The sequence below is a fragment of the Chaetodon trifascialis genome, chromosome 14 (genome assembly GCF_039877785.1).
Source record: "Chaetodon trifascialis isolate fChaTrf1 chromosome 14, fChaTrf1.hap1, whole genome shotgun sequence".
In the NCBI taxonomy this organism is placed as follows: Eukaryota; Metazoa; Chordata; class Actinopteri; order Chaetodontiformes; family Chaetodontidae; genus Chaetodon; species Chaetodon trifascialis.
In genome coordinates, this window is record NC_092069.1 from 1,815,110 (window position 1) to 2,103,467 (window position 288,358).

A 288,358-nucleotide genomic window follows, 5' to 3' on the forward strand; every position below is an offset into this window, starting at 1 on the left:
GCAGCAAACAGCAGTGGAACAATGTTTCAAACATCAAATATCAGTTTGCCTGCCGTACATCTGTAAATGTGGCCCCCAGGATGGCAGAAATCACCTTATGCACCATTAGCCTGCCTACCGAACAAGTTTTGACCAGATGTCTTTCCTTATCCCTACATGTATTGCTGTCACATTGACAGGAGAGGGAATCAACCTTAAAATGTCATCAAACATGTACCAGATACAGTCCTTGCGGGATGGCCAGAAAAATCTATTTCGGCCAATACAGTGCATGCACTTCACTTGGGCATATCCTTCATGTTTTGCCATATTGATTCCAGGGTACAGCTCCTGGTCATATGTAAAGACACACCATTGACCAATAATCCCATCATTACTCCAGTCTATCTCCTGGGGCTCTTCACTCAGCTGCTCTGCTGACTTGTGTGCTTGAGGTATGCTCGGGTTGACTGTGGTTGCTTTAGGTCTGACTGGGTTGCCTGTGGTTGCTTTGGATTTGAATGGGTTGCTTGTGGTTTCTTGAGGTTTGGCAGGTGTGTTTGTGGTTTGCTGCAGTATAACTGGGTTGCTCGTGGTTGGCTGAGGTATGACTGGGTTGATGTCTGACTAGAGCGCTTGAGGCCTGGGTTGCCTTGATCATTTGGGGGCCCATTAACAGTGGAGCAAAGGTGAAGTGGTTAGTGTTGAAACATGTACAGGACAGATTCTTCAATGTGGCCCACAGACAGCTGACATCCCTGGTGATCAATTGGCCTTTCCTTTTGGTGACCACTTGGTGTATTCGCATTGTTCCTGGGACTGATGGGAGATTTGCTGGCATTTTACGATATGCATCCACAATGTTCTCAGTTTCCACATAGAAGAGCTTCACTGTGGTGCCAGTTGTAAGTAATGCTCGGTAAAGTGTGATGCATCAGGAATGTCACACCCTGTACTCACAAGTTGATCGGCCAGTCTTTTTAATACTCCCCCAACACCATCAGGCGCTCCCTTTCCATGGCTTGCTTCAAAAAAAATTCCATGTGCCACCCTCAAAGCCTCTCTTGCTGAATTCAGTAATGAACAGGAAGAAATTACCCTTCTGTCTGTATTGAGTACAAGGGCTGTCGCTGGACCACAGACACAGATGGATGATTGGCTTGTACGTAGTCCAGTACTGGCTCAAGGTGTTGCCAGATTGCGGGGGGACCTTTTTGCTTGGAGTCTGAGATGGTGCAGAGGCAGAGAGGGCGTGTAGCTTCACCAACATACAACACATCTGTGTGCATTGATGCCTGTTGGTGCGAGGCACCGAAATGCACAGACTGGATCTCAGCACTGTACTTACATGAGTAGTTTTCAGAGAAATCCGCATGTATAATGCATTCATGTGAGGACAGACTTCTCTTTAGCTCTCTGGAGAATGAGAACTGCTGCTTGATGTTGAACACATGTGTCTTAAACCTGTGCAGCAGACAAGTGAAATGCTCAATGAGCTCCTCTACAGAGCTTTCAATTTGTTTTTTAGCTGTCACTTTGAATGACAAAGCCTTCCTTCCTTGTGGCATGGTCTTCTTTCGTTACCCATTGTGTGTATGCAACACGCATGTTGGTGTCAGGAACAGAAGCCAACGGGAAGCATTTCAGTTTGCATGTGGGACACTCTCCATACATGCACTCCTTACTGTTTGTGCTGCAAGAGACCTCTTTAATAAGCTTTTCAAGGTTGGAGTTGGTCAGCAAACCTAGTTGCTTCAGCTTGTAAGCCACAAAACCGAGGTTCTCATGGATTTTACACATGCACATATCTCTGTTCTGAATGGTTGGATGTACCACCCAGAAGGGTCAAAGTCTGCAAAAGAGACTGTAGGACAAAGCTCTGTGTGGATTTTCAGATAGGAACTTCCTGTGAAGGTTTAGCAGTCAATCAACCAGAAATCTCTTTTGTTTTTTAACTTCCTATCGTGTTATGGTCTGCTTTCTTCCAGTCGGGACTCGACTGACATCATCACGGTCATAGAAAGCTTTGACACTTGATTTGAACTTTGTTGGGATGTGGAGCTTTGCTTTACGAGTGACAGAAAGTGAATCTTTTTCCAAAGTCTTCCATCTTCTTCGTGGAAGACCACTGGCACTATGTCCATATTTCTGCATGCGGTACTTTTTTACAATCTTCCCAGATAACATTTGGGTGATAATCTGCTTTTCTCATTCATTTTTTTGAATCTAAATATTTTCTTTTAATGTCCCTCAACAGTGCAGAGTGAAACTTTAGGGTTTTTCGTGCTTGTAACCGTGCAGATGGGGTGCTGAAGTCATGGATGACTTTAGACAATGGGGACAATGTGTTTTTCTTCAAGCGAAAGTACCTTTTCTTTGTACTTATCTTTCTTTCTTTTTTTTCTTTTTCCACGCTCCTCAATTTTTCCAGTTCTTGGTTGAGCCTCTTTCTCTCAGTCTTTGACCTTAAACGCCCCTGAACACGTTGCCTACAGCACAATAAAGCACAGATTTTTTCAAACTGTTGTACTGACAATCAAATAATCACCAATGCATGTAATTTTCTCAAATGCTTTCCCTAAACATTCACCTACTCACACTCACTCATATACACTCTATCTGTCTCTCTCTTGTTCCTCTAACCTTGAGGGCCCTGAATCTGACCCTGGATCTGGCCCTGGATCTGGGTGTGGACTTAGAGGCGGCGTCAGGCACTGATTGATGGTTGCTGCAACTGCTGCTTTGGCTGCTCTGCATTTCGCTTGTTGAACTCTCCATTTGTGTCGCTTAGCTCTCCTTTCTCTGTCGCTTAGTTCACTAATAGGGCTGTCCTTTCTTGCCTGTCTCTTTGTCCTTTTTCCATTTTAACCTTTCTTTTTCTAAATACGCTTGTCGTCTTTCGGGATCAGCATCTCTACATTGTCTGTATAGGCGCTGTTTCTCTGCTGCAGATAGCGGCATCCTAACAAAATCATAAAAAATACAAATACAAAAATCACTTTAACATTGTTTGTAGTCTCCTTCTATTGGTAAGGGAAGTATTTTCATATATACACAAAATTTTGTCAGCCCTGTTACCATTCAGTCTACCCTGTTACCCACTGAAAGGTAACAGGGCTGACGGTAACAGGGCTGATGAAAAAGGCAAATAGCAGCCATTACTAGCCATATGCTAACAGTCTTGACGCCACATGGTCTGCATTCATGAGACATCTAAATGATGTTAAATATGTATATTCACAATTTCAAACAAATAACTTTTTAACATATGAATTTATGATAACAGTGCTGACGCAACAAGCTCGTCCCCCTCTGTTTGACATGACATAACTTGAGGAAAGTGCATGAAAAGAGGAGCACACAACTTACACTTTTCTCCACAATCTTTAAAAAAGGAAGATGATGTCACTTCCTGGGTGAGGTGGAACTTTTGGAACAGTCCATTATCTCTGAAGGGGTGTTTTCATCCAAAGTAACAGGGTTGACATCAACAAGGGGACACAACTTGAAAGTTTTTTTTTTGCACATTTGCAGCATATTTTTAAAAAAAAATCTATTCATGACTAGTGAAACAACACTTGTGCCTTGATATTAGTTCAAGTTTTTATGTTCTAATTTGGCTTTTTTGGGCCTTAATAGCTGGTGGAAGTAGAATAATCTTAGTGAGGGACAGGCAATTTCTCCTTTTTTTGCAAGACGCTTCACACAAAAGTGTTTAAAATTCCTTTAAACAAAAAGCAAAATACATTTTATTTGTTTTTATGTTACATGACAGATGAGGAATATAAATTATGAAATGTTTTATTGTTTATTTACTTGCAGCTAAATAGCCAATCTGGTTATGGTTGCTAGGGAAAAATTATGAATAATTGGCCTATCAATGTCGCCAAATTTAACACCTGTGGGGTGCTGGAAATGTAGCCCCAACTGCTACGTAAAATGTGTGTAGGTTTAGGATTGCTAGAGCTACATGAGGAGCCAACGATAGGGTTTTTTTTGTAGTGCAACTCCCAGACTCTGTCCCACGGGGGAAAACAGCAACAAGGAAGAGAGATGATGGCGATGGTGGTAACAACTGGAGTTTAAGAGCAGCTTCCACCAAATTCAGTGAAATCATTATTAATGTACCCTTTTGCGAGACGGACGACGGAGGAAAAACTTCTCGTCAAGGAGCTGGGATCCGACAAGCCTGAAATCGACATTTCCCAGTAAACCAAGGAGAAAGATAAACTGTAAAAACAGAGTTTTTGTCGGAGCTGGTTCAACCGTAAGACGTGGCTGGCAGGTTGTGGTGTAGCCTATGCACTTTTCTGTTTCCCCTGTATCCTCTTCAGAAGTGACAAATGTGAATTGACTTGGACAAAGACTGGACTAACTTACTCAAAGCACCTCTCCGAACGGATCAAGAAGCATCAGAGATCCAAAGTTCACATGGAAAACTGCGTAAAGCTAGCTGTGTTTGGAAAGATTAGCATAGCAATGTAGCTAGATGATGGACACTGCATTGCTGTAAGAAGGTACCATGAAAAGGTAGATAAAAACCGTAATATTGTATCGATTTGATCGCATAAAGTCTATTATAGCTGTAAATTGTTACTTTTTCTGTGAAACTGAAATTAAATTATTATTGTGGAAATGTAGTCATTTTCCAGCTGCTGGCACACCAGCCCCACCAAGAATTTTTTTCACCAGCCGCCACTGTCTATGCTACTAGTTACAATATTGACTGGGTTAGATAGAATTGCATTACTAAAAAGAGACTACAATTTTCATTGACTAAAACTAGACAAAAATGTCATCAGTTTTCGTCGACTAAAACTAGATGAAAATAGTCATGGATAATTCTGACTAAAATAAGACTAAAATGCTCAGACTTTTAGTCGACTGAAACTTGACTAGACTAGTGCGAGGCTCACTCTGCCTAACTCCAGCCAGTTGCTAGGACCAGGACTGCTGGCCTAATGCATAGGGCCCCTCCAAGGACTTAGCCTATGCTTTGGTGTCTAACTTACCTCTGTTTTTGTTATTGTTTATGTAGTTTGCTTGAGCCATTATTTAATCCTTCATTTTTCTTTTTTTTTTTTTTTGAAGACATTTTTTGCATTTTTGCATTTTTTTTTTCAACCCCACCTGTAAATAGTCCTGGTTTCTGCACAATAAATTACCACGTGGGGATACTACAGCCTGCATCAGCCTGTGCTTTCCTCTTCTTCCCACTCACCATCTTAACACTAAGCATTTGGCATTTCTGTCAAAATAATGAAGGCAAAATGGTTAAGTTATTCAAGATCAGTCTAGGCTGCACGGTGGCGCAGCAGTCAGTGCGCGTGCCACAGCAAGAAGGTTGCCGGTTCGATTCCCGGGTCAGGCGGGGCCTTTCTGTGTGAAGTTTGCATGTTCTTCCCATGCATGCGTGGGTTCTCTCCGAGTACTCTGGCTTCCTCCCACAGAACATGCTCATTAGGTTAATTGATGACTCTAAATTGTCCGTAGGTGTGAGTGTGAATGTTTGTTTGTCCTTGCATGTGGCCCTGCAGTCGGCTGGCGACCGGTTCAGGGTGTACCCCGCCTCTCGCCCATTGTAGCTGGGATAGGCTCCAGCCCCCCAAAACCCCGAAAGGGATAGGCGGTATAGATAATGGATTGAAGATCAGTCTAGATGAGCCTTTCTCTGCACAGCTGTGACCACACTGATATTTTCTCAATGCAAGTTCCCTCCTAGTGACATGTTAAGTGATGAGATGAGTGAGTGATGAGAAGAGCACTAGCCATGTTTAGTTTTGTGTAATAGGCTTTTTGTGTGTGTGTGTGTGTGTGTGTGTGTGTGTGTGTGTGTGTGTGTGTGTGTGTGTGTGTGTGTGTGTGTGTGTGTGTGTGTGTGTGTGTGTGTGTGTGTGTGTGTGTGTGTGTAATAGTCCACTACCATGGCTACCGCTACCATAACTATGGTTTGTAATGCTCTGTACCATAGCTCCCTCCAGTGGTTTCTCATGGTTGGTGATAGCTTGTATGAAAGCAACTTCACACCTAATTGTCACACTCTGCTGAGCAGAGCGGAAGAGTCTGCACAATCAAATCACATATGACAACCTAAATTTGCACAGGAAGCAGCTGCACAGTCAGTGCGCTTGTGACTGAATGTATGTGTGTGTGTCTTCGACCATATATGCCATCAAACACAGACACTCTACAGAGACTGCACTTTTATCTGTAGTGGAAACACTACAATCAGCTAGGGCTACTCGTCAATCCTGTGTTCTACTATTGCTTGACCCATCGGCTGCCTTTGACACAGTTAACCACCATATCCTCCTCTCCACACTCACTGAGCTCAGCTTCTCAGGATCTGCTCTCTGCTGGTTTGAGTCCTACCTCTCAGCGAGATCCTTTGCAGTTTCTTGGAAGGGAGAAGTGTCTAAATCCCACTGCTTGTCCACAGGGGTACCTCAAGGGTCAGTGCTTGGACCCCTTCTCTTCTCAGTATACACCACCGCACTTGGTGCAGTCATCCGCTCACATGGCTTCTCATACCATTCATATGCTGACGATACCCTGCTCCTCCTTTTGTTCCCACCAGATGACCCCACTGTCTCGGCTCGGATATCGGCATGCCTCACCGATATCTCGGCATGGATGAAGGAGCGACACATTCAACTTAACCTATCAAAGACTGAGCTCCTTGTCATCCCAGCCAGTCCCTCTATACAACAACAGATCAGTATCCAGCTTGAGTCCAGAGTCGCTCTCGATCTTTAAAAAAAAACTGAAGACCAAGCTCTTTACTGAATACCTTGTTTCATTAAAAAAAAAAAAAACTCTCGGTCAACTTTTTTGCATTACTTTATAGTACTGGCTCGTGGCACCTATGTCCAGTTGGACCAGAAAGTTGTGCTAGGGCACTTAAGATAAGATAAGATAAGATTTATACTTTATTAATCACAGCACACACATGCTACAGGGAGGAGGAGACTGTACACACGCCATGCTTTATGTGAAATTATTTTTCCGCGTTTGACCCATCCTCGGTCCGTCGTTCCTCCGCGGCAGACCAGGAGCGGTGGGCTGCCAGCTGCCACCCGATGCCGGTGCCCACGCCCGGGGACCCATCCTTTCGTCACCGTTGGTCAGGCGGTGATCTTCTTGCATGTTTTTAGTGGGGGTTATTAAGGAGGAAACCCCGGGTGAACACGGGGAGAACATGCAAACTCCACACAGAAAGGCCCCCTTTTTTCCTCGAGCAGCAGGCACTGAAGACATGGTGGAGGACACGCCACCAGCACCCACAGCGGGATTCGAACCAGGGACCTTCTAGCTGTGAGGCGACAGTGTTACCACTTGTGCCACCGTGCTACCAACCTTACTCTTGTTGTTCTCTCCCATCTAGAACCTTGCTTGTGATTTATGAAAATCTCATATGTATGCCGCTTTGGATAAAAGCATCTACCAACTGACAAATTGTAATTGCAATTGTAATATGCACATCCATGCACCTTAGCGTATGTGGATATAGAATGAAGGGATTTTATTTAGCTTGTGAGCTTTAGATTTCAAATAAAATGCAAAAAAGAGCAGTGAACTGATGAAACAAGAATGTAAATTAGCCAGAGGTCGATGTGACCTGTAGACCATGCTTTTGTTCACATTGAAACATTACTGTACATTAAAGAGGATGGTCCTGACCCGCTCCATAAGGAAAGTGTCCTGAGACAACTTATTTTGTGACTTGGTAATATATAAATAAGATTGAATTGAATTGAACTGAAAGCTTCACTTCAGTATATTCATTCAGCTCTAGAAATTATCTAGGCTAATTTGGAAAAAAAAGACAACAGAAGATTTGAAAAAAAAAATCACGTTTTCATCGTGAACATAGAAGGGGGAGGAGTGAGGAGAGGACAAAGGGAGAGAAGAGGAACAAAGAAGATGGGGGGTGGGGGTCAACAAAGAATGATGCTTGAAGGAGACACGAAGTTGGTCGTTCCACAGCTTGAAGGAAGGAACAGCTGGAAATCTTTAAGTGGGGGGGACGTAAACAGGGTCATGATATGTAAAAGATTGGTTTAAGATTTAATCTCGGGTGTGTAATGCTGTATTAACATCCAAAAATGAGCTAAGATGAGAAGATTCAGTCAAACAATTTGATTGGTTTGTTACCGTCACTGCCTAAAAATGAGCAACAGTTTGAGACTGACTCAACCGTAGAACAAGAACGGACGATCGCATGAGACAAAGTTATTAAGAGGGAGAGAGACAGCAGGGGAAGTCTGACCAAAGTGGTCGGCCTCTTCCTGCCTGACGATCAGCTCAGGAAGTCGAGGCAGAAACATTGGGGAGGCGTGACGCAGAGAAACACATATTTTCCCTTTGCCTTATAGTTTTTTTCTTATTCGGTCTTGCTCAGATCAACAGGAGGAACCAAAGGGGGTAGAGAGGAGGTGGAGTTTTTGATGGAGTCCAGAGAAAGACGGTGATAGAGAGCAGTCGGACACTCATTCTGTGGAAATATGATGGAAGCCAGCATTGTTTCTGAGGACTCAGGGTGAGTTTATGAGGGGTCTGTGATAATGTGGCTGCGTGAGAATTCAGTGACGGAGCGATACTTTGTGCAGCAGGGGAAGGGAGGGGGAGCAGAGGCCCGACAGTCAGGCAGCCAGGGCAGGAAAAAACAGATGTGATGACTCACTGACTAATAAATAGGTCAGTAGCCTCTTAAAATTGTTTGAGATGCCAGATCTTGTTTTCACGTTGTCTCACCAAATCAGATTTCTAATACACGAATTGCACCAAAGCACTAACTTTGTTACGGAAATGATTATATTTGGAGTGGATGGGGAAAGTCGCGACAGAACAGAATTTGTAAACGTTTGATTTGAAATCTTCACAGCCAGTATTTTCAATGTCAGATAAATATGTCAGTCTTCTATAATTACCTCAACTTTAAACTTTAGAATATGTTTTTGTGTTGATGTTCAGGCAAAATGTTCGAGTCATACTTGTAGGACTCAGTTACCACGTTGAAGCTGGAAACACTGAATCTAGAATGCAATGTTCTTTCAAATTATTTAGATGTTGATAGCTTTCGTTTTATTGCTGCATTAGTTCAGCTTTACAACATTTTCTCCTTTCAGGTTAAGGTTATGAATTACAAAAGCTAATTCTAAGTTATGATGACATTTTTTATTGCAGGTTAAAAATACACAATTTTAAGTAATGCACTGAAACTATCATTAGGTCAAAGTGCTTAAGTATCATCACCAAAATTAACTTTATATATCAAAAGTAAAAGTATGATATTCTTTGAGCTCATCATATGTTTTAATGTAAAATGTTTTTGAATTATATTGGAGTAGAGGTAAAAAGTGCTTAATAGTAATAGTAAGTGGCACAGTGGAACAAGGGTAACACTGTCACCTCACAGCTAATTTCACATAAGCATGGCGTGTGCAGTTTCCCCCCTAACTCTGCATGTTTGTTGTTTGTGACTAATATAGGATGTCTTCTTAGTAGCTAATACTCAAGTAAAGTGCAACTATCTCAAATGTGTACTAAAGTACAGCACAGAGTAAATAGTGTTTTCATGCAATGCTATCCCAAAGACTGCAAAGAAAGCTCACATCAAACTTTTAAAATAATTGCTCATTGACCCCATGGAACCAAATGACTATATTTTTTGTAACATCTCTCTGACTATGATAATATGTCGTGAATATGAGCATGTGTTGTTCCAAAATGGTAATGACGATACAAGCCAAATACAGTATATTCCAGGATATCTGTGCAAAGTATTTTACTGACACCTGCAAATTCCTTTGCTATCCCAGATTTAGCTGACCAAATGACCATATTCCCTTGAGCAAGCATGACGTGTGGCCCAAACAGGACTTATGGGGTGTGTTCTGTCGTCATGTGATTTCCTCAGTTTCACAGGATATTTCTTTTTAATTCCTCGAAGATTGACCTCACAAGCAACTGGATTCTATGTATGTGACTTAAAATGTTAAAAAAAAAAAAAAAAAAAGATTCAGTGAATCTTAAAATAAATAGTGTAAGGGTTGGTTCACCCAAATTAATTATTGTTTTTTGTTTTTGTTTTTGTTTTGTTTTTTTGGTGGAGGGTGGGGGGTGGGTGGTTGTTTTTTAGAGGGGTCTGACCATTTAATACCTCTAAAAGACCTATGATCGAGTTTAAATCACATTGTTGACACAGGTTTACACACTTCTCTTTTTCTTCCAATATTCAGTTCCAATATTCTGTATGGTATATTGTATTTTCAAAGTTCTGCCATACCAGTGATTCCCTGCTGGATATTAGTGCCCAAAATGGATCATGATTGACTGTTGTGGTTTCCAACAATAAAGGGGTATGTTTTTCTCCTGCTCAATCAATCAATCAGCTACAAGTAAAGCTACAAGTAAACAGAGACAACAGAAGCTCAAGGGACACAAGCAGCATATTCCATAATTCTGATTGTGATGCAATGCAACTACTGCCAAGATACTTGCAAAGTATGTACTGTAATTGTGCTAACTATCTCACTGAAACATACAAAGGGGGAAGCAAGTAGTCTGAAGAGCACTTAAGCTAATCTATTAAATATAAAATTGGACCAATGTGGCCATATTGTTTTCTTATTAAACACCTGTACCAACTGCAAAACCAGCATTTAAACTGACACTATTAAGCTGAGTCAGTGTCAACATGTTGCAGTATTTAATGCAATGCTGACTGCATCTAAGTGGAACTGGCTTAGAGATCAAACAAATATAGAACCTGTTGTCACATCTCTGAGCTATTTAATATAAAACCACCAGATCACAACAGTGGTGCCATCTGCAGGCAAAGTAGAGTAAGCCAGTTGCTAGTTGACTGGCACTGCAGCAAAATGTAGGAAATGCAAGAAACCCAGCATTCTATTTAACATGTAGCATTTAGAACATCATTATGACATCACTGCCAAACTACCATTACTGTAGCATCTATCTATTGCTGATATTGTTGTTGCTCCAAGTTGCAACTAACTATTCCCACATAACCACACTCCTTCCTCTTCTCCCTTCCTTATGTTAGACAATTGTTTTTAAAGAGCAAAACTAACCCAGCTGGGTCAGGCTATGCTAATAGTTTGTGCTAATATGCATACTGACCAGTTAGAGGATAAGAATAAGGATAATCTGTATTTTTCTTGTGAAAAGACCAAAGACCAACTGATCCTACTGACAAGTATCCATACCCTGACATATCCTATTCCATCCACAGAGCTCCATTGTTGTCTATTGACAGATATCAATGAGCCACACTATTGCACTGGGTGAGTTGTTTCATTACCATGAACATGCACATTGCAGTATTTTGGCTCAGTTTCACATACACTGTCCCCAAAGCAGCAAATGTGTATTATCTGAAAATCACTTGTAGTGATATCCCACAGAGAATTGTCATCATCTCTGTAGTTCTCCTCAGCTCAACCAAGTGTTTTGTCATCATTGTTTTGGTTTCACCCACTGATTTCATCAGTGTCGTTTCCAGCAGCAGCTGAAAAAAGTTTTTAGTGAAACAGCTGAGATGATAAGCACAAAACGTTACAGGTAAAGTTGGCGACTAGCTGGTGAGCACACTAACATTTAGAGGCATGTATCAGCATTTAAAGAGACAGGTATTTTTTTCTGGAGCTGGTGGAGAACAAAACAGAGCTTAAAGAAGAGTTAGTATTGGTCTTACATTCCATGGATGGGCAGAAACACCACTCCAAATAGATGATAATGTTGCTCCAAGGATGTGTAAATGGGCAACTGCTTGCTAACATGCTTGGCACAACAATATTAGGTGACAGCATGCCAGTGTTTTGTTCAATGCTTGTTCTGCTGCTCTTGAATGGCCAGAACAAATCCATTAATGAAGCTTTAAAGAGTTACATCTTAAGAAGTAACCATTGGCTAGACAGACTGCCACAGACAGGGTAGGGATATTGGGAAGTATTGGGAAACAAATTGGTTTTTGTCTTTTCATTGAAATAGATGACAATAAGAAAAATATAGAATAACATTAGCTTTGTCCTTTCAAGAGACAATGTGTAGGATTTAGTGGCATCTAGTTGTAGATTGCAACAAACTGAATGCCCCTCACCTCACCCCTGCCGTTCCAAGCGTCTTGGAGAAGCTTCGATGGTTGCAAAACTCACAAATGGGCTACTGTAGAAACATGAAAGTACAACATTGTGGACTCTGTGTAAGAGGACCCGATCCCTCTGTATTTATAAAGAAGGTAACAAAAACACAACTCCTATTGTCAGGTGATTTGACACTGATGAGAATATACTTATGAATATTATATTCAATTTCTGCCATACACACTGTTCCTTCAAGCTTATATTAAGACTGTGCAAGACAGGGCATCTTTCTGTTTTGTACAATAATCCAACCACTGGCACAAAGAATCCAGCAGATTTAATAAAATAAATTTACAGCTCCCGATCTTCTCAACAATTAATTCATAGTAATGAAACACATCATGTGTCACAAACTCCATGCAGTACAGAGGGTAAACTTTTACTCCAGTCAGTGTTTCTGCAGTCACAGAATCAACCCCTGGCGATAAGATGTTTGTTTCTGGAGGTAAACTGAAGCAGAGACAAGGTATAAACAAATTCTCTGCATGTTATTTCTATCCATGACCTTCACTCCTTTTTGTTTCTTTACAGCCCTCTGACAGGAGCAGTTGACACTCCAGCAGTCCCCTCTGTTGCCCCCATTCCTCCATCTTCTCTTCTCTCTCCACCTTCCCTGCCATCGTCCCTCCCACCAGCCCGGCCATGTCGACCCAAACCACCACCACCTCCTACAGCAAAGTCCTGCCAGCTCCAATCTTGTCCTCCCCTACCTCTGTCCACTCCACCATTCCTCCCTCCACCTTTCCCTCCTGTCTCCAAACCTCCCTCCCCTCTCTCCTCCGATCCTCCCTTGGTTCCTTTCCCTCTCTCTTCTAACTCTCCTCCCCCAGCTCTTCCTCCTGATCACTCTCCTACACCAGTCACTCCTTCTCCCCTGCTTTCTCTCCAGCCAACTGTCTCCTCTGATCTTACTCCCTCTTTTACTCCCTTTCCTCTTGCTCCTCCATTATCTGAAACTGTGTCACCCCCCCCTGTCATCCCACCATCCTCTCCAACTTCTGCATTGCTCAGCTCTATAGATCGACTGGTTGGGAGTGCCTCTGTATGGCAGCCCAAAGGATTCAGCCAAGACCAAACCATAACTATAATGGAAAAAGAGACACCTGGGGTGAGACACACACACACACACACACACACACACACACAAATAACTTGTATTTCCCAAACAGTTTGATTTCAGCATTTTCATTATCAACTTTCTGCGGAGTCAGTTATTTGCTTGGAGTTCAGCAAGAAGATACCAATCTTCTGTCTGTGTGTCAAATGTCACACAATATCTTTGGCCCATGTAGTGTGACCAGCATTGCAATGAAGCAGCAGCTGCTTCATTGTCTTTTCTTTCTATGTCCACACAGGTTACATTCAGGCACACAGTATTGGTCACCTGTGTTTTGGTGGCGTTCAAAGTCCAACACACAAACAGTAGCACTAAATACACTGCGTGTATTGCAACTGTTACAGGGCCTGTGTGGACAGCTGGATCTGTTAAAATACAAGTGTATCTGTGTATCTAATTTGTCACAAGCATGTGAAACGGGTGACTGCAAAACACAATTGAAACATCTGTAATTTATGTTTGTGGGCAGGACACATTCAGCTTAGCTTAGCACAAAGACTGGAAGCAGGGAGAAACAGATAGCCTTCCCCTCTCCAAAGTTTAAAAATACTGATTGCCTCCCAACTGTACTATAGTTCCATACTTATTGTTCACATATGCACAGGTTTATATCAGGTTTATATCAGTCTGGTCTCACTCTTGGGAAGAAAGCAAATATCTTATATCTTATCATATATCCAAAAATGTCTAACTGCTTACTAACATTTGATACCATGTAGTATCAGAAATTGTTGTAGCAAATTGTAGCAAAATAATGGATTTATGTTTACATTGTTTGTAAAAACATACTGTATTTCTACAACCTGATTTTACTGTATGTGTTCTTCATTCCAACCTCTCATGTTGACATTTGCAGACATTCCTGGTTCACAGCAATAAGGACAAGGTCATGACACTGTCAGTACGCCTGCCTGATGAACAGGGGGCACCGCTCGTGCACAACCTGATAGTCAAACAGCACAAGACATGTATGTGTTACACACCAGTGCAACTTCTGCTTCTGAGAGCCACCTTTAAAGCTTCAGCTAGGGGAATTATAAAATGCAAAGCTTGCATGACTGAGCACAGATAACACGGCAGAACAGTGATTCATTCTTGAATTGTTTTTTGTCTTAGTTGTACACTTAGACGGTTCCTGTCTCCTTTTTGATGACATCTTCAAACTGATCTCCTTTTACTGTGCTAGCAGGTAACGTATACATTAGATATAATACACATGTGCACATAAACACGTATGTGCACATGTATACAATATGGGTAACACAAAATAACAAAAAAGAAATCATGAATTCATGTTAGACCATATGTACGCTGACAAACTAATCACTCATAAACACACATACAGTGCTTAACAAATTTATAAGACCACCTGTCATAAAAACGAGAAAACATAAATATTTTAGAAATCTTTCAAAAAAACTTGTTTAAAACTAAAAATGTATATTGTTATTTATTTGGCAAGTAACAAACTGAAACGACTAAATAGTCCTTCTTCACGCATAATAACCAAAAAACTTGATAATTATATTTTAGCATCAAAAAGGTTAAAGAGCTTCTACATATTGGTGTATTAACCATTACAGAAACAAAATAAAAAATGATTTTGGTAATTACCAATGCTGTTAATTTAGGGCAGCTGTGGCATAAACCTTACTTTGGGTGGTGGTCTAATAAATTTATTAAGCACTGTATATGTACAATGAATAAACATACATACATGTATGTGCACATTCACACCATTGAAATGACATGTGAGACAGAGTCACAAACGCAGCACAATTGTATTATGTGATGTTATTAAAATTCTCTGCTTACACTTAATGCTGGCTTTTACGAACAAATCTACCACTCAGGGACATCCTGACCATCCCACTGAGGTTACCGCAGGCCGTTACCACAGCAACTAAGAAAGAGGAGCTGGAGGTCATCTGTGCTATGGGTGCAGGTAGATAAATCTACATCAGCAGTGAATAGGTTTTGGCTGTAGCAAAGAGCATGAAACAGTAATAAAAGGTAACAAGGTTGCGCACGGCCATGTAAACACTTGAAAAACCGTAATATGCTTATATTCCGGTTTTTAAAATCCTGTAAATGACCCGAGTTACTCCTTTTCTAACCCGAATATTTGGTCATGTATACACATATCGGAATATCTCCATCGAATGGAACATTAATTTGTGTTCTGCGCATCTTCTATTCGCAAGGAATCTTGGTCTTTTGAGTGCAGGTAGCATGGATATGGATGGCACAGCTCCGGCTCCATTTCCTATTTCTTCACGTTCTCGCCTTCCATGAATGAAGAAAGTGAGACAGAATAGTGTCAAGTACTGGTGGTGGGTCAGGATCAGCACCAAAGCGCAAACGAAGGCGACTGCTACCTGCCCTGGGCTGTTCATTATCCGCCGTACTGCTGTTGTTGTTTTTGAAATGACGCACATTGCATCATGGCGTTCTCCGTGTGTTGACACGTTGTCTGTGCGTCGCTGTTTTGATCAGAATATCCCAATTGATTACCCCTGTTTGCTCACACATGTAAACAGGTTATTCCAAATGTTTCAGAAATTGGAATATTGACCATAACCCAAATATTGACTGCATAAGACTCCAGGAGAATCACTGTACCAGGCTCAAGCCCACAGGAACAGCTGGGCCGTAAAAATAATTTGGTCATAGTGGGTGCATAGGGTATTGAAATTTACATGTTCATCATGTGACACACTTACTCAGCAGCTGTAAAGGGATGAATACATTTTTTCGAGCGTCACAACACCCTCAAAATAACTCTTTTTAGTATCAGAATATTTCCTGCCAAACTTTGCCTTTAATCATGCTAAAGCTGGACCCATTTTGTGACTTCGGCATAAAACTTCATCAGCACATGATGGGAACCAGTTGCCATGAAGGTGGACATTATGATTATTATTACGAGCTTTTTTTTGTCAAAAAGCTTTTTTCAAGTTTAGTAATCAACCATCAAGCTCAGTTGAACATGAGGAGTAAGGGAGAAAGAAGAGAGAAGAGCTATAATTGTGTAGTTTGAGCCAGACGATTACAGGGGAAAAATAATATAATAATAAATTAATTAAAATAAGGGAAGTAAATGAGTGATAAATTTGATAAATGAGTACCAAGAAACTTTTTTTTAACATGGACTGTATGTGTTGCAGATTTCTGGCTGTCTGACCTGAACCAGCAGGCAAAGAACCAGGACCACAGTAGACTTTACTTGTATGTCAACCCAGTCACAGTAGAGGAGAGCCCCAACAAAGACCCATACTGCTTTTCTAGTTCTAAACTTGATATCATTACCAATCAAAACATCACCTCCTCTCAGCAGAATGGAGAAACCCCACAGAAAGTCAGGCTTAAGGTCAAAGGTCTGACTGAAACCACGTCCACCCAGAAAATTAAATACAAACGCCCCCCTCCCCGACCCCCCAGCCTGGGCTCAGGGTCTGGGATGGGCCTCCTCTTCTCTTCTCCCCCCTCACTTTACAATTCATCTTCTGTAACTCCAGCAGCTGAGAAAAAAGAGGAAGGAAAGGGAGGAGTAGGGGAGAGAGAAGAGAGGAAGTCAATGTCAACATCACCTCCTCCGTTGAGGCCTCCTGTGCCCCTGCAGAGCCGAGCTGCTCCTCCCCTGCCCCCTGCTCCTCTACGTCACACCTCCTCCAGGAAAAGTACTGACCGAGGTGTAGAAGAGGGGAGGGAGAGAGACAATGCACAAAATCCTGTAAAGAAGCGAGAAGGGGGAGGAGAGAGAGGAGAGAAGAATACCGGAAGTACGTTAGGTCTGCTGAGTGAGGAGGCTGGACAAGAGAACAGTAGCCAACAACAAGAGGAGGAGGTAAAAAAGGACAGAGAAAAGCAAGAGGAAGAAGATGAAAAGCAGGAAAAAGAGAGGAAAGTTGATAAAAAGGATGGCAAACAAAAATTCAGCTCTCAGTGTCCGCCATTACTCAAGAAACCTTTCCGTCCAATCCCTCTGCCGAGAAGGAAGCCATGCTCCCCGAATGCACCTGCATGCCCCAACCAGGCTGGAGGAAGATTAGCCAATCAGAGTGCTGGGATGAGAGTGCCCCCTCCATCTCCAGCACAGCGGCCAGATGTGTCACTTTACTCGCCACAAGGGGGTGCTGTGCTAGGAACTGACCCTGACTCCTGCTCTACCAGCAGCACAGAGGAAGAAGGAGAGCTGAACCAGGACCAAGAGCAAAACCACAAGTAGGTGTGGAATGGCTGGTGTAGAGTTCAGTTGCCTGTTTGCCAAGGCCTGTCTCCCTTCTAGCTGAAATGACAACTATCACTGGTATATTTTAATAGCTGTTGCTTGCTAGCTAACATTAGTTAATGTTTTCTTCATGAGTTTGTTGAAAAATGCTGTCTGATTTTTTTAATATTTTAGGCCTAATAATTTTAGTACAAAAATGCTGTAAATGGATTAACAATGCACTCGATAGCTTTATACATCGTATCATATATGATATGCTAAAGGACTGCATGTTTAGTCAGCATTCTCACCAGTTAATGATGCATGTAGAAGCAGCATTGTTCTAGTATTACTGTGTATTCCTAGTAATCCTAGTTATAAGTATGATAAAGAAAAATGTTAGAGCACAGTGTGATAGCAGCAACATTAAGAGGAAGAAGGGTTCCAGAATAGACAATCGTGGTATACCAATTCTCACTAGAGCAGAGGAGGATACAGTTACACAGAAAAAATCACTTAGGTGTGAGTCACTCATGAATAGTCATCATTGCCTAAGGGTTTTTGATTACCTGATCATAAAACTAACATCAAGATCTCCTACATGTCTTTGGCTACATGCTCTTTAAGTGGTCGATAAGACTAGATAAGCACCTACCATCTAAAATATTAAAGAAGGTAGGTCAACAAGATGAAAAGTCAAATGTCTCACAAACAGTCCTATCAAGCTCTAATTCTCATTATATATTGAAAAAACACATTGAAATGATGGAAAATTGAGAGAAAAGGCTTTGCTACTGTATCCTTACATCCTTAGCACCCAAAAAATGGAAAGATTGTCCTGTGGGTGGGGCCAGAGGAGAGGCCACCTTGTTCAATCAAAAGTGTTCATCTGGTGACCATGGTTGGGAGATTTGCATGTCTAGTTGCAGAGAAGCTCATGATAATAAGCTACTCAATAGATTTTGGGATATTGTGTATATAACTGGGAATAATACTTGAAAAATATGGTTTGATTCCATTCAGTCAAGTAAAACCATTTCACCACACTGGCCACATCAGGATATTTAAAACTTTTGTTGCTTTATAAGATTATTTCTCATATTTAGTAATGTAATCTCATAACAGTGTCGAACTCATGATAGACAGTGTGTAAAAAATTATCATAAAACCAGCAGCAGAACCAGAGCTACTGTCTTTTTTCCATGCATTCTACTTCCTTGTCAAAACCTGGCACCTACATTACCCACAGTGCAACTGATGTCAGCATTGTGGGTAATGTCAGCCTTTTACCACATACACACATGTAGGAAATATGTGGGAGATGAAGAAAAACATTTATTGTATATTTAATTCCAGTCACCCTGCAGAGAGCCGCAGCCCCAAGGTAGCAGTAAGGAGAACCCCCACCACCATTATACTGGACCGAGCCCGCTATCGCTTGTCCACTGTCCTCACTGGCCTCATCAGCCATGAGCGACGCCTCACACAGCGCATCGTAGAGCTGGCCAGGGACCCTCTGAGCTACTTTGGTAATCTGGTGAGTACACTGAGGGAGAAAGATCCTGTTTTAAATTTAACAATCAGCTGATAAATTTAAATTTCTCTGGGTAACAACATCTGCCAAAAGTCAGAAATACAAATGGAATCAAGTTTAGCTTGTATATTTTGTATTTAGGTGAAAGAGCATCGTGCATTCACCTTGGAGACGATGTCAAACCACTCCTCCTCCACTGAGCTATTACAGGAGATCAGACAGATGGTGACTCAACTAAAGAGTTACCTTTTGCAGAGTACAGAGCTGCAAGCCATGCTGGAGCCACAACATCAGTATGCACAAGACAAACTAGGTAATTTAAAGACTATTTTATGTTTTACCTACAATGTTTTTTCAACTGAATTCTTAAAGTGGAATTTTGCAAAACTGTTCTTCCTTTGTATCATTAAATAACAATGGGAAGGTGTCCATGCAGAAAGCATAGTAGAAACCCTAACCCTGTTCTAGAAGAGCATTCTGGAGCCACTGGAGCCAATATTGTACTACTTGGTCTGTGAAACCACTTGAATCATGACTTCTGTGGGTGTGAAGGAGCTTTGTCAAGTCTGAGAAAATCATCCTGATAATGTCATAAGGGGTAATGTCATTTTGGGTTTGGAAACAAATTATGCCAGAAAGCTTGTGTAACGAACTCTGGGCATTGAGTTTGAAATGTGCTGGCATTTATCAGCTAATCTAATGAAGAGATACTATTCTGTTGCATTTTGGGAAAAGTAGGGTCTTTTGGAGCCTGGCCCATACTATAGACCAAAACTCTTTATACCTTGGCCTCTGCTGATTTGATTTTGGCAAGGCATTATGTTTTGTGTTGTCCATATGTGCGTACATACGTGATATCTTTGAAATGCCATAAGGGAATCCAAATTTTGGACTCAAATATGAGCTGATTAGATTTTGGTTGTCTCATAGGATACAATAATGAAGTGATGACATTTTATACTTCACTGTGACATCATGATGTTCTGCAAAATCACTTTTCTGGCCATTATTCAACACCATAACTCAGGAACAGAAGGAGAGAATGTGACATCTGGTCAGATACTGTATTGGTGACACTAATCTTCTGTGCACATTGTGAAACTGTGGTAATTGCTGCTGGGTTGAAGATGTGTGTGAAGCAGCCAGGTTTTACAATCATAGCTTCTTTGCAGCAACATCCATATTTGAAGTATTGTAGTCCACCACAAGCTTTTCTGTTACTTGTGAAAACCGCTACTTTATGGGAGTGCAATATTACAATTGTTGCAGTGCCACTAAATGAGTCTGGTTTTCAGTGAAGCATTTTGGTACATATTTTCCACTCAAGATGAAAATACAACATATTTCTCCATGAATCATTTGAAGATGTGGTGTCAAAAGTACTAAAAACATCAGTTCAGTTTTATTTATTTATTTTAATTAATTTATTATGTTTATTTATTTTTATTTGTACAGTTTAACAGAATCTAATAGATCAGCTTTGCAGTAGTTTCAGGTTGTATGAAACTCATACAGTAGTGTTTGTGTTTGTTGACAGTGTCACAGAGGTGTTAATTTAACTACAGTATCTCACAAAAGTGAGTACACCCCTCACATTTTTGTTAATATTTGATTATATTTTTTCATAGGACAACACTGAAGATATGACACTTTGATTCAATGTAAAGTAGTCACTATACAGCTTGTGTGACAGTGTAAATTTGCTGTGCCCTCAAAATAAATCAACATACAGCCATTAATGTCTAAACCACTGGCAACAAAAGTGAGTACACCCCTAAGTGAAAATGGCCAAATTGTGCCAATTAGCCATTTTCCCTCCCTGGTGTCATGTGACTCATTAGTGTTACAAGGTCTCAGGTGTGAATGGGGAGCAGGTGTGTTAAATTTGGTGTTATTGCTCTCATACTCTCTCCTACTGGTCACTGGAAGTTCAACATGACACCTCATGGCAAAGAACTCTCTGAGGATCTGAAAAAAAGAATTGTTGCTCTACATAAGAGCCTAGGCTATAAGAAGAATGCCAACACACTGAAACTGAGCTGCAGCACAGTGGCCAAGACCATACAGCGGTTTAACAGGACAGGTTCCACTCAGAACAGGCCTCGCCATGGTCGAGCAAAGAAGTTGAGTGCAGGTGCTCAGCGTCATATCCAGAGGTTGTCTCTTGAAAATAGACGTATGACTGCTGCCAGCATTGCTGCATAGGTTAAAGGGGTTGGGGGTCAGTCTGTCAGTGCTCAGACCATATGCCGCGCACTTTATCAAATTGGTCTGCATGGCTGTTGTCCTCTTCCAAAAGAAGAAGCCTCTTCCAAAGATGAGCCCGCAAACAGTTTGCTGAAGACAAGCAGACTAAGGACATGGATTACTGGAACGTCCTGTGGTCTGATGAGACCAAGATAAACTTATTTAGTTCAGATTGTGTCAAGCGTGTGTGGTGGCAACCAGGTGAGGAGTACAAAGACAAGTGTGTCTTGCCTACAGTCAAGCATGGTGGTGGGAGTGTCATACTTTGGGGCTGCATGAGTGCTGCCAGCTGTGGGGAGCTACAGTTCATTGAGGGAACCATGAATGCCAACATGTACTGTGACATAGTGAGACAGAGCATCATCCCCTCCCTTCAGAAACTGGGCCACAGGGCAGTATTCCAACATGTTAACGACCCTGAACACACCTCCAAGATGACCAGTGCCTTGCTAAAGAAACTGAGGGTAAAGGTGATGGACTGGCCAAGCATGTCTCCAGACCTAAACCCTATTGAGTATCTGTGGGGCATCCTCATATGGAAGGTGGAGGAGCACAAGGTCATCATCCACTAGTTCTGTGATGTCATCAGGGAGGAGTGGAAGAGGATTCCAGTGGTAACCTGTGATGCTCTGGTGAACTCTATGCCCGAGAGTTAAGGCAGTTCTGGAAAATAATAGTGGCCACACATAATATTGACACTTTGGCACAATTTGGCCATTTTCACTTAGGGGTGTGCTCACTTTTGTTGCCAGCGGTTTAGACATTAATGGCTGTGTATTGAGTTATTTTGAGGGCCCAGCAAATTTACACTGTTATACAAGCTGTACACTGACTACTTTACATTGTATCAAAGTGGCATATCTTCAGTGTTGTCCCATGATAAGATATAATCAAATATTAACAAAAATGTGAGGGGTGTACTCATTTTTGTGAGATATTGTATATGCCAGAAAATAAGTAAGATATTAAACTCTGTATGAATGTGTGTGCCTATAGAGAGCATAGTAGAAGCTGCCCTGTGTAAGAGTGTACTGAAGCCACTGAGGGAGCCAATTTACCTGAGTCTGGAGAAACTGCACACTAATGACAACAGCTTGAAACAACTGGCACAGAACCAGGTAGGATATTAGCACTTTTGTAATGGCACAACTAATAAGAGAAGAACAAGTGGAAGTAGTAGCATGTCAGCCATTACTCTAAACTGCAAGAGACCACACACAGAGCTGTACAATACATTTATATTCACACGCATAATAACAGCAGTAGGAGCTGTGATGCTAATGTTGTTGTGTCAGTCTGTCGTCCTAGGCAGCACCACCACAGCTTTAGGAATAACCACTGCTGTCCCTGAGGCCTCTGCCATGGAGAAGATCAGCATCAAACTGAACAACCTCCATCTGGAGTATTCTCCACAGAAAAAGATCGAGCTGCTACTGAAGGCCTGCAAGATCATCTATGAGTCCATGTCTGTCAGCAATCCAGGTCAGAGCCTTCCACAATCCTTTAACCTCTGACCCCTAATGCTGTTTGAATACAACTTTTTTTTTTTTTTTAAGAAAAGTAAAACAAGTTAGTAAGTCAGCTTTTCAGGCTTCCTCAGGTGTCTGAGTTTTTGGCCTCATAGTGAGCATAACTATTAGAGTCCTCTGGCTGACTTCCCCACACATGAATAATAATAAAATAATACAGCTTTTTAAGTTTTAGCGGTCGTAATGATTCACTTTATGATAATACAATAAAGGATTTATTTCAGAAAAAAAGTATTCATTGTTCAACAGCGGTTTCTTTTATAATGATTGTCTATGGGAAATACACTTTTTTGGGCCATTGGGCATCACATAAACTGCAGTTCCTATGTTATGTTTTTTGGACATGTTTGATCATGACAGATGACAGGCAGACATGAAACAAGGAGCGAGAGAGGGGTATGACATGCAACAAAGGTCACCAGCTTGAATCAAGTTGCAACCATCTGGCCATGCTCCATAAATTGCATTTCCAATTGTGGCCACTATTTCAAAGTCAGGTCAATGCTGTTCCTGGGGCCTTGTGGTGGTCCCATTCGACTCTTTGTCAGTCAGGTCATCCAATGATGATGTCATGTCTCTAAAGCAACTGACTCAAGAAAATCTTAGGAAATTAAGGAAAATTCAATGTGCTGTTAAGCTCCAATTGCCGACTGTGGCCACTTGGTGCTCTTTCAGAGGCTTGTCCACCCTGACAATAATCAAATTCTGAGGATGGCAATTTGTTCTTAACATTTCTCAAGTGCTCATATTTAAAAAAAACACTACACATTGGATCAAAACATATCTATCTGCTGTTTTTACACCATGTCTAGGTGTGAGTGTGTGTATAGACTAGAAAAACGCTATATAAATGGAGTCCATTTACCATTTGCAGACCATCTAACAATATATCAAGTACAAACTCAAATTTAAACAGATTACATGCCATGAATAGGTGTACTGCATAAACTTGTCCAGCTGAAATCAGTGTGTTTCCTTTCTGCAGTTTACTGTCAGTATATACACAAAAATATAAATGCAACACTTTTTTTTTCATGAGCTGAACTCAAAGATCTAAAACGTTTTATATATACACAAAAAAAACATTTCTCTCAAATATTGTTCACAAATCTGTCTAAATCTGTGTTAGTGAGCACCGAGATAATCCATCCCACCTCACAGATGTAGCATATCAAGATGCTGATTAGACAGCATGAATATTGCACAGGTGTGCCTTAGGCTGGCCACAATTAAAAGCCACTCTGAAATGTGCAGTTTTGCTTTATTGGGGGGGTCTGGAAGGGTCAAAAAACCAGTCAGTATCTGGTGTGACCACCATTTGCCTCACACGGTGCAACACATCTCCTTCACATAGAGTTGATCAGGTTGTTGATTGTGGTCTGTGGAATGTTAGTCCACTCCTCTTCAATGGCTGTGCAAAGTTGCTGAATATTGGCAGGAACTGGAACATGCTGTCGTATACGCCGATCCAGAGCATCCCAAACATGCTCAATGGGTGACATGTCCAGTGAGTATGCTGGCCATGCAAGAACTGGGATGTTTTCAACTTCCTGGAATTGAGTACAGATCCTTGCAACATGGGGCCATGCATTATCAGGCTGCAACATGAGGTGATGATCGTGGATGAATGGCACAACAATGGGCCTCAGGATCTTGTCACGGTATCTCTGTGCATTCAAAATGGCATCAATAAAATGCACCTGTGTTCGTTGTCCATAACATATGCCTGCCCATACCATAACCCCACCGCCACCATGGGCCACTCGATCCACAACGTTGACATCAGCAAACCACTCACCCACACGACGCCACACACGCTGTCTGCCATCTGCCTTGATCAGTGAAAACCAGGATTCATCTATGAAGAAAACACCTCTCCAACGTGCCAGACGCCATTGAATGTGAGCATTTGCCCACTCAAGTCGGTTGCAACAACAAACTGCAGTCAGGTCAAGACCCCGATGAGGACAACGAGAATGCAGATGAGCATCCTTGAGATGGTTTCTGACAGTTTGTGCAGAAATTCTTTGGTTATGCAAACCGATTGTTGCAGCAGCTGTCTGGGTGGCTGGTCTCAGACAGTCTTTGAGGTGAACATGCTGGATGTGGAGGTCCTGGGCTCGTGTGGTTACATGTGGTCTGCGGTTGTGAGGCCAGTTGGATGTACTGCCAAATAGTCTGAAATGCCTTTGGAGATGGCTTATGGTAGAGAAATGAACATTCAATTCACAGGCAACAGTTCTGGTGGACATTCCTGCAGTCGGCATGCCAATTGCACGCTCCCTCAAAACTTGCGACAACTGTGGCATTGTGCTGTGTGATAAAACTGAACATTTTCCGATGGCTAGCTGAAGGCCGTGTCCTCGCAGAGCTCCCGCTCCCATCCCACTTTTTTCGGCTTAAAGTGTGGTTTCCAGCCTCAAGTTTTATGACATGGCGTCTAAAGCCGGCAGACAGTCTCAGAGAGAAAAATCAATGAGACAAAAGCAAATTCAGCAGAAAATTACAGACCATGTGCCGCGGCTAGTAATGGCATCGCCAACTCTGTCAGAAGAAGGTAACGTTACGGCCGACACTGGTCTAAGGTCTAAGAGATATGCGGAGCCTATCTTCAATGCATTTGTGTTCCCTGCTGCTACAGAGGATAACCCACACCCAGAGTTAGACCTGGATGCTGTGTTGGGAAAGTCTGATGAACACTTTGTCACCAAACATAACGCCATCCATCAGCATGCCTGTTTTCACAAGCAGACTCAGAGAGCTGGTGAGCCAGTGGAAGCTTTTGTGTGGAGCCTGTACGAGCTCGCACAACACTGTGAGTTTGGCAACGGCAAGGATGAGCAGATCCGGGACCGGATCATCATAGGGATAACTGATAGAGAGGTTTTTTCAAAAGCTACAACTTGAAGCGGATTTGACGCTGGAAAGAGCCACCCAGCTCGCATGACAGAGTGAAACAGGTTAAACGACAGAGCACGGAGCTTGTGGAAAGCAGAGCGAATGAGGTAAGACACAAATGGTATGGCAACGAGAGGTGGAGCCAAGATAAATCACAACACTCGCAGGGACAGAGTGAGGATAAACAGAGCTGCCACCAGTGCAACAGGATGCATGGTAAAAATGAAAATTGCCCTGCTCGCAACAAAAAAATGTAGAAAGTGCAACAAGGTAGGCCATTTCGAAGTGGTATGCAAAACTAAAATGATAAAAGAAGTCAAGACAGACACAGTGGCACATTCAGATGAGGATTCATTTTTCATTGGAGGACTTTTGCTTGGAGCTGTGACTGAATCAAATCCAACTGTCACTGAGGAGCCTGACTCAGACACTGATTGGAATGTTAAGCTATTGGTGAACGACAGCCCAGTGGACTTTAAAATTGATACTCGGACGGACACTACTGTGGTGACAGAGGCAACGTTCAACAGGTTAAAGCAGAGGCCCAGGCTGATTTGTTCTAGGCCACCAGTGGACAGCCGGGGAGGCACAGGCGTCAGGTGTGAAATTTCGACACTGGATCACAGTCATTAAAGGACAATACGCAAGTAACTTACTGGGCAAGGCTGTGGCAAAATGCATGGGACTGGTTACAAGAGTTCATGCACTTACCAGTAACCTGACAGAGGAGGTATTTGGAGAAAAAGGACTACTGAAGTCACCACACCCACAGACTGGTGCGCACCAATGATGCCGGCTCCTAAATGTAACAAAGACGAGGTCGGGGTGTGTGTCGATCTAAAATGGCTGAATAGGGGACTAAAGCGGGAGTGCTACATCCTACCCACATTGGACAATATAACACCCAAGCTGGCTGGCGCCAAGGTTTTTTCTACCTTAGATGCCTCAAGTGGGTTCTGGCAGATTCCATTCGATCCGAGCGCCAGGCCTCAAACTCAGCAGAGCCAATTGCCACTTTGGCAAAACGGAACTGCAGTTCTTCAGGCACATCAGAAGCGGCAATGGTATAAAACCGGACAACAGCGAGGTGGACAGCATCGCCAAAATGCCTAGCCTCTCAAATGTTGAGCAGCTTCCTCAGGTGCTTGGACTGATAAACTATGTGGGAAAATTCCTACCAGGCCTGTCCACCACACTACACCCCATCACCAACCTACTCAAAAGGGAGAGTGCATGGATCTGGGGTGAGCCTCAGGAGCAGGCCTTCAACAAAGCTAAAACTATGCTCATGACCGCAATAGCACTCAGCTACTATGATGCAGGCCAACCAGTGGTGGTCAGCGCAGACGGCAGCAGCTGCTGCAGAACCACGACGGTGAGCTGCGGCCTGTCGCCTTCTGTTCCCGAACTCTCACGGACAGTGAAAAAAGATACTCACAGATTGAGAAAGAGTGCATGGTGAGTGTGTGGGCCTGCAAGCGCTTTGCCCGTTACATCCAAGGTATGGGCTGTGTACGTCTTCAAACAGACCATAAGCCTTTAGTGCCACTAATCAATACATATGACCTTGACAAGGCCCCACTGAGGTGTCAGAGACTGCTCTTGCGCCTCATGCAGTTCAACATTTCTACCAAGCATGTTCCTGGAAAACAGCTGGTGGTGGCTGACATGCTCTTGAGGCTTCCACTGTATGGAGATGGCCAGTCGGACACTGAAGGTGATCTCTTATCAGAAAAGGATGGCCTCAGAGAATTGCAGTTTTCACCACTGTAAGGATTTCACGCAGCCAGGGCTTGCCTTTCAGAATCAGATGGTCTAGTGCTGTATCAAGATCGTATCGTGATCCCCACAGCACTTAGAACTGATGTCCTAAACCAGCTGCAGGAAGGCCATCAGGGATTAACCAAGTGTCGTGAGTGAGCAAGGTCGACAGTTTGGTGGCCCAGCATTGGAGCTCAAATCACACAGAAAGTGAAAGCATGTGGCTTCTGCAGGGAGCATAATCCTACACAGAGACGTGAACCACTGGTAACGACTCCCCGACCCAGTGGTCCCTGGCAAAGGATTGCGGCTGACCTGTGCGAGCTGGAGGGCAAAAGCTACCTTATTGTGGTGGACTATTTTTCCAGAGACATTGAAATTGCTTCCCTCACTACTACTACAAGCAGGCAGGATATTGGCAAGCTGAAACACATGTTTACAAGATGGGTAATTCCACTGGAGCTGGTCAGTGACAATGCAACACAGTTCTCATCAGTGGAGTTCCAGGACTTTAAACAGAGATATGGTTTCACACACAAAACGTCCAGTCCCCATTATCCACAGGGGAATGGGGCAGCTGAACACATCCTCAAACAGCTAAACACATCCTCAAACAGCCTGACCCCTGTGTAGCCCTGATATGTTATCGTTTGACACCAATCACTGCAACAGGAGCAAGCCCAACCCAGCCGATGACAGGATGACAAATCCACACCAGAGAGACGCCGCAGCAAAAGAACTTTACAGATTCCTCTACAACCACAGACATTCAGTTCATCTGCTCCTGGAGCTGCGCCCCAGTGTCAGGGTGAAGCTCGATGGGGACAAGGGCTGGACAACACCTGCCAAGGTTGTTGGCAAGTCTATGGAGCCGAGATCCTACTTGGTGGAAATGGACAATGGCACAGTGACTCGACGCAAAAGACAGCACCTTCAGGCTGTTCCTGAGTCAGTCCACCCAGCTGAGCAACAACAGCATGCCGGTCCCAACCCACCACAGCTGGACTGCAGTTTTCCAACTACAGCAGTCGTTACTCCACAGATGCTATCTCCAAGCAAGTCATCTGCAGGTCCCACCCTAGGGTCTCCTCTCCAGTCTGAGACTCCCGGGAGAGTGACTTAAAGGGGCCAAGAGATTAAACTGTCCCTCATATTTAGAGACTGAAAAGTGATTGACACTTAAACTTATCCTTATTGGGTCTGTATTTGTTTTGTTTTGGTTTTTTTTACAGGAACCCGTGACAGAGGACTTTAGTGGGGTTCAAGATATTTACATTTGATTTGATGGTGTTCAGTGTTCATTTAAAGTACTTGTATTGAGTTAGATGAAAAAAAAAAATAGGAAAAACCGTGCATAAGTTATGCTGTCAGGTAAAAACCGTTTATTTTCTGTTAGTGCCAAGTACTATATGCACTTGTGCCAGTAATGCACCTTAAAGTGTTTGTTTTCTTCGGAAAAGAAGAATTGGCTGTTGGCCACTTGAGGTTACCGTAGTCGGGGGGGGTCACGTCATTGTTTTAGGCTAGCAGTCAGAGAGTTCACATGTGCTGTACGCATATAAATGGTAATAAACCAGTTGTGAGGAAAACCAACCTGCGTCTTCCCTCATAATATGACAGCTACCATAAGTATATTTTGTGATGGGTGCTTAACTTTTACCAGGTGCCCCCTCTATAACATGAGCATGATTATTTTCTTGCTCCATTTAATTTTCCATGCGCGTTTTCAGTACTTTGAGGGAGGCTAGATGCTCTCGTTCAATCCTGTAAACTGACTTGCTGTTGAACTAACCCATGTCTGGGTAGTCCCCTGTTTTAAAATATGGACAATGTTATATTTTCTGTTGTGGTTTCTGTTATAAGATGAGTCCAATCGACAGCTATTTTATTCAATGCTAAATATCAGGACCCTTTTTTTCCCTCTGTATTCCTGAGAGAACTTTTCTGTTGTTCAACTTAAAGGTGCATTTACTCTCTCATATCAGGCTGGGTGCTTAGTGAATTTGATAGAGTCTTGGGTATCTTTGGCTCTGATCACTCTAGGTTATACCCATCTGTTCGGTTCTGTAATTTAAAGGTGCTATGTAGGATCTAACCAGAGTGGGAACGGGTAAAATTCACTGCAGGGATGGGAGTGGGGGCTTTGGGGGAGGTAATTTTTGTTTTTGCTTTTTATTTTTCCCCTTGCTCTCTCCATAGAGATGACCTCCTTTGGTGTCATGTCTTCTTGTAATACCCTAAGGGTGTTTTTCTGTTGCTTTTCTAGTTTTAAGACCTTTTTGCCAAATTTTGTTCTGTTTTCTCTTTGGGGTCAGGGTGTGTTTTTTGTTTGTCCGTCGTTTGGAGATGGCTTTTTCTCACGACAGCACTACTATTTTTTCCTGCCAATTTTCTGTTGTCATAGGCAGCATACATCTGTGGACGTATATCTTGCAGATTAGGAATTAACGTCTCATTTTGGATTAGTATCACTAAACCGGTAACATGGAATGTGAAGGGAGTCAACAATGTAGTGAAAAGGCGTAAAATTCAGTGCTTAAAAAAGAGGGGACACAAATTGCCTTTTTACAGGAGACCCACTTATCTGACCTTGAGCATTTGAAATTGAGAACAGATTCGGTGGGGCAAGTTTTCTACTCTACTTTTAGCTCCAAAAGCAGAGGCGTGGCAATCTTGTTACATAAAAGGCTACCATTTACATTAGAAAAATGCACAAAAGATTCTGAAGGGAGATATGTCATAATTTCAGGCAATACATTTGAGGCCACATTTTACTCCAAGCTGTTGGCAGACTTATCCTCTAATATATCAACGTTTGTGATTGTAAGTGGCGATCTAAACACTTGCTTAGACCCAGAGTGGGACCACAGCCCCTCTAAATGCACACGCCCATCTAGGATGGCAGTAGCCACTAAGGAGCTTTACATTTATTTGAATTTATTTAACGTTTGGAGGATGCTGAACCCAAAAGAGAAGGACAGCGGACAGCCCAGTACCTTAATACTTCCTATCCCAAGATCTTTCCCCTCTGTATTAAATACAAGAAGGAAATATGGTCTTATATGAACTGCATTTTGCACTGTTCTGTCATATTTAATTTTTGGGAAAAAGTTTCTCAGGAAATAAACATTATGTTTGATAAAGAAATACAAATGAATCCTGGTTTATTCTTATTGAATCTTTCAGGTGAAGAACCTGCCCTGTCAAATGTTCAGCTTAAACTCTTACACAAGCTTCTGTTTGCAAGACGCTGTATTCTGTTCCAGTGGATGAGACCCTACTACTAATCAGTGGTTAGGTGAAATTTTAAAAATTCTGCCGATGGAACGCTTGAGCTCAGTCCTAAAACAGAATGAAAGGACTCACTATGCTGTCTTCCCTTTCCTGTCATGTGAGTTTTGTTCCACGTGTCATGAAAAATTCAATCAAATATTATTAAAGAAAAAAAAGAAAAAAAAAAGAACATTTTAGAGTGGCCCCTTGTTGTGGGCAGCCTAAGGCACACCTGTGCAATATTCATGCTGTCTAATCAGCATCTTGATATGCCACACCTGTGAGGTGGGATGGATTATCTCAGCAAAGGAGAAGTGCTCACTAACACAGATTGAGACAGATTTGTAAACAATATTTGAGACAAATGGAACTTTTGTGTATATAGAAAATGTTTCAGATCTTTGAGTTCAACTCATGAAAAATGGGAGCAAAAACAAAAGTGTTGCGTATATATTTTTGTTCAGTATATATATGTGCTTGCGTGTGTGTGTGTGTGTGTGTGTGTGTGTGTGTGTGTGTGTGTGTGTGTGTATATCTGTTTAGGGAGAGCCCATGGCGCTGATGACTTCCTGCCCGTAATGATGTACGTCCTGGCTAGATCCAATCTGTCCAACCTGCAGCTGGATGTTGAATATATGATGGAGTTGATGGACCCATCATTAGCACTAGGAGAGGGTATACACACATACGCACACTTACACATACATATACTTTATATATACAGTATATATACACACTGTAAGGGAAATTCTCCGTGTTGCTTGTTAAGAGTTGCTAATTCTCTAAAGAATTACAGACTCGGTGTGATGAATCAGGTCTCTTTAATACATGCAGCATGGAGGGAAGACTCACAGTGTTCTCTGTAGATCTCCACAATGTCTTGGCTTTTATACTTTTCAACAAAACAGGACAGATAGCTATCACACGCACACCTGGTAATCATAAATCTTTCCTTCAAAAACAAAGACCATTTTAGGGTTTATACTATACCATAAACTCCTCAGGTACAGTGAATTGTACCTTAACTTTCACCCTCTATCCTGTGTCCCTCATTGAATGTCCTTTCTTTCTCCTCTCAGTGACAGAGGGCCATAAAGAATTTTACAATTCATAGACTGATTCCCAGGCTTAGTAAGTCATCTAATTCCTACAACACATATGCAGTTTTAACCCAGTAAATACTGAAACAGTTCTACCTGTTGATGTATTCATGTGTTTATCACAGTATTACCTCTGCCAAAGAGGTTATATTTTCAGTTTGGTTTGTTTGTTGGTTTGTCAATATGACTACAGAAAAACTACTTGCCAGGTTTTCATAAAACCAGGTGGAATAGGCCAAGGAAGAACCACTTTGAGTGTTGGAGATGGATACACAAAGTATTTTTAACTTTTCACTACAATGGCAAGATTGTGAGGTTACACAAACTTCATACCGAAAGAAGTCATTGTCAGCACTTCAGGACAGTGGTCTCATGGGAGAACTGGTGCAAGTAATGTAACATGTAACATTGCCACAATTATAAATATATCCAGACATACAGTATAGTTGTCTCACAGATTTGCATATCATAGAAGAGTGGACTATCAGACTTGGCAGAGGTCTTTGCTCTCCAAATCCAGACTAGTTGATAATAACCTTGTGTGTCTGTGTGTAGGTTCCTATTATTTGACCACCACCTACGGGGCTCTGGAGCACATTAAGACTTTTGACCAGCAGAGGTCAGCAACACGGCAGCTCAGCAGAGAAGTTCAGGACTCCATCCACCGCTGGGAGAGACGACGCACTCTCAACCGGGAGCGTATGGCCCAAGGATCTGTTCGGGTACACACACATACAAAACTTTATCAACAATGTCACGCTGTGTCTTGAAAGGTCAAGAGTGACTCACATTGAGGTTAATCAGAGCTGCCATTCCTAGTATGTACTATGGCTCAAAGCACAATATGCTTAAAAGGCAGTATTCATTAACAAATATGTATAAATGAACAAAGAGGAAAACACATTGATAGGTGTACAATCTATAGTGCTTATATTTGGAAAAAAGGAAAAGTGATAACACAACTGTTAAAGTGTCTGTGAACATTTACACAGACTGCATAGAGAAACAAGCTGAGATGAGTCCATACAGTTATCATTGTGCAGCTTTTTGTCTATGTGTGTCGTATAGGACTTCCTGACAGTGTGCTGTCCCGAGATTGGAATCAACCCAAAAACTCTGGGTGTCCTCCCCACTACGACAATCCAACAGCTCACTGAACAGTGTGCTGCACGCTTTGAACAAGGTAAATGTCTGAAAGATACTGTCACACATTTGTTTTATTTTCCACCATTAACAATGGTATTACTCTCAAATTCAGACTATTTTAAAAAGGTACTCCAGCAATTAAATCATGCACTTCCATAAAGTTGGGGAAGTTGGATGACACAGATTTCAAAAAATATTCAGGGAGGCTGTGGCTCATGAGGTAGAGCGGTCCACCTATCAGGAGGTCGGTGGTTCAATCTCTGGCCTCGGCAGTCCACGCCAAAGTATCTTTGGGCAAGATACTGAACCCCTGAAACTGCCCCGTTGCTGTGCCATCGGTGTGTGAATTCATATGTATGTTGCTTTGGATAACAATGGCTGCCAAAATGACTAATTGTAATTATAATTCCACATCGATCCAAAAGAGGATGTCATTTTCTGACTTTTAGTCCCTAGTATGGCTAGTATGGCCAGCCATATGACTGGATCCTTTATTACATTACATTACATTATCAGGGTTATTTTCTCAGACTTGACAAGGCTGCACAGAGGATTATTTTAGTAGCACTTCCGAAATTCAGATAATTGGTGTAGTGCCCCTTTAATTTTTTAAGCAAACTTTAAGGAAAAACAATGAATGGAAGAATATTATCCATCCATCCATTTTCTATACAGCCTATTCCTTTTGGGGTTGCGGGGGGGCTGGAGCGTGTCCCAGCTGTCAATGGGCGAGAGGCGGGGTACACCCTGGACCGGTCGCCAGTTGATCGCAGGGCAACACTCAAGACAAACAACCATTCACACTCACACCTAGGGGCAATTTTTGAGTCACAAATTCACCTAATGAGCATGTTTTTGGTCTGTGGGAGGAAGCCGCAGTACCCGGAGAGAACCCACGCATGCACGGGAAGAACATGCAAATTTCGCACAGAAAGGCCCTGCCCGGGGATCAAACAGGAAACCTGATTGCTGTGAGACACGCAGACTACCTGCTGCGCCACCGTGCTACCCAATCTCAAGGCAATGTTAGAAGATATAAATAACACAGCCTAGAACAGCAGCCTTGATAAAAGTAAAATTAATAATTAATAACTGGAGTACTAACTACGACAACTTTAACTTAAACATTTTGGGAAATACACTTTTTCGTGTAGTGTGGCATGAGAACACTAGTAAGTACAGGGCTGGAGTAAGGTGACATGGCTAGCCTAGCTTAAGACTGGAAGCAAGGGGAAAACAGCTAGCCTGGCTCTGTTTAATTTTCTAAAAATCACCTAAGGTCACAAAATGAATACACTGTATCTAATTTGTTTAATCTGTGTACAAACAGAAATGTGAAAATGAGAATTTGTTGATTCAGAAGTTATGCAATGGAACTATTTCTTGATAAGGAACATTCGGCTACAGTGACTGTGCACAGATTTCTCGAGTCTAATCATCATAGCATGGTTGCTATGTTTTGGTCATATTTGTACAGCAACCTTTAAAAAAATTCCTTGTATGTGCACAAATGCTTACAGAGCACAGCACAGAGCTTCTTCTAAAGTGACATGTGTACAAATAAAACCAAAATATATAAATGTAAATTTGTGAGCTTTAGAGGTGCTTATAGGTATATTTCTGAACCAGCCAGGCTAACTATTTTCCCCTGCTTCCAGTCTTAGTGTTAATCACATCCTTACTTCAGTACTTAACACTGAGAAGATTAATATGGGGTTACTGTGGCACTAATATTATACCATCACCACATTATTATTATTGTCAGGGTAATATGTCTCCTTGTTCCTTTCCCTCAGGCTCCTATATGCTTAGTGTGTATATGGATGGTGTTCACCGGCCCCTGGCCCCTGCAGAGCTGGCTGTCAGTGTTAAGAACAGCTGTCAACCTGGAGCCTACTGCTTTGTCTATCACCTTATCGACCAACATAACAACCAGCCCAGCCGCACCTGTCCCACTGACCCACCCCCAGCTCCACCTGCAGAGAGCTTTTTCCCAGCTGACATAGCAGTTATCAACACTGTGGAGCCAGAGGCAGAAGAGCAGAGTCTGATTAGCCTGTAACTACTCCCATATCACAGTGGCAGCAAATATAGCGTTATGGTTACTACATCACTATAGTGACTGTATTAACAAATTGCTGATTCAAAAGAAGAGGGGAGCAAAATTTAGGAAAGTGCTTAAATCTCAGGTCCCACTAGAAATATTAATCCAGTTGAAACTGATGTGGACTTGTGCATGCAGGTCTGATGCCAGGAAAGGGAGCAGTGACCAACTAAAATGAGACAACAAAAAGATGAAAGACAGATTTTGCTTTGCAACATGGGGTCTGGAACCTCAGGGACTGCAGGAGGATATGGTTTTGTACAATGTAAAAACACCTGCAATTCTAACATATGACGGTGTTTATAATATTTATAATCTATGATACTTAATGTGACTATGAGACCTGTGTTTCAAATAGTTGAAGACTATAAATTACTGATTACTTGATTCAGGATTATACTAGCAGGATGGATCTGTAATATCTATATTTCAGTACAAAAGTCCACAGCAGTAAGATCAACGTTGTTTTTCTAAAACATTTGTTTTAAGTGGTGGAAAGTTCTATGTGGCAATTGTTATTCAAAGCACAATTAAAGTAGCAGCTGTTTGGACCAAAAGTTTCATTTTGATTCCAAAACCTGATTCTCATTGTATTGTAAATAAACTAGCTTTTACATTTTGGCATTGTTGCTTCTTGTTTAAGTTGGCATTTCAAAACTAGGGGTTGCAAGGCTTAACAATGTTTGGACAGAATATATGAATCTCAAAAGAGGGTCACTCATCAAATAATACTTCATGATTAACAAATGCTTTATAAATGTTAAACCCATTAATAGGAACAACCTTTGGGTTGCCAGGTTGTGAAAACTCCCCATGACTGATTGGACTGTATAACCACTAACTGTACCTTTTGAAAAAGGGCTGCAAAGACCCATCCATCCATCCATTTTCTATGCCAATGCCCTTTCGGGGTAGTGGGGGGGCCGGAGCCTATCTCGGCTGTCAACCGGCGAGAGGCGGGGTACACCCTGGACCGGTCGCCAGCTGATTGCAGGGCACATACACACAACCATTCACACTCACACACACACCTAGGGGCAATTTAGAGTCACCAATCAACCTAATGAGCATGTTTTTGGTCTGTGGGAGGAAGCTGGAGTGCCCGGAGAGAACCCACGCATGCACAGGAAGAACATGCAAACTTCACACAGAAAGGCCCGACCCGGGAATCGAACAGGAAACCTGATTGCTGTGAGACACGCAGACTACCTGCTGCGCCACCGTGCTACCCAATCTCAAGGCAATGTTAGAAGATATAAATAACACAGCCTAGAACAGCAGCCTTGATAAAAGTAAAATTAATAATTAATAACTGGAGTACTAACTACGACAACTTTAACTTAAACATTTTGGGGACAATGACATTTCAGGAGTTATATCCCATCCAACCTTTACAAAGAGTGCCTTCTTAGAGACAAAAAAAGGTCGCAACTAAGATTGTTCTCTTTTGGTGATGTAAAATAAAAAATGGAAGGAAGCAAAGCCACAATTATTTATTTTTCTTTCGTCTACACAGGACACATCTGTGTGGACTTAAAGCTGTTGGACATGCGACATGAGTATGTTGAGTATGTTGTTCACAATCTGTTGACATGAAATTGACTAAGGAGAAAGACATGAGGCTTTTTACTTGTATATAATGTATATTTGTATATGCATATGAATGCAGATACATTTTTAAAAAGCTAAAACAAAGCTAAATCAGCCTTACACAATAGCCAATGGGTTTCGAGATTGCCTTTTAGCTAATGCATTTCGTCCCTTTTGTGTTCCACACAGGCTGTTTGCCTACATGCAACCAAAGTTTGCTCAGACATGATTGCACAATACTACTCAGACTACAAACAAAACCCAGAACACTTCTGTTACCAAACTCTTGTCCCTTGCCAACAGGTTCTTCTTTCATATCCATTATCTGCATGTAGAGATTACATATATCAAAACAAGAATGTGTATTCATGAATTCAGCTCTCTGTGAAAGTAAAGGACACCACATTCATCATCATCTTTAGTGATGTTATCCAGGAAAGTGATTTTACATTTCCTTGACAATTTGTTTATCTGTGGTTGTGTCAGCTGAAGGTAGGACACTTGACAGACTAAATTGTGGATTATATACCAGCTAGACACCAACCAGCAAGTAACACCTACAGTGATCAGGAGGTGTAGAATCCATTTCCATTTCCAGTTCATGGACATACTTAAAGTACTTCGCAGATCTACAAAGAGTATCTGAAATTATGCAACATTCCAGCGGAAATGGGGTCTTTTTTTAAATAGCTTTGTCACAACTGACAGTTATGTCCCCTTCATTCAGCAATTGGCAAAGTGTGCAGAGGTGAGAAAGCATGTAAGATTTGAACTTCTTTCTCAAGCTCTCTTTATTCATTCTTTACCAAAAGAAAAAACGTCTGCTGCTGTTTGTGTGCACATACAACCAAGTGCAACACCATAATGCCTGCAAGGACTCAAAATGTGTGCTCTTCACATGAATGACGATTCATTGCGGTACAAAGCCACACAGAATTCCTGCAGAGAGATGTGGAATGCAACCAGAAACGGACTATAGTGGCAAGCTTCAAGTGTTGCCATTAAAACAAATGTAAACAGTTTAGTCTTTTTGACATAGATGACAGGTTGTACAAACTAGTTTGAAGTATACTAAACCTGTAACCCTGTGATGAAAACAGTTTTACTCACTGCACAGCCTTTTGAACCTGATTGCTCTCTACTTTACCTCGATCATATCGTATCTGTATCACGCAGCAATGGACAGCAAAAATGTTCCATGCTGAATTTAAAAAAACAAAATTAATTTTCCAAAAACCACCAAACACGGAATTTATCATTGGTTTGTCAACTGATGAACACATGTACAATGGCACAGATGGGAGTTGCCAGTATTTCTGATGAAAACCTAGGCAGAGGTGGTGTAGGCTTTGAGTGTAAAGCTTGTTATTCTCTGTAAAATCAGTGTGTTGCAGAGCCCTTGTTAAGACCAGCTGCTTCCTGGGCACAGGTCATTATTTCCAACAAGACCCATAACGAGAATCTTAAATGGTAACAAGCTTTTTGTATGCTAACAAACTCTGCAGAATCTCCACCATTTCACCTTTTGTCTTCCATTTCAGTCAGAATCCACACATATAAAATATTTCATGTCCCAAGGACAAAGTAGCAAATATATGCATGCAAAAGGACACATCCTTTTATTTTTTTTCCTATTTTTTATTTTTTAAACATTCTTAATAGCTAATGTTTGGAGATTGAGGTTTTCTTGATTCTGACACACTAACAAGGTGTCTTTATACAGTAGTGATGCCTGTCTCTTCAACAGAAAAGTCAGAGAACATTTACACAATCATAAACTGATTTGTCCAGGAAATGTTTACTATGCAATGCTGTCCTATCAAATCCAAGAATGCCTTTAATCTACAGATGTCTCACCCAGTTTTTCTTGAATAGAATGGTCATCTTATGAACATTAGCTGAAAGGATGATGACATAATGGAATTGTTCATTATTTTCATTTTCATTGTTCTGTCTACTTGATATACAAGCATTTAACACCTTTGTAGAATGACCTACAAGTGTATGTGCATTAGTTGTTCTTTGTTTTAAATCCCTCATTTTATTAAGTCATATAGCCCGCACTGCACTGACACAATTACCATGGAATTCTTAGCTACCAAATAGTGTTTACACTCCATATGCTCTTTCTCTCTCTATGAACTGACCAAAGTGGCATCTCCTCATATATTTCAAGTATACGTTTTGAAATGTTAAACACTGAGATGGTCTACTTTGATGGATTTGACAGCCCTCTAAACAGGTGATCAAATCAACTGCATTGTCATGATACATAACTTGCAGAATTCAAAACAAAATAAAGTACCAACTACATATGGGTGGCATGGGTGAGGAAGGTTTGATTGGGTGTCCACATGTAAAGTTTGTTATGTCCTCTCCAAATGTGTTGGTCTATAAATTACTACAGGTGATTGCATAGGAACCACAAGGAAAATGACTCAAACTCAGCTCCAGGAGTGGCAATGTCAGCTCACCACTTCAGCTACTACAGGATAGGTTGCCATGAAATTTTGACATTCATTGTTCCTGAAAAATGTACCCTACAGACACCAACTCTTCAGTTCCCCCTCTCTGGCTTTCAGCTCATTGTTATGGTTTTAGAGCCCTTCACTTTATTTTGATTCACTCTCACTGCTCTCATAGCATAGTTTTCAGCTGCAGCAGGGAGCTGCTTTCAGCAAAAAGATCTGAAAACTACTGTACACTACCTGCCCAGCAGCAAATGGCGACAGACAGTTAGCGACTAGCTGGTGAACATAGTGGAGCATTTAGCAGCTAATGAACTAGACATTACATTACCCTCAGGAAAGGGTGAAGGATGACTCAAACAGAGCTAAAAGTACAGTAAATATAGGACAAACATGACTCTAAATGAATGTTATATATATATATATACATATACACATGTGTGTGTGTGTGTGTGTGTGTATATATATGTATATATATATATATATATATATATATATATATATATATATATATATATATATATATATATATATATATATATTACACACACACACATATATATACACGTGTGTGTGTGTGTGTGTGTATACACACACATCCATACGTGTGTATATGCATATGTATGTGTATATATATGCATGTATATACATATATATGCATATATATATATACACACATGTGTATATGTGTGTGTATGTGTGTGTGTATACATACATACATACATACATACATACAGTATCATCAGTGTTGTGTTTGCAGTTTGTGTCCGTGTCCCCAAGTCAGTTATTGCAAATACATATAAATAACTCTTTTTTCCGTAAAGGAAAGGTGAGACAATAATGCCTTAGTTTTGGGGAAACATCCAGTGTTTGGTTAATCTGTCACAACTTGCACATACACACACAAGCACTATGACTTTCAGTAATAAGATGGTGGGCTTTCCACAACAGCACCATGACGAAGAGTCTTTGAAATGGGACACTAACAAGCTAACAGCACTTCCGTTAGGGCTGTCTTCCCGCACACTAATGTCAAACTTCATTTGATCTGGAGAAGGGTGTGTATGTTTGTGTATATGTGTGCGTGGGTTAGGGGGATGGTAGGTTAAAACATTCAAGTCCAGGGTATATAAGTAAGTACGACAAGAAACTGATTGTTTTCAACTGCAGTAGACCTTCATGCAGCCACATACAGAAGCAACCAGCAGTCCAAGTGCACAAAACAGAAATAAGTGGTAGATCCTAAGCAGCAACCAACAGAAAGTACCTGACTGCACTAAGTCATTTCTGTCACAGTGGTTACGGTTTACCCTGGAAAATTTCTCTGCTTGTCTAATGCCTGACCTTTAAGCTCTGAAGTCCAACCTTGAGAAGCTGCTTGCTGCTACAAACTTTTAACGGACAGAGGGACAGACGGACCAAAACGTCTACCTGAGAAGCAGGTAAGAAATCAACCAACTACCTGCCTAAAAAAATTCATAAATGCACTTGCATGAAACAAAATTTAGTTTAAGCTATGCTGCAAGTTAGTCTTAGTATTTTTCCAACTAGCTTTAGAATGCATCTGTATGAATTTTATTTGTTTTTGAAGAAGTAGAAAAAATATGCCTCATTGATTGTGACCATGATTAACAGAATTTAGCTCCAGCTGAGCACATACTTAACCTCAAAAACAGAAAACAGAAAGAGTTTTCCAAGGTTATTGGGTTTTGTTACTGACTCAGTGCACACAAGGGACAATTTTTGAGAAAAAATATCTTATTTGAGCTCTTGTGAGCTGTGTGGAACATACATACACAGTCTAAAAAGGTTCTTTACAGCAGCATGCAGAGTCGATGTCAAGGTGCCTCAACCATTTCTGAATCATTTTAGATCCCAAATATTCACATGAACCCGGCAGCTTCCAAGTTGTTAGGTGATCTTGGAGAGAGCTCCCTGCAGATTACACAGAAATTCTGATGTACTTTAAGTCTATTGTAGTTTATTTCAAATATACTATACGAGTGTCAAAATTGCTCTGATAATATTGAGAATCCTCTTTGTATATGCTGATATGAAAAATGTAAAAAGTTAGAAACAAGCCTTGCCATAGCCTTGAGGTATATTTTTCATTGTGAAAAACATATTGATATTCATTTATATTGACCGTTTGTTTTTGTTTACTTTATTGTTGATTAGTTTGAAGATTATATATACACAACTCAGTTAACATGTACTTGAATTACTGTAAAGGAAGCATCTTTTTTCCATTTTTTAGGATGTCTGAACCGCCTACTTTGCCTCGAATGTCCTTTCTGTGTCTATGCATTCTGGGTATGACCTTGGTGACATCTAGCTTCCCTCAGCCTGGACTACCTCTCAGGTCATTACTCACTAAATCTCATCAAGGCAGCACCAAACTATCACTGTTAATGGTAGAATGGTTTGGAGTGAATAACTGCCAAAATAACAGACCAATATAATCAAAAAATACCTCAAATACTTATTTTCTCCATAATACTCTACTTATTTTAATTCCTACATAATACAATTAAATATGTTTTCCAAGGAATCAAGTTTAATTTTATCTGATTCCAGAAGTCCTGATGATTCAGCGGAACCTCAACAAGATGACTATGTCCTCTTCCCCTCCATCTCTCTCCATGATTGGAGCATTCAAATGATGTCAGCCCCCAGCCTCAGAGCAGCAGCAGACAGCAAGGCAGGACTGATGAGGGAGGCATGGCTGTTTGCCCCAGAAAGGGCAGAGGCAAGGTAACTGCATTGTGAGGCAAAATTCTATTATTAAGTTCTTATTATTAAGTTAAGGACAACATGGATGTTGAATAGCAGCCACAACACTTACGTTCAGTGACACTGATATTTTATAACATGTTCCTCCCTGCCATTTGCAATATCAAAGGTAAGATATGGTTTGTATGTATGTCTAGATCTATATTTATACAAACAAAAGATATCTCTGGTTCTGTTCCTTTTTTAAAATAAACAGTCCATTGTGAGTCTGACAGTGTTAAAGGAGTGCAATGCACTTCAAAACAAAAAAAGCCCTAAAATCTTGCAACATTTTACATATATCTACAAAGTGAACAGTTTATTGTAACATTTTTTTCATGTAAATGTTTTTTACATGAAGGTCAAGATAAAACTATTATGTATTTTCTGACCTAACAGTAAGGATTTGAAGTGTGGAAAAATAAATGATTTTTATTTTATTTTTTTGTGATTTGGGTGAGCTGGGTGGGCTGACCCTTCAAATATAGTTTCATATTTTGAAAAAATCAAGTCAAGACAAATCTGTGTGATAAGTATAAAGCTAGAACGAGGCAATGGTTATCTGACTAGAAAAGACTAGAAACAAAGTACTAGAAATAGGTAATCTAGCTCTGTCCAAAGGTCACAAATTCCACTATTAAATTCAACAATTAACACATTATATGTTGTTATTTAACCTGCACAAAAACAAGTATAAAAAACAATAGGTTGTGGTTTCACAGGAGGTCATGTGTATTATTATTTATTGTCAGGGGTGAAAGCCAGACTATCCATATCTTCCCGTTTCCAGTCTTTATGCTAGGCTTGGCTAACTGGCTGCAGCTTCATATTTAAACAAGCAGAATTGATATTTTCATCCAATTCCAGGAAAGAAAACAAATATATCTTATCAAAAATGTTAAACTATTCCTTTAAACAAGTAAACTCACAGGAAATTTGGGGCCTTAGCATGCTGTCAGCAGCCATACCAAATCAAGCAATGCATCTTAAATAGACTATATTTTCAAATTTGTCAAATACGATTCAGGAAAAAAACAAAAAAAAAAACAAAAAAAAAAACCACCGATAGTATACCTATTAGTGTTGGAGCCTCTGGTACCTGGATTTTTTGTGTGTATCTGTGTATCTCTAGCATGGAGACGGCGTGGCCGGCTGAATTGTCATCTCAGGGTTCTGGCACAGTGAAGAGGAACATGGTAGTGGCTGATGATGCTGCCTTCAGAGAAAAGAGTAAACTCCTCACCTCCATGGAGAGACAAAAGTGGCTTAACTCCTACATGCAGAAACTACTGGTGGTTAACTCTTCATGATCCTGCCAAAAAAGCCTGTACGGATACTCAGTCTCTGGGTAACTGCTCAGCTGGAGACTTGAACATAATGTGGACATTAACATCTACTGTTCAAAACTGTAATTAAGTTATTGATTTCCCACCACATGGTTCAATTAATGATGCAGAAACAGGTTTTCATTGTTGAACAATACATACACCTAAAGCGAATTTGCTGGTCCTGTTGAAAATAATTTGGTATTATTGAATTTGATACATAAATAAAGATGCAAATTATGCTTTTGACAACTGCAGCTTTTGTTTGATTTCATGAACACTGTATAGATTTAATGACAACTGAATTTAAATAGTGCTGTTATTCTAATCATCTATCAGTATCTTCTACATAATTTAACTTCAGCCAAAAGCAGGATGTGTTTGTATTAGTTATGTAAATGTCTGTGAAGGTCCATTAACACATTTCAGAGGCACGTTCAGCACATTTAGACATATGTACCTGGTCTACAACATTAAATTAGTTGTACTAAGTATTGGGAGATGCCATTGTTTGCTTTCTTTATAAGGGTGAGATAAGAATATTGGTGGCAATCTCACATGCTAAGTAAAAAAATAAATAAATAAATCTGCCTACCATCAGTCTTAAACCTGTAACCTGTTGGTTTAATGTGCAAGAACTATTTCTATTTCTGAATTGATACACCAGCTTCCTGAATATCAGACCACTTCCATTAAATAATAGTCATATTCCATGCTGATGTCATAAACAAAAAAAGTCTATGGTGGTATCAACACCAGTTCGTCCAGCCTGCCAACCATCTCCTGTAGCTGCATCCTACTGGCCAGTCTCTGCCCGTCCCTCCTCTCCAGTAGCAGAGCCTCTGTCTGAAGAAGCACCTGCACAGCATGAGATGATGGGAGCTCATATGGATCCTGAGCCCCACCGTGGAGCCCCTCTGCTGGGTCCCTGCTGTATTTGACAGGCCTCACAGTCTGGAGCCTGGCTGGGGAGGCCTGGGGGAGGGAAGGTAGGGATGGGAGACAGGAGAGAAGAGGAGGGAGAGAGGTGTTTTCTGGTCCTCCCTGCAATGTATTACAAAATGTTAATATTGAACTTTCTCTCTTCATATTTTCCTATTTGCCATGAAAACTCAATACTTTCTTTTGTTGATGACCAAAAAGGTGTCTGTAACATTTAATACTGAAAAGTAAAAAGTAAAGTACTAAAGCTAAGCCAGACCAAATATGTGGTCAGATTTGTACTCTTATTTACTTATCTTTTAATCAGACAGTTCCTGCTTTAAATCAAACCTTTTGTTTTTGACTATTCTATTCAGGTAAAATCAATGCACAGCAGTGGTAACATAATGTTACTGTACTATGCCAGAAATGATAGCTAATTTCACACCTAGTGCCACCAAACATCAAGCAAATAATCAGTTGCTTATATCTAAAGCAGGATATTGTATCTATCACACTGTACACTAAACCACCCTGAAACAATAATGGAAAATGTTTAATGACATTTTGTGTATTAACAACATTAATTGAACTTTCCTTAATATTTATTGTCTAAAACTTACAGCAAATCATTTAAAGAACTTGATTTTAGTACTGCCAGTGACACATTTATTCATTACTTTCCAACTAAGATTTTAGTAAAATGACAGTAAAATTAAATGAATGACAGAGACGTTATTGTGTTCATATCAAAATGTCACTATCAAGTCAGTGCATATAAATGCTTCATGAATGATACCCAATATGTGCAAGTGTTTCTCAACAAATAAAGGAATAAAGGAATTGTTCCACATTTTGCTAAGTACATATAAGGTTTTGCTTTCTTTGCGAGTGAGATGAGAGAATTGATACCACTCATGTCAATGTGTTGCAATTTATTTATAAATTTTTCCACATGCATGGGAGCTTAAACTACTCACATTAGTGGATTTAGAGCAGTGAGAACAGTGACCCACACATACGAGCTAGCATGGGGAAGTGGTATTACAATCGACAGCAGAGCTTGAATGGATGTGAGAGTTTACATATTTGTCTGAAGAAAGTTAATGGGGTTTCAGAAAAGATATCATTCAAAGAAGGCTCATTTCATAGGACATGCCAATATTTAAGTATTGGTAGTTGTATTTGTACAGATGGTGATTTGAACAGTTCAAAAGCAAACTCTTTAGAAAGTTTAGCATTTGCTCACAGCTCTCTGATAGGCTGAACCTATGTATGTAAAAGAATATCCTCTGATGTTGAAGCATTCCTTGAGTTCAGGGGCTTTTGACTGGAAACCATCAGTACTTACTACAGTTTCAATGTTGCCTGTAAAACTGTCCTGGAAGATAAGGTTCCTTGAGTGATTACTGTCTGCTCTTGGGAGTGTGTTTTTACTGAGCTATTACTATTTTTTTGAACACAGTAGTGCTGAATGAATAGCTAAACTGTTGTTTGTCAACAAAATGTTTGGGCACTTAACTTCCTAACTAAAATCACATATTGTGGGCTAGACATTTCTGTTTGTGTACAAATGAAAGAAACAGTTCTCCACAAAGTTTATTAAAGTCTGATCAAAACCATGAAGCAATGACCTCTGTAGGAATGAACCCCTTCAATATGTGTTGCGCACCTGTCCTGTGGGAAGTTGCAACAGCATCTCCTCGAATTTCTTTAGCCCCCGGTTTCGACACAGTCTAGCACTCCCATTGGGTGCATGTGTAGGCGTCTCGACAACAGGATCTGTCAAGTGGCAGTCCACCACACTGTCCTACACATACACACATGCTTTGTTTCATATTTCCTGGTGCATGTACCTGCTGCCATCTTGGAGGAAACTGAGAGGACAATTTAGCAAATCTGTGGGCTGTGAGAAATAATTGTGTAACGAGTCAAAAGAAAAAATAAATTTCATTGGTGTCCAAATCCACACATAAATATATACCCTTTGGTGTGAATTTTCACTTTTTCAAAATTTTACATGTTCCCATAGCAGGAAACAATATGTTGCATCAAGGAATGTGTGCCTAATTCAATTTATAAGGAATCATGAATGACCATATTGTAAATGCATTGTGCTCTTGTGTGGGAAATATTTAACCAATGTCCAAATTGTATCTATTCATGCATAATCAAAAAATCTTGATAGATCATATTCACTATATATTTACAATCACTATAATTACACAGCAGTGTTTCCTCTACATTCATTTAGGAGTGGCGGGCCGCCATTCCTAAATCCTAGCCGCTGCTCCTTCAAATTTTTTTATTGTCGCAAATGTCTCCACCGTCACAGTACAGTCCGACGTTAGTTACTCGCGAGAGCGCGGCCTTGAAAGTGCCATCACGTCAAACACCCAGGCACCAGGTCAGAGTCAAAGGAGTGTCGTCTTGGAAAATAAGGCAGCGACTTACTGGAGAAAAGGTAGACTTATCATCTTAAGATAACTAATGATAGATTTAACTACTTAAAATAGACATTCGCAAAATATTGAGGGCCAGCTAACGTTACGTAACATATTTGTAGCTTAAGTTAATTGGGCCCGGTGCCAACTCAGTGTCGCTAACGTGAGTAAACTAATTGATAGCATTAAGCTAATATCTGCAAATATTTCTCTAAGAAGAGAAAGACAGCTGATGAAGATGACGCTAGTCAGCAATGATGTGTCGCTCGCGAACGAAACAGCTCTTAGAGCCGCTCTTTGAAGTGAACGATCGGAGCCGGAGCGAGAGCCGCTTTGGGGCTTTTGGTTGTTGTTGTTTTGTTTTGTTTTTTTTCCTCACCTTTTTTTCCGTTCAAGCCGTACGTGATTGGTCAACTACATGATGCGTGGTGGCTTCAGTGTGTACGCACTGAGCAGGAGGGGGAGGAGCGGGGGTTACAGACACAGCGCGCGCGCGCACACGTTCAGCCTTTAAAGAGCAATTTTCAACTGGCCATTCAATAAATAGGTTGTAAAAGTAAAATCTCTAGTCAAGTGTCATTTGTTTACGCTGCCACGGCTCCCCGCAGAGCCTGCCCCTGCTGCTGAAAGAAATCCTAGAGGAAACACTGACACAATTTATATATTCTTGTTATTATGCATTTTATTTTTTCTGAGTCCTTGAATACAATGGTGTCTTATACCTAGGAGTAAAGGAGTGTGTTTGATATCCACTTCTTTGAAGATATCACTTGTTGAGGAGGACAGACACCAATAAATTTCAGAGGGCACAACTGTGAACAACAGGGTCTTTTCAGGCAAAAAAGGGAATATTGATGGAAATAACCTTCCACAGAAGCTCTGCATTAGGAGGACTTAGAAGTATGCATAAATGAATGTGATTTCTGTTTCTAATTCAGGTGCTCCCTGGGACCAGCTTGGTTTTGTTGTACCTGCTATAAAGCAATAAAACACATTTTACATTGAACTCAGAAGATTGTTAATGCTTATTGCATTCACGAATGCTGGAATGGGTAGGAGTCTGGCCCCAGTGAAGATGTCTGTTCTACAGTTGTTTTCCTGTGTGTTGTTGTGTCTAACTCACCAACCATGTCCAGAAGACTTTTTCCACCCTTTTCCAGTTCAGGTATGCTTCTAGGAGGTCACAGAGCTGCCGCATACACAAACAGTCCTATAACCAATGCACACACACAGTGTTACATCTTAAATTATTGATTTAAGTTTAAAAAAAAAATGTGTCTTTCAGAGTGAAAAGAGTCAAGACAGTTACTCTAGCCAAGAATGCTAACATATCAGGTTAAAAATAGTCAACCAGTAATCCTACCATGTCCTTTAAGTACATTTTTAGAAAAAATAATAATAGTATGTACTACTATTTCTTTCAAAATTGATCATCATACATATAAAAAGGGGCACTCTGCAACTATGGCAGTAAATCCTGATGACTGGATGAAAAGAAATTGAGTAGAAAAAAGTCATTGGTGCTGTATTGTTGGATTTGAGAGCAGCATTTGACATACTTAATCAGAACTTGTCATGGAATAAGTTGAGCTGTATGGATCAAAGTTGTCTCACACAGGAAATATACTGTGCATTTTAATTGCAGTTAGATCTACAACTTACTCAAGGAAGTTCTTTACAGACACTTTTGTTTTCCATTTTTACAGATTTATTTCTAATTTTGAATTGAATATTGAAATACATAAACAATTTCACAATACACATATCAGCAGACATACCTGGAGGACTTGCCTGGGTTTTAAATGATGAATTAAAGTTAACAGAAGAATGGGTAAGCAGTGTTTCCTCTAGGATTTTTTTCAGCAGCAGGGGCAGGCTCTCCGGTGTAAACAAATGACACTTGACTGCAGATTTTATTTTTACAACCTATTTATTGAATGGCCAGTTGAAAATTGCTTTTTAAAAGCTGAATGTGTGTGTGTGTGTGTGTGTGTGTGTGTGTGTGTGTGTGTGCGCGCGCGCGCTGTCTGTAACCCCTGCTCCTCCCCCCTCCGGCTACGCCACACATCATGTAGTTGACCAATCAAACCTCAAAGCGGCTCTCGCTCGCTCCGATAGTTCACTTCTAAGAGCGGCTCTAAGGGCCGTTCCGTTCGCGACCGACACATCACTACTGACCGAGCTCTACGCAGGGGCAAGAGGGGGCAGCGCCCCCCCCCCCCCCCCCAAATCAAAATTTTACAAGTTGAGAAAGCACATTTTCAATATACTCACAAAATTAATACATAATAATACAAGTTGACAAGATTATCTGCAGTAGCGGAAAAATCCGCTGATAAGGGGACATGAAGAGGATAGAGTATCAGCTTCCTCTCATCTCCCTGTCCCTCCGCTGTATGTGTATTCACAGGCTGGTCAGCGGACACACACACACCTCCCCTCAGCCCTCAGTAAACATCCAATAACTGTTAGTATGCAAAAGACCCAAGACATAGCCAGATAGTGTGGTATCAGGTTTCAGTGCGGCCACGGAGCAGTAAGACTTTGAAGAAGCAGCTGCGTTTTCTCAGTCACAACAAGCTCAGAAATGAGTCCACACCCACATGTGACAGACTGAAGACAAATGACCGGTGTTCGACAGACCCCTACATAAAGCCCCGCCCCAGGCTGTAGTTCTGCACTACTTTGCTTCATTTAATCACAGCGGTTTTTACAAAGCCAGCTTACTTATTTTCCGCTCCAGCTTCCTGCAGCTCACAAAGAGAAAGTTAATGCTGTATAATGCATCCGTTTTTCAGAGCTTTTAAAAAGTGTAGTGCTGCTCCTGCCTGTACTAACAGTAGTAGTAATGATGCTCCTGCTAGTACATCAGAGACAGCAGCTAGCATAACTACTACTTTAGCATCAGTAAGCACTGCTTCTCCTGTACCTCCACCAACAAGTGCTGTCCCAAAGCAGCCAGCTCAGCTACCCAGTGACTTAAATGGCAATGCACCATTTCAGCCAATAATGGGTAGCTACCCAAAGTGTGCATTTGGTACAACTTTAAGATCATTCAATCCTGCCTGGTACCGCACACAACCATGGCTAGAGTATTCTGTTGTGCTTGGATGCCTGCTTCTGTTTCCCCTGCCGGAAATATGGCAGCACTGTTAATGAGAGGGATGTTGTTTTTACCTTAACTGGTTTTAACAACTGGAAAGCAGCACTTGATCGAGACAAGGGGCTACAGAGGCATGTGTCCAGCCACAACCATGTGCATGCTTCAACTGTATGGACTCCACACAAAAGCAGAGAGGCTACAGGGGGAACTGTTGACTCCCTGTTGGTTGGTAAAACACAACCTGAAAAAAACCTACCTACTATGTCAAGAGTGTGCAGTGCTGTTAAGTTTCTTTGTGTGAATGAGTTGGTGCTCCGTGGGACTGCAGAAACTTTGAGGCACAATGAAGCTGGTAATGATGACATCGCTTCAGGTCTCTTTCTAAAACTGAGAAGGATGAGAAGCTAGCAAGTATTGCTAAAGGTATCCCAAAGAATGCTAAATACGCATCTAAGGATATCCAAAATGAAATTATTGAAACACTGGCAAACATGGTGCTTGGCGAGGTCAGGAAAAAATATGAAAATGCTGATTCTGCAGGGTTCTGCCTCAAAAGTGATGGGACCAGGGAAAGGTGCAATGTGGAAAATTTGTCTGTGATAATTCGCTTTGTCAGCAATTCCATGCCAGAGGAGCATCTTATTGGGTTGCTTGACTTGCATCAACTTGATGCAGAGTACATCACCTCTGAGATATTAACACACCTTTCTCATGCTGGCTACAGTGCTGACAACATACTTAGCCAGTATTATGATGGGGCTTCTGTGATGAGTGAGGTAAGAGGTGGTGTACAAGCTCTGCTCCAAAAGAAGCTTGCTAGATATGTCCCATACATCCACTGCTACAACCACCAACTGCACCTAGTAGTTGTGCATGCCATGCAGAGTGAACCATGTGCAAAATGATTTTTTGACCTCTCTAGTTCACTCCACAAGTTTTTTCAGCACCACCATGTGTCCGGGAAATATGATGCACCAAATCTTAAAAGGCTGCTTGAAATCCGATGGACAAGCCACTATGAGGTGACAAGGTGCATTGTTGAAAATCAAGACCATATTCTCAGTATCCTATTTGAGATGACAGAGGATGATGATGCTGCAGTTGACCTGTGCACTGAGGCATCAGGCCTGCTATATCAAATTAAGAGGCATCACTTCTTTGAGACTGGAAAGTCAGGTGCTTGGTGTCTTGAAACCAGCAAATGCAATTCTACAGTCTCAGTCTGTGAATATGTGCTGTGCTTCTGAGGTTGTTGGTCCAGCACTGGAGTCCCTAAAAAACATTTATGAAGATGAGTATTGGGCAGAGTTATCTCAGGCAGCTGCTGGAGATGATTCTCATCCTCCATAGAGAAGGAGAATAATGAGCAAACACCTCGGTCAAAGTGTTGTGCTCTCAACTGTGGGCCATACAGACTCTGATGATCCTACCCTTAATCCCCATCAGTCTCTGAAAAGATCTCTGCTCAACATCCTTGACAGGGCCATTTCAGAAATGGAAACTAGATTTTCCCAAAGGAATGTTGACCTGATGAAAGCCATATCTAGTCTTGCACCCAAATCTAGTGCATTTGTAGATTCAACCCAGTTGCACCCTCTGGCTGTGCTGGCTGGCACGGTGGCAGACAATGCAAGTCTGAAAAATGAAATCCTTGTGGCAAAACAGATGTTGCTCAAGAAATGTCCAAATGAAACAGACCTGTCCTCTGTGTGTAAACACCTGCAGGAGTACAAGGAAGCCTTTCCTGAGTTGCATAAATTGTATGTAACAGTTGTAACAGTTCTCCACATTGTCACAGGTTCTCGAATTTGGTGATCTTGGCCCATGAGAAGTCCATGACAAATAACTTGGACATGGATGAATTTGTGTGAGTTTTTGCAAAGGGAAATAGGAGACTGTTGTTGTAGAGTGGAGTGGAGAGAAAAGAGAGGAGTGGAAAGAAATGAGAGAGGAGTGGAGAGAAAGGAGATTTTTGAACTGTTTGGTTGCTAACAAAAAAAGCCAAAAAAAAATGTAAAAAAAAGAAAGAAAACATAAAATGTTCTGTTCTATATCTGTTGTGTTTTATAAATTAGTTTGAGAAGTATTTTTTATTATTATTCATAAGACTACCTTTCAGTTTTGTAAATATTGATTATAGTGTGTGAAGTCTTACTTTAGGTTAAAACTTATTTGAGAATTAGGCCATCCCATTAAGATATATGTTATGTTGTTGGTTGATAAAATCTGGATGAAGGATATTTTATTTTATTTTTCAGTTTCCTCCCTTGAGGGATTGCCACCTTATTGTGGTCAGGGGGTTTGCATGCCTCAGTGACCTTAAGAGCTATACCAGCAGGAGCTTAGTCTTCAGGTGGGACACTCACAGGTCTGAAGGTAGAGGCCTGACTAAGTGCAATCCACTTCTCTAGGTTGGGGTTGGACACATAGCTAACAACCCAATTCAATGAAGAAAACACTGTTACTATAAGTACAGGGGGGAAAAAGTGCTGGAGCATGATGTGTACATATGATGCCCCCTTCACATTTCTGACTGCCCCCTCATATATGCCTGCCTGCAACCGGCCCTGCTACTGACTAGCATCATCTTCATCAGCTGTCTTTCTCTTCTTAGAGAAATATTTGAACAAGCTCATCTGAAAATGCAGTCAGAAGTTACATCATGGCGTCCAGATATTAGCTTAATGCTATCAATTAGTTCACTCACGTTAGCGACACTGAGTTGGCTACCGACATGTTACATAACGTTAGTTGGCCTTAATATTTTGCGAATGTCTATTTAACTTGTAAAATCTATTATGAGTTATCTTAAGCTAATAAGTCTACCTTTTCTCCGGTAAGTCACTGCCCTATTTTCCAAGACAACACTCCCCTGACGCTCCGACCTGGTGCCTGGGTGCTTGACGTGATGTTACTTTCAAGGCCGCGCTCTCGCGAGTAACTAACGTCGGACTTTGCTGTGGAAGAAACACTGGGGTAAGGGTAAATAAGTTGTGTTGTGTGTATGTTTATTGGTGCTGTCAATCGATTAAAATATATAATCGCGATTAATCTCATGAATGTCATAGCACATTTTTATCTATTCTAAATGTCCCTTGAATTATCATTTTAATACTGTTATCAACATGGAAAAGTGAATAGGCTTTGTGCAAATGTTTTTTAATTGAAAACGTGTAGTGTCATATTTCACACTAACATTCTCACTTTGACTTTCATTCACATCTGAATGAATCAAATCTCACACAATTTAACACTGTCAATAAACAGATGACAAAAAAATAAATACTTGGTTACAAAAAAGCCCCTTCAACAAACCTTTCTAAGGGATCAAAACAGGGTGATACAAAATTAAGTTACAAAGTGCACATCATTGTAAACTAGGACTCAGGCTATAGTGCAGTTAAACCATGACTTAAACTTTCCTTTCTTAAGTTTCCTTTGAACATAATAGCATCCACTGTCGCCTGGTTTTGACAAGGAGGCGGCGGAGAATTCACATTTGCCGTGTGCTTGGCCATCAAGTGGTATTTCAGACTGCATGTGCTACGGTGATAATTCAGTTCACATTGACACACAGATAACTTCGGTCTTGTCAGTCCACCCATCTGGCAACTTTTTAAAACTAAACTTTCCATCCAGAATCTTGTTCGCATCCAATTCGGCGTTTCACACTTGACATCCACATGAACTGGTAGCCTAAGCCTTTACAGCTAGCGAGCAGACAAGACCAAACACGTGTGTGGGGCGTGCCTATTGTTTTGTTTCCAGTTTACAATCAGATCCTGTAGTTTTTCTTATGTTACTAGCAGTGGCCACAGCTTATAAAAAACTACAAGTTCACTAGGTCACAAAGAGCGTTAATCTTGCGATTAAAAAAATGACGCTGTTAAAATTGATTGCATTAATTTTGTTATATTTTGGCACTAATATATATATATAGTGTCATGGAAAAAATTATTAGACCACCCTTGTTTTCTTCAATTTCTTGTTCATTTTAATGCCTGATACCATCCATCCATCCATCCATCCATCCATCCATCCATCCATCCATCCATTTTCTATACCGCCTATCCCTTTTGGGGTTGCGGGGGGCTGGAGCCTATCCCAGCTGTCAATGGGCGAGAGTGCCTGATACCACTAAAGGTATATTACCTGAAGAATACAATGAACACGACAAAAAATGCAGCTGATTCCATAATGCTTTATGTCCCCTTGTGGGACTAATAAAGGTATATTGAATTGAATATTTGACATGCTTAAGCTTAATTGTATTCCCAGGGTATATAAGAGGCCATTTCATGTCATGAGCAGCACTGCACATGCAAAGGCCTAGAGTGGTTACCTGCTTACATTCAAGCCGTAGCAAAACTCAAAAGTTGTCAGCTCTCACATAATGCCTAAAACAAAAGAATTATGTGAAGCCACAAAGGCAGCCATCTTGGCACTGCTGGAAATTGGCATGAGTGAGAGACAGGTAGCCAAAAAACTGAAGATCTCCAGCCGTTCATTACACCAAGAAAAAGCAAGCCGAACATGGTACTACCAAATTGCTAGCTGGTCGAGGCAGGAAACGTCTTTCTACCCCACGAGAGGACCGTGCACTCATCCGTTTCTGTGTCAGGAATCATCGTCAGACCTCCAGGAACCTTAAAAATGAGTGGGCACTGTTGAGAAATGTGACTTGTTCAGCAAGGACAGTTCAAAACGGACTTCTTAGCTGGTCTGAAGTCACACAGGGCACAAAAGAAGCCCTTCATCAACGAAAGGCAGAGGAATACCCGGTTACTATTTGCTAGGGATCACAAAGATTGGACTGTTGATGATTGGGCTAAGGTTCTCTTTAGTGATGAATCCAATTTTGAGTTGATGCCCACTCCAGCCAACTTACTGGTTAGGAGGAAGCCTGGAGAAGCCTACAAACCAGACTGTCTTCCCCCTACAGTAAAACATGGGGGTGGATCAATGATGATCTTGGGTTGTTTCGGTATGGGTGGAACAGGGCAAATGCAATTGTGTGAAAAGCAAATGAACCAGGTCACGTACAGGGCTACTCTTGAAAACAGTCTTCTTCCATCAGCCGATAAACTCTTTCCTGCCTCGAATGACTGGACTTTCCAACAAGACAATGCCCCATGCCACAGCAAGGTCAGTTAAAGCCTGGGTAGAGAACCAGAACATTCGAACCATGCAATGGCCTGCTCAATCACCAGATCTAAATCCAATTGAAAACCTGTGGAACACCATCAGACTCAAAATGGAGAACCACAAGCCCATAAACAAAGCAAATTTGTTTGAATTTTTGCAACAGGAATGGGCTGCTGTGACAGCAGAACAATATCAAAAGCTCATGGAACACATAGCTGCAGTCATCAAAAACAATGGTTATGCAATAAAGTACTAACTCCTGTGTGTATCATGTGACTAACAGACAGAAAAGAAAACATGGAATGCCTAAAAGCACTGTTTTTGGCAGTACAATGCCATAGCTATTGATGTAAGAACTTAAGTGATTTTGGTTATTATCAAGAAAACCACGGAAAATGGCTAGATATCAGCTCTTGAATTAAACTCATATGAGCTATTTTTGTTGTTATCATTATATGTGTCCAAAAAAATGTACCTTTAGTTGTACCAGGCATTAAAATGAACAAGAAATTGAAGAAAAAAGGGTGGTCTAATAATTTTTTCCATGACTGTATATATATAATTAAGCCTTTAACTTAGCCTAGCAGCCTAGCTTGATGTCTATAAACTTTCCTTCATAGATTTTGGCTCGATTGAAAGGCAGATGATAGACAGTATGTAGTTTTAATGACTTGCTTTTATATTCTTTCTCAGTATCCCAGAGAGACACAGATGTAGTGTGTGTGAGAGCATTACACTACAGATCCATGTGGCAATCAGACAAGCCCCATGGTCTGAACATAAAATGAAGATAGCAGCATTATGATTTGTTTTTGTTTTTGCCTGCACAGAATTCAACAGGGGCGAATCCTTCAGCCCCACCTTTGTCTTGAGGAAAAAGGGCCTTTCTGTGTGGTTTGCATGTTCTCCCTGTGTTCACCTGGGGTATCCTCCATAAAAAAAACCCACTAAAACATGCAAGATGATCACCACCTGACAAATGATGACAAAAGGAACTGGGTCCCTGGGCGCCACTGTCGGCTGGCAGCCCACTGCTACTGGTCCATCGTGGAGGAAGGACTGACCAAGGATGGGGTCAAATGCGGAGAAATAATTTCACATAACCATGGTGTGTGTGCATGTAGTGTGCATAAATAAAGTACGTCTCTTCTGTTCTCTTTCTCTTTCTCTTTCTTTCTCTTTCTCTTTCCTGTTAATTTGCATATGTAGTGTAGTATGAATTGTATCAGGATCAAATTGTGATTTGATAACATTGTGCTATTTCAAGGAGTAATTAAGAAGGCCCTAGATCTGTTGTTGTTGTAGTAATGAAATTATACTTACAACTTCTTATAAAGACTGATTCATACAACTGAACAGGAAGAAAACACACAACAGTCAACTCTGTGCATGCAAAAACAAAAACAAACCAGTTTCTGGGGACTAGCTAGCTTGTGCTCTTTCTGTTATATTAAGGTTTAGGTTTTACTAGGGGCTCTAACATGCCTGAAATTAGCCAAATCCCCAGGAACATGGTCAGCCAAATCGTAACAAACACGGTAACAAACCATAAAGCTGCTATCTTCATCTTACTCTCAAACCAGTACAAACTGGTTGAATGGACTTTGCTGAGAGGGACACACCACAGAGGAGGTGACATTCTAACTGTAGATCTGCTTTGATGAGAGGACTTACAAATTCCATTTTCAATTGAACTTTGTATGTTGAATTTCAGAGCGTGTTGACACAAATATAAATGCAATAGATTGGGGATGCTGTTTCCTTTACTGCATACTGTCTACTTTAGAGCAGATTAAGTATTTGAAAATGAAATGTCAAACAGCTTTTCCATTTTCATTTTAATATGGTAAGTGAATACCCATATGAAAATTCTAATTGGATTACTGCATTTTCATTTTCACTGAAATAACACATACATAAACAGAAAATGATAATGCTATTGTGGAATTACATTTTGATTTGCGCGCGCGCACACACACACACACACACACACACACACACACACACACACACACACACACACACACACTTACCTCCTTTAGCAATTTTGAGCTTTGATCAGAAGAGGCCACAGTGGAGGGCAGGACAGCAAACAAAACCTGAGAAAAAAGAATATTTCTATCTGATTTATGCAGAAAAACACTTGACAGTAACTAAACCCGAACTTCATTCTAGCTCACATTATTGACGGCTACGCTTATGTGTAATTTGGCTACTGTTTGGAAAGAAGACTTCAGTGATTTGCAATCATCCTGCAGTTATACTCCAAAACCTCTAATTTGTCAACAAAGTCTTACAATGCAGCATCTGACAAATACAGAATGGTAGCCAGTGGAAAAGCCCGAAAGAGGGGATTTTCTCACAGCATAGAGCAAATGAGATTGCTCTTCTTGCATGGACAGCAGGGTCTGCCCCTGGTATCTCAGACAGCCAATGAGCCACTGAAGTTTCCTCAGAGATAAGGAGTCTAACTGGAGCTCACTGGAAAGCTGAGTGTTCACCTGAAACACAGACAGTGATTAGAGATAGTATAAAAGTACACAAATACAAAAAATACAAGTAAAGAATTAGGTTTACCAGTATATTTTGTTGTGGTGGTGGTACTTACAGATGTAGGTGTGAGCAGTGTTTTGTCCAATTGCTGTACTCGCTGTGTCAGCAATTTCTCCAATGTTCCTGTAGCGAGGAGCCACCCCAGCGCCAGGAGTAGGTCTCTGCTGGTGAATCTCCCTCCCTCCCCTCCATCACCTCCCTCCCTCCTATACATCCAGTTAGCATAGTAGCCAGTCTGCCAGAGGCCTGCAACTACCAGCTTCCTCTGCTCTGAGGCTGCACACAAAGAAAGGACATTCAGTCACTCAGCAAGTCCACCTCATATGATAAAAATGCTGTTGTCCAAAATGCTATTGTGATTCCACGCAAATTGTTTGTGTTTTGTATAATGAGATGTCTTCAAATAATGACAAATCAGAAATCAGTAAAGTCTTAAAAATAGCATGATAAGCTATGAACAGATTGAGGAACTGACCTCCCCTTCGCTGTGCATAAGCTTTACAGGAAACAATGCCAGCTGTCTGAAGGATGTTGGCAAGGAGTTGCCAAATCTGATCCTCCTGAAAATCAACAGGAAGTAGAAAGATGTGTGTGTACAGTATGTCAATATGTGCACGACAATGGAAACACAGGACAAGAACAAATAGTGCTTCATAAAATGTGGTCCAAAACTAAGATGCTTTCTGGCTCTTTTTCACGGGGCACTTGATTTTAATGTTGCTGTTGTACCTATATCCTTGCCACTTGTTATCCCATTGTCTGCTCTTGCAATGATCCAATTGAGATCAGTGACAACCATTAAAATTTCATTTATTTTACCAGAAAACCATACAATTCCAGTAATAAAGCCTTGTTTGGCTATTATTTAGCAGGAAATCAACATGAAATAAAATGTTATATATATTTTGCTATACTCTAATTTATAGAACGTCTAATTAAGTGATCATTATCTACTGTATGTAACGTTAAATTCAAGTAACTAGTAACTAAAACCAAATTACTGCAGAAAGTAGCTTGCATAAAATGTAAATGACGTTACTCGAGATCATGGTCCTCAACACAACACGTGAGTACGGACCTGTCAAATCAGAAGATGTAGTTACAATCCACCTCGAAGAGTGAAAACAAAAGATGAACGTACCACATCGCGTCCACCACCAAATTTAGCCCGCCTGAAGGTTTCCGGTAAGGGTACGACTTCCAGGCTGGTGGCCACTAGCAGGCTGCACAGAGCTCCTATCACCTGCTTCACTGGCACACTCAGAGCGGCTTTACTACGCAGCATTGCAGCCTGCCACCGGAAACTACACGGATATAAATAAAACTTCTATTCACTCAGCTATCGCAATTAGTCCAACAGAGACACTCTCCACTTTAGAGACATCTGCAATGACATTTTTACTGCTTTGTATTTGAGTCGTTGATATTTCAAAACCAAAGGGAGCGAATTTCCATCATCTTCTTCTTTGAGGTTTTACGGCAGGGGGCATCCACGATGTTGTATTACTGCCATCTCCTGTTTTCACTTTCCGTCTTTATCCATTGAGGGGAGATACTGTAGAATCGGATTATCAATTTCCTCCCTTGCTCTTTCTCCCCAGACTCTGACGTACTTTTAAAGTTGTCTCTTTTCCGTAACTGCCTCCTCCTCCTCCTTCTTCTTCTTCTTCTTCTTCTTCTTCTTCTTCTTCTTCTTCGTTTTACGGCAGCTAGCATCCACGATGTTGCATTACTGCCACCCTCAGGTTAAATGTGATTCTGACATGTGGGCCGTACCAACGTTTCACTGGTGCATTATGAGGTCATGTAACTTCGAAGTACCTCTATACATTTCATTTATTCATGTACTCTGTAGGAAAATATTATTTCTTAAACCTTAAGTGAACAGAGGCAACTCTAGAAGACAAAATATATCAATTACACAACCTTAAGTAACCTCTTGGCAATGGTGCGAGTATTCAGATCCTTTACTGAACAGTAGTAATACTACACTGTGACAATATCTACTACAAGTAAGTGTACCTTACATAAATGTAAGTATGTCATTATTATCAGCAACATTTACTGAAAGAATCGAAGGTAAAATTAATCAATCTGTAGAAAGCATCCCTGTCAGTGATATCCTTTAGTAAATTGTGTTTTTTAGATTAATACTGCTGCATTAATGTGTATGTTGAATTTTCACTATTGTACATGTTTAAGGTTAAGATCATTTTAACCTCTTTATATACTGTTGGATAGTTTAATCTACAGTAATGCATCATATTCTCAGTGATGATCATACGTTTGTAAAAGTCAGCTGTTCATGAGTTGTGACAATGCATTTTACAGCTACTCCAGGGGGAGGTTTTAAACAGTCTGTTCAGTTTAAGAAGTAAAAGATTTTTGTCAGCCCATAAAGGAACACTTTAGGGAGAGTGAATCCTTCAATTTATCAGAAAAACAGACATTCAAAATAACCATATTTGGAGATGCCTTTCACCAGACAGGAAGGATATGCCAAATGAATTATCTGAAAAGTAACTAGCAACTGTCAGACAAATATAGTGGAGTTAAATGTACATTTCTACCTTGGAAATGTAATGTAGAAGAAGTATAAAGTCACACAAAATTGAAACACTTTAACAAAGTACAATACCTCAACTTTGTAGGAAATTTGTAAAGTGCAGTAATTGGGTAAATCTACTTTGTTACATTCCACGACTCCCTCTTGGTTTGAATTACAAAAACAGTCCAGTTAATCCCGTTTGTATATATTAGTCCTATTACTAAATTATTCTATACTAAATTATCATATATTACCAAGATTGCCATTACCATTCATGTATGTATGTCAAATCTGATGTTTCCTGTCCGGTTTGATGTATTTGTGTAGGTTGTATGGAAGGTGGCAACAATTTTCCTTGCAGAAGGACAAATAAATCTAAATCTATCTAATCTATATTTCAAGTGACAAGGTTCAACCAGTGTACTTCAGTAGTATTTATTTCAAAATCATATGAAAATCATTTAAAAACATCTCACAATTACATGTACAAAAACACCTAAAATAATTTAAAACATGAAAATAACTGTACACAGACACAATTAATTAGGATATGCTGCATTCATTAACCTTGGTATCACATTTTAAAAAACAATGTGCAAATTATGGATCCAAACTTGAACTGAGAATAAAATACAGTAGACTAGTTTTTGTCCTTCAAAAAATAAACACCAGACCTTATTACAATGCATATTCATGTTAAATCTGAATATGATCAAGTGTAGACATATGCTACATGACCTCTGTATAGTCACAAAGATCTCAAATAACACAGTAACATCAGAGCAATGAATGTATTTTTGGTCATGTCAGTTTTCATGCTCGACATCACGTTGGCTCCACAGTCCTGCCCAAAGGCTGTTGTAACATAGCTGGAGATGGTCCCTTCGTGTCCCATTTGCCCCATGCCCCACTAACTTAACCTCCTATTTTAATGCTACTATTGCTTACTACCTGAGAAGGTTGGTAATAGACTCTGATTTCAGCAAATTCCTGAATTCTGATAACTAAGAAAAACAGTATGCCCCTGCTGGATGCAACCATTTGATGGATTTTTCATCTGTGTGTTGACACTCCAAGTCACTTTTTTACAATGTAACAGCTAATATTTGGCTTTGGTAATCTCTTCATGGTGATTTTATGGAAAGAGGACTGTGTTAGGTATTTAAAGCCAACTCATATTAGGTGAGAGAAGGTCCAGCAGCATGAAGCTTAGAGTATTACCTGATCAACATCTGGTCCAGCAAAAATGTCTCACTAGTGTGTACGCTAGACTGTGCTTTAGTTCTTGCCTGAAGAACATAGAGAGGCAGAAACATCAAGGACAATCTGGAAGAACACATTGTAAATTTAGAATTTTTGGCCCACAAATGGTACTGTACTGCCAATTATCACAATACATTTTTCAGTTAACAAGAAAAATTAGTATTGCTTTAATATCAGTCATAGTTTGAAAGTTTTTCAAAAATCAGAATGCTGTAAATGGCATTAGGAAATGTGTTTATCATGTCAATGTTTGATCAAATCCTCTTTCTGGTCCCAAATCCACAAAGCCTGAAGGACAATTTAACATACCCTTATCAACTCTAAAACATACACATTCAGTGTACTTGGTTGTTATTTTGTGCTTGTTAATCTAGAGCAGGGTTAGGGTTAGGGTTAAATCTATGCTGTTCAAACTCATCCTCCATATATATAAGGAAAAGCACCTTGACAAAACATACAGAAACTTAAAACAGAGAACACTCTTAGGAAAGGGGGTTGTAGTTATGCAGAGAGTCATGCCTCTCAGTTCTCTCCATCTCCTTCGTCCTCTTCTTGTTTGATGACTGGAGTTCCTGAAAACAACAGGAAAACAGATCATTCATCATTTTGTCATAGCAACAACTTATTGTATGCCTTGTCCTGGAACTGACAATGTAAAAGTTAGTCTCTGGTTTTTATGGCTTCACCTTTTGACCCAGAAGCCATTTAGTAACATTTACAGCTGCCTAATTTCCCAATTATTTTCTAGGAAGTTTCCTAGAAAGAAATATGTAATTTGGTAGTAATAATGGGGAAAATAGGAATTTCCGTGAAGAACCTGATATATTTAAACTCTCATATATATTGATTATTATTCATTTAGTTTAGATTAGTTAATCGCACTTATTTATGAGGGACCATGCACAAAAAACATTAATATAATACAAAAAGAAGAGATGTACTAGGTTTAGGTACTAGCTTATCTTCAGTCCCTTTTTTATATATTTGCTGAACTATATGTTTGCCCGTAGACAGATTTTCTATTTCTTTCCTGTTCAGCTGACCTGATCTCAGCTGACTTACTAAAAGATTCTCTAGGGTATGTTGGCAATTCATTTAAATGAATTCATTCTAAATTACTGGAATACCCTGGAATCATATGGGAATAATTAGTTAGTTAGGGGTATAGTTATCTTTCTAGCAAAGTTTTTAAGCACTCTTGCCATCTAGTTTCTTCAGATTAGGTAGTCTTTTAGAGGCTTCATCCATCCAGGTTCCCTCTGTTGAATGCTTCTCCTCCAGAGGATTTCCAACAAACACCAGGTCTGCAAGGCATGGCAGGTCAGCTAGCCTCACAAATTCTCCTACACAACACAGAAAAAACATATACAAAATTAAATAGGACCACATTGAGAACTTTAACACCAACAAATCATCAGCACACAACTTTAAAAATAACAATAATTAATGTAAAACAAAGAAATTATTGTTACAAAGCTAGAACCCTTCATTGCCCTTTTTTAGATCATGCAACACAAAGAGTTTTGATAAGAATTGACATATTGTGTTAACATACTATATTTATCCTCTTCAATAAAACAAAAGATGTTAGGCAAGAAGAAAGGTTTTAGTTTTCTTGAACAGGTCACTTTAGCCTCTAAATGTTCCATGAATCTATATTATATTAAATACAGCATAGTGATTTTGCAACTTAATTAGCTATGTCTATTTCATTAATTGTGTTGACTATATTTATAAATGTAGCTCACCCCATTCTTTGACCAGGTTGTTGGATATGTAGAGGACTCTGAGGTTCTTCATGTATTGGATTCCCTTCAGTTTCTCTATCAAATTATAGGAGATCCACAACTCTTCTAATGTGTCCCCTACTGCCTCCTGCAAACACACACACATTTTGGATGCAAAATAATGATGATTCAAAGTGTGTATTTAGCATGTGCAACCACTTCTGAAACTCCTTTTAGTTGGAAAAAGTTAGAAAAACTGTGTCTAGCTAAACAGAAAAAAAAATTAGAAATCAATAAAAGATGGAAAAGAGAGAAATAATAAAACACTTAAATCAAACTAGTTAGTGTTCACTCTGTTTCATACTATATGCAACTTACCAGCCCAGTGAGGGCCTTTATATTATTTCTTCCTAATGACAATATCCTCAAGTTCTCTGGAAGCACACAATACAACATCGCATTACAGCACCACATTTCCATCCATGAACACAGTGTGTTTGTGTGTGGTTATACTGTATGTATTTAGTTATTACTCACTCAGGCCATTGAGATTGGTTATTTTGTCAATGCAGTTTGTGGACAGAGACAGCTTCCTGTTGAGGATGCATTGCAGTAACATAATATCAGTAATTTGAAGTATGATATACTAGTCTGGTTTAAAACACTGGTGATTAAACACACTGTGCATGCTGCTGTTACTTGCTATTATTTTTAAATGATCAGCAACTAAAAATTCTGTCAGTGAACTGTTTGGAGTTATCTCTCGTCAGCAACTTTGTAGTTTTTGTGGGAAATAGTTTGTCTAGTTAAGTATTAGCCAATCATTCGTGTACTTCACTGGTGTTTTAAGTGGTTATGCATATTAGAGGCAGCACATTAAATGTCTACTTATCATTTGATTTGACTGTTATCTGATCTGTGTTATTTTTGTTCACCTGGTTTCATTCATTAAATGGTGACACATTTCTGTGAAACAAAACACTGAAGAGTTGTCACTCTGGGTAGTTTCAAAATTTAAAGTGTGAGAGAAAACTACAAAGTGACCTATCTTTCTATAGCTGCCAACCTTAACTCCACTATTATATATTTGTGGGTTTAAGTCATACCTCCTCTCAGAGGCAGGAAAGCACAGCCTATTCTCCAAGGCTGACAGGTTGGTACTTTGTGCACTGCTTTACAGATTTTCTTTACAAATATTTTCACAAATTTGATCCAAATCCTAACAATTACAACATAGTTTGGAATTACTTAATTTGCATATCTGTATTTATCATGTTCACTGGAGTTTCTTATCAAGTTAAGTTACATAGGCAGCGCCTCCTACACTTGCCTGATCCTAAGTCTAAACTTAAGAATATGATTCCACAGCTTGTTTGGGACTGTACACAGCCTGGAAGAAAACTCTGCTTGCGATTTCAGCTCCACTGAAGTACACATGGCTCCACTGCCGTGGTGTACATGAGCAGGAACTTCAAAGTAAATCAAATAAATGCTTTAATCTAAATAATTGGCACATTGATTGGTAATGTATATAACCATTAGTTAAAGTCTTGGATATAATACATTTTCTTTGATAGAGACATTAGCCTTATTGACCTTATGCCTCTGTAAGTTACGAAATGCAAATAACTTGTTCACAAAATTAAAGATTACAGACACGAGAAACACTCAATTTATGAAATTGAGCAAAAAAAGCATTTTGCACCAGATTACCTAAACTTAATACAGTGCCAAAAGGTCATTTATCACAGCTAGCCAACTACCATATAGCATGTTGGAGAATTCCTAGGTTTTGTTCAGGCTGAATTGGTCCAAATTTGTTGCTGTACTGGAAAATACTTCATACCTTTATTGTCAATCTAATGGTGTGTGTTCTTGTCAACACACCCACACGTCTGTTATGAAAGATCTATTTTTCAGTTGAAAAGCATGTACTTTGAACAGGGTAGCTACTTGATAACAAAGACATCCAATAAATGAGCTAAACTAGGTTAATCTCATGGTTTAATGTGCCCTCATCTGAATCTAATCTAATCTGCACTGCATGCAGTAACATAAAAAAGGCATCCATTATTTTATCTATCCTAGGTATTAAAGACAGATCAATGTCTTCAAATAACTTGTAATGAGACCTTGCTAGAGAACATAGTAAACATAAACTGATGTACAACAACTTGTTGAAATAACCAATTGTATCAATACAGGACTCACTCGCAGTTTATGAGTGTGGAGAGGGATGCATCCATTTTCTCTATAGGAGGGACCTGACCATACAGTTTTATGGCTTTGGCCTCACTCACTTTCTCCCCTGACTTCTCCTCCTGTGCACACACACACACACACACACACACACACACACACACACACACACACACACACACACACACACACACACACACAAAACACAAGCAGATCAAAATATGCAATTAAAGTATACTACAATTAAGCAAAATCACAACAACACTGCAGTAATGAATTATGGATACATCACTATGAATACACACACACACACACACACACACACATATTATATAGATAGATAGATAGATAGATAGATAGATAGATAGATAGATAGATAGATAGATATTACACTGTACTGTACTGTACTGTATTGTATTCTGTATGTGATCTTGAGCTGTGTTTTACTATATGCCACTCACCCATTTGGCCAGTGCCTCTCTCACAGTCGTTGCTTTGGCCTGGAGAAACATCATCATCACGTTCAATTAGACAGGAAGAGGCTGGATTATGTTGTCGTTGACAAAATAGCGGATAGGTACTGTAGACAACGTAGCAACCCTGACGTTTACGTTTTTTTACGAAGCTAACTTAAAGGCTTTACATAGCTGTCTTTAATATCATTTTTATTTCAGGATTCTGGTTGCTCAACATTTCCCTTAGTTAGCTGCCACTCGAACTAATCGTCTTCTTCCCAATACAAGAGTCAGCCGCGGTACTTGTACACGGACATCCACACAGCCATCTATTCAACGGTTGGTTACATTATTTGACATTTAGTGTTAGCTAACTTACATAGCTAATTGTTAGCCCATGTTAGCTCACAGCGACAACAATGTCAACTATAGCAAACTACAGCGAAAGTAAGCGGGCGAAATCACTACATGTTCACATAGGTGGCTACAATTAGGGCTGTATAAACTGGCTAAAAAAATACAACATAACAACGAAAAAAGAATTGACAACACACTTCACTTACCATGTTGATGGTTGGTATCTACTCTGGTTGCTATGGAATTGAAAGGCACCCGACAAGCTACGCACGCGCAGTATCACTGCGGTCAAGCCAGCCGTCATTCGCAAATCCATGGTCAAATCCATATGGTCAAATCAGCCGCCCCTGAATTTGAAGTGCACGCGTATTGTCAGGGAGAGTTAGTGGCCTTAGTGTGCCAGATTGCTCACTTTCCAAAAAACGACACCGTTGCAGACCCTAAGTTTTATCTGAAGAGAAGCATCACACATGCATCCCGAACAAAACGCAACGGAATAGGCGAAGGTAGCGTGAGCACAGACATGTGACTATTTCCGGTTTTCAAAATAAGATATGAACTTAAAGCACATAGCAAATACATGCCTGAAAATAAGATTAATTTGTTACTTTTTTCTTTGAAATGAAAACCAAACATTTTACTGTATCTTTTTGGTGAAATTCAAAGTCCAACATTTCACCTCAAAGTGGTCGTGTTTCTCAACATTGAGGGCCTATAAAAACACACTGCTGCATAATTGATGACAATGACTGATAGATTTGAGTTCAGGGTGACTCTGACTACCCTGCTTAAAAACCAAATATTTTTACTTAATCAATTTAGAGAAATTCCACAGTGAAAGTCCAACATTTTCCCCTTGACATGGCCACATTTCTCAATTTTGACGGTGTATAAAAACACAATGCTCCATAATATAGGAGAATGACTGAAAAAATTCTGTCCTTCCATGGCTGTGAAGCCCAAAGACACCCAGTGGACACCCTGACTATCTTGGAGCAATGCAATTTTGGATGATAAATGGACGCCACTGATACAAACTCCTGGCCCTTTGAGTCCCTCGGGGTGGTAACCAGACCCCCAACACATCTGTGCCTGACGTACCATTTGGATGGGAGTACTGCGGTGGTCAGGCCACTCGAAGGATTGTGAGGACCAATGGAAGCCACCAGGATGAGCTGGCAACCAAGGGTGGTGGTGCCATAACCCTTGGGGCTCCAAGTATGAAAATCCCTGGGGCCCCCAACCCACCTGTGCATGCTGCAAAAATTTGTTTTTTGCACACATGAATGCACATTTTCCAAGACATTTGAGATGAATACTGAAAAAATAGATTAGTGGTTCTCAAAGTGAGGTCCAGGGACCAATAGAGGTCCCTGAAAGCCCAGTCCTATCAATAATCCATCCAACCATTTTCGATACCTGACTATCCCTTTTCGGGGTTGCGGGGGGCTGGAGCCTATCCCAGCTGTCAACGGGCAAGAGGCAGGGTACACCCTGAACCAGTCGCCAGTCAGTCGCAGGGCAACATACAAAGACAGACAACCATTCATGCTCACACTCACACCCAAGGACAATTTAGAGTCACCAATTAACCTAATGAGCATGTTTTTTGGTCTGTGGGAGGAAGCCGGAGTGCCTGGAGAGAACCCACGCATAAACGGGAAGAACAGCAAGAGCCTGGCTTGCCTATCCGCATGCCCCGCCCCGGTGTCCCAGCAGGGGTGTAGGTCCACAAAGGCTAGCAAACTGCTGCGGGTTCTGATTTCCTTTGAGTCCCCATTCCAAGGCCTGTTGTGCAGCTGGTCCAAACAGCTCCCCCTGAAATACAAGGAAACTGTTAAAGGAAAGCATCACTGATGCTCTGGAAGGAACCATCCACAAAGGAGGACTGCAGGGATTAAGACAGGGCTAATAGTAGGTGGGAAAGTGAGTTTCCAAGATGACCCAGGTGTGCATCCATGTCATAACTCTTCACTATAAAGTCATCTGTGATGCGGCACTGCAGCCTGGGACAGCAAGCATCAGGTCTCAGTACTTCTTTGGGTGACACAATGAGGAAGGCCACTGATGGCTCATGCCTGGCATCCGGCCCAGCCCATAACTGCTGGTATTCTGGACCAAGGACCTGTCATCGCAGGTGATGAGAAAGAGATTTGGGGTCTGGCCAGCATTTGTGAAGCTCCTCAATGTACTAGCTGGAACAGGTGCAGTTGGAGCCTCATCCAAGCCTCCACCAGCACCACACAAACCACTGGCTTAACTGCACTTGGGGCAGCCTCCGAGACCAGCCCTGGACCCGTTTCCTGACCACTGGACTGGTGTCAGAAGCATGAGAAAAAATAAATAAATCCATAAATGTTTTTGAGATGTAAATTAGGTTATCATACATGTGGAGCTTCCACACTGTCATTCAGTTAGTGTTCCCAGTGTCCCTCCGTAAACCTCCAAAAACTAGCTGTGATGGAGCCAGACATTGATTTGACACCTATGTACATCCCTTGGATTCTGGATGGCATTTCTAAACCACACATTTATAAAAAGATTGAATATGTGGTATGCCACACCACACTTAAAGAGACAGAAAGACTTAATATTTTGCACATCCTGGATCTTTGCCTGCCTGTGACAGCTTGGTGTTTAATTCACCATACGTTACTAGAGACTTTGTAATTGTTGCTCCTTATCTGGACCTGCCAAGTCTCAGATTAAAGCTGGTATAAGCAATATGTGTGTTGTCGTGGTTCTGCATTTGGGTCCCAAACCTTACCCATTACAAGTGGTCCTGGTGCCAATGACAGCAGTATGATGATGCCAGTCAAGGCTAAACATGATGCCAGTCTCTGTGAGGCAAGGCAACAAAGATTTCTGCTCGGATGAGTTGTCTGAGGGCTCTGAAGACAAAGGTCATCAGGAGAAGCTGAAGGAGCACAATGAGGATGAGTACCGCACGGACCAGAGGATCACAGAATGGGTCCTCAAAGTCAGCACCAGCCTCTTCTGAATAGGGAAATGATAAGCTTTTTTTTTTTTCTATCTTCCAACCACATCAACACTGTCAACACTGTGTTGAGCCTCATGTGATTATCATGTATATTGGAGAAGAAGAAAAAAAACAGTAAGTAGACCACAGGTTAAGATCATTTTGTCAAGCTACCCTTTCCAAGGTCACGAAAAAACTTTTACACTCAATTATTGCTATTGACTCTCAGTCAGTTTTATGAGGACAGTATTATTAAGAATAAAATCTGGGGAAAAAAAGAAATGGAACACTTTGCATGTAGTCCTCAATTTTGCAAATATCAAATTCATGTCATGAAGAATGCAATGCAATGTAAATGTTTCCATTTCCTAAATATAAGGAAATAAGAGGAAAAAATGGGAGAGATGTGAGGAAAATAACAGAGAGAACTGGACTGTCATTAGTAACTGTACAAATGTTTAAAATGTACAGTTGTATAATTCAATGGAGCTTGATGCAGACAGGGATAAAGAATGGCAGACAAAGGAAGATCAGAGAGATGAGCAGGGAGAGTTTGGCTGACTTATGCCTGAAGGTCCAGGTAGAGAATGAGGTCTGAAGTTTCTAGGAGTCAAAACACACTTGTGAGGTCGGGGGCACAGAGCTGATCATCATTTGAAACTGCTAGCTGAGGGGCTAAGGATAAGCGTAAATACAGTAAGATTGTTATTCCCATTGGCAGTAATGACACCCGATAACGCCAAACTAAAATGAATGTGGAATTGGTGTTTACATATGCAAAGACAATGTCGAACTCCATTGTTTTCTCTGGACCCCTGCCAAATCTGACTAGTGATGACATGTTTAGTCGCATGTCATCATTCAATCGCTGGCTGTGGAGGTGGTGTCCAGCAAATGATGTGGGCTTTATAGATAATTGGCAGACTTTCTGGGGAAGACCCGGTCTGATTAGGAGAGATGCCATCCATCCCACTTTGGACAGAGCAACTCTCATCATCTTCCTCATCAGAGGAAGAGAAATGGAGGGACAATCCCCTTTATTTGTCACACAATTACATACATGCAATCACACGCCATGCAAATTGGTGAAACTTGTCCTCCGCCTTTAACCCATCATGGTCGCCTTCCTCCACGGCAGACCAGGAGCGGCGGGCTGCCATCCGACCGGTGCCCTGGGACCCAATCTCTTTCGTCACCATTGGTCAGGTCTTCTTGCATGTTTTTAGTGGGGGTATTTTTATGAAGGATACCCCAGGTGAACATGGGGAGAATATGCAAACTCCACACAGAAAGGCCTTTTTCCTCGAGCAGCAGGCACTGAAAGCATGGTGGACGACACGCCACCAGCACCCACAGCGGGATTCGAACCGGGACCTTCTAGCTGTGGGGTGACAGTGTTACCACTTGTTCCACCGTGCCACCTCATGTCATATAGAGTAAGTTAGCCTAAATGAAGCTACTCCTCTGAGCCATATTAATACTCACATTCCTCAAGGCAGTGGCCAAGGAGGAGTCGCAGCAATTTTTGACTCAAGCCTATTAATCAACCCTAAACCCTAAAAATGATAATTATAACTAATTCGAAAACCTTGTTCTTAGTCTTTAACATCAAAGCTGGAAAACAGTGCAACCAGTTTTATTTGTCATGTACCGCTCTCCTGGTCCTTTTTCCAAATTTATATCTGATATCAGGTTTAGTCCTTAAAACAGATAAAGTAATTATTGTAGGTGATTTTAATGTTCATGTTGACTTTGATAATGACAGCCTTAGTACTGCGTTTATCTCAACAGCACAGAGCTATCACAGCGCAGCAAAGATGGATGAATGGAAGAAAATGAAAACCAGCAGATTAAACAGCTAAAAAGTGATGAATGAATGAGTGAGTAGTGGTCAACAAAAATTACGGCTACTACCCAACCCTGACTCTCTCATCTGTGTCACAGGTGAGTGCACACCTTTACACAGACACACTTCTGCATGTGCATACGCCTACCCCCACGTGAACTACCGCTTCTGCAACACACACACACACACACACACACACACACACACACACACACACACACACACACACACACACACACACACACACTCAAGCATACCGTGCACTCCTCATCTTCAAGCTGTATGTCTCCTATACATATATTCCCTCAGCCCTCAGTAATAATGACTTCATGTGTTTCTTTAATGATAAATTCCTACTAGCGACATAATCCATCACCTCCTGCCCTCAGTAGGTATTGATTTATTTTCAAACACAGAAACCATAGGAATAGTTATTTAACTTTTATTTTAACTTCCGGCTTTCCAACAGAATAGTCACCTGCTTGCTCCCTGTTTACATTCTTTTACTGATATCCTTGTTTTTCTCAGCCAAAAGTTTTAAAGGATCCTGGATGTTTATACATGACTTAAATTAATGAAAGAAACAGAAGGCTGCCACCATAGTTGTAATCACTTTTTTTTTAATTTCTCAGTACTTTTTGCTGTGTCTGTGACTGGAAACCTGGGATCAGGGCAGAGAGAATATAGTAAATCTGCGAGCTGCACAGACTCTGAGTGACTGATTGGATTGACAGAGAGAATTGCATAGCTTGAAAAGACAGACACACTGCATCAAAGAGCAGCCTCTTTTCTGTCACTGAAAATGGACAGACCTTAATACATATGATTACTTCAGCTGTGGAGCATCCAGAAACAGATTTCGCTGTCACACTGCCCTGGACATGTCCTAATGCCACTAGATCGGCTGTTGAGGGTCCCAAACTAGCCTCCCCTAATGACGCTTCTTATTGGCACAACACTGGCACCAGTCTGAGAGCATCCACTCCAGCCAAGGTCTGATGTTGTCCGCCACACATCCAGCAAGAAATTAAATAACAGGGCACCAACGCTCATTCCACCATTGAACTCTCACTACAAAACAGGTACAAACTGCTGACTCTGAATGACAAAGTGTGTGATAATAAAAACTATGTTGCTCACACCACAAGTAGTAAGGCTGGCTGAAACCCCCCAAAAACAGCCCCAAGACCACTGTGAGACCCAAAGCCAGGATAAATATTACTAACTCCACATCTGACAAGCCAATGGCCAGAAAGAAATACAAGTAAACCCACACCTCATTAGCCAGACAACATTCTATTACCAGGCATGTACACATGACACATTTGTCAGTGAGCTAACAGAGCTGGTGCCAGGCATCCTCTTTGCACATCCAAGTAATCAGAACATTGTAGTTCATGTTGGATCTTTTGACATTCTGTGAAGGAAAACTGACTTTGAGGTCCTGAAAAAAAGACTTTTGTCTGCTACTGGAGAAACTGGTCAATTGTCAATTAAATCATGTATTCATATGGGCCCCAATTCCAACCTTGGGGAAAAGCATCAAATCTTTCAGCAGACTCCTTGCCCTGAATACATGACTGACATCGTAATGCCTCAATCATGGAATAAGGTTTACTGACACCTTCAATATATTTTGGAACTGTAAAGAATGCTCCTCCTTGAACTGCCACCTTATCGTGGTGGAGGAGTTTGAGTACCCGAATGATCCTAGAGGCTATGTTGTCCGGGGCTTAATGCCCCTGGTAGGGTCTCCCAAGGCAAACAGGTTCTAGGTGACGGGTCAGACTAAGAGCAGTTCAAGAAGCCCCTATGAAAGAAATTAAAGCAAGGAAGCGTACGTCGCCCGGATTGGCGTCACCGGGGCCCCGCCCTGGAGCCATGCCTGGGGTTGGGGCTCACAGGCGAGCGCCTGGTGGCCGGGCACAGCCTGAAGGAGCGACGTGGGCCCGCCTTCCCGTAGGCCCACCACCCGCAGGAAGGATCAGAAGGGGCCGGTGCTATGTGGAATGGGTAGCAGTCGTGGGCGGAGGCCCCGACGACCCAAACCCTGGACAACGACTCTGGCTATGGGGACATGGAATGTCACCTCACTGTGGGGGAAAGAGCCTGAGCTAGTGTGGGAGGTTGAGCGGTACCGGCTAGAGATAGTCAGGCTCACCTCCACGCACAGTCTGGGCTCTGGAACCCAACTCCTTGAGAGAGGCTGGACTCTCTTCTACTCTGGAGTTGCCCGCGGTGAGAGGCGGAGAGCTGGTGTGGGCCCCCCAGCTCAGCCGCCATGTGTTGGAGTTCTCCCCGCTGAGCGAGAGGGTCGCTTCCCTGCGCCTTCGGGTTGGGGATAGGTCTCTCACTATTGTTTCGGCCTACGGGCCGAACAGTAGCGTAGAGTACCCGGCCTTCTTGGAGTCCCTGGGAGGGGTACTGGAAAGTGCTCCAACCGGGGACTCCATTGTTCTGCTGGGAGACTTCAATGCTCACGTGGGCAGCGACAGTGACACCTGGAGGGGAGTGATTGGGAGGAACGGCCTCCCCGATCTGAACCCGAGTGGTGTTCTGTTATTGGATTTCTGTGCTAGTCACAGTTTGTCCATAACGAACACCATGTTCAAGCATAAGGGTGTCCATCAGTGCACGTGGCACCAGGACACCCTAGGCCGGAGGTCAATGATCGACTTTGTAGTCGTATCATCTGACCTTCGGCGGTATGTCTTGGACACTCGGGTAAAGAGAGGGGCTGAGCTGTCAACTGATCACCACCTGGTGGTGAGTTGGATTCGCTGGCAGGGGAAGAAGTGGGACAGACTTGGCAGACCCAAACGTACCGTGAGGGTCTGTTGGGAACGTCTGGCGGAACCCGCTGTCAGGGAAGTTTTCAACTCCCACCTCCGGGAGAGCTTCAACCAGATCCCGAGGGAGGTTGGAGACATTGAGTCCGAATGGACCATGTTCTCCACTTCCATTGTTGATGCAGCTGTCCATAGCTGTGGCCGTAAAGTCGGCGGTGCCTGTCGTGGCGGCAACCCCCGAACCCGGTGGTGGACACCGGAAGTAAGGGATGCCGTCAAGCTGAAGAAGGAGTCCTATCGGGCCTGGTTGGCTCATAGGACTCCTGAGGCAGCTGATGGGTACCGGCGGACCAAGCGTGCGGCAGCTCGGGCGGTTGTAGAAGCAAAAACTCGGGTCTGGGAGGAGTTCGGGGAGGCCATGGAGGAGGACTACCGGTCGGCCTCGAGGAAATTCTGGCAAACCGTTCGGCGCCTCAGGAGGGGGAAGCAGCTTTCTGTCAACACTGTTTACAGTGGAGGTGGGGAGCTGTTGACCTCGACTGGGGATATTGTCGGGCGGTGGAAGGAATACTTCGAGGATCTCCTCAATCCCTCTGTCATGTCTTCCGTAGAGGAAGCAGAGACTGGGGACTTGGAGGTCGATTCATTCATCACCGGGGCTGAAGTCACTGAGGCAGTTCGCAAGCTCCTCAGTGGCAAAGCGCCGGGGGTGGATGAGATCCGCCCTGAGTACCTCAAGTCTCTGGATGTTGTAGGACTGTCTTGGTTGACATGCCTCTGCAGCATCGCGTGGCAGACGGGGACAGTGCCTCTGGACTGGCAGACTGGGGTGGTGGTCCCTCTTTTTAAAAAGAGGGTGCTTGAGGGTTCATGGGAGTTTGCCCAACCAGTCCACATGTGCTTCGTGGACTTGGAGAAGGCATTCGACCGTGTCCCTCGCGTCATTCTGTGGGAGGTGCTCCAGGAGTATGGGGTTGGAGGCCCTCTGTTGAGGGCTGTACAGTCCCTGTACAACCGGAGCAGGAGCTTGGTCCGCATTGCCGGCAGTAAGTCGGACCTGTTCCCGGTGCATGTTGGACTCCGGCAGGGCTGCCCTTTGTCACCGGTTCTGTTCATCATTTTTATGGACAGGATTTATAGGCGCAGCCAGGGGCCGCAGGGGGTTCGGTTCGGGGGCTGGCAGATTTCGTCTCTGCTTTTCACGGATGATGTTGTCTTGTTGGCTACCTCGAGCCAGGACCTTCAGCATGCACTGGGGCGGTTCGCAGCCGAGTGTGAAGCAGCTGGGATGAGAGTTAGCACCTCCAAGTCCGAGGCCATGGTTCTCGACCGGAAAAAGGTGGCTTGCTCCCTTCAGGTTGGGGGAGAGTTCCTGCCTCAAGTGGAGGAGTTTAAGTATCTTGGGATCCTGTTCACGAGAGAGGGAAGGATGGAACGGCCGATAGTAGAACTCCCTAGGGAGGTGTTCCAGGCATGTCCCACCGGGAGGAGGCCCCGGGGAAGACCCAGGACACGCTGGGGTGACTACGTCACTCGGCTGGCCTGGGAACGCCTCGGGATCCCCCCGGAAGAGTTGGAGGAAGTGTCCGGGGAGAGGGAAGTCTGGGCGTCCCTGCTCAGACTGCTCCCCCCGCAACCCGGCCCCGGATAAGCGGAAGACAATGGATGGATGGATGGATGTAAAGAATGCTTTAGGCCTGATGGAGTATACCCAAATATTACTGGCTGCAGACTGCTCGGCACCAACCTGCATCATGCACTTGGCATGCTGTACCAAAACAAAAATGCACAAATAAGCACACATGCAGAAAGCCTCACCAGACCCTCTGCTTCACATTACCCAAGGCATCCAGAGGATGTCTCTCTCTCAGTCAGGCATCCAACAGCCTTTCTCTTCTTTTTTTTTTTTTTTTTCTATACTTTATTTTTTCTGTTTTATAACACAGTAAGCATGAGGTCAATCAGGTACATTGGATGATGCACAAGGAGTTGTTGGTCACAATGTGATACATTTACATTTGTATTCATTTTTGTTTCACAATTGCATTTCCCTTGTTGGTCTCTTGTTGATTGTTGGTCAGGACCCAGCCTGACCAACAATCACTGAAGCTCAGTAAAAATGGTGAACTATTAAACAACAGTAACCACAGGTGCCCACCGGAACTGAGACAGAGTGCTGCTTCCTTTTTTTTCTCCAAACATAATTTTATTATTATTATTATTATTATTATTATTATTATTATTATTATTATTATTATTATTAAATAAAAATGAAGGACAAAAGTTCAGAAAGTCTGATCCTTTTCCCAGGCCAGGTCTATAAACCCTGACCTCATCCCACGAGGTGCAGTGGTACTCAGGTATTCAAGAAATGGATCCCAGGTCCGGTAAATTAAAAAGGGTTTTAGCTTTGTCAGTGATCCATAAGGCCAGGATACAATTCCAGACCCATTTTTAGTGCAAATAACAGTGGGCTCAGTGCTGCTTCCTTAAACATACGGGTGATCTCCAACAGCCAGTGGCAGGGTCAAACACATCGTAGCAATAACAGATCATCTGGTACCTGCCTCAGTAATCTTAAATTTGTCAATGTTCAACCATAGTCAGTCTCAAATCAGTAAAGCATTCTTTTTAATGTCAGATCATGGGCAAACGGATCCTTTTTCATCAATGATCTGACAAGTGAAAAGAACTTGCACTGTAAAAAGAAATACCTATCTAACTTATAAAAATAAGGCCAAGTGATTGCATTGGTCTTTTTAAGTTGAGTCAACTTCAAGGCTTTTTTTAAGTAGAATGAAAATGATTTTATTACTTTATATGAGGTTATAAAAATTAAGTTGAGTTAAATCAATACTACTGATAAAGCCTAGTTGGATTAATCAAGAAAATTAAGTTTATTCAACTAATAAAAATTAAGTTGGGTTAAACCAATACTACTGATAATGCCTAGTTGGATCAATCAAGAAAATTAAGTTTATCGAACTAGGGTTTAGCAGTGGTATTGGTTTAAATCAACTGGATGATCAGGGAGAGTGACTGCAGGTGAGTAGCAGTGGGAGGAGCTGGCAGCAGGTGAGGGGCTGCCCAGCCACGTCGCCAGGGGTAGACAGACAGACACACCCACAGGGAAAAGGGAGAGGAGACACTCTGGGAGAGACAGGAAGCCAGGATCATAACAGTACCCCCCCGCCTCTCGGTGGCCTAGAAGGTCGATCTGGGTGTGTCCGATGGAATCATCGATGAGAGACTGGTCTAGAATGAAAGACCGGGGTACCCAGGAGCATTCCTCCGGCCCGTAACCCTCCCAGTCGACCAGGTACTGGAACCCCTGCCACGACGTCTTACGTCCACCAGGCGGCGGACAGCGAGGACAGGATCCCCATCGAGAAGTTGGGGGGGAGGAGGGGGCTCGGCCGGTGGGCACAGAGGGCTAGAGAAGACCAGCTTTAGCTGAGAGACGCGGAAGGTAGGATGAATCCTCATGGAATCAGGGAGCTTCAGGGTGACGGCTTGAGGGTTGATGACCTTGACTATGGGGAACGGACCGATGAACCTGGGACAGACACACAGGGAGAGACAGGAAGCCAGGATCATAACAAAATGATTATAAATAAATCATGCTTGATCAAGCAGCAACCTCCTGGCACTAATGCTAGTGTAGTGACTTGACTGGCAAAACAAAAAAACCTACATGCCACTGAGGTGCTGATATACCAGTAGTTACCTAATTGACACGTCTCCTTTTGCAGCATGTAAGTAGAATAATTCCCAGTCCAAACGTGCATACAGCCATAATTAAAGTGTATTTATTTATACACCAAAGACCCGTTTGCAGACCGCGATAATGCAGTGATACTGCAGTCATAACAATTACATTCAGATTCAAAGAAGGTGAGCCAAAATGTGCCATGTACACTTGTGACAAACCAGACCATGGACAACCATAACTTTGTTTAAATCAGAGGTCGCATTTTGACTCTCATCCTAAGACAAAGCTTAGTCACAGGTCTTATTAATATGATTGTCTTTGTCCGGAGACGCACAGAACACACTAGCCTTTCTTGTCTGAGAAGGTTTCCAAAACCCTGCCAAGCAGCCATGAGCCATGAGGAACTGCAGAGTCAACCACAAAAAAATGGTGACTGAGAAGGACAGTGGATTCTATATTGTAGGCACAGGCTGCTACAATTAAATGAATGCATCGCTATGGCACAAGTTTCATGCGTTTTTAGTCAGGCTCTCGCCCTCTGTTTTATGTTGAACACGTCATTTTCCAACTATGTAGAAGCGGTGTATTTAGGGAATCATATCATTGCTTTTTTTTATATATCTGCAAATGCATTTCCCATCAAAACATGAACTTGTAGAAAATGTAGACAATACCCCTGCCTGACTTAACTGTCTTCAGATTACCTTCACAGACAGTAAAGGTCATGAATGAACAGCACAGCGCGCTCTCTCTCTTGTTAAAAGTCATTGTAGCTCACACAGTACTCTGATCGTTCTGTTTCTCCCCCTCCTTGCAATCAATTTAAAGAGTAATCCAGTAAGATCAAACAAAAATGAATTGACAGGCATTAAAATGTCTGTTTTCGTAATGAATTGATGTATTGATCCACTTGATTCATAGCAAAAATATAGATCAAGATGTGTGTGCCACTTGAGCGCGTGCTTGTGTGTGAGCTTCCAAGTGATTTTATACCTTTATGAATATGACAATATCAAATTTAATGTTTATCTAGGGAAGTCCTCTTGAGGGTTTTTTAGGACCTCCTTGCATGTTTCCCTTTGTTTTGTTTTTTTTCTTTTTAAAAAAAGAAGTTCTTATATCAGTCAGTGTCAATTTTTCTATGGAAATTGTAATGTTGACTTTTTAACATGTGCTAAAAATAAATAAACAAACAATAAACAAAACTGTGGCCCATCCAAAATTGAAATCCTGGCACTGTGCCTGCCTTTCACTATAGCACCTGCAGAAGCAGCACTGTGATATAATCCTTCTCAGATCTGAATTTGCATTTGCGATTCAAAACTTCTTCCGTAGCTTGGATAGTGTGTGAGCCGCTGTGACTCAACTGTTGGTGAATGACTTTTAATATGAGCATGGAGATGTACTGATCTTTAGACAGAATGGGCGGATGTTTTATTTCTTCTGGAATGGCTGCCCTACTCAGTTGCCCTCCAACTCTCAGGAGTCCATCCTCTAAGCATGGGTCTAGTTTGTAGATAATACTGTCCCTTGCTACAGATTTTCCAGCTGATAGTGTAGCAATTTCTGGCTTGAATCTTTGTTGCTGGCAGTAGCGAAATTTCAGCTTCCAAGAAAATCATCTTGTGACAAGGTTTTACCTCCTAATGCCCTTTTGACCTTTTCCATCTCCAACTGTATTTGGCTGGATTAGCTATTCGCATCCTTTCTATGGGCATCAACAGCCTGCAACTCCTTCCTTTTTTGCTTCAACTCTAAGAGTCCTCCTCAACTTAAGGAACCACACAATTGTGATTCCTCCAATTGGAAAAGTGAGCAATGAGTTGGTCTGTAGCATTCCCAGAAAGCAAAAATCCATTGAATCAACATTAAGATATGGTCATGGCTTAAAATTGAATCAACACTGATGTCAGACATTGAAAGTAACATTGAAAGCGCTCGTTATGATCAACATTGAAATAATGTTGAATTTTCAATCAGTCTAAACATTGATTCAATATTTATTCAACTACATCATTTTCAACATTGAAACAATGTAGAATTGTCAATTAATCTGAACATATAGAATCAATATTGATTCATTTATAAATGCATTGAAATTACATTGATTCTACATTGCAACAATGTTATTAATTAAAGGACCATTACAGCACTTTTCAGCCTTCATCTGTAGGTTTTAAATATGCTTCATGCAAGGCAAATTGCATGAAGCATACGCGATTTGAAGCGTCATTTTGCAGGGCGACGCGATGGACGCGATGCGCTGCGCGATGGACGCGTTGGCCGCGAAAATCGCTCTCATCGCGTCGCCCCATCGCGTCACCCCATCGCGTTATCGCTTCATCGCTCGAGTTGAAATAATTGAACTTTTAAAGACGCGCCGCGACAGCCTGTCAGCGTTGAGATCGTCATCGACGTGCTGACGTACGGACGTGGTCGACGAGAGAATGAAATGGCGGAAGAAATGTTGTTGTTGGGCGGGCTTGTCGCGCAACGCGATGACGCCGCAAGGGGTTTTTGTACCAGCGTCAAAACTGGAGCGTCTGGCGCGACGCGATTTCATTTGGAGCGCAATTAAATAATTTTCATCGCGTTTGGTGGGAACGTAGCGTTAGCCTGGCAGGGGGCAAGTAAAGCCTGGTGGCCCGCCAGGCTTATAATACACTGGGGGAAACCCTGAACCCTCAGCGTAGCCTCTGCACACGGACACACTAGCGTTAGCTAGCGTTATCTAGAATGCTAGCGCTAGCTAATGCTAACGATGCTAATAAGCTGACATGCACAAGTTGACATGCTGGTGAAAATACATTGTGTTCTCATTTTACCAGTTTGTCTTCTTTTGTCACTCGAAGATAATAAAAGCCGCTAAAAGCTGCCAACTGCTGCCAACTGTTGACTGGTTTGAACTGGTTTGGTCTCAGGAGAGAGCAAGTCTCGTGGGCGGGGGCACAGATGCACAGCCACAGCATGCCATACATTGAAACCATGTCTATTTAATGTTGACATTTCAACATTGAAAACCCAGCATCTATACACTGCTGATTCAACAACATTTTTTCAAATGTTGAAATGGTAGCTCTAATTCAATATTGAATAAACATAGATTTTTCAACTTCAACCAAAAATAACCAATTTCACCAAAATTCAAAGTTGAATCACTGTATTTTGCTATCTGGGATTAGAAGAGTCCTTGATGATTGCATTCACAGTGACACCTTTCTTGACTTCTGGATGATCACACTACACACTCTGCTACATTCCTATTTTGCCTAAGCCCAGATTTTTAGCTCGGTTTAATTTATCTTTCCTTGTGTTTTGTGGCTTTTCTAGCTTCTGCACCATTGCTTTGTAAGTCATTTTAACAACCCTTTTACTTTTTACAGATTCTGTTTCATCGACATTCTTCCCCATATTAGACTCAGTCCTGGCCGTATCAGCAGCTGCAGGCTCGCCTGCTACAGATTCGCCACATTCGTCCATATTGTCCTCTTTTCTCCTTTAATGCTTCACAACAAACGTGCCCATCTCATACCAAAGTCACGATCGATTGAAAAGCCCAGTCTTATTCAGCGACCAATGCATTGGGATTATGCTCGCAACGTTGTGTGTAGTTGGACCTGTCTTCAAATGCCAAAGTTGTTATAGTCTGTGTGATGTATGATTTGTTTTTTTCTTTCTGTGTGGTTGTTTGTGTGTTTGTAACTGTCTTTCCTTGTCTGCAGTGGAGGTGTGGCCTGGCGGTGCGGCGAGCAGATGGCATGATTTAAGCAGGGTGGCAGAGTGTCAAAGCTTTCTTGCTGAGACTTTCCAGCCATTTCTTGTTGCCATAGCTTTTCTGTACTCTTGTTGTCGTAGTCGCCTGTGTGCCTATCTTGTCCCAGCCTTAAGTTGTGATAGTTTTGATTATAGTTGAGGGTAGGGCTGGGCGATATGGCTGAAAACTGTATCACGATGTAAGTGTTTTATATGTACATATATGTTTTATATGTGCGTGGGTCAAAATGCAGACGTGAGCTTGATGAAATGCTGATTAATACCTTAAATGTGTTTTTCCCACAGAAGCACATGGTAACATGTGGTACCATATAGAGCACATTTGGAAAATGTGTTTCCACATGTTGTTAATATGTGGTAACATGTGGAGCGCATGTAGCAAACATTTTACCATGTTGCAACATATGGAGCACATGTGGAAATCATGTTACCGTACCATACCATACCATACCATCGCCACACCCCCAACTAGGACCAACAATTTCCTCTAAAACAACCCAAATTCAAATACAAAGTTTATGGTTTGAAGGCCCCCAATACTGTTGCTTGAAACATGGAGTGACTTCTTCATGATTTCAAATTACATATTCTGCAAAAAAACGAAAATCACTAATTGTTTAAAAAAAAATAGATTTTTCTTTGTTTACACAACTTGCACCAGGCCGACTTGTTGCTGGTTTTCTCGTGGCAGGTCACATATGTGAGAAATGCTGCACATTTTCAAGGTTTCTGTCATGTGTCACTCTTGTGCTCTGATTTTCAGCAGTATCACCATGCAGTGTTATGCAGTTTCACCATAACATTTTAATCAAGTGCAGTAATTTGAGTACTAACAAACACAAAGGTTCAGCAATACTGAAAAATGATAAATACATATAGAATCTGTATAAGGCAATACATACACTACAAAGATGGTAGGCATTTAAAAGTATTTTATTTTGACTGAATGAGTTAATGAAGCTGGACTAAAGAATGAAATAATGACACCAGATGTAGTCTTGAAAGTAATGCAGTACTGTATGCACTGAAAGAAGAGTAGAAGGCGAAGATGGCGCCTGTGGTGGCAAGCCGTCAGCCTCGTCTCCCTCGTCTGCTCCGCATATTGTTCGCAGTTACCATACTGCTTTGTATATTTTGCCAAGATGTCTCCACTTTAATCGTCTATAATCGCCAAGCTCTCAGTGAGTCGCTATTACTGTCCAAGTCCGGACTGGGAAAGCAACACACTAGTCTCCCACCTGTATTTGCTGATATCCCTGCGTACCTGCTCCGTCTCCCCTGCGCTCCTCCTCGGAAAAAGCGCTTCAGAAGACGTGGAAAACGAGGTGGTGTGATTGTGAGATTCAAGGCCTACCTGGCGGCCTCCTCTGGAGGATCTGATCCTCGTCTCCTCCATGTCGGATGCCATCTCCCTGCGGTGAAGCGCTCGCTGAGCATGAGGGGCTGCTGGATTCGTCCTATCCTCCCCGAGCTGCTGCCTCCGCTGACGGGATTGACTCCTCTGATCGCCGGCTTCCCGACGCTGCCCAACCTGTGCCCGGCCCCGGTGAAGTTTCCTGCTACTCCCTCTATCTTGGCCGTGGAGGTTCCTCGCCGGTGCTGCCAGCTGCGGGCCCGCAGAGGCGGCGTTACACCTGAGCTCCTTCGGCCGCTGAAACGCGCTGCGTCACTGGCTACTGAGGAGCTCAATCTTCGCATGGCTTTACTAAATACTAGGTCACTAGTAAACAAATCGTTTTTATTGAATGACTTCTTCACCTCATGGGATTTGGACTTTATGCTCCTGACAGAAACTTGGCTTCGGGATGGTGAGTGCACACCACTTTCTAAGCTCCTTCCTCCCGGCTGTCTATTCCTCAGCTCCCCTCGGAGCACCGGCAGAGGTGGCGGTCTGGCCTCAGTGTTCAAATCCAGTTTTCAGTGCCGTTCTATCCCATCTGTTACCTACTCCAGCTTTGAAATGCAAACTTTTGAGCTTCAACCCTCCTCTTTCTCCACTATGTTTGCGGTTGTTTATCGGCCTCCAAAATTCAATAAGGACTTCATGCGTGACTTTGCAGACTTTCTGTCAGGTGCCACTGTGAAATATGACCACTTTTTAATTTCTGGAGACTTCAATATTCATGTCTGCTGTGAATCAAGAGCACTGGTCACTGATTTCTTAAACCTCATTGAATCGTTTAATCTTGTTCAACGTGTTAAAGACCCGACTCACGAGAAAGGGCACATTTTAGATTTGGTTCTATCATATGACTTACCTGTGTGTGTAACTGAAATTTGTGAATTGGCGTGTATCTCTGATCATCTGCCAGTGCTTTTCACTGTTTCAGTCCCTTGCTTTCGGGCTAAGACCCGTGCTTCTACGCGTCGTCTCCGCACAATTAACCCTCAAACTGCTTTGCAATTTTCAGTCATGTTTAACAACTATATAATTTCTGGTGATGTACTCAGCATTCTGGATGACAATTACGCTTTTAACCCCGAAGAACTTTTAAGCAATTTTAATTCAACTTGCGCAGATATTCTTGATTCTGTTGCACCTTTTAGATTAAGGCGCACAAAAGCATTCTCAGAACCGTGGCTTAACGACTCCACACGCGCTCTCAGGCGCTCATGCCGGCGCGCTGAGAGAAAGTGGAAAAAAGATAAGCTCCATGTCTCTGAAGAAGCTCTTCGTGAAAGCCTGTTTGTCTACCAGAGTGCTGTCAAAGCTGCTAAAATGGAATATTTTTCCAACCTTGTTTCCTGTAATAGTCACAAGCCCCAGGTTCTTTTTAATGTTTTTAACTCCCTTGTAAATCCTTGTGACAACTCTCCAACAGTCCCCTCATTCACCCTCTGTGTGAGTTTTCTCAAATTTTTTATTGAAAAAATATCTGCTCTTAGGCCATCTGCCTTCACGTCTGCAGGCCCTAGCTCTGATCTCACCATTCCTCCTTTACATGCTGTTTTTGATCAGTTTGAACCTGTATCCCTCCCTTCACTGGCCGATGTTGTTAAGCATCTGCGACCTGCGAACTGTCCCTCAGACAGCATTCCCTCTCGTCTTTTTAAAGAGGTATTCAGTACGGTGGGCTCTGTTGTTCTTTTATTTATTAATACCTGCCTTAGCACTGGATGTGTTCCAGCTGCTCTCAAACATGCCGTTGTGCAGCCTCTTATCAAAAAGAAAAATCTGGACCCATCTGTGCTGTCCAACTTCAGGCCAATCTCTAAACTGCCATTTTTGTCCAAAATTTTAGAGAAAGTGGATTTTATTCAGATCCAATCATTCTTGGTGGCCAATGATATCTATGAGAAGTTTCAGTCTGGCTTTAAACCATGTCATAGCACTGAGACAGCACTGCTGAGAGTTTTTAATGATCTAATGGTAACTGTTGACTCAGGAAAACCTGCTATGTTAGTGCTCCTTGATTTGACGGCCGCTTTTGATACTGTGGATCATGGGATCCTCTTAGCACGACTGGAGCAGTGGGTGGGTATTACAGGCTCTGCTCTCTCATGGTTCCAGTCCTACCTGTCTGATCGGAGCTTTTCTGTGCAGCTAGGTGAATTCACCTCATCGTCAGCCCGTATCTCCACCAGGGTCCCCCAAGGCTCCATCCTCGGGCCAATTCTTTTCTTGCTGTATATGCTACCATTAGGGTCAATTTTCAAGAATTATAATCTTTCTTTTCATTGTTATGCCGATGATGTCCAGATATACCTGCCTTTAACATGACTCTGTACAGGATTTAAATGATGTTAAATCCTGGATGACCGCAAACTTTCTGAATCTAAATGAAAACAAGACTGAAATCATAATGTTTGGAGGTGGTCCAGCAGACTTTCCAGCTGGCTTTCTGGGCCCCCTTACACCAAACATCCGGTCATCAGTAAAAAATCTTGGTGTAATATTTGATGACAGGCTGAAATTTGATCGCCAGGTTAGTTCAGTCGTGAAAAACAGCTTTTTCCATTTGAGGATCTTATCGAAAGTAAAAGGGTACCTGCCACGTAAAGACTTTGAGACTGTAATCCATGCTTTTATCAACACACGACTGGATTACTGTAACTCTCTGTATTTTGGCCTGGACCACTCTCTCTTGCACCGCCTGCAACTGGTACAAAATGCAGCTGCCCGTCTTCTCACTGGAAAACGCAAGCATGACCACATATCCCCTGTCCTAGCTTCGCTGCACTGGCTCCCGGTTGCTTTCAGAATTGATTTTAAAATTCTATTGTTTGTTTTTAAAGCTCTCAATGGCTTAGCTCCTGAATACCTGACTGAGCTGCTCTGTATCCACGCCCCTGCCAGAACTTTGAGATCCTCAAATCAGCTGCTACTGGCCGCCCCAAAAATGAGGCTAAAAACTAAAGGTGACCGAGCCTTTGTGGCGGTAGCCCCTAGGCTCTGGAACAACCTGCCCTGGCACATCCACTCCGCGGGATCGATTGAGGTTTTTAAATCCTCCTTAAAGTCACACCTCTTCTCCCTGGCTTTTAATCAAGTCTAAGTGGACTCCTGGCAAAATTTTAATTTTAATGTAATTTTAATTCTATTTTATTTCATCCTATTTTACTGCATTGTTTTTATGTTTTTATTATTGTTTTATTTATTGTAATTGCTGCATTGTTTGGGTCATTTTATAAGTTATCCTTTTACTCTGTACAGCACTTTGGTCAACCCCGGTTGTTTTAAATGTGCTCTATAAATAAAGTTTGAGTTGAGTTGAGTTGAGAGCTCTCCAAGATTTAGAGTCTCTAGGACATGTTTCAGTTGGCCGACAAGGCGTAAGGTAAAGAAAAAGTTACCATTTTTCATTAGTTCATTTTTGTCAAATACCTGATGGCAAGTCTTGCATGCATTGTTTTCCAAAGCACAAAAGCAGTTGGGCCAATATACATGAAAATCATATTTCCCTGTTTTGAAAAGTTTTTTGAGCAGATATTTGGTGGATGGCAAGAGGAAAGTTTGTGGTAGAAGAAGTATCACAATTTGGAGAAGTGTTTGCAGACCATCTTGTGTCAATCCCACTGCTCCAGCAAAAGCCATCAAAAGTAGGATGGTTTGTCAAAGAGTAACAGATGCTCCTCTGTACAGTGGGGACCTCATTATGTCATCATTAACCTGGTATAAAAAACAGGATCCCTATTAGTTATAGCTCCTGTAATATGGTTCAAGTAGGAGATGTGATCAAACCATTTGGCCTCTTGGCAGCAGAGGCACCCCCTGTCAGAGGCAGTATGAAATGTTGTGACATCATAAATTAAACTGCTTGCTATTGGCAGAAGAATCAAGAATCTGGATTCCAGCTGTGAAGTGTCAGGGGACTGCCGTAAAATATTGACTAAATATTGACCATTGGCTCTACGATGGCACGATATTCAGAACCACTGGTTGTTATGAGTGTTATGAGTTATTAGTGCATTATCAGAAATTGTCATTATTTGGAATGCTGCTCAGCCATTCCCAGTGCCCATTCCAAGCTAACTATGGTACAAGGACAAAATGTTTGATGGCTCTACTGTGCAAATTTGGGATATATTATAATAAAGATTATCCAACTGCATGTAGTGTGAACCACAACCGCTCATATTTTACATTGATTATAATATTGATATATTCATATTGATATTATATCTCTAATCAGACTGGCTTGTATCAAAAATGATCTTACCATGTGTTCAGAATCAGAAGTTGAGCCGTTATCACCACGACCATCATCACCATCACCACCATCATCGTCATCCATGTTACTGTTGAGGAGGTGCTACAGAGAGGAAAGACACCAATAGCTATTATTAGTTAAGAGAAGTGCTGGATTTAAATTGTTGTGTTAAATCAGTTTCTGTGAAAAGGAAAGGATTTAGAAGTTGATATACAGTATTTATACAAATCATCATATTGATAATTATTTTGATGATGATGAATAAATACTGCAAATCAATTTCTGGTCTCGTTAGCACAACTAGTCATGTTTTCTGTCCTTGGTTCTGAGAGGTCCCCCAGAACATCATGTTTGATTACTCCGCTTTGAAAGTGAAAACTTAAAATGCAAACTCACCTCGAAGTCAGAGCCCAAACTTACGCCTGTGCCATTGCTGTTTCTGTCCGTGTGGTCATCAAGGGACTGCTAGGAGGAGACAATAGGTAGCATTATTTCAAAGTGGGGCTAAGTCTTAATCATTATGAGAATACACATGAAATACAGAATGAGTGAACCTACTTTTTCAGGTTCATTGTTCATCCTCCCCTGTTCCTCATCGCTGTCATCTACAGCGTGTCCACTGGTTTGCTTAAAAAAAAAAAAAAGAAAAATAAACATTTTATAATAGAAAACTAACTACTTGGCTTCATAAGCACCCCTCATGACTCATGTTAGATAACCTTACTAGGCTGACCTCTCAGAGCAATGGCAGCAGACATGAGGTGTGTTTATGGGGCCAAAGTGATTTTTGAGCTGTTAAGCTGTTTAAAATGCAAATTCACCTCGAAGTCAGAGTCCAAACTTGCGCCTGTCCCATCGCTGTCAGTGTTGTCATCAAAGGACTGCTGAAAAAGAGGGGAAACAATTCTGTTAACCACCACACGGCCATCTTGCTAGAAGCAATAGATGACGCACGTGGAGACTTTGCAAGCCCCCCGAAAAATCTGATTGGCTTTGCTTTTACTGTCAGTTGCTGAGGCAAAGCTAGGTATAAACTATGTTAGCAAAGGGACAAGAAAGCTATGTATGTGCTAATAATGTGGATAGAAGAAAACAAAGTAAGTGTGGGATTGGAGAGAAATGTGAAACAAAAGAATGTAAATATATATGTGTGTAGTGTGTATATGTGTGTGTGCGTGTGTGTGTACACCAGTGGCGTAGATGACGTAGGGTCGGTGGGTTTTGTAAACCCATGGGCCCTCTTGTGGTCAAACTTTTTTTTTTTTTTTTTGTAATGTAATGTTGCCGCAGTTGACCCATGCGTCTATTGATTGTGATTGGCTCAGCCCCTCAGACGGCGACCATTATTTTTGCTGAAAAAAAAAAAAAAACAGAAAGAAAGAAAAAAAAAGCAAGGCAGAGGCAAAGATGCTTAAAAGAAAGAAGCCACCAGAAAAAGAGATGTGTGGTGCAGATAAGCGGAGGGCAAAAAGAAAAAGAAGTGAATTGAGGATGCGGCCAAATGCACAAAGCTGACAGATCTCTTCTGTCGTGGTGGGAGCAGCCAGGCCAGTGACGACACGGGTCCGAGCAGCAGCAGGTAAACAAGCACTGTCTGCTGTAACACTGCGCTATCATGACTTCAGACTTGAGACTAGGGTTGTCACAAGAACCAACACTACCGGTAATCTGAACGTGACCGAACCTGGATCCGCTCCAGCTACTTGGTGTGGCCACAGCCACAGGTGAAGCCCATAAACATGACGCGCCAAGTGTCTTTCTCCGGTCAGTTGTCATGGGAACAAGACGCTCTGACGGTGGTGCGCATTTAGACCATAATACATCCATGGTTTGGAGCAAACAAACGTGTGTGTGTGTGTGTGTGTGTGTGTGTGTGTGTGTGTGTGTGTGTGTGTGTGTGTGTGTGTGTGTGTGTGTGTGTGTGTGTGTGTGTGTGTGTGTGTGTGTGTGTAACTAACTGGCATATAAAATCTTTCAAACAGCTCGAATTTCAACGCACCTCCTGGTATAAGAGAGGCGAAGTGGTCGGGATTTTTTTTGTTGTTTTTTTGTTTTTTTTAGAGTGAACTCTTCTGATATACAAAAAGGTGATTCCTTAGCTTCCATATGTTGTAGAAATCCAGACTGGAATAGTTGTGAAGTCAGTTTCCTAATCTGGAGAAGTTCCTCTCGAACAAAAAATACATCAACAGGGCTTGTCCAGGACGGGGAACGAGCATGTTGAGGGCGATTATAAAGGCCCATTTATACCCTCCGGATCCGGACGAAATCCGTCCGTCCGTCCCACACGTTGCCTCCGTAGGGGTCCCCATTTCGCACATCCGTAATGTGCGAAATGGAAAAAAAAAAACCTCGCGCAGGTGATCGCTCAAATTGCAGGCGATGCTACCACAACGTTATATCAATATTCGTCGTTCTTTAAAAAAACAAAAAAAAACAAAACTATATCGTTTTGTTTCATGGCTTTAAGGCATGCAAAAAAAACTACTACTCCCTGCATGCAATGCAAAGCCCAAGGCACCAATCACAGCTCAGCTGTTATCGCGTTGATAGCTGTGGGCTGAGCTGTCTCCGTCATAGACATATTATGTCTATGGTCTCCGTGAGCTGTCAGTCGAGTGATGCTGTGAGTTGATGTGAGAGAATTTAGAGAAATGAAGTCGATTAGCTAGTTAACAATAGTAACGTTAGTGTTACTAGTAACGTTACTCGGGACACGTTGGTGGATGATGTTGACGTGGATGCCGTCCAGGACGTACGTGTCACGTCAACGGCAGTTGTCGTCCCACGGGCTGGCTAACATTAGCATAACGTGAACGTTAGCAAAAGTTCGCAGAAGTTAGCAATAGTAACGTGAGTGTTACTACTAACATTATTCGGGACACGTTGGTGGACGTTGTTGACGTGGAAGCCGTCCAAGACGTACGTGTAACGTCAACGCCAGAAGTTGTCTACCCACGAGCCGGCTAACATTAGCATAACGTGAGCGTTAGCCAAACCGCCGCCTCAGAATGGAACGACTGGGAATCCACCGTTAACGCAATGATAGAATGTAGAATGTTAGAAAAACCAAAGGTATATTTTGTTCTATTGTTGAAATAGTCAGATCTAATATTTAAATTACTTACAGGAGTTATCCCTCCTGTCCTCTCCTTTCCCTTGCAATTGGCTTGCTGTTTTGTCAGACTACAATTGCCACTGAGGAAAGTGGTCACTGATGATGAGGATGACACACCTCAATGCCAGAAGGTACAGAAATGCTGTCCAAACATATGTTCATGTTCTTGTTACTTTTTTTTCCAGTTACCTTTTATTTTAATTATTTGGATTGCTTCAGTTGTGACATAATTTACTGATGATTTGTTGTCCATGTCACACATTTATCATTATGCTTTTACAAACCTGAGTATGTATACAACTTTTGGGCAGTACACATGTTACTATTCAGTCTTATACTCATCACCATAACTGCTGACCTTTTACACCCTTCCCCCACACTTGTTTTTCAGACTTTTCAGGAGGACCCATACAGGACTCTAAAATGACCAAAGGTAAATGTAACAGTTCATATTATTAAAAGTACAACTAAGGGTTTTTTTGTGTATAGTTGTTTATTTTATTCATTTATTTTTTAAGACAGTAGAAACAGTGGGTAAAATAGGCCGCAGCAACCAACTGATTGTTGTCCGAGATCTCAGTCATGCTGTGGCTAGGCAGCAAATAAAGGCAGAAAACTAGGCAGCAAATAAAGGCAGAATCAGCAATTAAGGGAAAGCCAATAAATGTTTACTTACTGGTTTTCTGGCTTTTATCATCAATACTTATTAAATTAATTGGTAGTGCCATAAGTGGTCCCGGCCCAACACAAAACATGTTGCAGATCCTCTGAAGTCTGCAGATTCCAAAAATATTAGTATATTCACTCAATGATCTTCCTGTCATCAGTAATGTTTGCCAAAGTTCAGGTTTCCATTCAGTTCGAATGAACAAGTGTGCAATTTTTCAGACCTGATTTTGGTGTTGCACTTGTTTGTTTAATAACATAGAGAAAGCAATTCACTTGAAAACATTTCAGCAGGATTACAACACACCTTCTCCACTTGTACCAACCAGAGCAACAGATAACAGAGAATCACAGATTTTGGCCTTACAGTGTATCACGAGATACTACCAAAGTTCTCCATCCATTTAAGCCTCTTCTCTCTTTATCTTCTCTTTCTCACCTGAAAGAGGGACTACAAAAATGACCTAAAGGAGCTTGAGGAGGGGATAAATGACAAGGATAAGGAGATCAGGCGGTTGCAAAGGTTGAACCTTCAACTGCAAGAGGGTTAGTATGGAGGGGAGCCCTTGCAGTAACCTTGAACCTATTTCCATGACAATACTATAATACTAATGCTACAACTATAGCAAGTGACAACTTAATTAGTGATTTTGAATAGGTGTTCCCTCTTTGATTTAATTGTAGGGCTAGCAGATACAATCACAAAAACTGTGAAAGACGCTATACAGGCAGACTGCCCCCAGCCACCCGGTGCCTTCTCGCAGCAACCCAGCCCTCTTCACAACCAAATAGGAGAGACAAAGGTATCACTTACATAGTCAGGAGAAGTGATTTCATTTGTGGACCATGCAGTGTTTCCCATACATTCATTATATTTGGCCTGCCCAAATCCTCTTGTAAGCAATGAATTGATCATACAGGTGCTGGTCATAAAATTAGAATATCATGGAAAAGTTGATTTATTTTAGTAATTCCATTCAAAAAGTGAAACTTGTATATTATATTCATTCATTACACATAGACTGATATATTTCAAATGTTTAGTTCTTTAATTTTGATGATTTTAAACTAACAACTAATGAAAATCCAAATTTCAGTATCTCAGAAAACTAGAATATCACTTAAGACTGATACAAAAAAGGATTTCTAAAAATGTTGTCCAACTGAAAAGTATAAATATGAAAAGTATGAGCATGTACAGCACTCAATACTTAGTTGGGGCTCCTTTTGCCTGAATTACTGCAGCAATGTGGTGTGGCATGGAGTCGATCAGGCTGTGGCACGGCTCAGGTGTTATGAGAGCCCAGGTTGCTTTGATGGTGGCCTGCAGCTCTTCTGCGTTGTTGAGTCTGGCATCTCGCATCTTCCTCTTCACAATACCCCATAGATTTTCTATGGGGTTAAGGTCAGGGGAGTTTGCTGGCCAATCAAGAACAGGGATACCATGGTCCTTAAACCAGGTACTGGTAGCTTTGGCACTGTGAGCAGGTGCCAAGTCCTGTTGAAAAATGAAATCTGCATCTCCATAAAGTTGGTCAGCAGCAGGAAGCATGAAATGCTCCAAAACTTCCTGATAGACAGCTGCATTGACCTTGGGAAAAACAAGGAAAACACAGTCGACCAACACCAGCAGATGACATGGCACCCCAAACCATCACTGACTGGAAACTTGACACTCGACCTCAGGCAACGTGGATTCTGTGCCTCTCCTCTCTTCTTCCAGACTCTGGGACCTTGATTACCAAAGGACATGCAAAATTTACTTTCATCCGAGAACATGACTTTGGACCACTCAGCAGCAGTCCAGTCCTTTTTGTCTTTAGCCCAGGTGAGACGCTTCTGACGCTGTCTCTTGTTCAAGAGTGGCTTGACACAAGGAATGCGACAGCTGAAACCCATGTCTTGCATACGTCTGTGAGTGGTGGTTCTTGAAGCACTGACTCCAGCTGCAGTCCACTCTTTGTGAATCTCCCCCGCAGTTTTGAATGGGTTTTGTCTCACTATCCTCTCCAGGGTGCGGTTATCCCTATTGCTTGTACACTTTTTTCTACCACATCTTTTCCTTCCCTTTGCCTTTCTACTAATGTGCTTGGACACAGAGCTCTGTGAACATCCAGCCTCTTTAGCAATGACCTTTTGGGACTTGCCCTCCTTGTGCAAGGTGTCAATGATCGTCTTTTGGACAACTGTCAGGTCAGCAGTCTTCCCCATGATTGTGTAGCTTACAGAACTAGACTGAGAGACCATTTAAAGGCCTTTGCAGGTGTTTTGAGTTAATTAGTTGATTAGAGAGTGGCACCAGATATCTTCAAGATTGACCTTTTCCACAATATTCTAATTTTCTGAGATACTCAATTGGTGGTTTTCATTAGTTGTCAGATATAATCATCAATATTAAAAGAAGTAAATACTTGAAATATGTCGGTCTGTGTTGTAGTGTGTACTACCTTAATTTGATGTTGCATTCGTTGATAAAATGACGGGGCATCACCTTCCTCAGCTAAGAAGGACTGCAGAAATTAACTGCTATAACGCTGATAAAATACTAACGAATGAACTAACAGTAAACCAGTCTGATAATCTGAAGTGTAAACTCTGGATACAGGGATCGTATATATTCAGCTCAAAAGGACACCGTTTAACCTGGACTTAAATAAAAATCTCATTTATTAAGCAGAATTATGGATAATGAATGATATATCATGAATGGTACGACAGAAGATATGAGGTGATGTGACATAACACAAAAGAAACTTATGGGAACACAATGGTAAAACAAGTTTGGCGATAGTGAGAAGTAGTTGTAAGGGGATAATAGGGACGCGAACGTAAAGTTAAGGGATTAAACGAGCAGTTGAGAGAATTTGGATAAATTAGCAGTATCTTAACCTCACGGACCAACTCTTATTCAAACCCGCTTAGCGTGCCTACTTGACTGATGGCGTCCCGTTGTGCTCTGCTCTGAACTAACTCGAAGACGTTCCAGATGTTTGTCCGTGGCTCGATCTGCTTGGTGGTCTGGTGGAAGGCCCAGGCATCAAGGTGAAGAGCTGATGTTGAACGGGGGCATCTCTGGAACTGGTTCTGCGGTGTCGGTTACAGATGAGGGACGGCTCTGGATGGTTGTTAGCCCAGACCAAGGATCAACAGCTGGCTGCAGGGTTTTGGTTCGGTTGAGTCTGTGAAGGATTATTTTAGACTGATAGTAACAAAATTGATAGTCTCTTTGATGGCCGGTCGAAAAGGGTCTACAAAATTATTATTATTTGACTAAAATTTACAGACTAAAACAAAAACGTGTGGCTTAGAAAAATGAAAGTTTACGGCAAAACTATAAAAACACGTCTTCTGAAAATTAAATCACGCTACTCAGTATGGCTTTAGAGTAGCTTGAAGACGGGAAAAACTTAAAGAGCAAAACGACTGTACAAGACTAAGACAACTAAGAAGTAATAAACAAAACTAAGACATAACGTAACATAACTTAAGACAAGACTGAGTAACGCGCACTAAACTAGAACATAACTTGACAAGACAGAGTAACGCGCCCTGAATTCATGCTGCGGCTGCAGACATTTAAATCTCGCTCCAAGGGCATGTCTAATGGGCAGGCCGTCGAACATGTAAGATGCTTTGTGACGCGCAATTGCCTCAAGGAGCTGAACTAATCAACGATTCATACGAGGGGCTCATCTGCTTCTCACTATGGTCAATCACATATAATTTCAATGGACGATTTTCAATAACATTTCAACATTGTTCACAACATGCATTAGGCAATTCCTATGATTGTATGACAACATTAAAGATAATCATGGTAACAGTTTCATCCTAATATGTATGATGACTCACGGTATAACTAACACAAAAATAAAGATAAAGAAAAGCAGACTATACTTTGCCCAACAAAATGATTATCACGATTACGGTTACTTATCGATAAATGTGTCAAGTCAAGCATATTCAATCTGACGGTTAATTCAATTCAATTCAATTCAATTTTATTTGTATAGCGCCAAATCACAACAGAAGTTGTCTCAGGACACTTTCCATATAGAGCTGGTACAGACCAAGCTCTTTTATCTACAAAGAAACCAACAATTCCCCCATGAGCAAGCACTTGGCGACAGTGGCGAGGAAAAACTTCCTTTTAACAGGCAGAAACCTCGAGCAGAACCAGACTCTGGGTGGGCGGCCATCTGCCTCGACCGGTTGGGTGAGAGAGGAAGAGCAAGAGAGGGAGAGTGAGACAGACAGACAGACAGACAGACAGACAGACAGACAGACAGACAGACAGACAGACAGACAGACAGACAGACAGACAGACAGACAGACAGACAAGCAGTCAGAGAGAGAGAGACAGAGACAGAGACAGAGAGACAGACACGCAGTCACAGTAACAGTGACAGTGGATGTAATAACAGCAGTAGCAGTTGCAGTGGATGTCAGGCAGGGCCAAGGCAGGAGATGCAGCTGAAATCCACAATCCAGATTCAGCCACTGTCCATGGGAACCTGCAAGACGACAAAGCACTTAGGAAAGTTAGGAACCTCTGGATGGCAGTATGGTTTTATGGTGACAATTCAGACAAACTTTTATAAAACCGTTAAAATCACAACTTTGTCATACTTCAGGTCAGAGATACTGGGAAAACACCAATATTATGCGTACAATGAGTCCTGTAGGGTGGAAACATCAAAAGTTAAGTTTAACATAGAAGTTTGGTTATCCTGGAGTATTGAGAAAAAGCACACAAACATGCACCAGTTGCTTCAATGAATGTCCAGTTTACAACCCATCAGCATTATCTGATTTTTTTTTGGAGGTTCCTCTGGAGCATGTCATTTGTCTCTCCAGACAGTTTTATTGTCTTGAGCCCTTAGGGCTATTGGGGAAGAATTAGCCTTAACATGGGACATCCTGGGTAGGAGATGCCCATGAGGTAAAGGCGTTGACCTTTTGGCTCTCTCTCTCTTTCAACGTGTGAGAAGGGTAGTTCACTGGGCCAGACATCCTGTCTCTCTCCGAAATCACATTTCATTATAAGTAAACTAGATGGTCTATAATTCAATCAGTGGGCTGGTTTACACCTCTGTTTCTCAACTCGTCCAGAGAGGGTAAGAGAAGGTCAGTTAGAGGCCAGTTCTGCTACAGTGTGAAATGAATGTATACATTATACAAGTTTCATTTTTTGAATGGAATACTGAAAAAAATCAACTTTTCCATGATATTCAAATTTTATGACCAGCACCTGTATATACTTAAATTCTGCTGTCTTTTCATTTCTTCTAATTAATGTTTGGTGATGGCATGCTAGTTGCCAGCTCCCCCTCCCCAGAACTGAACACCAAAGTACATGGATGTATTCTAATATTTCTTCATCTTTGCAGAACGAGTCTGTAATGGACTTAATGAATCAAACCACCTTGGATTATGCTCAAAGGTGTTATAGCTACAAGAAGCAGGACTGTGATGGACTCCATCTTCACTGTGGAAGAGATGGTGACATGCTCCATCACAGGAAAAAAGGGGATGATAGGGGAGAAAAGACAGAGTCTTGACAAAGGCAAAGTGAAGCTAGTAATTGGTAAGCATGCCTGAATATTGTTTGGGTTGGGCAAAATGCTATTGTATCAGCTTGTTAACACACAAAAATATTGCTCTTTTTCAATTATTTTCATTAGCATTCTCACTGACACCTATCTTACACAACATGAATTAATTGGTGAACCCGAGTAAATTTAGTAGCATTTAATTTCTTACAGACCATGTCAAAAAAGTTCACGGAGCCATCGGACACACTGAAATCAAAGCCTGCGTGGCACAAAAATTAAAAGACACCAGGAGATGAGCTGAGAGGGAAACAGGGTAACCTATTTATACTGTATATGATACTGTTGATGATACTTTGATTCGTAGAATCCAGTTTTGGATGGCTTCTAAGGGGTCTGCTGTGGGTCTGCACATGATCTGTGCTTGTTTATATATTTGACTACTCTCCATAGACCAGTCATCACTTGAAAATAACAGAACCAATCCTGTAATCCAGATAGAAAAGAAATTAACCTTTACTTTGATAGAATAGACTGGTGTTTGTACTGCCCTAATCTTTGATTTTGTCTTTCAATCCCAAAACAGGGAGCCTACTGGAGGATACCCAGAGGATTGAGACAACACATAAACACAATACACACACACACCCTTTCCCCAGAAGACATTTTTTAGGGGCATTTTGATCCTTTTTATGGACAGTTCTGTTCTCACTTTTCATTGCATGTTTGCAAATAAACAGTATTTGTATCGGTTATATTTGTCCTAACTATTTTATTTCTTGTAAAATTATTGTATTATTGTATGTAAAATGTTTCACATGGGTATTTGAATTGGTTTCACATGGGAGTTTATATGGGTTTCACATGTAAAAACATGAATTTCACATGGAATCCCATGGGTTTCACACAGGAATTTACATGGGTTACACATGTAATAACATGAGTTTCACATGTAATCACCTGGGTTTCACAGGAATTTACATGGGTTTCAAATGGAATCCAATGGGTTTTACATAGGAATTTGCATGGGTTTCACATGGGAGTCTATATGGGTTACACAGGTAATAACATGAGTTTCACATGTGATCACATGGGTTTCACATAGGAATTTACATGGGTTTCACACATTACACCATGAAAAATGTTCCAAAACCACATTTCCCACGTTTTCACATGTGGATTTAACATGTTTTCACATGTTAAATTTCACATGTGCAAAATCACATGTCCATATAATCACGTGACCACATGTGATTTGCACATGTGACATTCATGTGTTTTTTCTGTAAGGGCTATTTAAACCAGGACCAGGAGAAAAATACATTCAATTTAAACATTTTTATTTTAAATGTAACCTTCCTCTGATTATAATCCCCTCAGCTATCAAGGCAGTTAGGAAAGGAAATGTCAACACAACCATGGAAAACACTCATATAATAAATGTAAATAAAAGTGTAAAAATGTAAACAGAAACCTGAGAATTTTTTTTCTGTAGGTTTAGTGCAGGCTGATTCGCCTTCTGGTGAATAAAATGTTTTCAAATATGTGCAGTGTTTTGTAAACATAGCAGAAACTGAGGTGGACTTGACATCTGTAACATACAAACAAACACGATAGACAGCACAGTGAGATTGACTGAACTATAAAACCAGCCCAGACATATGAACAACTTTAGTCACTCTTCTTACTTAAACATATGTGAACTATTCAATTATATTTCTATTGTAAGTGTGTTTTAAAAAAAAAAAAAAATTCAGTATTCTGTCCTCAGTGTGTGTGTCTGTACACAAATTGACAGATAGCTAACAGGATTCAAGAGAAAGTCAGAGGCTGGAGTAAAGCTGAATGCTCTTTACTGTTGTCGTCATTCTCATGAAAGGATTTTGTAAAACTGAAATGATACAGAAGGAGCACCAATTACTGGATGGCCACAGACATAGAAATGTGTAAATTATCTAAACAGCTACAAAGATACAGCACCAAACATCACATTCAAGTGGCCTGTAAATAGTTGTACATAACTTGTAAACATCTTGCAAACGATGTACAGAAAGTTCACCAGCTCAAAATATCACTGGAAACAGCACGGGCATACTTGCAGCAGGAAAGCCATCAATTACAATAGGAAACACTCATAGCTAGCCAAACACTGCAACTCTGTTCACATGCAAGTAAAACAAACATTTAAATGTAATATAACCGGATGAATTACATGACACTTGTATACTATTATCAACTGTAAATGCAAACACAACTTACAAGCGATGCTTTACCAAGGCACAAACAGAGGGAGGAAAAGATAAAGAAGCTGCAGCTGCAAGCTGACCACATGTAACAACTTCCTGATTAGAATCCCTGAACTATGACCTGGCTGTGTCACATGACTAAAACAACCAATGAAAGATTAGCAGAAGCTAAAGAGGAGAATAATGCATTGCTCCCAAATGACCACAAGGGAGAGAAAATACACAAAGAACATGACAACATGTAAGAGATTTTTATAACCTGCCTTCTCCACAGTGCTGAGCGGAAGCATGTCTTCAGCTATATGATATGCCACTGCCTCCGTTATGTTTTTGTGCCTTTTAGATGAGTTGTCATCAGGCACTGAAGCAGATACCTCTGCATGGTGGTCAGCTGCTTGTGCGGTGGTGCTGCGGTTGTAGATGTTGTTGGATGTTGGCGAATACGCTCCAAAGGGTGAGCGCGGCTAAGGCTGTTAAACAAGTTTGTGGTATTACTGGTCTTGGTCTTGGATAAGTTACAGACCACATTGGTCTGACTACAGTCCGACATTAAATCCAAAAAACTGCCATACTGGCGAGTTGACTTTCCCTGTTTTATCGACAATTTCTTTGCTTGCTGCAGCACATACTTTCTATTTCTCATCTCACTCCTGGTGAAGAATCAAACACGACAACGAGATGGCGCAACTGAACGTGAACTGTTACATGATTGGTGTGTTAGAGTGTCACTCCCACTGATCAATGATTACTCCCTACATTGCTCAGTTACCTGAGAGCGAGCCTTTGTTCATGCAACCAACCTTGCTTTGCAACTTCTAGTTTCTTCCCATGAAGAAAAAAAATTATCAAATGTTTTATCGAACGCATTTTTTTATTGATATTGATTACGTGTGTATTGCGAGACATATCGTTATCGTTTTATCGGCTAGCCCTAGTCGAGGGTTTCTTTCTTCCTACCCACTCGCCACGGCATAATGAATGTTTTGTTTTCTTGGGCTGATTTTGTGTTCACTGTTATTCAAGGATTTTTGTAGTGTTTTGGGTTGCTTGGTTATTGCTAATAAACCGTTTGTTTAACGGCTCCCTTAGTTCTCTTGCTGTTTATCTGCTTCTTGGGTCCTGCAAAAAGTTATTGATTTAACTGAATCTTAACAAAAGTTGCTGAATCTGATGCCATAGTTGAACCGGTTGGTCATCGGGGAGTCGCACAGAGTAAGCACAGAAATCCCACATCAAATCTGCAATCAGTGTATAGATGGCCTCGGTTCCTGATTCCATCTTAACTCAAAGCGATGATTTCTGACTTTTTGTAGTGACTTGACTGGCAAAACAAAAACCTACATGCCACTGAGGAGGGGCTGATATACCAGTACTTGTCTAATTGACACATCTCCTTTTCCAGGATGTAAGGTGAATAATTCCCAGTCCAAACATGCATACAGCCATATTTAAAGCGTATTTATTTAAACACCAAAGACCCGTTTGCAGATGTAATAATGCACTTATATACGTAATAACTTGCATTAAACCAACACTGTTAAGATGACAACGCTAACACAGACGACAGTCAAAAACTGTTTGCCTCTACCGGCTACCAACACACCTGAGTGTGATTAGCGCATCACCTATTTGAACATTCCCCTACTCCACATACCACCTACTGGGAAATAGGGGTAAATACCACGGATAACACACATAGAAAAGAACACAACAGAAAAAAATGGCTAAAGGCTAGCACATCATGCATTTGAAAGTATATGGGGCCCTTAATTGATTATGTTAAGGAGAAGTGAATGACTAATTATTGTGTACAATGCAGTTTCTTCTCAATGCTTATATTCAGCACCCATGGCAATTCATGTTTCATTTTGTTTAGATTGCCATTTGTTAAAACAGGAGAAGCATTTTTGTTGTTTTTATGTTGTTTTTTTCTTTTCTTTGTTGGTTTTGTTCTGTGTTAATGTAGCAATAATGTGGCTCAACATATAGTTTTCACACATTACAGGCACAAATGTGTGCCTGTGATGCACAGATCTGTGCATTTTTGTGCATGTGATGCACAGATCTGTGCATGTGATGTAGCCAGTGTGTGTGTGTGGGTTATAGTATTTGAGAATGAGCGTGTGTTACTATTTGCAGCCACAGAGTCACTGGCTGGAGCCTATCCCAGCTGTCAACGGGCGAGAGGCGGGGTACACCCGATCGCAGGGCAACATATACAGACACAACCATTCACGGTCACACTCACACCTAAGGACAATTTTAGAGTCACCAATTAACCTAATGAGCATGTTTTTGGTCTGTGGGAGGAAGCTGGAGTGCCCGGAGAGAACCCACGCATGCATGTGAAGAACATGCAAACTTCACACAGAAAGGCCCTAGCCGACCCGGGGACCGGCGACCTTCTTGCTGTGAGGCACGTACACTACCTGCTGCGCTACCGTGCCGCCCCCAGGTAAACTTATGGAAGCCAACTCTGTATGCTAGGTAAATGATCATATAATAGGCTCCACAGTGGACATGAGGTACAAAGGAGTGATGTTTTCTCATTAGTACATGTATATCATACTCTCTCTCTTCCTCTCCATGGCAATATGGTGACAGAAAATTGAAACTGAAAACCAGTGACGAGCTAGCAAGCACGAATACACCAATTGCCCCGATATACGATAATACGTCTGTGCGATATTATTATATCCTAAAATTGTCAAACCGTCAAAAAAGACTAAAAACGTAACATATTTTCCACGACCAATTATCTACTATCTAAAATAGATGAAGCACTGACTGATGACTGACCAGACACTGGCCAATGTAATACACAGTATTTCACACATTAGTCACATAACTATAATTTCGTGCTGTCACGAGGTCTGCTTCTGCTCCTGATATTCCTGTCTACCATTTTCGTGTGTGTGTGTGTGTGTGTGTGTGTGTGTGTGTGTTTGTCACACATTAGTTGGAATACATATCCTGTATACTACTGGACACGCGCGTTCACATATAGTCGTCCGCCAGAGGTGCAGCAGCTGCCCGCACACCCCTAGTTGTTTCTATGTATGTGCAGGCGCAGTGCAGACAGAGGTTGTAAACATGGCGGCGGACGGGATGGCGCTCACCAATCATGACCATCAGACCCGAGTGGGGATTCTGACGGGTAAGACTGTTTAATCAAAAATGCGTCTCGGTAAATGCACCTCTGCAGCGTTTTGCCGTCGATTGCCTGTATACATCGGTGTCACGGTACGAGCTGTCTTGCTGAGCCAGCTATGGTTAGCCAGGATGCTAAGCTAACCGGTTCCATTGACTGTCATTGCTTTAACGTTAGCTTCCTGCCGTTTGACAGGTTGACAGATGTAGATTTTGTTTTGAAATTCGATTATCTGAAATAGTGTTTTGAAGTTTGTAACGTGTTTGCATGTGTAAACTGGCTGTCATGTAACGTGTTGCACTACATAGCTACACGACAACGTAACGAGATATTCTTATCAGCGTCAAGTCAGACAGCAGGAAACAGAACGCTCAGCAAAGACTTGGGGGGCTGTTCTGTCGCGAGCCTGTGCTGCAATTCCTTTCTAAATAAAATTGGCGCTTTTATTTTGAAAGCAAAACCACCATTCTTCCGATCTAGCTGTGCTGTGTGTTGCAACCTTCACACAAGTGAACGTTTTATTTTCCCGCAATGTAATGTTACAGAGCCTACAACAGCTGTATTATTCATAACCCTTTGGAGACCCGACATGTTTGCCTATAAGGAGAATGCTTTTAATTAACATTTCTTTCATGGTTCTTTTTAATTTGGGCTTAATATATGTGCCTTTATTTAACACAGAACATACATTTATTAATAATCTATCTATCTATCTATCTATCTATCTATCTATCTATCTATCTATCTATCTATCTATCTATCTATCTATCTAGTTTGAAGGCAAGGCGCAGCTTCAGTGCGAAATTAATTATGTTTTGCAGGCTGTTTTAATAGCTTCTATAATGAGCTGAGCTGATGTTGGCCTCTGAGTCGTGCAGAGGAGGATTTGGGACCAGTAACGTTATACAGTCGTGTGTCAGCCACCAGTCACTAGTATCCCTGCTGCCTCCTTACCAAGGCAGAGGGAGACATGAGAATAATGCTGAGCGGGTGCGAGCCAGCAGCCGCTTGGAAGTCTGTCGCGGTTTTGATGAACTAGCATCTCGGCTAACAGCAGCTAACCCTCTCTGTCCATCCACCTCCTGTCACGTTAAGACACGTTCTGAAAACCCATGCGTGTGTGTGTGTGTGTGTGTGTGTGTGTGTGTGTGTGTGTGTGTGAATGTGAATGTATGTTTCGCTTTGTTGTTTATACATTTACTGGGGATTAGTTTGGTCAAGTTTAGGTTCTAAATATGGGGGTTAAGAAATTTGGCTTAAGGTTTCAAAAATAAAACAAAAAGATGTGTTTCTCCATGATTACTGGGTAGAAAGAGCTGGGTTAAAGCTACACACCGCCAAAATAGGCTGTTGCTGTCAATACTTAGTAACACACACACACACACACACACACACACACACACACACACACACACACACACACACACACACAGTAGCCAGTCTGGTTTTACAAATTAAAGCTGGTGTTATTTTGCAGCTTTCTTATTGTCAGCAATGTCCATGAAAACACCAAAACCATGTAGCATGAATCAACACAGATGTTGATGAACATTTCATATCTGTTGTTGATAAAGGAATTAACCCTCCATGAAGTTCTTGTCCACATGGCCTCTCGATCAAGGAACGGACCTGCAAGAGTCATGGAGGATGAACACAGCATTGCTGAGTGCCAGTTCTGAGAGAACCTAAGCCAATTTATTAGTTAATTACTGTCAGTCCTGGCACACTATACATATGATCTGGACTTCAGAAAGGACTCACACAGGGTACAAAGAACAAAGAATCTACTATATTCTGTATATAAAAGGAAAGTACCAAGTTTTGTTTCAACATGCAGGGACAACAAACCTCAAACTAACAGCAACTGTTTCCTTATGTGAAGAAATATGAAGTGCGAAGTGTGTAGTGCATTATGATCACTATACATGAGCCAAGAAGTCCCTAGCAAACTTCAGATTGAGACTAAATTAATTAACTGGCTGTCAGTTTTTTCTTTCAAAGGTTGTTAACCCAAGGTAAATTTAATGCAAGTTAAATTCTGTTATTTAATAAAAATGCTTTCTGATAGCTGGAAGCAAGAGTGAATCTGCTGCTTCCTTCGAGCAAAGTAAAGTTCTTTTTTATGTGGTATTGGGAGACTGTCACATAACTATGACATGAGCTGGCCTGAGCTACAATTGGTCTTTATCCTGTGCTTTCTGCTCTCTTTGCTAAAGCCCTAAAATTGCCAGGCTTGCCATTTTGCTCAGTGGATCTAAACCCCCAGGATGGATGCCAACCAAGGAGGTCACGCAACCCAGATCTCCTCCTGTCACTACTGAATAGCATTGTGGGAAGAGGGAAAAGATAATTAAATTCAGTTTTTTTTATATGGCACAACATCACAACAAAGCTTGTCTGAGGACTCTTTCCGTAAGATAAGATCTAACTTTATTGATCCCACGCCAGGGTAATTGTACATGCCCACAATCACACTATGTCCAATCCTTGGATGTTCAATGATGTAGTCTGTGGCAGTTTCTTGCAGAAGTCTGGTACCATCTCTTTCGTCTTGCTGGCATTTATGTGCAGGTGGTTCAATTCACACCATTTTACAAAGTTGGTGATGACCTCCCTGTATTCCAGTTTGTTACCCTGTGATACACGTCCAACAATGGCTGTATCATGGCTCCTGTTGAGTGAGGTGGGGGGGAGGGGTATATGGTCTCTGATGTGGAGTGGGGGGGGGGTTGAGTGGTGTGAAGAGGGTGCTGCTGATGGCAGGGATGCTCCAGGGGAGAAAGAGGGGGTGTGGAGAAGTCACATCGTCAGGTCTGACCTCTGGTGGGTGGGGGAGGGAACAGGGGGTGGAATTAAATCTGTTGAAAACACATTCAGTTCATTTGCCCATTGTCCAATTCTCCAAATTCTGGGCCCCTCCAACTGTCATTGGTGTGACCAGAAATGGTTTTCCTCTCCAAACCTCTCTGGCATTGTTCCGCTGGTGCTCATCCACCTTCGTTCTGTAGCTGTCCTTGTCTCTCCTTATTCCCTCTTCAGCTCCCTCTGCACCCTCCTCAGCTCATTCTTGTCCCTGCACCAGCTGTGGCTCAGGTGGTAGAGCGGTTGTCCATTCAGATGGTTGTTGGTTCGATCCCTCGACGTGTATCCTTGGGCAAGATACATAACCTCAAATTGCTCCCAGTGCTGTGTGAATTAGCACTCGTAATGAGCAGGTGGCCTAGCTGCCGTTGTATGAATGTGTGTGTGAATGCAGTGGGTGAATGCAGACTTGTGTTGTAAAAGCGCTTTGAGTGGTTGTCGGACTAGAAAAACGTTACATAAATAGAGTCCATGTACCTTCCCCCCTGGTAGGCACAGTGTTGTCATGTAGTCCATGATGCATGATGCAGGTCGCTAAACTGTCAGTGTCCTCCCCGTGTGGACTGCACAACACTTTCCAGTCATTGGTGTCAAAGCAGTCACTCAGTGCCATATTGGTCTCCTCAGACCATCTCCTCATATACCGTATGGTTGGCGGTGGTTTATTCACCATAGGTATGTGGGCAGGGAGCAGATGATAAGATCGACCCAGTGGAAGGAGCGTCTTTTGTGTTTGCATACAGTAAGTCAAAGGTTCTATTGTCTCTGGTGTGACATTTAACTTACTGGGTGAAGGTGGGGAGAGTGGAATACGGGCAAGCATGATTGAAGTCACCGGAGATGAGGAGGAGGGCCTGGGGGTGCAATGTCTGCAGCTGTGAAACCAGTGTGTAGGAGCTGCTGCAGCATCGGCCCATACGGGGGGTGTGCACCGTTATCGGGATGACATGCGAGAACTCCCTCGGGAGGTAATATGATGCTGAATGCTAACTACTAGCAGCTCTATGTCTCTCATGCAGTGTTGCTTCTTTACACTGATGTGCCCTGGGTTACACCATCTATTGTTCATAAATATTACTATGCCCCCACCATTCCTCTGACTGCTCTCTGTTGCTCTCCTGTCTACTCTCAGCAGTTGAAAGCTGTCAAAAGTAATAGGCGCATCTGGAGTGAGTTCATTCGGCTATGTCTCTGTGAGGCACATCATGCTCCATTCCCAGTACTCCCTCTGCAGTCTGGTTAGCACTGTTAGCTCTTCCATCTTATTAGGGAGAGATCTCACGTTCTGCATAATAAGAGATGGTATGGATGTTTTGAACCGTCTTTTCTGCTCATGGCACTTTAGTCCAGCTCTGCATCCCCTCTTACCTCTCCTTATTCCCACAGGGATCTCTGGTCCACTGGGAGCACTAATAATAGTAATAATAGTAATAATAATAATAATAATAATAATAATAATAATAATAATAATAATAATAATACATTGGTCTTATATTGCTCTTTACAGGGTACTCAAAGATGCTGCACAAAAATAAATAAAATAATGAAAAAATTTCTTCATGTTGCACAGTGCTAACAGCTGTTCTTGTGTGTAAACAATGGGGCTGTGGCTGAATGGATCTCCCAATGTGGTTTTAAATAGTCCAGAAAAAAGTAAGAAGCATATCACTAGTCTAACTAGTTGACCACCCATAGGTGAACAGGTTCAACCAACACTAGTGACAGTCGCTACTCGCTAGTATCAACTTTTTCCACTATTTTGTTGCCAGACAACAGTTTTGTTTTAAATATGTAATCAGGAAAACTGCAATATATTCACCCTGTCAGCATTCTGTTGTGTAACCTGAACTCTCATCTTCAGTCAGTGACAGCTGTTTCAGGAACTTGGCTGAGGACAGGAGTGGAGTCAACCTGAAGGACCTGGTCCATGATCCTTCACTGTGAGTCTACACACAGTCTATGGTCTGCATATACAGGTTGCCATACAGCACACACATGCACTTACACTGACATTACACTTACGCTGCATCTTTGTTACCTCCTGTAGGCTAGGAGGAGTCATAGCAGCCTATAAGATTGTTCCAGATGAGATCAGTGAAATCAAGGTATGCGTTTTCGTTTTGGGTTCACTAGCATTACATTACTCACATCCACAATATGGTGTGAAAACAGTCTGGTCTTGACGTACTTTCTCACTGGCACCAAAAATGCTTCAATCTGTCATAGAGGAAGACACACTTGATAACTGAGATACAAACTGTGGTGCCACAACACTGAATGAAGACAGTGACAAACTCCCCCTTATATACTTCCTGAGTCTTATTAGCAGTTGGCAATGACTATCTGTCTATTATTCAACACTTGTTTAACCCTGTAGGGAAATTGTTACTTGAGGTACTGAGCAGCAGTTTACAGCTGAATTTCTTCCTCAAGGACACTTGAACAGGCCATTTTGTCAGCACTGGAATTTGAACCCAGGTGTTTCTTGGAAGGAAAGTGTCTTATCCATTCCACTAGCCATCTGGGCCCCTGATATTTCAGGTGAAGAGGATGTATGGAGTAGTGTTAACTTTGTGTGTGTGTTTGCATGTATACAGGAAACTCTTTTGGAGTGGTGTGATGAATTAGAGCTGAACCTTATTCTCACGACTGGAGGAACTGGCTTTGCACCACGAGATGTTACACCTGAGGTATGTATAAACTAATGCTGTCAGGCGATTAAAAAAATTGATCTAATTAATTACAGGATTTGTAATTAATTAATCTAATTAATTGCATTTTAATCTCATATCTGCTAAAGGTCCCCAAATAAAGAATTTGAATTCTAGGACATTACAATTCACTGACATTCACATTACAGCTGGTAAATTCTTTTCATCACTGTAGTTCTCGACGGTAGCTGGAAATTAGAGTCAGATGACGCTATCTGAAACGCCTCTTTTAGGCCCTCGTCTTCCACGATTGAAATCGGCCTGCAATCAGCAGCAACCCACTTTGCGATTGAGTTTGTCAGTTTTTCTGTCGTGGCTTTGCTCATTCATTTTCCTAACTCAGCAAGTGTGGGTTGGCGGAGTGAGCTCACGGTAGCACTAGCGGCACTAGCAGCAACTACATGTTTAGCGTTTAAATGATAATTCAGGCTGGAGCTGCTACGGTGATAGGAAAATTCTTTTTTACACAAGGTGCAAATCACTGCGTTCTTGTTAATAGTCCTGTAGGAGCCTAAATGCACATCTTTGATTTTTGGTTAAAAAAAAGGGTTAATAAATAATTGAAGTTAAGTTAAGAACAATAAAATACATGGTAATATAAGTTAATTGGTTTAGAAGGGATTAAAAGGCCTATTTACAGGTAGTTTCAGTTCAGTTGTATGATAATGTAATTAGTTTATGATTAAAAATGCGTTTTGATGGTTTAAAATGGATGAAAATGTCATTTATGTAATATTTGTATTGGATGGGAGCATATAAGAATTTGTTTTTTTGAGGTGCTGTACACCTTTAATTACTTTGATTGAGGCTCCCGTGAGGTCAGTCAGTCATTGGATGGGGCGAGGTGAGAGTGGAGCCATACGGTTTTTTGACCTCTCTAAGTCTCTTAACTCTTCATCACTTTACCTCGTTGTTAATGTTCTTGGATGTGATGGATGCTTAATGCACGGTTTTTATATTATTCTGTATCACCCTTTCTTTGTTTTGCTAAAGTAAACTGTTTAAACTTTTACGAGCGGTCCTGTGGATTTTTTCGTCGGTGTGGATGATAACGAGGGGATTAACGAGAGCGTCAGACCAGGCTCCATTGTGTGGAAACCTACAAGTCCCGTCTTTGTTCTTTTTATAAATAAACTTACCATTCAAAGGTCCAAGTAGGCTCTCCGGTGTCGCATCCATGTCTGTTGTCACCCTGCTTTTGACTAGTGGCGCAGGTAGGATGCGACCTGCCGCTGCAGCCTACGGGTCACTCAAAGGGCCATATTTAAAATGCTTGCACATTGACTTGCCACTCATGATTAATTGCGTTAATTTTTATAGCGCGTTAATTTGCAGCGTAATTAATTAATCTAATTAACGCGTTAAACTGACAGCCCTAGTATAAACCCAATTACTGCAAAACAAAAGTTAAAGAGAATAAAAGAATAAATAACTAACGATTGTATCAATAATCGAAACAAGAAATTTAGAGATTAAACCAGCAAACCCTGTCTGAAAATTCACAGAAAAAAAGTGCTTTGAAAATGTATTCTAAATCAAAATGAAAATTCTTTGGGACAAACAAGTACCTTAAATGTTGTCAGTTCTGAGTCCTGGTGTTTGCCTTGTAGGCCACCAGAGAGGTGATAGAGCGTGAGGCTCCAGGTATGGCTCTGGCCATGCTGATGGGATCACTGAACGTTACACCCCTAGGCATGCTGTCCAGGTAAGGACTTGATATTTTGTTCTCTGTTCACTGTCTGCCAGTTGGCTTTGTTCAGACTGCAGACAAGTCAGATTTGTTTCTCAAATCAGATCTTTAGGACAGACTGTCTGCACTGTTATTTGCAAGTGATTGGACTGGATTTATGTCTCCAGATAACACCAGGCTAACAGCATGGGTAGCTGTGGTAATGACATTGACACAGTAACTACATGTGCTGTTGATGTAGCTTTCCAACACTTAAGCAAGAGAAATGGAGATCCATCATCTCACCCTCCAAACAATCATGCTGTCAGGTAACGGTGCAGAACTTCCCTGTTGCACCTGACAAACTAGACAGAGGAGGCTGGTATACATTTGATGTCATTGTTGTGCGTGGCTTTGTGAATGATGCAAAAGACATCTTGAAATCCATTTAGAGCAACCAGCATCTGAATGAGACACATATGTAGACAGTTGAAATCCAATTCGAATAGCATTTCAAATCATGTCATAATGTGGCTTGGATCTGATTTGTAAAAATGACATTTCCTGTGTTTTTTGCTGTTCAGACTTTCTAAAATCAATCAGATACAATCTGGATGTGCCAAAAACCAAATATGGGCTGGCTGTCTGAACAAGGCCTTTACACATGCTGTTTCATTGTATCCAGATTAGTTTGTGTGCTGCCCTCTCCTGCTCTAAATTCCTTTCCATTGCATTGTTTCCAGGCCAGTGTGTGGTATTCGCGGTAAAACTCTGATCATTAACCTGCCAGGGAGCAAGAAGGGCTCTCAGGTAGGATTCTTTGAATTAACTCAACTATGCTTAATCTGATACATCTCGACTTGGAAAAAAGGAGACTTGGTGAAAAAATTGTTTATTGATCGATTATTTATTTCTTTAACATCAACTATAAAATCCTGACAAAATATGGTGGATGTTCCATTTTAAATGGGTGTTGCAATATTTAATGTTTGTAAATTTTTTAATCAGAGCTGTATTATTTATTTATGCCACTTGGAGGCAGTGGAACAAGCTGAAAACACACATGGACATATCATGATATATTAGAAAACCGTTATTTAAACTAGCAGACATGGAGTGACATAAGTATTAATTTTGAGTTATGTTCCTGGTCAGCTGAGTAGGTATCTGAGCTTTATTTGGTGAAAACACTTGACGTGGAAACAAGGTGGATTGAAGTTGCATGAAGTGAAGTTTGCACGCTTGAAAAACAAATTAATCAGATAAAAAGCTCCATAGAGTTGGTGTTAGGCTGGCAAGCAACCAAATAGCTGGACCCAGTAATGCAGACCCGGAGACAAGACTTAAATGAATCAAACAATAATTTATTAACAAAACGGGAAACAGAAAACACGCTCACCGAGCGGATAAGAAACAAACAAAAGACGCACTCAAACGGAGTGGATAATAACAAACAAAAGACGCACTCAAACTGAGTGGATGCAAACACAAGGAGCTCCGATGAAGCGGGTATGAGGCACGCGTGGAAGCGGCAGGAAACACTGAAAAGAAAACACAGCACACAGTAAGTGGCTGGATAATAGACTGAATAACAAAACACACTTTCTCTGAGAAGAGATCGAACAAGAGACGTAGTACTTACAACCGGAAGACCAGACACCGTCATAGGAGGATGAGAGAATAATCCGGCGACTGGGAGAAGACTGCATGCTCTTTAAATACTCCAAACAATGAAGACATGTGCTCCAGGTGAGCACATGGAGGCGGAGCCAGCTGCAGGTACAGGGATGCCCAGCCGCGGGAACAAGGGTGACAGACAGACACACACATAGGGAAAAGGGAGAGGAGACACAAAAGGAGAGACAGGAAGGTAGGATCCTAACAGTTGGGTGGAACTGTAAAGTTGGATAATAATTACTATGCACTTTTTTTACATTGTACATAGTTATTTGATTTATTGTCATAACAACAACAACAACAACAACAACAATAATAATAATAAGTGCATTTTTAAAACTGTATTGATATTACCACTAACATAAAGTTTGTCCCCCATCTCACCTCAGCTCTACAGATTGTTTGTGTCTTTTTGCTCATTGTTTTCGTTTTACGGCCTGAAATTTACATTTTAGCTTTCACTGTAACGTCTCTCATCAACCTTGTTTCCAACAACAGAAGGAAGCAGTTTTCAGTGAAAAAGCTCGAAGGTTAAAAAGGAGCTAAAATGGAGGACTTAAATTCATCAAATGGATACAAATACAAGTCCAAATGAATCTTTTTTTTTTTTGTATGTATGTATACATTTATAAATAGCTCCATTATAAGTAAGAAAGTATAGAGCTATTACAGTTCTGCCCCTGCCATAAATCAGGACATGATTACATGTTACAAAAGTTAAAATTAAATGTAGAAAAATTAAAATATTACCTCCTATTTTAGTGTAAAAAATGTTTATTTACAGTTTTCCTCATTTTTCATTCTTTCTTTGCATATATCACAATAAGTATCTCAGTGTTAGGCTGCCCAAGCAGTCAAGGAAGCAAATGAGGAGATGGGTGATGCTTCTGTATGATACTTTCATTGTTCCATCACACTAGGTATACCAGTTCTGCCCAACACCTTCACCACACACAGACTGCTCATCATATAAGGCTGTCCACTCACATAATTGGCTAACACATACCATTTATAGAGTCACACACAACACAGATATCCACACATAAATATACAATAAATACTTACATAAACCCATGTACACAATCTTAATAACTATTTACACATCCACATATAAACCTAATAAATACAGACAAATATCTTACATACCCACTTCGCACTTGTTGTTACCCTCCCAGAATGAAAGGTGTGCCTGGGAGATTATTTTAATTGAACAACCTGGGAGAAGGAGAACAGATGCAGACAGATTTCAATTTACCATTACAATTGGCTTAGCGTGAATCTCACATTATGCTCCTCAATTAGTAAACATTTCACCACCATTGAATACATCACAATGCGTCATTTCCTCGTTCCATAGGTGAATGACAAGGTGTTTGATCAGCGACCTTGCTGTGCACATGTGACTCAAGCCAACTGCAACATCCAAACAGTCAATGAATAAATGTGTTTGTTAAATTATCATGTGTGTTTATTGAAACTGTGTACTAATGCATATAAACATGGTAATATACTATTGACTCATCCTTACACTCAGATAATACCAGTATTATTAAATATTGACTCAGTGCAATGATTGAATGACTTGATGAAACAATGCACCCTACCACAATGTTTCTGAACTTTCAGGGCTATATCACATTGATGTAGGTATTCAAACCCTTAACTTAGAACTTAGTTGAAGAACCTTTGGCAGTAATTACAATCTCAGGTCCTCTTGGGTGTGACGTGACAAGCTTTGCATATCTAGATTTAAGGAATTTCTGCCTTAGTTCTCTGTCGATTCTCTCAAGCCCTGTCAGGTTGGATGGAACCGTCAGTGGATAGCCATTTTCAGGTGTCTCCCGATATGTTACATTTGGTTCAGTCAGACTGGGCTACTCAAGGACATTCCATTCACAGAGTTGTCCCTAAGCCACCCTTCCATTGTCTTGACTGTGTGTTTAGGGTCACTGTGCTTTTGAAAGTGAACCCTCGGAGGTCCTGAGCACTCTGGACCAGGTTTTCATTCAGGATATACCTCATGTTATGAATAGGCTAATACAGATGTAGCGGCCTCAAAATTCCCCTAATCTCATGCTGGGGCCCTGGCGGGTCCGTGACCGGTCCCTGCTCTGCAGTAGGCGGGTTCGTGACTGTAATGAGATCCCCCGCGATGACGTCATCGGTGCGGGGCCAACTCGTAACGCCCCTAAGCTCCATTTGCGGAAACTACCTGCACTCGCTCGATCAGTCCACCAGGAGGAGCAGTCATTATAATTGGTTACCGTGTCAGCTTTGCTGAGTCGTTCATTAGATCTGCACATAGCCTCCACTGCTGTAAGAAAAACTGCTTGTCTAGTAGAGCACCCTGTGCAGTTTTTTGAATATAATTATGCTTAATCATCCACATTATTGTAGTGCTCGTTCACAAACTTCTTGGATCTGCTCATCTGCCCATCCTGCCTTTTCCTCCACATCTCTCTCCACCTTTGGAGAGGCTCCCAGCGCATCTCCGCGTGCCGAGTGATTTGTGCCCAGAAAATTAATCATGAATAACAGAAGTTGTGCGTCGCGTTTTTCTAGCATTCTGAACTGCTAAACAGTTAAATGTTTAATACTCTGCCTGATTCGCGGAGCCACTCTGCTTTTCAGTTGGTGGGTTTCCTGTTTGATGCGGTGACCAGCAATACGCAGAGTCCTGTATGTGTGTGTACAGTATATTACTGGACAGAAATCATTTACAGTGCGCTGAAGAGGGAGGGACGGGAGGATGAAATGCTAATTTCAGCCTGTGATCTGTTAATGTCTGACTGAACAGCCTCATGGAAGTGATATTTTACAGTTCTACATATTTTAATCTAACGAAATTCGTTAAAACAAGTCACTTGGTGCTTTCAAAGTCATGTCATTGAGCTGAAAGGTTCCAGATTTCGTTCGCCTTCACAGGCAGCTGCGGAGCGCAGCAGACGGCTCGCACTGCGCACTGCGATGTTCAACATCATAGGCTTAATATACTGTAGTTAATTATCACTGATCTTTTTCATCACTCTGTGTGACTGTCTGTGTCCTCCTCTCTGTGTCTCTGTCTCTTTTTTCAGACTGTTCACGCAATGAATATAAACAGTAACTATTAAAAAAGGTTATAGTCGTGGGAAAACATAGTACTCAGAAGCACACCAAGAATGCGTTTTTTTACGTCAGGTGTTGTGCACGCGTGTTTGATATTAATATTGTGCCGCTGCACCTCAAATAAATGTTTTTTTGGGAAACGGAAATGTTCAACATGACTTCATCATGTTAGACCAGGCAGACAGGTTCTTACTACATCAACTCTCCCTCCGCAGCCAGCGAGCCTCATCATCATGAATAATACTAATGGGCCAATCAGACCCATGAAAAAAAACAATGTTGTGGGGCATAAAGGGCCAATGGGCCGATGTAGATGGGCCAATCTACTTGTTTTTATTGGCCAATCAGTTAACACACACACATGAAAACGGCCAATAAACAGTGAAATCAGTATCATGAGTATTTCTCAGATGATGATTTCTGTATCTGTCTAATCCGTGGCATGCAATATTTCACCCCGATTTTGGATAAATAGTGGGGCGGTTAAGCTCATATATGAAAGGTATTGTGCATTTTATGAATAAAGCATGAAACTTTCTACAGTGTTTCTATATACCATGAACTTTGTTTTCAGACGTGGAAACACTTCTGAATTGACCTGTGGAACTTGTCAGAGGCTGTACAAATTTCGGTTTGACAAAAACATATATTTTTCCACTTTTTTGCAGGTACAAAGACAGTATATCAAAAATAAGAGTTCTGGAACCCTCTAGTCATCATCAAATTGCTTTAATAGGTGGAATCAGCTGTATATGATATGTCAATTGAGTTTCATGTCATACAAACACCTCACACAAAGTCACAAACACAGACTCAAAAATCAGACTATTTGTGTTAAATTGGATTGAGTATTTGACATCTCTTAAAGTTAACATAGCCTAGCTGTAGTAAATAGTGCCTACCCTACAATGACATTATTAGTGAGGCCTAACAGTCTCCTGAGCATGCGTAAAGGGCAGTACACTTCAGAGCAGCCTTTTTGCATGTGCAGCGCTTCGTACACCCTTTCTTGCAACCACAATGGATCAGTTCGTAGCAGCTCTTTGAGGCTTCTGGAAGGGTGGTCCACAGTGGCTGCCATCCCATTTCTTCTTTCACCCAGCCCCAATCAGACGGGCTTGGCAGCTGAGGGTCAGGTTCCAAAGCTTTGCACCAAACATTGGCCTGATAGGTGGCCCGTTTGATGTGTTGCTCTAGTGCAGCCTTCGTTGGTGGCATGTTCTCCAGAGCCCTGGATTTCTGAGTGAAGAGCTGTTTTCTAGCTTCATTTACCTCTGTGGTTTCACTTGTCCTGTCATACATCAGTACGACAAAGCGCTCCAACCATGACTTGGACAGCTCACTCAAATCACCCTGCATCTGCAGGAGCTCATCGAAAGCCTCAGTCACTTCAGGGAAAGCCTTCCAATTCTCCCATGCTGTTTTCTTTCCTCTTCCAGCAAATGCTGAGACTGTGTCGCATCCTGTGAATGCGTGGAACAATGGGAGAGCAGCACAGCTGCTTGGATCCAGCTTGTTGGCTATTTCATGAACACTAATATATCGAAGTTTGGTTCCACCACCAAGAGCAATCCACATTTCCTCTGGCTTGATCTTCTCAAACATGGCCACGGCCAGGACAACAACATCAGTGTCAACAGTACGAATAGTCACCTTCTTGCAACCCTTCTGAACAGCATCTGACACATGCAGAAGCAATCTTGTGTCTGCTTCCTCGTGAGACACATATGGACACAAAGCCATGGCTGAGCAAGTGAATGTCTTTATTAGAACAAAACTGCCATTTTAACAAACATATATATTATTATAATGGAGAATAATGGGATGAAAAGTGAAAGAATGCAATGCTGAAGTCAATAACCCGTCAAGGTCACCAGAGGTCAAACAGAAAGTGTTTCCACGTCTGAAATCAAACCTTTGGGTATATAGATGATATGCTGAAAGTTTCATGCTTTATTCATAAAATGCACAATTGGTTTGCTTAACCGCCCCACTAAAAGTATAAATCCAATTGTTTCATTGTTTCATATTTTGAAGTATTTCCACACAACGCTGGTGGCAGACAGCATGTTATTCACGTAAATAAATAAATATAAAGGCGACTAGTAAATTGACATTAGACATTGAAAAGTTTGTGATCCTTCTCTAGGCTGTGATATTTTGTTGATTGTTCATAATTTCCGGAGTAAAAAATGCATTCTTGATGTGCTTCTGAGTACAAAGAAGATGCACATGATTTAAAAGGCTTCACACTTAGACATCAGAAGCAAACACAGTTTTGCATCACAGAAGTTTACATTTCAGCTGTCGTAGCCAAATCTCTTGTTAACTTATTAAGCTCTTCCGCACAGTGTGACATCTATTTTAATTATTAGAGAGCTGCTCTAATGGCCACTGATAGACAGTCCATCCTATTCTATAAACTGTTGGTGGTTTGTGAACTTCACTGCATTTGTGCATTTGAAGCGATTAACTCCCGGCACATTTCAGAGCTGAGTAAACCTGTAGTTTCACTGACACATCGCGCATCATCACCACGGGCGTCATGATGTTCTCCTGTCTGTCACTCTGTCAGGCATGTGTAGTGTCGAGCCGGCCGCGTTGTTGGCTGAAAAGTCATTATTTGCATTACAGTGTATCCTTTGTTCTAACTCAATGGATGGTCGCCAGCCAAACAGGCTCCCAGCCCCCACTGTCCCACAGACTAGCTATGGCCAGTAAAATAGGTGGAGGGCTGAGGGGAGCGCGTACCTCCAGTAATTAAAAATCAATTTGTTCCACAGATTTTAATATTGTGTCGCTGGCTACTTTATAGACTTCACAAAATTTTTCCATTACACTTAATTACATTTATGGATAAGCCAACTTTCCCACCTCCCTCATGCATCAAAATGTATATTATCAGTCCGACCAGGAAATCTTGCGATCGCAAAAATTAGCGCATATTCAACCAATACTAATATGACTGTCTACTGGCCGCTTCCTGGTCTATTTTTGCCGAGAGCTGCGCGCCTGTTGCGGAAAACATAGGCGAGCCCTGGAATCTCCAGATGACGCGCTCTGCTCCTGCAGCTCTGTCTCTGTTCCAGCGCATGTAAAGTAAAATTAGGTCATCATTTTTGTTGATAATTATCAAAAGCAAACTCTGTGTAAACAGATGGAGCCTGTTCATTTTTGGAGTCACAGGCTGTTTTGTAAAGCTACATCACTTTTATGACTCAGGAATGATTTTGTAACTTTTTTTTTTTCGAAGTAATGTTTTGGGCTTTTTGGCCTTTAGTGTATAGGACAGCTGAGGAGCAGCCATAAAGGTGGTTCAAGAGAGGGAAGATGACGTGCAGCAAAGGGCTGAAAGCGGGAATCGAACCCGTAGCCGCTGCAGAGAACTTCATGCATGGGGCGGACGCTCTACCAACTGTGCCAAATCTCCGCCACATGATTTCGTTACTTTGAGCTGATGCTTCTCATTATCAAGTCAAAACTTTTTTTTTTTTAAGATGAGAACTGAATCTTTTCGACTGTTCCTGTAATGTGAAGTATGCTTATTATCATATAGGAAGTGATTATATACAACTTTTTTACATGAGTTTGTTTTTTTTGATCGCAACAAAAAAATTCATACAGTATATTGTAAGAGAAAAACTTAGGAATTTCCTGTTCGCAAATCGAAAATATGCATTAAAACAGGCTGATGGAAACACACATTTATGACTTTTTTAAGACTTTGTGCGAGAAATATTTTTCTAAATTGATTTAAATAATCAACGTAAAATAGTTGAGTAAATGTGACTGCCTAACTACAAATAAGCCTAAAGCAGATGAATGTAGTGGAGTAAAAATCTTTGCCCTTGAGATGTGTTCCTGTGAGGGACACGCCATCTCCTGGTGACACCCTGCAATTGAATGAAGAGGCGTGTTTATAGTGGATTCTGGGCACACCCCCAAGAGGAGGGGGGGACTGGTAGCTGGCTGGCAGCCGGCTGGGAGCCAGCTGGGAGCTGGATGGCCTCTGGCTGGGAGGGGAATTTCGAGGCTGCTGCATCTGTATATGTAATGAAATGTAATACTTTCTAATACATATTTTCTATCCATCAAAAAGTTGTTGGACATGTTGATTTTGTGTTCAATGTGCCTTATTTCCCTATCATTGACATTGTTGTCTTGGCAAGTGTAACTGCTTGTGTTGTGTGTTATTGCTGCTGGGTTCACACATTAAGGTTACAAACACCATACTTCACCGTTTGTTTGGTATTGTGCAGGTGATGAGTGGTGCCTGGTTTGCTTTAGGAAGAGCCCTTGTAGTTCCAGACTTCTTCCATTCAAGCATTTTGGAGGCCACCGTGCTCTTAGGAACCTAAAATGCAGCAGGCAGTGTTTTGTTTCTCTGTCTGAGCTCCACAGACAGTTCCTTCCACCTCATGGCTTGATTTTTACTTTGATATGCATTGTTGGCTTTGAAGCCTTATGTAGACAGTTGGTGCCTTTCCAAATCATGGCCAGTCAGTTAAATTTGCCACAAGTGTAGAAAAATCTCAGAAAAAGATGATCAAGGGAAATGGGAGGGACCCGGGCTAAAGTTTAAGTGTCATAGCAAAGGGTCTGAATACTTTGTAAATGTGATATTTCAGGGTTTTTTAATACACAAATACAAATACATGTTTTTGCTTTGTCATTATTGGGTATTGCGTATAGATTAATGAGGAAAAATTGAATTTGAATGATTACAGCATAAGAATGCAACATAACAAATAATTGAAAAAAGGGAAGCGGTCTGAATACTATGTATGTTGTATGTTATCCCTCGGGGATAAATAAAGTAATAAAGTAATTCTGATTCTGATGTTGTTCCTGACATGTTAGACAGCAGCTTTTATAATTGACTAGTTCCAAGCTACTGTTGATTTAATGTCTTTGATTGCTTTTTGAAAGTGCTCTAATGTTTAACTTGTGTATTGTTTTCTCCAGGAGTGTTTTCAGTTCATTCTGCCTGCTCTGCCCCACGCCATTGATCTGCTGCGTGAAGCCACAGTCGGGGTTAAAGCCACACATGCCGCGTTGGAACAGCTGCCCTCCCCTTCCCCTCTGCTGGCTAACACACACATCAACACACACAATAACACGCACACCATGGAGCGTGGCACCCAGTGCGAGGAGGAGGAGGACGAGGAGGAGGATAGGAGGAGAGGTCGACATGCACATAACCACCACCATCACCAGCATGGCTCCTCCCACATCACTGCAGCAGCTATTGCTGCCAAGGTAACCAGTCGGCAGGACACACCATGAGCAACGTGGCTGCTGCTGGAAACTTGATAGATGAAACTTTAATGATTCCTGTGGGGAAATTAGGTCATTGCAGCAGCAGACTACTATACTATGGCAACTGCGGCTCAAATACTATATGCTGCTGCAGGACTCCAATTAAGTCCGCATATTAGTAGTTAAAAAAAATAGACAACAGGGCATTTCATAAAAATGTTAGAAACATTCCTGTCCCTTTTCACTTTTCAAATAATATTTCTACTCTGGGTCAAGCTTAGGGAAGGTGCTGTTTGGTGAAGTAGTGCATAAGTAATTTCCTGGGAAAATGGGTGGGAAAGTGATCCCACTAAAATCCTAGTCTGTCTCTTTTAAACCCAAAGGTGAGACCTTGAGAACCCATTTTCAGATATTATTGACATCTGCATCTGGATATCATTTCTGAATAAGGAAAAAAAGTTAATGCATGCAGAACACATTGTGTAATACATTCACCACGTTTATTGGACCTCAAAGATAGACACAGAGTTTTGGTGAGTGACACTGAGTGTAAACACAATTTTTGTTTGTTTATACAGCACCTTTTAAGATATAACTTCAAATTTACTCATGGCCAACAGTTAGAAAGATGGTTAGAGGCTAATGATAGAGGGAGATATAGAGGAATATTTCTTCAATATTTACCTCAGGAGTACACTGCCCATGACTACATCCAGTTACAGTCATGATCATATTGGCATTTACTATAGCTGTCCACTGTACAAGGACACAATTGTGATTTTATGCTTCATTCACTTGAGAATTCCCGCTTGCCCATCTTGGTTGCTTTAAAAGAACCTTGTAATTGTTGTTTACTTCAGCAGTATATTTTTCACGAAGATGAACTTTTACTGATGTTATTATATTTGACCACATGTATGTTATTCAGCCTTCTTAGACTTAGACTTGACTTTATTGATCACAATTTGGGAAATTCTTTTGTTGCAGCAGTAGGTTACACATATACACAAACATAAAATCTATATAATTGGGAGGAATAAAGATGAGAATAAAACTAAGAAAAAAAAATGTTCTTAAAAATTATAACTAAGTATATAAAATAGAATATCAGCTTTTCTTAAAATATAACTAAGTATATACAGTATATAAAATATAACTAAGTAAATAAGCAAAGATTAACAGCAGTTCTTAGAGCCACAGCTATAAACTATCAACATTTCTGGAAAAAATATGTGCAAGTTGCAAGTGATAAATAAATGTAAACCAACAATATTGTGAAATCTTGCAGTACTGCAAATAATATGTAAACATTGAAATATTGGGGTTTGTGAGGTTGATAGATTAACTGTTTAAATTACTATTGCACAATGTGATGGCTTGTGGCAGGAATGATTTCCTGATGCGGTCCTGTCTGTTGGAGAAGGAGCTCCACTCGTTACCTTAGTGAAAAAGAATTACAACAGAAGTGACAGATAGATGATTGTTGAATTATTATTGAGGTAATGGACAACATGTATAATATCATACAGTAGGTTAGCTTAGTCACACATTCACATGGGATAGTTGTGCTTAAAATGAAACAATCTCTGACTTTCTGCCACAATGTATATTTTTCTTTTTTACAATATTTCCCAAATGTAGCACTGGATGAGACTTTACTCTCTGCAGCAATGTTTGATTACGGTTGACTCTACTAACTAGTCACAATGCAGCAGCTAGTGTTGAAACTCATGATCAAGCCGTCTTTCAGTTGGTGTAGTAGGCTGCAGGTGCAAATGCAAAGGCCCATGTTCATCAGTCACGTAACGTGTCATCTTACAGATGGCATGTTAATACAGGTTTGAATGTGGTCTTATTCACAAGCCAATAGTCAAGCCATTATTTAGAAGTGGTCCATGGAGCAGCTATTACATTAACATTTCATTACTTAACCAGATTGAAGCACTCCATTTCATCTCACCACCTATCTGTCTGTGGGGACATGTGTATGTGTGTTTGTGTGCACCCGCATGTATGTATGACGTCAGACGAGCCATGCTGTGGTCATGGCTAAGGGAGGTCCCTACCTGCCCAGGAACACACCTGCCCCTCCCATTCATTTCACTTGCTCCTGTACCCATGACCAGCAGGTGAGACACAGACACACTCCCCGCCTCTCCTGTTCATTGTGCTGTCAGTCACATTCTCCTGGGCCCTGTTCTTCATACATGGATAAGAATCTGAATCTGCTTATCTCTGAATAGGTTAAAATTTATTCACAGTTGGCTGAAGAAGACTTTTTAAAATTAACCACATACTGTAAATGTGCTCCTGCTCATTGAGCTGCTCATGTTACCGTTACCGCTAGCTAAGGATTATTAAAATCATTTTAGCTGGCTAACATCATCGTTAAACCATGTGTAAAGAACAACATAACTGTAGTAACTCCAGGGTAACGTTGGTGGTTGAAAACATACCATATAGTTTTGGAATGATTTTCGACCTTCCAGATAGACATTGGTTTCAGTTTATTCTAGTGTGAGTTGAAGAACTTGCTGCTGATAGATAGTCCATCACAGTGAACATTTAAGCCCTGTTCACTTTGGATGTTTTATTACCTGAGTCCTCATGTAATTTTTAATGACTGCAGAGGTTCTCTTTGTTTTTGATCCCACACAAATGTGTATGTAAGCAATATATCTGTTATTCCAATTTAATGACTACAATTTTTTTCCCTGACACAAATGTTTAATCTATGTTTCCTTTCTTGTCTTAGTAATGGAGGATATAGTTAAATCTATTAATGAGAGCTATGATAGTATTTTGGATGCCATTGAAAGAGAGAGTACGATCAAATCCAGAGATAATCCCTTGGTCAGGGATTTGGTTGGTAAATTTGAGTGAAACACAGACTTTGCTTACGCCATGTCAATTTGCCACACGTGATGTCGGGGAGAATTCCTAAATCACATGAAGTCCCTTGTCCCTAGTCTGCTGACTTTATGCTAAGGAAAGCCAACAGTGGAAAAACATTACACACGCTACTATCCCTCCTACCGTAGTATATATTAATAGTTTATTGATAATTGACAGTAACTTGAACTGAAATATTAGCTTGCACTGCAGTTACATCAAATCAGCTAATCATTTCATTATAATTTTATAATTCTGTTGAAGACAAGTGGATCCGTAATGTTACTGCGCTTCTAAGTAAAATACTCAAGTGTCAGTTGACGCATCAGACTAGTGTTCCTCTAAGGAAACATGGATGATTTTGGTGTCTGTGATCTTGTCACCATGTTCACCAAGTTCATCATGAAAGTTGAATGACACAAAAGGAACAAATATAACGTATGAAAAGGGAATATTTCACTCCCCTTTTTGTTTTAGTTATGGTGAAGTACAACAGTTTATTGCTCCACCAGGTTCGAGGTCGAATTTGAGTAGTCATGTGGACACAGCTTTAGTCAACAGTAAAAAGACTTAAGAAAATAATTGGACTCTGTGTGTGTGTGTGTGTGTGTGTGTGTGTGTGTGTGTGTGTGTGTGTGTGTGTGTGTGTTCATGTGTGTTCATGTGTGTTCATGTGTGTTCATGTGTGTGTGTATGCGCATGTGTGTAGATCCCGGACTCTATCATTTCTCGAGGTGTTCAGGTGCTTCCTCGAGATTCAGCCTCTTTAAGCTCCACCCCTTCTGAGTCACCACGGGCAACACAGGCGACCTCCCGCCTTTCCACTGCCTCATGTCCGACACCCAAGGTACACACAAACTTTCACACACACACACACACACACACACACACACACACACACACACACACACACACACACACACACACACACACACACACACACACACACACACGAGTGAGCACTAAGAATAGGTGAAAATTGAAATCTCTTTCAGCCATCAATATAAAACCAACATGTTACACTTTCCATGAAATTTACAGTTCCTTATATATACTTTGTAAAATTCATGGAGCATGCAAAAAGCAAATGGAAAGTTACTCCTGGTTGCTGTATCATTGGAGTTTTTGCTTATTTCCTGGATTCCTCAACCATTTTTGTAGCTGTAAATTATTTTGGATGTTTTATCACTTATCACAAAAGGTTGCAAAGTGATTCATTCTGAAAAACTTCATTTAGATTATTTTGAGATTTTTTCGGTCTCAATGTAGCCTCTGAAATCACTTACTGAAAGATAAAAGTCTTACAGATGAGCATATTAAATGATACTCCCAATCCTGTCTCAGATAGTTATATTGATATGAGACCAAATCTAAAAGTTAGTAGACAGGTGTTAGCATCTTGATTCAACATTGTAAAATGAGACTGTCACAGTAATGGATTACCCTTAAATTTAAAGTCTTGGGACTAGTGTGCTGTTTGAATTGAATGAAAGTTCATAAGACTCTTCATGAAATATCTTTTGTTGTGGTACATTTTCAGAGGAACTGTCGCAATTAATGTGAAAGGTTTGTAAAGGAGAGAAAAAAAATTGCAAATAATCAAATGATGCTGCAATTGATTTAAAGGTTTAATTGTTTAAGTAAAAATCTCAACTATCTGACTAATGGTTCAGACAAAGGAGGAGATCACAAATGGCTGCAGTCACTTGAAAAAAAAGTACTTATTAAAGTAACTGATTTATATAATAATCAAAAGAAGGCATCTACATAAAGCGTAGGCTCATCCCACTCTCCCATCTAGTATCTCCATCCAATTTTAAGAACTTCTTTTGCAAATGTGTGTCATCTTTTTCACGCAAACATTGGAGCTGCCAGCATTGTTGGCTGCACACACCACCACAAATCGCTACATTGACCCTCAGGCTCAAAGGACAGAAGAGCTAAGTGGATTAACAAAATTTGGATGTAACTGTCCCCCAACAAAGGAAAAACTCTTATGTGTGTGCAAATCATTTCACTTCGGACTGCTTTCTCAACACGGGCCAGTACAGAGGATTAATGAAGTTCACGAATGGCTCGATAATGACTTCAAAGTTTGAAGCTGTAAGTTTTGCCATTTTTATGTTGCTTTACTGCTTATTTTGCATGTTAGTCTGTTGAATTTGGCATTAGCATGTTGTGCTGGTAATCTGCCTACCGTCTATTGGAGGCCCACATGCTGGAGCAGTGTTGGAATTTTAATATTGAGGTATGGTTGAGATAAACTGTGTGAACATTAAGCCTCACATGGAGCCAATTAAATAACAAGAGTATTAGGTTGGATGTGAGTGACTGTTTTTTCACTTACCGTATTTTCTGAACTATAAGTTGCTCCGGAGTATAAGTCGCATCAGTCAAAAAATGCGTTATGAAGAGGAAAGCCCAGGGCTCTCAAGTCTCAGGTATTGGGCGTGAGACACATGCATTTGAACCCGTTAACACGCTCACACCCCACACCTTGTGTTTGTAAACACTAATAATAAAAAATTAATAGTAAGTTATAAATAGTAAATTACCGGAATAATGCCCACCAAGTTGTGCCGCTATTTTTTATAACAGTGGAACAGATAGAGGAATCAGTTGCCACCGTCACCAAAATGTCACTCTGAGCTCAGTTCAAAACTTGAGAGCCCTGGGAAAGCACTGGACTATCAGTCGGATTTATTTAGTATTTTATTTCTCAAAAACAGACAATTCAACAGACACATCTGGCTGAATATGTGTCTGGTATGTTAACTTAAAACATTAACAGATAATTAGCTACACAATGGCATAAACATAGCATACCTGGGAGGCTGAATATGCTAAATTAACATAACAAGCCAGCGAATCCAATAACCAAGTTCACCAAGCTCCCGATCTCATTCCACGTCACTGAATCCATTGAAATCTTCATCCTTGGTGTCGCTTCTGAACAACTCCGCCAACTCCTGAGGAAGATGAAGCGCCATCTCCTCTTCTGCAAAGATGTCATCAGACTCTGCATCAGTTCCAGTTATTCCGGCCTTTCTGAATCCCGACAAGGTAGTTTCGGTTGTCACTGAAGTCCATGCTTTGTCGATCCGTCCAAGCACTTGCTGGAAAGTTGCATGGCGCATCCTCCCCGTAGCTGTGCTCTCCATCCACCATCCACACCTCCCACAGGCGACGCAAGGATTCCTTAAAGCTCCGGTTCACAGAGATGTCGAGTGGCTGGAGTACTTTGGTTAAGCCTTCAGGGACAATGGCAGTTATGGAGTTGCAAGCTTTTATTTTTGAATTGCGGTGTTATGTGTGTTTAGTGTAGCACTAAACCAAAAGTCAATCATTTCTTGATTCATCCACCCTTTCTCATTCACGGCCACAACAACTTTGGAGGGGAGGGATTCGTGTTTTGCCATGGTTTTCCGTTTGAAAATGACCATCGGTGGCAGTCATTTAAATTCATCTCCTTGGCAACTGCCTGGGCATGGAGACGTAACTGCACAGTTGACAAGCCTCTCCTGGCAGCAAGTTGTTCAAGCACCCATCTGTGGACTCGTTTCTCCAGCTCTGGCCATCGAGCTTTAAGCCCGTGATTAGCTTTCTTTGTTTTTTCTTTGCAGTAAGAGAAACCTCTGCTTTTCGCCAGTCCCTCACAAGTGTCTCACTCACTCCAAACTTTCGTTCTGCTGCATGATTACCGTTTTCAGCGGCATATTTTACTACCTGCAGTTTGTAACCTGCAGTATAGGATGTTGTTTTTGGGGGCATTTGGTTTGTGTTCAGTCTTTCTCAGTTGTCTTTTTTTCCAGGTAATTTGTGGTGCAGGAGTGGTACAGGTGCAGCATATAGTTGTCACAAGGCTAGAGCGCCCCCAGACTGTAATCCGTAAACTGTGACCTCACCTGACTATAAGTCGCAGGACCAACCAAACTATGAAAAAGTGCTACTTGTAGTCCGGAAAATACGGTAGCTTTTTGTAGATCTATAAAATGAAGTACTGTAACATTAACTCAGCTGGCTGTGTTGTTAACTGACACAAAATCTGTGCTGCTCCTTGCCAGTATGTGTGACTGTTGCTGCCATATATAAATGTACTTAATAGACATGCCACATGATACATGTGGAAAAACAAACTGCAAGGGATTACTTTGCTTGGCAACATTTTGCCACCTTGATTAGCACAATGCCACTAACTTGCTCATTATTGAAAGCTGTAGTGGCCCACTGGATGTGTGTAAAGTTACGGCAGTAACACCATTGTTAGACTTTAGAAACTTTTTGTCTTTCAGTAGACAGCAAGTGTACACAATTGCAACAAGCTCAGCACAGGGTTGAAGAATATTTTAAAAAAAAAAAAGTATATATGTGACTAGCCACGAGAAAACCAGCAACAAGTTGGCCTAGCACAAGTTGTGTAAACAAAGAAAAATCAATTGTTTTTTTTAAATGAGTGATTTTCGTTTTTTTGCACAATATGTAGGTTGAAATCATGAAGAAACCACTCCATGTTTCAAATAACAGTATTGGGAGCCTTAAAACCATAAACTTTGTATTTGAATTTGGGTTGTTTTAGAGGAACTTCCCACTGGTAGCTCGGTCCTAGTTGGGGGTGTGGCGATTCAACAGTAAATTAGCACACTGGCTTACTTTGGTTATTCACTTGCTTCTGTTCTTTTTTCGGCCAATCAGCTGCACGTTAAAAGGGAACCACATGGCTACTTATGCAGCTGCCCCTCCATATGAAGTAGGAAGCTGTATGTGTTTTCATCTTTGAATGAAGATAGACATGGAAAAACGCATTTCAGAAGGGCTAAATCGTGGCTGTTACAGCGCAAATCTTTGGCAGTACTTCTTCAACAAGACAGATGCTTCTGGTTATGCCGATCTCACTTCTGATTCTGAACCCGAACTAGAAGATGAAACTGAAGAAATCGACGAGAGCAACTGCATTACACTGGAGAACATCCCTAATCTACAGCTGACCTTAGCTGAAGATGAAGACGACGAAGAATCCCTCGGCCTCGCAGAAGAGGAGCTGGAGCGTAAGATATCAGAACCTATATCTACTGTAACATTTGAAGGCGATAAGGACAGAGAAATGGAGAAGATCTGTGACTTTGACTGCAAATGCTACGGAAGAAGAAAGGAGAATTCTCTCTTTGGGACACAGTTGTATTGCCGCAGACTTTCTCCAGTGCTTATGTACAACATGCAGATAGATTCTTTAGCTGCCGAAAGAGAGTAGCAGGACATGAGAATAACTGGACACCTTGAGGCGAACAGACATACAGTAGTTACTTCTGAAATCAAGCACCAAGAAGCCCCTGACGAAAGGAAAGCATCCCCGAACCTCTTATTTGATAGGTGGCAATGAAGTCTGCAGGAATACTTTTCAGTTTCTTATGGGGTGAGTTTTCATTAACGTTCAAGTTATCTATGTTACATTAGGGTTCATTCGAAGGCACTTACAGGGATTACAAACTGTTTTCTCATGCTAGATGCTATGGCTATACCTTACATTGTTTTTAGCTGGCTCAGTATTGTTTTAAAATGCAAATGATATGCACATCGAAACTGATGTTAGATCAGATGATCATATTATAAGCTGTAATGGGAGGATTAGATATGGTACTGTGAGCATCTGCTATTAATTTAAATAAAACACCAACCTGATGATGTGTTTGAATAATGTGTGAATAACACACCTTTGGGGGCATGAATAACACACCTGTGGGTGAATAACACACCTTTGGGTGAATGAATGACACACCCACGGGTGATTAACACACCTTTGGGTGCATGAATGACACACCCACGGGTGATTAACACACCTTTGGGTGCATGAATAAAGTATTGACTGTGATGCTAATGTGCCTGTTAGCATGACCCATGATTTGAAAAAGAGTTTTCTTTGTTTTCCTTTCTCAGTATTGGCAAAGACACTCTGACTGACATAATCAAACACTTTGATGAGAATGGGGCAAGACCACGGTTAAGGAATAGGGGCTCACAGCCACAGCCAGCCAGGTTCATCAGCCATGAAGAAATCAACAGAGCTGTGGAATTTATAAAAAAAAAAAAAACTATGCAGACGAAAATGCTATCATGCTGTCTGGCTGACATCCTGGGCATAGGGATTGGCATGTGAAGTTGCTGCCAACCCATATGTGTCTAAGGCCTCAGTGTGGCATCTCTACTTGAAGTCTGCTAAGGAGCTTGGTATGTGTAAAAATTGATTTCTATATAAGAGTTGAATGTTTCTAATGACTAGTAATGTGAAGCACTATTAGCAATTAAAGTATACTTAAACATAAGTAACATCTGTTTTTTCAGGTGAGTGTGCAGCTTGTAAATCAAGCTTCAATGCACTATGGAACCTGCTCCTCCCGCACATCAGAAAAGCTGCAGGCCACGTACGGATCTCTGCTGGCAGTGCCAACAGAATAACGAGCAGCTGGTACGAAGTGCAAACCTCCCAGAGGATAGAAAGTCTGAAGCGGTCAAGAAGCAACTAGATCATCTTGCCCTTGTGCATTAAGAGAGGGCTGTGTACAACGAGATGACTGCTGCCTGCAGAAAGACATGTGCTGACTCTCAGTTGTCTTTTGGACCCTCCCCATCAGCAAGCAAGAAGATCAGGATGCGGTACAATTTTGATTTTGCACAGCAGGTACTATTTTCACACAATATTTACCCTTAAGACTGAAAGTTTTTTTATTTGTATAGTTTTTATAGTGTTTGACTTATGAGATGTTCTGGATAGACAAACGGCTTTCATTTTATCGAATCCTTTTTCCCTCTTTTTCCCTCTCTGTCACAGCTTTGATGCCAACAAACCTGGGGCCTCATGTACAAAGTCTTGCGTGGATTTCCTACTGAGACATAGGGTACGCTCAAATCCAGAAAACGTTGTGCGCACAAAAATATCCAGATGTATGAATCTGTGCGCACGCATGAATCCAAGCACATTTCCTTTGTACATCCCAATCAACGTGGAATGGAGCGCACGTTGGAGTACCCGACCCTGTCCACGCCTCTCAGGGGTGGCGGGAGCACATGTGGGTGACTCTGATTACCCCCAAGGTAAATACCTATGTATTTGTTTAACTCACAACAAATGTGTTCATACAATAGCCTGCTCACAGCCCTATAAGATAGAGGTTCATGCGTAAATGCTGTATGTATGGTATTACTTGGTTTGAAATCTTTTGAATTTAAATTTAAACATGGCAGCATATCAAAGAGGATATCAAACACTTTGACTCATGTTTGATTACTCAATTTATTATTTTAACAGGAGAGGACACGCAGTTGACATGTGCCACAGACTCAGGGGATTCCTCCAGCATCCCCAGTGTCTCTGGCGCCAGTATGCTGCATCCACCGGCTGTTGCTGCTGTCTGCCCCACTGGCCGTGTCCTAACCTGTGCTGTGCTGGAGTCACAAGTAGAAATCATTAGCGCAATAGGCGGCATAAATGATTACCTAGATCAACTAATAGGCGTCCTCACAAATATTGGTGAATCAATAAATGCATTGGTGAATAAGTGAATTCTGTGTCCTTGCCTCTTTTACATGGTTGAAATCAAATGTTGCCGGACCCGAATGGCCTCCTGGGTAGGATGCACATTCATGGGTCCAGCTTCTGGTTCGCCTGGTGGGGGGATATGCTGCTCTGGCAGTGGTATGGCAGCCGGTGTGCCACATTGTGGAGGACGCCGCACGCCATCACAATGCGGCACACCTTCTCGGGACTGTACAGCAGCATACCCCCAGTCCTGTCCAGGCAGCGCCACCGTCCCTTCAGCAGACCGATTGTCCTCTCAACGACTGAATGAATGCGGGAATGGAGGTCATTGTACCTCTGCTCTTGGTCAGTCTGAGGGTTGGTGAGAGGGGTCATCAGCCAGCTCTTAAGTGGGTCAGTTGAAAGCAGACAAGTAAACTGGATTTACAGTTTCCATTTGTTAATTTTATACACTACTTACGTGGATCACACACTACTGTTGCAAATTAGTGCACTGGGGAAAAAGTGAGGCTGATTAAGACATTTCACACTTTACGCACAGGGTTATGAACATGAGTACTTAGCACACAGAGACAATCAGGGGTTTGTTCGAAAGATCTTCAGCTGTAGTTTAACCAGCAAGAAACAGCAAGTCACTAATTTTAACCACTGACTAGTAATGATGCTGTGAAGATGGGATAGAATTTAGGGGCGCACATGCTGAATGCGCATCATGGGGATTAATATTAGGACAATTACACAAATAAATTTACTCACCAACTCACTGTGTATATGTTGCCCTGCGATCAACTGGCGACCGGTCCAGGGTGTACCCCGCCTCTTGCCTGTTGACAGCTGGGATAGGCTCCAGCCCCCCCACAACCCCGAAAGGGATAGGCGGTATAGAAAATGGATGGATGGATGGATGGATGGATGGCTGACATGCCATCCCACACGGCTGGCATGGCTCGGCTCAGGGTCCCTCTGGAATGCCCCAGTTGCTAGGAACCCCAGTGTGGTCAGCACCTGTATGGGCACAGGCAGTGCATGGCTCCTTGCTGTGTTGCGCTCCAAGGCCGGCCGCAGCTCTGCACACAGTTGCAGGACGATTGCCCTCGGGAACCTAAAGCGGCTGATGAGCCAGTTGCCATCATGTGCCAGTAAATCCTCTCCATCTCTGGACACGTGCTCTCTTTGTATTGCACCATTTGCAATGTCTTCTAATACTGTTAAAGCAGCCATTGTTTTTAATGTTTTTTTTGTTTTTTTTTTGCACCACTTTGTGCATGCTTTTATATCCACTCATGTAATTGCAGACACGTGCGTGTTAATTGTTCATCAGTGTTAATTGTTCATGTGTCTCTCATGTGCACATCCCAGCATCACCTCTAAGTGTCACCAAAGGATCAACAGGAGTTGATTCAGCAACAGACTGATCCATCCCACTGCACCACAGAGTGACAGAATTTATTTTATTTTATTCAATATTAGAAATAAGTATCTACATTTGCTGCTTCTTACTCTTAAGTATATTACCTTTCTTTTACATTTTTATTCAGGGACTTTTTGTAACAAAAGACTTTCCATTTCCATTTGATAACCATTATTCAAATTACTACAATAGTTATTACAGATACCAGATGTCACTGATAACTAGACCAGTGGGGGGTTGGACTTATGTAAATGAAATGGAATGAGTAGCACTGTTTTACCTGGCTCCCCCGGTAGGTGAGAATCTTTCAGGCTGGATTTCTCACTAAACTAGTTTGAGGAGTGCCTACATTCAAATGGCCACATCTTCTTCAAATATTTTCAGATTTCCATGTGTTAGACATTGTTGGAAAGCTTAGAAACTAGTGCTGTCAATCAATTAAAATATTTAATCACGATTAATCTCATGAATGTCATAGTTATCTCGTGATAAATTGTAAATTAATTGCATATTTTTATCTATTCTAAATGTCCCATTAATTATCATTGTAATACTGTTATCAACATGGAAAAGTGGATAGGCTTGCTTTGTGCAAATTTTATTGAAAACAGCAACATGTAGTGTTATATTTCACACTAACATTCTCACTTTGAGCAGTCATTCACATCTGAAGCAAAATCTCACACAATTTAACGCTGTCAATAAACAGACGACATGCCTGTGAATATTCTCATTCATCCAGGTCATTGTAAGCTTCAGGGCATTTAATCATTCGCAACTGGACTTTGTCAGTTTGTCTTGGAAGACGTTTCGCCTCTCATCCGAGCAGGCTTCATCAGTTCATGCGCACCAGACTAGATAGGAGAGCTCTAGTCTAATGAAATGGTGTTAGGTTCAAGTATTTATCCTCTAAGTGAGGCCAAACAGATGACAAAAAAATAAATAAATACTTTGTTACAAAAAAGCCCCTTCAACAACCCTTTCTAAGGGATCAAAACAGGGTGATACAAAATAAAGTTACAAAGTGCAAATCATTGTAAACTAGGACTCAGGCTATAGTGCAGTTAAACCATGGCTTAAATGTTCCTTTCTTAAGTTTCCTCTGAACATACAAGAGTCAGACTATAATGCTCCTCTATTTATTCACCAGAGGCTTATGAACCCAGCCTCTTATTTCTCTCCAGAAAGAATTAACATTACTCGGCTATGGTTGCAGTAAGCTTGTTCTTATTTGTGGTATCATATACCTCTGCCGAAAGCCATCCATTGTCACCTGGTTTTGACAAGGAGGCAGCGGAGAATTCGCATTCGCCATGTGTTTGGCCATCAAGTGGTATTTCAGACTGGATGTGCTGCGGTGATTTAGTTCACACCAACAGTACACACAGATAACTTTGGTCTTGTCAGTCGACCCATCTGGCAACTTTTTGAAACTAAACTTTCCATTCAGAATCTTGTTAGCATCTATTTCAGCGTTTCGCGCTTGACATATGCACAAACCGGTAGCCTACTCTTTCACAGCTAGAGAGCAGATACACGAATTAAAAAGTGAGTAGTAATATGTACAGGTATCTTAAAAGTATGTTAAAATAAACAGCAGAGTATTGTGATGCAGTATGTGAAATAGAACAGTGAGTAGAATAGTATGCAGGAATATACAGTAAGTTGAAAATAGCAGCAGGAATAGGCAGTAAGCTAATAATACTATAATTGTGATTCAAAGATAATAATAGTATTGCATATTGTATTACTGCAACACTAGTATTGTAGTTCCAGTGAAAATACATATAGGAATACTGTCAACAGCCCTAGGTCGCTCCTAATAATAATTGCATTGCATTGTAACCTTTATTTAGACTCAAGTCCATTAAGAAAGACAAACAAACATACAACCTATATTTAAAAAAGACAGTCATACCAGTGTTTCCACATAGCAGACTGGTATCTAACAGCACTGAAAGCAGGGTTAGTCAACATCATTAAAATGGCATTACAGGAACTGTTAAGTCGACATACAAATTTGAACATCAACCGTCTCAAAAGAGCATGAAAAGTGACAACATGTACTTTACAGAAGAGTTCACTTGCACTATACCATCTTGGTTTGCCAAGCAAGATACGCAGACAATCATTATATGCAACCTGAAGTTTGCGGATGCTGGCCTTTTTAAATTTAAACCATAAGGGTGCAGTATAAAAAGGGGTACAGTAAGACCTAAAAAGATCCACTTTAACCCTCTCTGAACACCAGGAAAATCTTCTGGTCAACAAATTTGCCTGCATATATAAAATACGACGCTGTCTATACATATCATCATCATCTGTCAAATCATCAGTAATGATGTGTCCCAGATATCTAGTTTTAGAGCAAACAGGAAGCACTTGTCCTGAGAGGTAAAAGGATGGAAAAGTAAGGCTCGTATCCCCTTTTACTCTGCAAATCATAACAGAACTCTTCTTAGCATTGTAATTCACGTCAAAATTTACACCATAATTAGAACATATGTTAAGAAGCTCTTGAAACCCAGCGCTGCTAGGTGAAACAATTGCCAAATCATCGGCATACATAAGATGATTAATGAGTACACTGCCGACCATACAACCTGTTTTACAGTTTCTTAACTGGTCTGAAAGATCATTCATGTAAATATTAAAAAGGCACGGTGATAAAAGCCCCCCCTGTCGAACGCCATTACTTGTCCCAAATGGAGCAGAAACAACATTTCCCCATTTAATCTGCATGCTCTGTTTAGAATACCAATAAGACAGGATCCTTACAAAGGTGTCAGGCACTCCTCTCTGATGTAATTTTACGAACAGTTTAGAATGATTTATATGGTCAAATGCCTTAGATGCATCTATGAAACCAATTAATACAGTAGAGTTCTGTCTTCTATAGTTTTCCACCATCTCCTTCAGTGCATAGATACATAAATCAGTGCTATGTTTTGCCTTAAAGCCAAACTGGTTATCAGAGGTGCATAAATATACAGATAATCTGTCTAGTAAAATTCTCTCCAAAACTTTTGACAACACACTGGCTAGAGCAATTGGCCGATAATTATCCATACTCCCCACCCTGCCCACTTTGTCCTTGATGACAGGCACCAAAGTAACGGACAACATGGAGCCTGGTAACACACCATGACACATAAAGCCTGTAAAGCAAATAGAGAGGAGAACCGCTGCCCCCGGGCTTGCTAATTTAATGTGCTCTGCAGATATTCCATCTGGACCACATGCTTTATTATCAGCTAACTCTGAAATGGCTTGGAAAACTTCCTTAGCTGTGATATACATAGGGTCTGAATTGACAGTCTTGCCTACTAGGTAGGGGTCACTCTTAACACAATTAAATAGTGCAGAGTAATGGTTCCTCCACAGTTCAGCTATGTTATCACAACCAGAGACCCCCTCTAAGGTGCTTGGTAGAGATGTGGTGTTTGTGTTCAAGGCTCTCACCTCCTTCCAAAAACCAGTAACATCATTATCAAGGAGCTTTTCTGCCATAGAGTCCGCTCTGATTTGTTGTGCATGTTTATTGACATAGCGAACTGCATATTCATAGTTAGAATTGGTGTACTTTTTCAGATCAAGGGCAGGGCCCTCTCTGGGCCTTCCTGCATGGACCCAGGCCCTAAAAGCATTCTTAGCTTCAGCATGATAGTGAGCCACATACTTGCTCCATCCTGGCTTAACCCTGGATGTTTTGTCAGCATAGGTATAGAGCGGTATGCTAGCCTCATGTATAGCTCCCACAACATGTTCATACAAGGCACAAAGATCCTCACGGTGAGAGCTTTCATCACAATTCACATCAGAACATAAAATAGCATCAATAGGCAAATAAACTTCACTCAGTAGGGTATCAGTCCTTCCATAATATGATAGTTTGTTCCCATTTGTAAGTTTAGACCAATCAAGTTTATTCTTGCGAGTACATTTCACCTCCTGAGATAGCTCGGGAAGACTAACAAAATCTAATGTCATTATAAATGGAATATGGTCAGATATCGATACCTCATAGATAATCTCTATAGTGCTTAGGATGTCATGGGCATCAGCAGTACTAATACAGTGGTCAAGCCATGATGTTGTGTGCCATGCCTCACTAACATATGTAAAGCTATCTGCAGGTAATAGCATTTGGGTTGATAAAAAGAAATTATTATCATCACAAAATTGTAACAAAAGTTTGGCAATTAAGGACCTTTTATCTGATATGTCAGCATTCAAGTCACCCACTACATGAACACTGGTAGTATGATTTTCAGAGATAAAAGAGTTTATGAAAGCAAGTCTATTCAGGTATTCATCCTCATTTTCTAGTGACTCATAAGGTGTATATACATTAAGGATAGTAGACTCCTTGTTACCGATCTTTATCTGCACAGCAATACACCAGTCAACTTCAAGTCGGATAACATTTATCACTGGGTCCAGGTTTTTGTGCCAGAGGATGGCAACCCCCCCAGCAATCCTTCCTTTCACCAATCCCAGGGAAAGGTCCGTTGTGGATTCACCCACCCCGTGAAAATTATCATTGAATGAGTTCAGTTTTCCCAGATCCTGCTTTGATAAAAAAAGTTTCTTGCAAACATAAAATGTCACATTTTCGTAACAAAGTGTCTACCACAGAACGTCGGCACTTGTCACCTTCACTATTTCCCAGTCGCAGGCCACGGCAGTTGTAAGAGCCAACCCGCATACATTATTATTAATTGGGCTGCGCTGCAGTGGCACCATTGGGTAAATATGGATCAGAAGCGAGCTTACCTCTGCCAACACCCGTCTCTCCCGTTTTGCGTGGTTCATAGTAACGCCTCACAACAGAGCCTTCAGGCCAGAGTTCTGGGTTATACATCTCCATAACATCATTGCATTCCGCACGCACTTTAAACGAACTGTACCTGTTGCTCGCAGTGACAATACGCTCATACTTAACGTCCCGACCAAGTTGGGTGGTTAGATGGTCAGATAGTGTCTCTGCATCTAAATCAGGTGCAAATCTGGTGGCGAAGACTCTTACCAGCTTAGTACGAATCACTTTTATATTACCATGAGCAGCAGTGCCGATGATCGGCTTGGAAGCCCTCCGTTTGGGTTCTCCGCCGGCACGCTGTTTTGGGGGGACAGGTTGGCCCTCAACATTAATCCTCTTAGGTTGACCCAGTTTCACAACTTTAGTCCATTTAGGTGAGCTGGCCGCCACTCCACCATGGCTCACGCCGACCTTTATGATCCCAGGTGCTGTAGGCAGGTCAGCACAGGTAGCGTCTCCTGCAGCAGAAGACCCAGTGGCGCCTGCGGCGTCACCCGACACCATACAATCCACACCTGGCGGGTCGTCCCTCTCTGCGCTGCCGCAGGGAGGTTCAGCAATGCTCGGTGCAGCCTGTCCTCCACCACTCGGCGCCATCCTACATTCCACTGCGGAGACTCTGCTGTCAATAAAAGCAGTCACCGTGCGTAAATCCTCGCCGATATCTGCCTGAAGTTATAAATAGTATTATAATATTATTATTATTTATTACTATAACTATAATAATAGTTATAGTAATAAATAATAATAATAAATTTTATTTGTTGGCGCCTTTCTGAAAGGAACCCTCACAATAAAAACATACTAAATTATGAATAATATTACATTAAAAATAAATAAAATACATGACAGAAAATTAAACTGGATAGGCAAGTCTGAACAGATGGGTTTTAAGCTGTGATTTGAATTGTCCAGTGGAGTCAATCTGATGGATGTGGGGGGGCAACAAGTTCCAGAGTCTGGGTGCAGAGCAGCTGTAGGCTCTGCCACCCGTAGTGGTCAGTTTGAAGTTGGGGACAGTCAGAAGAGCAACTGAGGAGGAGCATAGAGCACGGGTGGGGGTGTAGGGGTGGAGAAGGTCTGACAGGTATTGGGGGGCCAGGTTATGGAGAGCTTTAAATGTGAGGAGAAGGACTTTGTGTTGGAATCGCTGATGGGCAGGTAACCAGTGGAGCTGAATGAGGATGGGGGTGATGTGGTCGGTGGATTTGGTACGGGTGATGATTCTGGCGGCAGAGTTCTGGATGATTTGGTGTCGGTGGAGAAGTTTGTTGGGGAGACCAGTGAGGATGGAGTTGCAGTAATTGATGCATGAAGTGACAAGTGTGTGGACCAGGACCTGGGTGTTGTGTTGGGTGAGAGATGGGTGGAATCTGGAGATGTTACGTAAGTGCATGAAGGCAGTACGGGTAATGTTACTGATGTGGGGGGAAAAAGAAAGAACACTGTCCAGGGTAAGCTTTCCATTTATCTTGATTCTTGCCGTAGGAGCAGAATTTAAGGCTTTCATGCTGTTGATTTTTTTGGCAAAGCGGAATTGCCAAAGATCAGAAACAAATGTGATCAGCCACTAGAAAATCATCAAGAAGTCTCCCTTTGGCATTTTGAGTTATTTACAGAATCTGAAAGTGTAGTTTCTCAGCTTTCCAACAATTTCTCACACATGGAAATCTGAAAATATTTGAGGAAGATGTGGCCATTTGAATGTGGGCACTTCTCAAACTAGTTTTTTGAGAAATCCAGCCTGAAAGATTCTCACCTACCAGGGGAGCCAGGTAACAGTGCTGCTCATTGCATGTCATTTACATAAGTCCAACCCCCTAACCATTGTAGTAGTTTGAACAATGGTTATCAAATGGAAATGGAAATTCTTTTGTTACAAAAGCCCCTGAATAAAAATGAAAAACAAGAGAGGTAATATACTTAAGAGTTAGAAGGAGCAAATGTAGATACTTATTTCTAAAATTACATAAAATAAATTCTGTCACTCCGTGGTGCAGTGGGATGGATCAGTCTGCTGCTGAATGAGCTCCTGTGGCTGATCAGCACATTGATATCTTACGCTCCAGCTCCTCTGCTGCGAGGCCAAGGGATTCTCAAGTCAAGTGAAGTCAACTTTATTGTCAGTGCTGCTAAATGTACAGGACATTAACAGAAGCCGGCACTTGATGATCATAAACTCCACGAGGGGTGAACAGTGTCTACAAATCACCACAGCGCCGTGGGTCTTACTTCCCTCAACGATGGCTCTGTCTGCTCGGTAGCATGTTAGCAGGTCCAGCTGGATGGCGGAGTCCGGTATGCTGTTATTGAGCCATGTTTCCATAAAAAAGAAAACACAACACTGTCTCACATTCTGCTGGGTCAATCTCAGAAGGTGTATATAGTCCAGTTTGGCGAGTATGATAGATGGTATAGCCGGCCTGTGTGGATTCATCGCTAGCCTAGCCCAGATACCCCCGTGCTTTTTTATGTTGCATTTTAAGGCCCCCAATACTGTTATATGAAACATGGAGTGGCTTCTTTATGATTTCAACTTACATATTTTGCAAGAAAACGAAAATCACTTATTTAAAAAAAAAAAAACAACGTTTTTTTGTCGTTTACTCAACTTGCGCTGGGTCGACTTGTTGCTGGTTTTCTAGTGGCGGGTCACAAATACTCCCAGCTAATGCATTCAAAAGACAGAATTCATTTTTGTTTTCTAAAGTTTATTTGTTTCTCCTTAAGAAGGGTTAGTTTTTTTTTTCACTCTAAAATTGATCTTGCTTAAAATGTTCCTTTATGTCTTTTGTAGATCAGTCCAGTTTCTACTCACTTATCTATTCACAGTAACAGAAATGTTGACGAGGGATGCCCAACTTTTGCATGCCACTGTGTGCATTTGTTGTTGCTGTAACCTACATTGGACCTGTTCATATGAGTCAACTGAGTCAACTCTTTTTGTCTGTTAGTGGAGAATTCAGTCTATAGTGTAATTCACACACTTAACTGATAAACCTGGGAAATGTGCATCACTGGGCTGAGAGAGTTTTTGTATCACGTTTACACTTCTGTTAGTACTCGGACGATCCCTCTCTCTTGTCCACATCAGTGCATGAGTGCACTGTAATATGTTTAAACATTATTAAATTAATACTCTGCTAAAATCCCTCTATTTGTATAGGACATTTAAAACAACCACAGTTGACCAATGTGCAGGCTTAAAATACAAATATAAAAATAAATAACAAAAAAGAACAGTAAACAGTAACATAAAAACAATGATAAAACCAAGGTGTCAAGCTCAATTTGAATTGCCACCACAAAGTCTTGGTCATCTCTATGCCACTGTATTTAAGGCAGGAGTCAAGTCACCACTCTGAAAACAGCAGAAAAGCAATTTTCCCTGAATCAACAGTTAAGAGAAGATCATTAAAGACTCCTCAAAGAGCTCTTTCAGGACTATGACATGATTTAAAACCAGACTGACATTTTTCAGAAATCCCAAGGTTATCTAGATATCTTTGGAGTTTAATAAAAACTACTCTCCAAAACTTTTGACAGAAAAGCCAACTTAGACCTTGACCTGAAGTTGGAGAGAACAGAGGGATCAAGATTTTTCTTATAATAAAAGGCTACACTATAGCATATTTAAAGGGTATTTATCAAAGCATGATTTCATGACCCAACAGTAATTAAAACTTGTTTTCATAGACTTAGGGGGAATACTTTATAGTGGACAGCTGGAAGTTTGCAGAGAAAACTGTTGTCACCAGACCTACTTTAGAATCAAGAGCTTTTAACAAAATCACAGATCCTGTACAATGACCAGTGCAATGGCAGTAAAAGCAGTTATCTTATGACCTCTCTCCAGGGGGTGTGTCTGACCCTGAAGTCAGTTACTTGGATTCAGTGGGACACTTGAAAAAAATCCTTAAAAACACTTAAATGTTTTGTGTATGGTAGAGTCAGCATCATAAGGAATCTAATAATGGACTAATACATGTGATAAAAATTGATAATAAACAAAGCAAATCCTCTCTCAAACATAGAGAATTTACCCAAATATTTGTGTCCTACACTTACACCCTCTTTCCCAGGAAAAAAGGGGAAAACATAGTTTTAATCATTTAACATTTTTTGTATGTGGCTTAAGAAGGTGCTGCAGCCCCCCTTAAAAACTGCACAGAAAATGACTGTCTGTTAAAGCACTACTTCAATTTGTAACTTTTTCCCAAAGCACATTCTTATTTCTGGAAATGTATTACCAAAGTATTAAGCAGTAATACAGTTAAGATACAGAAAATGAATGTGTTTCATGCTGGTCTAAGTGGTACTCCTAAATTTTGTGCTGGTGCACCAAAAATTTTCAGTATGGAGCATGTGTATGCTGCTAGTGGAAAAAAGGTAGTCTGGAACACTCTATGTTAAGATAGCATTTATTCCATTATTAATTCCTGCACAGATGTTCCACATTCAGAGCCTTCCAGCAGCTCAAAGGGCATAATCTCTCTCTTTCCTCATTGTCTTTAAATTTGAAGCAAGAAAGGTGATATGCCTAAAACAAGTTGTTTACGAGTACGGGACAAGGGCATCATAGAAACGGAAAAAAAATAAAATTGAATCTGTTTCTGTTAAAACAAGAGAGACTCGAGAGTGGCGAGAAATATTTATTTTTATTGACCTTTATTGTTGACTGGACTTGTTTATACTGGATGTGGCTATTATTTGAACATTATTGTTTTTTTATTCAATGGCAAGCACAGTTTTTACATTCAAATCAAGACAGTTTTAGAAAAACATGCTACATTTGGGAAGGCAGAGTGAAAAATAATGGAGTATGTGGACAAAGTGTTAAAGCTGTGTTAGGAGAGGAACTTCCACAGCAGAAATGGACAACACAACACACCAGCTGATATCTGATATGTGATTAAAAAGCAGAATTGGACTGATTTATCAGTCAAACCCCATGATGATTGCTGTTTTAGTTTCTATTGCTTTCAATGTTACAGTTAGAATTCCTGTTAATAATCCCTATTTCCCTTAGGAAATAAAGTACTCATACTCTACTATCTATCAATCTGTCTCTCTGTCTATCTATCCATCCATCCATGAGTCATTGCTTATAGATAAATCAACACGAAGCCTTTGCCAGACTGTCCTGTTATGACGGAGAGGTGTTTAAATCATTCCTTCCATACATTTGAATCAAACAATGACCATACCTGTCTGTCTCTCTGCAGGTTCAGTCACGATGTGGCAGTAATGAGAATATTTTAAGAGCCAGTAAGTACTGTGTGTATATGTGTGTGTAAATGTGTGTGTGCGTATGAGAGAGAGAGAGAGAGAGAGAGAGAAACATCTGTTTGCATAGTCACATTGTTTGGACTTGCCCCTTGTTGTGGGGATAAAGTATTTTATTTTATGATTTTTATAAGATAAAGTACTAGGTTACAAAATACTAGGTTTAAGGTTACAGTTAGGCAAGTAATGGTTATGGTGTGAATCTAAGTCCCTGAAAGTGATGGAAACACAACTGTGTGTGTGCTATTAACATACCAGCCTTGCAACATTAACTCATTATTTAGGAATTCATTCATTTAAAATTTAGGACCTTTATCTAATGTTTACAATAGCGTAGTCACTGATTGCGCACACCCATTTCTTTATTTTTGTGTGTTTGTGTGTGTCTAGGCCACAGTGCAGTGGACATCAGCAAAGTGGCACGTCGCCATCGCATGTCTCCATTCCCATTGACATCAATGGACAAAGCCTTCATCACTGTTCTAGAGATGACACCAATTCTGGGAATTGAAGTCATTAACTACAGAGGTGAGTCTTCAGAAGTGTGTGTGTGTGTGTGTGTGTGTGTGTGTGTGTGTGTGTGTGTGTGTGTGTGTGTGTGTGTGTGTGTGTGTGTACGCTCATGCTCACATGTGTGTACTTTGGCTCTCAAATGATGACCTATACACACGCACATTGTCATTACATATTATCGCTTGTAAATGGTACGATTGAAGTGTTAAAGTGTGGTTTGCACTAAAGCTTGGGCAAATTTCTTCAGACGGTTTGGGTCGAGTGCTTGCTCAGGACATCTATGCCAAAGACAACCTTCCACCGTTCCCCGCCTCTGTTAAAGATGGCTACGCTGTGCGAGGTGAGACCACTGATACTATCTATCATGATACAACATCAGGTAAAAATTATGTCAAGAACACATATGTAAAACAGGATCCAAGGAAACGCCATTCAGTTTGACTGAACTGAACTCACCTGTATATTTTATTTAGCTGTTGGCTTTAAATTAATTAAACATCAGATTTTTCACACTCTATTCCATATTTAAATTGTCCTCTTGGCTGCCACTTGCATCTTAAACCTCAATTGTCTTGGTCTAATTTCCATAATTAACTTGATTAATATCATTATCATTGGCCTTTAGCTGCTGATGGTCCAGGAGATCGCTTCATCATGGGAGAATCACAGGCTGGACAACAGGTCAGCTCTAATTAACACTACGGTAACGTTAGAGTTTTGAGTAACACGACCTGGTTGGTACCATTAATTTTCAGTATTGCAGTTCATACTTCTACTAATACTGTTATTTTAGTCCTACCATGACAATCAAGCACTGTCAGCGCGCAAAGATACTGCCTTCAAAAGTAGTACTACTATTTTTATTAGATGGTGTGTTTTACAGTTGAATTTATTTATGTGGAGATGCTGATATGATTTTTGAATGTCAGTTATCTTTTGCAACACTTCTTTGAATAATAAATATACATCATACAGTATATTCTACATTCATTCTAATGAAATTGAAGAATAAAACATGACTCGTCAATTTCTGCAATGAACATTGGAAAAGGAGGCAATAATTAACAGGATTAACATACCCCGATAATCTAAGATATGACTATTAGTGCTTCTAGTTCTGTTCTCAAGACTAGTAAGTTTACTACCACTGCCAGTAACTGTGACTGCTGCTCCTTATTTTCACATTCTCTATCAATGTCTGTGGCTGTACTATGACTTATGTCCATATACAGTTACTGAAATGCACTGTCCCAGGAAGTACTGACAACATTCAGACTCAGTAAGCTTTCTTTTGTGTGTGTGTGTGTGTGTGTGTGTGTGTGTGTGTGTGTGTGTGTGTGTGTGTGTGTGTGTGTGTGTGTGTGCGTGCGCGTGCGTGCGTGCGTGTGCATGCGCGCGCGCAGCCCACCCATACAGTGATGCCAGGTCAGGTGATGAGGGTGACGACCGGGGCTCCGATTCCTTGTGGAGCGGATGCTGTGGTCCAAGTGGAAGATACAGAGCTTCTGCGGGAATCTGAGGATGTAAGTACATGAGTAAGGATGTTACTTCTAGTTAAAATTTTTGTGCTTGCTGATGGGTGCAGTGATGGCATTACTTCTCCACTGTGTATGGACAGTTGATATTGACAGTCTGTCTTATTTCAGGGCACAGAGGAGCTGGAGGTGAGGATTATGGTCCAGGCCCGGCCTGGACAGGACATCAGGTAAAACCAAACAACCACAATGTGCTAAATAAACTAAATGGAAAATAATTTCTGTCAATACTTGTTTAGAACAACACTAATTCTGATTATAACATAACAACAATATGTTTGTGTCCTATCAGGCCGATAGGTCATGACATCAGACGAGGGGAGTGTGTGTTGGCCAAAGGAACACATATGGGCCCGTCAGAGATTGGCCTACTAGCTACAGTGGGAGTGACTGAGGTCAGCGTTCACAAGTTCCCTGTGGTGGCTGTCATGTCCACTGGAAATGAGGTACATATACACATGCACAGATGAAAATACTTACATATTTTCTTTTCATCTCTGCATTTTGAGTTCTGGGTTTTGGTGAAACCAAAAGGCTCAAACACTCAGTCAAAGTTGAGGTTACCATTTTTTTCTCAGAATGCAAATCTAATATCAGAGAAACCTTCAGTATAGAAAGCACAGCCATACACAGGGTTTATGAAATACCAAGGTCCAAAAAATATGCTAAATGTGTGCATTTAAAGACAATTGTTGAGCAAAAATTGAATAATAACCATTAAATGTATCGACACAGTACAATCTGGAAATACTTAAGAGGCTATATCATGAAACATCTGAAAATGAAAATGCTTAACTACGGGAAAATTCACACTACAGACACATTGAAACCTATCCCAAATCTTTGTCACTCAGTTGTTTCTCCTGCTAGTGTGATAGCATAATTTGGTGTAAAAAAAAAAAAAAAAAAAAAAAAAAAAAAAAAAAAAAATATATATATATATATATATATATATATATATATATATATATATATATATATATATATATATATATATATATATATATAACCTTCTTCATTTCTTCTTTGTGTTTATGAGTTTACATCATGTCTCAAACAGTACATACACATCACTGAAGCCCAAGACCAAGATGCAGGTGTAGTGTGTGTGAGTTATGCTTGCATAAATGAAAAATTTGGCTGCATTTTATACTGCATTCTAATTTTCAAATTTGAATTAACATTTGACAATGACATGTCAAATACTATTTTAATTTTAATTTTGAAGTTGTTAGAAAATTACTTTTTCATTTTAATTTTGTCCACGTTAGAGAATGTTGACATGCTTCGTTCCCTTATTGCATTTGAATACTTCACTACAACAACTTCAATAATTCCACTTCATAGCAGCTAAAGTCTTTGAAAATGAAATGCCAATTGCTGTTTTCCTTTTCAAATTCTTAGAAAATTGTGTTTTCATTTTAATTTTGTTACCAAAAGAGCAATGTTGACATGTAAATGTAAATGCAGTAGACTAGGGGAGGTGTTTCTCTTGAACTTGAATATTGTCCACTTTAGAGCAGGTAAAGTCTTTAAAAAATGGCTTTTCCACTTTCATTTTCATGTGGTCACCCATATGAGTATCTGAAAATGAAAATGCCAATTGGATTATTGTATTTTCGTTTTAATTTCTAAACTAATAGTACACACATAAGTGGAAAATTAGAATGCTATTGTGGAATTACATGTTCATTTCACAGATCCCTATGGGCTTCTACATACACATAAGCAAAATGTGTCTTATACCATAAGATACAGTAATATATTATTACACTATAATTATGCTAGGTGTTTCTGTTGCTTTTAAAGTGAGTCTAAAGCCTCCACTCTAATTATCAAAAACATGTGTATCTGTGTGTAGTAGTAGTTTCAATGCAATCAGATCAGTTTTTGTTTGTGTTGAACATGACAGGGACATAATGCAAATCTTATCCTGGACACAGTGAGCGGTACCTGCTCTTCTTCTCTCATCTCCATCACCTTCTCTTTTTCTTTTTCTCTCCGTCTCCTGACCTTGTCCCATATCACCTCCCTTCCCGAAGCTGAGCTTTGATTTATGGAGTCTTTTAAATTTTGTCTGTCCCAGTGATGAAAGTAAACACAGCGTCAGTTGAAATTTATATGTAAATGTCACTAGCCTTCTCTAATAGATAATCTTGCAGTCTTGTAAAATGAAAACATACAGATGTGTGTAATGAAATTCAGCTCTTGACACAATCTGGATTGAAAAAAAAACAGCATTTCAACTTTCACTGAAAGTTTATCTGTCTACCATTTGATTGATTGATTGAATTAACATCCGCTGGCTAGCAACCTATGTAATTCACTGAAGTGAAACTAAGTTGATGGCATCATGGATTGCCACTGTTTAATGTAGCGTGGCCATACCAAAGTAAACAAATTTTTAGACAATTATTTTACAACTTGCACACATACTTATGTACGCTGTGGCAAAAATAGAGGAGTTCAAACCTCAGTCGTGGGTACAGCCATGATGGAGAGCTCACATGGGTACAGTCTCCACCAAAAACTCAGAGAAACCTTTGCCTCTGGTAGTATCCTTCAACTGTCTCACATTAAACATGTCACATGAGAAGTACTACCAAACTACCAAATAACCTGCATCTCTCACAAAAAGTTGCCTAAATGTGAAAGTATTTGCGGCCCGTTGAGGTTAACTAACAGTCAGAATTGAAACTTTCATTTCTTCATATATGATTTACATTTCCTCTTTTTTTCTAACCATGGTTTTCTTCTGAATCAAGATACCAGTTGAATTCTTCAATATTTGTTTGTGTTTGTGTAGTTATTGAATCCAGAGGATGACCTCCACCCAGGAAAAATCAGAGATTCCAACCGCTCTACTCTGCTGTCCACCATCCAGGAACATGGCTATCCCACCATCAACCTGGGCATTGTTGGAGACAAGTAGGAGCATTTTAGCTTTATTCAAAAAACTGCTTTTTTTGTTTTTAGTTAGTTTAGTTACACAAAAATTGCACAGACTTCATTTAACTGGGAGTTTTGCTGTCATGCTTGTGCTTGCAGCCCTGATGACTTGCTGTCAGCTCTCCATGAAGGAATCAGTCGTGCTGATGTCATCATCACCTCAGGGGGTGTGTCAATGGGAGAGAAGGTAACCTCTCACCTATGTCCCATCTCCTCAAACTAACTAAACAATTCACTGGCATGCTGAGTAGATACTCTGGTTTTTAATAAAGTAGCAAGCAGCCTTATGTTTTTTAACAACCTTTTTCCTTAATGTATTTGTTTGCCCACTGTTCATCCTCTGTCTGTGTATGTGTGTCTCATTAGGACTACCTAAAGCAGGTGCTGGATATTGACCTTCATGCTCAGATCCACTTTGGACGTGTCTTTATGAAGCCAGGGTGAGATAGGGGAAGGGAGTTTGATTGGGGGTATTTAAAATGAGGGGAAAATTCATTTCTATATCCAAACTCATTTTCTTATCGACCCCTGTTGAGAAATCAGATGAACTCATTCACTTCTCATATTATGTATACTGCAGCTTCTTCTGCTGCTTTTCCTCTTTCCAATGGTACACTTTGTTCACTACTACTTTTACTAATGGTGCTACCTTTACTTTTGCTACTGCTGCCTCTACTGTTTCTACTATGACAATTGTCACGATTATTTATTGCCATCACCACTTAAGTACTAATTCTACTATTGGTACTCCTACTTCTACTGCTTCTGTTACTACTGCTAATATTGTTTCTACTGCTACTCCTACTTTAAGTATTACAACACTTACTTTTGCTTCTTCTTCTACCCTCAGTTTCTGTTATTACTACTTAGGTCAATATTCCTTATACTTGTATTAGCGCTGCTACTGCTGCTTTTTCTACTACTACTAGTATACATATTGGTGCCAGTGCTGCTAATGCTCCCGCCATTACTAATGTCACTGTTACTGTAACTACTATTGCTGTTACTGCTGTTATTATTTTACTACTACTGTTAGTTTTGCTGCTGTTACTACTGTTACTGCTGTTTTGTTACAACTGATGTTGATAATAGTATTACTGCTGATTGTACTTCCACACTGCTGATGCAGCTCCTACCTCTGACGCTATTTTGGCATGTGGAGGAAAAATTTGTGCTTGTGTGTTTCTGTTTCTCAGTCTTCCTACTACCTTTGCCACAGTTGACATTGATGGAACACGGAAACTCATCTTCGCTCTGCCAGGTAATATACGTATGCCTGAGGTAACTGAGTGTGTGTTGTTGGTGTGTGTCGGTGGGTGTCAGTAACGGTTCTGCATAACATGTGAAACCCAAATCAGTGCACATGTAAACATACACAAAACATTCTAACAGTCCGACTTGCTTGAGCCAGACTTGAGTTGGTCCAGTCTGTAAATTCACTTCTTTCTCAGCCTACCATAGGCAGTTAAGGCATTTCTGTTTTTTTCCTCCAGCCCTGAACTCACATGTAGCATCAGTCTAGTCTTGTGTGTCTGTGCTCTGGCTGTCCTCATCCTTGGTGTGTATGGTTTGTTCATGCTACTGTTAGATTGATATATTGCTGATATGATGGGCTAATAGCTATTAAATCAGGTATTGGTCAGTCAGCAGCTTTAATGTCCAACAAAAAGAAGGTTCATCTTATTTTATTCAAAAAGTCTCAGGCCTTGCCTGTATTTAAAACCTGTCTCACTCTGCCTTTAAAGAAGGTGCTTCCCATTTTGCCTTGTACCCTGTATCTCCTGATCAATTGCGAGTACACAAATTCACACCTAATCCTGTCAGTTCATATATTTTAGATGATGTACAGCTCAAAAAACATCTTATGTAATCTTTTCAACATATTATGACTTAGGAGGAATAGCTATAGCTGTATAGCTGCATTAGATATCCATTGCACACAGTGTAGAAGTCATACAGCAGCCTAGATGCACATATCCATGGCTCAAATGTAATCAATTGCAGCTTTTCTGGGATGTTGTTTCATGCTGACGCTAACATCACAGTATCACAAATGTATATCAATATCACCGTGGTGTAACCTGACTTGTTGAGATGCTACTTTTATGTGGGCTTGCATAGAAACCAACTGGTGAAGCTGTTGTGATGTCATACATTGCCTGTGTATGTTACTCTTTACTCTCTTTGGGAGATATGCAGCATTGTGAGTGAAACACTTTTCAAGGTCTGACACACATAAACACACAAATACACACACTGTTCCCATCTTTGTTATATTTTTAACCTTCCCTTATCAATGTCTTTATGAATGTTTCCCCATGGAATGGACCTTCACTACCTTGGTATGCACAGTGCAGCTTGGTTTGAGGCCTCATTGCCTTCAGGTTCACCCTGCTGAATTTTTCCACTCTCCTCTCTCAAACCACCATTCAGTCTCCATTTGCACAGATCTGTTAGTTTACATGCTAACTCGACATGCTTAATTTCTAAGTGATGCCCAAGTTTTGTGGGTCGCATGCTTTTGATAGCTAGTGCTTGTTTACAGATCACACACTGAGGCTGTGGTGAGTTACTTGAGGCAGACCAAGTAAAACTTAGTTCAGCTCCTGTAGTTTCAGGCTGCAGTTCTTTTCGTATCAAAACTCTCTTCATTTTGTCATTTGCCTCCATGAGCTGTGTGTTACAGCCACTGCTGCACTTGCAACTGATGGCCATGTTGGATAGCCAAGCTAATCTGTGGGCCAAACTAAAGTAGCTACGATCCCAGATTTCAGAACGCTTTCATGCACCTGTCCCCTTTTTAATCCCATACAGTGTCTGAAAATTGTCCAGCGCTTTGGTCAGCGGCTGTTGTTTTAAATGTGCTTTATAAATAAATTTGATTTGATTTGATTTGATCTTCACCTCATGTCTCTCCATCCACACCTCACAGTTTGAAAACTTCTGCTCTATAATGAAGCAGCTGACATTGTTTTTGTTAGAACTAACTGATTCTTCGGTAAATAATAAAAAGATGCTGCTAACAATCAAGTGTTCAGTATACAGTAGTGTCTTACAATTTGACAAAATGTAAGATATTGAATATCTATCTATAGAATATTGGCTTAAAAGGCCCCTATAGAACCCACTGTCTTTCTTTGTCTAGCACAGCATTCTTTTAGTGTTAGTGTCCTTTAGTGTACTCTTTGGCAATATTAGTTTTTAATAACCTTCCCCTTTTTGTATAGAATGTACACACATATAGTTCTTTTTTTTTTAAGTTCCCTTCTGTGTCTTCTTATGTATTCCTGATACTATTGCTGCTGCATGTAACACCCTAATTTCACCTAAGGGGGATTATAATTAAGTCTTGTCTTGTGTTATGAAAGGGGCATGCTCAAAAGGCTCAGTTGTACATGAGGAAGGACGGAGCGAGTTTTAACACTTTGTGAACACACGATTGTATAAAGCAGTGATTCTCAACTGGTGGGTCGCAACCTAAAAGTGGATCACGGACTGTTTTCAGTGGGTCATGGGCCTTTGCCTGGGCAATAAAAAAATGTTAAGAAAAAAAATCCTGTGCTTTTATTTTGAAGGGGATTTTTTGTGCAGCGGAGTGACGTCTTTTTTCCTCGATATGGGTTGTCATTAAAGGTTTATGGTGGGTCCTGGAACCAGACCAGTTGAGAACCACTGGTTTAAAGGATATTACTACATGGGCTCGGGAACACTTCTTAAAACCGTTTTTAGTCAACATAGTTAATTTGCGAGTGCACTCTCTATTTACTTTTTACACAGCATCCCAACTTTTTGGGAATTGGTTTCAGTTGGTATCTGCAGTGTGCCTCTGTATAGATCCTGCAATTAAAATGCATCTCCATTGAGATCTGATTTCTTTTGCTTCCACAAATGAGTTGCACGGATGACATTACTTTGCTCGTACAAACTTGAAACTGTCCCAATCTGCTCGTACTTGTCAATCTGATAATTGATTGACAAATATGTTACTGTCCTGATGACATTTTTAAAATTCAGTTAGTGATTCAAATCTCTCCACAGGTCTATTGCGGGATTGTCTGGCATGTCTTCATTTGTAGTCCAATCAGAACTATACAAATAGCAGCAAAGCCTAATGTGGATGTGTTAGGGCTATAACATCAAGATAAATCAATAGTAAGTAGTGTGTCTGGGTCACATTGGTATAAAGAGAAGTTGATACACAGACACATACAGGAAGACGTTTAATGCAAATGGGGAAAACAAGTGCAACTCATAGGCGAGACATTAGTGCGTACACAAAATAGACACTGTGTATGCAGTATTATAGGTTGTGCCAATTATCAGCTAAGTATCTAACTGTGTAATTATTGTTGGCAGGCTTTCCTCTGTAGTTACCCCAATAACCAAGGGTTGTTTTTTAGGTAACCCGGTGTCTGCAGTGGTGACATGTAACCTGTTTGTGATTCCTGCTCTGAGGAAGATGCAAGGCATTCTGGACCCTAGACCTACAATTATTAAAGCTAGGGTAAACACACTCACACACACAAGCACACACAGAATATCACTAACCCACTCAGCTAAATTGACAAGCTATATAGTAACCTATAATAAGGAGCAGTAGTGGTTTGCAAATTCCAGGATCAGACAGGATCTTTTGAGAAGATTTTCCTGTGGCTGACCAATTGCCACATAGTGGCAAGTCATGAACAACAATTGGACATCCGTACCTGTATAGCAACATGCTAAATGGCCTATTGTGCAGGGTGTGGAACACCCCACGTTACCCCAGGACACCCTGATGAAAAGACTAGCATGTCAGAATTTGTTTTCTTGACTAGTGTGACATCTCCTCCTGAGCATTGACCATTCAGGTATTCTCTCCAGAGTGTAGTCAGGTAACCATGGCGAGGAGGAGGAGAAGGAATGCTGAGGTTGCTTCTGTCAGGTGGGACAACAAAAGAGAGGAAAAGTTTGTAGAACTGTGGCAACAGTACCAATGCCTATTTGACATTTCCCTGAGGGAGTACTATGACCGTGATGGTAAGAAATGGCAGGAGCACTTCATCAGCCTGGCGAGTAGCTGGCTATGCAGTCATAACATTCAGTGGTGCCGCCAGCCGGAATCCTGCACTCACTGTGCCTACAATTTTTTTTGAAGGTGTGAAAAAAATAAATATTTTAAAGTTGTTTTTTTTTTTTATTGTTTTTGGGGAGGGGATAATAAAGATGCTGGTTTGTAATAGGCTAAACATGCTGAGTCCACTTATTTTTTAGGCCAGTTAATTGAAGCCTAACATAAAGGGCAATGATTGTCATTTACGTCATCTGTCACTAAGTGATTTTGAATTCTGGCTACACTATGTAGCCTACCGCCTATGTGGTGATTACAGTTCGCGGGCCTAACTGAGCTTCATTTTTTCGTTAAGTAAAAATCTACTTTGAATTTGGGGGGGGGGGGGGGGGGGGCGGGGCAACACAGCCAAGCCTGTTCCCTGTAGAATAAATGACTTACTTTACTTTATTGATCCCAATTGGGAAATTCTTTTGTTGCAGCAGCAGGTTAAATATACACATAAAATACATACAATAAAGAAGAATAAGGATAAGAATAAAACTAAGAGTATATAAACATAGAATAGCAGCATATAACTTTTGAAATAAGATTACTACGTGTGAAACTTGCTATACCTGTCTTAATTGTTGCTACCCAGTACATGTATAAATAATGGTGGAATGTGCCAAAGTTTACACTGTCTCTTGCAATTGCTTTTAATGTTATTGCGTATCACCATTTTTTGTTTCTTTTCTTTTTTTCTGTACACAAGACTGCCAGCATTACATACAATGCTGCTGTCAGTTTCATTGATCGTTGCTTCACTTGGCTCCCCAATGACATCTGACCTTGTGCATGATTGTGAAAACGTTTTGTGATTGGTCAGGGTCATATGTGTAATCTTGCCAGTCACCTGGCCGAGACATGGCAAGAGTTAATGGCACTGTGAACATTAGATCTGACATGGTGATCATTGTCAACCACAAAAATATTGTGTAGTCTGACCCCGGCATAAGTGTAGAGGCAGTCCTTCACTTGATGACTGGTTCAATCAACACCTTGCTGATGTGCCTTTAAGCACGACACTGAATTCCTTTGAGCTCCCATGGACCTCACTGTGGAGAGGCCACGGTAAAGCGGAGAATGTAACAGAAAACTTTTCCAAATGAAAAATCCACTATTTCAGGAAGTGCATCTCAGAACCAATCAGCCAGCCGTAGCCTTCAACAGTTACTTGATGCCTGAAACTTATACAGGTGTCTGTGTGTGAATGAATGCAGTCCTCTGCCAGTAGTTACAGATTAATGGATCTGGCAGTCAGTTAGCTTAGCTTAGAATAATGGCTGGATCAGGTGAAACAGCTAGCCTGGCTCTGTCCAAGGGTAACAAAATCCATATACCAGCACCTCTAAAGCTCACAAGTTAACACGTTATATTTCATTTGTTTAACTGCTTCATATTTATTGTACAGATGTGAGAATGGTAATTGATCTTTTCATCTTATTCTGCATGAGAAAGAACAATTGTTTTTCCTAGAAAATTCAAACTGTTCCTTTCAGTGTAAAGCAATGTACCTATACAACAGTGTTTTTATACAATTAAAACCATTTGTGGTTTGGACAATATAAAAACCATGTTTAATAATTTATGTGAATGCATTTTAGCTTTCCTGTGATGTGAAGCTAGATCCGAGACCAGAGTACCACCGCTGTATTCTTACTTGGCATCACCAGGAGCCACTGCCCTGGGCACAAAGCACAGGTAAACACATACACACACCAGTGTTTTCCCTACATAGAGCCATCTTTGACTTAACACCACAGTTTCACTACACCCACCACAGAAAAATAAATGAAAATGATGAAAATGAATCATGAACTGTAAAATGAATAGTGTGCAGAGATCATAAAATTTCTCATATACAGGGAGGTGGTGTTTTGAAAAAAGTCATGGCACCTTAATTACTGGTGGAGCAACCAAACAGTTAGTTGGTGCTTAATAAATAGGAGTCAAAATTACACGTGTCCAACTGTTAGTATACTGTGTATTCATTTGTAAACTAGGGTAAACACTGCACACACATCCAACACTCTCACAGGCTCACACATAAACACTTTCTGTCCCTCCATCTCCAGGCAACCAGGTGTCCAGCAGACTAATGTCAATGCGTAGCGCCAACGGTCTGCTGATGTTACCTCCTAAAACAGAACAGTATGTGGAACTGCACAAGGGAGAGGTTGTGGATGTCATGGTCATCGGACGGCTATGATGCAGGCATGTTATATTCTCATCTATTTTATTCAGGTTGATGGGAGGCAAGTACATTCATTTACACCATGGTCTGAGTGAATACCTGATTCTGATTTGCGGCAGGGTGTCCATTAATTCCTAATAATTCCTGAAAATAATACAGGGTTGTGTGCCTGAGGCCTGGTATTAACCGTCATTTAACTGAATTCAGTGTAATGTCTGACACTAGATTCAAAAACAGCAATGCAGTGTTTAAAAGAGTAAAACCACTTAAGATACCAGCCTCCACCAATCGGACCCAACACTGAGTGTAGTCATTCAGTTCCTCATCCTTTGAACACCACAGGATGGTGACTGTACACACAAGTTGCAAGAAGTACACTGCCCCTCTGAACTTAATGATATCATCTCACGTTCCATTCGCTATTCAACTCAGGCTGCGGCTGACAGACAGCATAATTGTCATTTCTTGGTGAAAATCTTGATATTGTTTTGGGGGACAATGACATGGCTGGTTAGCTAGCTAGTGTTGTTGATGAACATACTGTCAAATTATATTTACTGTTTGTCAGCCGTATGCTATGTTATTGACTTTGAATCTTGCTAGCATAACATTAGCTTTCCGGCTCATAGCTGAGCCAAAGGGTTTTATAAGCTGAGTGGGCTAGAAATCCCAATGCCAAGTCGTCTCTGAAGTTCATTCCATTTACTGGAGTAGTGAACAATGTTTCCATTGCATAAGAACCTTATGGGATGGTAACGCCTGTTCAAGTTATTAGTCACACCCTGAGATGTTACCATCAAAACTGAGTTATGGCTTGTGAAAAACTTCATATCGTGATTGCAAAATGCATGAAAATATAAATTAATAGTCTTATTTTTTTTTCTTTGGCAAGTGACCACCATATAAGTGAGCTAATGCCTAATGCCAACATGTCCATAATCAGTAATTAATGGATGGCATGGGGGCCACATTGTTGTTCATTATCCCTTACATATTTTACAGTTTACACAGAAGGGTTTTAAGAACCAAAACCAAATATATCAATACATAAATAATTATCTAAGTAAATGTTAAATAAATTCATACTTGAAATGACAAAATAAATATGTAATTTAATGCTTAATTGTCACCATAAATAAATTAGAAATTTAATGAGAAACTGAACATTCTCCATATTTCTACATTTTGTCATGTTGCAACTGAAAATTCTAATGGATTTTATTTGGGTTGTATGTAATGGACCAACATAAATTCAGTTTTGAAGTGGGGGCGAATAGAGTTGATGTCGGAGATTTACAGAGGAACCTAGGAAACATTTTCCATCTTAGGTCAGTTAGGATCACTATTTTATTTTATAAATGTGAAATGTCAGAATAATAGAATGGAGAATTACTTATTTCAGCTTTTCTTTTATTCATCATATCCCCAGACAGTCAGAAATTTACATACATGTAGTTAATATTCAGGAACATTGCCTTTAAGTTGTTTTGTTGATGTCAGTTAGAAGCTTCTAAAGCCATGACATAATTTTCCGAAAATTTCCAAACTGTTTAGAGCCTCTTCACAAAAGTGAAATGACCTGTTTATAAACAGTTGTTTGAAAAATTCCATAAGTCCTTTCTGACTTGCTGAAACTATATTTTGTTAACATGAAATATATGGAGTGCTTAAAAATGAGTTTCAATAACTTAAACCAAAGTCTATGTAAACTTCTAACTTCAATTGTATAACACGATTTTCAAAATTATTTAAAAATAGAAATCTGAAAAATTCAAAAAGTGCATATGTATTTAACCCCCTTTGCTGGGAAACCCCTAAGATCAGTTGCAACCAGTTGCCTGCAGAAATCATATAATTAGAGTCCATCTGTGTGCAGTTAAAGTCAATATAAGCAAAAGAACATTACCAAACAAACAGCATCATAAAGACCAAGGAGATCATCAAACAGGTCAGGGATTGGGTTGTGGAGAAGTTCAAAGCAAGGTTTGGTTATAAAAAAAAAATATCCCGAGCTTTGAATCTCACAGAGCACCATTGAATTGTGAAGAAACTGTGAAGAATATGGCACAACAGCAGATCTACCAAGAGAAGGCGGCTAATAGGCCAGTGCTAACTGGAAAAATCCACATCTGGGAGAATAACAACTAGTCATGCAAGAAGAAAGTCGTTGCTGAAAGAAAGCCATGAGAAATCGCTTTTGGAGATTGCCACAAGCCATGTTGGAGACAAAGCAAACATATGAAAGAAGGTACTCTTGTCAGATGAGACCAAAATGTTACATTTTGGCCCAGTGGAAAATATTATGCTACACTGCAAACCAGTCTGTGCACACCATGTCCACAGAGAAACGTGGTGGCAGCATCATGCCGTGGGAAAGCTCTTTGTTGGGTACTAGGAAAATGATCAGGACTGAGAGCAAGATGGATGTAGCCAAATACAAGGCAATTTTTGAAGAAAAACAATTTCAGTCTGCAAGAGACTTGAGACTGGGCCATGGTTCACCTTCCAGCAAGACAGTGATTCCAAGCATCCAGCCAGAGAGACACTGAAAGGGTTTAAAGAAAGAATGTCTTAGAATGGCACCTCCTATTGTGAACCTGTGGCAAGACTTGAATATTGCTGTTCACAGGTGGTATTCATCTAATCTGACTGAACTTCAGCCTATCTTGCCAAGGAGAAAGGGCAAAAATTGCAGTCTTTAGATGTGCAAAGCTGGGAGAGACAAAATCTCACACCCAAAAAACATTTGCTGCTGTAATTGCAGAGAAAGGTGGTTCTACCCAGTATTGACTCAGAGGTATGAATACTTGTGCATGCAACAGATGGCTGCTTTTTTGTCTTGATTATTATTTGTGTCACAACAACCTTTGAGGCAACATGTTGTGTTAATCAAATGGTTAAGAGTCCAATAAAATCAATTTGAATTCTAGGCTGCAGCACTGCAAAATGTGGAACAGTTCAAAGGAGGTTGAATACACTGTATTTGTAAATTTATTTTTGTATTCATTTGTATATTAATTAATTTACTTATTCATTAATTTACACATTCATTCATTTATCTATTTAGAATTGTATGTGTTTATTTGAATATACTTTCATTTATTAATAATGTTACACCCCATGCAGATCTTAATGAAATCTTGTGTGCCACAATGGAAGATATGCTGGCTATAGCTGAACAGATCAAGGCAAATGCAAATTACTATGGTTTTTTGGATCAGATGGAGGGCTTTGCTGATAGACAAACAGGTAGGTAGGTGGCAGTGCCAGTATGTCAGATGATATGGAGGCTACTTTACTTGGAACTGGCAGTCTTGATTACAGCATCCATTTCATTGTCACAAAGGGAGGAATACAGATCTGAAACTCTGTGATGAACAACAAATATGGCTGTCAATTGAGCCAACAAAAGGATATTAAAATCTGAAAACACAGAATGAATGTAGAATCAACACTGACAAAATGTATTTAAATCAGATACTATTGTTTAATAGCATCCTTTTAACTCTGAACAAAGGTTCTCTCCAAGACCATTCAGTCAACTTGAAAGACATTTTTCTTATACAAACTAACCGAAATAATAACAAAACCCAAGCCTATATGTTAAAGTGCCAGTTGACTTCAAAACCATCTAGGACACTGAAATTAGAATCTAAATTAGAAATCTTTTAAGGCAATGATTTCTTGTATGCATGAATATAATTGATTATTAACAACAATAAATTGGTTCCATGTTCAAGTGCCAGTTAACTTTTCCACAAAAGTCCACAAAAATATGCATTAGGCTATCTAGTTTCATATGATATGACGACAGTATATTCACGCCAGCTTTACCACTGAGCCCAGTACAGCCTCTGAAAGACGGTAACGCATTAATTGCATTCATTTTTTAACCCATTAAATATTTCACATTAATTCAAATAAATAGAAAATAATTTTAAATTAAATCTGGCCTCCGCTTTATTATAGCTGGTGTCGTACATCAGCTGCCAGTGACATGGTTATCATGCTGGTCCCCAGCTGTGATATGTTATGCTCTGTGACCAGCAAGTGGCTATCCACCTTAAAGCTGCAGTAGGTAAGATCAAAAAGAGAGCAGACTTAGCCTGAAAATTTTAACCAACACAAGTTCCACGTCACTCCCCCTCCCTCTCCACTGCACTCATGCCCTGCCTCCAAGCCCCTCCTCCCTGCGGCATCTGCGCAGCTGCTGTGACAACCAGTAACGTTAGCCTTAGCATCGGAAACAAGCTAAGTCTGCCCAGCCGCTTCATCACAGTCGCTAATATCCGTGCTGCGGAGTGTTACTGTAACGTTCACTATATTAGCTTTATGGTTATTTGTTGTCTCCGCCATAGCTTTCACTAGCCTTCTGACGCCACTCACAAAGCTGTTTGACTGAGCGGCAGCCGGCAGCATGAGCAGAGGGAGGGGGCGGTTCGCAGCGTATGTGAGTAGTGATTGACATATGTCAGACGCTCCTGTGGCTCTGATTGGTTGTTTTGTGTGGGGCGCGGTGGATTCTTGCAAATCGCAGTAGAAGCAGTAGGTGGGACCAATGAGGCCGTTTTTTTCACAGATTACATGTGTCATGTACTGCTGTCTGGGCTTAGGGACAGTTTTAGCAAATTACTTTTATACAAGTTACATACTGCAGCTATAACCAAAACTTAACCGATCCCACTGTTTAGGGTTAGATCATGGATTTTCAGGCCCCACAGCTCATAATGTTCAATTGTGTCAGCTGGTAAATAAAAAGGATGGCCAGATTGACCAGCATTACTATTGCAGACCTGCATCATATCACCCTGCAGCCTCAGTGTTGTACTACCTCCTCGGGAATCGTGAATACAGCTTCATTAATTTCTGTTTTGCTCAGGGCCAATATCAGTCAGTCTTTTGATGGATGAAGATAGCAAATTTATTTTGCTGCAGCTGCACCTATGGATAAAAATGAAAGCATATTTAAATAAATAAATACAATTCAAAATAGATACTGTGAATAAATAAATACATTAAATTAATTCATATTCATGTTCATGTATTTATAAATACATGAACATAAATATGAATTCATTTACGAAGGTGTTTATTTATTCACAGTATTTCTATATATATGCACAAATGTAACATTTATATGTTTGATGTCTAATTTAATTAGTGATTTATTTACTTATTGTGACAATTAAGCATTAAATGACTTGTGTATTTCTTTATTTAAGCGTTTAATTATATAATTATACATTTATTAAGCATGGAATTATATGATTATTTATTTAAGAATTCAATTACATAATTTCTTATGTATGTATAAATTTAGTTTCAGCCCTTAAAGTCCTCCAAAAGAAACACATTCAACTATAACACCAAAACATTTTCTTCCTAGACTTCAATGTCACTCGCTACCGATTATCATGGCAGTGCCAGGACTTCCTGTATGGACGGGAAACGGGTGGGGACACGAAGTGATGCATGTCAACCTGGTCGCCATTAGCTGTGATGTCATATGCAACAGCCAATCGGAGCCAGCAGAGGCTGAATCCTCATTGGTCTGCTCTGAGGAGATCACTGTATTTCAATGGAGAAAAAAAAGAAAGAAAAGAAAAACAGAGATTTATTCTGCAATTTTATTATTGTTATCCTGATGATTATGATTATTAATATTCGTAATTAATATTCTATTTATAATTATTACCATGGTTCTGATTGAATATTATTATCTTAGTGGTAATCATGCCTTCTTCTCTCCTGTTTGTTTGCTTTGTGATTTACACATTTTTCCCTGGTAGATAGGGATATAGAGACCTGCCCCTCCTTTCTCCACTGTCCCCTCCTCTTCTTCTTCTTCTTCTTCTTCTTCTTCTTCTTCTTCTTCTTCTACTTGTCCCTCTCCTTGTTCTTCTTCTTCTCCTTCTTCTCCTCTGCTCTAGCATCCTCTATCCGGATATAGAAAGTACATCTCCTGGAACGCACTGACCCATCAGTATTGACAGAAACAACTAAACTAAAGGCTTATAAACACATAATTTGATCAAAGTTGCTGAAATAGTTTGTGCCAGTACAATAAATATAACTTTTTGCCAAAAAAGGAAAATTACAAGGATATTTCATATGTTTTTTTTTCTTCAGATAATTCATCATGACTTTCACTGAAAGCCACAGAACTCTTTTTGGTGGCTGAAGGGGTTCAGCTGGAAGGCAGGGCAAACTGGGATTCATTGAGTTGCCATACTGTAATGATTCATCTGACCCAACATCAGATACAAATATAATGGTTTTGATGAAATACATAATGATTTCTATGATCTATAGTCAGAAAGGAAGTCTCCTCACATCAGAGGTGGGCCACATCACAACATTAGCATAACCCTAACCCTGCATTCAAGTGGTTGCAAATTTTTTTGTTTATATTATAAAACTATAGTATAAAATTGAAATATAGTGACTTAAATAAATGTGTGCATTTTTACAACTACTGGAGGATAATCCTTGTGATATTCTATATTTTGTTACCAACAAATCCCATAAAATGACCAAAACCAACAACTGTCATAGCAGAATGTTACTCAAACACGAGGAGCTTCTACTTTTGTTGGGAGCTATTGTGTGCTGTGAATTAACGCACATTTGGTTTGTGTCAATGCACATTTCCAGTAGCAGGACAGAGTATAGTGGCTTACAAAAGTCTGGGTAATTTCCAATTTCCAAACAGCATGACACATTTCTTTAATAATTTAAGCAAGATTACTTTTTTTATTTCCATCTTTTACAGTTTCGAATTAACAAAAAAGGAAAAGAATTTTGGCCCCCTTTTGAGGTGTGTCCACAGATTTTTGATGATATTTTGGTTGGGGGACTGTGAGGGCCATGAAAGACCCTTCAGCTTGGTCCTGTTAAGGTAGTCCATTGTTGATTTTAAGGTGTGTTTAAGATCATTATCCTGTTGTAGAAGCCATTCTCTTTTTTATAGATGGTGTGATGTTTTCTACCTAAATTTGTTGGTATGTAATTGAATCCATTCCTCTCTCTACCAGTGAAATGTTGCTCATGCCATTAGCTGTAACACAAGCCCAAACTATGATCATTCCACCCCCATGCTGAGCAGTTGGAGAGGTGTTCTCATTAAATTCTGCACCCTTTTTTTCTCCAAACATACTTTTTCTCATTGCAGCCAAAAAGTTCTCTGTTAACTTGTTTCTAAAATGAATCAGGCTTGTTTAGATTTTCCTTTGCAAACTTCTGCTGATGAGTTTTGTGGTGAGGACACAGGAAATGTTTTCTTCTGATGAATCCTCCATGAAGGTTGAGTGTTTTTACAGGTGTGGCTGCACAGTAGAACAATGAATCACCATGCCAGAGTCTGCTAAGTATTCATGAAGGTCTTTTGCAGTCAAACAGGGGATTCATTGCATTTCTAGCAGCTTTCTCAGAAAGTTGTCTTGGTCTTCCAGGCCTCAACTTGACCTCCACTGTTCCTGTTAACTTCCACTTTCTTAATTACACTCTAAACTGAATGTTTTGCTTTCTTTCTCTGTCGTATAGATTTAAAGTTTTTGTGTTTTTTTTTTTTTTAAATCTTATCTTTGAATATTTTTTACAGGATTTCATATTTGTCTATAACAAAGGAGTTTACAGCCTTCTTTTGCTTTGTGAGCATCAGTTTTTTTAATCTTCAGAATGCTAGGTAGCTGCTTGGAGGAGCACTTGGCTGCAGATTGTTGGGACAAGGTTTGAGGAGTTACAGTATTTATAAAGCTTTGAAATTTGTATCACCCACAATACGTAATAGAAGCAATTAATTAATAATTTTGGTCCTTCCATGGGATGTGTTGATAGGAAGGAAAATAGGAAGGAAAAGGTAGAATATTTTCAGCCTTATCCTTTAAGTAGCCAAACATGAATGACTATACCTAGTTGACAGCTAATCTCAAAGGCTAGCTTCTGTTTGGCCAATTGTGCATCTTCATCTTTTACCAAACAAACAAACATGAAAGAAAGAGTTGCTTGAATGAGTTCTGACATACTGATTAACCAACTCAGAGAAGACTCCAACCTGACATCACTTGAAAGCAGGGTGTCGCGTTCAGGTGCTCCTAAACTACACTACTGGTATATTTCTACTATGACAGTGTAAAGGTGCTTTTTAAAGTACAAAGAATTGACACAGTTCAAGGCTGTAAAACAAACTACACTATTTGATGGCTTTTCTTTCGATGTACTGTACATAGTCTGAGCAACACTGAGAAATATAGAAAACCTCGACTGACGTGAAGCCCGCTATAAAAGGTTAGTTTACTATTAGCTTTAACAAGTTAGGCCGGATGGCTGCTATATCCTTCTGATTAAACACAAAACTTGAATTGTTTACTAATTAACAAGGACCATTCAAATGCATTATATGCAGTCTGTGAGCCCCATGCATTCACCAATGCATCATACCTTAACTCCTCTAGTTCTTTTGATTCATCCTATCAGTGTGATCAGTGCCAAACAAACCCACATGGTCAAAGGTTAACACTGCATTCAGGTCATATTGAAATAACAGGTATGAGGTTCTGGTACTTACTTAGATCAATTAAATCAATTAAATTAGATTTCAGTTTTATTTTGATTTAAGGATATGTACAGACCACCAAAATGATTTTCTGTCTTGTTTTTTTTTTCTTCTTCTTCTTTTCAGAAGTTGCATGCTTATGATACTCACGAAGTTGTGATATGAAGTGTTAACTTCGAGGGGCCCTATTATACACTCATTAATTAAGAAACTAAATACAACCCCACCTCACTATCTGCCCAGATTATGGTCCGTTTATCTAGCTAAAGTGGAGGAGGACACAAATGCACTGGCTCTATGCACTTTAGACCAGGCACTATTGATTGTTAAAATACGGCAGCAGATCAGAAGCCTGTGTCTACTACCTTTCCTCTGTGACCTGAATGCAGCACTAGCCAGAATTTCTGAGCTTTGACCACTTTCCCAATAGGCTGATGCAGTCTTCCCCATTTTTTTCCTCCTCTCCTCCATATTTGCATGCCCATAACAGGGACATGTTTTTCTCCTTGGGCAGGTTTCATTCCAGGCATGAGGCCAGGGTGCAGCACCTGGGTGGGACTTCTGTTCTTATTAAAACTACATTTTTGGCAGTTGTTGATGCTATTATTGGTGCATAAGAGTTTTCAATGTCCAGGCTCTGGTATCAGCACTGTCCTCTCATTTACTGCTCTAGCTCAGAAACTTCCCAGTAACCTCAAATGCACCATATACTGTGTCTATCAGTGGCTCATGCTGGGTTCATGTCATGTAAGAAAAAGACATTGACATTTCTTGCAGCAGTTTAAAGGTGGTCATTTCATTCGGTGAAACACACACACACACACACACACACACACACACACACACACACACATATTGAAACAGTTACCACACTTATCTTTTTGGCAGCTCATATTTGCAGTAAACCAATTTCGACATGAACGCAGCATCAGAGCACATCCTGGCACCTGCCTAAGGAGGACCAATCAAACACAGATATATTCATTTGAGTTAGAAGAAGCAGGTTATTGTTAAACTGCCTTTGTAAAGAGTGATGCGTAACACTGGACTGAACCCAGTGTCACCGTGCACACACTAAACTATGACCAGCACTTGTAATGAAGCAATTACACAGCATTCTACTACTACTGTATAAATATAATGAAGAGGATGTTTTTTCTGTAATATCATTGAAACTAAAGATGAATTAATAAAAATAATCCTGATTATTCTCTATTTCTGTTCGGGCAAGTTGTTTTTTGTAATTATCTGATCAGTGTGGAATGTAACTATTTACATTTACTCCAGTACTGTACTCAACTACAAATTTGAGGTATTTGTACCTGAATATTTCTATGTTATGCAACTTTAAACTTCTACTCTACTACATCCCAGAGGCAAATATTGTACTTTTTACTCCACTACATTTGTCTGACAGTTTTAGTTGATAGTTACTTTTCAGATTACAATCTTTCATACACATACATACATGCAGAATACACATGAATGCAGCAATAATAATCCAAAAACATCATATATGATTGTAAAACACTAATAGGAACCATCTTACTGCGCAATGAGCACTTTTACTTTGCATACTTTACGTACATTTTGCTGATAATATGTTATGATAATAATGTTATGAGCAATCCATTCAAACACCGATGGCACAGCGTCAGGAGCAATTTGGGCAGCGATCGAACCACCGACCTTCTGATCAGTGAATGACCACTCTACATCCTGAGCAGCAGTCCCAAGAGGCAACGTGAGGATTTCAATGCAGGACTTCTACTTGGGGAGTATTTTCATCCTGTGGTATTAGTATTTTTTACTTAAGTAATGGATTTGAATACTTCCTCCACTGACCTCCTTCCTGACAAAAATACTGAATGTCATTTTACTAGTTTCATTCATGCGGAAAAGCTGCGATGTAAAGTGTGCAAACCTAGAAACACCGTAGTTGTATATGCAGTCATTTGAAATATATGTTAGAGGCATTTTATATGAATAATTGCAGGGAAGTAGGATACAACACCTGTAAATGGGAAACGTTACAGAATGATTCAGAAAAATATCTACATTTTAGATATCTGAATGTATTCAATCATACAAACTCAACAAATTCTCATTATTTATCTTATTTAGCACAGTATTTCAGGTTTGCTTGATCCGGCTATCTTGATCCCAGTGTGAATATGGGATCCAGAATGAAAGGTCAGTATGAAAAGGACATTTTTGTTATAAATGCAGTAACATGGGCGTGTTGTTGCACACATGCTTGCATGAGAATTGGAACAGTAGGGTAATATCTCTATCAGTTATCAAAAATATTTCATGTAGTTTAAATTTAATAAATTCAAGGAAAGTGCCATAAATGTGAACTGAGCCATACTGTTTTCTATGCTTTTTCACCGGTTCTATTCATTTTTGTCGTCAATTTTGGCTTCTGTTATAGTCATATATCAATAGTAATAAACAATAGTAATAATTCCACCGTCGTGGTAATGTGCTACATACCGCTGACGTAGCAATGTGTTTGATTGGTTTAGACAAGAGTTCTTTCATCGCTCTATCCAATCAGCATCATTGTTTTATGACGTTGGTGATGCGTTGTTTCCTCCCCCTGTCTGGAGATAGACGTGACAGTCTAAAAGGAGGAGGTGGAGGACTGTGACCGATCGTGCTGTGGTCGTCAAATGAGCAAGAAGTTTCAACTTGAACTGGATTAGAAAAAGAAAGGCCGAACTACGACTAGTTGGATTCAGACAAACCCTTAATTTCGAGTTCCCAGTCGGAGTTAGCGGCTCAGGGAATACGTGGACGGCTCTGAAACAGAGTGAGTACTCCAGTGTTTTCGGTGCGGTCCGAAACGGCTTTGTTATCAACAGGTGCTGCAGGAAGGAGAATGCTAGCTAGTTAGCTACTAACATTAGCTTGATAAGATTCAGTAAAATTAACCCACCTATACTAAATAAAGAACGCTTTTGTGAGGATGGCTACTCGCTAAACTGATGCGAAAGTTTATACCAACTGGAGGCATACTATTTCTACTGAACATGAAGCCAATAAGCTTACAGCTCAGCTACTTGTTGATTATTTTGATATTGGAACTGGCTTACCAAAACAGTCATTTCTCTTATATAACGCTGACGTACTCACTTAAGGCTGATTAACTGTCACTCTGCTCTGTGAAGATGAAGTGTGCTCTCATCCCTTTACATTGGTTAATGTTTCAGTATCTTTCGCGCACATCGTACCTCTGAGTAGGGTGAGTTGCCATTACGTAGATGCTAGTTTTGATAATGACAGCTAGCTCCTGCCTGTTGTATGAAGTCAGTGTTAAGACTACCAGTCACTGAAATCCACTTTAAGGTGGTATGGGGTTGTCAGAACAGACTTACGCACACTGCAATAAGAAGTTAAGACTGTTTTGTCAATCAAGACTTGGCCATTTCTAGTTCGATAAACTGCAATGAGTAGCTCTGGGGAATCGAGACGCACAATGTTCTTTCTTTATGTTTTCCTCTATTTTCATCTGATTTCAAATCTTTAGATTAGTCAGGAAAGGGAATGTCAATCAGTAATTAGTCGATGTATAAAAAAACAGGTTCAGGATCACACAGCTGGTGGCTATATTCTTTCAAGAATTTCCATGATTCAAGCTGAAAAGCCTATGTTGTGTTTCCCTGATACTATAATTTTAACTGGGATGCAAACAAGGAGAATAAGTTTGATGAAATGCAGACAGAGACATAAAGACAGAGGAGGAGAGAAAGGCAAACATTTTACTTAGTTGCTGTATTATCAGTCACAAGATGCTGTCTTGAAGAGCACAGTTTCTGAAATCACCTCATGTCAGCGAATGATTCTCTCTTTGCAGTGTCATGACTTGTGATAGCGCTATGCCGCTTAGGCAGTTTGTCTGACACATTGCCATGGTTTAGCTGCTTGTGAAGCTGTGTGTAAGTTGTATGATGTGTTTGGAGTAAGCTTATACTCTCTTCTTAAAACAGTGTTGAAGTACCCTTGGACAAGAAATTACCTTTGATGCATTTAACAGAGTAATCTTTAGTATCACAGTGTCACTGACGGACAGTCCTGTCCTGTTAGATGAAGGTAAGAATGAAGGAGTGAAACTGTCACATCGAATAAGCTACTACCTGCTGATAGGATTCAGTGGCAATAGAAATGAGTATGGCATGGTATTGTCCATCACAGCTGAAATGTGCAATATGGTGCCAACTAATGAAAGAGGACACATACAGTAATACCTGAAAGACACTGAGAAGATCAAATCATGGACTTGACCAAAGTTATTGACATATTTATTTTGTGCTGTGTGATTCTTTATACTATGATGCATTTAGGGGACAAACACTGAATGGCTGCTTAGATTTAGCAAACACAAGGAGTGCTGGTAGCTGAATGCTGAATGTACGTCATACTCTGTCCTCATGTCCCATGTCTGCCTCTACCTGTCACTATCTCATAAAAAGGCAAAAAAATGCAAAAAAGATCAAAACAAACTCCCCACAGTTGATTACCATTTGGGTGTAGGTACCCAAGTTTCCATATTGCAGTTACTGAAAAGTAACTAAAAACAAAACAAAAAAACTCTAGGAAACCTGTCCAGCATGCTTCTGTTGCTATTTGGCCTGCAACAGCTAATTGATTAAAGTCGACTATAAAAAATACTTGGCATCGAATTTCATAGTTGATTAGTTGGGTCTATGTTATGTATGACATGGGCTCTGGCAATGTCTTCAAAAGTACGGATGGTAAACCAGGCAGTGCTGAGCATTGTGTCGCGCACATGATCAATTACTGGAAATGATGCTGCCTCCTTGATCTATGGGGTAAGTATTTGAAAGATGGCTGTGATAGAGAGTAACAATACAGAAGAGAAATGCACAATTACATGTTTGAATTTTAAAACAAATGTAACAAATATCATCCATCTCTTTCCTTTCTGTTTCGGGCACCTGATAAAGGTATTTTAAAGTCAACACTTGATAAAAACTAACTCCCCTGATAAAGTTTTTTTTTTCCTAAACTAATGCTATTTTTGTCTGCTTTTTTTTTTTTGTTTTTGGAAATTCACCTGTATCGTGTTTGTCGGTCAAAATGGACACAAACCTGCCAGAGACAGCATATATAGCCAATTCTAATTAGTTGCAATTATGTCAGAGAGACGGTGGGTTCTAACGTAACCCTATGAAGTTTTTGGAATACTTCATGATAGTGCTGTGTGATATTAGGATATATGTCACAGTGCGACAGAAAAATGTCTACCATACGATATAATCCTCTATTGTTTATATCGTAATTTTAACGTGTGGGCTGTGGTTAGCTCGGCTAATGTAACTGTAGCAACGCTACTGTTTTGCAGTAGCAGTTTACGTCACCTGCAAGAACTCCGTTACGGCACTGCTAACGTTTTCAGCCATGCATGCGAGAGCCAGCGGGAGGATAGATGTAAACAACATAGCAGAAATGGAGAGCACAGTGGACGCTGAACTAACAGAACCCAAAGAGGAATTGGTGCCGAAAAGAGGGAAAAGAAACTCCATTGTTAGGCACTGGTTTGGATTTAAAAAGGCAGACACCGAAGAAAAAACGGTAATCTGCAAAACATGCCGCCAACAAGTTGTCACTAGCAACTTGAACACGTCTAATCTTTTCTATCACTTAAAGACACGGCATGAAGAAAAGTACAGTGATAGCGTTAAAATGCGACAAACTACTTAAGTTAAACCACGAAGTGATGAAACTGATTGCACTACCAGATATTTTTGAATGGTATTTGTCCATTTGATGTTTGTTTTTATTGTATTTTATTTTTAATTGTTTTTTAATTGTCTAGTAACAAAACAGAAAGTGGTAACAAAAAGAGGGACTCTGGTACTAAAAAGACTTTTTATTGTTTTTTAATTGTCTTGTCCCAGTATGTGTTTTATAATTAGAAGGAGGAAAGATCAGAGGAATTGGCAATCATTTCATGTGTTTATATATAATTTTAAATAAAAATACTGTACCGGGATATCGTTATCGGGATATAAAATTACCTATATCGGGATATAAATTTTTGTCCATATCGCACAGCACTACTTCATGCCATTAGTCATGCAGTCTATAATAAATCCTTTTTTTCTCTACACAAAAACTTGAACAGTATCTCATCAAACATGTATGACTTACATTTTCCTTTTATTAATAAACAGATAAATCGATTAAATAGTCATTAATTGCAGCACTAGTTGCTATGAAATTAATTCCACTGACCAGTTGGATCTATATATTGTAGATATTTGTTCTAAGTCCACACTGTGGCAAAGACTGTGTGTTTTAAACTGAAGCATTGCATAGTGTGTTTTGGTACCAGTGTGTGTCTGTATGTTGCCTTTGTATGGCACAGCATGAAGAATGTTTCTGTGTGGAGTTTAACATAAAACGTTGGGGTTTTTCAGATATTGTATAGTAGCAGAAATTAGGGATGCTAATTATTAATCATTAATCGATTAATTGCCATTAAAAATTTACCCGATTAAAAATGTATTAACTGACAGTACCATTTCTCTTGAGCTCACATATATCAACTTTTATACCACAAGAGGGCAAAAACCTACTAGCGCAACAAAGGACGAAGCAGTCAGGGTCGGGAAATGGTGAGCCAATATGAAGCGAGCAGAACCAGTCCAGCGTGGGACCATTCCGATTTAAAAGAGGACGGTGTTCAATAGGGATCGACCAATTATCGGCCAATATTCTGCATTTTTTCGATCATCGGCATCGGCCATTTTTTCCACCGATAACCGATAAAATTAATTAATGTATTTTAAAACGCGCTCCGTTGGCTCCGATGCAGCCGTCTCTCCGCTTGAAGTCACCATTCTTGGCTGTGTAACAATGTCCTGCCCACAGCCCTCACTGATTGGCTACATGGCACAAGTGAGTCAGTGACAGCCAATCAACACTGAAGCCTCTACATGCAGCGCCACAGACAAGGAGAAGCAGCGAACTGCTCCGGTGACCCAGCGGAGATAAAGCAACAGTCAGTCGAAGTTGCAATAAAAACCCTCTATGATGAAGTTTTAAAAATACTACAACCTTATGATTAATTTCAGTGATAACATGCAAGCCCAGAGTTGACATTTCACCGACCTACTTGTCTAATCACATCAAGCATACGACGAAAAAAAAAAAGAAAGAAAAAAAAAAGATACCGGTAGGTAGACTATAGCAAGTATAAGGGAGGAAAACCTGCTGAATTCCGCTGTTTGGCTCTGTTCACAACTTCAACAAAGCTTATACCATGGTCCGGGTGAATACTCGATTCTGAATGGCTGCAGGGTGTCCGTTAAAGAGTGTTGTAGGACACCTATAAAAAAGTTCTGTGATTGTTCTAAATTATTGCGTTGGCTCAAACACTAGTTGAGCCAGCGCTTTGCGTCGGACGGTTCACGCCTCCGCGTCGTCCATTCATTTCTGATAATAGACACCTCGTCGGGCATTATCCCTTATGAATTTCATGATGACCCACCGCTACGTTATAAATGCTGCAAACACTTTATAGCTGTGGCCAGATGCACAATAATAATATAGGCCCTTTGGGTTACCATTACTTTGGGGGAATAATAAATCTCCTAACGTGTCTCAGCCCGTGGGGCGGCTCCTGGTTTATCAATAAACAACATCGGAGGTGATTCTAGCCTATAAGTTTAACAGTACTGCACGCTAACGTGTCTTTGTTTGTCGCCTCTCCCTCAGCGCTTGTGCTCTCACGACACTATGATGCAGCAACGTAACTACTGGTGTTAAACGATCGTCTTTTTGCCCGTCACTTGTAAAGTGCAGGGATACGAGTGAGGCAGAGAGCACACGTCGAGGAGAATATTCTTAGTGTGTTTTATTTGCAATCAATAAATTTACCGTCGCGTCTACAACTCACGTGTGTAATGAAACGCTTTTCCAAGCTCGAAGATATGAAAACTGTGGCACTGGCATGTCTCCTGCTACTGAATTGAGAGTACTGACTCAGACCCAAATTTCAGAACAGTTTAGTTCAGTTTATTTTGTCGATGTTTCAAAAATTCAGGTAGCTATTTTATTTATTTATTTATTTATTTGAGTGAGTTTTAAGAAATGTTGCTGGAAGGCCCCTGCACTTTTTATTAATAATTAAACTTAAAGGCATTTCAATGAAGATTTTGTGTTTGTGTTATTTTACAAAAAGTTAAGGTCTTTTTTTAGTGTACACAAAACAAACAAACAGTATACTGTATTCATTCTAATCCCAGGTGTGTTACTCTAAATTTTGACACCAAAATTTTAATTTTTGCTGCAAATGAATATCGGTTCTAAATATCGGCTATCGGTTTCACTTGATTATTAATGATAATTAATCATCGGTATCGGTATTGGCCCTGAAAAATCCATATCGGTCGATCTCTAGTGCTCAATGTAAATATTGCGATACTGTCTTAAAATACAAATCCAGTACAATATCCATATTATACCACCTGAAAAGTCAGCACCCGACAGTTGCAGGACAAGTCAAAAGTGGAACACCGTCTTCTAGGCTACTAGGCTATCGCATTACCTCAAGAAGTACAATTTTTAGCTGCGTTGAGAAGTCGTACATCAAAAAGAAAGACGAACTTGACACACATTTACTTTCAGCTGACAGGGTGGCTATAATGACTGACTGTTGGACTGCATTAACTGCAGAGAGTTACATGCCAGAAAATCGACGAAGACTGGCATTTGAAATCAACTGTCCTGCAAACCCAGGCAATACCAGTAAGACACAATAATGGATTTGCCAGCTATATGCACCAGGTCATTGCCGCGGTTGGGAAGCTGGTGAGGCACTTCAATCATAGCACTGGTGCTATCAAAGCACTGGAGAGCAAAGAGCAACAAATGAAACCAGCTCACCAGCTAATCCTGCAAAACAATATGGAACTCGGTAACCGACATGTTTGAAAGACTGTTGAAGCAGCGTTGGGCAGTTACAGCTGTGCTGTCTGATCGCGCAGTGACCAAACTCCAAGATGCCAGAGTTTTGGAACTGAAAAGATGAATACTGGCAGCTTATGAAGGATGTAGTGCCAGTCTTGGGAGCAATCCAGTCTGCCTCTACCATTATGTCTGCCGAAAAAGAGGTCTCCATCTCCAACACGTACACAATCACCTTCAGTCTGATCAATTCCCACCTACTGAGAGAAGAGGGTGACAGCAGCTGGCTCCTGGAATTCAAGTCCAAAGTCCGGGCTGCACTGCTTATTTTAGCCTAGTTATCCCAGATTCTTTGTTTGAATGTGTTATGTTACGCCCTGTCTTCTCAATTTGGTAGAAACCATCTGTTGACTTAATCAGAAGTGCAAATGTCAGGTAACTCAAGAGTAGCTATTATTGTGTGCACAGGTTCAGTCCCCGGACTTGGTGTTGTAGCCAGCACTGATTGCATCAATGTAAGACCCCCACCACAAACACCTTGGATTTCTTACTTCAGAAAAGAGACTACTTGCCAATGCTAAGCTGCTAGAACTGGCAGCAGCTGTGCCATTTAGTGATGTGGCTACCACTACAGATGAACAGTCACGTTATGGCCAGCAGAGATGAAGACAGAGGAATAGCGACCTCTGATGAACAGGGAGCCGCGACTCAGCCTGAGGACAGCGCCACTACAGCCATGGTACTACTCCTTGGGGACTTTTCAAATGCATCCAACAGTGCTGAAATAGAGGTTAAAAAAAACTCCCTTGGCGACAACCCCACTCCTCTGGCTGTAAACCCTGTTAACTGGTGGAAAGCAAACATGGAACGATTCCCGAGGCTGGCCAAGTTGGCCAGGCAATATTTGTGCATCCCAGGGATATCAGAGCCATCAGAGAGGGTGTTTTATGCAGCTGGACTCACAGTGAACAGACTGCGCACACGACTCATCCCTGACCACGTAGATATGCTTATTTTCCTTTTATACAGCGCTTTGTTTATTTAAAAGAAATGGTTTGGTATTGGGGCTGCACGGTGGCGCAGCAGGTAGTGCGCGTGCCTCACAGCAAGAAGGTTGCCGGTTCGATCCCCGGGTCAGGTGGGGCCTTTCTGTGTGAAGTTTGCATGTTCTTCCCGTGCATGCGTGGGTTTGCTCCGGGTACTCCGGCTTCCTCCCACAGACCAAAAACATGCTCATTAGGTTAATTGATGACTCTAAATTGTCCGTAGGTGTGAGTGTGAGTGTGAATGTTTGTTTGTGCCCCTGCAATCGGCTGGCGACCCTGCCTCTCGCCCATTGTGGCTGGGATAGGCTCCAGCCCCCCGCAACCCCAAAAGGGATAGGCGGTATAGATAATGGATGGATGGATGGGTTTGGTTTTGTCTGCCTTGTTAGTCTAGAAGTGGCAGTGATTGCGTCCCATTTGACGTTGTTTTGTTTGGCTGCGCCATTTGTTGAATAAGGACAGGTGGGTAAGAGCAGCCATTTCGAGCGAGAGCCATAGTGTTTTATTATTCTGTCCGATTAAATTTTTTGTGTTTCCTGATTTTATTGTTCACATAACTAATGTGGCGCTGGAATTGTTTAAATAAAACTTAAACTGAGAAAAAGACATGCGTTTTGTATCTTATTAATGATTAATCGATTATTGATTGTTAACGTGTTCAACTCTGAGTTAAGGAAAATGGACGAAATTTGTAACCCTAGAAGAAATATTAGTGATTGTGATGTTACTGACAGGTTTGGACTTTAGCCTAACATAAGTTCCTATTTGATATTCCCTGTTGCTTTTAACAGCAGCCAAAATGATAATTAACCCCCTAACAAGTCACAAGAGATTTGTCTGAATCTAGCATTATCTTAAGTCAACACTGATGCATAGCCATGCCAACCTACTGGTTTTGCTGAGGTTTTATGAGCGGTGTTCGAATTTCAAAGTAATTGGTACTTTTAAGTGATTTAGAACAGTCTTGATCGCAGTGTCTGTCTTGTTCATAGCAGTCGCATTGTTGTTATTACTTCTCCTTGGTTCCAGCACTGAGCTTGACAATGGGGTTTGGCTGACTGACCGATCATTAGTCCCCCCGCTATGGGTTTTTTTTGTTTAACTTGTTTCATGTCATGATGCCAGATGAATCATTCAACTCTGTGGAGTGGGCGGATTCAAAGGACTGGACAAGGCAAAGCGCATGTTGTTTGTCTACAGCTATACAGTATGAATAGGACAGTATGTGAATACCATGGTACTTGAAACTGAAGTGACCTTTAGATAGGCTCTACTGCCAGGCTTGAGCTCACATCATTATACCAAGTGACAGGGTCAAAGCTGACTTTTGCGGACATGCCGGTACACACACACACACACACACACACACACACACACACACACACACACACACACACACACACACACACACACACACAGAGTGAGCTAGTGAAGCAGAGAGGTGAGGACAGGCACATTGGGCCACAGGCCAGCAAAATACAGAAATCCTCTGTTCTCTGGAATGCACTCTTGCTCACTCTCCAACTCTCATTCTGGATCTCTGACCTGATTGGGACCCAGAGTTGGGCTTCTTTCAAATCAAAATGTGTCCCCAAATAAGGATTAGATTTACATTGTAGCTGATGTTGTCACATGATCTGTGTCTGCCACGTTGATTATGTTGAAGGTTTCTTCCTGGTGGTGGCCAGTCAGTGTGCTCAATCCTAGTGTGCTGTTTTGTCTAGCGAGCACTAAAAAGTGGGTAACCATTTATCTGTTAACCACTGAAGATATTTTGACCATTTATGCATGTTGTTCTAAAGGTTAATTTGGATACACAAAGACAGTGTGGTGTGCGCCATTCTGAGGCCATCAACCAGTTTGTGTGCCGGATGATTTAGACCATATTCTGTCAATCAGTGTTGCAGACAAGAGATTCAAAGAGGTAGTTTGGTATTTTGAGCTTGAGTATGTTATTCCATGGAGAGCTACTGTAATAAAATGCATTGAAAAACACTTTGAGGAGAAGAAAGATGACCTAATAGGCAAACTAGCTCTGATCACCAACTGTTGGGCATTTCTTACAAATGAAAGCTACATTACAGCTACCTTCATCAGTGTTGATTGGGAGCAGGGATTCCTAAGGAGCTGCTTAGCCTTCCTTTCCTTTCCTAAACTCCTGTCTGAGTTTAAATATTAAATGTGCCAACTAATGGTCATATAGCCAAAGTGGTGCAGACATGTACCCTGATACTCCTGAAGGGTGGAGTGGAGGTCGGCTGATGGGATGTCTTACAAACAATCATTTTTGCCGAAACTTGGCACTGATAGTGGCCGATGGAAGCACATCCCCCACAGTCACGCGGGGATTTATATCATTGTTTTGCATGTAAGTCAAGGTAATTTCATTGAATACCTCAAATAATTTATATTTAATGAGGGAACATTAAATAAGACAGCTTTATTCATAAATTATGAGTAACGTGAGGTTATTGGTTATTTTATGCCATTATTAATGCATTAGACTGAGGATAGCTCTCCCAAAAGCATGATGTCTTTGCAAGTGTAAATGCAGGTGTAAACTTGAACATTACCACCAGTGACCACCTTTTCAATGACAAAGGCAGGACTCCCAAGTGTGCAACGAAAGTTCAGAAGAGGCATAAGCAATAGGCTGTTTGCAGACACATGACGTTAAATTTAGATGGAGGGCATGAAGTGAAAACCGCAATGGATGAGATGGTGGAAAGTTCTTACTGTGTTAGTATAGATTAACTTACGAGATGAACCAAAGATGAACCAAATGACAAGCTCAACGCTTAACAAGACAGGTTACGTTATTTATGTTCACCTGTCTTATGTGAAACTGTTGGCGTCGATTTAACAAGTGGTAGTTGTGTTGCTTGTAGCTATTACTTTAAATCTGACACGATAGAATTAAAGCAATAGCAAATATTGCACCATTTTCACCATTATCCGACTCGGCTCCTCCCGACCCCAGACAGTTAACAAGCCATTTTTTCTGCCTTTTTTCTGTCAATTTCTTGCATTTTTCACCCTTATGAACAATAGTTTATAACGCTCGATAAAAGCTCCCTGTGGTTTCTTGGTTTGAAAAATTTGAGCAACTGTAAATGTCGCAAAACATAGGCATTTTGAGTGTGTGTTTTAGTGCTTCCTGCCATACCTCTGCAGTTCACGCCACAACAAAAGAGTGACGTGACAATCCTCTTTGAGGATGTAATAGCCAGAGTGACTTGTAAACAACTTTATCATGTGACCATCTCATGCAGCTCATAAGAGCACTCCAACATGTGAACATCCACAAAGAGAGCAGAAAAAAATTATGTCCACAGCCAGTCTCTGTTCACACATGTGGTCTTTAGTTGTTATTTTGATGATTAAATGTCCAACAGAGTCTGTTTCATTCCACTACTACGCCAACAGAGTCACTAGCTTTGTGTTAAGCTTGTAGCAGGAGCAGTCTGTGGTGAGGAGAAAGCAGTAACCTCTTTTAATTCCTGGCAGAACTCAAAAGTAAAAGCAGTAAGTAGCAGTCCACAAACCCACTGTCACTGTGTTAATGCTGGTTACTCTTAACGTTCACCCTAAACTTGAGTTAATTGCTGCTGCTGCTGTTATCAATTCTGTTATCTCTATTCATCTTTTCTTCAAGTCAGTACATCATAAATTACTTAAATTATTCTAATTGAAACCCATCTTATATCTGTAGCCCCCCCCCCTTTTCTGGTACAGAGTGGTACAGCCTTTTTTTTTTTTTTTTTTTTTGGAAAGTGTGTGTGTGTGTGTGTGTGTGTGTGTGTGTGCGTGCGAGCGCACTTTAGTATGTATTTTTAAACACAAGATAAGCAGCAGCTCTGTTTCTGTTCCCACTGGCAATCACAGTACATTCACACAGACTCCCTGCTTTACTCACAGTTGGTGTCACTGCTGAAAACCAACCAACACGTCTGTAAAGACATCTGCCAGTCTGTGTGCACACGCTTTGAGGACGCGGCCTGGGATGTTGTCCGGTCCAGGAGCTTTGTGTGCATTCACCCTTTAAGGCTTTTATACACATCAACCCGGGATTGCTGGAAAGGGCAGTTGTCTTGTTCCAGCAACACCTCCTGCTTGCTATTGTCCTCAAAACAGGCATAGAAGGAGTTCAGGGAGAGAAGCAGACACCTGCCCCTTGCCGCAGCTCTTTCTCCTGTAGTCTGTGATGGTCCTGAGCCCTCTACACATGTTCCTGCTGTTAGAGTCACTGTAGCATGACTCTATCTTTCCCTGTATTGACTCTTAGCTGATTTAATACAGCCTCTGAGTTCGTACTGGGCTTTCTTGTACTCACTCGGGTTGCCGGTGTGGAAGGCTGCTGTCCGTGCTCTGAGCGCTAAGCAGACCGCTCTGTTAACCCAGTGGTTTGCTGATGTATCCTGTCACGCCCTTGGTGTACTCATTGATGTTGTTGCCGGTAGCAGCTCAAAATTTGTCCCAGTCCGTGGAGGAGAAACAGTCCCGCAGGGCAGTGTCTGATTGGTCCAACCAGTACTGTACTGTCCGCGTCACAGACTGCTCGCGCTTCAGTCTCTGCCTATAGGATAGGAGCAGCAGGACCGAGGAGTGATCTGATTTGCCGAAGGCCAGGTGGGGGCTTTGTACGCATGTCTGAATGTATAAACATGGTCTAGTGTGTTGTCTCCACGAGAAACTCCACATGTTGGTGATATTTCGGCAGAACTCTCCTCAGGTTGACTTTGAAGTCACCAGCCACGATGAAAGAAGCCTGTGGGTGTAAAGTTTCTAGTTGGTCAATAACTCAGTACAGCTCCAGTGCACATGTGGTGTCTGTTTGTGGGGGATATAAACAGCGGTGAGAACCACAGCTGTAAACTCCCAGGCAAATGAAACAGTCTGCATGAGTTTGTTAGGTACTCGAGATCAGGGGAACACACCAATGACAAAGTTTTAGTGTCCACACACCACCGATTGTTCACCATAATGCAGACACCACCCCCCTTTTTTTCGCCAGACTCCACCGTTCGGTCCTGGCAATGAATGGAGAGGCCTCCCGCTGTGATTGCGGGGTCCAGGACCGAGTGATCAAGCCACATGTCTGTGAAAATAAAGGCATTACAGTTCTTAATGTCCCATCAACAATGAACGATAAACAATCTGGCTGTATCAGTTGGTTGTCGAGCAGGTCAGAGGTTTTGCTTGGTTGTTGGTTGGTTGGCTTGAACAGTTTCACGTAGAGGTGGGAAGTATGACCAAAAAATTTAAATATCACAGTTTGTTTGTTTTTTATGGTGATGGTATTATATCATGATATTACAAAAATAAAAGGTGCTGACTGCAGCAGTTACAGACCTTTAAGCCTACTTGGTGTTGATGTTAAAATCTACGCCAAAGTCCTGGCTCGCCTGTTACATGACATCGCTAGTCACAATGATGTGTCACAATGATGTGACCAGACTGGTTTTTTAAAAGGTCACCTAGCCACTGATGACCTCAGATGCTTATTACACATTATTGATACTAGCAAAGATGATGACACACCAGTAGCAGTCATGTCTTTGGATGCAATGAAAGCTTTTGACAGACTGGAATGGTCATATTTGTGGGCTGTCATGGAGACAATGGGACTAGGGAATGGGTTTATTCATACTGTTAAGGTTCTTTACGCTGCTCCTTCAGCTATGATCTTGACAGGTAAAATTTGCTCATCATCTTTTCTGGTTGGGAGATCTTCTAGACAGGGCTGCCCCTTGAGCCCGGGGCTTTTTGCCTTTTCCCTTGAATTGTTAGCTCAATTTATAAGACAGTTGCAGAATATTATTCCCATATCCATCCGAGACACATCTCACCATATCTCCCTTTATGCGGATGATGTACTGATTTTTATGTGTAACTCTTCCTCGTCTGTACCTCATTTACTTAGAGTGTTTGAAGATTTTGGTGACCTTTCAGGATGTATGATTAATTGGCCAAAATCCGAATTTCTACCTCTTAATGAGGCCACTAAATTGGCTCATCTTCCAGCCAGTGCTGGGCGATTAATCAAAAATAGACCCTCGATCTAGATTCAGACGCTCGTGCAATCTCATTCCTTATAAGATCGAACTGCGGCGATTCTATGACATCACGCTGCATTCTGTATTTTATTTTGCTTGTGAATGCTTCTTCTGTAAGGCAAAATAAGCTATTGATTTAACAAAGTATTCGGATTGTGTTCTGTCCGTCTCCTCATGCAGCAATGTCCCTGTTGCTACGGCAGCCCGACACCCGACACTCATTGACTGCACTTGATTAGCACATTAGCTTTATTAGCAACAGCAGCGAGCACTCGGCGCAGTCAAGTGCGTCAGCACAGTTGGTGATGGACCAAAGAGAGAAATGAGCGACCAAATGAACATTGAAGGCAGTGAAGACGACGGCCACGACGAATGTGACCAAGCCAGCGGGAGTGCCAGTGAAGTTCTTGTGCCGAAAAAAGGACCGCATTCTTCCAGCTTGTGGAACTTTTTCGGTTTTGCTCCCGACGATGACCTGCAAAAACAAGCCATCTGTATGCAATGTAATGGCATCGTCAAAACCAAGTCAGGTAACACCATAAACCTGCTCAATCACTTGGAGCGGCACCACAAAATACAATACGAACAAGCAACGAAAGACAATCCAAAAAAGAAAAAGCCAGGTCGCCCGACCACACAAACATCTATATCTCAAATGTTATATAACGCTACGCCATATCCAGACAGCTCACGAAGGCACAAAGAAATAACGGAGGCTGTAACCTTTTTTTTGGCTAAAGATATGGCATCGATAAACACCGTTCAAATTGACGGGTTCAAGCACTTGGTGAAGACGCTGGATAAACGATACGAGATGCCGTCTCGCAACTACTTTTCACACACTGCACTGCCTGCTTTGTACTCCGAGACCAGAGCCACAGTTGAGACAGAACTGCAAGATGTCACTCACTTTGCTGCGACAACAGATCTCTGGTCAAGTCGAACCATGGAACCATGAGCCTGACGGTTCATTTCATCAGCAGTGTTTTCACCATGAAAAGTCGGTACTTACAGACGGCATTCTTCCCAGAAGACCACACAGGTGATGAACTTGCAGTGGGATTAATGGAAAGTCTCATCTCCTGGAACTTGGATCAGGAAAGGATGGTGTGCATCACTACTGCACTTAATTTTTAAGTTTACATTTTAAGTGATCTTGATCTTGTCTACATTGCATGTTATACCAAATTGCACACACATATAATAACAGAAAAAGATGGTTATTTATCTATTTATTTTTGTTGATTTTGTTGTTTTATTTACAAGGATTCAGTTTTAAGGTATGATGTGCCTTTTTAAGTCTCAGCAGTTGACTAAGGCTTCTTGTTCGTTGTTTTAATTTTATTAATGTTCAAAAAATTTTCAATACAGTTTAAAGAAAATTTAAAAAAAATGTTGAAAAAAAAATCATGTGAGAATCATAGATCTCAATCTTTGTGGAGAAAAATAGAGATTCACATTTTAGCAAGAATCGCCCAGCACTACTTCCAGCAGACATTTTCATGGTTGAACATTTCACATATCTGGGGGTAGAAATATTCCCCACTTTGAACAATTACACAAACACATGTAAGGTTCTACAGGACCTTAATAGATGGTGTCACCTGCTCAACTCTCTACGAACTTGTGTTTCAATCATTTAAATGAATATATTACCGAGAGTTAATTTTGTTAGCTCAATGCTCCCTTTACCTCCCTCTAATGGGTATTGGAAGAAACTTGATGCGATTGTCTCTAAATTTCTTTGGAACAATAAGCGGCCAGGACTGTCTTTGGCTGTCCCAAATATTAAATTGTACTTTTGGTCTTTTTCATTGAGACCTTTGATTAACTGGCTCAACCCAAAGGCTGTGGTCTCCTGGCGTATGCTAGAGGAACAGCTGGTCTCCCCTTGGAGACTCCAGGATGTTATATTCACAAACATTTACAATGTCAGCTAAGGTTTGGTCCTCTTATGTCACACGTAATTCAGATTTGGCGTAACTCTGAGAAATCTTGTGCTATTCTTTGTCCATGGCATCTTGAGTCCCTGATATTTAATAACAACCAAATCCTAATAGGACGAAGCCCCATTACTTTTTCCCAGTGGGAGAAAAAAGGCATTCACAACTTAGGGGATGTTTATAATGACACTGGTCTTCGCTCATTTCAGGATCTGAAAGACTGTTATGTCCTGCCAGACTCATCTTTCTTTTTTTATCTCCAACTTCCTCCAACACCTTAGGGATGCTCTCAAAACTTGTGGTTATCCCAGCTGGTCTTTTGTGAAAAGTTCAGCCGCTTCCAGAAAGAACAGGGTGACAGAGAAAGAAAAGAGAGACAGACGGCATAACATTGTCATTCCATATGTGTCTGGTGTATCAGAGAAACTCAGGCGAATCTTTAACAAACACAACATCCCGGTACATTTCAAACCTGGGAACACTCTCAGACAAAGGCTGGTGCACCCCAAAGACCAGACACCTCATACTCAGAAGAACAATGCAGTCCAGTGCAGTGAGGAATGCACAGACTTATATATTGGGGAAACAAAACAGCCACTGAGCAGACGCATGGCACAACACAGAAGAGCTAACTCTTCAGGTCTAGACTCAGCTGTTTACCTCCATCTCAAGGAGGAAGCACACTCCTTTGAGGATAAAAATGTGCATATTCTGGACAGAGAAGACAAATGGTTTGAAAGAGGAGTGAGAGAAGCCATCCATGTCAAGGTTGAAAAACCATCTCTGAACAGAGGGGGAGGTCTGAGACACCACCTATCTCCCACATACAATGCTGTCCTTTCATCTCTTCCAAAGAGATTCAAAAACTTAGCCTCTGAAAATAAACAACAAAGCCATTCACACATGGCTCAAGGAGCCTCCCAATGACAAGAATGGGACACTAACGAGGCAGACGACTGTCGTTGACACCCAAGGGTCGCACCCTACCCCGCCTTAATGGGGGATCATTAGCCTCACAATACAGTGATACCATCCTTGGTTTTGGGGGTTGGCCTCACTCAGAGGATAAATACTTGAATCTAACACCATTTCATCTGACTAGAGCTGTCCTATCTAGTCTGGTGCGCATGAACTGATGAAGCCTGCTCGGATGAGAGGCGAAACGTCTTCCAAGACAATCTGACAAAGTCCAGTTGCGATCGATTGAATGCCCTGAAGCTTACAATGACCTGGATGAATGAGAATATTCACAGGCATCCTCCAACTTCCTAGGCCTACGGAGTCCCGTGGGGTCAGCCACTGAAACAACACCGCTTTTACAAACTTATTATGAGTAGAGGTATTTCCAGGGGCTTCATTTCTACTTTTTATACTTTTCTACTGAAGTCCTTATACAAGGACCTTATCCAAGACAAACAGTGGAGAAGTTATGTTCCAGAACTTAGACCTGATTTTGATTGGGTCATGGTCTGGTCTGACATGTTGTTGACTTCACGTAGTCCAAACCACCAACAAATCCACCTGAACTATGCCCATAGAACTTACCTGACCCCACAAAGACTGCACCTGATGGGTCTGGTGGCTGACTGCTAATGTAAACTGTTCCCTCGGGGCTCTTGGTACATTCCTTCACATGGTCTGGCAATGCCCGCCTGTCGCTTGTTTTTGCAACAATGTATCTTCTCACTTGTCAAATATATTTTCTTTGACAAATCCGGTATCAATAACTTCTTTGTTCTTGAATGATTTATCTCAGTTTTCGATCCCTGGACACCAGAAAAGACTTATTTTTGCTGGCCTTACTGCAGCTAAGAAATTAGTAGCTATGAGGTGGAAACACCCCGATAAGCTGTCAGTGAACCGTTGGATCCTCACATTTCAATTCAATTCAATTCAATTTTATTTGTATAGCGCCAAATCACAACAGAAGTTGCTTTCCATATAGAGCTGGTACAGACCAAGCTCTTTTATCTAACAATTCCCCCATGAGCAAGCACTTGGCGACAGTGGCGAGGAAAAACTTCCTTTTAACAGGCAGAAACCTCGAGCAGAACCAGACTCTGGGTGGGCGGCCATCTGCCTCGACCGTTTGGGTGAGAGAGGGAGAGCAAGAGAGGGAGAGTGAGACAGACAGACAGACAGACATTTCTTGATATTATCTACCTGGAGTTGTCCACTGCTCGTGTGATTGGAGTCAAGGAATCCAAGATTGATCCATGGGTCTCACTGGCAGGGAAACTAAAGGAGCAGATCGAGCTACCTAATTTTAATTTGCTGGTAGCTTTTGGTTGTTCTTTCGCTTTTTCTTTTCAATTTTTCACTATTGTGGTTTCCCTTAGCTCCCATCTTCTCATTTTTATGTCTTTCATCATGGTGTGTATTTGTTATTAATATGTACTGCCTTTTTCGAAGTTTGGAAATAAAATAAAAATCTGATAAAAAAAAAAAAATAATAATAAAAGGTCCTTTGGAAGGAGCCAACTGCCCCATAATGGAGGTTTAACAGTAAAGGTAATGTGATTCATTCTCAGAGATGGACAAAGGGTGTGATTAGGAAACTCAATAGCATTTAATTGGCAGAAAATCTAAAGTATTTTATGAAAATATATTTCTGCTCTAAACTCCCCTTTGGTAGTACATAATGTGCCTGTTTCAAATATATTTATACTTATATTTATTTATATATGGCAGCAATATAGACACACAGCAATATAGACACACATACCAATGTAGCAAGCAGCAGAGCAAATTTGAAGAGAATCCTGCTTTGTATTTATCCTCTAAGCAGTCCAAAGTAAAATGATTAGAGCACTCATACAGCCTAAGAGTTTCACAGTTGTTGTAATTGTTGTGTGGACATTTCCATCAAGTTAATCCACTGGGTTTTCACTTAATAGGATGGTGGGAGTAGATGAAGACTTAGGCTACGTTCCCACCAAACGCGATGAAACAAGATCGCGCCGCAAGATTACATACAAAGTCAATGCAAAGACGTGATGTGAAGCGTCATTTTGCCGGGCGACGCGATGGCCGCGATTGCGCGGCGCGATGGACGCGCTGGCCGCGAAAATCGCTCTCATCGCGTTGCCCCATCACGCCATCGCTTCATCGCTCGAGTTGAAATTATTGAACTTTTGCGGCGGATTCGCGTGAAGACGCGCCGCGACAGCCTATCAACGTTGAGATCATCATCGACGTGCTGACGTATGGACGTGGTCGACGAGAGAATGAAATGGCGGAAGAAATGTTGTTGGGCGGGCTCGTGGCGCGACGCGATGACGCGTCAAGGGGTTTTTGTACCAGCGTCACAACTGGAGCGTCTGGCGCGACGCGATTTCATTTGAGGCACGATTTGAGGCGTTTGGTGGTAACGTAGCCTTATGTGTTAGTTCTAGCAGCCAACAACATAGAACTTGGCGTGCTTTCCTCAGAATGTTACCCTCTACATCTTCATGTTACTGGAGTCAGTGTTACAATGAGGAAAATGGTAGTTACTGTGTTTAACTCTTGTTCGACAAGTATGTGCATAGCCCTCTACCAGCATGTTACCGCAGCCACATTATTTTTAATATGCTAAAACATTTAGCACAGTAATGATGGTACTAGATGTGGTTCTAGATTGTGGTTTTTTAGTTACTTTTCCATTTGACACTTTTATACTTTTCAAAGGAAAAAATCACACTGAATCAAATATAAATGTTTACTACTCAGTGTCAACCCTGAGTAAAATTTATTTTCCTTTAGTCCACTCAGTCATTCGGACACCAAGGCAGCCCTGAGACAAAAGGTAAAATGAATACTTAGTTCAAAAATAAAAATTATTGCAGAGATAAACTTCGAAGTGTAAACCTTCAACTAATAACTTCATGTCAAACTTCAATTTACAAAGTGAAAAATTGAAAATAATAACTTAGATTCATACTTCAAATAACAAAATCAAACAAACAAGAGCTGCCTGCTACATTTAGTTGAGAAGTGCAAACAACTGTTACATTTAGCTGTAAAGTGCTGTAACTAGTGGTTGACTTTTAAAATGTGAAATGAACTTGCATGGAGTGAAATACTCAAAATAAACAGCACTAACCAGAGGTCTCCATTCATAAACACTTCTTTCTCTTCCTGTTCTTTCACATACAAGAAGTCAGAAATACACAGTAGCACAAGCTGGGTCCATTATACTTCCTAACATCAGAAGCAAACCAATAACACGGCAGACAAGTTGTATCATGGAATTGAGAGAACAATTATCAGAACGACAAGAGGCCATGTACACACTGCTCCTAAATTCAGTTATCCTGTCAAGTTAAGATAACAGTGGCTTGCTGTATACTTGGGCTCAACTGTATGCATCATGTACCTAAAGCCTTCATTATCAATGAGGCTGTAGAAATGGAGATCATTTGAAATGAAATATACTATGTACTGAGTAATTTTCTTTGTCCATTCCAAGTTAGCTGAAAGTTTAGAATATTACTGCAGAGTTCATTAGTTTGCCAGAAGGCTTGGAGCTACTGGGAGTTGCTTTTCCAAATCAAATTTCCAGCGCGACATCATAGAGCCAACCATGAAATTTAGCAAATTAACACATGGCAGGAAATCAATGGAAAACAGTGTCGTTCTATGACTAAAAAGTGTGAATTGATCTTGGAATTTTTCAATCGACTGAGATACAATCGTGCTTCTTCTGTGGATCTATTTTTTGCACACCCCAAATGTTTTTCTTTTTTCTTTCTTGCTTGAATCCATGATGGCGCCACGGACAGCTGCCTCGGTGTGTTGGTGCGCATGATTTTGTTTTGTCTTGTGTTTTAACTCTGTTTTTTGCGATGGTACCTGGAGCTCTTTCACCAGAGAAGACCATCAGGGTAACAACACCAGAGGATTAATTTCCTAATTATCTGCTCCCAACAAATTTTGGACATCCTGATCAAAGGTGTGCTCACCTTTGCTCACCAGAGGAGAGGAAAACTGGTATTTCTCTCTAACATGCGTTCACTACCCAACAAACTGGAGGAACCGCGCTGTTGGGTAAAAACAGAGACTTTTCTTCATCTGTGGTTTTGTGCTTCACAGAGACGTGGTTGTGTGGATTAATACCGGACTCTGCGCTGCAGTTGTAAGGTGGAGGAATCTGTTTCTACATCAACAGTGGTTGGTGCAACGACGTGACAATGATCCAGCAGCACTGTTCTCCTGACCTGGAATCTTTTATCATTAACTGTAAGCCTTTTTATTCATCCCATGAGTTTGCTTTATTCATTCTAGTCGGCGTTTACATCCCGCCGCAGGCCAGCGTGCAGGACGCACAGTGCATGCGTGCCTTCCAGATACTGTGTGTGGAGCGGACCAACGCATACTCTTTAGTTATTGTCCTTGGTGACTTTAACAAAGGTAACCTCACTCACGAACTCCCTAAATACAGACAGTTTATTAAATGCCTGACCAGAGAGGAGAATATTCTGGATCACTGTTTCACCACAGTCAGGGATGCTTATCACGCCGTCCCCCTGTGCAGCACTGGGCCACTCTGACCACGTCATGGTCCACCTGATTCCTGCATACAGGCAGAAACTAAAGCACTGCAAACCTGTAGTGAGGACATCAAGGAAGTGAACCAGTGAGGCTGTGGAGGATCTCCAGGCGTGTTTGGACTCTACTGACTGGAATTTGTTCAGGATTGCCACCAACAATCTGGATGAGTACACGGAGGCTGTGTCAGCTTCTGTGAGGACTGCTGTGTTCCATCATGCAACAAGGTGAGTTAGAACAATGACAAACCCTGGTTCACAGCCAAACTCAGACAGCTAAGGTTGGCAAAGGAAGAGGCCTTCAGGAGTGGGGACAAAGACAGATTCAAAGAGGCGAAGTACAAGTTTAGCGAGGCAGTGAAAGAGGCGAAATGACTGTACTCTGAGAAGCTTCAACACCAGTTTGCTGCTAACGACTCTGCGTCTGTCTGGAACGGCCTCAGGCAGATCACCAACTACAAGGACAAAGCCCCCCACTCTATCAGCAGCCGACGCCTAGCCAACGACCTGAATGAGTTCTACTGCCGCTTTGAAAGACAAAGGGACAGTCCAGCAACCATCCCCCACGACATCTCCCAACAGCTCCAGCTCCAGTCACCTCCACCAATGCCCACCTTAAAGGTCCCCCCTCCCCCTCCCCACCCACCTCAGTGACGACTCTTTCCATCCGTGAGAGGGACGTCAGCAAACTCTTCAGGAGACAGAACCCCCGGAAAGCAGCTGGACCGGATTCTGTCTCCCCATCCTCCTTGAAGCACTGCGCTGATCAGCTGTCTCCAGTGTTCACACTTTTCAACACCTCACTGGAGACAAGTCACGTGCCAGCCCGCTTCAAGTCTTCAGCCTTCATCCCTGTTCCCAAGAAGCCAAGGACCACAGGACTTTAACGACTTCAGACCCGTTGCCTTGACCTCTGTGTTCATGAAGTCCTTTGAGTGCCTTGTGCTCTGACATCTCAAGGACATCACCGACCCTCTCCTGGACCCCCTGCAGTTGGCCCTCCACTTCCTCCTCCAGCACCTGGACTCTGCAGGAACCTACGCCAAGATCCTGTTTGTGGATTTCAGCTCTGCTTTTACCACCATCATCCCAACTTTGCTTCAGGAGAAGCTCCCCCAGCTGAGTGTGCCTGACCCCACCTGCAGGTGGATTACAGACTTCCTGTCTGACAGGAAACAGTGTGTGAAGCTGGGGAAACACGTCTCTGACGCAACGACCATCAGCACCAGATCCCCCCAGGCCTGCGTCCTTTCTCCTCTGCTCTTCTCCCTGTATATGAACAGCTGCACCCCCAGTCACCGGTCCGTCAAGCTCCTGAAGTTTGCAGACGACACCACCCTCATCAGACTCATTTCTGATGGCAACGAGTCCACCTTCAGGTGGGATGTTGATCATCTGGTGACCTGGTGCAACCAGAACAACCTAGAGCTCAACGCTCTAAAGACAGTGGAGATGATTGTGGACTACAGGAAGAACTCAGCCTCACCTGCCCCCATTACCCTCTGTGACTCCACTATTGACATTGTGGAGTCTTTCCGCTTCCTGGGAACTCTCATCTCCCAGGACCTCAAGTGGGAGTCGAACATCAGCTCCCTCATCAGGAAAGCACAGCAGAGGATGTACTTCATACGGCAGCTGAAGAAATTCAATCTGCTAACGAGTGATGGTGCACTTCTACACAGCCATCATTGAGTCCATCCTCACCTCCTCCATCACCATCTGGTACGCTGCTGCCACCGCCAAGGACAAGGGCAGACTGCAGCGTGTCATTCGGTCTGCAGAGAAGGTCATTGACTGCAATCTCCCATCTCTTCAGGACCTGTACACCTCTAGGACCCCAAGGCATGCAGGAAAGATTGTGGCAGATCCCTCCCACCCTCTTTGAGGCTGAGCCCCCCCCCCACACTCTTCACACTCCACCTCTGCCTCTTCTTGTCACATTGACATTGCCATAACTCTATGCGTTACGTTAACGCTCCGCTTGGTATGTGTAAAATCATACTTGGCAATAAAACTTTTTCTGATTCTGATTCTTTCCACTCATAGTAGAATAGCACAAAATAATGCATAGGGGTGCACATAACTTCAATCAGATGAATGACTCACCCCATGTATAGCATGGTCTTAATAATCACAGTCTTCCTTGCTGTCCTCCTCCTTTTGTCTGTTTGTTTGTGCTTCAGCTTCCTGCATGGTAAATGATGAAGATGCACCTCCCAGTCCCAGGTTGAGACTGGGATTGGCCTGGCCTGTGCAGTTCGGTCAGCAATCAATTCCATCATTCCAAGCAAGTACAAGGTAAACTCTCCATTGTTGGAAACAGATACAATATAAACAGTTTCTTTCTTGGTTTTTGTGGTTTTGTCCTCTGATCCATCAAAGAGCAGTACCCAAAATTCAGCAAACTGCAACTGCAACTCTTACACAAAAATGAATATGGATATTGCAGTGCTCTGGGCCCTCAAAATAACTCAACATACAGCCATTAATGTCTAAACCGCTGGTAACAAAAGTGAGTTCACCCCTAAGGGAAAATGGACAAATTGTGCCAATTAGCCATTTTCCCTCCCTGGTGTCATGTGACTCGTTAGTGTTACAAGGTCTCAGGTGTGAATGGGGAGCAGGTGTGTTAAATTTGGTGTTATCGCTCTCACACTCTCTCCTACTGGTCACTGGAAGTTCAACATGATACCTCATGGCAACGAATTCTCTGAAGATCTGAAAAAAAAGAATTGTTGCTCTACATAAGAGCCTAGGCTATAAGAAGAATGCCAACACGCTGAAACTGAGCTGCAGCACGGTGGCCAAGACCATACAGCGGTTTAACAGGACAGGTTCCACTCAGAACAGGCCTCGCCATGGTCAAGCAAAGAAGTTGAGTGCAGGTGCTCAGCGTCATATCCAGAGGTTGTCTCTTGAAAATAGACGTATGACTGCTGCCAGCATTGCTGCAGAGGTTAAAGGGGTGGGGGGGTCAGTCTGTCAGTGCTCAGACCATATGCCGCGCACTTTATCAAATTGGTCTGCATTGCTGTCGTCCCAGAAAGAAGCCTCTTCTAAAGATGATGCACAAGAAAGCCCACAAACAGTTTGCTGAAGACAAGCAGACTAAGGACATGGATTACTGGAACCATGTCCTGTGGTCTGATGAGACCAAGATAAACTTATTTGGTTCAGATTGTGTCAAGCGTGTGGTGGCAACCAGGTGAGGAGTACAAAGACAAGTGTGTCTTGCCTACAGTCAGGCATGGTGGTGGGAGTGTCATGCTGTCGGCTGTGGGGAGCTACAGTTCATTGAGGGAACCATGAATGCCAACATGTGCTATGACCTACTGAAGCAGAGCATGATCCCCTCCATTCAGAAACTGGGCCGCAGGGCATTATTCCAACATGTTAACAATCCCAAACACACCTCCAAGATGACCAGTGCCTTGCTAAAGGAACTGAGGGTAAAGGTGATGGACTGGCCAAGCATGTGAACTCTATGCCCTAGAGAGTTAAGGCAGTTCTAGAAAATAATGGTGGCCACAGAATGAAGTCCACCTTAGGTCCTGAGAGAGAGTGGATCCCAGAAACCTGAAGGTTTTCACAATGGAAACAATGTTGTTGAGGATGGTGATGGGGGCAGTTTTTAGGGACTTCTCCTGAAGTCCACAGTGTTCAGCTCCAGGTTGTTGACTACGGATCAACCTGCCATTATATTCATTACATGAATATGTATTCACCACATGGATATGTATTCACCACCAGGCCACTGGCAAGTGAGACAATTGGTAGGAGAGGAAAAAATGGCTGGCAAAGATAGTATAAATGCAGTTGCACTTACGCTTGGTGGATTTGTCACTATTCCCTCCGTGTGATGACATGGCATATTTTATGTAAAAGGATGACTGTGAGCGACATTGCTTTTCAGTCAGTATGGGTAAGCATCGTCTCACTTGGTGAGGTACTTGGTAGTTACACTCATTCACGTTCATCCTTCTTCTTCCTCTTCTTTTTTGTTTGGTAGGTGTTTTTTGAGTGAATGACTTTTCCTCACCAGATGTTACAGCTAATGTTCTACATAGGTGGGTGGGTTCAGGAGATCTGGATGTCTTACGCAGAGGCATTTGATTTGATGAATTTGATCACGGACAACAGAGATCAGCTTGACAAAGAGAGTCTGTGTAAAGACACCCGCTTTTGAAGGACACTTCCAGTTGGGGAGTATTTAACCCTTACTAGATCAACAAGATTTACTCCATGTCCAAGTAATGTTAACCTTTACTCATCTATTTGTTAGGATTCTAGTGGGTGTTGAATCACAAACAAGAAACTATGCCTACCTTATCCATGTTGTATGGCTCGCTCAGGGGCGTGTACCTAACACAGGCTTATTCAGCTAAGTCACTGGTCTGAGGGCAAAGATCCAGTAGGTCACAGCTATATCACACATAATACAGGCTTTTCCAGCCAAACTGGGTGTCAAAACCAAACCCTGCCTCATACTCTCTCCTGCATCAACAGCCTGTTCACCCAGGAACACTGATCTTCACAAGACAGCTTTCAGTCAGATTGTACAGGTCACTGCTCAAAGTAGGTCACAGCTCTGTTTCTGCTGGCATTCCACATCACTAGAACAATAGTATTTTAATGAGCCTGCTTCTGAGCAGGAGAAGATACATTTATTCAGCATGGAAAATGCCACTCTTAACCTGTCTCTTTCTCCAAAATGTCAACATTCTGGATCACCTGCCAAGAGTTTGTGAATTATACAAGTATAAACCAACTAATTAAATCAATATGCATTTCTCATAAAAGGCATTCAACTCATTTTCAGTGTTTATATATAAAATCAGGTACTTTGTGTTGAAACTTTAATACTCATGCACACACATTTGATAACAAAATGCTCGACAGTTGATTATTATCCCTCTACATTTTGTGTTGCCAGTCAGATTCTTTCTTCTTCTTTTTTTTTTTCGACAGCTGTTTTGCTTTGATATGAGTTTCTCTAATTCAGAATGGGTGCAAGGTGGGCAGGTGAGTTGAACTGAGTTAAGCCATTATAATTTCATGTCAGCATCATAATTGGGATAGAATAACCCTGGAAAGCTCATATTACAATTGCAGGGCTAAAATGCTGGCTCTTTGTCTATTAAACATGTTTACAATTATTACAAAAATTGCCCAGTTAAGTAGGGATTAATGTTTTTACCTGTTTCTTCCTGTCAACAGAGACTCAAACAACAGATTTGTAAAGTAGGTACTAACCCGTGGTGTGATGGTCCATGTACACATTTCCAGTTGCTGTTATCGCATGCTTCGCTTCGGCTGTTTACTTTTTTTTTGTTCGTAACTAGTAATCCATGAGGATGATTTCCAGTCATTTGTTTTCCTTGCCTTGGGCCTCTGAATGAGTTTCAACTGCCTCATGTTTATCTCTACTGTGTCTTATATCCATCATAATAGTGTTAGCAGTTAAATGTTTGTTGTCGGAGGAAGGCTTCCCCCTCAGAGGAGCAGCTTTAATTTTCCTATACTTTCCTCTGCTCAGTGATGTCTTAGCATCAGACACTGACTGCTCAAACTGCATGGCCTTTTTAAGTGTTTTATGGCTCCTTACCACAGGCTTGCTTCGCTTCCACACACCTGCTGCTCTTTTTTCGTAAGTCAAACCTATTTGGAAGACTCTAGCTGGAAATGTATCTTTGATCTCATAAACCTAAAAATTCCATACAGAGAAGACTGTGTGAGGTCACAGATTAATGTTTTTTCATTGACACAACACAAACTGATATTTTGTGTTAGTATGTTTTATTTATTCTGTTGGGTTTTTGTTCGTCTTTTAAAATCCTTTTGAATTGCAAAGTTGGATTGCAGAACAATAAAATGGAGAGTACTTCAGAGCTCTATGATGTAGATAGAAAAAATCAATGCAAAATATTTCCTATGCAAAATTAAGTCTATAATTACAACAATAAACAATGACATCTGCACGAGCCTTAAGAGAATGTTGGTGCCTCTGAACATCAATTTTATGTGAGATGTAGTTTCAGCATCATGTTTGGGTTGTTACCCTTACATGTTGAAAAATGATGCCAATCAGTTCCACGCAGTGTGGAGTTTTTTTAATTGCTAAAGAAGAAGAAAGATGAAATCTGGTATCTGAATTAGTAGAGAGAGTGGGAGTGGGCATACCTACTTTAAAGTAGCAGTAGTGGTAGTAGTATTTTGTTACAGTGGTAATACTGTACTGTTGTTCACAACATTTCAAAGCTTCACACAGTAATCAGTGCAAACACACTGAGAATGTAGTAGTGGTGTGTTTTGATCACTGACACACACACACACACACACACACACACACACACTCTCTCTCTCTCTCCCTCCCTCCCCCATCAGTGGAATTTTGTTCTCAGGGCTGCTTGGCATTCCTCACTGCTGCATCATGGGACCTTTGCCGTGTGTGTGTGTGTGTGTGTGTGTGTGTGTGTGTGTGTGTGTGTGTGTGTGTGTGTGTGTGTGTGTGTGTGTGTGTGTGTGTGTGTGTGTGTGTGTGTGTGTGTGTGTGTGTGTGTGTGTGTGTGTGTGTGTGTGTGTGTGTGTAGTCCTGCTGGTAAGAGATGGCATATCAAACATTCTGTTGTTGTGGCACTGAAAGATAAGGCATTCATCCATCTCTCACCATTGTCATCCATCCACTCCTCCCTCCCATCACACAGTACTATGTACTGTACTACGTAGTACTCTGTTCCTTTTGTGTGTGTGTGTGTGGCCATGTATTCGTCATTCTACTGTACACATAAATCTGTTTACACAGTCACGTTGTGGGGACTCACCTTCCTGAAGGGACAAAAGACAAGTCCCCAAAATGTAAATCATTTAATATTAGGGTGTAGACTTAGGTTAAGGTTAGGTAAGGGAGTAGAGGTTATAGTTATGGTTAGGGTAAGTCTCCAGGAAATGAATGTAAGTCTATGTAAGGATGGGGTCAGTCAGTCTTGAGCAGAACTGAGTCTTTGCAAATCAGTTTTGAAAATAACTGCTCACAGTTGTAGTTGTCAGTGCAACTCTGAGCTTGTCCTTGCTTTGCAATTAAGTGTTCTTTGTGTTGTAGTTTCTCAGGGACATCAGCAGGTTCCAGGACATTTCATGTCCTGAAACCTCTCTCCAAATGCATGAAGGAGTTTTGCACACTGACCTGCATATTTTGATGTCATAGCATATTTTGATGTCATGTAACAGTCACAGTTGATTTTAATGTTCTCCTCCTTGTATACCAAGCTCTTAATGGGCTAAAACCATTGGCTAACTCTCTTGTTCACTATTTGCCTTTAAGAACACTGTGATCGACTGCTGCTGGTTTATTGGAGGTTCCAGCAACAGCCAAAAGAAAATCAGGATGCAGCCTTTGTCAGTTATGCCCCAGAGCTACAGTGGTGTGAAAAAGTGTTTCCCCCCTCCTGATTTCTTATTCTTTTGCATGTTTGTCACACAAATGTTTCAGATCATCAAACAAATTTAAATATTAGAGATAACACAAGTAAACACAAAATGCAGTTTTTAAATGAAGGTGTTTGTTATTAAGGGGAAAAACATAAATCAACTGTGGTTTATCACATCTTTGGAAAGCTGAGTTCAATTTCTGCAGCCACACCCAGGCCTGATGACAGCCACACCTGTTCTCAATCAAGAAATCACTTAAATAGGACCTGCCTGACAAAGTGAAGTAGACCAAAAGAGCCTCAAAAGCTAACCGTCATGCTGTGATCCAAAGAAATTCATGAACAAATGAGTAATTGAGATCAGCCTGGAAAAGGTTATAAAGCCATTTTTAAAGTTTTGGGACTCCAGTAAACCTTAGTGAGAGGTATTCACAGGTATCCACAAATGGCTAAAACATGGAACAGTGGTGAACCTTTACAGGAGTGGCCAGCCAACCAAAATTACCCCAAGAGCACAGCGATGATTCATCCAAGAGAGTATAAAAGCCCCCACAACAACATCCAAAGAACTATAGGCCTCACTTGAATTGAACTTTTTGGAAGGTGTATGTCCCATTACATCTGACTTAAAAGTAACACAGCATTTCAGAAAAAGAACATCATACCAGCAGTAAAATATGGTGGTAGTGTGATGGTCTGGGGCTGTTTTCCAAAAAAATTCTGAGGGAGAATGTCCAGCCATCTGCTCGTGACCTCAAGCTGAAGCGCACTTGGGTTCTGCAGCAGGACAATGATCCAAAACACACCAGCAAGTCCACCTCTGAATGGCTTAAGAAAAACAAACTGAAGACTGTGGAGTGGCCTAGTCAAAGTCCTGACCTGCATTCAATTGAGATGCTGTGGCATGACCTTAAAAAGGTGATTCGTGCTCACAAACCCTCCAGTGTGGCTGAATTACAACAATTCTGCAAAGTTGAGTGGGCCAAAATTCCTCCACAGCACTGTAAAAGACTCCTTGTCAGTTATTGCAAACGCTTGATTGCAGTTGTTGCTGCTAAGGGTAGCCCAACCAGTTATTAGATTTAGGGGGCAGTCCCTTTTTCACACGGGGCCATGTAGGTTTGGATATTTTTTTTTCCTTTAATAAAAACACCTTCATTTAAAAACTGCATTTTGTGTTTACTTGTGTTATCTTTGTCTAATATTTACATTTGTTTGATGATCTGAAACATTTAAGTGTGACAAACATGCTGGCCACTCCTGCAAAGGTTCACCACTGTTTTAGCCATTTGTGGATAATAGCTCTCACTAAGGTTTACTGGAGTCCCAAAACTTTAGTAATGACTTTATAACCTTTTCCAGGCTGATAGATCTCAATTACTTTGTTTCTCATTTGTTCCTGAATTTCTTTGGATCGCAGCATGACGGTTAGCATTTGAGGCTCTTTTGGTCTACTTCACCTTGTCAGGCAGGTCCTATTTAAGTGATTTCTTGATTGAGAACAGGTGTGGCTGTCATCAGGCCTGGGTGTGGCTGCAGAAATTGAACTTAGCTTTCCAAAGATGTGATAAACCACAGTTTATTTATGTTTTTCCCCTTAATAACAAGAAGAAGAAGAAGAATCGTACTTTTTATTATCACATCACACATCATGTTGCACACTACATGCTTCATGCCATGCTTCCTGTGAAATTAATTCCTCCGCATTTAACCCATCCTGGTCATTCTTCCTCCGCGGCAGCACCAGCTGACAGCCAACAGTGGCGGCAGGGGACCCAATTCTCTTCGTCACCACTGGACAGGTGGTGATCTTGCATGTTTTTAGTGGGGGTTATTTAAGGAGGAAACTCCGGGTGAACACGGGGAGAACATGTAAACTCCACACAGAAACACCTTCATTTAAAAACTGCATTTTGTGTTTACTTGTGTTATCTTTGTCTAATATTTAAATTTGTTTGATGAAAACATACACAAAATTACATACACCATGATAGAAGCTTTTGCTGGTTGCCCACCCCTACTTGTGTATGGTTCAATTGTTTATTCTGTGTCATTTTCACTGTCCTCCATGATTGTTTGTATTGCCGCAATGCAAACTCTCCTGCCTGTGTCTGTGCCCTGTGAAAGAACACAAATCATCTTCCAAAGGACAAAAAGTATGTCCTGAAGAGTGTATTTTGCATCACAATGTGTAAATGAGACATAACATGAAATGATAGTTCGTTGTCTATTGTCACACAATATAGAAATCTTAATATATATCATATTGTGTAGGTGATAGTTGATTTATATGATGATATGATGAGATCTCCTAATGTCTGCTGTGAGAAAGGCCTACTTTCAGCAGCTTCTGCCAACTTTGTTTCATTTTTTTAAAATCTTTGATAATAACATCATACTAAGTCACTTTTGCTGAGTTCTGGAAACACTACAACCTGTAAGTCAAAGTAACCAGTCAGTAAGTTGATATACCAGCTGATCAGTTCAGTAATTAGCCAGAATATAGATCAGTCAGTCCACCAGTTAGTTTTGTGGTTTCCTTAATACGAAGCAAGAATACATACCAAGGATATCTTTTATCTTTATCTATTTGACTTCACAAAGTCTAACAGCCACAATCAAACCAAGTGGTCACATGACAGTGGTTATCAGCTGTGGTTAGTGCAAACAAGGACAAGTCTTCTGGCAGCAGCATATTTTACTAATGAAAAGCAAACTGTAATATCAGACAAATGTGGAGAGGTTGAACACTTAATCTAGCCTAAAAGCAATCATCATTGGGGCACAAGCAGATCTGACTATAATTATATTTGTGTATTCCGTTGAATAAATGTTAAATATTATAATTAATAGGTTGCTTGTATATGCACAGTGGCGCAGCAGGTAGTGCGCATGCCTCACAGCAAGAAGGTTGCCGGTTCAATTCCGGGTTCGGGCCTTTCTGTGTGAAGTTTTCATGTTCTTCCCGTGCATGCGTGGGTTCTCTCCGGGCACTCCGGCTTCCTCCCACAGACTAAAAACATGCTCATTAGGTTGATTGGTGACTATATTAGATTGGTGGCCTCCCGCCCGTTGACAGCCGAGATAGGCTCCGGCCCCCCCGTGACCCCGAAAGGGATAAGCGGCATAGAAAATGGATGGATGGATGTTGCTTCTATTCTTATGCCATTTATGACAATACCCCTATACCCCAGTAAGAGGTGGGTACCCATGGTTTAAACCTTGAGGTTTAATCCCAAATGCTGCTTTGTAACATAGGCCTTTATGGCTGATATTTTACTTCACTTCATCATTGTTGAATGGATACAAAGACAACTCTTCTTTTGATGAAGTTCCCTTCTAATTCATTTTGGAAGCATGTTGGGATTCAGAATTTCACCAATCAGAATACATTAATGACATAAATGTCCTGCTCTATCCACAGGTAAAGGCATCATGGCCACCCTGTTTACTGAACTGCCCTCCTAGACTTGCCTGATACATAGAGATACATACGTAAGCATCCCTTGAATTCACACAAACACACCCACTTTGGACTCTTGGTTTGTGTGAGGAATGACAACCTCCCATTTGAATGGCCATGTTGCCGGAGAGGGAGGAGGAGGAGATGAAGAGCTAAGGGGAGGACAGCAGCACCGGGAAATGGCTGTCGACTGTCCAGGAGAACTGGGGAGTCGAACGCTACCTGTCCGACGATCTGCACAGCTGGAGAGAATACGACAGCATCAGGTATGCGCACACACGTGCACACACACACACACACACACACACACACACACACACACACACACACCCTTCTTTAGTTATAAAGGCCATTTAAGAGCAGCCACAGCTGATCAAATATAGCACAAATAATAGACCAGTGTGCTATGTTACAAGTTATTGTTGTTCAGTACAACTCTGAGGTCGTTGTACTTTACTGAATTAGAGAGAATTTGCCCCCTGTTCAACGGGTACTTGGATTATTTTGCATTGAGTTTTCTTCCACAAACCTTCTTTGACCGCTGCATTAAGTAAAAGGTCCTCAACTTATTGCAAGAGCTGTGCAGGGTATCACAAGAACATGATTCTACCCTTTTTTACTCTGTTCTCAGTTTGAAGTTGGTATCGATTCATCCTTCAGTCAGTGAATCTAAACTGAAGAAGCTGCCCAAAGGCATTAAGGTCCAGACAGCCAGGTTTTTTCCATGTGTTTTTCATACACTGAAACCTTGTGCTCAGGCAGACATTTTATCTGCCTCAACCCAGGTGATGGAAATGCACCTAAGTGGCATTCTCTTTGTTGGGACTTGTAACATTGCCTTAAAACTCCTGTGCAAAATGACCATGGGCAGCTCAAGCAATCATATGACCACCTCAGCAAGAGACGTAGAAAGAAAGAATTGCAAAGAAGATATAATGACAAAAATAGTGCATCAAAGTAGAGAGGCTGGATGATGGAAGACATGAATGTCTTTTAAGAAGCTCATAGAATAGAATAATATCTATGATGCATTTACTTGTCTGTTTGTGTTTCAGGAGGATCTTCGTCGTCGTAGAGAGGAGGAGGGTCGGCAGCTGGACCTGAATGCCTCGCTCAGACTTAGGAAGCTCTCCCAGCATCCCCACATCGGAATTGACAACCCCACATTCCTGCAAGACGCATACGCACCACAGCAGCCAGTGCTTGGTAGTCAGCATCCACACACATTGCTGGGTAACACACACACACACACTCACACAGACGCGAACTGCACATTGTTGATTGAGTGAAGCTCTCAGGGTAAAGGAAAGAAGTAGAAAGATCAGAGTAGATCAAAGTAAAGATCAGAGGGATGACAAAACTTGATATTGATATTTGGAGGGGGGGGGCAGATGAAGAAGAGAAATAAAAGAAGGGCGGTGAAAGTAAGGAGACAGAGAAAAAAATTTGACTGGAAGGAAAAGGAATGTAATGAAGGCATGCCTGCCATCAGGGAAGGAATTCCTTAGGGAGGGAGAGAAGGACAGGAGAGGCTTGAGAGGGCGACTTAATTAAAACTGTATTGGGGTAGTAATGTTCACACACACACACACACACACACACACACCATCATACAAATAGGAACACAGAATATGGAACAAAAGTCTTACCTAGGAAATGAAACTCCTAAATTAATGTGAAACCTGAACTAGCAGCCTTTCTTCTGCATCATCTGATAGTACAGTAAATCTCTCATTTTGAGCCTTTTACCATCTTGTCTTTTGTTAAGTTCGACATGCTGAAGTCAAAGGTTATTCATGTGAAAGCATGCATTTTTCTTGCAGAGTTGGAGGAGCTGCTGCTGTCACTGAAGCACATCCGGGGCTGCCTGTCTGACCAGCAGAGTCAGAATGACATAGAGCTGGTTCTTGCACTACTAAATAAGGTAATATAAATGGAATTAGAAGCAAAGAACTTCAAGTAAATATGTAGTTGTGTTATTTTCAATTCTTTCTGGTCTTTGAGGTGGAGGGGGTTTTCAAAGTTGAAGCAGCATTGTAACTGCTGGCTAGAGACCATGAATACACAATTAAAATATTTTTGGAGTTGAAGGTACTGATATTAAATCAAATAAGTATTAAATAGTCTTAATTTGGTTATTTTTATCCCAAAAGCCAACAAATAAATCAGTGTTTTATCTGGAAATTCAAGTAAAGAAACATAGTTTCACTTTGGTTCCTACCTCCCCTCAGCATATCCTGTTAGGGTGGAGTTTGCACTACTAAATATTTGTGACTAATCAAATACAAAATAGTAATAATCAAAGTTTTTGTCTGTTACCAGTGTCTGATTAGGCTATTAGAGAAACACAGGTAGAATTATATATTATAATACAAGTTAAGTGAATTTTAGTCTAAGCAGTGTTGCTGTTGTTTGTTGAGTTGTCCCCTCCAGAAAGCAACATTGACCGTACAAATATGACACCAATAGCACAAAGCTGCTGTTTCATGTTTTATTTGACTTAGGTCACACCTAGCCAGCTAAATCTGAAAACTTTTTGGCACCAGTGGTTTTCCTTGGATGAAAAGAGTGCTTTTCAAGAACACTCCAACAATGCTCTCATGAGCAACATTGCGGTTATCAGTCATCTTTGTGGTCACTCATTTTAAATATAAAATATTTAAAATAATTGCATAGTTTTACTATTTATGTGGTGATCATTGTGACAGGATAAAATAATTGTCACAATGATAGGATTCTCAAGTTAGAAAATCCTTCCACAGTGTTTTGTTTGATAAGCCCCCATGGATTAGAAGAAATTTTATATTATTTTGGCATTTCACTGTTGCAAAAATCATCTGAAAAATGCTAGTATGGACACAAACATTTTCAGATTCAGCTGTCTTGATTAGAGATACACTGAACTCTCAACTAACATGCAACTGTGCTTTATATTGCAACCAGATGTATTTGCAAGTACACAACTGTATCAATTCTGTGATGGGAATTATGCATGTTTTCTTCTTTTCTCTTTCGTTTTTTCCCAAGAGAAGTATGAATGACAAAAGTAAGTTTTTCTGAGAAAGACCTAGTGGCCACTGGCAGTTTAAAAACAAATGGAGGATGGAAAGCAAATGGAAAGGCTCTCATGAATAGTGTATAAACTGGACCAGTTGTTTGATACACAGTAATAAAAGTATTACAATTTTATTGTACCTTGATTCAATAAACAATTTAACTAAAAGTTTTGTGATGTGGTGCATATACTTGATCTGTGTGTGTTCCAGAGTGCATTCTGACAGAGCATGCTGGTGTCTTTGTTTCCCTTTAGTCTGACTTCCAGTTAGCGTTGAAGATCCATAATGCAGTTTCCACCAGCATGCACCGACCCTCTCCTCCATACCCACACACACACCAGGCACTTCAGCTGGCCATGGAGGTAACACATGGTTGTCCATATTTGTTTAATTTAAAATGAATGTGCATCTAAGGCTATCACAATCATGCATGCACACGCACACACACACACACACACACACGCACACACACACACGCACACACACACACACGCATGCTCGTGTTCATTTTAGAAATCTTTCAAAAACTTGTTTGAAACTAAAAATGTTACTGTTATTTATTTGGCAAATAAAAAACTGAAATGACTAAATAGTCCTTTTTCACACATAATAACCAAAGAACTTAATATTTTGTAAGGCCTCCTTTGGCCTTGGTAACAGCTTGCATTCTTGCTGGCATTGTTTTTATGTACTTTTGTTATTGAGTTCCAAATAGTTTCTAGCTGTTCCCACAGACTTGCTTTAGATGAAACTTTTGTGCAATCAATCTTTGAATCTACTAAATCCCAAATTTGTTCAATAGGATTCAAATCTGGACTTTGACTTGGCCAGTCCATCAGTTCCAGTACTCCAGATTCCTTTTTCTTGGTCAAATAGTCTCTGCACAGCTTTGAAATATGCTTGGGGTCATTGTCTTGTTGGTATATGAACTCATGCCCAATCAGACCAATCAGATTCAGTCCAGAAGGGATTCCATGATTCATTCATTCATTCATTCATTCATTCAACTTTATTTAAATAGCACATTTTATAAGACAAGCATAAACTCAATGTGCTTCAAGATACATCAGTAACATAGATAATAAAGTATTGCATATAAAAACAAGCAGAACAACATAGATAAAAAGAACATGATAAGAATAAACAGGATAAGAAGGTAATATTATCATTATTCTTAGAAGGGACATAATTGCAAGAATAATACTAATTACCAAAACAAATGAAAAAGTAAAAAGTACACTTAAAACCTAACTAAAAGCTTGCAAAGAAAGATACGTTTTTAGTTAGCTTTTAAAAGAATACACTGTTTGTACTTCTATTCTAGTAAGGACACTTGTTAATATAATCCCTAACCCTAACCCTTACCCCTAACTTAAACCTAATCAGTCCTAACCTAACCGAAACCTAATTGTAACCCTTAAAGCAAAGTCTTAATGTTCAAACAGCCCTTTGAATGTCTGTCTGAAAGTGCTGACCAACCAAAATGTCCTCACTTTCCAAGGTCTAAAACTCAAGTTGGCTCTCACAAAGATAGCTGTTCACACACACACACACACACGCACGCACACACACACACACACACACACACACACACACACACACACACACACACACACACAGTGACAGTCCAGGTCAGTGAGTGTATAATAGTGAGGTTGGAGACAGAGCAGCTCTGTTCAGTATCAAATAGAGCTGAAACACTTGTGTTTACACTATATGCATGTACATACACACACTCTTGCATACACACACATGTAGGCATTCCTGTGATTTAACTCTTTTAGTTTGTGATTATATTTTGAACAGCCTATTTTATGCATGACACCAGTGTCAGTTTAAGCTCAAACTGTATTTAATTCACCAGAAAGACAATCTACTTCATTCAATGAATGATGCAATTGATTAATTAATTAATGCAATGCAGACAGTCGAACTCTATAAAGATAGATTTTTTTGTTTAAGGCTGACTATCAGATGACCCCAGGTTAATGATAATCAACAGGATGCTAGTACGATCGGTTCTCCAATTATTTGTTTGCCAGTGTTGAGTTTGCTAGCTGTGAGAGCCATTCATGACTCTGTCGATTTCTGCAGAATCTCATTAAAGAGCAGCACATTATTTCTCCTCCATGTTGGGATCTCTGCCCCTTGCCTTGTATTTGGCTTTAAAGAAGAAAAGCTTTGGCTCTCACTTGACTCCCAGACACATGGGTCTCTGTCATTGTTAATGGATTGGAGAAGAATTGATCAAAATAAAATAGTCACAGTGGGCCAAATGATTTGAGGACTTGAAGTACCTTAACATAGTTCAAGTCTAGCACCTCGCCCTATCCTTGTTCATGATTGAGCCTTGCAAGGATGCCCCTTTCATACACAATCATGATTCTATCACCTCTTGTTGGGAGACATGTCTATGGTGAAACCAAAGAGGAATTTCCACTCTGTGGATAATAAAGTTTTCGTATTCGTATTGCCAATGAACCCATTGACCTGTTAGCAGGATGTCCCAAACACTCTTTTCAATTGGGTATATCTTAAAAAGGATTAGCAAATTATCACATTCTGTTTTATATCACAGCATCCCAACATTTTTGGAGTCAGGGTTGTAATCAGTAGGAAATGAGGTTCCTCCATTTTTCCCTAATAAAGAGATTTTGGGAGTGGTGATTTGTGATATTGGGCTATATAAGTAAAATTGACTCAACTTGAATTGAGGGAATAAACCGAACCCAGTTTATTGTAACCTAGCCCAGCTTTAGGCTAACCTGTGATTATTTTGTTGGAATTTGGTTTCATGGCTTTTACCAGCAGTAAACCGTAATGAAACAAATAATCACTTCCTGTAAATGGTATGATTAGAAATGTCTTCATTTGCTACAGTAATAATATATCCTAGCTATGGTAATGTTCCTCCTGATGATACCAATGATGTTTTATGTTGCCATGGTTTCAGGTCAGGAATCTCATCCAGCCAAGTCAGAACAAAGAGGGACTCGAACTCCACAGTCTGCTGTCAGACACACACATCCAGGTAGAGATACAAACACACAAAGCTGTGTGAGCAGGAACACCTATAGCTGAGGTGTGTGTGTGTGTGTGTGTGTGTGTGTGTGTGTGTGTGTGTGTGTGTGTGTGTGTGTGTGTGTGTGTGTGTGTGTGTGTGTGTGTGTGTGTGTGTGTGTGTGAGAGAGAGACCAGGTATTTATCACATTGTGGGGACAAAAATCTGTTTACACAGTCACATTGCCCCACAATGACTCATCTGCCTTATGGGGACAAAATGCAGGTCCCCTTAATGTAAATCATTAAATTTTAGGGTGAAGACTGAGGATAGGGTTACAGGTTAGGTAAGGTTAGGTTAGGTACAGGGTTAGGAATAGGCAAATAGTGGCCATGGTTAGGGTTAGAGTAAGGCTCCAGGAAATGAATGTAAGTCTATGTAATGTCCAGTTACCCAATTACCATCCAGGTGATGGAGACAGCCTGATAAATAAAAAGTGCTTTTCTGTGTGTGTGTGTGTGTGTGTGTGTGTGTGCGTGTGCGTGTGCGTGCGTGCGTGCGTGCGTGCGTGTGTGTGTGTGTGTTCTACAGTCATTTCTCCTGGCCCATGACAGCATAGCAGAGAGGGAAATGCAGCCTGAGCCACTGCCGGCCCAAAGAGAAGCTCTGACCCAATGGGGAGGAGAGACTGTCAAGATAGTTCGCATAGAGAAGGCCCAAGACATACCACTGGTAAGACCAACCACTCACTCACTCAAAATCAAAGAGAAGGCTGTTCATATAGAAACTCACTTCCTGTTGAGCACTGGATAAGTGGGTATATGTAATGGATAAACAGAACCTTCCATTTATCCACTATTGGTATGTTCATATTCCAGCTTTACTTTACTACTATACTGACTCGTAGAATTTGAAGGCCATATTGTTTTAACAAAAAGGTGGTGCAGATGAAGAAGAGCTGCCCTGTCAGTCATGTGGGCACCATTTGGCTTCAGTCAAAATGATACAGGACAAAATTAAGCTAAATGTAAACACAGCTGGATAATAGATACAGGTTCAAAGAAAACTTGCAGATTATTTAATGACTTGAAATACAATAATGTCGAAGAAAACATTTAGCATCTTCTTAGCTAAGACTTAAAAGATATGGGAAATTCCAGCAGCAGAAACTGAAGATAACACAGAAAAATGGATTCTTTGCTCTGTTTTAAATGTTAAACTTTTTTGATGACTGTAAAGTTTTTAAGCTTTCCTTTAAGTACACGATAATGAATGTGTCCGTGAATAACTTTGTTATTTATCTTTATAAAGTGTAAGTATTTTATTCCCTGGAGCCAGTATACTATAAATAACAGAATGTAAATTAGACAGTTATGCAGTCATGTCCATCTGCCTTTGTGTATGTGTTCTGTAGGGGGCGACTGTTCGTAATGAAATGGACAGTGTGGTTATAAGTCGTATTGTTCGAGGTGGGGCAGCCGAACGCAGTGGACTTCTATCTGAAGGAGATGAAATATTGGAGATAAATGGAATAGAGATTAGAGGGAAAGATGTCAACCAAGTCTTTGACATTCTTGTAAGTATATCCACATTCACATAGTTAACACAGTTGATGTCGTGATAAAAATATATATATTCACCGGCCACTTTATAAGGTACACCTGTTCAACTTCTTGTTAATGCAAATATCTAATCAGCCAATCATGTGGCAGCAAATCAAAGCATTTAGGCCTGTAGACATGGTCATGACTGATATGATCTGCTGAAGTTCAAACCAAGCAACAGAATGGAGAAGAAAGGTGATTTGTCTTTGAATGTAGTGTGTTTGTTGGGTCCAGTCTGGTTGGTTTCAGGTTTGTTTGGGGTTTTTTTTTCTTTTTTCTGATCATACTGGGATTTTCACACACAACCATCTCTCAGCTTTTACGAAGAATGGTCCAAAAAGAGAAAATATCCTGTGAATGGCAGTTTTCTGGGCAAAAATGCATTGTTAATGGCGAATGTCAAAGGAAAATTCCCAGGCCAGTTTGAGCTGATAGAAAGGCAGCAGTAACTAAAATAACCATTTGTTACAACCAAGGTATGCAGAAGAACTTCTCTGAATGCACAACATGTTGAACCTTGATGCATATGGGCTATAGCAGCAGAAGGCCACACCAGGTCCTGCTCCTGTCAGCTAAGAACAGGAAATTCAGGCAGTAATTGTCATGAGTTCACTAAAATTGGACAAGAGAATATTCTGATAAAGGAACATTCACAGGGGTCCTAAACACAGTGCACTACCGTGCCAGGGTCACCATACTACTCACTGGAACTAATATTGTCAAAAATCTACCATCTTAGCCCCCTTGGAAGCACAGCTCACCATAGCTTCAAAACTCCATTGACTTTAACAGGTGGTTTTACAGAGGAGTTGTCAGCTCCCTGCAGCACTGAGCTGAGAGTGTACAAACAATTGTCCAGGCCCAAGAGAAGGATCACAAACATCTGAGGGATACACATCAACCAGAAGGTGAAGAAAACAAGATGTGCGCCACAAATAATAATAATAATAATAAATACATATTAAATTCATATATTATATAATAAGTTAATATATTAAAAATAGTCATTATATTGTTATATTTATATATATATATAAAATATAAATTACATATATATTTTATTTGATTGATGATTCATTGATTTATTTGGCAATCCACCCTCTACACTACCACACAGTAGAACACAAAGAACACAGTTGACAGAAACATTTTGAAAAAAAGTCTTGAATGAAATCGTGACACACACATTAACAAGGATCAACCAAGTAAAATCAGTGACTACTGGGGAAAAAAAGCAAGTAAATGTGCAGAGGGGTTCACTGATAAGAGTCTCTGGGTTGGGCCATGCCGCTGGTCCATGGTGCATGAAAAAGAGTCTAAGGCCTTTGGAAATGCTTCTTTGCTGCCTCTGGGTCATACTGAGGTGGCGCCTGTCGCTTTGAAGGGGACTCGATGCGAAGCCTCTTGCGGTGTGTTGCCACATACTTTGGGTCGCTCTCCAGCCTATCTTGCAGTGTCCAGAGTTTGGAGAGCTAAGACACTCCTTCTTGCTTCCAGCAGCTGTAAATACAGGTGTTAATATAATATTAGCACTGCTAAGAAACAATAACATATGTGAGCATGTTTGTCAAAAACAATGCAGATAATAAATAAAATTCAGCCCATTTTTACATTGTTGTGAAAATAAAGCGGCATTCATGTAACGCTTACCTGCTTCCTCCTCTGTCTGCTGCGAGCTGAAATCTTCACAGCTGCTGCCTGAACTGAAAGAGCTGCCTGGGCATACCTGAAACTCCTCCACACCATCTCATAATATGTCTTACAGGCCGCTGGAAGAAAATATATATTGGTTTGAAATAATTAAGACAGGCTTCAGTAAAAACAACAACAAGAAACAACAGAAAGGGTGGTGTCCACACCATCCATGTCTGGACTCCCAGTTAAAGTCGCCATCAAATATGACGTCACCGTTTCGTTGTGGGGCGAGTTTAGTCTGTAAAACACAAAAAGTACAGGTCATGCAACGTTTAAGTTTACGTATATTCTGCAGAATATTTCCTGTGTATTTTATTAACTTACCCCTGCTCAGGTTCATATCGCCTGTTGTGTCCGTCACTATTGTGCAGACGTCGCACCTTTTCCTTTAAAATACAAAATACATTGTAATGTTAAATGTAACGTGAACAATTACCAAACGTTCGGAACGTAATGCAATAAGAATAATAAAGGTTTGGCGCCCTAAAAACTACACAATGGAGTACCCGTCTCTTCGTCTCCGCAGCTGCAGTTCGGTCGGGGCTGCTCCTCCAGAGCAAGCAGTCTGGCTTTTGTCACGGTCATTCTCCTCGCCAACTGCGCGATCAGCTGCGTTAGCAGCCGAGACAATCCACTGAAGACGCTCAGCAGTTTCTTCTCTAAATTGTTTGGATTTTCTGAATATGGTCGCTCCACAGCCAGGCCGTCCACTCGTCGCAGAGGAGTGCCTTCTGGGATGAACTGAAGACGACGTCCGGCCATTGTATGAACAGAGTTAAAGTTTAGCAGGACCCGAAACGTAACTGTTCTAATCCAAGCTCGATTCGCGTTCACAGACGCGCCGAGGTCATTTTCTGCCGACGTCATTGCGTCAGAGGAGGCGTCCAATCATATGCGAGGTTGCGCTCTCGGAATTTCTCGCGAGACCATTTTTGTTGCGTAAATGGAAAAACATGAAGTGATTTTGTTAGGTACTTTGATTTTCTATTTTTGTACCTGAATATTTTATAAAACATGTAAACTTCTTTAAAGTGACATCATCGAAAATAAAAAAAAGAAAAGTTACTTTGGCGTGTTCCCTTTTTATTCCTATTTCAGTAGTCTTCAGTGGACTTACTCTGCTGGAATTTTGCAAGCTAATCACACAAGCATTGTTCATCTGGTGTTGTGGTGGCAAAATGTGAAAAATTGACAAGTGTCCAAGAACTGTAGATGCTTTAATTTTCACAATTTTGATTTAGCAATTTAAGTGGAAAATTAAAGACCTTTGAGAGTCAGGACACTTATCCTGTATGTAACCTATAAAATTATTTAAACACTAGTGTTGTCAGGCGATTAAAAAAATTAATCTAATTAATTACAGGATTTGTAATTAATTAATCTAATTAATCGCATTTTAATCTCATATCTGCTAAAGGTCCCCAAATAAATAATTTGAATTCTAGGACATTACAATTCACTGACATTCACATTACAGCTGGTAAATTCTTTTCATCACTGTAGTTCTCGATGGTAGCTGGAAATTAGTCAGATGACGCTATCTGAAACGCCTCTTTTAGGCCCTCGTCTTCCACGACTGAAATCGGCCTGCAATCAGCAGCAACCCACTTTGCGATTGAGTTTGTCAGTTTTTCTGTCGTGGCTTTGCTCATTCGTTTTCCTAACTCAGCAAGTGTGGGTTGGCAGAGTGAGCTCACGGTAGCACTAGCAGCAACTACATGTTTAGCGTTTAAATGATGCTATGGTGATAGGAAAATTCTTTTTTACACAAGGTACAAATCACTGCGTTCTTGTTAATAGTCCCGTCTTTGTTCTTTTTATAAATAAACTTACCGTTCAAAGGTCCAAGTAGGCTTGCCTCGCCCTCCGGTGTCGCATCAATGTCTGTTGTCACCCTGCTTTTGACTAGTGGCGCAGGTAGGATGCGACCTCACTGCAGCCTACGGGTCACTCAAAGGGCCAAATTTAAAATGCTTGTGCATTGACTTGCCACTCATGATTAATTGCGTTAATTTTTATAGCGCGTTAATTTGCAGCGTAATTAATTAATCTAATTAACGCGTTAAACTGACAGCCCTATTAAACACACTTTTAAATCCTCATGAAAAAAAAAATCTTTGTATTCTGTAGGCACAGAACACACACACACACACACACACACACACACACACACACACACACACACACAATCCCAATTTGCATTTGTATAGCTTTGCAGCATTTACATTTGTATTTTAACACCTCATGGTCACAGTGGCTGAGAGAGAACTTCCACGGCAATTTACAGTGACGAAAATTGACAGAAATGTGACTTTTCATGCAGTGATATAGTGAGGCAGTTTGTCAACACATTCTCTATAGTGGTACAGTAGAAGGTGCGCAGCAGGTGCACATCCAAGTCACATTTTTTTAGCAGCCTTAAGAAGTGTAGCCTCTGCTGGGCCTTTCCGACCACCACTGATGTGTTGGTGGACCACGTTAGGTTGTCAGCCACATGCACCCCAAGAAACTAGAAAGAAGAGACTCTGTCCACACAGACGCCCTCTATCTGTAGTGGAACAGGGTCAGCTCTCTTCCTCTTCCAGTCCATCACCATCTCCTTAGTTTTGCTGGCGTTCAGCAGGAGGTTATTTGCTGAGCAGGCTATGAGCCTCTGGACCTCCTTCCTGTATGCTGTCTCATTGTCCCCAGATATGAGGCCCACCACTGTTGTGTCATCCGCAAATTTCACTATGATGTTGGAGTGGTGGGATGGTACACAGTTGTAAGTATATAGGGCAAATAGGAAAGGGTTTAACACACAGCCCTGAGGTGAACTTGTGCTCAGTGTCCGGGTGGTGGGCGTTAGGGTCCCAAACCTTACTGTCTGTGGCTGGTCCGTCAGAAAGCTGTTAATTTAGCCATTTAGCTCTTCCACCAGTGCAGCATCAGCATTTCCTGCTCTGGGCAAGTTGCCCCTGTAGTTTGTTAGGTGCTGTAAACCTTGCCACACTTGTCTGGGGTAGTTATCAGCCGGAGGGTTCTCCACCTTCCTTGCATACTCCCTTTTTGCAGCCTTAAGTCCTCTCCTCAGGTCAGCCCTGGCCACACTGTACAAATTTTGGTCATTGGTTTTGAAGGTGGAATCTCTGGCTCATAGCAGTGACCGCACCTCCGCTGTCATCCAGGGTTTATCGTTGTTGTGGGCCCTAATGTCTTTATTAACCATGACATTATCTGTGCAGGTTTTAATATTAAAAAGTACAAATTCAGTATATTCATTAAGCTCCAAATGATCAAATATCAACCAGACTGTGTTCATAAAACAGTCTTGCAACTGACTGATTGCATCCTCAGGCCAGATTTTTACAGTTTTCCTTACTGGCTTGATTTTCCTTCTGAAGGGTTTATAAGCTGGGACACTAAGCAGCGAAATGTGGTCAGACATGCCCAGGTCAGGGAGGGGTATTGTCCTGTATACCTCCTTCAAGTTTGAATAGATTTTATCCAGTGTGTTTTTCTCTCTGGTGGGTCCTTTCATCCATCCATCCATCCATTTTCTATACCGCCTATCCCTTTTGGGGTTGCGGGGGGGCTGTAGCCTATCCCAGCTGTCAACGGACGAGAGGCAGGGTACACCCTGGACCAGTCGCCAGTCGATCGCAAGGCAAGGGTCCTTTCATGTATTGCACAAATTTGAGTAAAACAGTCTTTAGGCAGGCCTGGTTAAAATCCCCCGCAACAATTAAAACACCCTCGGGGTGCGCCCCCTACTGTCTACTGATCACTTCATGCAGTTAGGAGAGAGCAATGGCAACATTTGCATCCGGAGGTTACCAGCACGACCTTTATCTCCCTTGGTAAGTAAAAAGGCCTGCACATAACTGTCATGGTCTCCAGCTCAGGGGAACAATAGGTGTTTACAACTCTGCTGTTTGTACACCAACCTTGATGCACGTAGATGCAAAGTCCTCCCCCTCTAGTCTTTCCGGAGCTGCAGGTCCTACCGAAACGGTGCATAGTATGCTGCACGAGTTCCACTGCTGCATCTGGAACAAGCGAGTGGAGCCAGGTTTCAATAATGATCGCCACGCAGCAGTTCCGGGTGTCGTCATTTTCCGCCATCATTAGCTCCAGCTCGTCTGTTTTGTGGACGATCAATCTGGCATTGCTTAGAAAAAGGCTTGGTAGAGCTGGTCGGAGTGGCTGCTTCCTTAGCCTGACTAGCAAGCCCGCTCTGCACCCCCCCCACTTGAGGACAACAATATACATATTTTGGAAAGGGAGGACAGATGGTTTGAAGGAGGCTATTTATGTAAACATATAGAAGCTATCCCTCAACAAAAGCGCTTATCTTCCACCTCTGCTGTCCTTTCATCCCTTCCCAGGAGATTTTACAACTTTTCACAGTTGGCCTCATGTAACAACCTTCGTCGCCACACAATCTTCTTCACAGACACAATAGATAAGAAAAACATTGCCTTTTTTGATGAGCCTGGATTTCTGCTGCCGCACTCAGATGGTAAGGTCAGAATTTGGCCTAAACAACATGAAAGCATGATCCATCCTGCCTTGCATCAACAGTTCAGTCTGCTGCTGCTGGTGGTGGTGATGGTGGTGTAATGGTGCAGGGGATACTTTCTTGGCACACTTTGCCAAGTAATATCAACTGAGCATTGTTTAAATGCCACAGCCTACCAGAGTATTGGCTACTAGCAGCAGGTTGACTGGTTTCTTGAACATGACAAAGAGCTCACGTACTCAAATGGTCCAATAGAGCACCTTTGAGATGTGGTGAAAGATTCACATCATGGATGTACAGCCACAAAGAATTATAGCAGTTCTGAATGCAAAAAGGAATCCAACCCGGTACTAGCAAGGTGTATCTAATGAAGTGGCCTGTGAGTGTCTATAAAAATGTTAATTTTACATAGATGGTAGATCTACATTGTACCTCTATCCCACTGATTTGTGATTTATAGTCAGATTTTGTAGAATAGTTTCCTTTGTATTGATGGCAGTATTCACTGATACTTTCATTACAGAGTACAACAGCAAAAGAGCAAAAGGACGATAAGATTGAATGAAAAATTTTGATCGTAGTCACTTACCGTCCAGGTGATGGAGACAGCCTGATAAATAAGAAGTGCTTCTCTCTCTCTCTCTCTCTCTCTGTGTGTGTGTGTGTGTGTGTGTGTGTGTGTGTGTGTGTGTGTGTGTGTGTGTGTGTGTGTGTGTGTGTGTATAGGCGGACATGCATGGTCTCTTGACCTTTGTGCTGATTCCCAGCCCTCAGAGCAAACCTCCTCCCGTCAAGGAGAATGTGGTGAGTTCTGAGTCAGAGCAGTATTTCACTCCGAGTTGATAAAAAGTGTGTCAATAGAAATGAGGTTGGAGAATGTCTTTATTTTTTTCCTGTTGGAAATGTAAACTAAGTGTAAATGAATATGTCTGTCTTCCTCTTTATTATTTCTGTCTGTCTTCTGTCTCTCCTCCAGATCCATGTGAAGGCACATTTTGATTATGACCCATCAGATGATCCCTATGTGCCGTGCAGAGAGTTGGGCTTGTCCTTCCAGAAAGGAGATATTCTCCACATTATCAGCCAGTCAGACCCCAACTGGTGGCAAGCTTACAGGGATGGAGATGAGGACAACCAGCCACTAGCTGGACTGGTACCAGGTACAATTGTCCGTCTTTCTGTTGGTGGCTGGGATCTTTGTTTTCAGTCTTGGGTGTTTTTAGGCCTCCACACCATGGCCAAAGCCATTATGTTTTCCTATCCCTGTGAATGCGGTATCTCAGGATTGCTTTGAGGGAATTTCTTCAAGTTTGGCACAAATGTTTACTTGGACTTAAGGTTGAACTGATCAGATTTTTGGTGGGCAAAGGTCAAGGTCACTATGTTTTCACATCTGCCCCATTGTTGTGAATGTGTGATTTCCAAAACATCTGAAGGGAATTTCTTCAAAATTGGCACAAATGTTCACTTGGACTCAAGAATGAACTGATTAGATTTTGATGATCAAACTCAAGGTCACTGTGACCTGGGACTGTTGACGAATGTTCTGGATTTGAATATATAATCGGTGGCAAAAACAAAGCACTTTTAGTGGACATACAGATATCGTGTGTGAACGCCTGGAGGGATTACAGTGCAGCCTGTTTCATTGCTGCCAGGTGCAGTGCTCTCACACAATACTGGACCAGTTTCAAAAACTGTTGTCTGCATTAGCCACTTGAACTCAAGGATGAACTGATTAGATTTTGGTGGTCAAATGTCAAGGTCAGGAACAGAAGGGAATATTGTTACCATATTTTACATTTGATTGAATACAGAATTGATGACCCTAATCTTTGGTGTCCACCTTGAAATGTGCTGATTGTACAGATCTTCTGTGTTGCTGGGTTGAACCTGTTTGTGAAGCTGCCATGTTTTACAATTTGTAGCTTCTTTGCAGTAACATCCATATTTGAAGCATTGTATTCCACCGCAAGCTCATTGGTTTTGCTGATGTTAATCTTCAGGTGATTGTTGTTGCACCATGCAATGAAGCTCTCTATCAGTCCTCAGTGCTCCTCTGGAAAAGAGTGTTTAAGTGACAACAGCATGTTTTTCACTGACAGTTCTTCACTGCAATCATGCATGTGAATATAGTAATCACTTCTATTTCACCCCAAAATACACCTAATACTTCTTAAATTCCTTCAAAGTAGGCACTATATACACATTATATCAGTCTGGACAGACATGGATGTAAACTGCAACTTGGCTGGCTGGCGGAGGCATACAACCAATGGGCGCTGATAGAGTATTAGAAGAAGTCAAACTTTTGTGGGCAAATGCACAGGATGGTTGGCTCTGACGCTCCACTTATAAACTTGTCTTCCACCCTGTACTGCACCTTGTGACTGCTCTTTGGTTTCTCTCATATTGTCTATTTTTTCCACAGGGAAGAGTTTCCAGCAGCAGAGAGAAGCCATGAAGCAGACCATAGAAGAAGACAGGGAGCCTGAGAAATCTGGTCAGCTCATCAGTAACACTAAAACTGTCAATAACAAGTTTAAGGTTATAGTCTAATTAGAACATATACTGTACATTGTTTAGAATATATACAATGTATAGTATATCTGATTTATTTGATGAGGGGGGAATATCCAGAGGGACTGCAGGAAACATCTTATTAAACTGAGGGAGTTTGATGGTGTTACTTACAGCACATCCTGTGTGTGTGTCTCCAGTACCATACATACATACATACATGAATTCCAAGCACAAGATGAAATTGGACTAGATTTCTCATGCCAAATGAAATAAGCCATAGAGTAAAACACGTGTTCCCATACAGTTAACGCAATAAGCCTTGCTCAAAAGTGTGCGTGAAGTTGTCTGCTTGTTTACAGGAAAGCTGTGGTGTGCAAAGAAGAACAAGAGGAAGAGAAAGAAGTTGCTGTACAACGCTCACAGGAATGATGGTATGTATGAGCTGCCAGTCTTTCTGGGACTCTCACCAAAATGCCATCAAATGTACTTGGAGTATAAGTACTTCTAATACTTGTAATCATGTGTCTGCATTAATGTGTAATCATGGATGACCATCTGTGTGAAAATACGATGAATTAGGAATGAGTATGCGTCACATTTTTGATTGTAATGGACTATGTATTTCAACTGTATGATAGTTCATGTTTTAGTATCATCTTTAAATTTTGAATAGTTGCCACATGATCAAGCCACTATGAAGGCTCCCAACTGAAAGTACAGGAACTCAATCTCTATCTTACAAGAGATTAAAACATTACCACAAAGGCTAAATACAGTACATTTGTTAATATACTTGAGGATGTTTTTAAAAAGAAATGAGATCAACTATTTATTGCTGACTGTCAGGCTTATAACTTGATTCATTCATCACATCTGTGATCATGAGTGTGTTTTCTTTTTTCATTTGGTTCTACCTGTCTTCTTTGATATCCTCACTTTGTTCCTCTGGCCTGTTCTAGTGCAGTTTTTCCTTATTATAACTTCTTCATTTGGTTCTTTCTTTCAATTGGTTCAGATGCTGATAATGAGGAGATTCTCACCTATGAGGAGATGGCTCTGTACCACCAGCCAGCCAATAGAAAGCGGCCAATTGCACTTATCGGTCCAGCCAGCTGTGGGCAGGCAGAGCTTAGACAGAGACTGCTCAACAACCAACCAGAACGGTTTGCTGGAGCCGTACCTCGTAAGACACACTGTACATTGTAGTCCATGCTTGTGTGTGTGTGTGTGTGTGTGTGTGTGTGTGTGTGTGTGTGTGTGTGTGTGTGTGTGTGTGTGTGTGTGTGTGTGTGTGTGTGTGTGCTGCACGCCTATGTTGTGACCTGTGTCTGCGTGTGTTGTAGACACCACACGGAGTCGTCGAGATGGCGAGTTGAATGGTCGAGATTACCACTTTGTGTCTCGTCAGACCTTTGAGGCAGAGCTGGCAGCAGGTAATTTTTCATGTTGCTGAATACTGAGTGTATATAAAGGGATCATTTGGTATGACAGTCTTCAGCTCTGTCTGTGACCGGTGTCTGCCCTTACTAACTTCAGATCATGCCTTGCCTCCTGAGCCATTTCTTCAGTATCAAAACCAAAAACAGTAATCCAGCAATTGTTGTCAATGTATCCATGGCAATAGTGCAAACAGGAACTGTTTACAAAAGGAAAGCAGCATGACTTTGCGTGATGTAAATGAAACAAAATTTGAACAAATTTAAGCTGATATAACTCAGGTGTCACCCATTCTTTAGTTTTAATTGGATTTAGGTTGCTGTAAGTAAATAATTACACATACTGGTTGTTTATGGAAAACTTATGGATGTATAGGTTAAAGAAACCAAATAATAACAGCCCTGGAGGGAATTTCTTCAGATTTGGCACAAACGTTCACTTGGACTCCATGCAAACAGGGACTATTTTTTGGGTGGTCATAGGTCAAGGTCACTGTGACCTCATATCTATCCCATTCTCGTGAACACAATGCCAGAGGAATGCCATGAGGGAATGTCTTTAAATTTGGCACAAACATTTATTTGGATTTAAGGATGAACTGATCAGATTTGGATTGTCAGAACACGTTTTTTGGCCATGACTGAAGAATTCATACATGGAATTCCAACAAAATGTCACAGAAATGTCTCAGGATAAAATGACAAAATGACATTTTCTATCCAAAACTTTAATCTTCATAATGTTATGCAAAAAACACTTTTTGGCCATTATTCAACACTATAACTCAGGAAGAGAAGGGGACCATATTTCACATTTGCTCAACACTAATCTTGGGTGTCTACCCTGAAGCTGTGCTGATTGTTTAGATCTTCTGTGCTGCTGGGTTGAAGATGTGTGTGAAGCATCCACGTTCTAGAGTTTGTAGCTTCTTTGCAGCAACATCCTTATTTGAAGTATTATAATCCAACACAAGCTCTTTGGTTGCTGATACTGAGCTTCAGCTGATTGTCATCACACCATGTGATGAAGCTCTCTGTCAGTCCTCTGTAAAAAGAGTCTGTGAAGACAGCATATTTTTCACTGGAAACTATTCACTGGAATATTGGTAATTCTAGTTTTAAATTGTGCTATTTTATTTTTTATAAATATTTCAAATATTCATGTGTGGCAACACTAAGCCTGAGAAAACCCAACAAGCCCTGGTAACACAGTGTCATACTCCTGGAACCAAAGTGAGTAGAAATACAGCCCAGGGTTCAAAAGCTTAAATATAATTTTCAGACTGGAATGAGAAAATTAAATGTTACAACATTACAAGTAATTTCTGGTACATCTCACTGTGCAGGAAAGTGCTATAAAGATATAACTTTGACAAAGAACCACACAGACATCTGGGATCTGGCCCTTGTCCTCGGTGTAGAAATGACATCATGTCAACAAATGACGTGTGTTTTGCCCAGGAAAGCTGATCGAGTCTGGTGAGTTTGAGAAGAACCTGTATGGGACGAGTACAGACTCGGTGAGACAGGTCATCAACACTGGAAAAATCTGTGTGCTCTGCCTGCACACACAGGTTGGTACACACATTAATTGTGCAGGTTGGCATAGTGAGTGGGAAGAGTATTTTTCTAACTAAAGAGCATAGATTTAAAAAGAAAGTTGAATTCCAATGTATTTGTGTGTGTGTGTGTGTGTGTGTGTGCGCGCGCACGTGTGCGTGCGTGTGTGTGCACACTCGTGGGTGTGTCTGTGTGCACATGTGCGTGTGTTATGGACAGGCTCTAAAGGTGCTGAGAAATTCAGACTTGAAGCCTTACATCATCTTCATAGCTCCACCCTCCCAGGAAAGACTCAGAGCCCTATTGGCTAAAGACAACAAAAGCCCCAAGGTCTGTTTTCACTTTGTAAAAGATAAATATCACTTGTGTTTACATTTACCATAATGTTTTCCTCAATAATGCGTGTATGTGTGTGTCATGGACAGCCTGAGGAGCTGCGTGATATTATTGAGAAAGCCCGGGAGATGGAGCAGAACTGCGGTCACCTGTTTGACGCTGTCATCGTCAACACGGACCAGGACAAAGCCTTCAACGAGCTGCTACGACTCATCAACAAACTGGACACTGAACCCCAGTGGGTGCCCTGCTCTTGGCTGCGCTGAAAACATATAGACACATATTCACACAACAGTAATAGAGTAGATAATGGAGTACACAAATCTAGAGATTTAACAAACTGGAACCTGAAAGGTTGTGTAATAGTTTGGGTGGAGTATTACTGTAAAGCCACTGTTAAGAGAAAACCAATCTAAAATTTTCAAAGTCACAATATTATGAGATGAAGTTGTAATTTTTCTGAGAAAACACCCCAACATTACAACATTATGTTTTAATTTTTAATATGTATACTACCCTTTGAGGTAGGCTATAATTAATAAATTGATAAAATGATGCCATCTTGTTTTTTTGTTTTTTCATGAAATTGTTAATTATGAATCAAAGTCATATTAGTAGTAAAAACTTTCCAATTTTACAAGAAAAACTCAAACCACTGTACTACAAGTTGTAATTTTGCAAAAAGACAAGTATTAATATTACAAAATAAAGTTGTTCATTTGAAAAACAACTTGAAAAAAACAAGTCATAATATTGCATCAAATTTTTGAGAATAAAATTTTGAATGTTATGATATAATTGGGTTGAAAAGGTGATGAATGCATGTTAGAGTACGTCCTGATATATTCATACTGTACAATTAGTAGAGTTTGGCCTGGGGGCAACCGTGTTCCCAGCAGCTGCCTCAAACACAGACAAATTGGTTTCATTTCAGTATCCTACAATCGGTGACATTAAGGTGCTTATTGGTGCAACCTGTGACCTCAGGTCATCCATATCTCCATATCAGCTGCCTGCCCTCTGCTGTTTCCTGTGGCTGACTGTTAAAATAAAAGCCAAGGACTTTTTCTTGTAAATCTGACTTAATTCCATTACTCTTTTCATAACATGGGACATTTTGTTCTTAGCACGACAACCTTTATACTGATACTGTATCCTCAAAATATTCCAAATTGTACCTAGTAGATTAGGACTGTACTGTATCTCATATTTTGACATGATATCAAAAAATTAACTAATACTAACTATATTGTATATTTTGACTTTTTTAACTTTGAAAGTTACAACTTTATTCTTATAATATTACGACTTCTCAACTTGTTTTTACAACTTTAACCATTACATGACATTTTATTCATGAATTGACAATCATTTCACTCATAAAATAACGTCACTCTCATCATTTTGACTTTTTCTTGTAAAGTGTCATTTTCTCATGAAACTATCACTTAATGTAATTCTACAGCTGTCATCACATTTTTATCTTTCAAATCATTTCTGGTAATGGCTTTATTCTCAAAACTGTAAAATTACAATTTATCTCATGAAGAACGTTTCCACATAAAAATGTGACTTTGTTTCTTCTTCTTTTTTTTCCCCTTTTTTTTTAACAACTTAATTGAAATCTAAAAACTTTTCATATAATTCAGACTTAACTCTCATTTTTTTCTGGAAAAAATAGATTTTCATGTATAACACTGACCCTCATCCTGTGTTGCACTGCAGAGGATCGATACTCAGCATGCAATCAGCATCTTTTAAATGTGTTGACCTGGTGGCATTCATGATGAGAGATACATTAAATTTCAAGTTTCTGTCTGACTGTCCTGACAGGGAGGACACCCTCAACAAATTGATCTTGGATAGTGCCTACGTGGTCAATGTTTTCCAGTGTTTTTATTCAGCAGTGGCATTTGTATGACACTGATGTCTGTCTTACCATCACAACTTTTAGTGAGACCAAAATACGGACCTTTTTTTTTGTGCATGCGTGTTTTAATTTAAGAGTTGTTCTTTCTCAGAGGTGTGGGGCCTCATTTATGATATATTCTTTGATTTTATTGTGTGTTCATTTCAACCATTATGATTCAAAATATTTAAATTGTGACAGTCAATTATTTTATTATTTTCATTTTCTGCTGAGCCGAGAATCAGTGTCAACATTTGATTTTGTATTCAAGCCTCTTAATTTTTTAGGTTTTTAGGTTTTCTTTTTTTTTTTAATCTGGCTCTGGGCACAGAACATGTACAAATGAGGCCCCTGGTGAGAAGTAAATGTGAAAGTCACACAGAAATCCACACTGAGCCACCCCATTTATTGCAATGAAGAACACTCACTAACACAAATTGTGTACATACTGTATTCACCACAACAGTGCATTCGATACTGACTTTCCTTTGTACTGGGGAGTCTGATGATTTATGGCCTGAAGCTGCAGCCATTTGAACCCTGGCTGACTGTTAAAATGCACACTATTGCAACAAACACTAAAAGGACACAGCATTTGATATTTCCTGTCTGACTGACATATGACATACTGTCTTGTCACCTGACTCATTCTGTCCCTGTCAGATCACATTTGAGTAGAAATGACTTCTGAGCCTGAGGTATAACAAAAACCTGGAAGTTGTAGTTTTTAGCCGTGATCCTGATCGGAGGACATGAAGCTGCATTCATTCTGTGTTTAGTGTTTGTATGAATGGAAGTTTGTGTTCCTGTCTTTGAAGACAGTGAAGTAGTATTGTGACCTGAAGTAGACCTCAGACCATATCACTGTTATAACTGGTAGAGCATATATTTGTATATTGAAAATAGATCTGTTAAGTCCAGAAAGCACCAGTAGGATTGCAGATTTTCCTCTCTGCCATTGGTCCAGGAGGAAGAGGGTGGGACTAAGTGTAATGAACTGTATTGAATTAAAGGTTAAGGACACCACTTCTTGTTTCTCAGACAGCTTTTTGTATGAATATTCACAATGAATAAATCAATGATTGACAAAATTATTGGCTGATTTTTTTGTTGTTGTTTTTTTTACAGATTTTTTCCAAAGCAGACCTGGCTAAGAAAATGACCTCAAGTTAGACCAACGTCTTAACTCAAATGAATGATTGCCAGGTGTAAAAACTTGAATAGAATTTGGCATGACATTCTCCACGTGAGGAACATAATTAGTTTTACTTTATGGCTCGTTCTTTGTTAAACGTCTGTCAAGAACGTGTGACATAAATAATCCCATGTCAAAGCTTTTCTTGTCAACTGCATCTCATGGTTTTCTTCAGCAAACGGAACAAGCATAGAGGTCATCTTACAACCTATGAATAAAGCCAGACCAAAACATGTGACTGATGTTCAAGTTTGGTCACATCCACACAGTTGAATGACAGAGTTGTGAAAACTTAGTTACTTTCACCAACACAAAAGTACAAGTATTAACATAAAGCTTGCACTCTAATATTAAAGTCATTGTTTAACTGAAGATTCTGAAATAGCAGAAATTATGGCAATGTCCTGTTGAACCTAACTGTAGGTGTGTACTCATCAACCTCATGAAAATGTTTGGGAAACATTGGCTTTGATGTGTATTTATGTCCTTCAGTTTACTAACCTTCATCTTTCTTTACCTCCATTAGTTCTCTCCAGCAGTGACAGGCTCAACTCAACTCAAGACCTGGCGCCTCATGTACAAAGGGTGTGCACGCACAAAAACGTGGCGTACGCTCTTTTTCATGGCAAAGTTCAGATGTATCAAGAGTGAAATGACCGTGGAAATGTGCGGTGCCTCACGCCAACTTCATGGCTGGCGTACGCATGTTTCTACATCCTTTGGTGAAACTTAGAGGTGATGCTGGGATGTGCACATCAGAGACACATGAACAATTAACACACCCATGTGTTTACAATTACATGAGTGGATATAAAAGCATGCGCAAAGTGGTGCAAAAAATACCGTTAAAAACAATGGCTGCTTTAACAGTATTAGAAGATATTGCAAATGGTGCAATACGAAGAGAGCGTGTGTTCAGAGACAGAGAGGATTTACTGGCACATGATGGCAAATGGTTCGTCAGCCGCTTTAGGTTCCCGAGGGCAATCCTCCTGGAACTGCGTGCAGAGCTGCGGCCGGCCTTGGAGCGCAACACAGAGAGGAGCCATGTGCTGCCTGTGCCCATAACGGTGCTGACCACACTGCGGCTCCTAGCAACCGGGGCATGGCGCGGTGAAGTTAATTTTATTTTCGACATTCGCTCGTTTTTTTCTCTTTAAACTTTAATAGCGTCATGAAAACGGCAGTGATTTCATCCAGGTTGGTATCATTTTGTAGATATAAGTATGCCAGACATTTCACAGGTGTCATCGACCCTCCAAGCTCAGTGAGTGTGGCGAAAACTCGAAGGAACAGCGCTGAATGACCTCCTGAGTACCTCGCTGGTGCCGTGGAGCTTAGGAACCGTCAGCAAGTTACTACGGTCAGGGTAGCAGCCCCAACAAAATACACAAAGAAGCATGATAAATTCAGCCCCAAAAAAGTACGGCAGCATTGGTGGACTTCCGGTTTTCAAAATAAAGGCTTCAAGAAAGATAAATAAATGAAATGACATGTATTCATTTCAAATAATATCATTTGTAAGGTCATTTATTATGTTTCACAATACCCCCTGCTAAATCATGTGAAAATATTTGACTTTGAATTTGAATTATTAAAAACACAAGTACTGTACCTCATTTATTATGGTTTTATTTTCAAATAGCACAATGGGATTTGATCTCAGAGACTCCATTCCACTTCTCCTAAGTTTCTTAGGTCAGTATTCATCTTTCACGAGCATTATCTCCAAGAAAATCATGTGAAGAAAATTATTAAAGACAAAAGTATCTACTGTAACTTATTTATTACTTAATCCTGGTTTTATATTTAAATAGCTCTATGGGAATTGATCCCAGAGACTCCATTCCACTTCTCATGTGTTCCTTGGGTCAGTATTCATCTTTCACAAGCATCATCTCCCAGAAATTAATGTGCAAACACTTGTTGAAAACATTACTGTAGCTCATTTATTACAATTCCTGGTTTTATTTTGAAATAGCTCCATGGGATTTGATCCCAGAAACCCCATTCCACTTCTCACGTATTTCTTAGGTCAGTATTCATCTTTCACAAGCATTACATCCCAGAATATCACATGAAAACACTGGTTAAAAACACAAGAATGTACTGTACATTGTGTGTTGCCATATTTTGGTTTTATTTTGAAATAGCTCCATGAGATTTGATGCCAGAGACTCCATTCCACTTCTCATGTGTTCGTTAGGTCACTGTTCATCTTTCACAAGCATTACATCCCAGAAAATCACGTGAAAAAAACTTATTAAACATGCAGGTATCTGCTGTATCTCATTTATTACTAATTCCTGGTTTTATTTGGAAATAACTCCATGGGATTTGATCCCAGAGACTCCATTCCACTTCTCCTGTGTTTCTTAGGTCACTATTCATCTTTCACAAGCATCATCATCTCCAAGAAAATTTGTTTAAAAAGTTATTAGACATACAGGTATCTACTGTATCTCATTTATTACTAATTGTTGGTTTTATTTTGAAATAACTCAATGGGATTTAAACCCAGACACTATTTCAAAGCCCAGACCATGGTATCACAAGTAGTGAGTTATACAGAGAGTTATAGAGTTATACAGTCTGATGGAGTTACATTTAGGTCACTGTTCATCTTTCACAAGCATTATGTCCAAAAAAAATCATGTAAAAAAATTAATAAAAACTCAAGTATGTTCTGTACCTCATTTTACCAATTATTGGTTTTATTTTGAAATAGCTCCATGGGATTTGAACCCAGAGACTCCATTCCACTTCTCCTGTGTTTCTTAGGTCACTATTCATCTTTCACAAGCATCATCATCTCCAAGAAAATTTGTTTAAAAAGTTATTAGACATACAGGTATCTACTGTATCTCATTTATTACTAATTGTTGGTTTTATTTTGAAATAACTCAATGGGATTTAAACCCAGACACTATTTCAAAGCCCAGACCATGGTACCACAAGTAGTGAGTTATACAGAGAGTTATAGAGTTATACAGTCTGATGGAGTTACATTTACACAATCTCACTTACAATTTCAACTGATTCATAATCAGAGTACAACTATTTTTTCGGAGATGTTAATCAACTATTTGGATTGTAATTGTGATGTTTCAGCAGAGCAGTGAGTGGGTATTTGTGCGCTGCTTACGCATTCAGGCGGTCTGCAATACTTAGCCACGCTTTCTCTCGTTGTTTTATAACTGTGGCGGTGTTGCCTTTCTTTTTAATTTGGTCCTTCACCTCCTCGTAAGCCTCCATGAAGACTTCTGCCTCCGACGGGGGAAAGTACGCTGCTCTAGTTGCCATGGTGAATCGGTGAATCTGTGATCGATGGCGGGGTCTATTTGAGGAAGCCACGTGCACATACTTATCTAGAATAGGTTTCACCTGGCTTGTTGAATCCGTGTCTGCTCATCCTGGCTTGGTCTTTGTGCAGCCGATTAAGCCTGGACACTCATGTTTTGGATCGGTTGAACTCAGCTCAGTCACTTATCCTGGATGTCTTAATCCTGTTTTTGTGCAACGGGCCCCAGGTTGCTATATTGTGCTGTATTTGTTTGGATATAAACCCATTGACATTGCAGCCCTGTGTTAGTAAACAAGAAGCCAGAAACCTGTGTGTTCTTTCAATTTCTGTTGTTGTTTTGACGTTATTTAAACTCCATGCATTGTTAAGATACATAGACATATTTTGGCTACACACACACACACACACACACACACACACACACACACACACACACATATATATATATATACACTCCTGATCTCTATCTATCTATCTATCTATCTATCTATCTATCTATCTATCTATCTATCTATCTATCTATCTATCTATCTATAATTAAAAATTAAAAATTCCCTTTCTCTCCCCGCCTGGGGCGGTATTGTGCCTCCTTCAAGCTCGGGTCCTCTGCCAGAGGCCTGGGAGCTTGAGGGTTCTGCGCAGGATCTTGGCTGTTCCCAGGAGTGCGCTTTTCTGGACAGAGATCTCAGATGTTCTTCCTGGTATCTGCTGGAGCCATTCTCCCAGCTTGGGGGTTACCGCTCCAAGTGCCCTGATCACTACTGGGACCACTTTTGGCTTTATGCCCCACATCTTCTCCAACTCCTCTTTGAGACCCTGGTATTTTTCCAGCTTCTCGTGCTCTTTCTTCCTGATGTTACTGTCACTCGGGATCGCTACATTCACCACTGTGACTGTCTTCTGTTCTTTGTCCACCACCACTACGCCTGGTTGGTTCGCCATCACCAGTTTGTCTGCCTCGAACTGGAAGTACCACAGGATCTTGGCTCAGTCGTTCTGGATCACCTTTTGAGGCGTCTTCCACCTTGATCATGGGACCTCCAGCCCATACTCGGTACTGATGTTCCTGTGTACGATGCTAGCCACCTGGTTGTGACGCTCCATGTATGCCTTCCCTGCCAGCATCTTACACCCTGCTGTTATGTGCTGGATTGTCTCAGGGGCATCTTTGCACAGCCTGCACCTGGGGCTTGTCTGCTGTGGTAGATCCCGGCCTCTATTGACCTTGTGTTCAAGGCTTGCTCTTGTGCGGCCATGATCAGTGCCTCTGTGCTGTCTTTCAGTCCAGCCTTTTCCAGCCACTGGTATGTTTTCGCTATGTCAGCCACTTCCTCAAGTTATCGATGGTACATGCCATGCAGGGGCTTGTCTGTCCATGCCAACCCTTCTGGCTCCTCCTTGCTGGGCTTCTGCTGCCTGAGGCATTCACTCAGCAGGTCATCATTGGGAGCCATCTTCCTGATGTACTCCCAGAGGCTTGCTGTTTCCTCCTGGATGGTGGCTCTGATGCTCACTAGTCCACGGCCTCTTGTCTTCCGCTTAGTGTATAGCCTCAGGACGCTGGACTTAGGGTGAAACCCTCCATGCATCGTAAGGAGCTTCCTTGTCTTGATATCAGTGGCTTCCATTTCTTCCAGTGGCCAGGATATTATACCAGCAGGGTATCTGATTACTGGCAGGGCGTAGGTGTTTATTGCCTGGATCTTGTTCTTGCCATTCAGCTGACTCTTCAGGACCTGCCTCACCCTCTGAAGGTATTTGGCTGTGGCTGATCTCCGTGTTGCCTCCTCATGATTGCCATTTGCCTGTGGGATCCCTAGGTATTTGTAGCTGTCCTGAACATCTGCTATGTTGCCTTCAGGTAGTTAAATCCCTTCGGTGGCGATCATCTGTCACCATCCGTCCATACTTATCCAGTCTGAATGACATCCCAATGTCATTGCTGTATATCCTGGTGAGGTGAGTGAGGGAGTCAATGTCACGCTCACTCTTGGCATACAGCTTGATGTCATCCATGTAGAGGAGGTGGCTGATTGTTGTCCCACTTTGGAATCGGTATCCAAAGCCACTCTTGGTGATGATCTGGCTGAGGGGGTTTAGGCCTATGCAGAACAGCAGGGGGAGACTGTCGTCTGCTTTCAATTCAAGCAACCACTGGGCAGTGGTGTTATGCGATGCCTCCTTCTCCCAGATGCTCTTCCAGTAGAGCTCAGTTTCAGACTTTGGTGGGTCTATCTGGGCCTTCTTACTACCCTGCCATTGAGAGTAGACCTTAGCTGGGTTGTTGGAGAAGAGCCTATTTATTCTCCTGGTCTTGGCTTCTCTGCTGTATCTCTTAAGGCGGGTAGCCAGAGCCGTGAGCCTCTGCTTGGCAGTCTCCAGAGCTTCATCTATGGACAGCTTGTTGTATCGCCTTGGCACTTCCTTCCTGATCTTTACACCTTTCTGGAGCTCAGTTAGCAAGCTAACCTCCCTCATTGTTGCCGTGATCTTGCTTTCCAGTCTCCTCTTCCATAGAGGGTTCCCCTGCTCCTTCTGGCTACTGTTGTTCATCTTCTAGCCTAGCATGCGCAGGATGACTGTTGCCGCTGCATACATCAGCTGATTGGTCTCAGTGATGGTTTCGGTGGATATAGTCATCAGTGCCATGTTCACGTCTTCGAGTAGAGATTCATCTGGTACTTTGTCTCTTTGGCAGGTAGGCAGTTGTGTTCCCCCAGGATTCTGTTATCTGTTCTCTCAGGTCAGCTGCCCTTGTGTTCAGGGTGTCTGTGCTTCTTGGGGCTTGGTACCCAATCTCATTATTCGGGGATGCAGATGTCATCCCTGCACTGACCTGTCGTCCTGGCTCCCCCTTGCCGTAGCATCTTTGTACCGTGGATGAGGCACATTGTACCTCATCAATCTCTAATTGCGACAGTAGGTTGTTCTTACGGATATTAGAGCACTGGGTCACAAGTTGCTTTGCAGTCTTCATGGATGTGGGGTTTTGAAGCATCCATAGCTCCCACATTTTTATTTATTTGTTTATTTTTGCTCTGGTAAGCCTTCTGGTAGAATCAGGAGGGGAGGAAACACAGCTAAGATCATTTTAATGCTTCACCTCTCTGCAATTAAGATATGAAATTATTGGACATGGATTGAACCTAATATTTCCATTACACATGAAAGTTCATTAGCCTATCTAACTGTCTGGGAAGTATAGTTAGTTGGAAAACAGTTTAGACTACCTGTTTCTGGCAACATGTGATGGTAGAATCTTGAGCTAAATGTTTTTGTAGACCAGAGGTGGCCAAACTAAGCCCTGGGGGCCAAATGTGGCCCGTTGGTGTCTTTTAAGTGGCCCGCCATGAAATCTCTACATAAAATGTAATGTGGCCCATTCTTATATTTCTCTATGTACCTTTTACTCAGAAAGTCAAAAAAGATTGCTCATAGATCTCAACAATTAAGCAACTGAATAGTAGGATTGAGTACTATAGTATTATAGACAGATAGACATAGTCTACAAACACTGTTGCTCTTTCACTTTTAACACATTGAAACTGGCAATCTTGATTTTATATTGGCCCCTGATGTCTTAAATTTTTCTCTATGTGGCCCGCGAGCAAAAACGTTTGGCCACCCCGTTGTAGACAAATAGACCAGGTTAATCTGCTTTATGAAATTCACTCTTTTATAGTTTTGCTCAGACTGTTGACACCTGCTGTGATCATCTTCACTGGATCTGCTGCCTCATGCCAAATCACAGCTGTGCTGACACAACAGTGCCCCTTGTGGTGTTATGCTCTTGTGATAGTTATTGAGTATTATTTTTTTAAGATTATACTTGCACATAAATTGGATTATATTGTACATCTGCCCAAAATTACATTAGGTAACATGGAAGAAAGAGGAAGCATTTTGGAGTGTGAGGGGTCTGGAAAGCATCCCCCTCACTAAGGTGAAGAAAAAAGAAACACTGTTGTCAAGTAAGAAAGAACCGACTAATACAGGAAGTTTATTTTGGTTTGATGCTTTTATTTGCACTAACCTCTCTCTTTGAGGTTGACTTCAGAGGTGTGTGTTTTCATGGAGTGCACACATGACAATGCAGCCACAGGACTCCAGCAGTTCCAAATCACCTTGTTAATCACCTTGTTAATCACCTTGTTGGGTCATACCAAGGTGGGAAGTAGAGAGAAGGGAGTGAGTAGCAGGGGAGCTGTTAAGCTGGGTTTTTGTTTGTTGGTTGTTCAGTTTATTAGGTGCTTTTGGTTAACCTGTATTAGATTAGAGTTCTTAATGTTTTTTTGAAGTAATATTTGCAACATTAAATCTGTATCTCTATGATTTTAAAGAAATTTGTGTCTAGGGGGCCCCTTCACATGGATAATGGCATGGGTCCAAATCAAGTAATGAGGTTAGCTTGCAGGTGAGGGGGAGTCTTTGTTTTAAGTGAGAGGAGGTAGGCTGGTGCTGGGCTGCTGCTGGTATGACCTGCTCAGTTGGACCCCTCCCTGCACAGTATTCTGCTGATCTTTTGGTGAGATTGTTGTTTTTTCTCCTGTAACATGTTTTTGGTCACCATTAAAGAAAAGGAGTCAGAGCTCTGAGAAAAAAAAAACCCTGTTTGTCTGAGGCTGCTCATTTTTCCATCATGCTTCACACTTCAATCCCTCTGGTTTTCATCCGTTTTGTAGAGGTCCATTAACATCAAAACTCTACATGGAGAAAAATCCGATTTTACCACTTTTAAGAATACAGTGTTAAAATGGACAAAGAAAAAAAAAAACACAAAACCTTTTCTAAGCTGACAACCTGGTTAGAACATGTTAAGGGGTTAAATATCAATACTGGATAGGTTGTATGCTTGTAACAAAAAGTGTCCAACAAAGTTTTAATATCAGTTTTGGCCCCCTGACTAAAAGCAACTGGTTAAAATAGCATTTCAGTTAGCTAGGATATTTCAAATAAACTACAATAGAAGTTAATGTAGATCTATCTATCTAATAACAGACCTAACAGGATCGATCCAGTACTAGTTAGTTGTGTTGCGCCATCTGCAGTCCAATAATTTCATATCTTAATTGCAGATAGGTGAAGCATTATAATGATCTTAGCTGTGTTTCCTCCCCTCCTGATTCTACCAGATCTATCTATCTATCTATCTATCTATCTATCTATCTATCTATCTATCTATCTATCTATCTATCTATCTATCTATCTATCTATCTATCTATCTATCTGTCTGTCTGACTCATTTCTGATGGCGACGACTCCGCCTACAGGTGGGAGGTTGACCATCTGGTGACCTGGTGTAAACTGAACAACCTAGAGCTCTAAAGACAGTGGTTGTGAGATGGTTGTGGACTACAGGAAGAACTCACCTGCCCCCATCACCCTATGTGACTCCACTATTGACACTGTGGAGTCTTTCCGCTTCCTGGGAACTATCATCTCCCAGGACCTCAAGTGGGAGCCGAACATCAGCTCCCTCATCAGGAAAGCACAGCAGAGGATATACTTCCTACGGGCCTCCAGGACCCTGAGGCATGCAGGAAAGATTGTGGTTCTCACCCTGGACATAAACTCTTTGAGACACTCCCCTCTGGCAGGAGGCTGTGGTCCATCAGGACCAAAACCTCATGCCACAAGAACAGTTTTTTACCCTCTGTCTGCTGTCAGCCTTATCAACAACACTTCATCACACACTTCATCTCTGCCTCATCTTGTCACATTGACATTGCCATAACTATATGCGTTACATTAATGCTCAGCTTGGACTTCTTTCTGAAAAAACAGACTGTTTCCAAAAAAAAGACTTTTGTATACACTACTTTTGTATACTCTACTATAATAATAACTATACACTACTTTAATAGCTAGATGTGTAATAGTAATAGTAGATGTGTCATGCACCAACTTCCATCCATCCATTTTCTATGCCGCTTATCCCTTTTGGGGTCGCGGGGGGGCCGGAGCCTATCTCGGCTGTCAACGGGCGAGAGGCGGGGTACACCCTGGGGCGGTCGCCAGCAGATCGCAGGGCACATACACACACCATTCACACTCACACTCACACCTAGGGGCAATTTAGAGTCACCAATCAACCTAATGAGCACGTTTTTGGTCTGTGGGAGGAAGCCAGAGTGCCCGGAGAGAATGCACGGGACATGCAAACTTCACAGAAAGGCCCGACCTGGGAATCGAACCTGCCTCAACCTTGCTGTGAGGCACGCGCACTACCTGCTGTGCCACCGTGCAGCCTCATGCACCAACTTCACCAACGCAAATTCCTCGTATGTGGAAAATCGTACTTGGCAATAAAGGCTTTTCTGATTCTGATTCTGATTCTGATTAGAGATGGCTTTCTAGTAGGAGATATAATAACACAAAGACACCACAAGGTGGCCCTATTCTCTAGATTATTCATGTGAGATCTTTGAAGTGGAACAATGTCCACTGCCATTCTATACTGTCATTGATCCACTGCTTCAACAAAGCAGTTCCATTTCTAGAAATATTCTACTGTTGTTGCTCAAAAATAAACAGACCTTTATGTAGTGTTCCTTTCATTTTGCAACTTTTGTATCAGCTAAATGTTTGGTCTGGTTCTGTCCCTGTCTGATCATGCAAAATCCAAAGTGCAGAGTCTTCCAAGAAATTACTTTCAAAACAAATTTCTACCGGTTTAATTTGTACTCCACCCTTTACTCCTCCACTTGTGATGCAGTCACTCCAATATCATATTTAACTTCTTTGTAAAGGTCAGTAAACTTGGTCCAGGCTAGAGGAATGTTCACAAAATGTTTTACTTAACAAGCTAACCAGGTGCCTTCAAAATAAATGAATACCAACATCTACTCAATTACAACTTGCTTTTTTGAAAAATGGACTGCATATATATAAGGGCTTCATAACATGAGCCAGCATTCATCCTTTCATACACTGATGGCAAGGCCTGCTCATTACAAGCAATAACCATTCACACACACACACACACACACACACACACACACACACACACACACACACACACACACACACACACACACACACACACACACACTGTTGGCACAGCATAGAACCACCAACCCTCTGATGGGTGGACGAGCACTGTACCTCTTGAGCCACAGCCACTAGTTGCGTCATTTTAATGTCATCAGTTACTACTACTTTGCATTTGGCCTTTGTGTCCTATTGATCTGAAATGATCTCTATTTCCTTTTCAATCTGTGTGAAGAACAGACAGAAACTACCAATACAGGAAGCAGTTTACCCCCTACTTCTGTGTATATTGTACAATGAATTGTTTTATCACACCTATGTATCTGTGACATCCAGGCCAGTTTTTACCTGCTACTTCTTAGCCATGCCTCCCTGCTTACCTGCACTCTTGCTCATCTGCACACCTGTTTTCCATCCGTTGCACTATCTCTATTTTTTTATGTATTTTTTCTTGATTTTTCTCTCCTTCCCAATGAAATTCTAAGATTGATTATATGTTTAGATTATGATTATGAAATACTTGTTGGGTTGCTATAACTTTGGTAATTCCAAAGTTTAGAAGTTTGCTAGAAGTGGTCTGCCAATGTGGGGCACGTTTTTTTTGTGTGTTGTTGTTGTTGTTTAAAAGGAAAGTAAATGCTCTACATAATATGTAGTTGTTTATGAGTTGTTTCCCCAAGCTAAGCTATTTGATCCAGTGTCTCTATTTATTAGATAAGCAAAGATTTTCCCATCAAATAGGAAAAGATTGAGAATGACCAGGAGAAGCTACAAACCTTCTGACATCCTACACTTCACATCCATCTGGTCTGATCTCATCTACAGGCAATATGGAGAAGTCTCACATATATTTAATATAAATCCATATCTTTGTTCTTAATCTAATAGTTGGATTAACCCCAGGCTATGTACAGGTGCTGGTCATAAAATTAGAATATCATGGAAAAGTTGATTTTTTTCAGTAATTCCATTCAAAAAGTGAAACTTGTATAATGTATACATTCATTTCACACAGACCAACATATTTCAAGTATTTACTTCTTTTAATATTGATGATTATACCTGACAACTAATGAAAACCCCCAATTGAGTATCCCAGAAAATTAGAATATTGTGGAAAAGGTCAATATTGAAGATATCTGGTGCCACACTCTAATCAGCTAATTAACTCAAAACACCTGCAAAGGCCTTTAAATGGTCTCTCAGTCTAGTTCTGTAAGCTACACAATCATGGGGAAGACTGCTGACCTGACAGTTTTCCAAAAGATGATCATTGACACCTTGCACAAGGAGGGCAAGTCCCAAAAGGTCATTGCTAAAGAGGGAAGAGAGATTCACAAAGAGTGGACTGCAGCTGGAGTCAGTGCTTCAAGAACCACCACTCACAGACGTATGCAAGACATGGGTTTCAGCTGTCGCATTCCTTGTGTCAAGCCACTCTTGAACAAGAGACAGCGTCAGAAGCGTCTCACCTGGGCTAAAGACAAAAAGGACTGGACTGCTGCTGAGTGGTCCAAAGTCATGTTCTCGGATGAAAGTAAATTTTGCATGTCCTTTGGTAATCAAGGTCCCAGAGTCTGGAGGAAGAGAGGAGAGGCACAGAATCCACGTTGCCTGAGGTCGAGTGTCAAGTTTCCACAGTCAGTGATGGTTTGGGGTGCCATGTCATCTGCTGGTGTTGGTCCACTGTGTTTCCTTAGGTCCAAGGTCAATGCAGCTGTCTATCAGGAAGTTTTGGAGCACTTCATGCTTCCTGCTGCTGACCAACTTTATGGAGATGCAAATTTCATTTTTCAACAGGACTTGGCACCTGCTCACAGTGCCAAAGCTACCAGTACCTGGTTTAAGGACCATGGTATCCCTGTTCTTGATTGGCCAGCAAACTCCCCTGACCTTAACCCCATAGAAAATCTATGGGGTATTGTGAAGAGGAAGATGCGAGATGCCAGACTCAACAACGCAGAAGAGCTGAAGGCCACCATCAAAGCAACCTGGGCTCTCATAACACCTGAGCCGTGCCACAGCCTGATCGACTCCATGCCATGCCGCATTGCTGCAGTAATTCAGGCAAAAGGAGCCCCAAGTATTGAGTGCTGTACATGCTCATACTTTTCATATTTATACTTTTCAGTTGGACAACATTTTTAGAAATCCTTTTTTTGTATCAGTCTTAAGTGATATTCTAATTTTCTGAGATATTGAAATTTGGATTTTCATTAGTTGTTAGTTTAAAATCATAAAAATTAAAGAATTAAACATTTGAAATATATCAGTCTGTGGGTTATGAATGAATATTCACCAGCACCTGTAAGTATAGAGAAAGGACACCCTCTATGGAAAGGGTGGCTTATTCATGGAATATTTAGATTTAAGGACCTCAATTAAGACAGTGTTATAAAGTAAGTGGAGATGCTCAGTCAAGAATTTGACCTTTCTAAATGAGACTTTTGACAGTCTTTACAGCAAATCAGATTAACTTTATAGTTCTTGTATCTTCTCTAATATAGTTCACGTATATTAGGGAAGGGTCACTGTGCTTTTACTCAAAGATTTTTCAACAGTCACCTGGAATAATGTACCTCACTGACAAATATAATGATTTGTAGGCTGTCAACTGTATTTTGTTTTGAAGAATATGGTGGCTCAAGGTAATGATAAGGAGCAGATTGTGGTCACAAACCAATTCATTTGTGTATAATTCTTCTTGCTTTTTGAAAGCTGGATATAAATTTGAGTGAGTGAGTGAGTAGTAGTCTGAAAAAACCATCAGTAACTATATGTTCGCTGATAGACACGTGGTAATATAGATGCTTTACAACTATTCAGCTAACACAAGAACAAACTAAAGTTATTATTAAAATGACTAATAATTAATTACTAATTTTAGTCAATAATGGGTGGCACGGTTTGGGTGCACGGTGGGCACACTGTCTCCTCACAGCTAGAAGGTCCCGGTTCGATTCCCGCTGTGGGCACTGGGGGCGTCCTCCATCATGCCTTCGGTGCCTGCTGCTCGAGGAAAAAGAGCATTTCTGTGTGGAGTTTGCATGTTCTCCCTGTGTTCACCTGGGGTATCCTCCATAAAAAATATACCCCCACTAAAAACATGCAAGACGATCACCACCTGACCAATGCTGACAACAAAAGAATTGGGTCCCCAGGCACCACTGTTGGCTGGTAGCCCACCGCTCCTGGTCTGCCGCGGAGGAAGGACTTCCAGGATGGGTTAAATGCGGATAAGAATTTTACTTGCATGGTGTGTGCAGTTCCCTCCCTGTAACTCTGTGTGCTGTGATGAATAAAGGTGATTTCTTCTTCTTCTTAATGGCAGTATATCAAGATCATGTAAATTATCATTCAATATATCATCAAAGCTCTGGCACTAACATCACTGTGATTTCTTGTAGTTATCTTTTGTAATCTGGTTTAAGAAAATCGGTTGAACATAGGTTATGCAAAAAAGAAAAAGAAAAAAAAAGCCAAACTTATAAATCCATTTATTCTAACATTTTAACATTATTCTAACATTACCTAGAACTGACTAACTACATTACCAAACGAAGAAAAACCCACTTATTTAAGGATACCAACAAAGAACGTTTTCTAGTGTGGAAACTGCTTTTGAGCATGCTCACATGTTCACAGCTTGTTCCGCCTAAACTCTTTGGGTTCTTCCGGTGGGGGTGACGTCAGAGTCAGAGCCAAAAACTGCTCTAAATTACTGCACTGTAATTGGTTAATTCATCGCAATGGGCGGGAGCCGTGTTTCTTGTGGCCAAGGAGCGGCTGGTACTGCTGTCAGTCAGTCCTCTCTTACCTCACTGTCAGGTTGATGGAGAGAAAGACAGAGGAGAGGTAGAGAGTTATAGCGAAGAACGGATGCAAGTGATTTTATGTTCTCTTTTTTCCTCTGTCGTGTTTTTTTTGCGCGTTGACGTTTCTCGACTTATTTTTACATTTCTTCTCAAATTTCACGGCGGTTTCGTCGCTTTACGGTCCGAGGCATGTATCCTTGGCAACGCGAACAACTGTCCTCCGAAGTTTGGATTAAGTGTGGTACCTTCAACCAGAAAACAAACTGAATATTTACCCGCTAAACTAACGGAAATGACTTCGATGTGCATATGGTCGTCTGTAGAAGTATTTTGAATAGCTTTTGTTCAAACTGAACCTGCTTTTTATTGCAAAAGTGTTTAAGGAAACAGGTCAGCGCGAGACAATAGTAGAGTGTTCGTGCAGTGGGAGATCGATGCTTAGCGGGGGCTTTGTTCTGTGCTGTGTGGAGACCCACCGCGAGCCTACCGGTGAGAACGACTGAGTGACCGGTGGGTTGATGATTGATTGGTGATTTATAATCGGACTCGGAAGCCATTGGAGCAAACATGGATGTGACTCTGTCCGAGTTACTGGCCACTTTCATGGAGTCACCGCTGGTGTTGTGGGTGAGTGGGAGCTGCACGCTCACACACAGTTGTGTGAGGATGGTGCACGAGCTAATGACCCCCCTCTCTGTTTTTCTTTCTCTCTTCTGTGTCTTTCAGTTGTGTTACGTTTGTTTACAAGAACTCACTGAACAATTAACTAGTAGAAAGAAACAACTTCGTCCTTCGTCGAATGTGCCATTCTACACTAGTTTGCTCGATTGCACGGTTAACCCTTTGATTGTTACTTCGGGCTGATACATTGCAGCGGAAGGGGAAACACTTTTCAGTGTAAAATCTTCATATTAAGTGATCCACTGAGAGATTGGTTGAATTCTCTGGGGCTTTCCAATTTTAGACACTAAATATGAAACAGAAAGAACTAAGTCTATGATTCTTCTGCTTCACTGCTTACAGCTGCGGTTCTGGTTTCTGTGCAGTTCAAGATGCTTCCCAACATTACTGTTTTAACTGTTTGAAAGGTTTGAAAAATCGGTTTTAAGACCAGAAGGTTGACTTTATGATCTCTGAACCAGATTTTAGGATATGTCTGGGTGGAGAATATGAAAGAGTAGCACCTGTCTTTTGCAAGGCCCTTAATCCCTAACTGCTCCAATGAAGCTGCCCAGTGGCCAGCAGATCAGGCTGTGATTATATTGTGCATCTTCCACCTGTGTCACTGTGTGAGCATCACTCTCAGTTAAACCCACCTGAATGAATAAAGGTCTCAATAAAGTTATATCTTATGTTAGTTGACCTCTCTTTCTGTCTCTAGGTGCGGACGCTGGGTCCTTTGGGTTCATGTGATGATGTAGGCTCAGAGGAACGGGTCAACATGTTCATGGAGCTGGTGGACGGTGTCTTCCTTCACAAGATCATGACACACATGTAAGTATCATCCTACAGAGAGAGGGAGTTTCACATTTTATTTGCATGAGTCAGTGAAAAACGTTTTTTTAGTGTGTATTTTTGTGTGTCTGAACCGGGTGATCAGTGTGTGATCCAGTGTTTCCGCTGTGTGTCTGTGCAAGTGTGTTTGTGCAACCACATCCTGACTTGCTGGTTTCAAGTTGTAAATGTCGCAGCCAGATGTGCCGGTGAAGTCTGCATCAAGAAATACATCAGAGTATAAGAGAGAGCCTGAGTTAGATAAGAGCTGAACTGCTGTCAGTTTGTACTGTGACTCAGATATTGCACAGTAGCGAGCAGGTACAACTGTAGTGCACCATCTCTGAACAGATTCAATATAAAGCAGCTGGATCTCCAGATTCAAATTCAAGGGATCATAAAGCTGGCACTGCATGGAAAGAATGAGTCTCAGTTATGAAGTTGATGTGATGCTGACACAGAACATGAGTGCAAGATGTACAGTTCAGAAGCAAAACATGGTTTGATAAGGCTATTCAAAGACTGGTACTTCTTATCCTATGAGGTTGATGTGACAGTATCTGGGTTTTGTAAATATGTTTTTATGCCAACAAAACATGCAGAACTCCCAGCATGTCCAAAGTGTTTTTCCCGGTCCCGATCAACAAATCCCATGAAAATACAATTAACCAAACTCAACAATCTCTAAATATTCTTCCCAACCCTGTCTGTCACACTCTGCCCCGAGCCCATTGAATCCTATATTTTCAGTCTGTTATCAGGTCAAAATTTGTCCAGTTCTTTGATTAATGATCAAACACCTGCAAACAGATGACATTCCATGTAGCCTCATCTGTAATTTGTGCAAAGTGACAGTTAGCCAATTATCCAATGTTAGCATGCTAACATGCTACACTAACATAAACATTTTTGATTTCTGATGTGATTGGACAACACGTTATTAGAGCTAGTTCTAATAGAGTGTAACCCAACTCTTAGTCTTATAGCCTAGAGAGGCTCAATAATTTAATTAAAGAGCATTTTCAGTAGTGGAAAGTGATTATGTGCAGCACCAAAGCAGTGTGTTTGTGATTGAGTCCAAATAAAATACATTGTGTGTGTTCATGGTAATGAGGGAACATGTCACCCAGTGTAACAGTTTGATTTGACACATACACATACTTGTTATACAGTGTGTTGGTTTTTGCCTTTTCCTGGAATTTGTTGACACAAAAATATAATAGGAATACTATTATAGAATATTCTCCACAGTGATAAGGATGAAACATACCTACTTATTTGGAATCTGAATCTTCTCCCATACAGATGGTTCTCTGTCCCCAATCAAACCACATGTTCATACGTTAAATACTGTTTTCAGAAACAATAGTAATTGCTCCATTGTTCTCTACACACTGAATGTAGGCTGGGCTGACTGATTTGGGGGAGGGGGTGGTTACAGGAAAGTGGGTTACAGAGGAGGTAGTTGGTAAATCAGTCAGTCACAGAGCTAATCGGCTGCTTAAGCAGTCAGCTTGTAAACTTATAATTCTCTCTGACCTTTCAAATAATAGATTCTGAGCTGGGGCAGGAATTTGCTATAATATTGCTGTTTAAAGTGTCCCCCTTTAATTGACTGTGTTGATTGTTTTGTTGACTGGGAATAAAAAAGGCTAAATTTCCTGAAGAAAAGTTAATATGCTTCCTGCTGATAATATGCAGTTGAAACATTGGATATAATGTTGCAAAAATATGGTTGAGTTGCGAAAATGTGAAACGTGATAGTGAATAATGTGTAAGCTGAAGTTTAAACATTGGAAGGACTTGGAATGGACTTGCAAAGGAGCTGCAATGATTAGTTGATTAATCAATCAATTGATGAAAGCAAATTGATTGCAAACTAGTTTGATAACTGATTAATTGTTACAGTCATTTTTCAAGCAAAAATGTCAAACGTTTGCGGTTTCTAGTTTGTTATGATATTAAATGAAATGTCTTTGGGTTTTGGACTGTTGACTGGACAAAAGAATCACTTTAGAATCACAAAAGGAGGCCACTTTAGGCTCTAGGAAACTGTGAGAAGCATTATTCACAATTTTGGGCATTGGGACTAAATTAGCAATCGATTAATCATGAAAATAATCAGAAGATTTATCAGTATTGACAGTTATCATTAGTTGCAGCGCTCAAAGTGTAACCACTGAAGTAACTGAAATCTTGGTGAAAATTCAGTCATCTTGGCTTCATTTCAGTGAGCAAACCATGCTTGCTGAGGAAAATGAATGTCTAACCTCTTGATATTTAGTATGTTTCCCTTAGAGGGGATATCAAACTGATGTTATGATGTCACATCAGGCCAGCCAGACAGTGTTACACACCCACTGTTCACATGCAAATCAATCTGGCTCAAGCTGACATGTGCTAATGTGAGCACAATTGTGTGTGTGTGTGTGTGTGTGTGTGTGTGTGTGTGTGTGTGTGTGTGTGTGTGTGTGTGTGTGTGTGTGTGTGTGTGTGTGTGTGTGTGTGTGTGTTTGTAGTGACCCCAGTCCGACCCATCAGAGGTTGAATAAGAATGTGAACAATGATGTGTCCGTTCGCCTTCACAACCTTACCGTTCTCACCAGGCACATCAGGACATACTATCAGGTATGTACACATACACACACACACACACACACACACATGCAGTGATATTAGTGTGCTTGCCAACTACTGTAACATTCATGGGTGAGACTGTACTACAGTGGCCAAGCAGCAGCCCACATTGTGCCCATTAGTCTTTTTCACCCATGCAAACATTCTTGACCAAGTAGAATCAGTACATTATTATTATCTTTCTGTTTGAACATACAGCTATTTTTGTAAACTTCAACCTATTTACTTTACCTGAGGCGCTGCAATGCATGTGTGTGTGTACATGTTTAGGATGTCTTTTAACCATCATCATTGTAATGTGTGTCTTAATGACATGTCAGTTTGGATTTTTCAAATATGAACAGGCCCTGAACACAAATGCACACAACACATTCTTATATATTTCTAAACCACATCAGTTTGCGTGCGTGCGTGCGTGCGTGCGTGCGTGCGTGCGTGCGTGCGTGCGTGCGTGCGTGCGTGCGTGCGTGCGTGCGTGTGTGTGTGAGTGAGTGAGTGTCTGAGAGAGAGAGAGAGAGAGAGAGAGAGAGAGAGAGAGAGAGAGAGTCATGGGCTGTATTGATGATGACCCTTGAACTTGCTGGCCAATCATTTTTTAATTATTGCTTGAAGGCCAATAATCCTCAGTGATCAATACTAGCAGATAGCCACAGAGTATGATCAGATCTGGGGAACAAATGTTATGTTCAGTGTTACTTGTTAATGTATTATACCTGAATATCTGGAGCTGCACTTTGTAGTTTCTTCTTTTCTTTGATGTTTGATGATTTTCATAAAGGAGAGTTTGCAGTTGGGTTTCCTGAAAACACACTAACGTCTTCTAAAACGTTTGTCATAAAGGATGATATTACTGAAAATTCAGCTCACTAATGAATAAATCAACTTTGGATTACATGATAGAGAAATGGTAAATGCCAGCCATTTTGCATCAGTGATTAGGGTATATGTATAGCTAGTTACAGACTTGAGTGAAGAGATACCTTTTTAGCTGTATGCCCTTATATCTAAGGTATTGTGTTCTGTAGTTTTTAGGCTGTGGCTCAGGAGGTAGAGCGGTCATCCCCGTTCAACCCCTGGCCTCGACAGTCGAAGCATCCTTGGCAAGATACTGAACCCCAAATGTGTGAGTGTGTTAATGCTTGCTTGTAATGAGTGGGTGGCCTAGCCATCAGTGTGTGAATGCTTTAATACAGGCTTGTTTTGTAAAAGCACTTTGAGTGGTCATCAGAACAGAAAAGAGCTATATAAATACAGTCCATGTACAATTTAATTGACAAAGGCTGCATCTCTGATTTTCTGTTGGCTGTTGCTGGGAACCTGGGTCACACAGCCAGAGAGACCCAAGTTTTCAAGATGATTATAAGATATCATGATCAGTCGTATCTAGGGCTGGGCGATATGGCTGAAAACTGTATCACGATATAAGTGTTTTATATTGGTCGATATTGATAATTATTGATGTTTTTACGACCTATTTAAAATAAGGACCAGGAGAAAAATATATTACATTTAAACATTTTTATTTTAAATTTAACCTTCCTCTGATTATAATCCCCCCGGCTATCAAGGCAGAAAGGAAAGGAAATGTCAACACAACCATGGAAAACCAATAAAAGTGTAAAAATGTAGACAGAGAGAAACCAGGGAACTTTTTTCTGCAGGTGTAGTGCAGGAAGTTCACAAGCTGATTCACCTTATGGTGAATAAAATGTTTCAAATATGTGCAGTGTTTTGTAGACATAGCAGAAACTGAGGTAGACTTGACATCTGTAACATACAAAAAAGCAAACATGATAGACAGTACAGTAAGATTGATTGAACTATAAAACCAGCCTAGACATATGAATAACTTAAGTCACTCTTCTTACTCTAAACATACATGAACTATTCAATTATATTTTTATATAACCGACCGAACTTGATACTGTTACATGACTGGCGTGTTAGCGTGTCACTCCCACTGATCAGTGATTACTCCCTACATTGCTCGGTTACCTGAGAGTGAGTGCCTTTGTCCATGCAACCAACCTTGCTTTGCAATTTCTGGTTTCTTCCTACGAAGAAAAAAAATTATTGAATGTTTTATTGAACGCATTTTTTTATTGATATTGATTGCGTGTCTACCGCGAGACATATTGTTGTCGTTTTATCGCCCAGCCCTAGTCGTATCAAATGCTGCACTTCTCAGAGAACAGGAAATGAGACCTTATTTTTGTCAGATTTTAATCTGAGGTCACTGATTATTTTAGTCAGAACAGTTTCAGTGCTGTGCTGACTGAAATTCATCTATTTGGTGTTACTTCTTTAAGAAAGGAGTTAATTTGCATTGAAACAACCTTTCCAAGCATCTTACTGATGAATGGAAGGTTGGACATTGGGTTGGACCAAGTATCCTTGGGCAAGATACTGAAACCCAAAACCGCCCCCGATGCTGTGCCATCAGTATGTGAATGTATAAAGCTCATAATGTGCAGGTGGCTTAGCTACCATATCAGAATCAGAATCAGAATCAGAATCAGAAAAAGCTTTATTGCCAAGTACGATTTTACACATATGAGGAATTTGCTTTGCTGAGGTTGGTGCATGACACATCTATTAAAAAGAATCTATCAGAAAAGTAAAAAATATAACAGTAAGTAAATTATATAAAAATAAGTAAAAGATATAACAATATTAGAAACTGTAACAGTAAGTAAAAAATCTAACAATATAAATATATGTACACAAGTTTTTTTTTTTTTTTACAGAGGCACAGTCTGTTATTTTCAAAAGGAAGCAGATCGTTAATGTAACGCATATGGTTATGGCAATGTCAATGACAAGTAGAGTCAGAGGTGGAGTGTGAAGAATGTCGGGGGGGTTCTGGGCCTTGTTAATAAGGCTGACAGCAGACGGGAAAAAACTGTTCTTGTGGCGTGAGGTTTTGGTCCTGATGGACCGGAGCCTCCTGCCAGAGGGGAGTGTCTGAAAGAGTTTATGTCGGGGGTGGGAGGGATCGGCCACAATCTTTCCTGCATGCCTCAGGGTCCTGGAGGTGTACAGGTCCTGGAGAGACGGGAGATTGCAGCCAATCATCTTCTCTGCAGACCGAATGACCCGCTGCAGTCTGCCCTTGTCCTTGGCAGTGGCAGCAGCGTACCAGATGGTGATGGAGGAGCTGAGGATGGACTCGATGATGGCTGTGTAAAAGCGCACCATCATTGTCTTTGGGAGACTGAATTTCTTCAGCTGCAGTAGGAAGTATATCCTCTGGTGTGCTTTCTTGATGAGGGAGCTGATGTTCGGCTCCCACTTGAGGTCCTGGGAGATGATAGTTTCCAAGAAACGGAAAGACTCCACAGTGTCAAGTTGAGTCACGGAGGGTGATGGGGGCAGGTGGGGCTGGGTTCTTCCTGTAGTCCACAACCATCTCCACTGTCTTTAGAGCATTGAGCTCTAGGTTGTTCAGGTTACACCAAGTCACCAGATGGTCAACATCCCACCTGTAGGCGGACTCGTTGCCATCAGAGATGAGTCCAATGAGGGTGGTGTCGTCTGCAAACTTCAGGAGCTTGACACACTGGTGACTCGAGGTGCAGCTGTTGGTGTTCAGGGAGAAGAGCAGAGGAGAAAGGACGCAACCCTGAGGGATCCAGTGCTGATGGTCTTAAGCGCGCACCAACACACCGAGGCAGCTGTCCAGGCAGCTGTCCGTGGCGCCATCTTGATGGGATATGAATGTGTGTGAACGGGTGAATGCAGACTTCAGTTGTAAAAGCGCTTTGAGTGGTCTTTAGACTAGAAAAGAACTATACAAATACAGTCCATTTACCATTTAGAGCAGTGGTCCCCAACCTTTTTTGCACCACGGACAAATAATTAAAAATACAACTCACCATTACGCTGAATGTAGTTGTCGTACTTAGTGGGAGCTCTGCGCCTATTTCTCTTCAACAAGAAGGCCTCATTGCCTCATTTTCGAGCCTGTCGCCACATATTACACAGAGTGGGCTTGGAGCATGAGAATCACCTGAAGAGATAAACCCGTATTTTAAGTAGGACTGCTGATACTGTCTCGTAAATGCAGGTACATGTTTGTAAGTGAGTAGGTAAATTTTATTTATAGAGCACTTTTCTTAGATAACAATCACAAAGTGCTTTACAGTGTAGATAAAAGCAATAAAATACAGAGGATATTGGACAACAGCATAAAGACAAACAACGACACAACAACAAACCTCACAGGGGCCCCAGAGACATTAACAATGGAAAGCCTGTTTAAAAAGATAGGCTTTAAGTTCTCTCTTAAAAACTTCAGTGGACTCAATGCAACATAAGGTCACTGGGATTGCGTTTTAGAGGCGAGGGGCACTAGCCTGAAAGGAGCAATCACCTCGTGTTTTAAATTTGGTGCAGGGGATCATCAAGAGTTTCTGGTCTGATGACCTTAGGGAACGTGAGGGAGAGTAGGGTCTCAGTAACTCGGTTATGTACAGTGGAGCTTGATCATTGAGGGCTCTGAAAGTGAGAACTAAAATCTTAAAATGAATCCTAAAAGTAACTGGTAACCAGTGTAAAGAGTATAAAATTGGGGTGATATGATCCCTTTTTTTTAGAGCCAGTTATGAGCCTTGCTGCTGCGTTTTGCACAGTCTGAAGGCGATTTACAGCCTTTTTGTTAAAGCACATAAAAAGAGTGTTACAATAATCAATATGAGATGAGACAAAGGCATGAATTATCTCCATTTCAGATTTTGAGATCATGGACCTCAGTTTAGCAATATTTCGCAGGTGATAAAAGCAGTTTTTCACCAACTGTTTACAGTGGTGATCCAAGGACATGTCCTTGTCAAACAAAACTCCTAGATTACGTAGGCTAGGTTGGACAGAGAGACCTAATTGACCTAAGTACTGCTTTATGAGGGGAATGGCAGTGTCAGGGGCAATAAACAGTGTTTCAATTTTGGCAGAGTTCAGTTGGAGGAGATTATTATTTAGCCATTTTTTGATGGCTGTCAAGCAGGCAATTAAGTTATCTAATTTATGTAGCTCGGTCTGCTTGAAAGAGCAGTAGAGCTGTACATCATCAGCATATAGATGATAAGAGACATCACTGAACTCACTGATTATCTGTCCAAGAGGGGTCATGTAGAGCAAGAAAAGAAAAGGGCCAAGGACTGATCCCTGTGGTACCCCACATGATGGGTCAGATAAAAAGTGATTGACATGGACCAAAAAACTCCTGTCAGTCAGGTAAGACCTAAACCAAGACGGTACCAGTAATCCCAAAAGTGTCTCTCAGTCTATTTAATAAGATTTTATGGTCCACCGTGTCAAATGCAGCTGTGAGATCGAGCAGTACCAGGACTGTAAATTAACCAGAGTCTGCTGCCATCATGACATCACTAGAAACTCTCGTTAAGGCAGTCTCAGTTTTTTTTTACGGAAGCCTGATTGAAAGGTGTTGAAGAATGAATTTTGATCCATGAAGGCGTTTTGTTGTTCAGCTACTACCTTTTCCAGAATTTTAGCTAGAAAAGGGAGCTTAGAAATGGGCCTATAATTTTTTAAATCGGCAGGATCCAAGTTTGATTTCTTTAATTTAGGTTCCACTGCTGCGGGGACGACACCTGTTTGAAGAGATTGATTTATAATCTCTACAATGCAGGGGCCAATGGAGCCAAGAGTTTTAAGAAACATTGTTGTTGGAAGTATGTCCAGAGGGCTGGAGGACGGCGTCATGGTAGCAAGGAGCGCACTGATGTCTGACAGTGAAACCAAAGAAAACACAGACCATTTACACTGAAGAGGCAGAGAGGTGCATGGGTTACATTCACTTTGAGGGATATTTGCCCTGATGTCATTGACCTTATTTACCATAAAACTGGCAAAGGCATTGCAATCAGTCATAGAGGAGGCTGGTACCGTGGGGACATCAGGGGATATAATGGAGCTAATAGTGTCAAACAGAAACAGCTCTTGCATTTTTTAGCAGGTTGTTTAGAGCTAATCTCAGATCCTTGAGGGTACAACCTGTGGACCTCAAGCTTCGTAGCTTTCCACAGCCGCTCTGCCTTGCGGCAGCAACTCCTGTGATTTTTAATCTCTTTGTTTATCCACGGACAAGGCTTCCTAAAAAAGGTGGATCTTGATTTAATTGGGGCTACACTGCACAAGTAAATTCGCATCATCATTGTTTGAAGGAGGCTCTGCATCAAACAGGGAGATGAAGCTATCAACAGCAGGCTGATTTATAAAATGCTTCTTTCCCTGAACAATACATGACGGGTGCTTCTCAACGAATGCTATATCAAAAGAGATACAGCTTGGCATGTGTACAGAGGCACAGGCAGATGCACCTGATTTTCAAAATAGAACTTCTTTCAGACTGATGATCAATAAAATATTTTTTGTTCAGTCTCTCTGTGCAGCCCGGTACCAAATGGCCCAGGGACCGGTACTGGTCCGCGGACTGGTGGTTAGGGACTGCTGATTTAGAGCATTACCATCCAGGTTGAATTTCTTTGGTTCGGGTTTTACTACAGCTGTTTTGAAGGCATCTAGGAAGATGCCTGTTGAAGTCTTGATGTATTCCTAATCTTATGTGTGGGCATACGGTGAACATATGAGGTGGAGTTAAACTCATTCACACACACACACACACACACACATATTTATATAAAAATCCCCTTCTCGACCCGCCTGGGGTGGTATTGTGCCCCCTTCAAGCTCGGGTCCTCCACCAGAGGCCTGGGAGCTTGAGAGTTCTGTGCAGGATCTTGGCTGTTCCCAGGAGTGTGCTCTTCTGGACAGAGATCTCAGATGTTCTTCCTGGTATCTGCTGGAACCATTACCGCTCTGAGTGCCCTGATCACTACTGGGACCACTTTTGGCTTTATGCCCCACATCTTCTCCAACTCCTCCTTGAGACCCTGGTATTTCTCCAGCTTCTCGTGCTCTTTCTTCCTGATGTTGCTGTCACTCGGGATCGCTACATCCACCACTGTGACTGTCTTCTGTTCTTTGTCCACCACCACTATGCCTGGTTGGTTTGCCATCGCTAGTTTGTCTGTCTGGAAGTGGAAGTCCCACAGGATCTTTGCTCGGTCATTCTGGATCACCTTTGGAGGCGTCTTCCACCTTGATCGTGGGACCTCCGGCCCATACTCGGTACAGATGTTCCTGTGTACGATGCTAGCCACCTGGTTATGATACTCCATGTATGCCTTCCCTGCCAGCATCTTACACCCCGTTATTATGTGCTGGTTTGTCTCAGGAGCATCTTTGCACAGCCTGTACCTGGGGTCTTGTCTGCTGTGGTAGATCCCGGCCTCTATTGACCTTGTGTTCAAGGCTTGCTCTTGTGCGGCCATAATCAGTACCTCTGCTGTCAGACCAGCCTTTTATGTATTTATGTAAGTTTTCGCTATGTCAGCCACTTCCTCAAGCTGCCGATGGTACATGCCATGCAGGGGCTTGTCTGTCCATGCCAACCCTTCTGGCTCCTCCTTACTGGGCTTCTGCTGCCTGAGGCATTCACTCAGCAGGTCATCATTGGGAGCCATCTTCCTGATGTACTCCCAGAGGCTTGCTGTTTCCTCCCGGATAGTGGCTCTGACGCTCACTAGTCCGTGGCCTTGTGTCTTCCGCTTAGTGTATAGCCTCAGGACGCTGGACTTAGGGTGAAACCCTACATGCATCGTAAGGAGCTTCCTTGTCTTGATATCAGTGGCTTCCATTTCTTCCAGTGGCCAGGATATTATACCAGCAGGGTATCTGATTACTGGCAGGGCGTAGGTGTTTATTGCCTGGATCTTGTTCTTGCCATTCAGCTGACTCTTCAGGACCATCCGTCCACACTTATCCAGTCCGAATGACATCCCGATGTCATTGCTGTATCTCCTGGTGAGGTGAGTGAGGGAGTCAATGTCACGCTCACTCTTGGCATACAGCTTGATGTCATCCATGTAGTGGAGGTGGCTGATTGTCGTCCCATTTCGGAATCCGTATCCAAAGCCACTTTTGGTGATGATCTGGCTGAGGGGGTTTAGGCCTATGCAGAACAGCAAGGGGGGCAGTGCATCTCCTTGATATATACCACATTTGATGCTCACTTCTGCAATTGGCTGTGAGTTGGCTTCCAGAGTTGTCTTCCACAACCCCATCGAGTTCTTGATGAAGGCTCTAACTGTCCTGTCAATCTTATACAGGTCTAGGCACTCCAGTATCCATGTGTGTGGCATCGAGTCATAGGCCTTCTTTTAGTCAGTCCAGGCAGTGCATAGGTTGGTACTTCTGGTCTTACACTCCTGGGTGACTGCCCTGTCAGCCAGTAGTTGGTGTTTGGCTCCTCTGGTGTTGTTGCCAATTCCCTTCTGTACTCTACTCATGTACTGATCCATGTGCCTACTCATCTTATGATGCCTGACTAGAGCTTCCATGTTGTACTCAGGCGGGTTATAGGCCAGTAGTTGGATGGTACCGGGCCCTTCTGTGGGTCCTTCATGATGAGAACTGTACGGCCTGGGGTCAGCCACTCTGGGTGGGTTTCCCGATCTTAGCAGCTGATTCATCTGTGCTGCCAGTCGTTCATGGAGTGCAGTTAGCTTTTTGAGCCAGTCGGCGTGGATCATGTCGGGCCCAGGTGCTGTCCGGCTCTTCATCTTAGACCCTCTTTCTTGGATGTCTGCAGTGGTAATTTGTACTGGTTCCGGTTCCTGGGCATTGGTGTTATGCGATGCCTCTTTCTCCCAGATACTCTTCCAGTAGAGCTCAGTTTCATACTTTGGTGGGTCTATCTTCTTACTACCCTGCCATTGAGAATAGACCGTATCTCTTAGGGCGGGTAGCCAGAGCTGTGAGCCTCTGCTCCATTGTTGTCGACCACAGAAAATGGCCTTAAGTCTTTGGCTAAATATTCACAAATGCATCTTGTTATTTCTTCTGCTGTTGGACTGTCATGGGGAAGCAGGCCTCCAAGTACTTCTTTCAGGCTCCTTTGGCCTGGCTGAAGCTTTGTTGTTGGTTTTCAGGTGGCGATGTGCTAAATGGATTCTCATGTTTGATGTGTTTCCCATAGTGCTGTTCACCATTGTCTGGCAGTATTTGCTAGTCGATTTGCGTTTGTCAATTTCCTTTTCACCACACACTTGACAAAGGAAAACTGAAATGTTGCCAGCTATCAGCTCTAAAAGTAGATGGAGCATCTTCAAACTCTTTAGTTATCGACACGTTATCCGTTGTTTTCTCATTGGGTTTATTTTTAGCAGTGCTTGGTTTGTGCGCAAGATGATGGGAGTCTGTCTTCTGGAGCCCTCTGCTGTTCAGACAGTACAGTTTTCTACAAGGAGAGGTAGTAAGTAACCATGTAACGTCACAGTAGATAGTGTGTGACATCCCAAATATCTAATGCCAAATGTAGTCGAGCAACTGCAGCATGCCATTTTGATGTTATAACATTACAGGAGCAGTTTGTGTACTATCACAGAAGATGTGTTACAAAACGGGCTGCATAATTTGCACCTTGTCATCCTCAGAGTTATCCCACCTTTCAAAACAATGCACCATGCCAACTCCTTTTTTATGTAGGGCTTTACACCTACTAAGGGCCAGGTGTAAAATTTAAGTTTGAACTTATGCCTTCATTGAAACTATTTCAGCTGGTGCAACCCTTAAGTCCTAAGGTAGAAATTCTGTTCAAACTAGGCTATGTTTACGCAGAGCTGGTGCAACCCACTTTAGATGGATAATAAATTAGCCTGACAGAATGAGAGAGGAATGGATTTTGCTCCAAAAAAGGAGATGTGTTCATTAAAGTACATAGTGCTACATAATAAGGAGTGAGGACATTCTTAGAATGGGGGGACATTTTGGCTGGTCTTCACAACTTCAAATCTTGGTTTTAACAGTTAGGTTCAAATTAGGTTTAGGGACAGGTATTTAATCGTGATGGTTAAGATTAGGGTACGGGTCTAGGGAATGCATTATGACAATGATTGTCTTCATATTCATGTTCATGTTTGTGTGTGTACTGTCTTTAGTTTGTCCTTGTGTACTGATGTCAGGCCTGTGTAATGATGTGACCATCTTTGCAATGCTAATCACAGCTGTTCAGACACATTAATCCTCCATGCGTGTGTGTGTATGCATGCACACACTGTGCTACTTGTATAAATCAGATGGTAAGGAGCTCAGATGCAGTAGATTTTGGCTGAACTGCGTTCATGTTCCGCTGACATACCCACACAAACGTTCACTAAGCTCTAACCCCACTATGAGATGGAGTGTATTGCTTTCATGTAGTTGCCGGTGTTTTGAACCTCTAGGAAGACAATAGGACTGATAATATGTCCCTGTAAACAGTATGTCAGTTGACCCTTTTAAGCAAGTTAATCTAAAGTGAATAAATAATATCTTTTAGATGTAGTTAACTTTTCACTGATGCTGGAAGATCTGATATCCCTGAAGCTTTTACTGGGTTTAGGAACAGTAATAATGAGGATATCTAATCCTGAGAAACTTGACAGAGGTGGTGAACCTTGGCCTAGCCACTTGGCCATCCATTCAGTGTGGCCTGATTAGAAGGGGTGTTTCAGCACGCTCGTAGCTTCTTTTGACAAAGTTGGTTGCATGATGCTCTCCCTCGACAAACTGTAGCTAACTGAGCCCCGCAATGTATTATTAGCTACACACAGGCTAAATCATGAATTGTGAAATGCGTGGGGGTCGTGCATCCCATTCACATCTGTGCCCTTGATAATAAAACACTCGTCGGTCAGGACCTCCTGGACTGACTGGCCCCAATCATCAACTGCCACTGTGGACACGTTTGGGCTTAGGTGGATGCCCTGAAGTCAGAAGAATCACATTTAGATTAGACATGCACCAATTGCAATTTTTTTGGCTGATTCCTGTTCCTGATTTTTTTTTAAGAGTCTGACCGGCCAATTCCAATTTTGACAAATTCTTATTTTTTTTCTCTCTAGAAGGAACTATGATGGACAGCATAAACAAACATTTTTATAACTTTTCTTAAATGGAAAATTCAATTGTATGTTTACTATCTCACTTTCACTCAAATAAAGTGGCCAGACCACTGGACAGAACTTTTTTGTACAAATAAAATTAAACTGAAAATGAATTGCAGTATATCCCACTTTATCTATGTTGTACTTTTCCTATAACAACACACTAGATGAGCAAAGCCCTGTTCTCAGTGAAGCACAGAGACAGGGAGCAGAGGAGAGGAGAGAAAGGTCTGAGAAAGTGCACCGATAAATGACACCAAAATGCAGTTAAGACATAAATAAGGTAAATAACACCAGCGCAGAATTGGATATATCAGACTCTGATTGGCTAGTCACTAGTCATGGCCAATTGTGCTGAAAAATTCCAGTCACTGGCAGATTGATCGGCATGTCACTGCTTGATCGGCTAGGGTTAGGGTAAGGCTCCAAAAAAAACAAAAACCACAACGTGTGTGTCTGTGCATAGACATAATATACGTAGACGCCTCATTGACTGACGCTTCTTATTGGAGCTGACATTCAGCGCGGCTGCCATCTTGGATGGGTCTCCCATGCGTCCCCAGTGCATTTATTTCTACGGAGGAAGGTGTATAGCCATTACTATAATCATCGTATCTCCTCTAATTTTTACCCGATTTTTCAGTTTGGTTTGTTACAAACGTCAGAGATGTAGTTATGATACAGGACGCTGTCACACATTAAAAACAAATGCTTTCATGCTGAAATACTTTGTCTTTGTTAAAGAGTATAATACAGACATATGGTATGGCATATTAATAAATGTATTAATTAATTAATTTTAGATTTTAATAAAGAAACAGTTTGATTGTTCATTTGATCTCTCTCTCTCTCTCTCTCTCTCTCTCTCTCTCTCTCTCTCTCTCTCTCTCACTCACTCTCACACACACACACACACACACACACACAAAATCATGGCCCTTCTGTACACACCAATAACACAAGAATTTCTTCATTTCTGTTTTTGTGCGCTGAGTTTATTTAATGTAAAGTTAAGCACAGGCACATGCACGCGTGCGCGCGCACACAACACGCTCAAAAACCAGACATCTCGCATAACCTGTTGACATGCGTATTAAACTTTGAGTAAGTTTTTTACTCAGTTGTGTTGGAATAAAACTTGACCAAAACAAACTGTCGAAACGAGGAAGGTTTTTTTCTTTTTGGCCAACTCATCATGTGTGTCGGCCCACAGTCCACTGCTGCTTTCAAACACACACACACACACACACACACACACACACACGCACACACACACCGTCTGGCCTGACGTATCTAAATTTAAACAACTGGTCACAGCTTTAGGATGACAAAGATTCCATAATAGCCTGGACTGAAACTGCTGATGTTTGTGATATACACTGATTTTAACACATGCATACATACAAAGCTCCCATATATACCTGCTCAGTACATTTTTTCCTTCTTTCTTTTTTTTTTAAGGCCTGGAAAAGTTAGCTTTAAAAGTCCAGGTCATTCCAGCGTCTTACACTACCCTGTTAAGCTTGTAACTGAGGCTGGGAAGCTAAATAAAATAAAATAAATAAATAAAATAGGGGCATTGTTGTGCTCTTTACGTTGACTTCGGTTGGCTCTGGTGCTAGCGGAGACCCACCCAATATGGCGGCGACGCTGGATTACGCTCCAGCACGTAATGAGGCGTCTACGTATATTATGTCTATGTGTCTGTGTATCTGTGTGTGTGTGTGCTCTGTGAAGGAGGTCATTCTAGGCGGTATGGGGTTAATCTGTTCATGATGGTTAATCTTGAACCATAGTCAAATACCCTGGCCTTGACACACACTCAGTTGCAGTTTAGTTTAGTTTATAGTATATAGTTTAATATCAGCAGCAAGAACAAAACACACAAATACAACTCACATTAATATAAGTGTTGATTTTCTCCTAATTAGATGATGTCTCAGAAGGCGTACGGCTGGTTCAGTAAATCCTCCCAGTCTCCTCCACAAAGGACAAACTGTGTGTGTGTGTGTGTGTGTGTGTGTGTGTGTGTGTGTGTGTGTGTGTGTGTGTGTGTGTGTGTGTGTGTGTGTGTGCGCGTGCGTGCGTGCGTGCGTGCGTGCGTGTGTTTTTGTTTGTTTGTTTGTGTGACAGAGTGAGGGGAGGGTGTGTCTGTCACCTCCCTTATGTTCCCTCTCTATAGAGACACAGTACACAGTAACCTGATATCACAAGCTCTGATCTGTTTACTGTTTTCACACTCATCTGGGTTTTCTTTAACCGGTTGACTGTTTGTCAACAAAGATGAGCAATTTTAAGATTGCTCATTGACACAAGTGATCAACCAGGTGAAAGACACAACATAGGCTCACAATCTTAATTAATTTGTTCTTCTAGTAACATTAGTGAATTTCCGACTATACTACTGAGTGGCGGAAATAATCTGGCAGCGAGTCATCCGCTGTCCGCCGTCTTTATCTCATTCGGGATTGTTATTGGCACCAGCTGTGTCAGAGCCAGCTCCCAAACCACACCCAACCTCTGCTGAAAGAGGACAAATGGAAAACAAGCCTCACACAAGTCCATTCTTCAACTACCACTGTGTGCAACGCTCAACAAAATGTGAAACACACAGCAGTTTAAAATGCATGATAATTAATGATGGACAATGTATGAGCAACACACTGGTTGGGATATCCAGCATATGATGGCTTTGCTTTATTATGTGTTGTGATGTGAACAGAAAATAAGCTTCATTTTAATAGACAGGTACAGATTTTCATGCAAGCGATAGGAGGGTATAGATATTGAAACAGATGGTGCTACAATTACATCAACACATGACATAAATGAAACAACATGCCTTAGCTATTGGTTTTTCACATTATGAGTATTTACAGGCTATTGAAGGCAAGCAATACCAGCAGTCTGTTTTCTCACCTCAAAATGGAACATGTATGAGCATGGGGGATTATTGAGAATGTACCCCAACACTTATTGGTGTAAAACAAAAAAAAGTGACAATGCAGACATCACTGTCAGTTAGTGAGTAACTGATAAGCAGAAGGACATTATTCAATTTTCTTTTCACTCGTATGTTTAATCAGTTTGCCTGTAATACTTTCACAGTGTCTGAGGGCAACAGCTCTTTCATTAAGAAGTGTGAAACTTCGCTCTTGTGAAAGAAATTTTATTGTTGTGTAGTAACTTAATCAGAACTCTCCCTCTCGCTCCCCTCTCTCCCCTCTCACTTTACTTCTCCTTGGTTACTGTGGGAACTGTGAAACAAAGCGCTGAGCCTACATGAGATGTTTTGAACGCCATGTCCTCTGGCCTACTTCATACACACACACACACACACACACACACACACACACACACACACACACACACACACACACACACACACACACACACACACACACACACACACACACACACACACACACAGCATTGCTGAGTGGATTGCAATATTTTGTGTGCACATTAGTGTATGTGTATGGACTATGTTTGTGTACATGCCAACCCTGGTCTCAACAATATTGTTTAATTGTTCCAGCTAACTGCCAGGCACTGTCAGGAATGAGCGCTGTTTTGTCTGTGAATGTGTGTGTTTTGGAAAGATGTGACTGGACCATGACTTCGCTAGAGAAGAGGATTAGATTATTTTTATTTCCCCCAATTTAAGATACTGTGTATGACTGTGTGTGTTAGTGTGGTCATCCCCAGCTCTTTGATTGGTGGGGGGAAACAACTGGGGCCTCAAAGAAAGAGTGCTAATGTTCCCTGTGTCAATAGAAAAAAAACACAACGAGAAGAAAGCAGAGAAGGAGTTACTATGGAGGAAGGAATGAGCCCCCACTTGTCTCCCAGTTTCCTAGGAGCAGCCACGTTTTACAATTTGTAGCTTATTTGCAGCAACATCCATATTTGAAGCACTGCAGTCCACCACAAGCTCATTGAGCTTGATTGATAATCCTCATTGATATTGAGCTTCAGGTGATTGTTGCTGCACCATGTGATGAAGTCCTCTGTGCTCCTCTGGAAAAAGAGTCTCTACCTGAAGACAGCATCTCACTGGAAATTATTCACTGGTATTATTATTATTATTATTATTATTATTATTATTAAATTCCTTCAAAGTCTTCACTGCATATATTATGAGTCTGGACTGAAATGTTTGTAAATTGCAACCTGATGAGGGGGTAATTTTTACTTACTTTGAAGACACCAGGATTTCTTTTAGAATTTAAGAAAGGAAAGTCTTTCACAAGGTCCAGTGCTACATTTAATCTATTGTGCAATGAGATTTAGCCAAATCTGTGACTTCTGCTAAGGATGTTATATTTCTGGTCCTTTTTGTCTGTTAGTAAGGATATGTACTGAAACCCTATACTAAACAGCCTTAGATAGGGCTGGGTGATATGGCTTAAAACTAGGGCTGTCAGTTTAACGCGTTAATTAGATTAATTAATTACGCTGCAAATTAACGCGCTATAAAAATTAACGCATTTAATCATGAGTGGCAAGTCAATGCGCAAGCATGTTAAATTTGGCCCTTTGAGTGACCCGTAGGCTGCATCCTACCTGCGCTACTAGTCAAAAGCAGGGTGACAACAGACGTGGATGCGACACCGGAGAGCGAGGCAAGCCTACTTGGACCTTTGAACGGCAAGTTTATTTATAAAAAGAACAAAGACGGGACTATTAACAAGAACGCAGTGATTTGTACCTTGTGTAAAAAAGAATTTTCTTATCACCGTAGCAGCTCCAGCCTGAATTATCATTTAAACGCCACATGTAAACATGTAGTTGCTGCTAGTGCCGCTAGTGCTACCGTGAGCTCACTCCGCCAACCCACACTTGCTGAGTTAGGAAAATGAATGAGCAAAACCACGACAGAAAAACTGACAAACTCAATCGCAAAGTGGGTTGCTGCTGATTGCAGGCCGGTTTCAATCGTGGAAGACGAGGGCCTAAAAGAGGCGTTTCAGATAGCGTCATCTGACTCTAATTTCCAGCTACCGTCGAGAACTACAGTGATGAAAAGAATTCACCAGCTGTAATGTGAATGTCAGTGAATTGTAATGTCCTAGAATTCAAATTCTTTATTTGGGGACCTTTAGCAGATATGAGATTAAAATGTGATTAATTAGATTAATTAATTACAAATCCTGTAATTAATTAGATTAATTTTTTTAATCGCCTACTACTACTTAAAACCGTATCACGATATAAGTGTTTTATATCGGTCGATATCGATATTTATGGATTTTTTTAATTACCTATTTAAAATAAGGACCAGGAGAAAAATACATTCAATTTAAACATTTATTTAAATTTGTCATTCCTCTGATTATAATCCCCTCAGCTATCAAGGCAGAAAGGAAAGGAAATGTCAACACAACCATGGAAAACACTCAAATAATAAATGTAAATAAAAGTGTAAAAATGTAAACAGAAAAACCAGAGAACTTTTTTCTGCAGGTTTAGTGCCAGGAAGTTACAGGCTGATTCAACTTCTGGTGAATAAAATGTTTTCAGATATGTGCAGTGTTTTGGAAACCTAGCCGAAACTGAGGTAGACTTGACATCTGTAACATACAAAAAAACAAACATGATAGACAGTACAGTAAGACTGACTGAACTATAAAACCAGCCTAGACATGTGAATAACTTTAGTCACTCTTCTTACTCTAAACATGCATGAACTATTCAATTATATTTTTATTGCAAGTGTGTTAAAAGGAAAAAAAAAAGAAAAAAAGTATGTGTAAGAGATTTTTATAGCCTGGCTTCTCCACAGTGCTCAGCAGAAGCATGTCTTTAGCTATATGATATGCCACTGCCTCCATTATGTCTTTGTGCCTTTTTGTCATAAGGCACTGAAGCAGAGCACCTCTGCATGGTGGCCTGCTGCTTGTGTGGTGGTGCTGCATTGCAGATGTTGTTGGACGTTAGTGAATACGACCAAGCTACAAAGGGTGAGCGTGGCTAAGGTGACTAATCAAGTTTGTGGTATTACTGGTCTAGGTGGGGACGACAGTCTTGCATAACTTACAGACCACATTGGCCTGATTACGGTTCTCATATCGCTCCTCGCAAAGAACACAAGACAACGAGACGGTGCGACCGAACTTGATACTGTTACATGATTGGCGTGTTAGCACGTCACTCCCACTGATCAGTGATTACTCCCTACGTTGCTCGGCTACCTGAGAGCGAGTGCCTTTGTTCATGCAACCAACCTTGCTTCGCAACTTCTGGTTTCTTCCGAGGAAGAAAAAAAAAATTATCAAATGTTTTATCGAACACATTTTTTATTGATATTGATTACGTGTCTATTGCTATCGTTATCGTTTTATCGCCCAGCCCTAGCCTTAGACTTAAATTATTAAAGACCTTAGCTTTGCTAAGCGCCAGTATTAGCGGTTCTGCTATCTGTATTGGAGACATTTATCTCACCAACTCTGTCTCTCATCTGCTATAAGATGAAGACATTCATCTATGATACATATGCACTATTTCTATTTCATTATAGAGATCTCTCTCTTGAAACTTTTCATATGTGCAAGAGATGGGGCCTGCATACTCCACCTGTCTCTCACACGCACACATACTCACATGTGCACACACAGAGAGACCCTGATGGCGACAATGGCGGAAAGAACTTGGCACTCAAAATCCTGTGACACTTCATTTCAATTAGCAGACAAAATGATCAGATTACAGGCGAAAGTCTGGATCAGTGATTTGTTCAAAACAATGCTGTTGCTGTTGAGACTGAAGAATGTTAACTTATATACTGTACAATTGAAAAAATATAGCATTTGTTAATGCGTTTTGTTTTTGTCTTAAAAAATAACAAATAGAACTGACAACAGTGCCATTAAAGTACTGGATTGATAAGCAGCAGTTGCAGTAGTATCCCTAAAATCTTAATGATACCCATCCCAGTCTGACAGTCAGTATCTTTAGACTTACTTACCAGATTTTAGTTAAATTAGATAATGTTAACGTTAGACCATGGCCCTGAGAATATGGCCTAGTTTTTGTTGTGCCTTTGCAGATAATACCACTAACAGACTGCGTATGGGGCCATTGGTAAAAACGGGTAATGTTTTTCCTCAGAACTGCCAAACTGCAAGGCAAAGAAGCATACATTTTCACTACTCATATAAATTTCATCCTGACTTAACATCCTTACTTGGGAATTAGCATATTTGTACTTGATCCTTGTGAATAGTTGTATTTGTTGTTTTGGTATTTCATACATTTGACTGTTGATGTCTTTTGGCCTATTTAAACAGCACAATCAGGATTGTGATACCTTTAATTCTTGAACATATTGTGCAAATGCATCCATAGCATACACAGTTATCTTGCCAAGTGATTGCATTTCAGTGGCATTTTGGGAATAAGTGTAAATTAGTGCTGTCAATCAATTAAAATATGTAATCGCAATTAATCTCATGAGTGTCAGTGAGTGTCAGTATTTCACACTGACATTCTCACTTTGAGCAGTCATTCACATTTGAATGAATCAAATCTCACACAATTTAACACTGTCAATAAACAGATGACAAAAAATAAATGCTTGGTTACAAAAAAGCCCCTTCAACAAACCTTTCTAAGGGATCAAAACAGTGCACATCATTGTAAACTAGGACTCAGGCTATAGTGCAGTTAAACCATGGCTTAAACTTTCCTTTCTTTAGTTTCCTTTGAACATAATAGCATCCATATGCCTCTGTCAAAAGCCATCCATTGTTGCCCGGTTTTGACAAGGAGGCGGCAGAGTATTCGCATTAGCCGTGTATTTGGCCATCAAGTGGTATTTCAGACTGGATGTGCTACGGTGATAACTCATTTCACATTAACAGTACACACAGATAACTTTGGTCTTGTCAGTCGACCCATCTGACAACTTTTTGAAACTAAACTTTCCATTCAGAATCTTGTTCGCATCCATTTCGGCCTTTCGCACTTGACATCCACACAAACTGGTAGCCTACTCTTTTACAGCTAGCGAGCAGGCAAGACCAAACGTGTGTGGGGCGTGCCTATTCTTTTGTTTCCGGTTTACAACTAGATGCTGTAGTTTTTCTTATGTTACTAGCAGTGGCCACAGCTTGTAAAAAACTAAAGTTCACTAGATCACAAAGAGCGTTAATCTTGTGATTAAAAAAATGATGCCGTTAAAATTGATTTGCGTTAACGTGTTAATAACGCGCTATTTTTGACAGCGCTAGTGTAAATACATTGAAATGGCCAGAAGTCTGACCCATATACAGTTTTTACCCTTTCATTGTCCCAGAAAAATCAATATTGCTGTGCATTACTGTGCCCTCACTGTGGATCTAGATTCAGGTTAAGAAGTGTTTTATTTTTAACAAACTCAGGGGATTGACACAGCTATGTTTTCTTTATGTTATTATCCTTGGGCATTGCTCAGTTTTTTTATTCACTTCATTACAGTATTTTTGGGATTTTTCACATGTGCCTGTTTTAGACCAAACTGAAAATCAAACTGATCAGTTTGTCCAACAGTGGTGAGATTTTGAGCCTTTTTGGGCAGAAAGCCTAAATGGTTCAGGAAACATCCCTAATGTTGACCTGTAAAGCTCACTGAGATATTTTATATTTGCCTGTCTAAATAAATGTGACTTGATGGAACTTGAGGGAACTCCTACAGAGTTTCTTTGGAGGAGAGGAGAGGTGTTTGATTTGAATTTTAAAGTGGTGAGAAAGTTGTACAGCGCAGAGTCTAGTGGCTGAGTTAAAGTCAGATCTGCTGCCATTTTATTGATCTTGGATTAGAAATGTGAGCCCAGTGTGTTAGTGGGCCATGGATTTAGGCCTTATGTTTATGTGTGTGTGTGTGTGTGTGTGTGTGTGTGTGTGTGTGTGTGTGTGTGTCTAAATGGGTCATGTGGCAGGCTTCATTGATCCCTTGTCAGTTAAGTGTTAGATCCTGCTGGTGCTGTTGCTGCTGAAGTTGAATACAGTATAGATCTGCGCTATCACTAGAATATACAAGCACGCAGCAAGTCAGAGTGCACTTTGATTAGACATTTACATTCACCTTACTCTCATGGTTCTAATATTTAATTGGTGTACACTAACATAGTGCTTGCACAAGAAGTAAAATAAACAATAAACAATTATAACACACGGTTATAGCCAAAGAGCAGAGTGTAAGTCTATCTGTTTTATTGTAATAAACATCCAGCATGTTAGCAATGACTGGCTGTGGCATAAGGCCCTTTCACACTCCTGTCTAGATGACTTTCTGCAGTGGTAGAACATATAGTAAGTGTTATATGCTGTTAATAATTGCTAAAACTTTATAACATAATCACAATGAACTGTGGCGAACCTTATGTGGACAACGCCACCACCTTCTACAACAGAATGGATCTCCTTTTACATGACTGCCTCCATCCAAATCACGTAGGATCTCGTTTTTTTATCTATGAACCTTGAACTTAGACTACATTCCTGCAAATCATTCACTGCATGAGGGTCAGTGAGTAGATATCTTAAGTACTTTTGCCCTATCATGAAAATCCCACGCCTGCATGCACTTTTCCAATAGCAATCAACAATATGACATAACTACAGGAAAATATCACCTTCAGCCATCATGGTGCTCACTTGGAAAATCTTATTTATATTAAACCTACTGTCATTTTCAGCTCCTGCTGCTGCCACAAGCTGCTTAAAGTTGGCACTGCTAAATGATTCTATTAACTGCATTATATGTAACAACAATCTTGATTGTATTGTGCTCACTGAGACCTGCCTGGATGCATGGTATCAAAGTTAATAGAAACTATTCTCTATGCTGATCATTTAAGCTTACATAATCTCTCTTGGAATTTTCTCATCTCTTGAATACAGTGGAATGCAAAACTTTCTTATTTTTAGTTTATTTTAAGCAAGATTACTTTTTCATTTTCATATTTAACAGTTTCAAAATAAGACCAAAGGAAAAGGGGCAGAAACAAATGTTTTGGCACCCTTCACAGTCAATTCATAGTAACACTCCGTATGGCAAGTATCAACAGGGTGTAAACACTTTTTTGTTGCCAGCTAAGTCTTTTGGGGATTTTGCCCATTCTTCCTGCAAAAGGCTTCTAGTTATGTGAGATTATTGGACCATCTTGCAAGCACTGCTCTTTTGAGGTCTATCCACATATTTTCTATGATGCTTAGGTCAGGGGACTGTGAGGGCCATGGCAAAACCTTAGGTTGGTCCTCTTGAGGTAGTCCATAGTGGATTTTGAGGTGTGTTTAAGATCATCATCAGCAATCTTTTCATCTTCAGCATTTGTACAGACAATGTGATGTTTGATTCCAGAATTACTGGGATTTATTTGAATCCATTCTTCCCTGTAGCACTAAAATGTTCCCCCTGCCATTGGCTACAACACGGGCTCAAAGCATGATTGATCCACCCCCATGCTGAGCAGCTGGAGAGGTGTTCTTCCCTTTTTTCTTCAAACATGCCAAAAAGTTCTATCTTAAATTATCAGTTCCCAGGACTTGTTTCTAAAATGCATCAGGCTTGCTTAGATGTTCCTTTGCAAACTTCTGGTGGTGGTGGTGGTGGTGGTGGGGTGGGGGGTGGGGGGTCATAGACCATAGCCAGTCATAGAGGAGCCCATTGGTGCTGATTGTTGGGACAAGATGGGAGAAATATTTCCAAAGCTTTTACATTTGCATCACTTTGCTTTTGCTAATGATGAATACAAACAAGCCATAGTACTATCAAACTAATTAAGGTCAGAGACCTTGGTAAAAGTTATCTGAGAGCTCAAATCTCTTGGGGCACCACACTTCTGCATGGTCCTCCTTTCGTTTTTCCCCATTTTTCTCCCTGTAATGCCAAAAACAATGCACTAATCTTAATTAAAAGGTTGAAGAGGCCCCAGATTGCAATCACTCCCTAGTAGCTGTGGTACGGACACAGCCTTGGTACATGGAATGCACATAATACCAGGTGAGCTACCTAATGAATATGCAATAATCTAGATTCAAAAGAGTTAACTGATCCGTTCAAATCATTTCAACTGTCACATGGTACAGGTCCTACTCACAAAAAAGGCTTATATGCTGTGTAGATGTTGTAATCTCAGACCACCTCTGCATATTGTTTTATATTGCCTGGCTCCCTAAGCATGGCAGTGCCAATAATCATTTTATAAATGAAAATAGTATTGTAAACTCACATCAGCACTCAGTGCACTAACAGTCAGCACTCAGACTGTCAGTGAAAAACCATTTCAGTACAGTAGATCTGCACTTAATGAGTCACTAACATGAAATAATATTAAAACTTTATAGATGGTCTATGCTTTAATCCCTAGAGTCTAATGTTGTTCAGTGTGGGATATATAGGCTAATATTGGTGTAGCATGGCTATGGGTTCAAGCCTGAGGATCATCATTACAAATGAAGATGGACCCATCAAGAGACCATATATACATTTTTGTACAATTACATGTCATGTTGCAACAATCAATCCTTAAAGATGCACATTTTTAAATATAAAGCTTCTTTATGTATTTATGCTATGTCTGTAGTTACGCCCGTTCTAACTGATGGCACAAACCCACAAACAGAATAATTATTCATTTGACAACATCTGATTGATTGAGAATTGAAAATCAAAACTATAATGACACTATTGTACTCTCATAACCTATTCAACATTATGTGAACTGCCAGAGCACAGGCTATTTTTAGACACACTAGTATTATAAAATGTTCCACGCTCAGTGTCTGTTTTACTGTAAATGTTTGGAAGTTTTCTTGCTAGTATCAGCATTAAGCTCAGAGCACAACACAGTCCAATTTAGGTATGCTGTGTTTAATGTAGCGTAGGGCTGTCCAAACTGGCCAAAAATGATTTGAGTATTCCTTCTCAAAATACCCACGAGTATTTGAACATCAATTTTTGTGCAGTAAGTTCATAAGAGGGAAAACCAATACCACAGAAGACTTACAACTTGTATATTATTTCAACATAAACATTGTCTTCCTTAGCAGGGCAACGGTGCTGTGATTGAATAGTGATTAAAGTTGAGCCAAGTCTGACAGTGTAGAGCTGATAAGCTGAGTCTGAAATGTCCTAATATGTATAAACCGTTTGGAGTCTTCATATAAGAATCTAAGAAGAGCAAAGCTATCCTTTCAATTTTCGTTCCTGTTTCAATAAATATCTTTTAAACCAACCAACAGTAGCAGTCAGTCATTGTGATGGACTGGAAAACCAAACACATGAAAAATTTCATGTCATTTGCTCTTTGAGATTTCATTTATTTAGTGTTTTGTTCTTGGTGGTTGTTGACCTTGTGCATTGTGCCTTGATGACACACACAAAAAACTCCTTGGCAAAGTTTCCAGACAGATAGTATACTGCAGCTGAGCCTTAAAGATATCTGGTTTCCATTTCACATGTTTTATTCAAACTGTAGTGTGTGTGTGTGTGTGTGTGTGTGTGTGTGTGTGTGTGTGTGTGTGTGTGTGTGTGTGTGTGTGTGTGTGTGTGTTGTGGATGTGTGTTTGTGTGTGTGTGATGATGGGGTCTCTCATTACCGAGTACAGGCTAGTGTAACAGTATCTGTAGGTATCGCACTACATCTGTACTGGCTACCTCAAAGCTGTCTGTGCCGCTCTGTTGTACTTTCAGAGTAAACTGATAGTACGTTTATTTGCCTGGTTAGCAGATGCCACTCTAGATCAGAGCGCCATAACTCATTGAGTTGTGACAGTGACCAAATATATATTAAATGTGAAGTGTTTTTGTGTCCATATTTGCTGCTGTCCACCTTGTGTGTGAATTTTGGTATCTTATTGTGAGAAGGTGTATGCTGTGTTTTTGAGAGCATTATTCCAGCCAGCCCTTCCCTGCTGACACTCACTTCCCTCATACCAAAACACCCAGAATAAACACACACACACACACACACACCACACACACACACACACACACACACACACACACACACACACACACACACACACACACACACACACACACACACACACACTCCCATTAATACATTTCCCTTCTGCTTAGCCAGGAGTCATCACCATGTCCCCTCCTGTGTATCCTCTCTCTAAACTTAATATGTGACTAATCCTCATATGTGACTTTATTCCCTTGTCATGTTTCCTCATCTCAAAACAAATTGCTTTGGCTGACATATTAGATATTTTGATGAAGACACTACACTTCTGCCTCCCTTGATGCTCTGGTCTGTGATTGCATCAGAGTCAATTAGAAAATATTTGAAGTGAGTTTTATTTGTTTCTAATTTTCTTTGCCCTTCTGGACAATCAGGTGTGTTTTGGGAGACAAGAGGATATTCTGGAATGAAAAGCATTCTCTACTAGTGCGCTGATTCTTTGTTTCTTTTCCTCAGACATACACACACACAAACACACACTCTTTGCTGATAGTAGGGTTTTTCCTGTTGGCTGCTCGCCTGTGCAAACATGAAGATAGACAAGTCTGGATTAGTCAGTGGCTGGACTTTGAATCATTTTCACAAAATGTGTTTTGATGAAAGCTGAGCAGCTCTGCTCCCACACACAGTTTGTCATTATGCACCACCACAGCAAACAAGCTGCTGTTAGAGGAGTGACTGCTATTTAATACTCAACTAATGTTTTCTGTGTTTCATACAGAAAATGCTAAAGATATGTTTGAGTTCATTTAGAAGCATAGTTAGTCAACCAGAGAGCGCTGACAAACTGTAAAATGTTGAGGTACATATCTTGATCATAGTTCTTTTGAATCCAAATTTAAGGAATCCCTTTTCTTTCTTTCTTTGGCCGTTTCTCAATACCAAGTACGCCAAGTTCGGACTTACAAACTTGGCAGTTCGGACTTAGCAAGTTCGACTTGGGAGTACAGTCTCTCCTGGACGGGAGGACGCAGGACTGTCATTCTGCAATTGGGACAGCAGCGTACTTGATGACGTTAGCAGGACGACACATCTCCAAAAACTTTGGAGCAAATTTTAAACTACGCGCTATCGTGATGAATCGACCACAGATTTAACATCCACTTTCTCACATAAAATAATCTTTAAACCACATTCTGTACTACTAAAACAGCAGTATTTCCAAACTTGTAACTTATAGTTGTGAGTCCTCTCCTCCGGCATCATTGCGACGAAATGCATTCTGGGATACGTGGTTGCCGCAAGTCCGCCCAAGTCACCATCCGATGCATACTCGATAAAGTGGGAGGGGCAAGAACACATCCGGGTATTTGAGTGTATTTGTCGAGATGCGGACTTTTGAATTGGAACAGTACTTGGACTCAGAGTGATGACGTTTCTCAAGTACACAAGAACACAAGTACAGAGAAGAACGCATATTGAGAAACGGCCTTTCTTTCTTTCTTTGAATGAAATGAATTTGTTTTGTTTGTTCTTTATTGCGCCCCCCCCCCAAAAAAAAAACAAACAAAAAAAGAAAAAACTTCTCTTCTCCACTGCAGGAGACCTTACAGCAGTTGATAGTCATGCCTCTTCCTAACATCCTGTGCATTGCCAAGGATCCAATATCAGGTAACACATATTTCCACACACACTGTTACACTGAAGTCCTACATATTTCCACTACCTGCTTGTCTGTGCTTTATATAAATGTATCATACACACGTATCTCCTTGTGGAACATTGCAAAAACCCACTCATGATCATAAAGTATATACAATATATCATTAACGTGTTGGGTGGCTACCATCCATTTTATATAATTACATTCACCACAGTGATAATATGAAAGAATCATTGTGGCAGATATAGTCGTGAAGAGATTCAATAATGGCTGTGTCTTTTCAGAGTAACAAACTGTGCTGTTGCTGTTTAATTGAGTAACAGAGAGTGTATAGTCAGCAGTGAAAGGTTAGCTGTAGCATAGTGCTGTATGCTGTAACACTGTCTTGAGTTATGATCATCCTCAATCTCATTAACCTTTAGATCTAACATTCTGTTCAAAGACATGCTTATAATCTGATATATAGTTTCTGTGTTTGTTTTCTCCAGCTAAGAGCATGGAGGATCTGAAAAGACTTTTGTTGCTAATACTAGGCTGTGCTGTCCAGGTAACACACACACACACACACACACACACCCACACACACACACACACACACACACACACACACACACACACACACACACACACACACACACACACACAGTAGCTTACTGCACTATCCAGTCCCTCCCAGGAATTGTATTTCTGTCTGTTTAGTTTTGCATGTCTGTGCACAGCTGTTCAGCTCGCCTGCTGACAAGGTGCAGGGTGGCACTGTGGGATCACAATGCACATGGAGTCGCATTTATTTGTAGTAACAACAATCAGGATTATGGTACTGTATGATGTGTGGTATTGGTTGGCATAGACTGATGGTTTACTGCTTGAAGGCATTCTAATGGTTGTTTATATATTTGCATATTGTTTAATCTATACATTTTTGTATATGATAACCAAATCAACAATTTTAGGAGTGCAAACCAGAAAAATTTAGAAACCCTGAATTTAATTTATGATTGGCCAGATATGGCAAGTTAAAAGTTAATTGGGTTACCTGTAATTAAAGAGGAGGGAATAGTCATGTGGGAGGTCAGGGCACAGGTGGTTTCTTTGTCTGTGTGTTTGTTTGTTCACCTCTTTGTTGTCTTTCATTTCCACCTCACCCATGGCTGTCAACCCTCCTAAAAATTTTGGCTGTACTGTTTCTCTGTTCCTCACTCTCTCCTTCCTACTTTCCCTCCCTTTCTTTCAGTCTTCCTTTTGTCTCCCGCCTTCCATGTACTGGTTCTACTGGTTCCAGGAAAGAGGAAGCAGTAAATGGAAAGACAGAAGAAGGAGGGGCCACATGAAAATGTTGTTGATGCAGGGGTGTTCAAACTTTTTTCGCTGAGGGCCAGATACAGACAAATATAGGAAAGGCTTGACCACTGACTAGATGTGAAGTATATCATCTCACCTCTAGTGTATTAAAGTTAACAAAATCAATCAAATACTGGTAAATTATACTTGATAATTGAATGTGCCTAAAGAAAAACAGCCTACATCACAACTTCCCATCATGGGTTTTAATTTAGTTTGTAACAAAAGGGGTTGGCAGCTCATTCTCAAAACAGCAGCCTCAGATTGCTTCTTAGTGAGGATGGTGACCCCCTGCATTGCCCTGTATAAAGGGGGAAAAATAATAAGGGGAAAAGAGGATATTTAAACTGGTTATGCAAATAAGTTATTGGGGTTATTGGGGTCAACTGACATTTCTTTGAAAATGTTTTCAACTTTAATTGACTGAATGTATCAAGTAATTGGGTTTGTAAACACATGGATACTGTGTAATATATTTTTAACTCACCTATAAAGGGAACAGCACTTAGTGGGAGCAGTAACACTGCACTTTGGACTGAAGGATGGCTGGCAGGTCAGGAGTAAGTTTGGTGGTTGGGATGCAAAGAACATCACAGAGATCCATCCCAGTAGTGTTCAAATAAACAATTACCATATACATTCTTCATCAAAGTACATTTCACACAGTCCTGTTTTGCTTGGCACCAATGTAATGGCAATGTAGAGAAATATTTACAGCCACGATTTTATTCATTCTGTTTTAATTTCCTGTGTGTGTGTGTGTGTGTGTGTGTGTGTGTGTGTGTGTGTGTGTGTGTGTGTGTGTGTGTGTCAGTGTGAGCGTAAAGAGGAGATGATAGAGAAGATCAAGCTGCTGGACATTGAGACCCAAGCTGCCATTGTCTCTCACATCCAGGAGGTCAGTAGAGCTCAGTCATAGACTATGATAGAAATTAGCTGTTGATAAATGTAGATCACATTATTTGTTGTGGTGTTTTGTCAGCTTCACTGATAACATAATAACCAATGATCTAAACTGTAAAGACTGGCAGAAAATTAGTCTATTTATGCTGCTGACACAGCATAAATAGACTAATATCTAATTTTTGCAGGCTTCTTCTTGCTCACTTGTTATCTTAATGTGTTGGTTGATGTTATTGATTTGTTGATACTGGAACAGCACAGTTTGGTCAACATGTCAACCATATACCAGTAGCAGATATCAGATAGGGTAGACACCATTGTTATAACAGTTCCCGTAAGTCTTTTCACTGTATGCCATGTGTATGCTTTTATCTCCATACAGCTTGAAACGTGTTACATCAGCTGACATAAAAGAACAAGACCAGCTTGGTCAGAAGAAGAATCAATTTGAAGACTCTTGTCAGTTTATTTATGGATGTGATATATATCTCCTTCCTATTTTCAGACACCTTGTTTCATTTACTTCAGTGAAGGCCTGACCTGGCTTTCAGGTCAGGTCTCCACTTCTCAGACAAATATGTGCTGGATGACTTGGATGATGACATCAGGCTCATGATGTTACCATTCTTCTTAACCTCTCCAGCCCCACAGACACTTTGGAGAATCTGCCTATACCTGCTGCATGGATATTGGTCAAACTCAGAAGCTCATTATTTTAAATTCCCAATAAGATCCCAATGTATCCAAATTATATCGGCAATGAGTGTTAAAACATTTGAGAAAAATTGTGCTGTAAAATGTTTTATCTACATTTGAAGCTGCTCTAGCAAAACATTTAAGGGGAATGTTGGGAACATAAAAATTCAAGTGGTTAAATATACAGGTGTTATATACAGAAAGCCACTGTACTACTATATTCAACCTACCTTATGCTGTTTTTTGCAAAATTATATTTTGTGTGTGTCTGTTTGTTGCAGGTGACTCATAACCAGTTGAATGTTCTTGACCTGTCCTGGCTACAGGAGGGATCAGAGCTCACACATGTAGAACTGGAACCTTTATCCCGCGACATGGCTGTGTCGCTACGTCAGCTGATTGAGCAGAGAGACAAAGCCAGTGAGGTACTGACACTCACACCCAAAACCACTGCCAGGCTGATGTTCATGTTTTCTTGATAATGATAAAAATATTCAATACACTTGTTTTACAAAATTTCTATTAAAATCAAAGACCAGTCACTATTGTCTACTTCATGTATGATGAATATGATGCAGTTAATTTGAATGCATGTTTGCTTATTGTGATTAAAGTCCAAATTGTAGTGTTCAATGGTGTTATGCTCCTTCAAAAGATTTTTTTTAAGCAAACACACTAATAGATACATTTATGTTAAAATAAATGGTCAAGTTTAGAGACAGAAGTCTGCTCATAGCATTGTTTCAATGGGAAAAGGAGAATTAAACTAATAATTAATTAATTTATCAAACACACCAGATGATTGTGGATCTGACCCAGGAGAGGGACTATCTATCCAGTCAACAGCCTCAGGAAGGGTGCAGGACCCTTTGCATGAACAACCCAGAGTGTGGACAGAGTTGTGGAGGTGTGGAAGTGAATAACGGTGGATTGGCTGTGGCTGTGTCTGGACTGACCAAAGAGGAGAAGCAGCATCTATCTGTGGAGCTTGCTGATGCCAAGGCCAAGCTCCGCAGATACAGACAAGAACTGTGAGTCTTTTAGAACTTAGGCAAACAAGAACGTCCAAACAGGGATGTGCACAAACTATCATAATAATTTCAATAATGTTTTTATTGACTTCTTGTAATGTGAAAGCTGTCGCTCGTAGTGACAACCCACAGAAACAAATCTTCCCATGTGACTAAAGCAGTAGTTCATTACATACTGTTGCATAAACCAAAAAGTTTCTGTGTCGATCACTGTTTTAAGGCTAAACTGTGGTGATATAATCAGCGGCTGGAAGTCATTATACATCCAGCATACTTTATTATGCTGTCTAGTTCCCTTCTACAACGTAATTGCAAAGAGGATCCATCTATTTGGAGATGAACTATACACTTCCACTGAATGCACAGCAATTAGAAGTCATTCCATACTGTCTAGATGCTTTTACCTTGATATATTAAAGACTAGGGCTGGCCAATAAAACGATAGCGATATGTCTCACAATAGACACGTCATCAATATCAATAAAAAATGCGTTCGATAAAACATTCGATTTTTTTTTTTTTTCTCTGTCGGAAGAAACCGAAGGTTGGTTGCATGAACAAAGGCTCGCTCTCAGGTAACCGAGCAACGTAGGGAGTAATCGCTAATCAGTGAGAGAGACACGCTAACACGCCAATCATGTAACAGTATCAAGTTCGGTTGCGCCATCTCGTTGTCTCGTGTTTGTTGCTCCGTGAGGAGTGAGATGAGAAATAGAAAGTGAGCGCTGCAGCGAGCGAAGAAATTGTCGATAAAACAGGGAAAGTCAGCTCGCCAGTATGGAGTTTTTTGGATTTTATAAGTCGGACCGTTGTCAGACCAATGTGGTCTGTAACTTATGCAAGACTGTCGTCCCCACCAAGAACGGTAACACCACAAACTTATTTAACCACCTTAGCCGCGCTCACTCTTTGGAGCGAACAAGCAGCTGACCACCATGCAGAGGTATCTGCTTCAGTGCCTGATGACAAATCATCTAAAAGGCACGAAGACATAACAGAGGCAGCAGCATATCATATAGCTAAAGACATGCTTCACTGAGCACTGTGGAGAAGCCAGGTTATAAACATCTCTTACACGTGCTTTTTTTTTTCTTTTTAAACACACTTGCAATAAGAATATAATTGAATAGTTCATGTATGTTTAGAGTAAGAAGAGTGACTAAAGTTGTTCATATGTCTAGGCTGGTTTTATAGTTCAGTCAGTGTTACTGTACTGTCTATCATGTTTGTTTGTTTGTATGTTACAGATGTCAAGTCTACCTCAGTTTCTGCTATGTTTCCAAAACACTGCACATATCTGAAAACATTTTATTCACCAGAAGGTGAATCAGCTTGTGAACTTTCTGCACTAAACCTGCAGAAAAAAGTTCTCAGGTTTCTCTCTGTTTACATTTTTACACTTTTTTTACATTTATTATTTGAGTGTTTTCCATGGTTGTGTTGACATTTCCTTTCCTTTCTGCCTTGATAGCTGAGCGGATTATAATCAGAGGAACGTTCAATTTAAAATAAAAATGTTTAAATTGAAAGTATTTTTCTCCCGGTCCTTATTTTAAATAGGTCATAAAAAATATCTATAATTATTGATATCGACCGATATAAAACACTTATATCGCAATAGAGTTTTCAGCCATATCGCCCAGCCCTATTAAAGACTTACAGTAAGAGAAGTCCACAGTATGTTTCTCCAGTCTTATTACTGTAAGTTGTTAAAGTCTTCAATTAACCATCCTATCTAGACATTAAGTGGTGAGTTAAGTGTTATTTTTGTGTGTGTGTGTGTGTGTGTGTGTGTGTGTGTGTAGGGAGGAGAAGACAGAGCAGTTGATGGATTCAAAACATGAAGTGGAGCGTCTGGATCAGGAGTCACAGAGACTGAGACAAGAGGTCAGGACCCACTCATAGCCAGTAGTGTCGGTGTATATGATGAGAGGGAATGTTTGAACAGGCTCTCTTCATCCCCAACATGAACTAAGTACTGAAGTCCAACTGTGGCGTTCTTGTAACCACAGAATTATTTAGGGTTGTTTTTTTTTTTAAAGCAAATTCATGCCGTTCACCTCACTTGCTGTATCACACCACTGGCTGATTATTTGTGTATGCGGCTTTGACTGTTGACATGCCTTTAGCACAAGACCTTAGAATAAACAGAGGATCAAAAATGCATCGTAGTTTATAAGGTTGATCCATTTCAAACTGACTTCATCACACCTGGTACAATCCTGTTGATTGACTTGGGACACCCTTGGTTATAGTTGAATTATAACCCAACAATGTCTTGTTGACCATAGTAGTTATTATTTGAATAAACGAAACAAAGCACAGGCTACAAGTGTCACCATACATCAGTGTGTTGTCTCAGCTGAAAAGCTGAAATTGTTTTGTATTAGTTTTCTGTTCAAATGTATTCAGCTTTATTTTCACCATATGATTTCTTCTGGAAATGAACTCAGTAATGCAGATCAGAATCCTGAGACTACAGTCATAGACGTCAGTCCATTACAGCTGTTAGATGGCGTTCAAGCTTACAGTCATTAATGACCATAACCATGCTCTGTGTGTACATAATTAAGGTAGATGGTAGATGTTAATGTCTTTATGCTGTGTTTTGTGTGTGTGTGTGTTTTTTCCTATGTATGTGTGTTTTTTTATGTGCGTATATGTGGGCGGGGTTCAGAACCAGTTGCTTTCTTGTGAGGCTCGTTCGGTCAGAGTGTACCGGGATGAGGTAGACTCACTGAGGGAAAGAGCGGCCCGGGTCAACCGACTGGAGACTGAACTGAACAGATGTAAAGAGAAACTCAATGATGTTCACTTCTACAAGACCAGAGTGGAGGTAAAAACACAGCTTCTTGCTACACATCATTTAGTGATGTCCGTGAGGCACTGACCACATATATACAGATGTTTTTTAAACCAATACATGTTTAAAAAAACATGAAAAAATCTGTCCACAGGACCTTACTTTTACAAAATATCTCTGTGCACACAGGAATGTAAAAACGATTCCAAAGGCTCAAACAAGCATGCTGGGCCAGTGTGTGGCAGTAAAGTCAAACAAATACCAGAGAAGTACATTCTGAGCATGCATTGTGAGCTTATTTTCCTTTGGCAGTACAAACTTAAGGACCCTAACAAGTTGCTTATTATTTATATATAGTTGTTTAATTCCTGGCACGTGGCCTGGCAGTGCTTACCAAATGTGAACTAACCAGTAGTCAGCCATTGTTGTTACAGGCACATGCTCATTATACAAAGCAACAATGAGCATGTGCAAATTTTACATGTACACACGGATACGCAGAAACCAGAGTTTTAAAAAGATTTGCACTTTAGATGGCTTTTTTAATGGTGACCTAATGTTACTCCTGTCCCAAATTGCTTGGAATGTGTTGCTGGCATCAATTTTTAAAATTAGCATATATTTACAGAAATCAGTGAAGTTGAAGAAGTACAACATTAAGTACATTGTCTTTGTACTGTTTTCAATTGAGTATATGTTAAAAAGGATGACCAAATTATCACATTCAATTTTATTTACATTTTACACAGCATCTTTTTGGGAATCAGAGTTGTACATGCTGCACTTAATTTTTTTTTTTTTTTTTTTTTTTTTACTTTTGATTAATAGATTTAGACATAATATATTCCACTGTTGATCCTTTGCTGCAAAATTTCACATAACTGGCTTACTTATAACTGTATGATTTACATGAACACTTCATACAGGATCAAAACTTTAAATTGCATCAATATGCTTTGCCTTCCTGATGCGCATAAACCCTTCTGCTGACAAAAGAGACACTTTATGAAGCCAGCCTTAGCAGCTGGCACTGACAGACCACTCAGGGTGTGTGTGTGTGTGTGTGTGTGTGCGTGTGTGTGTGTGTGTGTGTGTGTGTGTGTGTGTGTGTGTGTGTGTGTGTGTGTGTGTGTGTGTGTATGTGTGTGTATGTGTGTGTGTGTGTGTGTGTGCGTGTGCGTGTGTGTGCGTGCGTGTGTGTGAGAATTCAGGAGCTTCGCGAGGACAACGTGACTCTGATGGAGACGAAGGTGCTGCTGGAGGAGCAGCTGTCAGCTTCCAGGGGCCGCTGTGATAAATTGCACACGCTGGAGAAAGACAACCTGTTATTACGAGCTAAGATACATGACCTGGAAATGGTATTACACTACACTGAATGAGACAATGAAGAGCACATTTTTTTTGGCATAAACATATTTTTAAGTCATATAAAATTTACAGTTGTATTTGACTATTAGAGCCCTTAGTTAAAAAATATTGGTTAAAACTGTGAAAGTACTCACACATTATCATTCATAATTCACGCATTGGTGTGTGTGTGTGTGTGTGTGTGTGTGTGTGTGTGTGTGTGTGTGTGCAGGAGAGGGACACTGAACGTCGAAGGTTGGAGGAGCTGGTGGAGGAGAACATGCTGCTGGAGATTGGACAGAAACAGAGTATGAACGAGTCTGCCCATCTAGGCTGGGAGCTTGAACAGCTCACTAAAAACCATGACAACACTAACACAGAGAGTAAGACACACGCTTTCTCCCCCATTATATTCAGTTTATATCCTGTTCTATTTGTTTGTCCAGAAATCTCACATTGATATATTTTGTCCAAACTGAATTGATTTTCTCTGCTGCAGCTCGGAAGTCGTTGGTCCATGAGCTGAACGAGTGTGTTTCCAGCCGGATGTTGAAGCTGGAGAAGGAGAACCGGGAGTTTCAGTCCTCTTTGGAGAGACTGAAAGAGGAGAACCATCTCCTGCAGGAGCAGCAGCTCCGTACCCAGGAGCTGGATAGGGAGAACCAAAGCTTCAGCAAGAAAGTAGGAGGCCTGAATGTGTTAATGTTCTGTCTACAGTATGGCTTTAAAACAAACTGGGTCTACAAAATCTATCTTAATTGTCACTGAGGGGAACAGATTTGAATGTTTCTATGTTACTAATAACTACTGTACCTTCATCTTGTTTGTTAGTTGGAGCATCTCCAGGGTTTATTGGATCAGGAGAGACTGACCAATCAGGACATGGAGTCTCTGGGAGAGGAAATATTGAAGGAAAAGCAGAGCATGGAGAGAGAAATGCACACTCTGAGGGCAGAGAAAGACAGACAGGTAGTCAACACACACTCAGGTAGAACGTTGTTAGTGTTCGTCACAAGAGTCCTTTGTTGACACCCTGTTCCACTTGTCAATCAGATCTCAGAGTTGAAGACTGAGAAGCAGCACCTCTCTGATGCGGTGGCGTCCCTTCAGGAGCGTGCTCAGTCTAACAGTGAGGAAAGGGTCCGCGAGGTGGAAGCCGAAAACCGCTTGTTGCACCAGAACATCACTGACGCCAGTTCCCAAGTGGCCAGCTTAGAAACCCAACTCAGACTGGCCAATGAGGAGGCAGAGAGGCTGAGGGAGAGGGCAGGGCGGTGTGAAGAGGTGGAGAGAGAGGCTACAAGGCTGGAGAGGAGCAGGGATGCTCTGAGCAGAGAGGTCACAGAAATCATCATCTATTTTCTATACAATTTGTGTATGATGTTTCCTTTATTAAAAACTGAGTTGATAAAAAATTACTTATGTGACATACTTTTCCACCAGGTGGCCTCCCTACGCGCATGCAGCGAGCGGTCAGAGGCTCTGGAGAAGCAGGTGTCCTCCCTGGTGCAGGAAATTCATAAGCTGAAGAGGGAGGCAGAGGAGGCCGAGCAGAAGCTGCAGAGACTGGGGAGGCATGAGACAGAGAGCAGCCTATTGTCAAAGGAGAATCTGGACCTGCGCTGCTCCTTGGAAAACTTGCGCTCCTCCTCTGCCTGTCTGACCACCCTACAGGAAGAGCACAAAGAGGCACAGAGAGAAACACAGGAGCTGCAAAGGAGGCTGGAGGAGGCCAGAGAGGAGGCACAAGGAGAGAGGAAGAGGGTAGAGAGGCTTGAGCAGAACGTGGCAGCTCTTAACCAGGAGAAGCATCGCTTAGAGGAGGATATACATAGGAGCAAAGACGAGAGACAAGAGGTAGAAAGAGACAGGCGAGAGATGCAGACCAGAGAAGAAGAACTGAGAAGGGAAGTAGAAGAACTGAAGGAGGAGCGAAGAACAAGGGAGAAAATTGACAAGGAGAGGATGAAGCTCCAATTGGACCTGGACCAATCCGAGAATGGCAGGAAGTACTTGGAAAAGGAGAACTGGAGGATTAGAACACTGCTGGAGGGTAAAGAGACAGAGCTGGAGGAGAGAGCCAGGCAATTGGCTACAGTGGAGAAAGAGGGAATGGCCCTAAGTAAGGAAGTGGATAGGCTGAAGGAGGTAGCTTTCAAAGTCAAGGAGTTGGAAAGGGAGAACAAGGAGCTCCAGAAACAGGCAACTATAGACAAGAGGACTCTGGCTACTCTGAGAGAGGTGAGAGGAAAAAGCCTTGAGTGAGTGTTTTCATTTTATATCATGAATGAACAAACTTTAATTAGCCAACAAAATACAATTTCACATCCTTTCCCCACAATTTTCTACTCGTCAGGATTAAAAGAGTTCAGACCTGTCATGCCCATTCAAAAACTGATTTAGGGAAGTTTTAAAATAATCTCAAAGCCTTTCAATATGTATGTCAAATTGTATTCTGGGGGAGGACCTCCGTGCCCCCTGCTCTAATTGGCCAGCATGATGCCCCTGGAAGAGCCGCAATAATATTTACGTTATGGGTTTCCCCCGATGACCAGAATAGTGTTTGACAAAACAATCTAATCAGGTCCATTTATTAGCTTCTGAAGCTTTTGATTGAAGATGGATAGAGAGGGAGAGGAGGAGAGAAGAGCTCAGTGTGCCATGGGAAGTCCTCTGGCTGTCTATTCCTATAGCATTCCTATATCAGCCCAACACTAATCTACACAATGCATGGCTCTAACCCTGGCATGCACTGTGTCATCTGTATGGAAATGTATATGTGTATGTAGAATTTCATAGTTAGCAGTCTACACGTCAAAGTACTTGGACAAGGTACTGAATCACAAATTGCTCCCAGTAGCTGTGCCATTGGTGAGCGTCTGTGTGAATGTGTACCACTCCTGATGAGAAAGTGGCACCTTGCATGGTAGCCACAGCCACCAGTTTATGAAAGTGTATCTGAATGGGTGAATGCTGACTTGTGTTGTAAAGCACTTCTAGTGGTCTGTAAAATCAGAAAAGTGCCATATAAATGCAGTCCACTCATGTATTTTTTGTGTGCAGGAGTTGGTGTCAGAGAAACTTAGTGTTCAGCAACAAAGTGTTCAGTTAGAGAGACTCAATGAAGAACTTGAGAAGATTGGACTGAACAGAGAAAAACTACTGCTGCAAGAGCACACTCTGGAGGACAGGTAGTTTTCTCTAATGTGCTGTGCTTTTTCAGCCCCATTGTAGGGCTAGACATCAAATTGAAATGATTTCATGTGTAGAAATGAATCTCGGATGTGTAATTGATTTTTTTTGCATGTGTGTCAGCAGGTACAGGCTGCTGGAGTCTCAACTGGAGGAAACTGTTCAACAGACAATGAAGATTAAAGAGGAGAAAATCTCCTGTCTTGAAAAGAAAGTAGAAGAGAGCAGCACACTCAGCACTGCGCTATGTGCCGAATTAGCTACCGTAAGGACATGCATAAAAATTCTAAAAAAAAAACTCACTTTCCCCACTCTCTGGGTATTTCTGTCATACTGAAGATAGAAACAATCAATGTGGGCAAAAACACATAAATAAACCATTGTACTGTTAAAACAACTATCTAATGTGGACCTCTGCTGGAATGAGACTCTCAAGTCTTAAATAGTTTGTTTGTTGATAATTGTTGACACAAATGCTGCTTTTAAGTTTGTTTATCGTTGGAAAGCTAAGATTCTTGTGATTTAATCACAACAGCAGGTACAAGCAATGCCAACAACAAACAAACAAACGATTATGAAGTTGAGGCAACTCACCAATCAAGTTGAACAATATAATAACAATATAATACATCAGATGACTGGTGCTTTGTGACTGGCCTTAATATAGATTGCGTGAATATATAGATCGTACATAAATATAGTAAATGGCCTCATTTTGAGAAAGCTTAGTCACTGTATAAAAAAGCCTATGTAAAATATTCATTTTTGTAAGTATAGTTTTTAGCACCCAAAATACCAAGCTCAGACAGAGGAGACAGGAGTCAGAGGAAGGTTAACAGCTTTAATTTGGCAATTTAAGAATGTGTAACAGGTGAAACCAGAAGCATTGAGGACTAAGTCCAGGAAGCGATAAGTCCAGTTCCTTCAGGTGAGAGCAGACCGTCAGGGCACAGGTGAAAACAGGTGTGGGATTTGTACCTGAGCACAGACAGACAAAAAAGAGCCAGGAAGGCAGGTAGCAGACAAGGCAAAACAGTCAAAAGGGACTTAGCCATGACTGGATCTTGGTTGTTACCACAGAGGTAGACTGATGATTCAATGAATACTGGCTGGAACCTGGATGCTTAAATACGGAGAAGGCAGATGGTTGCTCGATTGAACACAGCCGTGCTCAGGATGAGAGAGGCAGGCCTGACGTGTTGGTCATGCGCTGCATTAACACAGCCTAAACCAGACAGGGGGAGAGACAGACAGGACACAAAAGGGAATGCAAAACACAGGAGCATAAAGGGGAAAACAAGGGAAGGAGACTGTAGACCTCTGTCTGTGGTATTATCAATTTTTAACGACTGTGGACTAGGATAAGGCTCCATGGTGTGGTCTTGGGTTTTCCAGTTACTAAGGCCCAGATATAGTCATCTGCAGGCAACTTTTTGCAAAAAAAAAAATGTTCAGGCAGGAATAAAAACCTTCTTTTTCACTGTGTTCAAACATTTATTACTCAGTGCCAATAGAATTAACAGTGATTGTGACCCCTGGAGATCCATGTGTTACATTTCAAAAGAGACCACAAAACCATGCATGTATATGCAGTCATTCCAGAACAGCTTTCAATTTACTTAAGGTATGCCTAGGTTTTAGACCAATTTCACAGAATGGGAGTTTGCCTCAAGAATAAAAAGTCGTCATCATTTGGATTAGTGAATTTGCCACATGGATGGAATGTGGAAGATGGCATAATCAGCTCATTAAGCATAATCCTAGTGTTTTGTTGACAAATATACACCACTTATATTTCTTACATAAAATGTCATTTATGAATTTTTTTAGTTAATTTCTGAAATGGATAGTCCTTTACTTCTGTACAGTGCCTTAGACTGAAATTGAGTTGATGTCATTATTTTGCAGCGTTGATGAGGAATTATTTAGATGTGTACCCTGTTATTATAAGGTGTTATATTGTAGAGTGTGTTACAGTATTTTTTTTTCCTGCTGTAGGTCCGTCAGAAATTGTCTGCCCTACATCAGCAACAGGAGGTGGAAGAAAACCACAACTCCCAGCACCGCTCAGGGAGCAGCTGGGGTCATGGGTCAGCTACTGCTGAGCTGCTACGAATCAAAGACCATCTTATTGATGTAGAAAAGAATGTAGGATTTTCTTTTTGGAATTCCTTAATAAAATGTCACAGTATATCTCATATTATCATGTTTATATTTTTGATCATTAGCCATCACAAATAATATATTTTCATCTTATTCTGTATTAATTATTCATATTTAGTGTTTATGTGTTATGTAGCATATTTAACATTCTTTTATATGATGATTTTCCTATAATTCATTCATTCATTCAAATTTACGTTATGAATTGGTTTGGTGTCATTATTTTCTCCAGAATGCCTCCCTGGAGACAGAGAGCAGTCTATTGAAGGAGCATCTCAAGCAGCTGGAGAACCAGAACATATCTTTTAACAACCAGATGGTGGCACTGCAGCGACACACCACCACCCTGCAGGAACAGAATTCAGCTTTGCATACACAGACAGCAAAGCTACAGGCAAATAATAAACCATTCAGTGTTTTTGTATAACTGGGCAAAGGGCAGAGGCAAAATTTGCACTACATTTTTCCAGACCATTTTTTAATCACTGAGTTCTAATGGATCTCACTGTATCTTAGGTGGAGAACTCCACTCTCTCCTCCCAGAGTGCATCTCTGATGGCACAGAACGCTGTGCTGCAGGGCCAAGTCACTGCTTTGGAGACAGAGGTAGAATCGTGGCAGCGACAGCGTGATGAAGCATGGCGTGGCAGAGAGAGCGTTCTCAGCGACCATGAACGCCTGCTGGGCGTTCATGAGAGGCAAGCCCATGAATACGAGCAGCTCATCACTCAGCACACTACACTGAAAGGCAAACAGAGGGTGCTAGAGAGTGAACACAGGACACTGCAGAGCAAGTAAGTAAATAACATATAGACCGTATTACTTAAGTTTGTGGCAGAAATTGTGTGTTGAGTCGGATGACAAATGAACTCTTATGAAACTGTTGTTGCACAACCATTGAATCAGCTTTTAATGCAAGCTCAAATGAATTTAGTCCTTTGTTTAAATTGAAATGAAATGCTGATTAAGACATCTCCAGCTCAGAACAGATTATGTTGGCTGGGTTTAGGTACGAGAGGGATTTAATTCATATCCTTGAAATGTGAATATAGTGTGATGTATGGAGGTGTGGAAAGATGGAGCTGCAGGACTGTTCACCTCTCTCACGTGCATTGTTACATTAGGGAGGAGGATATGGGTTAAGTGAATACATTAGACCTCAGCCACATTCTTTGGAAATGTAAACAAAGTTTTTTGGCACAAGCACACACCTCCTGTGAAGGTATACGATAACAGTCAGGTGCAATTTTATATGACAGAGCGACTACATAAATGTATCCTATCAAGTATGATTAGAGGTAACTAGCTACCCACTGGAGGCCGAGATGAGTCAGCAGAAGTATTTTACATTTTACAGGAAGAGAACAGAGAGGGATTTTGATATAAATTTTTTTTAACATGCTTAGCATGCAACATGAGCTAAATGAAAAAGTAGCACAGGCATACAAGATTGAATCTGTAAACAATGAAAAAAAATGTTTCATTTAATTTTGCCTTTAAGGAAGATGCTATGCTACTATGTGTTTAAAAAATGATTTAAAAAAAAAAAGTAAGGAGACAAATGGCCTTGCAGAAAAAATTTCTTAAACCAATATGACTTGTTTCTTAGCAGGTCTAAATATACATAAGCTAGTGTTTAGTAGATTCTGCCTGACTCTACTAGCTGTAATGTAATTCTAATTACTAGTTGTGATAGGGTAGATCAAGGGCTGAGGCAAAGTAACAGCATTTATTGCAACTATATTTTGCACAACAGAACTTCATCTCACAACAGATCCATTGAGTCACATGAAACACAAACAGGTTGCATTTTTTAGACCAGCACAGAGATTGGAAAGATAGAACATCACTTTGTGTACCTGGAGGAAGATATTACTTTGCAACTTTTCCATTTTCTATAAATTAGCAAAAGTCTGATTGGCAGAAAAGTTAGGGTTAAATTTTCATGTTCATTACCAGGACTTGAGAATGCAGCCCAAAAAGGTGCAGTAAGAACAAAGTGACAAACAGGTGGAGTTAGACATAAAGTTTCATTACATTTAGCCAGGACTTCCGCAATACGTAAAGTGTAAAGCTTACCTTTAGACAAAGCAATGGTTTTATACATTTTTTTTTCTTCAGATGGCCAAGATATGCTGTCTTAAGTCGAGTAGCTTGTTTAGAAAATCTTGTCAAGATTTAAAAGCCACTGCCATATATTGAGAAAATGATATTGACATTTATCTACAGGAAATTGACAAATATAATGGGGTTCCATTAACAAGAACAGTATTTTCTCTGAAGGTCTGTTGGAGAACATTAAAGATTTAGATAAACACACAACTGACTTTAACATGATCACAGGATATTCATTGCTAGCTTAACTTGTACCATAGAAACATGGTTGCAAGCACAATGCACCACATAATAATACAGACATTTCACCATAAAAGTCAGGGTTCAATCATACAGGAATATAACCATTTTCTCAGACTTTTGCTGCACAAACACTTTTTGCTTTGAAAAACATTAAAAAAAGGAAATTAACTTATACTATACAAAAGTCATTTCACACTACAAGATGGACTGGACCTCCAGATCTACTAGGCTCACAGAGCATTGATCCCAAAACCAGCTGTAACCTCAACTCTGAGATCAATAATAGTCAGCTTTATGCAGTTTTATGTTAAAGAACAGGGGCCTCATTTAGAAAACATTGCGTAGAATCTATACTAAAAGTGTGCCTACGCCCAAAAGCTGGAAATGGCATACGCCAAAAAATATTCGGATTTATAAAACCGTGCGTACTCACACCTGCATGCAATTTTCCCTTCATAAATCACACTCCACCTGGAAGATTGCGCAGGTGGATTCACCTCACATCCCGCCCCCGACACACCCACATCTACCATGAATGGTCAATGCAAAGTACCTCATGAATGTCTTTGCATATAAATATGCCTACTGATCAGTGGCATTTTACGTTCGATCATGGCAGAGAAAAGGAAAAGAAATTTTATGGAGACTGAAATCAAAGTGCTTGTGGGTGAGGTGGAGGCCAGAAATGGTATTTTGTTTGGTGGTCACAGTAATGGCGTCACGAATAAAATTTAAAAAAAAAAAGAGTGGCAGCACGTCGTCACTTCAGTGAATAGTTCCAGTGCCACAGAGCGTTCTGTGGCAGAAATTAAAAAGAAGTGGTCGGATGTGAAGGTGGAGGCCAAGAAGAAAGTTGCATGGCACCATCGAAGCACATCTGCTACTGCTGGGGGCAAGGGCGCACCCAAGCCCACTCCGCTGGACACCAAGATAGCCTCGATCCTTGGTACGGGATGGCGCGGTTCCGGCGGGTGGGTCTATCTAACACTGGGCCCAGTTCAGCACATAGATCCAAGAGCACCGCTCTAGGGAATCTAAATCGGCTTATTAGCCAGTCATCATCACGGGCCAGGAAATCTCCGTGGTCCCTAAAACTTCTCTCCATCCTGATCCTACCATTTGCGTGATCTTCCAGCAGTGCCAGCGCATCCATTGTGCAGCATTACGCACGAGTGTCACCGCACTATTTATATGCTTACTCAGCAAATTGAATGATTGTTACACACCTTGTCACAATTAATACTAATCCATCAGTGCCATCCACCACTCTGTATCATTTGAAGATGGAAGTATGATATATGAACATTGTGCATAGAGTAGTAGGCCTAACGGCTCACTAAAGGAACACATGTATAACACTGCAGACTTGGTTGTTCATGATTACGCGGGTCTATAAGTCTGATATGTGATGACATTAAATGTATGAGATCAATCTGGCTTCAATTCACCACCTCGCTATCTGCACCGCCAGTTCCCCCTGTCTCCAAAATGTTCGCACGCAAGCATCAAAGTTGGCGTACCGGTGCGCACATTCTCACACTAAGTTTATTTTTATAAATCACAACCTTTGCGTAGGAAGTTGCGTACGCAACTGTCAAGCCCCGTTTTGCGCGTAAGCAAGTTTTATAAATGAGGATTGGTGAGCAACTTTGTATACGTACGGCATAGGGGCAGATAGAAGCAGTGCTAAAGGAGAGGGAGATCCAGTATCGGACACCCTACACAAAGATGCGAGTGCACTGGGACTCTGCACTATGGATCTACTAGAGTGCAGAGGTGGCTGTCTGAAATCTGAATAAACAAGGAGTCAAGGTGACAGTGCCAAAGAAGGCGAGCTACATGGCAGCAGTGGAGGAGAAACTGAACGAATTGATGCCATTGAAACATACCAACACCACAGACAGCACAGCCCAACATGCAAGAGAGGCTGGTGGAGTTAAAACCAATGGGATTAAAGAGACAAATTTGGACCAGATAGATAATAAACATGGTAAAACTTTACCAAGAATTCTATATGACAGAGTTTGGTAATACCTTTCATTCTGGATGAGGCATCAAGTGAGACAGAGGTCTTTGCTATTTGATTTTGGCAATGCAAATACATTCTATTGTTCATTCCACAATAGTTGAAGAAGACATGTGACCATACTTATTCCTAGCTCTGTGAAATTCGAATGTACTCAAGAAATTAGTGATAAGGAAAGAATAAAGATCTTAAAGGGATAAAGGCTGGGGAGGAAGAAAACATTACTGGGCTCTTTGTTGATGATGTGATCTGTTATTGAGAGGCTCCTGACACATGCCTTTCTATATTAATTAATCAATTGGAGATGTTTGGCCTTTACTCTGGATATAATTGAACCTAGCCAGAACACAGATTTTCACAATGAACTACTGTCCATCCAAAATTTTACAACAAAAATATGACTTAAATTAGAGTTTAAAATAAAAACATACCTAATTCTATTACAAGAGGAATTGATAAACTTTTTGAAGCCAACTATATCAAGGTGGATCAGAACATTAGAAATAATATTGAGAGGTGGTGTCCATTCATTGGTCTTTAGCTCAAGAATAGATACTATAAAAATGAATATACATTCATGACTTTTGACTTTTGTACCTATTTCAGTCATTGCCAATTGAGATTCGTGAGAAACAATTCAGGGCCTGGGATAAAGTTATTTTTGAACATAACAGGTTGGCAAAAATAAAGGAGTCATGGGATTACCTGCTGGTTAGCTCTTTGTTTGTGTGGTTGTATTGCATTATAAATCTACTGGAGGTTGAAACCGTGTTCTGCGGCTAGTCGCTGTTCTTGCTTGGATTACCTAGCTACATGCAAGCAAGTAGCAGAGTGGATTAGACTTGCTTTTTTTAGTTTTTTATAATGACAGTATTATATCACAGTAGCACATAAATAAAAGGGATGATTCTACCTCTTTTCACCCTATAAACAATATAAGGCATCATATCTTAGGGAACCAAAGACGATAAAAAATTAATGTGTTCATTGGCTCTAAACAGGAATTAAAATGAGGTATAGGCCCACATGTGTTTTAGAAGAAGACACCAGCCCCATAATGTAAGTTAATGAGTAAATGTAATGTGATTCATTCTCAGAATTTGAAAAGGGGTATGATCAGACATCTCATCTTTATTGTGTGTGTACTTCAAGTATGTGTGCGCGAGCTGTGCTTGCATGGGTATGTTCAATTTAGGCTTAATTGCAGGGCTTGGGATTGAACCACAGACCTTCAGATGTGGACAACTGCTCTACCTCCTAGGCCACAGCTGCTAACCATCTCTACCAAGGGAACTACAGTGCTGCAGTGATTGTCAGACAATATCAGTAGATAAATAACCCCTGTGCTTGGTCTGTGTGTGCGTGTGTCTGTTTGTCTCTCTGTCTGCAGGTATTGTATTTTGGTGCAACAGAAGGAGAAATGGGAGGAGCATGAGGGGCGTGGTCGGAAAGAGAGGGAGGAACTAAACCAGCAGATCCATAAGAATCAGCTATTACAGCAAGAGAATCTGCAGCTTAAAACAGAAGTTGACAGGTATTGTATTTTCGCACACAGTCACAATGTCAATGTAGATGGTTGGCAAATTTTTCAAGGCCAGCACTGATTACAGAGAGCCAACATAGGCGTGCCTGCAGTAACAATGAAACTCTTAATGTCAAAATTTAGAATAACCAGTGGTGGAATGTAACAAAGTACATTTGCAGAAGTACTGTACCTAAGTACAATTTACTTATTTCCACGTTGTGCTGCTTTTCACGACCCTGATTCCAAAAAAGTTGGGACTAGTGTTGTTTTTGGCGGCCTGTTTTAATTTTTGTCTTAGTCTAGTCTTTGTGTCAAGCTGTCATTTTAGTTTTTATTAGTTTTAGTCATGTTCATACTCTTTTTAGTCTAGTCAAGTTTCAGTCGACTAAAAGCCTGAGCATTTTAGTCTTATTTTAGTCAGAATTATCCATGACTATTTTTCGTCTAGTTTTAGTCGACGAAAACTGATGACATTTTAGTCTAGTTTTAGTCAATGAAAATTGTATTTTAGTCTCTTTTAAGTAATGCAATTCTATTTAACCCAGTCAATATAGTATAAGGGCTGCATGGTGGCGCAGCAGGTAGTGCGGGTGCCTCACAGCAAGAAGGTTGCCGGTTCGATCCCCGGGTCAGGCGGGGCCTTTCTGTGTGAAGTTTGCATTTTCTTCCCGTGCATGCGTGGGTTCTCTCCGGGTTCTCCGGCTTCCTCCCACAGACCAAAAACATGCTCATTAGGTTAATTGATGACTCTAAATTGTCCGTAGGTGTGAGTGTGAGTGTGAATGTTTGTCTGTCTTTGCATGTGGCCCTGCAAACGGCTGGCGACCGGTTCAGGGTGTACCCCGCCTCTCGCCCATTGTAGCTGGGATAGGCTCCAGCCCCCCGCAACCCCGAAAGGGATAGGCGGTATAGATAATGGATGGATGGAATATAGTATAAGTACCTAGTAGTATGGATGAAACCAAAATTTTCTTTTAGTCAAACCCATTTCACAATTCAAACAAGGTTGTCTTATTATTATGTTATTGTTACCTAATAGAGTCAAGAATACATCCATTCCAGACACGGAAGATGCTATGATTTGAATTTATAATATATATATTTTACCGACCAAAGCTGGCTGGCCGGCCATCGGTCCGTTCTCTGTGTCAGCTGTCTGTCGTTAATGCTAACCTACCGCTGCTGCTAAATTCTTCTAAATAATGCCGCGAGTGGGAACTAATGCCATGACGTCGCCTGCGACTGCGCGGTGTGACCTGATGCAGCCCTGAAGTGAGACACAGGAAACAGAAATACTGCAAAATAATAATAACAACGCGACTAAACGAGACGAAATAACAATAAAATTAAGAGGCATTTTAGCAGAGTTTTTATTTTGTAAACCTAATTTAGTCTCGTTTTTATTCATCAACAATATTGCATCATATATTTAATTATAGTTGTCGTCACATGACCAGCATTTAAACTGCATCTCGTCTCGTTTTTGTCATGTGATAAAGGTTCGTTGATGACGATATTTAGTCATAATTTTTGTTGACGGAAGCAACACTAGTTGGGACGCTATGTAATACCTAAATTAAAAACAATGCAGACATTTACAAATGAGCCGTGTTCAGCAATAATGTTTGGAACTAATAATAATGAAATAAGAATATAGTTGTGTCATAGATTTTTGAAAATATATGATATGGAATTCTATTCATAGTTTAGATGCTATGTTTAAACAGTTTGGGATGCTGTGTAAAACATAAGTAAAATCTGAATGCAGTCATTTGCAAACAAACTGTCTTTACCGTCCACGGGTTTATGAAGTGTTCCCAAGCCCATGTAGTAATACCAATACCAAGCAGCAGCACACCAGACTTGACTCATTCAATCAACTGATCTCACTCTTCAGACAGCTGATTGGTCAAACTGTGAGCTTTTGCTTGATTGGAAAGACCTGCAGCCACAGTGGCCCTTTGTGGACAGGTTGCCCACCCCTGCTTTAAACAGTCATGTGTTTCACAAAGTGTTGAACCTCATCCTGTCCTTGCTTGTTAATGATTTAGCCTTTCCAGGATGCCTCTTTCATACCCAAGCATGATACTATCACCTGTTACCAATGAACCTCTTTACCCATGAAATGTTCCAAAGAGGTGTTTTTGGAGCATTCCACAATTCTCCCAGTCTTTTGTTGCCCTACTTGTTTGAAATATGTTGCTGGCTCTAAGTTCAGAATAAGCATATACAAAAATCAGTCAAGCTGATGAGGTAAAAAATTAAATATATCGTCTTTGTACTGTTTTTAGTTGAGTATATGGATTAGAGAATTATCACATTCTGTATTGTTTATTTTATACAGCAGCCCAACTTTTTTGGAAACAGGGTTGTACCTTATTCTCCACAACTAGAGGCAAATATTACACTTTTTACTCCACTACATTTATTTGAAAATTGTAGTTTCAGTTGCAGATTTAGATCATTAATATAGATAGATCCAACAGCCAAAACCACCAGATACAAAGACTCCTCGGCCATTCACTGCTCAACTGGGCATGTTAGTCCTCATAGAAATAGATCATAAGATCGCAATGTTTATTGGAACTTAATGAATATCTGTTTCAAAACACACATTTGCTCACTCACTGGAGCAGTTCTAGTCTCTGTGCCCGTCTGTGGAACAGTGGCCTTCAGTGTTAATAAGCTTTTGCTCATTATATATAACCTATCAGATAGTGTTGTGAGCAGGACATAGGTGGCTGCATCAGAGCCAAAGTAGGCATTTTTAAATTAATTTATTTTATCAGCCATCAGATAATTGGTTGACTTCTACAGTGTAGCCAAAGTGTGGCTCAGGTCACGATGGAACTGGTGGTAACACTGTCACCTCACAGCAAGAAGGTTCCGGTTTGAATCCCGCTGTGGGCGCTGGTGGCGTGTCCTCCATCATGCCTTCAGTGCCTGCTGCTTGAGGAAAAGGGGCCTTTCTGTGTGGAGTTTGCATGTTCTCCCCGTGTTCACCTGGGGTATCCTCCATAAAAATACCCCTACTAAAAACATGCAAGAAGATCACCACCTGACCAATGGTTAACAAGGAGGAACTGGCACCCGGGCGCCGGTCGGCTGGCAGCCTACCACTTCTGGTCTGCCACAGAGGAAGGACAACCAGGATGGGTTAAAAGCGGAGAAAGAATTTCACAAATGCATGGCGTGTGCAGTTTCCCCCCCTAACTCCGCATGTTGTGTGTGTAATTGTGACTAATAAAGGATTTCTTCTTCTTCGTCAGAGGCATAACTTTGCAGCACAGTTAGCTACTGATTTTAAAACCACTTGAGTTATTCATTTGACTTTTCTCTTATAGGTATTCTTACCCTTCTTTCTGACTTCTTCTGTTTCCCCCTTTAGATTGACAGAGAGCCAGTCACAGCAGTCGGAGCAAAATGAGGGGCTCCAGCAGCGCATGAATGAACTCAAGCGCTCATTAAGCACCACCCAGCTGGAAGCGAGTCGATGGATGGCACGATACGATACACTCATGGAGCAACACCAGGGCCTTGATCTAACTTTGACCAAACTAGACAACCACTGTGAGGTAAACAGGACCTTTTGTTTGTTTTCCATCAGGCAGTGGGGAGAAATAAGTGACAATAATTTTTTTGTCTTTTACGTCTCCAGCTTTCTGTTTGGAGAATGAATCTCACCATCTCTTTATTACTTTCCTGACCTGACTCATGTGTGTGTGTGCACGTGTGTGTGTTTAGCTGTTGAGTCGACTGAAAGGGAATCTGGAAGAGGAGAACCACCACCTCCTGAGTCAGATCAATCTGCTGAGTCAGCAGAACCACTCTCTGCTTGAGAGGAGCATGGAGAGCAAAGAGCTGTATCACCAGGAACAGAAACTATACATGTAACTGTACACAACAGCACACCTGCAATACAAACTGCACATGTAGCTGCACACCATAAAAGACTTCTGTAGGTTATACCACTAGTAAGACAAACTATACATGTACTGTATAGAGCAGACACCACCATTAACATTTGGTTGCTTTTAAAATACTATAACTACTCATATGTTGATAAGTGTTAATACAAAGAAGCTTCACAAAGATGGGATAACAAATGACAATGTCTATCTGTGTTTCTTTCCTTTTGTATCTCTTTATTCAGTGATAAGCTGAACGCTCTTCGTCGTCAGAAAGAGAAACTAGAGGAGAAGATCATGGACCAGTACAAGTTCTACGACCCCACACCTAAAAAGTGCTGCTTTTATCAAAGCTTTTAATCTTTTTACAGAAAATATGAAATAGTTGTTAATGTTGCAGTATCATCACAATATAACTGCTAAATGTATTTAAGATATTGATGTTTGATATACTTTATGACAGATAGATTGTAAATGTTGTGTGTTGTCAGGAGGAGTCAGTGGTCTGGAGCTAAAGCTTTAGCCAAATTGATTAAACCCCGAAAGGAAAACAGCAGGGAGAGAGGAGGTGACCAAGACAAGGAAGGAGGCAAAGAGAGAGAACGAGCAAAGAGCGCCCCAGACATCCCACTACCTGCCCCACCTCCCCTCCTCCCCCCTGAAATGCCACACCCACTTTCCCAGCGGATGGCACGTGACACGCAGGACAGCGCCCACAGCAATAATAATAGCCACACCACCAGCCCCAGCCTGGGACCCCAGAGTCCAGCACTTACGGCCATCAGTCAAGGTACAGATTAATCCAACATAACAAAGCCCCTCTTCATATAGCATTAATTACCATGAAATGTCTTTCGACTGATTTTCATCTCAGGACCCTGAGAGTTTCACCCTGTCAAAGACACATTCACAAGTTAAGAAAAGATATTTTTACTGACATCAGAGGAGAAAGTAATGTCAGTGGTTTCCTCTTTGTGGCATATGGTATAGTGGGAAGCTGTATATATTAAGTGTTTTATTATGAAATGGACATAGAGCATTTAACCAATATATCCAGTAGAAAACCACAAAGCTGATGGAGCATGGTGAGTTGACTCAAGTTCACCTCGCTGCCTGGGTGCTGTTAACCACCCTATAACTGACTGACTGACAGCTGTTTCACGTTTCTGTTTCTCACATCTATCTTACAGCCACTGTATCTGTTCTCTGCTGTGATTCCACATTAATCTGGCTCTGCTCCTGCAGTAGAAATACTAATAATACATAGAGGTATTATTAAAGGTTTCTAAGGCATTCTTTCCAAACCTTATCTTTTTTCTAAGAATGTGCAGTACAGTTCTGATTTACACTTTCAGCTGTTGCCTGATACTTAAATCAAGCTGACATAAGTATCTGAATTGCCTATCATTGAGATTCAATTGTAATTTCCACAACTGTTTTGCGGTAGGCGTGATAAACTTTTTCGAAAAGTGTTACATGTGTATATATATATATACAGTGGGGGAAATAAGTATTTGACCCCTTGCTGATTTTGCAGGTTTGCCCACTTACAAAGAGTGCAACAGGCTATAATTTTAATGATATGTTCATTTTAACAGTGAGAGACAGAATATCACCAATAAAGTGGAATAAGACATTATATGCATTTTAGGAATTTATTTACATATTTTTGGTCAAAAATAAGTATTTGACCCCTTGGACAAACAGCATGTCAATATTTTGTAGAAAAGCCATTATTGGCCAGCACAGATGTTAAACGGTTTTTATAGTTGGTGACAAGGTTTGTGCACATTTCAGCAGGGATGCTGGCCCACTCCTCCCTGCAGACAGCCCTCCAAATCATTCAGGTTGGCAACCCGAATTTCAAGCTCCCTCCAAAGATTTTCAATTGGATTCAGGTCTGGAGACTGGCTTGGCCACTCCAGAACTTTGATGTGCTTTTTCTTCAGCCACTCTTTTGTTGCTTTGGCGATGTGGTTAGGGTTGTTGTCGTGCTGAAACACCCATCCTCGACCCATCTTCAGCTCTCTCACTGAGAGAAGGAGGTGTTGGTCCAGAATTCCACGGTACATGGCCCTGCCCATCCTCCCCTCAATGCGATGGAGTTGTCTTGTCCCCTTGGCTGAAAAGCACCCCCAAAGCATGATCTTGCCACCACCATGCTTGACAGTTCGGATGGTGTTCTTTGGGTTGTACTCTGTTCTTTGCCCTCCAAACACGGCGAGTTGAGTTCAGCCCAAAAAGTTCTATTTTGGTCTCATCTGATCACATCACCTTCTTCCAGGCCTCTTCTGAGTCATCCAGGTGGTCAATGGCGAACTTCAGGTGGGCCTGTACATGTGCCTTCTTGAGCAGGGGGCCCTTGCGTGCGCTGCAGGATTTCAATCCATGACGGCGTAGTGTGTTACCAACCGTTTCTTTTGTAACTGTGGTCCCAGTTGCCTTTACTTCATTAACCAGTTCCCCCCTTGTGGTTCTGGGATGATTCCTCACTGTTCGCAAGATCAGGGACACCCCACAAGGATTCTCTTGTAGCCCATCCCAGCCTTGTGCAGGTCA

At 41.0% G+C, this 288,358-nt stretch overlaps 7 protein-coding genes across 14 annotated transcripts in view; 5 read left to right on the forward strand and 2 right to left on the reverse strand.

The window, feature by feature from the left end:
* Positions 1–8,269: 8,269 nt before the first annotated feature.
* Positions 8,270–35,687, forward strand: rin3 (Ras and Rab interactor 3). 2 transcript variants are annotated; one of them, XM_070979302.1, is made up of 15 exons: positions 8,270–8,518; positions 12,678–13,254; positions 14,120–14,231; positions 14,380–14,452; positions 15,117–15,208; positions 16,431–17,487; positions 18,830–19,010; positions 19,149–19,320; positions 22,251–22,372; positions 22,550–22,736; positions 31,259–31,390; positions 32,371–32,537; positions 32,884–32,998; positions 34,758–35,019; positions 35,204–35,687. In XM_070979302.1, the coding sequence occupies exons 1-15, from the start codon at positions 8,484–8,486 to the stop codon at positions 35,241–35,243; spliced, it is 3,324 nt and encodes a 1,107-aa protein (XP_070835403.1). In that variant the 5' UTR covers positions 8,270–8,483; the 3' UTR covers positions 35,244–35,687. The 2 variants fall into 2 exon arrangements, with proteins under 2 accessions (XP_070835403.1, XP_070835404.1); XM_070979303.1 differs by having other exon boundaries at positions 34,758–35,687.
* tedc1 (tubulin epsilon and delta complex 1) lies at positions 31,521–59,090 on the reverse strand. Of its 5 annotated transcripts, none has more exons than XR_011603037.1 (8): positions 58,528–59,090; positions 57,862–57,946; positions 57,442–57,662; positions 57,197–57,334; positions 56,867–56,932; positions 47,709–47,795; positions 42,995–44,195; positions 31,521–32,529 (listed from the first exon to the last, which is right to left on the reverse strand). XR_011603037.1 is itself a non-coding variant. In XM_070979310.1 (8 exons), the coding sequence occupies exons 1-8, from the start codon at positions 58,669–58,671 to the stop codon at positions 43,959–43,961; spliced, it is 1,116 nt and encodes a 371-aa protein (XP_070835411.1). In that variant the 5' UTR covers positions 58,672–59,090; the 3' UTR covers positions 42,343–43,958. The 5 variants fall into 5 exon arrangements, 4 of the variants coding, with proteins under 4 accessions (XP_070835411.1, XP_070835410.1, XP_070835413.1 ...); XM_070979310.1 differs by lacking the exon at positions 31,521–32,529 and adding an exon at positions 45,814–45,951 and having other exon boundaries at positions 42,343–44,195; XM_070979309.1 differs by lacking the exon at positions 31,521–32,529 and adding an exon at positions 45,814–45,951 and having other exon boundaries at positions 42,343–44,264.
* Positions 41,382–43,470, forward strand: pth2 (parathyroid hormone 2). Its single transcript, XM_070979316.1, has 3 exons — positions 41,382–41,485; positions 41,701–41,877; positions 43,028–43,470. Exons 1-3 carry the CDS (start codon positions 41,382–41,384, stop codon positions 43,203–43,205), a joined length of 459 nt encoding a protein of 152 aa, XP_070835417.1. The 3' UTR covers positions 43,206–43,470.
* A 1,259-nt stretch (positions 59,091–60,349) lies between the features above and the next one.
* On the reverse strand, positions 60,350–66,462 carry dnal1 (dynein, axonemal, light chain 1). Its single transcript, XM_070979314.1, has 8 exons — positions 66,142–66,462; positions 65,585–65,623; positions 65,136–65,245; positions 63,462–63,517; positions 63,303–63,358; positions 62,946–63,072; positions 62,400–62,540; positions 60,350–61,769 (listed from the first exon to the last, which is right to left on the reverse strand). Exons 1-8 carry the CDS (start codon positions 66,142–66,144, stop codon positions 61,720–61,722), a joined length of 582 nt encoding a protein of 193 aa, XP_070835415.1. The 5' UTR covers positions 66,145–66,462; the 3' UTR covers positions 60,350–61,719.
* Positions 66,463–101,132: 34,670 nt separating this feature from the next.
* On the forward strand, positions 101,133–162,700 carry gphna (gephyrin a). 2 transcript variants are annotated; one of them, XM_070978865.1, is made up of 24 exons: positions 101,324–101,426; positions 106,144–106,222; positions 106,330–106,387; positions 106,880–106,972; positions 108,604–108,698; positions 109,406–109,472; positions 118,413–118,706; positions 120,734–120,835; positions 122,308–122,445; positions 140,588–140,630; positions 141,039–141,176; positions 141,409–141,501; positions 141,787–141,842; positions 142,565–142,684; positions 142,808–142,866; positions 142,989–143,142; positions 145,503–145,624; positions 145,745–145,832; positions 146,012–146,085; positions 146,842–146,906; positions 150,046–150,149; positions 152,342–152,438; positions 152,813–152,951; positions 158,318–162,700. In XM_070978865.1, the coding sequence occupies exons 1-23, from the start codon at positions 101,363–101,365 to the stop codon at positions 152,944–152,946; spliced, it is 2,337 nt and encodes a 778-aa protein (XP_070834966.1). In that variant the 5' UTR covers positions 101,324–101,362; the 3' UTR covers positions 152,947–152,951; positions 158,318–162,700. The 2 variants fall into 2 exon arrangements, with proteins under 2 accessions (XP_070834965.1, XP_070834966.1); XM_070978864.1 differs by lacking the exon at positions 120,734–120,835 and having other exon boundaries at positions 101,133–101,426.
* A 1,405-nt stretch (positions 162,701–164,105) lies between these two features.
* On the forward strand, positions 164,106–218,597 carry pals1a (protein associated with LIN7 1, MAGUK p55 family member a). Of its 2 annotated transcripts, XM_070978868.1 has the most exons (18): positions 164,106–164,300; positions 187,179–187,293; positions 195,847–196,151; positions 196,941–197,118; positions 197,709–197,809; positions 199,196–199,303; positions 201,895–201,972; positions 202,534–202,674; positions 203,357–203,518; positions 210,469–210,546; positions 210,719–210,902; positions 212,174–212,245; positions 212,625–212,696; positions 213,281–213,448; positions 213,609–213,698; positions 215,163–215,275; positions 215,481–215,591; positions 215,687–218,597. In XM_070978868.1, the coding sequence occupies exons 3-18, from the start codon at positions 195,978–195,980 to the stop codon at positions 215,861–215,863; spliced, it is 2,007 nt and encodes a 668-aa protein (XP_070834969.1). In that variant the 5' UTR covers positions 164,106–164,300; positions 187,179–187,293; positions 195,847–195,977; the 3' UTR covers positions 215,864–218,597. The 2 variants fall into 2 exon arrangements, with proteins under 2 accessions (XP_070834969.1, XP_070834967.1); XM_070978866.1 differs by lacking the exon at positions 187,179–187,293 and having other exon boundaries at positions 164,114–164,300.
* A 14,202-nt stretch (positions 218,598–232,799) lies between these two features.
* ccdc88c (coiled-coil domain containing 88C) overlaps positions 232,800–288,358 on the forward strand; it is a 75,184-nt gene continuing 19,625 nt past the window's right edge. The window contains exons 1-26 of the mRNA XM_070978880.1: positions 232,800–233,437; positions 234,192–234,304; positions 236,824–236,932; positions 262,445–262,514; positions 262,995–263,053; positions 264,662–264,745; positions 265,728–265,871; positions 266,245–266,477; positions 268,283–268,364; positions 269,155–269,313; positions 270,492–270,638; positions 270,860–271,010; positions 271,127–271,308; positions 271,459–271,596; positions 271,681–271,965; positions 272,071–272,868; positions 273,691–273,818; positions 273,943–274,084; positions 275,818–275,967; positions 276,215–276,376; positions 276,499–276,776; positions 281,757–281,900; positions 285,280–285,466; positions 285,636–285,781; positions 286,045–286,134; positions 286,291–286,589. Of these exons, the coding sequence (XP_070834981.1) occupies positions 233,378–233,437; positions 234,192–234,304; positions 236,824–236,932; positions 262,445–262,514; positions 262,995–263,053; positions 264,662–264,745; positions 265,728–265,871; positions 266,245–266,477; positions 268,283–268,364; positions 269,155–269,313; positions 270,492–270,638; positions 270,860–271,010; positions 271,127–271,308; positions 271,459–271,596; positions 271,681–271,965; positions 272,071–272,868; positions 273,691–273,818; positions 273,943–274,084; positions 275,818–275,967; positions 276,215–276,376; positions 276,499–276,776; positions 281,757–281,900; positions 285,280–285,466; positions 285,636–285,781; positions 286,045–286,134; positions 286,291–286,589 (4,540 nt within the window). The 5' untranslated portion in view covers positions 232,800–233,377. The remainder of the gene's footprint in view (positions 233,438–234,191; positions 234,305–236,823; positions 236,933–262,444; positions 262,515–262,994; positions 263,054–264,661; positions 264,746–265,727; positions 265,872–266,244; positions 266,478–268,282; positions 268,365–269,154; positions 269,314–270,491; positions 270,639–270,859; positions 271,011–271,126; positions 271,309–271,458; positions 271,597–271,680; positions 271,966–272,070; positions 272,869–273,690; positions 273,819–273,942; positions 274,085–275,817; positions 275,968–276,214; positions 276,377–276,498; positions 276,777–281,756; positions 281,901–285,279; positions 285,467–285,635; positions 285,782–286,044; positions 286,135–286,290; positions 286,590–288,358) is intronic.

Bases quoted from the DNA above. Each gene is read 5' to 3' on its own strand.
- rin3 (XM_070979302.1), top strand. From the start codon at position 8,484: ATGATGGAAGCCAGCATTGTTTCTGAGGACTCAGG. The intron at 13,255-14,119 runs GTGAGACACACA...TGACATTTGCAG, and splicing joins TGGAAAAAGAGACACCTGGG to ACATTCCTGGTTCACAGCAA. The intron at 15,209-16,430 runs GTAGATAAATCT...TATGTGTTGCAG, and splicing joins CATCTGTGCTATGGGTGCAG to ATTTCTGGCTGTCTGACCTG.
- pth2 (XM_070979316.1), top strand. From the start codon at position 41,382: ATGTCTGAACCGCCTACTTTGCCTCGAATGTCCTTTCTGTGTCTATGC. The intron at 41,486-41,700 runs GTCATTACTCAC...ATCTGATTCCAG, and splicing joins CAGCCTGGACTACCTCTCAG to AAGTCCTGATGATTCAGCGG. The intron at 41,878-43,027 runs GTAACTGCATTG...GTGTATCTCTAG, and splicing joins CCAGAAAGGGCAGAGGCAAG to CATGGAGACGGCGTGGCCGG.
- tedc1 (XM_070979309.1), bottom strand. From the start codon at position 58,671: ATGCTGCGTAGTAAAGCCGCTCTGAGTGTGCCAGTGAAGCAGGTGATA. The intron at 47,796-56,866 runs GTAAGTGTGTGT...CATTGGTTATAG, and splicing joins GCTCAAAATTGCTAAAGGAG to GACTGTTTGTGTATGCGGCA. The intron at 45,952-47,708 runs GTGAGTTAGACA...GTGTATGTGTAG, and splicing joins AAGTCTTCTGGACATGGTTG to GACAGTGTGGTGGACTGCCA.
- dnal1 (XM_070979314.1), bottom strand. The intron at 65,246-65,584 runs GTGAGTGGCATA...GTGTGTGCACAG, and splicing joins GAGAGGCACTGGCCAAATGG to GAGGAGAAGTCAGGGGAGAA. The intron at 62,541-62,945 runs GTGAGCTACATT...TGTGTTGTGTAG, and splicing joins CAACCTGGTCAAAGAATGGG to GAGAATTTGTGAGGCTAGCT.
- gphna (XM_070978865.1), top strand. From the start codon at position 101,363: ATGGCGGCGGACGGGATGGCGCTCACCAATCATGACCATCAGACCCGA. The intron at 106,223-106,329 runs GTGAGTCTACAC...TACCTCCTGTAG, and splicing joins CTGGTCCATGATCCTTCACT to GCTAGGAGGAGTCATAGCAG. The intron at 145,833-146,011 runs GTAACCTCTCAC...GTGTCTCATTAG, and splicing joins GTGTGTCAATGGGAGAGAAG to GACTACCTAAAGCAGGTGCT.
- pals1a (XM_070978868.1), top strand. From the start codon at position 195,978: ATGACAACCTCCCATTTGAATGGCCATGTTGCCGGAGAGGGAGGAGGA. The intron at 197,810-199,195 runs GTAATATAAATG...GTTTCCCTTTAG, and splicing joins TTCTTGCACTACTAAATAAG to TCTGACTTCCAGTTAGCGTT. The intron at 212,246-212,624 runs GTCAGCTCATCA...GCTTGTTTACAG, and splicing joins CAGGGAGCCTGAGAAATCTG to GAAAGCTGTGGTGTGCAAAG.